At 30.6% G+C, this 243,711-nt stretch overlaps 8 protein-coding genes and 1 long non-coding RNA gene across 15 annotated transcripts; 6 read left to right on the forward strand and 3 right to left on the reverse strand.

Annotated features, from left to right (window-relative positions):
* Window positions 1–32,987: 32,987 nt before the first annotated feature.
* LOC107444195 (pancreatic lipase-related protein 2-like) lies at window positions 32,988–111,301 on the forward strand. Its single transcript, XM_087159985.1, has 8 exons — window positions 32,988–33,194; window positions 45,194–45,492; window positions 47,580–47,726; window positions 57,288–57,417; window positions 62,494–62,604; window positions 64,560–64,685; window positions 98,098–98,367; window positions 110,810–111,301. The coding sequence occupies exons 1-8, from the start codon at window positions 33,143–33,145 to the stop codon at window positions 110,839–110,841; spliced, it is 1,167 nt and encodes a 388-aa protein (XP_087016111.1). The 5' UTR covers window positions 32,988–33,142; the 3' UTR covers window positions 110,842–111,301.
* LOC147814251 (uncharacterized) lies at window positions 35,416–39,911 on the reverse strand. The gene is made up of 3 exons (XR_015432728.1): window positions 39,859–39,911; window positions 39,224–39,265; window positions 35,416–36,996 (listed from the first exon to the last, which is right to left on the reverse strand). It is a non-coding gene; the product is annotated as an uncharacterized LOC147814251 (long non-coding RNA).
* Window positions 111,302–121,882: 10,581 nt separating the features above from the next.
* On the forward strand, window positions 121,883–122,644 carry LOC122272981 (uncharacterized). Its single transcript, XM_087160290.1, has one exon. The coding sequence runs from the start codon at window positions 121,883–121,885 to the stop codon at window positions 122,642–122,644; it is 762 nt and encodes a 253-aa protein (XP_087016416.1).
* Window positions 122,645–124,680: 2,036 nt separating this feature from the next.
* Window positions 124,681–126,973, forward strand: LOC147814252 (uncharacterized). Its single transcript, XM_087160291.1, has 2 exons — window positions 124,681–124,840; window positions 126,447–126,973. Exons 1-2 carry the CDS (start codon window positions 124,681–124,683, stop codon window positions 126,971–126,973), a joined length of 687 nt encoding a protein of 228 aa, XP_087016417.1.
* A 9,931-nt stretch (window positions 126,974–136,904) lies between these two features.
* On the forward strand, window positions 136,905–140,371 carry LOC107455796 (transmembrane protein 186). Its single transcript, XM_016073507.5, has 2 exons — window positions 136,905–137,179; window positions 139,725–140,371. Exons 1-2 carry the CDS (start codon window positions 137,162–137,164, stop codon window positions 140,358–140,360), a joined length of 654 nt encoding a protein of 217 aa, XP_015928993.1. The 5' UTR covers window positions 136,905–137,161; the 3' UTR covers window positions 140,361–140,371.
* Window positions 140,372–142,021: 1,650 nt separating this feature from the next.
* Window positions 142,022–142,702, reverse strand: LOC107455778 (general transcription factor II-I repeat domain-containing protein 2A). Its single transcript, XM_016073476.3, has one exon. It carries the CDS (start codon window positions 142,700–142,702, stop codon window positions 142,022–142,024), a length of 681 nt encoding a protein of 226 aa, XP_015928962.3.
* A 2,955-nt stretch (window positions 142,703–145,657) lies between these two features.
* LOC107455784 (small ribosomal subunit protein mS26) lies at window positions 145,658–158,046 on the reverse strand. The gene is made up of 4 exons (XM_016073488.5): window positions 157,554–158,046; window positions 157,140–157,277; window positions 150,903–151,026; window positions 145,658–145,916 (listed from the first exon to the last, which is right to left on the reverse strand). The coding sequence occupies exons 1-4, from the start codon at window positions 157,793–157,795 to the stop codon at window positions 145,731–145,733; spliced, it is 690 nt and encodes a 229-aa protein (XP_015928974.2). The 5' UTR covers window positions 157,796–158,046; the 3' UTR covers window positions 145,658–145,730.
* A 40-nt stretch (window positions 158,047–158,086) lies between these two features.
* On the forward strand, window positions 158,087–160,803 carry LOC107455783 (leukotriene A-4 hydrolase). The gene has a single exon (XM_016073487.5). It carries the CDS (start codon window positions 158,460–158,462, stop codon window positions 160,299–160,301), a length of 1,842 nt encoding a protein of 613 aa, XP_015928973.1. The 5' UTR covers window positions 158,087–158,459; the 3' UTR covers window positions 160,302–160,803.
* Window positions 160,804–176,408: 15,605 nt separating this feature from the next.
* Hmt4-20 (Histone methyltransferase 4-20) lies at window positions 176,409–230,214 on the forward strand. 7 transcript variants are annotated; one of them, XM_087160000.1, is made up of 10 exons: window positions 176,409–176,695; window positions 177,041–177,120; window positions 188,713–188,752; window positions 189,405–189,581; window positions 192,360–192,525; window positions 193,902–194,014; window positions 196,452–196,638; window positions 204,522–204,658; window positions 206,999–207,168; window positions 225,835–230,214. In XM_087160000.1, exons 4-10 carry the CDS (start codon window positions 189,427–189,429, stop codon window positions 227,532–227,534), a joined length of 2,628 nt encoding a protein of 875 aa, XP_087016126.1. In that variant the 5' UTR covers window positions 176,409–176,695; window positions 177,041–177,120; window positions 188,713–188,752; window positions 189,405–189,426; the 3' UTR covers window positions 227,535–230,214. The 7 variants fall into 7 exon arrangements, with proteins under 7 accessions (XP_087016126.1, XP_087016129.1, XP_087016133.1 ...); XM_087160003.1 differs by having other exon boundaries at window positions 176,504–176,695; window positions 177,044–177,120; XM_087160007.1 differs by having other exon boundaries at window positions 176,542–176,788; window positions 177,044–177,120.
* Window positions 230,215–243,711: the final 13,497 nt, after the last annotated feature.

A 243,711-nucleotide genomic window follows, 5' to 3' on the forward strand; every position in this document is an offset into this window, starting at 1 on the left:
AACATCAATAACATTATCAGTATCAGATTTACAAAATAATAATTGAGTTCAGATGTCCCTTTCAAATACCGAAGAACTCTCTTCAGACCAGCCCAAGCACTATTAGTGGGCTGCTCTTGAATCTGGCTTAGACAGTTCACTAAGTATAAAATATCAGAGCGGGTTGTCATCATATATGGCAACGTTACTTTTAAAAAGTAACGAGTAAAAGTACAAGTAGTTTTTAAAAAAGTAACGAGTAAAAAGTAAAAAGTTCTTATTTTAAAAAGTAACGAGTAAAAAGTACAAGTAAAAGTACAAGTACTAAACAAAAAAAGTAACGATTTAAAAGTACATTTCTAGGAAATCGAAAATTCAAAATAACCAAAATTTTATTGAATCATATTCTTATGTTCTTTAACGTTTTTGCAAAATTTTTGTTATTTATTTAATTATTTTTAATTTTGAAAGTTATGGACATTAATTTATTTTTAAATTCGGAAGAATATTATAATATAATTTTATAATATAATCGTATAATATAATTTTGAAATCAAATATATGGATTGGCACGAAAAAGAAATTTTATCTATTGATTTTAATTTTTAGTTTATTATTTTTATTTATTTAAATTACCATTGATTTAAAATTGTTTTACTCTATAGAAACGCGCTTTAAAAGTACAAACATAAACAAAGCAAACACGTAGTTTCAGATAGCTTTGTGATCTTTGAGCTAGTAAAAAATAATTGAATGTGCAGTATAAGCTGAAACAGAACAGTTTACAGTTTTATTCGTAACAATGGCTAATGCTGAAGTCATGCGAGAAAATCATTTTCCGAACATTTCTGCCTAACGAAATAATTAAAATTTGTAAACGAGTTTTAGTATCAGCGGCTAAATTAATACCTTCGAGTCTTCAAGAGTTATAATAGTAATTATAATTGTTTTCAATAGCACAAATAGCTCTGAAGTTCTTAGAGATTTGACTGGGCGTTGTTTGACAAGGTCGGGCATAAACATAATTTTAGTAAAAAATGTACTAGATAAAAACATATTCGACAAAAATGTATTATTAGTGAGTTCAAAAAGAAAATTGAAAAACATAATAACAAAATCCAACATTTTTTATTTAAAATGTATTAAACAAATGCATAAAACTCGAAAATGAATGAAAATAACTTGATAATTAATATTTTTATTCATTTTGCAAAATAATTGCATTTCGAAAGCATTTTTTTTCTCTTTAGAAAGCTTACCGAGTTTTAGAAAAAAGTAACGATTTCATTCGACATTTCCGTTACAAATACTTGTACTTTTTCCCTTAAAAAGTAACGAAAGTACAAGTAAAAGTACTAAATTTAAAAAGTAACGAAGTACAAGTAAAAGTACGTACTTTTTACTTGTACCGGCGGTACAAGTAACGAAAGTAAAAGTACTGCCATATATGGTTGTCATTGATAAGTAAAGTAAAGCACCAACAAGTTCACGATAGGGACCATGAAATTTTTCACCACTCACAAACTTTGATGAAGTTGACTTAGGCACAAGAGGAGTATCAGATGGTTTACAATCTACCATCCTGAATTTGTTTAGAATTTTCTCAACATAAGCTTTTTGGCTTAACGAAAGTTTGTCGTGGGAATATTCTAAATTTATTCCAAGAAATTCATTTGCAATTTCAGCCTTGGACATTTCAAATTAATTTCTGAGTAGTTGAATCACAACTCTTACCTCAGAATCGTCAGAACCAGCAATGAGTAAGTCATCAACATACAGTACAATAAATATTTCACTCTGTTCCGATCTTCTCACAAAAAGGCATGCTTCACAGTTTAGCTGTTGGAAGTTTAAGTGAATCGCTTGAACCATTGCCTGGGTGATTGCTTAAGACTTTTAAGAAGCTTGCACACACGGCCACTATTATAACCCATTGGTCGCTCCATGTAGATTGTCTCTTGAAGATAACCATTTAAAAATGCAATTTTAACATCTAATGCATAGATTTCAAGATTCGTTTGAGTAATGATTGCCAGCACAAGTCTAAATGATGATATGCTAATCACCGGAGCATGGGTCTCAAAATAATCAATCTTCTGTTCAAAGCCACGGGCAACCAGCCTAGCTTTGCATGTATTATTTCGCTTGATTCGAAAAACCCATTTACAGGACACAGGCTTTTCATCCTTTGGCAATTCAACTAACTTCCACACTTCATTTTTATTAAGAGACTCTATTTCCTCATTCATGGCTTTCTTCCATAGGACTTGCTCTTCTTTCGACAATGTTTCTATATCCTCAAAGAGTTGTCGCATTAGCTTCGTACACAAAATAATCATCTAATTTATAATTTCTTTTTGGTCTATTTTTTTCTTTTCATCACTTTCAGATTCCCCATCACATTGATCAGGGATTATTTCTTCATTAGTAAGATTTTCATCTTCTGTGGGAAGACCATCTTCAACTGAGATTCATTTCTTCTTCTCTTCATTGAAGTGTATGTTTCTACATGCCGCAACATGATTTGTGACCGGGTCCAATGAACCTGTGGAGGAATACTTTTTGTGAGAAATAAGTGGACTCGCTTCTTATTATAAAATATAATATATTAAACAGCCTTGAATAATAACAATAACGTACACTCAGCAAAAAAAGTTATTACCCTGAATCACTTTTGTTCTAATGATCGGATTTTCACGAACTAAGTGTCAATCTTAATGGTTCCTGGGGGTAACCTCAAATATGTTAATTAATTAGTGATAACTATTAATTAAGTTACGAAATCAGACACAAAAACGTACTTTCTCTGAATAAGCATGTATTTTTTTTTACATATTTGGATTCCTTATCTTCAAAATATAGGGGGTAGCCGCAATCTGGAAAATATGGTGGTCCCCATAGTTTGGCCAGGAGAGCGATTCAAAGTTTGGACCCCTTAATGCTAATTTCGCTTTTTGCGTTTTCAGTCATATTTTAAAAACTAACGAAGCAATTCAAAAAAAATTGCACCCATTCATAAAACTCATTTACCCAAAGATAATTTCATGTAAAAAATAATTTTGAATAATCATTTATTATTTTTTATTATTTAATTAAAGTGAGGATGAAAAAATGCTGAATGCTGGATTTTTTTATACCATTTTAATCAACATATTTTTCAATTGAAAAATCTAAAGCTTCAACTGTTTTTATTTATTAGAAGATGAGAAAAATTAAAAAATTATTTTAAAAAAAATAATTTGGTGACAATGAAGAAATGATTAAATTGGGCGATTAATATTAAAATGTGATGAACTTACGAGGAACTTGACTTAGCCCTCGTAGCGTAAAATTTCATTCATATTTTTTTCGCTAATAATCGTTTGTTAATCTTTTTATTTTTTAAAAACTATAAAATGCGATGTTTCTTTTTTAGTCGTCTAAAATTCTATTTGCAATTTAGTAAAGAAATTTAAATAAAACATTTTATTGAATAAAAAACATTGTATTCAACGAATATCGAGTTTCATAAAAGCATGCTTCTGACAGAATATGAATACACAACAGATTGTGCTTATTTAATGTGTCGTTAAACTGTGCTACCGTAAAGTGCTCGACTTCGCGCGCAGGTCGTCGGGCTACCGAAGCGGGGGTGCCATCCCTTCCGCAGAGGATCAAAATTGTGATGGCATGTCTTCGGATCATCCTCCGGGATGTTTCCCAGACCGTCGCCAATAGCCCATTGTGCAGCTCTAGTGCGACGTAAAGTAACAACAGCAACAGCAACAGCTTATTTAATGTGATTATTTTTTAGTTTTTTTTCTCAATGACTGATACAATTTCAATAATATACTTACGTATGAATAGACTTAGAATAAAATATTTGTCAATTCCTTGAATATATTTTTTATAAATATTAATAAAAATACGTAGTCAACATTTTTAAGCATCTCTCACATCATCGCAAATTTCTCAACATCTTATATATCGTCTTAATCTTAAAAGTAATTTTTTAATCTCCTGTCCGGAAGTGTTTCGCAGAACTATTTTACCAACTATTTAATTACATTTTAGCATTTTCAAAAATCTTATTCTTTACCTTACTACGTTTATTATTTCTTCATTAATATACTAATAAATTTTTTCAGTTCTTTTATTTAGGTTTTCTTTAAAGTAAAACTCCTTTTTATATTATACTCAAGTTTTTTTTAAAAGAATTATTGTCTGCCAGCTAAGAAACCCTGTTAAAAAATTAAAAATATTCCGCTGTTTAAAATTATTTAATGTAAAACAGCTGATTATTTACTAAGCATACTATTTTTTCGAGAAAAAAGTATAAATTATTGATTGTCTTTTTTTGTTTTGTTTCTTGTGACTTCAACATAGATTATCTAAAATAGTGTTGATGTCTTAGAAGTCACTACAAAGACTATAAAGATACCGAACATAAAAAGCTGTCAAATACGTAGCCAAAATTTTTAAGCGTCTTAAAATATTTCAGTATCTCAAATGTCGTCCTCACATCTTAGTTGTGAAATAAAATTTTTATTTATCTGACTAATTATCTGATTTACTAATTATTTCATTATATCTTTTACTCTTTCTTCATGATTCCATGTAGATTTTTTCCGGATGATATACCTATTTTACTTTATTTTTTACTTTAGCATGATTCCCAAGATATTATTGTAGTATAATTTGTTATCAGGAAAAATGCCTTATTTTGTTAAGCAGGAAATACTAAAAATTGAAATTGTATGAAGATTCCGAAGCCGTGCCAATTTTAGAATCATCTGATTTAAAAAAAAAATGTAATTTCCGAACTTATTTTGATTGAGAATTAAAAATAAAATTTAAAAAAACGTGGCAAGAAGGTTAACATACGTTTTAAAGAAACAGTGAAAACCAATTTTTCCTATATTTCGTCAAAAGAGGATAAGAATGATATTGCTCCTAGGGACTCAGTAATTTCATTTCCAGAATGAAATCTGTTTGATCGAAACATATTTCTTTGAAAATAAAAACGAGGAAAATTTAACTTTTATTATTTATCTAAGCTTATTCTATTTATTTAATGATATCGGTATCTACGTTAAGGATATGCGACGGAAGCCCCGTTTGCTATCATACTATGAATGCATTAAATCATGTAGCTTGAATAATTTATTTTAAGCAAATTATTTAATAATTTTAGGCAAATAAGGGTGTAAAAATAAACTCGATCAAAATACTCCGAAAGTATACCCTAAAATATATGTAGAATAAACTTTGCAATCGATATATAAAAAATACCTTTTCATACAACTTCGAGTAAGACAGAATCGCTAACTTGTTTGAAATAGTTGTCCTTGTAACTATTTAATTTCGATTCCGGGTGCTAGGGGACATTCCATTTTTACATTCGACTTTTGAAATTTCAATTGTAAACGGAATTTTTTTATATCCTCAAATTAAAATGTTAAGGCTTGCAGCAAAAAAAAAAAAAAAAAAAAAAAAGAAAGAAAAAAAACTGTACTGCATTGATTTTTTTACTAAGTAGTGAATTATTATTTTTTCAATCTAAGAACCTGTGCCTATAACTTATGTAAAACTTATTTTAATATCGAGTGAAATAATTTAATATGTTGTGTAACTAAATAAATAATCCCAAGAAACTGAACCAAAAATATAAAAGCTTCATTGATTTAAAAAAAATAATTGATGATAATAAAAATATACATGTTTTGAGCTTCAAATAATAAAAGTCACAAGGTATTCAAACTTAACAAGTTTTAAGAATGGGCGATTATATTTGAACGCTCGAAACATGTCGACTTTTACTTCCCTCTTCATATTTTTTGAAGCTAGTAGAGTTTTTATCATCAATTATTCTGTTTTACATTTGAGTCTTGATCATTATTTCGATAATTATTTTACACTCGTTAAAGTAAACATATGCATTTTCATATTTTAACAGGATTTATGTGGTCTTTAAAAACGTAAGAGCATCAATATTGTAAAAGTTACATTTAACTTTAAAATTAAAATTTTGAGACCAGATACTTTGAGTTAATAAAATTAAATATTTTATCTTTTAAGTTTACATGCCCCCATTTCAGTATCTTAATGATCTTACGAGCTCTGTTTAAAAAGAGGGTATCGTATCAGATATATATGTTACCGGCAAAGTACGAAATCCGGTATTCTGTAGAATGCCTAAAATTAGCCGGCAAATTATGAAATGATTTATATTTCACACATTTCCTAGGCATTCTATAGAATGAATGCCAAATGAGAAACCAGCAAAGTATAAAATGCATCTCCGATTCGTCAAAATGTAATTCAAAAATGACAATTAGGTTATTTTCTTATTTTTTATATGAGAATTTTGTTTCCCTTAATAAGAAAGGCATAAATTATGTTTTGCACAACTTTTTATTTTTTTTACACATTTTGAATAAATGTTTTTTAATGGCACTCTCAGTATTTTTTCAGAATGACATTTTTATTTTTAAGAAATGCATGTTACTGTGAATGACCGAAATCTGGAGGATGACGACTTTGACCGGTGCATGTCAACAATCACATAGTCGCTTTGGCGAAATAGTTTTTGCATCCGATTTGATATTAATTTATTCGTGGATATAATTACATTTATTCGATATTTTAATACTTACTGACGAAGAAACATCAGTGTAGGATATACCGGGCAAATGTATACCGGACAGTGACACTTAACTAGACCTATTATATATTTCGGACATTTACCAAAGGTCTAGTCATACTAGGTCTAGTTAAGTGCCACTGCCCGGTATATCCTACACTGATGTTTTTTAAGGTCAAGTGCCACTGCCCGGTATACCATACACTGATATTTTTTTAATTTCAAGTACCATTGCCCGGTATTTATTTGCCCGATACTCCAAACACTGATGTTTCTTCTAATCTATCGTGATCGTTAGTAAGTATTAAAATATTGAATAAACGTAATTACCGTCATGTGGGTCTACTTTGTGCAGGATTTCGCAGTTTTTGAACTTTGACATGTAAAAAAACTATGTTAATTCAAATTTTAGTAAAATTTATCAATATTATATTCATAACTGGACTCAAACGAGTGAATTTGATCAATATTGGCATTATTTGCGTGTAATATTTACAAATAATAAGTCAAAACATACTTTGTGCAGCGATAGGAATTCAGTTTAATAATCATGTTTTTAGTAAAATATTGATATAAAATTGTTAAAAAAGTTAATTGTTGACATTTTTAATAACAAAAACATTAATATATGTAAAGATATTATTTCGATAATAATTTTCAGCTTTAAAATACCATTTTTTATAAAGAAATTTTTCTTAAAAAGAATGTTTATTTCAAAACATTTGAGTTTAAACAAAAGGAAACCATATACATTTTTGAACATTGAAATGGATGAAATTTAAAAAATAATAATTATTACATATTCATTAACATTTATAATATTGATAAATTTGAACATAACATGCTTGAATGAACATGATAGAACTTGCTCTTCAGTTTCTGTCAAAATCACCTAATGTCCTATAAAATATATTTTTATGTGTTGAATCGTTTGATTAATTCATTAGAAAAATCTTAGTAGAAGAAAAATAATAGTTTACCAGCACTTTTCACGTGCACTTGTGAATTTTATTAGAGATAGTATTTCTGTGGATTTTGTATTTCCGAGAAGCTTCTGCAATCGATATACCACCAGCAACTGCTTGCAAACATTGTTGCAGCTTTTCTAAAGTGTAATCGCGATAATTTCTCGCTCCAAGTATTTTTTTTATTACGTCTGACAATTTTTCTGTCGAAAAAAAAAACGAATGAAACTTTGCTCAAAGTAGTCCCACAGTGCATTTTTTTTCGTTATTAATTTTCAAATTTTTTTAACCCTAGCATGATATAATTGTTTATTAATATATAAATAAAAAATTTTGCACTTACGACAATTGTTTTATCAACGTCTTGCATTTCACAGCTAAAGTTTCCAAGCACACTTTTCGACGTCCGACGTTCTCGGAAAGTTGTTGACATTGGATAAACAAAACACACTCTGAGATTGTTTTAAATTCGAAATTTTTTTTGTAGTATTAGAGGAGACTTCTATCTTCAAATTCCACACATTTTTAACGTGAAAAAAACATAATACTGAATAGCAGCACTTGAAAAGTGCCAAAATCGAATTTGCACAAAGTTGCCCCCGCTGCACAAAGTAGCCCCACATGACGGTATATCCCCGATTAAATTAATATCAAATCGGATGTAATAAATATTTCGGACATTCACCAAAGCGACTATGTGATTGTCAACATTCACCGGTGAAAGTCATTAACCACCGATTTCGGTCATTCTCAGTATCATGCACATTATTTACATAATGACCTCATCAGTGTGTCTTTTTCATGCTTTGCCTAAATAGCATTTGTCATTCTATAGAATGCCTAGAATTTTATACAATGCCTAGGAAAAGTATGTAATACCTCTCATATTTCATATTTTGCCTAAAAACATCCGGCATTGTATAGAATGCCTAGGCATTCTATACAATGCCAGCGTTTCATACTTTGCCGGTAACATACATAAGAAAGCAAAAATAATCATAGTAGCAGTATTTGGTGGTAAATGTAGCTTATCGTAATTGAAGAATATGCTGTGCGACATTTTATGGTGAATTTGTGAACTTAAGTTTCAGAATGTATCGAAACATGAGGATGCTATTTGCTAATCATCTTTATCCAAAGAAAACCTTGTAACCTAAGTATTTAGCAGAATGAAGCGATTTTTTAAACAATGAATCATACAATATGCAACATATTATTTCAATATCTTATTCTTAAACATAACATATTTCTGTGTTTTTAAAATACTACTAAACATTCAGCAATTCCTTGAGTTATAGAAAAAAGAAATATCGTACTTTGTGAATGTGCATTAGAATAACTATACAATATGCATTTTATTTTTCAAGCACTTTTTTTTCTTTCAAACTTTCTTGCCTAGAGCACTCGATTAAAGCTGTAAAACTGATTATCAATAAAATTTTGTATATAGCTATAATAAGTTATATATGTTAATTTGATTTTAGTATGAAATACTCGAATAAGTATAGCAAAAACAACATAATCTAAATAATATCAGATAAAAAGTTCATGTATTTAAATTCTAAAAACTTAGAAAATCATAAATAATTTATAAATCGATTCAAAGTTTTTTTTCAAAGGATATGAAATAAAATAAAAAATTCGCTTTTTGGACAGAAATTAGCTTAAAAATTGTCTATTGCCTAGAAACTTCGAGATATTTTCTATTAACTATTAATTAAACCTCTCCGAGCAATCACAGAGCATTATTTCAATTTTTTTTTACAGTCATAGCGTGGTTGCTTAGCAACCTAGTAAAATTAAGCATTCTTCTTTTGAATCAGTCAATGGGTTATCTTAAAATATTCATTTGCGCTGGCTACTTTTTTTGGCAGTTTTCTGGACTATCGCCAAATATATAAACCTTTATTACAACCCAATTTACGACCCAATTTTTTTAAAATTTTGTCTACCCCCCCCCCTAATTCAAGTGTCTGGATTCCAAATATGTAAAAAAAAATATATGTTTATTCAGAGAAAGTGCGTTTTTGTGTCTGATTTCATAACTTAATTAATAGTTAGCACTAATTAATTATCATATTTGAGGTCACCCCCCGGAACCATTAAGATTGACACTTAGTTCGTGAAAATCCGATCATTCGAGCGAAAGTTATTCAGGGTGGTGTCTTTTTTTTTGCGGACTGTACATATTAAAAACAGTAGAATTATCAAGCAGCAGGAAGAAAAAATTTGTTTTCTTTTTTTTTGTGTTCCTCGTTGCTATGGGATACCAGACTGGCAGCGTTGAGTTGTACTAGGCAGGTCACCACAGTACTCCCCCTCCAGTGCTAACGATACCTTATCCTTACAAATATTTCGGGTTGAAGCGCCCTCGACGTCCCGAGCGAGTTGTTGTCGTAGCATTTGCTAAGTCGGTCGTTGTGGTTTCAGATGATGTTGATGACGCATGTGTTACAGTGGCTTCAGGTTTCCAGATGAATGCCGGTTTAAGGCGGTCGATATTAACATTATCTTATTTTTCGTTTACTAAAATTTTGAATGTTTTTTCGTTTCGAGCTAGTACTTGATGTGGTCCTGAAAAGTTTGGTGCAAGTGAAGGCTTTGGAGCATCGCATCTGAGAAAAACATGAAATGAGTTTCTAAGTTCTCTGTGTACGAAGACAGTTTGTTTGCAATGAGCGCTGGTAGGAACTGGTCGTAATTTTGACATACAGTTTCTAAGTTGATGCACGAATGTAAAAGGGTCATTACAGTTAGGAGGATTGACTGAATGTACGAAATCTCCTGGCAAACGGAGAGCAGTACCATATACTAGTTCGGCCGAAGAGGCATTCAGAGCCTCTTTCAACGCTTATCGAAGACCTAGAAGTACGGTAGGTAACACCTCAGTCCACTGTATTGCAGTGTGGCATCGAATTGATTGTTTTAAAGATCGATGAAATCTCTCGACAATTCCATTGGAACTTGGATGGTAAGGACTGGTTCTTACTTTGTAAGTACCTAAATACTTAGCTAGCGACGTGAAGAGTTGGGATTCGAACTGACGCCCTTGGTCAGTAGAAATCTGTTCCGGAACTCCAAATCGAGAAATCCAATCCATTAGATGGCGGCAATGGTCCGACCAAGTCGAGATGCACGTGATTGAACCGAGATGATGGCAAATTAAAATTTTTAAGTGGACTGGTGGTGTGTCTGACAATTTTAGATTTCTGGCACTCCAAGCATGAATGTGTCCAGCTCGCTATGTCCTTTTGCATACTAGGCCACACAAAACGTTGTTGTATAAGTTTCCTTGAAGCCTTGATGCCAGGATGTGAAAGACGATGTAATTGACTAAAAACGGCATGCCGAAACCCAGGGAGAACATATGGTCGAGTTCTTGAATCCTGAACATCACAATAAAGTGATTTTCCAGGTGTTAGCTGCATAGGCTGCAAGTTGAGATTGCTGGTAGTTTTGTTTTTTCAAGAGGGTTTGTAGTTCTGTGTCCTGATATTGTTCATCCGCAAGGGCAGTAAAGTCAATTGGCGAAGAAATGGCTAATTCTTCGATACGAGACAAGGTGGCTGCTACGATATTTTTTGAACCCTCCACGTAACGGATATCTGTTGAAAATTGGCTTATGAAGTCTGGGCGTCTCATTTGACGAGGGGAGGCTTTATCCGAACGCTGTTGAAAAGCATAGGTTAATGGTTTGTGATCAGTGAAGATCATAAAAACGCGTCCTTCCAGCATATGTCGAAAATGCTTTACAGCTGCATAAATTCCTAATAATTCACGATCGTAAGTACTGTATCTGGTTTGGGCTGGTGAGAGTTTTTTAGAAAAATATGAAAGTGGTCACCATGTTTTTTGATCTTTCTGTTGTAAAACTGCTCCTATACCTGTTGTCGATGCGTCAACGTAGAGTCATAATGGTTTAGATGCTGAAGGATATTGCAAATTTGTTGCCGAAATTAAATCATTTTTAAATTTTTGGAACGCTTCGCGTGATTCTATGGTCCAGGTTATAACACGTTGGTCATTTTTCTTGCTTCCAACCAAAAAAGAATTTAGAGGTGCTTGTATGGTCGCGGCATGAGGTAGGAAACGTCGGTAAAAATTGAGCATGGCAAGAAATCTTCTTAAGTCCTTTACTGTAGATGGTTCGGGCATATCGCAGATAGCGGTGACTCTATCTGAAAGGGGTCGAACACCATCAGTAGAAATTTTATGGCCAAGAAAGGATACTTTTTGTTGGCCAAAAACGCATTTGGAAGGATTGAGACTGACTCCGTAACTCTGAAACCGTTCAAAAATATTTCTTAAATGGGATAAGTCTTCTTGTTCTGAGGAGGAGGCGATTAAGACGTCATCAAAATAAGGTACACAAAAGTCCAGGCCGATTAACTCCTGATTCATGAAGCGTTGGAACATTTGAGCGGCATTGCATAAGCCGAAAGTCATGATCGGAAACTCAAATAGTCCGAAAGGCGTTCTAACCGCTGTTTTTGGAATATCAGCTGGATTAATGGGCACTTGGTGGTACGCCCGCTCAAGATCAACAGTTGTAAAAATAGTTTTTCCCTCTAAGACTTGCATACAGTCTTGAATGTACGGGACTGGGTAACAATCAGGAATTGTAGCTGCATTTAGCCGGTGATAATCCCCGCACGGGTGCCAGTTACCATTTCGTTTCCGAACTAGATGGAGCAGACTGGCCCATGAACTTTTCGATGGACGGCAAATTCCCTGTTCCATCATGTATTGAAATTCATCTTTGGCGACTTTGAGCTTGTCTGAAGGTAAACGTCTTGGTTTAGAACCAATTGGAGGTCCGGTAGTTTCAATATAATGTAGTACATCGTGCTTGGGTTGTGAATTACCCATAACTGGAAGCGTGATAGTAGGAAACTCTCTGAGAAGTTGGTGTCATGAAGAAGTATCCGAAATCAGTTTAATGCTTAAATCTTGACTATTGCGAATTTCTCCCGGGTAAGATAAGTTCGTTGAAGAATCTGCTAAACGGCGATTTTTTAGGATCAACAAGCAAAGAAAATTTTTGCAAGAAGTCAGCGCCAATAATAGGACTTGAAACGGAGGCAATAATGAATGGCCACTGGAATTCGCGGCGCAATCCTAAGTCCACAGATATCAGGCGTTCACCAGAAGTTTGTAGAGGAGTTCCATTTGCTGCATAAAGTTGTAATTTGATTCGGCGCTTTTGCTCATGAAAATGTGGTGGAACGACAGAAACATCAGTCCCGGTGTCTACAAGAAACTTTAAACCCGAATTCTTATCAATGACAAAAAGGCGTGCAATATTCCGGCTGATATCGTTCACGGCTTTTAGCGACGGCCCGTCTCGTTTCCCTGGTTGTTTATAACGACACGGTCGGCGACATTTGTTTGCCTTGACTCCAAAATTGTGATGGTAAAAGCAAATACCCGGAGGAGGGCTTTCATAACGTTTCCTCGATGGGCTACGGCGTGCAAATCGACCACGTGACGGAGAGCGATGACGCCGAAAAGTATCAGCTTGAATGGCTACTAATTGAGAGACCTGTGTGGACAATTCGTTAATTTGAGCCTGTAACGCCACAATACCTTGATCAGAAGTCTGAACTGCATGTATTTGCGTTGGCATGACCAGCATGTGCATTTTATCAGCGATTTCTGACAGCTTCGTAAGAGGCTCACTACTGGCAGCTCAAATATCTTGCATGTTTGATGGGAGTCTATTCATCCATAATGTTTTAAGAATATTGTCCATTAGGTTACCGGCGGATAAGTCTGACATTTTAGACAACAATTGAGAAGGCCTCATATGACCCAGTGGCGTACGCAGAATTTTTTCAAGGGGGGGGGGGGTTCATTATTTTTAGAAAATACTAAAAGAAATTCGAGTATGTAATAAAGCACTATTATTTCCCTAATTTAGACAGCTAGACAATTTTGACTTTTTATTTAGACAACATTGTTTAGTTAAATTTTGTTTTTATTTTCCAAGTTTAAGAATATAATTTTTTTTATAATAAGAGGTAAAATATTTTATTTTTATTAAAAAGTAGGAATAAATCAAGCCAGAAAAAACTACTCATACTGTAACAGCTACCTAAATAAGAATCGTATAAATTTGAATATTCCATAGAAAACCAATGAATTTAACCAAAAAATAACTTACCAACAAATAAGGAATTAAACCAGTATGCAAACACGCTGAAAATTTATTGATTTATACAGTAATATCCAAGCGACGGGGTTTTTTTTGCAAGTTTGTTTAAAATGTCTTCTACAGCTGGGGTAAATTTTCTATGAATGCTTAAGAGCGCCAATCCATTCATTCTATTATTTCCCGTTGAGTTGCGTAAATAAGTCTTCAAACGGCGTAAAGTCGAAAAGGATCTTTCGTTTGCACTCGTTGAAACAGGTAGAACGACCAATATTTCTAAGAGTTTGAAAATGTTTGGTGTTATATCTTTATTGCACATTCCAAGAGCATCCGCCGCAGTTTTTGGAACACTACCTCCGTTTTCACTAATCCTTTTTAATGTTTTATAACAGAATTTTAGTTCAGACTTAAGGCTTTCTTTACAGGTATCCAAATCTTGAACGTAAAATTCCACTAATGCTTCAAAGGCCTTTATGTTTGAAGGTTGGCAAATGAAAGGATCGGCAGGTAGAAGACACTGAAATCCTTTCGAAATATCACGATGCGATAATAATCTTAAGTCTAATTGTGTTGTAAAATTTTCTATAAATGGAATAAAAACACTAACTCTGAAATATGTTTCCGGTGTCGATGAAGGAAAATTATCGCGATTTTTCTGTCTTCCCGTTATTCTAGGGATTTGCATGGAAGTGGAAGTATAGAGAAGTTAGCATAAGAGAAGAAGAGCTGAATATTTCAGAGAATGTTTCAGTGGCATTTTCACGCATTAATTTTAGATCTTTAATGACATCTTCTGCGAGACTCACTGCCTCTATCAAATCTATGCTTGTTTTTTGTATGTATCTACAGAGATGGATTGTTATGGTGAAAACTTTGTAAATGCACAAAAGAGATATTACGAACTGGCAATTAGATACTGTGCACAGTAAAGAATTAGCCTGGGTAGCTGATTCCTTATCCTTCCATTCTGATATTTTTTGTAGTGTTTCGGCGATAGACTCGAAAAGTTCCACCACAGCGGTTACTGAGTCGTATCTTTCCATCCAAAGGGTTGCACATAGCTGTTTAATTTTCGCCCTCTTAGAGCTGGTTTCCATCTCCTCTATTGCTGAAGATAGGACATGCTGTCTTTTTGGCGTATTTAAAAAGTCGTATAATGTTTTAACTGTCCCTAAGCAATTTCTAATGCCAGTTATTTCGCATGCATTTGATACAGCCAAATTGAGGCTATGAGCAGAGCAATGTACATAGAGTGCTGATGGGACAATACTTCTTACGTGGGCTTGTACACCATTAATTTTTCCACTCATTGATGCAGCACCATCGTACCCCTGTCACTTTTTTATATCAACTTTCATAGACTGTAATTGGTCTAATATTGTTGTTGCTATTGCTTTTCCGGTTAAGTCATGCACCGGAATGAATTGCAAAAAATGTTCGGTGATGTTAAAATTTTCTTTATCGACATATCGAACGCATAACGATAATTGCTCTATACTTGCAAAATCAGTTGTTTCATCTGCAAGAATGGAAAAGCAAGTTGCATCATTAATCTTGCTGACTAGTTTTTGCAGGATTAAAATATTGCAAACCTCAATAACTTCGTTCTGAAATCGGAGGCTGGTATACTGAGCATTTTTTCTGCTTGACTCTAAAATGTTCTTAAGAGTCGAATCGTTCTTACTCCGGAAACGAAGCAATGTCCGAAAATTTCCGTCGTTCTCTTCACCTGGTTGTTCAGCAATTATTCCCAAATCCTTATGTCCTCTTAGAACGAGACCTTGATTTCCACAAAATAGGATGGTTTCAATGATTGGAGTGATATTTTTTCTATTTTCTAATTTTCTTCTGCTTGCTGCACTGTCAACTTGTTCATCCACAGGTTTCATCTTTCCAAGTAAAATATCGTTTAATGTCCCAGCAGTTTAGATCGATTTTTTGTGAGAAAGACATTTATCGTGTTCAGAAAATCGCTCTACAGCATTTTTCCAGCTGTCAAATTTTACATTGCACAGTTGACCTAAAGGTTGCTTTCCAGAACCGACTCCACTTGGGACGAAAAGTACACAAAATTTGCAAAAAGCACCACCCTTAACCTCTGAATATGCAAGCCATTTCCAGCGATAAAGCCATTTGTATTGAAATTTCAATTTTCTTTTTCCTTTTTCAGGAAAAACAAATGCTGGATTGGGTTCCCAAACATTTTTAAGTATATCCAGTTTTTTATCCTCGCATGTATTATCTTCTGAAAAAAGTCCAATGTCATATGGGTGGAAAGTAACACTTTGAGGGCTGCTCTCACATTCATCAGATTCTGTTACGCTAGAAACGTTTTCTTCAACGGAAGTATCACATTTTTGTTCAACAGAAAAACTTACATTGGTACTAGATGCTGTCACCTCACTAATTTCAAGTCGTGATTTTTTCTCAAAGTAATTAAAAATTGTTAAATTCTTGCGTTTTGGCATCCTAAAGATTCAAGAACAGCAAAAATATATACATATATATGGGCACAAAAATATCCGCTAAGCTACGATCTCAAAGTTTCGAGCTGGAATGAATAACTTCAACGAGCACAGTGTCTCCAAAACAAAACAGATTTAGAAACAAGCTCCGAAAGACAAGCGGCTGAGATAACTCTTAGTCTGACTAACTAACTCCACTGTACTCCTGTTCCCCCTTTCATATAATTTTTTTTACCGCATCTACATAATTCTCGAATTGTCTCAAAGACGACCGAACGTCTAGGATTCCAGACCTTGCGAATGCCAGTTAGTTTCGAAAACTATCGCGACTGGCAGGACAGAAAGGAACCATCGATCGGGGCTCGTCCGTAACAGTATCACGTGAATTTGATTTCAAAAGTACAACTCTATTATAGTAAATGTTTTTTCAGTATTCTGAGAAATACCGTGTGAAAAAAAAGTAGGCATAAGGCAAATAAAAATATATAGTCTTAAAAAATAATAGCCAGCATAATTTCTACAGAAATTTTTATTTCTGTCTGTATTATTTTGTAAGTTCACTTTGTCTGAGCTCAAGGGAAGGGTTTAAACCCTCCAGAATGTGCCAGAATGTGGCAAAAGACTTTAAATCAAAAGTAAAATCAAGCAGCAGAAAGAAAACATTAGTTTTCCCTTTTTTGCGTTCCTCGTTGCTATGGGATACCAGACTGGCAGCGTTGAGTTGTAGTAGCCAGGTCACCACAAACGATAACCCATAGTGGAATATCCTATAAAAGTCATCCTTTTGGATTTGGGATCTAGCTTTTCTTAAGTTGTCAGGAATTCTCATGTATGCATCACAACCAAAGACTTTGATAATATTCAAATCAGGTTGCTTACCATATTTCAGATCAAAAGGTAGATCTCCAACAGTTTGGTTTGGAATCCGATTCTTTAGGTAGGCAGCTGTTTGTACAGCATAACCTCAATAGGATTTAGAGAGCTTCGCTTCATATATTAGAGCTCGAGCCTTCTCTAAAAGATACCTGTTTGCTCTCTCAGCAACACCGTTCAAAGGAGGTGAATATGGCGGAGCAGGATCTATCATGACACCTCTTTTCTTGCAGTAGCGTGCTAATTCACCTAATACAAATTCCTTGGCATAATCACAACGGACTTTGTAAAGATCAAGATTCTGTTTTATGAACAATTAAAATACTTCAACAATATCACTTTTGTGCTTTAGGAGGTGAACTTCACAAAATCTTGAGCAATCGTCAATAATAGTAACAAAATACTTCTCTCCCTCCCTAGTGGATGGATCAATGGGACCACAAATATCAGTGTGAACCATACTCATAGGCATATGCTCTCTGCTTCTAGGGCACTTGCTCACTGGAGTGTTGGAATGTTTTGCTATACCACACTTTTCACAAAAACTTGGCAGTGATTCAGAAGCTGGCAAACCCATTTGTTTCAAGATTTTGTTAGAGGGATGCCCCAGGCGTCTGTGGCATAATTCCGCACTGTGATTTGCAACATATGTTGAAGCTTTAATAGGTTCAAATTGACTCACATATTGTCCTTTCTCATTAAGTCTGGCAAATTCAAACGTTTCACTGCTTTTCTCAATAACAGCTACATCATTCTTGAAAATCACACTGTAGCCAGCCAGCCTCTTGAATATTTTTAGCAGAAATCAATTGACCATTCAATTCAGGCACATATAATACATCTGTCAGAATTATTTTTCTACCATGTAAAGTTCCAGGTATAGTACCAATACCTTCTACTTTTAATACTTCAGTTTTAGAAGCACATGCAACAGTTCCAGAAAAAGGTTTAATTTCTTCAAACCACTCACCTTTATTACACATATGGGTAGATGCTCCAGAGTCCAGAATGAAATTATCAGCAGGCTCACCAACCATGAATGTTACTGCAGCTGATTCTTTGTAATCTGATTTAGGTTTAAATCTGCAATCCTTCTTGTAATGCCCTGGTCGCCCACAGCCAAAGCAAACTAATTTCCTTTTGCAGAACCTGGCAACATGACCTTTGTTTTTACATTTGTGACAAATGATATCACGCTTATCAGCGCTAAAAGCGATGTTGTCACTTGAAGCAGAAGCACGAATATTGTCAGGAGTTTTGTCACATTTCAATTGTTCAACATTCAAAAGTCTCTGTATAACTAAGTCCAACGTCAGGGTTTCATTTGGCTGATTTTCAATCGTTGATTTAATGACATCGTAATCCGCAGGTAATGACATCAATAAGTAAATAACAACATCCATATCTTTAACTTCTGCACCCGAGAGTCGTAATTCGTTCACGATGGCTAACAGTTCATTAATATGTTCCTGCATACTGCAATCTCGGCGTTTCTTCAAAGTTTCTTTCGATCTAGGATTTGACTAGCAGCACTTATTTTCAAATATTTCTGTTTTAAACTAGCCCATATCTGACAAGCAGATGATTCTGCCGCCATAGTTGCTAATGTAGTATCATCCATAAGGGTTGGCAGTAGAGGGTAAGCCTTTTTTGCATCTTTGATTTCAGCATCTTTCGCTACATCAGCTTCAGTTTCTAAATATTTATCAAGCTCCTTCGCTGCAAAAATAGCTTCAACACGACGCTTGAATAAAGCAAAGTTCTTACCGTTAAACGGTTCAACACAGTACTTAGTGTTATCGTCACGTACTGCCATTTCAAATTTCGCTTCCACGTGAATTAGACCAAAAATAAAATACAAGCAATATAAATGCTTCACTCACTTCTAGCGTGTTCAATATCAGAACCACGCTCTGCTGTTAAGATAAATAAGCAACATAAGAGGCCAGTAATCAATGAAGTAAATTTAATTAATATAGAAAAGACTGAAACACGCACATGACAAATGCACTTAACACATTTATGTTTACTGCCAACGCTCAAGCCAGCGTTGCAAACTATACAACAGAAAATACGTGGTTGCCATATAAAAAGTAATACAAAAATAAACTAGGGAGTGTGATTATTCTCAACATGGTGAGAAACTTAGTGGTGACATTCAAAGTGCGGAAGATTTTAAAATTGATTTTGTTGAATGAGTTAGTTTATATTGTTGTACATAGATGGCATCGCAAATGCTGACATAGATGGCAGCAGTGTTGTCCTTAATATAACCTCTTATCTATAATAAAATATATAGTCCAGTTTCAGCCTTTACCCAGGTATGTTGCTTTATTTCTTGTGACCTCCATGCTTAAATTATTGGCTTAAGTCTTTAGGTTATGGGCCCAGAATGGTCCAAGAAATTTATAGCTAATATTTATTAAGTTTAATATATTTATTTTTAAATTCTTTGCTAAATTTTAGAATTGAAGATAGATAAATTATGGTAGCATGTGTTAACACATGGTTAGGCTTAAATGCTTAACACTTAAATAAATGTTGTTGTTTTTCTTTTTTTAAACTTTGTAACTAAGTTAATTTAACTATGTTTTAATAGAAAATTTATTATTTTATAGTTATATTTTTTGATAGTTTAATTTAAAGTCAACAAAGAAGAATAATCATGCCAGGGGGAGAAGGCTTTTTCAGCCATAAGAAATTAACTGGGAGGGCAAATTATGCTGATTGGAAGTTTGCCATGAGAATGCACTTAATTAAAAGAAATTTATGGGACTATGTTGAAGGGAAAAAGGAAGATGTAGCTTTAGATGCCAAAGCTTTGTCATACATAGTTAAAGGGGTTAGTGAAACATTTTTTAATGATTTGAGGGACTTATCTAGTGGCAAAGGAGCCTGGGAAGTATTATCAAAAACTTATGATGATAAAGGAATAACTAGAAGGGTGTGTGTAATTAAAGAATTGGTTAACACTAAGTATTCAGATTATAAAGACATGTGTGACTACCCTCACAAAGTAATTTCAGCATATCAGTAAATAAAATCAACAGGAGTTAAAGCAGATGAGGAATTAATAGCTGGAATAATTTTAGCTAACTTACCTGATAGATTTGAACCCCTTATTATGGCTTTGAAAAATGGTGGGGAAGAGATAACTGTTGATAACGTTAAAACTAGATTAATGGCTGAGGATGATGGGAATTTAGATCAAGCTTTCCTTAATGAGAAGTTTAAAGGCAGGAATAAGTTTAAGGAGAAATGCTTCAAATGTAATTTGTTTGGGCATAAAAGTATAGATTGTCAAAGAATCCCACGTGAGAAAAGTATGTATGATAATTTTAACAAAAAGGGTAATGTAAAGCCTACTTCTAGTAAGACCCCTATGAAGGAAGAAGCTTGTGTAGCAGGTATCTATGTCGCAAATTCTAATCCAAATCCTAATGTTTAGTACATGGATTCTTGTGCTACGTTCCGAATGACCCCATATAAGGAATTGATAACAGATTACCGAACTGCAAGTATTAGTCAAATTAAAACAGGCAGCTCTGTTATAGAAGTTAAGGGGGAAGGGAGTGCTAGCTTTCTTTTATCTAGAAATTGGCAGAAAGCAAAAGTAACTTTTAATAATGTATTGCATGTTCCAAAGCTAACTGCTAACATGCTATCTATTAAGTATTTAAACAAAACTTTTGGGATGGTTACTATCTTTACAGGGGAAAGATGTTTTGTTCATAAGGGTAATAATCTAGTAGCTAGTGGAGCAAGTGTAAGCGATACATTATATTCTTTAGATATTTATAATGATATGGCTTTAGTTACTGCTAAAAACTCATCAAATGAAATATTGCATAAGAAAATAGGTCATTTATGTGAAGGAGGGATGGTTAGATTGCAAGATATGGTTGAGGGTTTCCCTTTTAATGCGAAAATTAATGATTGTATACCATGCATTAAAGGTAAAATGCATAAATAACCATTTCTTAAGGGTAAGGCTAAACGAGCAAAAGAATTGTTAGGCTTAGTGCATAGTGACCTCTATGGACCCATGAGTGTTTCATCAATAGGGGGTTCTCGGTACTTTATAAGTTTCATAGATGATTTGTCACGAATGACTTTTGTTTATTTTATAAAGAATAAATTTGAAGTTCTTGGAAAATTCAAAGACTTTCAGGCATATGTAGAAAGACAAACTGGCAAACCTATTAAAGTTTTACGTTCTGATAATGGGACGGAGTACGTTAATAATAAAATGGATAGATTTTTAGCTTCCAAAGGGATTCAGCATCAAAAGTCTATCCCTTTATACACCGGAGCAAATGGGGGTTGCAGAACGCAACAAAAGAAGACTCGTTGAGCGAGCTCGGTCTATGTTGGTGGATGCCCACCTTGGCCAGGAATATTGGGCTGAAGCAGTTGAAACAGCAGCTCATTGTAAAAATATATCTCCAACCATTGCAGTTCCAGACATGACACCTTTTGAGAAATGGAGTGTTGAAGAGCCAAACTTGAGATACTTAAGGGTGTCGGACTTTTGTTCATATTCCCAAACAGAAGCGTTTAAAATGGGATGTGAAAGCTAGAGAGTTAATGTTTGTTGGGTATTGTAAGGATAGGAAGGGCTATCGTCTAATTGATCCAACTAATTGTAATATTGTTGTAGCCCGAGATGTACATTTTTTGGAACATGATATGTATCATGACAATAATAATGATAAAAGCTCACCAGAGTTCAGCGATGACTCTTTATTCAGTGGGAGCATTGTTGATTTTGACAACGCATCAGATAAACTCCAAAATGATGATAATGTTAGCAGGGGTAAAAATGATTTAAATTTTCAAAATGATATTAACGCAGCTCATGATGACATTAATGGCTCAAATAGATGCGATTTTGTAAATAATGATGAGAGTAATAATATAACTGTAGATAATGACATGCCGAAGCTGACACCTATAGGAAGAACAGTTAAAGTTCCTGTTCTTTATCAAAATTTTGATACCAATGGTATGCCAGATTTGCAAATGCCGAATTTTGATCCTATTTGCTTTGTCGATGCTTTAGTGGCAATAAATGAACTTCTTTCTGAATCTAATACTATTGATGAGGCACTCAATGGCAGTGATGCCAGGCATTGGAGAGAATCCTTACGTGAAACAATAGCGGGTCACATTAAAAACAAAATTTGCGACGTAGTAAATAAGCTTAAAAAAACATTGTTGATTGGAAATGGGTATTCAAAATAAAACATAATGTTAATGGAGATATTGAAAGGTACAAAACTCGCTTAGTAGCTAAAGATCTCTCCCAGATCGAAGGAATAGATTATACAGAAACGTTTTCCCCAGTAGTTCGTTATGTAACATTAAGAGTTTTGTTGGCTTATGCATCTATTTATGATTGGGAAATCGATCAAATGGATGCTGTTATGGCTTTTGTTCAAGGGACACTAAATGAAGAAATATACAAGAAAATTCCAGATGGGTTTAGTGAATATTACGAACAAAATATAAACGGGAAAGTTCTTAAACTTAATAAAGCTCTAGATCGCTTAAAGCAAAGTGGCAGGCTTTGCTATCTGACATTAGAAGAAGGCTTAGTTGAAATGGGATTTAGGCAAAGTTCTTTTAATAGTTGTGCGTATATTAAAGTACATGAGAGTAAAGAACTTGTAATTGTAGCTATCTACGTCGATGATTTAGTAATTTTTATCAACTCAGTAAAGCTTAAAAATTTAGTGATGAAGCAACTAAGCAAAAGATTTGAAATGAAAGATTTAAATTATTGTTTAGGGATTAAAATAGAACGTGATAGATCAGAAGGGTCCACTAACCTAAATCAAACCCAATCTGACAATGAAGGAGGTTCCAATAAGGCACAATCAGATGATGAATATTCTAATAAAGAACAATCAGATGAAGAAGCAAAGGCTTCAGGCTCTGACAGAGAACACGATGGTGGTGGTTAGGATGGTTATTAACGTGAGCATAAAACATGACAAAAACAACAACATAATAAGACTTTGTTTCAGCGCTTTTTAGAATAATTTTGAAAATTTGTGCGCAAATTTTTAGAATAATATGAAAAAAAAAAGAAAAAAAAGAATGTAATTAAAAGAATGTTTGCAAAGCAAAATTTTAACAATTTAAAATTAGTAAACTTTAATGACAAAATAGTAAAGTATTTCTAGGCAGTTAGAAAGAAATAAAATAAGTCAAAATCTAAACTAAGTTAAAATCTCTTCTTTCATAAGTATGTAAGTTCGCAAAATAAAATTCATAGTTAAGTTCGCAAAGTAAAATTTAGCTGATGAATATTTTCAAAATATCGAATTTACAGTACTTATAATGAAACAGCAGAACATTATTACTATTAGAGATATTTCAAAACTTATTAAAAATATGCGAGTATTCAATTTAAAAAAAATTTATAAGCAATTTCAGATAGTATATTTTATTTATTCCTATTTTTATTAATTCTATCTTAAACTTAAATTTTTTTTTAAAAATTGAAGTAAAATAACAAGAAAAGCAAAAAAATGTTTGATTTAGTATTAGCAAAAGAAAACATAAAATTAATATTTTTTTCCCTTCCAAACAAACTTTTACTATCAGTACGATTAAACTGCTAACATACTATGAACTCTTGAATAAACTCACAACTCTTCTGTTATAGTGATTTATGATGACAGCTATAACCCACCCCTCAATTAGCACTCAGTCGGCGGTCGTAGGGGAAGGAAAAAGAATACCAGCCAAAAATTCGGCCGCTAGAGCGGCAGAGAGGCAACCCGAGTTATTTCGGGCTTGCCGCTTTACGAGTAGAAATCATGCCCGAGTTATTTCGGGTCAGCCGCCAGGAGGGTTAATTTATTATTTCATGGCAATCATGAATTAGAAAGTGATTTTGATTATGAAAAAGATGTTGCAGGGTGTTACAGAAGTTATTGTCTAACAAACATAAGTGCTCGTTAATACGCCTTGTAATATATCATAACTACTTAATTTACTACTTCAAGGTAATCGTGACTAAGAAAGTAATTTATAATTATCTAAAAAATGTCTCATTGTGAAAGAAGGGCGAATTTATTATCTAATTAACGCAAGTGCCCGTTACTACTCGTTCTGATATACCGCTTAGTTTATAATTTCATGGTAATCATGATTAGGGGAATGATGTATAGGGAATGAATGATTCGTTATTGAGGTAATGATGTATACGAGAAAGAAAAAAGTAGGTGTTATGTATTGTTCTAAAAACCTTGGGAAAAGAATCGTGCTGAAGTTATGTAACGATCTCTTGTAGATAGAGTCGGCAGACGCAAGGTATTAATGAAAGCCGTGAGGATAGTCTTATGTACTTTATAATAATAAGTACTATGTTATCTCCGCTTTGCTGCGTGATATGGAGATTCTCATGAAAACTCACGAATTCATGGAATTTTTTTGTCTCGGAGAACTGCGTATTTCGCTCTTGCATTTACGAACATGAAATCAGAACCTTTCTGTATAATATGAAACAACTACTTCCACTTACTAGGAATAACATTTACCTTTTAGTTTAATTAATAAGCTGAGTTTTAAATATGTTTACTAAATTCATAAACTTAGATAAAACAACAAAATAAATTACTTCAAAAGGAACTAGACAATTGCAACCTGCCGAGTAGCGACTTATAACAACACACTTCATTTAATGTTTACGTGTTGCTAGAAATCAGGTTCGCAGAAAGTGCTGTTTACTAGTTACATTTAGTAGGAATAACACGACCTGTGACGTAGGCTATAGTGTACCCTATAATGGCGTAATAACTTAAATTATTTGAACGACTTTCATCTAAGTATTTGCAAAAAAGAAAAGAAACTTGTCTTTTGTGGTTTTTATTGCTTTGGTTTCTCATCTTTATTTTTCCGTAGGCAACTATGCGCTTGATATTTCAAATCACTGTTGTTTTTTCTCATTCACGTCTTGCAAATCTTGAAAGTGGGAGCCTATTTGTGAAGCACTTGAAACATGTCGACTGTAATTTACTTTTTATGATTTTTTGAAGCGAAGGAAGCGTTTAATCAGTTATTATAATTTTACTGTTTCTGGTTCGTTTTGATTCAGGTACACTGCCCTGTTTATGAATTAAATTTTTTTTCGGAGCAAAGTGGAAGAAATATTTTGTGCTTTTGGAACTTTTTAAGTATATTATTATTGCTGAGTTTTTCGTACGAGTTGAAAAAAACCAACTAAATAATCAACAAAGTGTTCAACTGTACAAAATCATGCACAAAACTGAAAGATAAAACAAATCTAGTTTTCTTCATTTATTTTAATAATTTGTTGCTGCTTTAGATTAAGGAAGTTTATCCTATCCAAATAAAGATTGATGATATTCAATATCATCTTGCATAAAGATATTGCTGCAGTCCAACTCCTGGTGGCCAAGCATTACCAACGATTTTCTCCTATCCCATTAAGTGGGCCCTAAAATATCTATTTTCACAGTACCTAAAGTAGTAGTACCTATATTAGATAGTGTCGTGGCGCTTTTGGATAGTATCATCTAGTTTTCGTAATTAGATTAAATAAAAGAAATTTACTCGTCTTAAATTAAAACAGATAATATTTTATTTACATTTAAACCATTTTAGCATTAGCATTTACAGTTAAACCAACTTAACATTAGTGCTTAAAACTATTTTTGAATAGGTGGAAAGAGAGACTTATTCATGGTTTCGGTATCTGCCTAGAGTAGACTCACTTTGATTGCTCTCCTAACCCTTTCCTTCGGCTGCGTTTATATCTATTTTTTTTTGAGTGATAAAAAAGCTACAAATTTGTGGGAAGTCCATAAGTTAATGGTGCTTTCGAGTGAGTCCCATGATGGGGGTGACATTGTAAGATTCCAACCAAATTTTTTATTTGAATTACTCTATCCGTATTTAAGTTACTATTTGCCGATGGAGATTTCCCACGGTAGTTTTATTTAATTGAAGACCTTGAGATGTTATAGAAATCTAATTTTAGCCCTTTCTCGTGATTTTGAGTGACGATAAGCATCACAATAGCACAGATTGAAACAGCACCAATAAAGATAATATAAGTAATATTGCTGTCACAGTGATCTGCGACATTATTTTTTTTAACATGGTTTTTCTATTATTTACTTTTACCTTTAAATTTAATCTAATTACTTTTTAATTTGCTTTCCTATTAATGTTTTTTTTAATATCAAACAAAGCAATCATTTCGTCCACCCAAAAAGTTCCCGATGTGATTTATTTGTTCGAGAATTTTTTGATTCTCACTTCAAATTGCAGATCCTCAACATTATTGGGTGAGTAACATAGTTTGTTTTATTTCTTTCTTTTTATTCCAGATCAAAATGTAATTCTTGATGTAAAATTTGTCTTTTTATGAGTTAAGGCGATGCACGAGTCATTTCTTTTTGATTTCTCCTTCTGGCTTATCATTAATTGTTGTTCTGCACTTCACTTCTCCAATTATTACTGCCTTCCATTTTATTTCACCCTCTAAAATAACCGACGAGAGAGCCCATCACTGCATGACTCTCTATTTACGATCTCGTGTCTTTTTTAAACAACATTCCTTTTCTTAAACCTCCCTTTAAAACATTCTAATTAAACTAAAATAATTTTTATTCAAACTTTTTAACACATAAATAAATAATTTTTAGCACTGTAACAATTGCCAAAAGTTTGGATAATCCATAGTAATAAAATAAATAGTCAGTCTCTCTCCAAATCCATATGCCAGAAATTTGGATGAAATAAGGGACAATTTTATTCCCCGATCCTGAAAATCTTTCAAAAATTTCAATTAGATAGTTCTTGAAGGACGACTGAGAAATGGAATTTTTTTATTGGCTCGCCATCAATATAAATTAAACAGCAGACGATTCTGTTTTTTCAAATACTTAAATGATAACATCAGTGACGAACCCTCTTTAATAAAAAAAGTTTTTTTTTTCAAATTGTTTAATAACGAATTATTTTTTATTCGTTATGTCAGATAAACTGAATAATTAGGGTGAACGTTACATTAACGGACTACGTCACAAAATTAGTATTATTAAAGTTATATGAAACCACATGTTTATAGCTATGTTTTTAAAAAAATGACTCTATTAAACTAAATCTAAATTCAACGGCTTTTGAAATAAAAATAAATAAGCTATGCACTAAAACGCAAATTGAGTGTATATCCCATAATACTTACACTCCTTCGCATAGTTGGTATTTTAGAAAACGACCTGAAAGTGCCTTGCTTTTTGAGGGACCTAAAAGCCAGCAGACTTGTTTATCTCGCTTTGCAAGTGATCACTTGAGGTGTCTCTCGTATGTTCAGGGGCAAAAGACTTTTGGACTTTGCACTAAATGTAAGACTGCTCAGGCTTCGCCCGAGCATATTCTAAACTGTATCGATTTTAAGATCGACGAAGTTTTTTTAAAACCACATCTGTTTTTAGACTTTCTGGACATTTTTGGACTTATGGAATTGGTCTAATTGAGCTGAACCTCTTGGGGATTAGAAACAACAACAACACCATACCCAGATAGGAATTGTGAGAGGGTAATTTTGTGGACAGACTCGACTATTGCACTTACATAGATTAAAAAACTCTCCTCGCCTTCTTAAAACATTTGTGAGCAACAGGGCTTCACAAATACATGAACTGACCGAATGTTATGAGTGAAAACCCATATCTTCGGACAACAATCCAGCTGATGTCATTTCCCGTGATCATTTCCCAAAGACATTGCCTCATGCAAAATCTGGTGGTTTGGTACAGATTTAAAATTGCTTGGTTCGGTACAGAAGCGAAATTTACAGAACTTGATGAATAAACTATTTCGGACATTGACTATGAAAAAGTACTTAAAACATTATTGGACACTAATTTGACTATTTTTGAGAGGAACACTTTTGTTACTGATTTTTTAAATATTAGTTATAACTATATGAAATTAATTAGAATTCTCATTTATCTTTTCTGGTTTATTAGAAACTGCGAAAAATAGCTGGAAAAAAATATTGAACCCTCTTTCTAGGGAGGAATTAAAATTAGCAGAAAACTTCCTAATTAGAGAAGTTCAAAGTGATTTCGACTGACTTTATCAGCAATTAAAAAAAGGTAATATTTCGATGTCGTCTCAAGCCCTTCCTGAATGCCTTTTTTAGATTCCGACGGAATATTATGGACATTTAGTTGATCCCCAGTTAAATTTCCCATTATTCTCCCATCTAAGTATAGATTTGCATCCATCGTTGCATTTTCATCTAATATATTTACATCTTGGTCCTCAGGCCCTTCTGAATTTGTCTTGACAAAAATTCTGGCCAATGCATGGCAGGAACCTAGACAGGAAAATAGTTCATGAATGTATTGTTTGTTTTAAATTCTTGTACCAAGTGGCAATTTAGTAAAAGTAATTTAGTACCAGGTACTATGGTTCTTGTTAGGGAAGATAATCTTCCAGTTTGCCACTGGATTTTAGAAAGGGTTGAATCAGTTTTACCAGGAAAAGATAATTAAATTTGTGTTGTTTGGTATATTTAAAAGTCGATTCATAAACTAAGTATTTTACATATCAAAGTTAATAATTCAATTACTCTGCTTTTATGTCTTTTTTTTAAATATTTATTTTGGCTATTAATAATCATTGTAATCATATAATCGCATTTATACATGTATTCACTTCTTATCTTTCTATTCTTAGTATTGTTCATGAATCTATCGTGTTTGCTTAGTGTAATAGTTGTAACTTGCAGTTTAAATTGGTACTTGTATTTTAAAATTTAAATAAGTATATTTCAACAGGGACCAGAATGTTCGGTCTTACTTGGAACTTTCGGGATATTTCTAATATCAAAACAGCGCCCTCTGCAAAGGAACACTTTAATTATTCTATTGTAACTCAATGCGTTTGCCAGCCAGTCGTGACTGCAAGATTCTTAATGGAGCTTGTTATGGTGTAAGCTATTTGTAAATATGTAGATAGATTATTAATTAAAAATTTTATAGCCGTTACTACATTTGTCGTTAATTTGCCTTTGATAATTAGTGATTTATGGATTTATCAAAACAACAGTTGTAGTTCGTTTCGTTTTGGCTAAAAAACACTTGCAAATGAAATTCATTAGAATTCATTTGCATTGAAATTCATTTCATTGCTAATTTAATTTATTTATCCATCAACGGCACCATTGAGATAATTAGCATATTTTTTAAATGTTAGCATGAGTTGTACTTAACATTTTAATATTAAATTCGCGATCGAAACGAACTATAGGGGGCGTTGTTGTATGAGACGAATACCTGCGATTTCTATATGAACAGTCATTCAGTTACTCTGGAGACGTCTTTAATGTAGCGTGTAGCATTGTAACGTTCCTTCTTTATTGTGGCTTATTAAATTTAAGAAAGAAGAATGTTTGATATTTTTTCTTACGCAATCGAAAACAAAATGGTATCAAATGGAATTTTGAAAGTGTTTTGATTTTAAATAAATTGTTTTATTTTATGATTTGTCCCGAAAAGTTTAGGTGCAGATTGGCTGCACAAATAAACCGCCAAATCTGTAGCTGCGGTGGCGTTAATACATCAGTTCCGAATATTTATTCCATTCTTTTCTGAATCATATTACTTCAAACATTAGAATATGCAAGAAGTATATATAGACACATAAAGTTATACCATTTATATACCATTTAATTTTTCAAAAAAAGTATTTTGACAACAATTTTTATCAAGACATTATGAACAAAAAAACGTAAAATAAAGAATTCTTTGGACAAAAAAAAACGATTCAAACTCCTCATATTGAACTAAAAAACTTTCGTATTGTTTCTTTTTTTTAATTCTTATAGTTCTTAATCAGACATAAAAAAACCATTCTGTAGAGAACTATCATCAAAATAGAATTATTTACTAGCAAATTTTTTATTATAAAAATCATAACACTTACCTGCTTTATAAATCCGGAGAATTCCAAAATGATATGTTCTTCGTATGAAAATTTTATTTTCAAATAATATATACATAGATTATCCCTTCATTACTTTTAGATAACATACCACTCCGCAAAATTTTATAATTGTAAGATCTCGATATGAATTTTAATATGTAGCTTAAAAACAGAATAGCTGAATTCTAGTTGAAATTATTCTTTCAAAACTAAAATATACTTACCAAGAAAACGATAAAAATCTGTATTATATAAAACGCTAATACGTATGTATCAATAAAACCGATGATATTTCTTTTCTCGCGTTGGCAACAGTTTTCATTTTTAATTGATGGACTTCGGTGCGCAAGAGCACGTAGTGAGCATCATATGGCTAATCTATATTATATAAAACGCTAATACGTTTTAATTGATAGGCTTCGGCGCGCAAGAGCACGTAGTGAGCATCATATGTCTGATCGGGTGAATTCTCACCGAATTATCAAAAAAATTCTCACAAAATAATCTTCATCGAAGCCGATGCCTTACATCCGGCTTTCAGTACTATTTCATATTGTTTTACAACACAGGGTTTCAGCCCTCTGGTGGGAAAGACTTTAAAACAAAACTTACAACAGTTACTTTTCGCAACAACTGAAATTTAGAATAGTGTGATTAAGAAAAATATGTGAACTGTTTGCAATTTCAAATTAATATTGAAATGCACAGGTTTAGAATTTTCTACAGTGAAAAGTTTTCGGAACTTCAGTGTTCAAAAAAGTATACAAAAGCTAGACGTTAAGAACGTATCCAATGAGCGAGCATCGGATTGCGAAGTAATCCGAAATGAAATGAGAAAGCAGTTCCGGAGGTTGGCGAGCGCGAGCGAAGCACCCTGCTCGCATAATGCACAGCATAATGCACAGGTTTATTTATAATTAGCACAAATGATACTATTTCAAGTAATTCGGATGAATCTTTATTGTTGTTTTCCGAATTATATAGATGCAGAAATATATGCTATTCTATAAAGAAGAAGAATATTCTATAACTATTACAGCTCTGTGCGTACTGAATTCACATTTATTCATTGTAATGAAGAAAGCAATGTTGACTTCACTTTAATTTGTAATGAATTGAAGACAGAATAAATGTATTTTACCGTAATACACATATCTGTAAAAGTATGCGAACCCGAAATCGGAAGTTATCAGTTGCAAGTTTGTTGATAATGGAAGTTAAAAATTATTGAGGAATTTTTCTTCAAATGTTTGGCGTATTCAGTTTCTGAAAGATTAACCAATGTTCTGGTGAGTTTTTCGGCCTATTCCTAAGGGAAATTTTGCTTCTTATTTGATGCTTAGAAAATGGCGCCTGACTCTGCCAATGATTCTGACGGATGTAAATGAAAACTTAATAAATAAATGCCTCATATTTTCAGGCTCCCGCTAGAGGACGTACTCAAGTGTTGCAATCGCGAATTCACCATGATTTGATATAAACATGCGAGATACAAAAAATTAAATCCACCGTCACTTGAACAATAGGAGTTTATTACATTTACATATTTGATAAGTATGATTTTTAACTGTAAGATTTTAAATTCCGAAATACTTTAAATTTTACTTATTTAAATAGCTGGTCCCGGAAGCGGTAAGTTTATTATAAAAATCATTCAGATTTTCACAAAACGTTGTTTTTTAAAATTATATTTGTTGGCTGATCCCATTGTGACAAACAATACAATAATAATAAATTAGAAAGCTGATTTTAACTTTTTAAGGTAAATACTCATTTATTTGGTTAAGTTCATTAGCACTGTTGGGTTGGGTTGGTGCTGTTATAAAAAATAAAAAAAGAGAGCTAATGATAATAAAAATTTAAGAGAGATAATTAGGGCCGAACAAATCTATATAGGTTTGCACAAAACATCATGCTGCAAATTTTTTTGTTACCCAGAAGAATACACTTCACAAAAGATATACCTCTTGCTCTCCATGGAAGTTGTTTTTTTTTTACCAACAAGAAAAATCCACTAGTCCATTATAATAATGAGTGAGTTCACTTTATGGGCACTAACATTTTATTTTATGCATATCGCTGAAAGAACGCAATGTCACAATATTCAAAGGTAAAGCATAAGGCATCACATAGCACAGTAACTCAGGAATGAGAAAATTTTTTATCAACAGAGGCACAACTGGTGGGGATCTGGAACGGTGGGCAAGACACAACATCGAAGACACCACAACATGGCATCGTCCCGGACGCTATCTCGAAATACTTCCATTTTGGCGTGTTAACTATATCGAAAAACCATAAATTGATTTTTTTTTAAGAAGAGATGGTCACATCAGTGAAAACTATGCACAACGAAGACCGCCATTGAATGTCAGCGGAAGCACCCTCGGGAGTGGACGAAAGAACGCCATGATAAAATTAAAAAACAACTCCGTCTCTCAAAGAGAGGAGGGGGTAAAAATGAAAAATCCCTGTTAAGGGATCGTAGAGTACTGATATGGAAATTAATTCGAATGCGCCAGCTCAAAAAAATGGTCGATACTTATATAAAAGGTTGAAGATTGAAGTTAAAGTACCTAAAAAGTCGCAGAATCGTATCTAAAAGGAACTTGAAGTGAGCAGATGAACTGCCGAAAATCAAATCACAATTATACACAAACTGTGACTATAACTGACCATTCTCCATGTGTTCACATCAAAGGCTGCCGAAGGTCACAGGAGAGGGGTCAGGGTTCGGCCTAATTTTTAGGTCACGATCCCAACAGAAAATTGAGATTAAGTGACACAATGTCACAAGCACCCTGTATTTGTCTTCAGGATTATGGAACTTTATATAACGGTCTTAAGCTTTTAATGCATACTTGTTATCGATAACAAGTTATAATACTTGCAGCACGACTTACACACAGGATTTCGTGTTTTTTCTCCACTTAAATGCAGGAATTTTTCTTTTTGATGCTCATTTTTTTCCTAGCAGTAATTGGATGTGTTGTTAAAATCATATTAATTGGATGTGTTAAAATACCAAGTAAAAAAAAAAGCAAAGTCTTAAAGATAGCAATACTGAAGGAATTTAGTAGGTGGTTGTTTAAGGCAATTTGTTTTATAAATCATGAATTACTTTTTGTGTGTATTATCATCACTTTTGGTTCTGAAGTCTAATGGTAAGAAAATTATAAATGTAAATTACTTTGTATTATTGTTTGCAATCATATTTTACAGCGTTTTTTTTTCCTGCCTTTTGTAAGCATACCCTTTTTATATATAAAAGCAAAACTCTGTCAGAATATATATTCGTTGAAACACCGAAATCTTGAGATAGTCAACATTCACGTAGTCGCTTGGTGTATGTCCGAAATATTTGCTAAATACCCTTATTTCTGACTTTCAACGGTGAATGTCAACAATCACCTAGTTTCTTCGGTGAGTGTCCGAAATATTTGTTATATCCAATTTTATATTAATTTATTCGTTAATATTATTATATTTATTTGATATATTTATTCTATATTATAATACTTACTGACGATAGATTAGAAGAAGCATCAGTGTTTGGAGTATCGGGCAAATATATACCGGGCAATGGCACTTGACCTTAAAAAAACATCAGTGTAGGGCAGTGGTCGGCAACCTGTGGCTCGCGAGCCACAGGTGGCTCTTTTGATGTAAAGTTGCGGCTCTCCAGTTCCATACGAAAAAATTAATAAATTGTTACCAAAGCCCTTAAAAATAAGAAAAAATATTTTTAAGTACCTAATTTCTCAAGAGCTTTCTATTCTTATAATCGTTAATTACAAACCGCTATACCCTCAGGCCTGTCGTTAAGCCCGGTTAGAGGGGTGTCTCATTCCGACTCGATTCCGAGTATTCACCCGGAAAAGTGGCGAGTCTGTTGTCTGTTTGAGCATGCCTTTACCGACACCATGAAAAGGCACAAAAAAAGGATGATGCCTGCGACTCTGATCTTGTGAAACAGCAGACAAAACCCCGGAAATTTCTGTCAACATGAAAAATCCAGGGTGCTTTAAAAGTATTTATCTAGAAATGCCTTTTTCTCACGTTTTCTCTTGCTCTTTCTAAGAACAAAGACAATATCTTTGTCCATGTCGTTAAGAAAGGGAAGGAAAGGGCTCAATGCACATACAGACCTATTGGAAAAAATTCCCAGTACAAAAAATTTTATACCGGCTTATGAAACACCGGTTCCGGTATGATACTGGATCCAGTATAATACCAGTCCCAGTACCATACCGGAAAAGGTGTTTCATAAACCGGTATCAAATTGATCCCAGTATGATACTGGAACCAGTATCATACCGGAATCGGTGTTTCATAAACCAGTATCAAATTAATCCCAGTATGATACTGGAACCAGTATCATACCGGAACCGGTGTTTCATAAACCAGTATCATACCGGAATTGGTGTTTCATAAACCAGTATCAAATTGATCCCAGTATGATACTGGAACCAGTATCATACCGGAACCGGTGTTTCATAAACCAGTATCAAATTGATTCCAGTATGATACTGGTTCCAGTATCATACTGGAATATTATGTAATGAATAGCCAAAAACTGACTAAAATAAGTCAAAATCTTATTTTTTAATTTTCATATCTTTTGAAATGACAAAATAAATTTTGTTAAATAAGCCTCGGAAATGTTTGACAAATGCAAATTCATATGCACAATAAGGAGACCGTGTGAAGTGTATATATCTATAAATATAAACAATCTAATTATAAAATTATGATTTCATATAAATCAATTAACTTCGGTTTATATTTGTAATCTATACATAATAATAAACGCGGCTGTGTGTGTGTCTGTCTGTCTGTAATCACAATATATCGCCCCAGAAGCCTCGCCCGGGCACGAAACTCGGCCCATAATTGTGTTTTGACATAATGAAGAAGTATTTTTTTTCTTTTTCAAAAATTTTGATTAGTTATTTAGTTATCAGTCATTTTGTAAGTCTATGCTTTTCGTCTGCTTTTTCGTCTTCAAAGAGCCATATTCAAAAAACTATTAAAAAATGCATATACTTTTCCCCACTCTTATAAATGTATGCTAATGCGAACCTCACAATTGAAATATTAATTTTCGACAACTTAAACCAATAATATACGAAGGAATTAATAATTTAATTGTAAAGTTCGCATTAGTTTACATTTAAAGTGGAGAAAAGTTTAACTTCTGTATTAAAAATGTGGCAACATATTCGATACGTAAATAGAACGCTTCGCTTTGATATATTTGTCGCTGTTCATAATTGTTATAATAAGTTTTTCTTCTTTCCACGCTCTATTTTTTTTTCTTAAGCGAAGACGATAATTTTTATAGCGATATTGTAGTACTTTGTACAACTAAAAATTCTTTTCACAACACTTTAAAAATATTTACTTTATTTTCTTTATATATACAGAGAACAGTCGGCAAAGAATTCGATTAGGTTGAAAAACATTTCGCTAAAAAGGAACAAATTCCAAAAGAAAAAATAAACAACTTAAAGAATAAAAATGCTGATGCCAGCCAATTTTTTGAAAGTTAACTTAGAAAAAACAAACCAAACGATGTTAAATAACAAACCAAACGATGTTAACAAAATGACGTAGAAAGCGCAACTAGATCAAAATTATACAAGCACAACTAGATCAAATTATAATACCTGAGTGCTTGACGTAACAGATACAGAAATAGAATTTGATACCATAAAAAATTATATAGAAATAGAAATTGATACCATAAAAAATTTATTCGTTTTCGTGTTCTTTTCATGTATTTAGCATTTTAGTTTTTTTTTTCTTAAGCGTTGTAGCTATATAATTTCAAACATCCTCAAGAGCTATAACACATCTGCAGCAGAACTGGATATGAAGACAAAATTGCTGGACAGGAACACTTTAATTGTCCACTAATCTTCAGATTTCCGGCTATGTTTTAAAAAACTTTATTTGTGAAAACCTTTAGCTTGGCGGACAGCTGGGCGCCTTTGGCGGCTAGTTGATAAATAAAATTAAATGCAAATAAAACATATAGCATATAATGTTCGAAATGCTGCCAAAAATATTTGAAATGAATCTAATTTGACACAGTTCATTTACTTTGAAATCAGACATTATAAAATATAATTATATAGTTATGTTACATTTTGATCAATGTACTTGCTTGCTACTATAGATTTAAATACAAACCAATTTAATTTTAGATATATTTGAAATTTAAATTATAGTCAACTTTAATCATTCAAACATAATAGTGGTTAGAGTAGTAATTATAGCTACAAATGAAACCTTAAATGACACAAGTTATTAACTAATATAAATAAAAATTTTGAATTATTTTACTCTGTCATTCTTCTATTGACATGTTTCTTAAGATTCCTTGATTTAAAGCACAATTTGATATAGTCATTTTCCATTTGAAGTATTTAATTTTTATGATAATTTACTTAACACATAATATCTGAAAATTAAATTAGGAAAAAAAAGTTATCGCCTACAAAAATTTAATCTCAAGAGCGAATTATTTATATAACGACACATGTTCATAAATAATAAAATAAGCCCTAAATTTTAGAAAGCTTTTCTTATCTCACAATTGTTGTGAACTCAACAAGTAATAATTAATATATATACTGAATAAAAACACACAACACAATATTAAAAATTTTAAACATTGGATATGACATAATTTAAACTCTGTCTTCGATAAGATATAAGAATTACACAATTACTAAATTGATATAAAAACATTACCACAATAGCCTAAAAAATTTTATCTTTTTATAATCAAATGAAATGAATTGTAGTTTCAATAATGTGAAGTGGCTTAAAAGCTCAATTAAGTCTCTTTGATGTCTAGCTGGTGGTTTTCTGGATCCTTCAGACGTTTCTTTAATGTAATGAACTATCTTTCTAGCTTCATCAAATAAGAGCCAGCAACAATGTCTCCATTTAGAGTTCCTAATATAAAAAAATTTTGAATAAACAGAAAGTGCAGACTAAACAGCAATTTCAAAAAATCTCATTTTTAATATTGTATGCTTTTTCTTTCAATATTATGCTTTACCCTTTTATACTAAATTTTAGATTACAGTGCTAATTTAATTAAGTTAATATTTCAGATTGCAGTTTTAATTCCATAAGACATTTTTGGCATTTGTATACTTTTTCCTAACTATTAAATTGACAGCAAGAATTATTAAACGAATACAAATAGTAAAGAATTTTTACAAGCTTTAAACTTTTCTTACATCATGTTAATAAATAAATAGGCAACGAAAAATGCTAAAAATGTCAGTTAAAGTTATATTAACTGAAAGCTTAATTGTGTTAAGTTTTTTATATGATTATGATAAATTTTACCATTACACAAATAGGATGCATATATTTTTCAGCTGATATAAACTGATTAAAATTAGAAAAGCATTAAACTTTTTTTAAAAAAAAAATAATAATAGTATTTATATTAATAGGGTACTGTACTACATTTACTCCAAATTTTAATTAACTTTTATGCTTTTTAAAAACTCAAAAACTAGCTATTGCAGGTGTAAATAACTTAGACAAAGATCCAGAATGCACAAAAAAAACAGATTTCATACAATTCAAATTATATGCGATTCTTACAAAAATTCAAATAAAATATGTGCGTATATAAATAATGTTACGAATATTCAGGAACTGTTCAATCATACATTTAAAAAAAAAATCTATTGTGTAGTGTAACACACACAACACATACAAGAAATTAGACTCAATATTTAACCTAATATTTAAGTTCTTGAAACATTATACCATACTTTTGTTCAAAATAAGTATAACATATATTGTAAACAAAATTAAGAAGTATTAATTTGCAAGATGAGAATTAATTTGATACTAAAAGGTTGCAGAAAATTTTAAAAAAATAAGTACTAAAATTTCGAACACTGTATGATGTTAATTTAAAGATAAGCTATTGAAACGCACAGACTGTAAATAAATAGAAGATTTTAAAAAATTTATTTATATTATGAATAAACAATTATCCAAATTATATAGACAAATTTATACAGTAAAACAATTTTTCAGAATAATTATTAAGCATGAGAAATACAATTGCAAATACTTATTTTTCAACCACCTACTATGCCAATCAATTACAAATATACTCAATTTATCAACTGTCTAATTTAAACGTAGATCAAATTATAAAATTCAAGATTTGAACTGCAAAATTTTCCGTACCCTAGTAAGAAAAAATAATGGTCTACCAAATTTTATTATTTTTGTGTAATTTGAAAGAGATTTATTTCAAATAAAGGGAAGGTAATGTCTAACATAGGTATCGCTCATACTACCCAATTTTGTTGACAACTCAAAAGAAATCACCAGAGCCCACATCACAGAAGCACATTACCAACCAACTTTTCATAGTGACTCTATGCGAAGATTAAAGTATGAATGATCTGAAGTAACTTCTTACCATTTTAATTTCAATATAATAGTTTTTAAACAGTTCAGCTCATAACTTCCTCTAAAGCTTAGCATTTAAATGTATTATTAAGACAAAGAACATTAACGGGTTTAAACAAACAAAACTTGAGCGTAAAGTTAAAAATGTAACTATTCAGTGGCTGAACTCAGAAATAAATTTGCATATACTTTTTACATTCATTAAAATTAAGGAAGCATTCAGTTCTATTTATTTGTAACAATGATACGAAAACTTACAAAAATTTTCCACTACTTCAATTTATTAACAAACTGAATATCTTTAAAAACACTGTATCACTTTTATGTACCAAGATATGAATATAATGAATGCAGGGCTGCCAACGAACACTTTCAGAATTCTATAGACTCAGCCAATACTTAAAACACATCACCGCAACTTCCGGGTAGCAGTCTGAGAGAAATTAAAACAAAAACATTAAAAAAGAGGACCACTTTAAAGATTATAATTAGCACCCATCCCAGGCAAATCTCTACTTGTCTTTTTTAAAAATAAATATATATATAAATAAAAAATATAATTAGCAAGCTTAAAATCCTTTTGGCATCTTGACAGTTGTAGTGGGCACAACAGATCCTGACACTGAAATATCCCCAAATGTAGATTTATAAAGGATAAAATAACCATCAAATTAAAAAAAACAATTTCAATAATAATGTGCATGTTGAATATGAAAAGAACTAGAAAACTTACCTCGATGGAAATTACGAGGAATTTCAGAAATCCAAATCATTTCTGAAAGAAAAAAATTTATTTAGAAATTATACAATAGTAAACAAAATATATGCAAGCTATTAAGTAGTTAATATGAAACTTTTAAGTATCAACTGCTTTATTTCTAAAATGCTATTTTAGTTTTACTGAAACTTCAGGGTACCAACAGTTAATAAAATATAATTTAAATTACAAGCTTAAAATAAAATTAAACATTATAAATAACAAAATAATTTGCAATTAAAATATAATTCAAAGTTTAAAAATATTATATACAACTTAAGAAACAATTAATTTGTTAATAACGGTGATCACATCACATGATAATAATGAGAATTTATGTAAATAACATGTGAACAAAGTGTTTCTAATAAAGTCTCATTAAGAAATGCAGGAAAGAAAAGAAAAACATTAAAAATATTTTCTTCTCAAGCAATGGACCCTAACCCTAATGCCAGCACATGCAGTAATAATTCAAGAATAATATAATATGTCTTGATTACTTAATCTATAAATACTGCTTAAGAATACGTTTTAACATTTCTGTAACTAGAAAATATGTAAATAAAGAATATGTAAATAAAAGCAAGAAATAAAGAGAAAAATACACTTACTAAAATATAGCGCCAATCTCTCCATGATCATCCATGCCTAGGTGAAATGTAAACGAAGTTTGAAGAAATGTGATTGGCTGAAGTTCACACTAAGAACGGAACGAACTAAAAAAAACTTATAAATTTGGAGTGTGGGTAGCTTTATATAGATTTAACGAACGACTAAGATCGATTCTCGCCTTTTTGCGCGATTTCCTTTCGTTTCTGCATTAATCGCTCTTTTCAATTGAATTAAATTAATTATATTGTTACAATACAAATTTATTTATTTATTTCATAAAAGTTTATTTTGTTTTAAGATTTGAACTACAAATTTCAAAAACGGACTGAAATTTATAAATTTATGATTATGAATAAATTTGTTTCGATTAGGAGCAACATAGTTCTATTTTAGTATAAATTCAATAAGAAATAAATAAAAATTAAAAACAACTTATAATAAAATTTAAATGGATCGATGCAATTAATAATATTCTTTTCTCATCATGACTTTGATTAAAATAATTTTTGTAAATAAAAAAAATAAATAAGTAAATAAAGAATAAACGAATAAAAACAAGTTTTATTGTTTAATTACTTTTATTATAAAATTACTTTAAGTTAAATAACTAGATTTTACTTAGATGACTTAGATTTTAAAATAATTAAAATGTGTAAAAATCTAATTCAAAAACTCTCTTCACTCCAAAATTATAAAATGATTTTAATAATTTTAAATATGCATTTTTTTTTAAAAATTGATGTACATAGAAAGTGTACGATTTCACCACTCTTAATATATTAGTTAAGAGTTCTTATAAAAATCTAAGAAATTAATTATTGGAAATTAGAATATAATCAAGAAAAAAAAACGAAGACTTTATAAAATAATAAATTATTAAAGAAGTAAGCTAGTTTGAAAATGTCGAAACCTGTTAGATTTCCGGAAAAATATGCACATTCTAAGAATTTAAGTTAGTATATTTTAAAACTACTTCAAAATTTCCAGTATGGATTCTAACTGGCTTCGAAATTTCCTTCATGTTTGAAAACTGGTATCAAAATTTCTAGTACAATATTATACTGGTTTCACACTTTCCTGTATATTTGAAATCTGGTATCAAAATTTCCAGTATGCTACATACTGGTTTTAAAATTTCTAGTGTGGCGTCATACTAGTTTTAAATTTTCCAGTATGGGGCTATACTGGTTTTAAAATTTCCCGTATGGTGCTATACTGGTTTTAAAATTTCCAGTATGGTGCCATACCAGGTTTTAAAATTTCCAGTATAGTTTCATACCAGGTTTTAAATTTCTGGTATAGTTATACTGGTTCTGGTATCATTGTTACTGGTTTTTGATACTGGTTTTGTGAATTTTTTCCAAAGTGTTTTTAATTTTCAATTTCATAGTTAAAAAAAAATAATAATTAAATAGATAAATGAAATATCATTTTTACTGATTTGATTTAAATTTTTATAAAATCATTTTATCGCGTTTAAAGTTATAGTTTTTTTTTTAATTAAACTCCAAATTTATAATTGAAATGCGTGCAATGGAAACTAGTGTTATACTTGCGAACAACTTTTTTTCGAGTTTAAGTGTTGTTAATTATGATGAAAGTTGACAATGTAATTTTCTCTATAAATCAACTATAGATATTTTTTAAGATGCAAGCAATCACGGTGGATAAAACAAATCAATTAGGTTAAAAATAGCATAAATGCTAAAGAACAAATAAAAGCAAAAGTTCTCTTAGAGCCCTGAAATATAAATTATATTTTACTTTTATATATACTTAAGTTTAGATTGGTCTAATCAAACTGAAGAAACAGAGAAACTCTTATGTCAAGGAATTGCAACTAATTTTATTATACATGTTTATTTAAGTTTTTAAAACTATTTACAAAAACATCTGAAATATAGTTCATATTAACAAAATAGTTTACTGTTGCATTCTAAGGATAAATTATTTTAATTGTATAATTTGCTTTTGTAGATCCATTTCCTAAGATATTCCCCAATTAATTATTATTTGTGTGGAAATATCGATTTTTCTGTGAAGTATTTCTTATTATTTATTTTGAATCTACCATTAATTTTTTTTCTTATGCTATTATATAATATCTTATTTAGTAATGTTATAAGAAATGGCAAAACTTTTAGTCGTATAATTATATAATAAAACTTGGTTCTTGTACTTCATCACTTTTGAAATTGCATTTGAGTAAAATAATGTTAAAGTAAATTTGATCGGATTAAAATTAAATAAAACTTTTTTTTCTGAATTTTTATAATTTTTGAAACTTTCAAAATATTGAAGTAGTGTCATTAAAATCTTCATCTTATTGAAAATGAATAAAATAATAAGGTTAAAGTAAAGTGCTGCGTATGAGAATGAAATAAACATTTTTTTTTTAAACTTTTATTACTTTTGAAACTGCAAACAAATGACTAAAATGATAAGGTTAAATTAAAGCACTTTGAATGTATTAATTGCTTTCTCAGGTCTATTTTTTCAGATCTATCTTAATTTATTATTTGCGCAAAAGTATCGATTCCTTTGTGAAAAATTTCTTATACTTATTTCCAATTGAAAATTATCACCTTTTTCTGATTAAATGTTTTATTTGAGAAAAAACGATTTAATAAAATCTCCTCCATCTGATAAAGCAAACAAGTGAGGCAATTTTTTCAACTGTATAAAGTTCTTCTTTAACTCATTTCTCAAATCTATTATAGTTCATTATTAGCGTAACAATATGTATTTCATTGTGAAGAATTTTTATTATGCATTTAGAATAAAAGAATTAATTTTTTTTCCTAATTACGCATCTGAAATGCTGAATTTAGCGATAAAGGTCATTTTTGCAATGTACTGCAATAAAAATACCTTATATATAATTTTCTTACATTTGAATTGGAAACTGAATGCAATATACCTTAGTATATAGTGAGCACTCAAGCCTTTATATATATAGCATTGTAAGGAATGGTAAACTGTCTTAGCAAGTAAAATAATAAAAAAAAACAATAGATTTTACACTTTCAAGAACAATAATAATAAAAAAAAGAAGTTGAAAAGTAAAATTTTTACAAGAATCTATTTTTAAATAAAATTCTGAGACATAGACATTAAATTAAGTATGAATTTTTCATTCAAAACGAAAACCGCTTATAAAAAATACACGAGCGGTGTGAAGATAGAAGTGAATAAGAAAGAAATTTTTAACTAGAATAGAACCATCATTTTCCTACTCAATCAACGTAATAGGGTTGCACGCTGTAGCAAGATGTGACGCATAGATCGGTTGGGTTACCATATTCTTAATTTTGCGGTTTTCAGAGAGCTTATTCTCGACCGCGCCAAGCGGTGCGGAAACCGTAAGCATTTCCGTGAGTGCATACGGCACGTCTCAAAAATAACTGACGTCATGATAAACAAATTGGAAATGGGAAATTTGTTTCGTTCTTGTCAGTGAAACCAACTTTTTTTTTAAATTATTAATTTCTTGTTTCAAAATGTTGTTTCATTAGCAGATGACGCTTTGAACACACCGTTCTAGCGTAGAATAGTTTCCGAGCGTTTTGGTCTTGAACTGACCCTATTTTGCCATAAATGGTAGTCATTTCAGAAAAATGTTGCTGATTTCAAAAATATTATTTTGTAGTTGTTCATATTCAGCAGTTACATTTCTTGACGATAATTGTGAATAATTTTGAAATTTGCTGAGAACAAATTTTTTGGTTTCATGAGCAGAATGCAGCACACGGAGCATTTCCTTCTATTTTGTCGGTTGTGGAATTTACGAAAATTTTCGGTTCAAATTTCTGGTTATTTTTATGACACTCGGTGTTTGTCAAAGTTTTTTTGATATATTGCAGTTTGTATTCAGGAATTTTTTTATTTGAAAAATATTTTTATAAATACACATAATCAGTTCGATTTATGCAATGGATGGGTGATCGTGTAAAGCTAAGGGTGGTGGCGCTAGTGGTAAAATTGCTCTTTCAAGACTTCCGGGTTATTGCTTCCGATATATTTTTACGCCGCAGATTGAAAAAACGCGCCATCATATTATTGCATCATATCTTTTGCAGTATTTCACATGCACTGAGTTCTTTCTTTCAGCCTTTAAACTTCAGCATTATCATATTAATATTATAATCATTAGAATATTTTCTAATTAGGCTAACTTAAGAAGATATTTTTAAAGATATTTTATTCAAATGTAGCCAAATAAGGGATAAAATACAAAACATGGCAAACCTTAAGAATTATTCACAGTGAGATATTAACTTTCCAAAATTTTTTTTGGCCTTACGACCTCTTAGAATCAATACATTTCTGAAAGCTCTTATGAATGGTACAATTATGTTTAGATTTGAACCCAAATTACAATGACAAAACTGCATAGAATATTTGGCTTGTTCACACATCGCCTCGTAGACATAACATAAGCGGAGGGATACACCGGAAATTTTCTAAATTTCTTCCGGTTTAAGGACGCTTGTTATTGTTTACATTAGACCACCCATCCATAGTTTGGATAAATGTGGTTCCAAATATTCATGTTATGTTTCAGTTAAGAAAGTTTAGAAGTTAAACGTTTAGAATTGCAAGATCACAATTTGCAGACTCACTTGTTAATTTTAATTGAATTCATGAAATAAATTTGTTTGTAAATTTCCATGGCGCACTACCTTGAAACACATTAGTATGATTTGCATACTTAAAATTTCCCCCCCTATTTTTGGAAATTGTTGGTTGGTTTCTTCCTTTCTTTGCAACATTTAATAGTATGCGAGGCAGTTTGCAAACTGGCGCAAGTCACTTTGCCCTTCTTTCTTACAGAGACACTTTTTAAGCCATTTCGGACAACTTTAGTCATGGTTATCTGGAAGCAATAGCTTAGTTAAAGCCTGAATAGTAACCAGGGATAAATTAAATGTTCTCTTAGGAGATTAAGATTGTAACCTTGTCCCCACCCCTTTTTTTTACATTTTCTATAACATCTTTTATGTGATAACGAATAACTTTTTTCTGTTGTGATTACCATGAAATTATAAATTAAAAAAGAGGAGGAAGCCATTGGACAATTTCTTCTTTCCTTCTAAAACAACTTTTACGCTATCACGAGCAGCTTTCTACGCCGTCCTTCCTTGAATTAACAAATTAAGCGTTAAATAATATACCAGAATAGAAAGTAATGAGCACTCACGTAAATTTAAAAACATAAATACCATTTTAATTTTCATGAAAGAGCCATTTTAATTTTCATTTTTCCCTCGACTCGAGGATTAACACGTTGGCAATAAAAATGACATTTTTTCCCTTTCTTATTTATCTTTTCAGCTTCCGATCCTTTTGTTGGACTACTAGCACAAGGAGAACAACCATGTTTTGAAACGGTTGAAAGTGAAAATTGTGATACACCAATACATGAGGTTTTCACGCCAAAATATAAAGGAACTGATACAACCACACCAAATACTAAGTTTTATCTTTTTACATCCAAAAGCAAAGAGAGGGCTGAACTTCTTCATAACTGTGGAGGAAAACTACCGAAAAATAGTTCATTCAATTCAACAGAGAAAACTGTGTTTGTTGTTCACGGAGTCTTCGAAGGTGTGTGCCGTTCAGCTTTTCAGAGGGTAAACTAACATTTATTTTGATAAAATTTAAGGAAATGTTCTGTATTTTAATTGAAACATGAAGTTTGAAAGTGGATTGTTAAAATTTTGGTTTTCTTCGAGACAATAATACAGAATATTGCATTTGTTATTCATGGAGCCTACGAAAACTTGTCCCGGGCAGCTTTTCAGAGGGTAAGCAAATATATATTTCAAGAAATTTTCGGTCTTTTACATTACGGTAATACAATACAATGGAGAAAATAATCCAATTACTGAGATGAAATATATATATATATATATATATATATATATATATATATATATATATATATATATATATATATATATATATATATATATATATATATATATATATATATATATATATATATATATATATATATATATATATATATATATATATATATATATATATATATATATATATATATATATATATATATATATATATATATATATATATATATATATATATATATATATATATATATATATATATATATATATATATATATATATATATATATATATATATATATATATATATATATATATATATATATATATATATATATATATATATATATATCAAAACTTTTTTCACAGCCTTCCAAAATCCTTAAAATCCGCTAATTTCGGTAATGGCATTTATAGCTTCAAATTACACTTTGATCCATAGGCTGTACTATAGATGTTGCATTTGATGACAGTAAAACAATCATCATCCATTCCTGGTTTTCAAAAATTGAATGTGCTGTGCAATTATCAATCAGCAGCAAAAATTTTCTTTTTCGGGCCGATAGTTCTTTATCCTACTTTCGAATTTCTTCTTCAACTGGACCAGATATCATCCATGCTTTCTTTATATGAAACTGGAATGTTTTTAACATTTTTGAAGCATCTTGTCTTTTGAGATTTGCCGATTACCAAAAGTTTGTGATTCTCCCATCCATTCATATTAGCGCATACTAGAGCGGAGAGTCGCACTTTTAAAAGTTTATTACCAGAACACTTGAATTTTTTAAATGTTTGGTTAGGTATCTTTTTATAAAATAATCCAGCCTCATCCGAGTTGAATATGTCTTTCTCTTCACAGTTGCGAGAGATATCATTTCTTTTCCAATCCTCAACATCAGATATGGAAACACTTCCCGACTCTCCGATAATTTTTTCCTGAATTTATGTTATTCCGCTTTTTAAACTTGTCTAACCAGCCATTCGAACACATGAAAGTAGTCTCACAAAATTCATCGGCTTTGACTTGAAACATTTGTCCAGATACTGGAAGATTGCAGCTTCTTTGAATGTTGAACCACTTCAGTAATGTCTGTGATCTGCTTTTCTGCCATCTAAATTTTCTTCATGAGCAGATATTGTTAATTGCCTGTTGTTCCACATGTTGCAAACTGTAGATTTGGATTATTTATAATCCCTGCAATTATCGAGTTGATTACATCCATTTTCAATTTTTCTGATTACGCCCATTCTATCTTCAACGGAGAACGTTTTACTGCTCGCCATAGTTAAATTTGGGAACTTCTTTAACTGAACTGAGAGTAAAAGGAGGATTAACAAAGATTAGTGTCCACCCCTTAGAACAATAATGAATAACTCTCTCTCTCTGACAGAAAATGGATCCCTTTACAGGATCTGCCAGCCTTTGTTTAGGGATGGACATAAAGGAAGAAGCAAACAAGAAACTCCTCTCTGTAGATGGTTTTAAAAATCAGTTGCTTTGAAATAGAAATTTCACAATTATTACAACAAAAAAAATATCAGTCGAAGACAGAAAAAAGTACATAATATCCAGCTTCCTCACTTTTTTGGTTCACTATATCCACAAAAAATACCATTGTATAGTAAGGCACGGGACCGAACATTTCGTTCTTTATATCCAGGAGTTCACTATAAGACGTGTTCACTATAGTGGGTTTGATTACATTGTATATATATATGAAAAAATGACATGGTTCAATTTATTTTTAATAAGTATAATTTAATTTCATTATAATTGTTTGTTTTTTGAGCATATCACTATCTAGCATTTAAAAATTTTTAATAGTAAAAAATTATTAAAATTTTAGGAATATAAAGAACAACTACTTATTCGAGGAGGATATAACGTCATTTTAGTGGACTGGACGTGGGGTAATTTTCCCGATCCGAATGGTGCTATTATTAATTCTTTTGTAGCTGGTGAAGAGACTGGATTTGTAATCAAGAATATTATGGTAAAATAGTGGTTATGTTTTCAGTATGTTTAGCGTTTGAAACTAAGCTTAAAGCATATTGCCTAATCACTTAAATATATAAAGCAATTGGAAGATTATAATTGGATTTGTTATTAAGAATATAACGGTGATGACCATTTCCGATGTATTTAATTTTTTTTAATTATGCGTCAAAGCCTATTCACACTTTTTTATAAAGCTATTGGTAGAGAATGTATTTGTTATCAGGAATGTGAAATTTGTTATTTTTAGATCTTTTTTTTTTCTAAATGAAAAAATTTAAACTTATTGTTTATATACACAGTCCAGTCACATTAATGTGACCACCTGTCAAAAGCCAGAATAACCACTTTTGACTGAGCGGACCGCTACGAGACGTGCATGAAGAAAGTCAATTAGGTTTCTGAAAGTGTTCACTGGGATGTTGAGCCATGCCGACTCCAGTGCCGTGGCCAGCTGCGCTAGATTACGCGGTTGAGGATCCATGGCACGGACAACCCGATCGAGGTGGTCCCACAGATTCTCGATGGGGTTTAAATCCGGTGAGTTTGCCGGCCAGGGGAGTACGGTAAATTCATCCTGGTGCTCTTCGAACCACGCACATGCACTGCGAGCTGTATGACACCTCGCATTGTCCTGGTGGTAGATGCCATCACTCTGAGGAAAAATCATTTGCATGTAGGGGTGGACATGGTCCGCATGGACAGATACGTACTTGTATTGATCCATCGTGCCTTCCACAATGATGAGTGCACCCAGTGAATGCCAGGAAAACATTCCCCAAACCATAACGCTCCCTCTTCCAGCCTGCAGCTTTCCGGCAATTGTTGCAGGGTGTTGCTTTCAGACGTTTCACGCCGTATACGCCAACGTCATCCGTCCCATGGAGCATAAAATTTGATTCATCAGAAAAAGTCACCTGTTGCCACTCTGTGGACGTCTAGTTGCGGTACTGGCGTGCAAATTCCAGCCTTCGTCACCGATGAACAGCAGTCAGCATAGGTGCATTAACCAAGCGTCTGCTGCGGAGGCCCATGCGCAGCAACGTTTGCTGAACAGTTGTTGAGGATACACTCTTGGTAGCCCCTTGGTTCATCTGGACGGTCAGTTGCTCAACAGTTGCACGTCTATTCGTCTGAACGCATCTCCGTAGCCTTCATTCGCCTCTGCCATCTTTGGCCCGTGGTGCACCACATGTGCCACGCCGCTTGTTTTGTATAGTGCCATTTTGCCATGCACGGTATACTTTTACCACGGAGGTACGCGAACAGTTCACAAAATCAGTCGTTTCCGAAATGCTTCCACCCTTGGCCCGAAAGCCAATAATCATGCCCTTTTGGACGTCGGATAAATCGCTACATTTCTGCATTGCGCCAACGACTGAAATGCTTTTCGATGCCCTAGGACATCTAATATATACACTACACTGTAATGTGCTGCCACCTACACTCTGCGATTGGTTATTTCACTTTGACGTCGAAGGTAGGTGGTGGTCACATTAATGTGACTGGACTGTGTATATATATATATATATATATATATATATATATATATATATATATATATATATATATATATGAGCAATTCTACAAATAAACGCCAGTTAGGCGGTCAAAAAAAAATAAAAAATTTTTTGGGAGGCACACTATTTCTACATGAATTTTCTTCTTCTATACACCCTAAAAAGGCGAGAAAAAATCGTGAACATGAAATTTTTTCTTTGTGACATACTTTAAATGCGACATACTCTTTCTGACATACTCAGATAAATCTGAGCCGTTTATTCAGATAAAACGATTTTTACATAAATATAATATTATTATAATGTCTCTCTAATATGTATTTATAGAGATTTCATACTATAAGATTATATTTTAGTATAAAAAACAAAAATAAAAAAATTTAATCAAAGTTCGTAAATTGAAAAAATCGGGAAAAATTCAAAATTGGTATTTTGTCATTTAAAGTATGTCACAAAGAAAAAATTTCATGTTTAATATTTTTTCTTGCTTTTTTAGGGTATAAAAAAGAAGAAAATTCATGTAGAAATAGCGTGCCCCCCCCCCCCCAAAAAAAAATTTTTTTTTTTTTTGGCCGCCTAATTCGCGTTGATTTGTAGAATTGCTCATCTCGTCGCTTTGAAACAAAACAGTAAAACTAAAAAAAATCGAAAAATGAGATATTTGGGTCACTTTGTGTAAAAAAAAAATCACCCTTTTAGAGAAACAAAGTATTATCTTCATAGTTCAATAAAATTAATTTAGAGAGCAGATAAATCGTTATCGCATTGGCGCGATCAGCATTAACGCAGAAAGTTAGAAATTGCTCTCCTGAAAAATTTGCTTTTTTGAGTTACCACGGTTTAGTTTCAAGGCGACGATATGAGCAATTCTACAAATAAACGCCAATTTTTATACTAAAATATAATCTTATAGTATGAAATCTCTATAAATACATTTTAGAAAAACATTATAATAATATTATATTTATGTAAAAATCGTTTTATCTGAATAAATGGCTCAGATTTATCTGAGTATGTCAGAAAGAGTATGTCGCATTTAAAGTATGTCACAAAGAAAAAATTTCATGTTCACGATTTTTTCTTGCCTTTCTAGGGTGTAAAGAAGAAGAAAATTCATGTAGAAATAGTGTGCCCCCCAAAATTTTTTTCATTTTTTTTCGGCCGCCTAACTGGCGTTTATTTGTAGAATTGCTCATATATATATATATATATATATATATATATATATATATATATATATATATATATATATATATATATATATATATATATATATATATATATATATATATATATATATATATATATATATATATATATATATAGCAAAATTAATGAATAGTTTATAATTAAGAATAATAAGACTTTTTTTTTTTACCTTTCCTGGAAACCAGCTGTCACTGAAATATTTTTACTATCAGTTTTTTTTTTCTTTTCCCGGCTCATTCCATGGCTCTGAACTATTACGTTCTTCGTCACGGAAGATAACGAACGTGTTGCTAATTTAACGTTATCCGATGATCACCTATGAACCTGTGTTACAGAAACATGCAACATTACCTCCACCTGTTTATTGGGTGGGACAGAGATATCTCATTTTCAGGTCCTTTGGTAACGTGACAGCATCAGTTAAATTGACTCCCGTTGAAGACTTCTTTAATTTTAGACTGCCTGGGATCGAATGAAGAGTTTATACCAGACTGCTGTTGAAGACCTAGTTAATCGTATGCTGTCGGTGATCAAATTAGTACAGGCACATCAGACTGCCGTTAGAGACGTTGTTGTCGTATCTGGAATCAAATGAAGACTTTGGTACATTAGACTGCTGTTAAACATCTCGTCGATTGTATATTGTATTCGATCTGATGAAAACTTCTGTGTCCGTTGAAGAGCTCGTTCGTAGGCTGAATGGGATTAAAAAAAATCGGTACATGAAACTCCCATCGTCATTAGCATTCTTCAGGGTAGGTTAGTGGCGGATCCAGCTCAGGGGTCATGACCCCCCAAATTAAAAAAGAAATGAAAATAATAGTTTTTTTAATAGTTTACAAAAGAAATAAAATATTTAAAAAATTATTTAAGGTGGCATATGCACCTAGGTAGGTCGAAAAAATCGATTTTTCTTCTTTATCTAATTATGTTCTTCACTGTTTCAAGAATCATAATCCAAAGGATTAAAACGAAATTCGTCATAGTTTCATTGTAAACATTATTAATGTTGAAACGCGCCAAATGCTCCAAGCGCGCTTCAACAGGTTTAACCAGGGAGAAGTCTCTAGCAACGCTTGCGCAATATCATCCTTAGTTTTTTTACCTCGTCAAACTGTTACAGAAGAAGATCTTATAGCCGTTCGTGAAACTGCCGAGTTTTAAAAGAATCTCTAAAATGCTTCCGTAAAAGTTGTCGAAACAGAATTTCGTCTTTGGATGGCAAAATGGCAACGTGAAACAGAAGCAGAACTTGAAGTGCCCAACGATCTTTCCAAGATTATTAATGCCTGTGTCATCGATTTGTACCCATCAATCAATATGTTGTTGAGAATTTTAATAGCACTGCCAGTTAGTGCAACAACAGCAGAACGTTCCTTTTCAACTCTTCGACGTCTCAAAACTTGGCTTAGAGCAACTCAAAATCAAGAACGATAAAATGGACTCGACATTATTAAACATTCGTCGAGAAATTGATTTGGATGTTGAAAAAATCATTGACAGACTTGCCAAAGTTTCTAAGAAAACGCATTACATTTATTATTTAAAGATTTTGAATACTTGAATTATTTATGTATTGTTCTATTGTTCATTATGAAAAAAATAAATGAGAAGACTAGCATTAAAAAACCCAGTTTTTTTTTCTTCAAAAAAAATGTCAAAAAAAAAAAATTTTTTTTTTAAAAGAAAAAATTCATTGTGGGGGGGATCTGAGTCTATGATCCCCCCCCCAGGAAAAATTTCTGGATCCGCCCCTGGGGTATATGCTAGGCACACCAACAATTTTCCAGAACGTTAGGGAATTTGATCAACTGAGATTTGAAGCTTGTGTGGTTGCTTTTTGTTGGAATTTTGGGCACCATCTGTAACCTGTAGCTGTTTGCCAATGAAAAACTTAGCTCCAAAATTGTTTTTGTCACACTAACTGATTAGTGTGTTGCTGTTTCTGTTCTTTCTTTATCTTTGCTTCTTTCAACTATGACCAGGGCCGTCTTTAAACTATTTGAGGCCCTGGGCACATTAGGATCATGGGGCCCCTATGACCTTGAGAAAACACTATTTAGTTACAATAGATAAAGAAAGACAAACAAGGTTCTAAATTTATTTTTATTTAGTTACTAGCTATAAAAAAATAGGAAATATAAAAAATAATCTACAAAAGTAACTCGCTTAACTTAAAATCCTTAGATTAATTCTATGTTGATTGCAAAGGTACCCTTCTAGATTTAAGATGAGCAAAATCGTTAATCACTTCTTCAAAATCTATGGTATTGAGAATATCACATTCTATGGACATCAGCGACAAACTATTTAATCTCTCTTGAAGCATTGTACTTCTTAATTCATTTTTTATTCGTTTCAATTTGGAGAAGGAGCGTTCTCCGCTGCAGTTAGTTACCATCATGCTTAAAAATATTCTCAATGCAATTTCTACGTTAGGAAATGTGTCTTCAATTTTGTTTTGCTTTAATAGATTATATACTTCCTGTACACTGTTAGATGCTTCATTTTCACTCTGAACATTTATTAAGTATTCTTTTAAATGTTGACATTCTATTTCTAACTCTTTTTCATTTACATCTTCGTGATAGATTTGAGAAAATTCTTTGCATCCTTGTCGTATCTCTTCGGAATTCAGAGTTTTTAAGTGAAAAAATAAACTAAAACGTTGACTGACGATCTCATATGAACTTTGTCGCTGTTTTAGATGAACACTCAAGGTATCGATTATTGGGAGAAAGGTTTCTACGTTGAATCGCTCTTTTCCATTCAATTGGACTGATGGCGCAGAGCCATCAAAAAAACTCTGCCGTGAGCTTCTACGTCTTGTTCTTTGAGATAGATCCTTGTAGTCAGATTCTGGGTTATTTTCTTTGGCAGATGATTCGAAGTTATCAAATTTATCCCTGAGGTTAGTAATAAAATCATAAAGTGAAGTCAACAAATTGGTTGCAACGTCCAGTGTTATTGTTTCTTTCTGAAGATAATTACTTGTTTTGTCTATTCTTTCCAATATAGTGCTCCAGATTTCCGTCAGTATAATAAATTCTAGATTTCCCATTTTTCTAGACAGACTAAGGGCTTCGTCTCTTGTTTCTCGTGCCTGTTCAGTATCGTTTGCGATGGTGATTAAAGCTTCTAATATTCTTTTATAACCCCCATGCAAAGCACTTACTGCATCAGCTCGGGCTGACCATCTGGTTTGTGAAAGATTCTTAACAACTTTTTTTGAACCTAAATGTTCTGTTAACATATTCCATCTGTGGGTAGAGCCCGAAAAAAAGTTGTACACTTTCTGAACTATTTCAAAAAACTGTGATGCCTCCGGTACACACCCAGCAGCATGGACACCTACCAAGTTTAGTGAATGTCCTGCACATGGTATAAAGGTGGCAAATTCACATTTTTCCTTGATTCTTGTTTGTAGACCACTATACTTTCCCGACATATTTGAAGCATTGTCGTAGCTTTGTCCTCTGCAATCTTTTATGGGAATATCATGTATCTCTAAAAAATTTAAGATGGTCTCCGCTAAATACTTAGATTTATGTTCTTTAATAGGTATAAATTTCAAAAACCTTTCAACAGGAACACAGTCTTTTACGTATCGAATGATGAAAGTTAGCTGGTCAATATGAGACAGATCGGGCGTACTGTCAACGCTTATGGAAAAATATTTTGCTGATTTAACTTCATTTATAATTTTTTTTAGAACCTGTTTTCCCATTACTTCAATAAACTCATTACAGATATTTGCTGATAAATAAGAAATGTTACCCTTTCCAGGATTCCCAAATTTTTTTAAGTGATCTGCAAGAAATGGATCAAATTCACTCAATAATTCCACACAACCCAAATAATTTCCATTGTTTGGAGATCCTAGGATTTCATTGTCGCCGCGAAATGGAAGCCCTCTCGATGCCAAAAATTTTACAACAGCTACAATCCGTTTAAGTACGTTTCTCCAGTAATCCACTTCCTTTTGATGTTGAGATAATAAGTCTATATCTACTCTACCAACCGCTTTACTTCGTGCCAGATAAGTCATCATAGATTGCTTATGCGCTGGGCTATTTTCATGTGTTAAAATTATGTGATTAATATGCTTCCAATCATTACATCCATTCCGAGAGCAAAGATTAACATCAGTTGGGTTAAATAAGCAGCATGAAAAACAAAATACAGAGCATTTGGAAGGCGAATACAGCAACCATTTTCTTTCGACGCTTTCATTGTTCTTTAATTTGCGAATAAATAATGCTTTGTTGAAATATCTCGTTACTAATTTATTACCATCTTTGTATGTTCTGGATGCCTCGGAAAAGTCAGAATCTTTATTTTGAAAATATACTGGTCCCTTACGAATTAAAATTTCGCGATTTATTTCAACAAACTTTTCGTGAAAATAATCGGCGGGATCGTGCGATATTAATTCTTCTGTGTTGGAAAACTGCTGTTCAATTGACACAGTTGGAGTTGTCGGTTTTAGTGAAGTCACTGAAGTCGTTGCACTTTCGTCGTAGGAATAGTCGCTTTCTGATTCAATCTCTTTTTCAAAATTGGAACATGAAGGTTTAGAAATTCCCGCAATTTGTAATTGAGCTGAGTCATCATGTGGAACATTTATGAGTTGATTGCTACTTACAGAAGTTTCTCCAGTAGTAGTAGTAAAATATGATGTTAATTTTGGTAACTTTTCAATTACTTCTTTCTGATGTAGAGCTTTTTTCCTTTTTTCAGATCCACTAGGATATGACCGTTTCGACATTTTATATTATAATTCACTATTTAATTAATTTTATAACGAAAATATTCGCTAACACAAAACAGACAAAACGACGATTTAATCAAACAATACTATTTTTTTTATCAGAGCTCGAGCACAGTCAGTAACAAACTAACAACTACAAACAAAACAAACGCCACAACATCGCAGACAAATACTTGAAGGGAATTCCCGTTCGTCAAGTCAAACGACGATCGGGAATCGGGAATTCCCCTTTTTTGTCTTTGGTATTACGAATGACGTTCGAATAGGTTTCTTTAAGACATAAACCACACCGCATCAAATAATTCTTTTTTTAATTTAATAATTTTTTTTAAAATTGTATTCTTATACTTACATATAGGTATTTAAATTAACCTAAACATACTAATATCGGAAAAACTCATTTTTGAGAGAGAGTGGAGTATTATACCCTGTTTATTTATTAGTTTGATCTTTCTTTTTGACAGATGTCAAATCTGAAATCGATATAACTTTGCAACGACGAACAATATCTTCTTATTTTAATAATATTAAAAATTGATAATAATCATAAGAATAGACACACAACATAAAAGTACCTGTTAAGGACTCAAGCATTTTCCGAAAGTCTTAAGTGGTTTTTATTGCTTCGAGGTAAAATTTAAATAGAAAAACTGAAAACAATGGTTTCTTACCTACCCAATGTTTTTATGTCTAGTGCAATAAAATTGATTGACGAATGAATTTATTTATTTTGAATAGTTTAAAACATACATACAGCCACATATTTAGCCAACACATTTTTTACACCAATAGATATTTTCTGTTTCCCATCACTGACCCATCTGTCAAAAAGTTCAAGCTATGTTGTACAAGGTATAGCTATCCGCATGCGGCAAACTAAAGCTAATATAATAAGCGTAGGTATTGTAGTAAGTCATTATCATCAGATTTTTCAAAATTAATGTTTTTCGGTAATAATGTATCGGTTATCATTTGGTAATCTGGCAGGAACTAGGGGGCCCCATTCGATCGCGGGGCCCTGGGCACGTGCCCATAGTGCCCAGTGGGGAAGAGGGGCCTGACTATGACTGGCATAGAAATATTTTGGATCCATCTGCTTCCGATTCTCTTACGCACTCTCTAAATAGGGCCATTCAAAATCGCATATATGAACTGGAATATGATTGGTGACATATGTTTTTCCGTCAATCAAGTTCTCGTTTGTGTCTCTGAATTCACACGCGCGATTTTATTGTATGCATGCTCTTACATGTTTGTTACTTTGATATTCCTGCTACATTGCCTTAGAAAACATTTGGTAGAGAGTTTTACTCGAAAAATTCTCCTATTAATCTAAAACTCGAGTTAGGCAAAAATATAATTTATTGCAAAGAATAAATTACTCATAATTGTGATATTGCACTTGTAGACAAATGATTACTTTTAATACACTTGTAGACTTTTAGTACACTTGTAATACACTGACAAGTAATCATTATCAAAGATAACAAGAATTTAGGATTGAAAGTAATTTTATGATCAGATGATTATCAGTAATCATCTAATTAAAATTACATTAAATACTTTTCAATCATTAATGTAACTGGAATCATGAGATAATTGTATGTAGCAGTGATTGTTTGTAATAATAGGCCCTAATTACTTGTAATTGTTCTGAATTGTAATCATGTCTACAATAGTATAAACTAAATCAATATCTATAATCATGCTTGCAAGTAACTTTTCAGCATGTAGTCATTAACTGTAATCAATAACAGTTGATGTTAAATTCTGATGAACAAATGTTTTATCGTCTAAATGACGTCATTTACACCCTCTTGATCACCCTTTTGGGAACTGTCAACGAATACATTTCATATATGACTACATATAGCCCGAATATTAATTAGATGATATGCCAATCAATTATACGTTTAAGGAGGAGAAGAGGTTCAAATTTTAGTTTAAGTATAGCGAAATTTCAATTTAAAATTAACACAATAAAGTACAGTTGCTGGCATATGTCAAACAACTAACTTATATCAATTGAAGAAGATTAACATTTAATAATTTATTACAGATGCAAAATAATTATGCAGATGGTTCAAAATTTCATATCATTGGCCATAGTGCAGGAGCATATATTTCAATCACTGCTGGAAAATTTATTAGAGAGTGGAGTTCAGCTCATAAACTCAGAAGAATTACCCGTAAGAAAAGTTCATATTTATGCAATATCTTAACAGTATTGAACACAATGTTCTGAATATATCGTATTCACAGAATAATGTTGTCCCTGTTCAATTTTTTTTTTTCGTTTTTCAAGTCTTAAACTAGCTCTGTGCAATTTACGTGACACAAAATCTGATCCTAAAATGCAAATGTACTGTGTGCTTTTGAACTAATGATTGGATCTTTACATTCTAGGATTCAATCTTAATGGTTCGAAAAGGTGATTTTAAATATGCTAATTAATTAGTACAGACAGTATGTTATGTTGCGAAATCGGACACAAAAACGTATTTCCTCTGAATAAACATACGCTTTCCCCTTCATAAACATCTGCTCTAATTAATCAGCATATTTGAGGTCACCTCCTCAAACCTTCAAGATTGTGTCCTAGAATGGGAAGATCTGATCATTTGATCCAACGTTATTCAGGGTGGTCCGTTTCTTGTACTTTGCGCACTGTACATTACCGTTCATAATTTTTTTTCTTTCTTTTTTTGTTATTCTTAATTTCTTTTTTATTTACAACTTTTCATCTAAAGTGTACAAAATATGATGATTTCAATTTAATTATTCATGAAGCTGTAGCTTGGAAAAATGGCTTCCATTAATTTTATTTTACTAAACACTGGTTGCCAAAAAAAAATTCAATTAATATCCGCAACTTTGATAAAAATAAATAGGTAATTAATATCCGCAACTAGTGAAATATTTCTTCTTCAATAAAGAACATAACGTGGTAGCACGTGTGATCCACGTCACCAAATTTATGATACCAATTAATGAAGTCTGATACCAGAATGTATCAGACTTCATGAATCAAATTTATGAAGTCTGATACCAGGAGCCTTTTTTTCCAATTCCTACTATTTTTTTAAATTTTTATTTTACAACTGTCGTTGAACAGCCGACATAATTTAATGGGTTTACGTCTACTAATGTTCAACTCCGTAGCCTTGTCATTTTGAACCCAATCCAGAAGACAAGGGAACTACTGGATCGAGTAAAGGGAGAAATATGCCTTCGTGGAGGACTTTTTCGATGGAGCTAATCCGCATTTGCATTGCATGGAGAGGAAGACCACGAGAACCTCCCACGGTTAGCCTCACGGAAAGGGGACTCTAACCCATGATCCGTCTCCCACTGAGGATATTTTATGTCAGCACTGTGGTCGATGCAAGCCGGATGTGGAATTCGTTTCGACTGGGATTCGAACCCGGTCCGCCTCATTGGAAGGCGAACGCTCTATCCCCTGAGCCATCGCGGCTCCGATTCCTACTATTAGTTCACACTCTGCTTATATATATTTATGTAGCTTGTTCAAATTTTCAATCGTTAATAAAATCGGCAATCGCAAAGCTTGAGTACGCCCTCTAGCGGGAGCCTTAAAATATCGGGCATTAGTTCTATCATAACCATTGGCAAAGACGGGCGACATTTTCTTAGCAGCAAATAAGAAGCAAAATTTCCCTAAGGAAAAGGCAGAAGAACTTGAAAAAACGAACCAGAACATGCCAAACATTGAAGCAGAACACGCCAAACATTTGAAGAACAATTTCTCAATAGTTTTTACCTTTCTATTACCAGTAACATAACTTCCGATTTCGCGATCGCACGCAGATGTGTGTATTACGGTAAAATAATTTTTTCCCTCTTCAATTCATTACAAATTAAGGTGAAGTCTACATTTCTTTCGTCATTCCAATGAATAAATGTGAATTCAGAACGTACAGAACTATAATATTTATAGAATATTCTTCTTTATGGAATAGTATATATTTCTGCATCTATATAATTCGGAAAACATCAATAAAGAATCCTCCGAATTACTTGAAATAGTATCATTTGTGCTGTTTACTAATAAATTTTTCAGTTTTGAACGAATAATTTCAACTAGAATTCAGCTATTCTGTTTTCAAGTTACATTTTGAAATTCATATCGAGATCAGACAATTATAAAATTTTGCTCTGTAGTATGTTATCTAAAAGTAATGAAGAGATAATCTATGTATATAATATTTGAAAATAAAATTTTCAAGCTAGGAACATTTCATTTGGAATTCTGCGAATTTATAAAACAGGTGAGCGTTATGATTTTCATAATAAAAAATTTTCTTGTAAATAATATTTTTTTTCCTTATTTGATGATAGTTCTCTACAAAATGGTTTTTTACGTCAGATTAAGAACTATAAGAATGAAAAAAAGAAACCATATAAAAGTTTTTTATTTCAATATGAGGAATTTTTAAAATCTTTTTTTATCCTAAGAATTCTTTATTTTAAGTTTTTTAGTTTATAATTTTTTTGATAAAAATTTTTGTCAAAATATTTTTTTTGAAAAATTAAATGGTATTACATTATGTGTTTATATATACTTCTTGCATATTCTAATGTTTGAAGTAATATGATTCAGAGAAGTATGGAATAAAAATTCGGTACTTACGTATTAACGCCTCTGTTTCTACAGATTTGGCAGTTTTTAAGTGCCGCCAATCTACACCTAAAATTTTTGCGACAAATCAAAAAATAAAACACTTTATTTAAAATCAAAGTAGTCAATCAGATTTCGGTGGAAAATGGACCGATATAGAGTTTAACATAGATTCAAAACAATCTCTATTTTGTTTTATCTGATTCTGTCGCCATATGAACTATAATAAATAAGATTCCAAGTGAAAGAACATTTCCAAAACGTACGTTTACCAAGATAAAGTTTCATATTATGGAAATTGGTACATTTTCGTTTTTTTTTGGTAAAATATTTCGCTCTTGAAAAAAATTAAATTGCATCTTGTTCCGTTTTTGGCAAATCCCAAAGACGCATTTTCTTAGCACTAAAATGGCGTCAAAAATCAGCAAACAACAAGGCAACAAGGAATCCAAAAGATGATATCCAGGATTATTTGATGATAATTTTCTATAGAATGGTTTTCTACGTCCGATTATGAAAAGAAAAAAACATGAGCAAGTTTTTTTATTTTATTTTAATGTGAGGAATTTTTAAAATGGTTTTGTGCGTCCGATTATGTATTTAAAAAAACACAAAACATGAGCAATTTTTTTATTTTAATGTGAGGAATTCTTAGAATTGTTTTTTTTTTTTTTTTTTTTTTGTTTCGTAAGCATTCTTTATTTTACGTTTTTTAGTTCCTAAATAATGATTTTTATTGAAACTTAGAATTTTTTGATAAAAATTGTTGTCAAAAAACTATTTTTACATAATTAAATTATATAAAATTATGAGGCTTATGCATACTTTCTGCTTATTTTGATGTTTGAAGTAATATGATTCTGAAAACTATAGAATATTAAGTTGAAATAGGCCTTTAATGTTATATCATTAAATTTAGTAAGTCTATTTCTCAGGCATTAACTCTAATAAAAAGATAAATATTTTTTTTTTTTTTGTTTATTCACAAATATTTTTCCGATGTGTTTCGGATGTTCCTTCTCTTAAAAAAAAAAAGAAAAGAGATACCATTTTTTCCCGTTTGCATAAGAATATCAAACATTTTTCATTTTCAAATTTAATAAACCACAATGAAGATGGAACGTTACAATGTTACATGCTACATTAAAGACGTCTCCTGAGTAACTTAATGACTGTTCATATAGAAATCGCAGGTATTCGTCTCATACAACAACGCCCCCTATAGTTCGTTGCGATCGCGAATACTTTTTATTCATCCACTCAAGTCCAAATACATTTTTTTAAACTTGTAGTGGATGACACTTGAAGTCAATACAGTTTTTTCACATATTAATTCATTAATTAAATTTAATTAATTAATTAAATTTAATTAGTTAATTTTAGTTTTACATAGGTGAAAAAATTTTCATTACTTAATTAAAAAAAACTGAAATAATTTTTTTTTTGTTGTTGACCTAAGTAGGAATCGACTTTAATTTTTTATATTACTTGCTTTAACTAAATGTGCGGTAATGCACTTCTCTTCTTAAATCTCGTTTTGCATCTTTCTAGTATTTGACCAAAAATCTGGAAATTTTCATTTGAGAGATTCAAAGTATCCTGGCTACACATACATCTCACAAATCAAACATCCTCTCATTCACCTAAAATGCCATGATTTGGCTTCGATTCCTCTGAATAATATTGATATTTTTTTTTATCCCTTAAATATTAGCCTGATTTTTTTATTGGGTAAATTTTTTGACTTTATTTTTGAAAACCATTTCCAAAATTGCCACCGTCACCTCTATTTCAGAGAATTAGGTATAATATGAAAAAAACACAACTACTTCGATTTAGTAGGAACAACATATGACGCAATGCTAAACGAATGGAATTTAACTGTTGTTTATTTAGTTATTGTTATTAGTAGTTGTTGTTATTTGTTTTAGTTGTTGTTGTTTATTTAGTTGTATTTAGTTTCAATAATTTTTCTTTATAATGCAATAAAATCTGGCGAGCAGCTATTTAAACGATCGAGCACTTCGTTTGTTTATTTGTGGCTTGAAGTTAGGCTCGCAGAAAATGCCGTTCATGGGTTAAATTTAGTAGGAACAACACAACCTGTGACGTAGGCTATATTATACCCAATTATCGAAGCACGCGCGTTTCATTCGTGTAACGCTAAAACTAATGGATTAAAAACTTGAAATTTTGCACATTTAAAAAAAAAAAAAAAATTATAACATTTCATCTGAAAATATTATTGATTTGAATATTAAATTTTGATCAAAGTATAACATTTGGTTTTACTCTGCTTTGTTTAGTTTAGCAGAAATTAATAACAGTAGACATGTGAAATTTTTTGTATATCCGCACTTCTATGTCTGAACATTTCATGACGTCTCCCCCCCCCCTTCTATTAAACTAGTTTTAGAATTATTAAAATCTTTCATTTTTTAAGGGACTTTTGATATCCGGGAAAGGTTAATCGCGGTGTATTAATAATAGCTTGTAGCCATCACTTACTGTTTTATCTAAATGTTAGAAGGACGCTCTCTTTTAAGTTGTCTATTCACTTTAAAAAAATAAAAATAAATCTTATACCTGACGAAAGTAATAAATACATTCTTTTTTTTTCATACAGTTTTAGATACTGGTGTACTCGTATATAGGAATGATGATTTTGCTCACAATACAACTTACAAAGAGGCTCATTTCGTCGATGTCATACATGCCGATGCTGGTACTTGTTTCGGTGAGCAAATATTGTTGTAATTATCTCACATATAGAAATAATAAACTCATTTATATATATTATTACAAAAGTAGTTACATCATTTAAAAAAGCATGAAATGAAATTTTAAAGTAATATTTTAAACCAGTTACAATGATTTCTAGGGTTAGAAGTTAATGCTGCAACAAAAAAAAACCTCAGTTTGTGAAGATGGAGTTTTGAAAAATGAATAAGAATTTTGAGAAATATTGAGAATTTTTAAGGGGAAAACGAAACTGGCTTAATTTCCATAAAATTTGAGAAATTAAGTTATGCGAGATATCAGCACTGCATCACAAAAAGGAAGCATCTTAGCAGTTTCTACAACTTAATAGAAAAAGGTTTCGTTGTAATATTTTTTTTAAACACTACACTAACAACATATTGCAATAATTTATTTAGAGGTAATTTCATAATTAGTGTTTTTATCCTTATAAGTTTATTGAAAAAATTACTGAACATAATTATTTTCCCATTAATTCCCATCATTTTCTTTTTTTTTAATCAAAAATGTACATCAATGTACAAGATTATGGAAAACAGAGTTTTCTTTAAAATGTCTGTTGTCTCTTTAAAATTTTGATTTTTCAGAATCCAATTCATGTAGAAGGAGAGTTCTTTAACAATTCACATATTTCAAAGTTGAAATGTATACATTAAATGTATTTTGCCACACCAAATATTTTTACTTAAAAGTTTTTTAAAAGTCAGTTTGTTCAACCAAATTTTGTTGCATATTTGTATATTTTTTTTTTAGTTCTAGATTATTTCTGATAGGAATTTTTGTAAAATTATAATTTAATCCAAGCCAAAAAAAAAAAGTTTGCAAAAGAGGTTATTAATTAGAGAGCACCTAACGATATTGGTTACCGACTCATAAGGTTTGAGGAAAAAGTGGATATTAAGTTATTAACAGTAGCCACCGTCCACTGGCTACTGTTTGAAAATTTAAATTTTCAGGACTTATCGCCATTTTTTCTTACACCAGATTTGAATCTACGGAAGTTTTTTAATCTTTATCGGGGAGAAAGTGTACCAAATCTCATTAGAAAATGAAGCCTTCTTAATTGAAAATGAATGCCTTCTTAAGAAATTCTTTTTGTATGAAGGTAAGGAACAATTTTTTTTTAACGGCTGGCACTTGGAACTATTTTATTTTATTTTATAACCGTCGTTAACAAGCCGACCCAATTTCATGGGTTTACGACTACTTACGTTCAACTCCGTAGCCTTGTAATTTTGAACCAATCCAGAAGACAAGGAAACCACTTGGAACTATTGTCCATTGGCCACAGAAAGTGCCAGAACTGCTAACTCTCTTTTCGTTACCCAGTGGGCACCTGTGGACGGCGGTGGAGTAGCGTCGCACTACCACAACCCGTTTATAGTTCCGGTCACATTCACACGTAAAGGACATAGAACACAGATAGAGAGAAAGAAACATCCATGCCTTGCCCGGGATTCGAACCCGGAACCTTTCTGATGCAAGGACAGTTCCCTGCCCCCCTACACAGGCCTGTCGGCAGGAACAAAATATCAGCATTTGTGTTGTTTTTCAGACAGAAAGCTTTGTGACATGTTCTTATAGTTTGAGTTGATTCCAAAGCTAGAAAGTTTGGAAATTTATAAACTTAGTAAGTAATAAGTAGTAATGTTTTCATTCTGTGTTCTGCTCAAATATGTTTGTAACAGATTTAAGCAACATGTTTTCACGTTTGGTAACTATCTTACAAGTAGCATGTTTTTATACTTATTTGAAAATTTTGCTTCTCAATTTCAAGAAGCATTTAAACTATATACATGTGTGTGTCTAATTTATTTAATGTAAACAAGTTGGTAAGTCATAGAGAAAAACAGTTTTTGTTAAATTAGAATTGTGAATAATTTCAAATTTTAGACAAAATCGATTTGCTGTTTTATAACTTCGATCTTGTAGGATCTGTTGTTGGAGCATTAACTCCTCTTGGCCATGCTGACTTCTTTCCAAATGGAGGAACTTTGCAACTTTCTTGTTACTTTCATGCTATAGAAGCAATACTGAGAGGAGACATACTAGTGGGGGGTAAGTTTTTTTGAATATATCAAAATGTAATAATTAGAATATACTAATTGAATTGGAAGTACAGCTTTAAGAAAAGTACAGTAAAACATGCTAACTTTACTATGTTACTTTTCTACTCTTTTATATATTTTTAAAAATTTTCTTGCTTATATGTCATAAGTTATATCAAATTTTTACAAATTTAAGGAAAGAAGACATAATTACGAATAAATGAGAAATTGTAATTTATGCACTACTAATAAATGATAAGAAATTAATCATATTATAATGAGAGTACGATATTGAGAATACATTAACAATCATACGATAATGGATCCTAACATATAAAACATAAATGTGTAAATGTCGAAAAACCGATTTTTTTTTGCTCTAACAAAAAGAAATGAAGATCGAAATATCAGGCAAGTGAGTAGTCATAAACATGAAAAACAGAACATCGAATATAAAAAGGCATAAACTAAATAACATTATCTGCTAAAGTTAACAACATAAATTACTAATTTAAGTGGACTATTAAAACTTTTTTTTATTAATCCTTGCCAATAACCAAAAGAACAACAAACAAATTTTAAGCTTTCTGGAAAGAGAATTGAATTTATGTTACATTTTTAAATTCACAGATTTACAATTTAGTATACAAGTATTCAGAATAGCTCGACAAAGAAGACTTTTTGCTTTTCTCTTTATATAAAGGCAAAATACATGGATGTATGTTAGCTAATAACTTGAGATGAGGGGGGGGGGTTATGGGGTGGTCAATCACCTCTGTTGTGTGGTTGAAACACAAATTTCACTGATGAAAAAAATAAATAAATGAAAATTTAAACATAGATTGAAACGTGCGCTGTCTTGGAAACCATTTTACCTAATATGTAAGTTTAAAAAAAATTTAAAAAAAGGCGAAACCACTAGAAGAAATTAAATATCTTGACAGTTAGCGAAACTCATAGTTTAAGTGTGGAAGTAAGACGTGCTGGGAAGAAATAATGCATAAGTTATCGAAAATTGAAGAAATATTGTATTTGAACATCAGTGGTCATGATAAACACAAACGGCATTTCAATTTCTATAGACTCTTAAATTTATAAATTTTAAACCTAAACTAATCTGGTAAAATAAATTAAGAGAATTTGCTTACTTTATCGAATTTCATGAAAAGAGCTGAACTGAATGTAAAATCATTGCTTTTAGATAAAAATACAAATCTTGTTCATCAAATACGTAAGTATACGCGTGCGTGTAGGTGGAGCCGGTAGAGGAAAAGGCTTTATAAGTGCGCGTAAGCTAGGGCGTATTTCGTTCTCTAGCTCACCTCGGCGAATTTCTTGGCGTCGTTTTGCAGCAATAGGTTTAATTCAAATTGTAACAGTAAAAACAAGTAACCACCAACATGATGGAATGAGGTGGTGAATTGTGGGGAGGCTAGAATCTCAGGTCCAGATTTGTAGAGAGTTCAATTCAGCGTCGTGTGTAATGGAAACAGTTCCAGGATACCGAATCCATCGAGAGTGTGGGGGATGGTTCCTTGGGGTATTCATCCGTTTTTCCTTCGAGGAGAATTTCATTCCCCCTTCCTTACCCGTCGAATATCGAAGGCCCTGTTATTATCGTTTAGAAAACGATTAGAAGCTGTTAGCGAAGAATTCTGAATGCTCTGCGAGTGTACTATGCATGATTCTTTATCGCCTTACGAGATCATCGCCAACAAAACCAATTATTTTTATTTTTTGAATCCGGAATGAAAACTTTAGCAGAAGAGTTCCGATTTCTGTGTGGATGCTAGTTTCTGTTTAGTTAAAGTGGTTCTTCGCTTACTGACCAAGTACCAATCTTCATTTCTATAGTTCTTTTTTTTTTTTTCCTTTTCCCTTTATTTCAATCGCTTTATTTTGTTATTCACAGATATATTTTAAAACAAAAGGATTAACTAAAATAAAAAGTTTGTTTTTCATTAAAGCTTCATACGTAATTAAAATTAAATAAATTTGTGTCTTAGATTTAATTTGTGTTATAAAATTTTTAGCAAAATAAATTCACCACATGTTTTAAAATGCTTTAAGACAGGGAAAAAATTATATATCACATTTACCCATTATAGCTTTCTGATTATGTCATTTTAATAAGGATAAGAAGGATATGAAAAGAATAGTGTAATAATGCAATCTCTAGGAGAGGAGATTTTATTAAATAAAAATGAAAAAAAAATTTGGAATAACATGCATTAATAAACATTTTTGTTTTAAATTTATATATATGTATGTGTCTAATCATAAATACAGGAGTTTAACAAAATAATTGAGACACTTCGATACTAACACATTTTTTAATATTTAAAAAATAAATACTTAGAGAATCAGTTCATAAATTTAAAAATTATTAGATGGTACGATTTCTCCTACATATCAATGAAGTTAACGCTTTTTGAAGTTTGAGGTACCGACAATGAACCACAAACGGAAAAAAATGTTTTTCAACAACTGTGCCAAAAAATGTGGCAATAAATTTGCAACTCATAACTATTATTTTGGATATTATATGCAATAATTGGACAAAACTTCGTACACCTTGGTTAAATATTTCTGGAGATGTATGAAAATTTTTATAAAAAAATAATTTTTTTTTTTTTGCTATAGTTTAAATATTAAAAAAAAATTAAACAAAGCGTTTGAATCAATTTTAAACTGATAACGAAACTATTGCTTTAAAACTAAAAAAAATAATAATTAAAACTGCGCCAGATAAGAGTAATTGAAGTAGTTGCTTTATACAGCGCATGTGCAGAAAAAAATTTTTAAAAAAAATTATCTTAATTTTACAGTGAATCGTATTTGACAACTAATAAGTTAAGTCCGATTTGAATATCTTTAAAATGAAAAAAGTTTCAAGCAATTTTCTAAGTAGTTTTCTTACTCTTTTATGAGAAAACTCAAAATTATGAGGGTTTTTTCACAAATTTCATTTTGTTCTATTAAACAAGATTTATTAACAAATGATGATACCCAGAAAATGATGGTCTGGATAACAAAGTGTGATGGAATTAGGAAATAAAACATGCGAAAGAAAGGATACTTTAATCGGCATAATCTCCAACCGATGTCATTTATAAATCTTGTTTAATAGTACAAAATGAAATTTGTGGAAAATCGTTTATTATTTTGAGGTTTCTTTTAAAAAGAAAAAAAAAACTCCTTAGAAAATTGCTTAAGATATTCAAATTGGACTTAAGTAGTAGTCAAATAAGATTCACTACAAAATTAAGAAAATTTTTTAAATTATTTATTTATTTTATTTAGTTATTTTTATTTTGCGTATATGCGCAGTATAAAGAAACGTTAATTACACGTATTTGGAGCAGTTTTTAACAAATTTTTTTTTAAAAATTTCTATGTCAATAATATTTTAATCAATTTAAAATTGATTCAAACGTTTTTTATTTTATTTTATTGAATTTTTTTAAAGTTATTAAAAAAAAACGCAAGACAAAAAAATAATTTTTTTTTAAATCTTTTTTTTTATAAAAATGTTCATATTTTCAAAAATATTTAAGCTACGTTTACGAAGTTTAGTTCAATTATTGTATATAAGAACCAAAATAATAAGTTACAATTTTATTACTACATTTTTTTGTCATAGGGTGCTCAAAAGTATTTTTAACGTTTGTCATTCATTCTCGGTGCCTCAACCCTTATAAAGCTGTAAATTTCATTGATATGAATAAGAAATCGAAGGATCTAAATTTATATTTTGATTCTCCATGTATTTTCTGAGAAATATCAAAAAATGTGTTAGTATCGATTATCGAAGTCTTTCCATTATTTTGTGCAACTCCTGTAGAATTCTTTTAATCAAAATTCGAACATTTATCTTCATTTTCAATGAAAAAATCGAACATTATGATTTTAATAATTTGGAAGTATACTTTTTCAATAATCATTTCGTTTAAAATAATTAAACACTACTGTAGACACGTGAGGGGCTATTGTGGATAAGTTATAAAAATAATTATTTAATCTATTGTTAGTTATAAAAAGTAAATAAAATTAAAATACCATTCAATTCTCAACTTGGTTATTCGATTTGTTAATATTCTGTACCACGTCCACCGCTATATTTTTAATAAGATACAGCGACCGCTGTGTCTATAAATGATAGCAAAATGATAAATTATAGCATTTTGTCACTTAATTTGAAAATAAACAAAAGAACCAATAATAATTCAGCAAGTCTTTTGTGTTTAAAATAGTAGTTTGAAACAGCGCAGGTGTAGAAATCAAAAAATTTTCTTTACGAATTCAGCAAAAGCTGCATTTGAATGGGGAAAAAAATTAAACATTGTTGGCAATTAATAACATATTATTCCGGAATTTATATTTAAAAAAAAGCATTTGGATAAGGAAGGATTTTAATTAATTTAAATAAATACATAAAATGTGGTCATCATGCTCTGAGGTTTATATATGATAAAAATATCGGGCAATCGTACCTTATCTTAATTGTTAAAACTTTTGATTTTAAAATGATTTAACATATCAATTTAAATATCCCTGATAAATATCTCTAAATATATTAAAAATGTCCCGCAGTGGACTGATCGTTAAGACACGGTTCCCAGCAGATCACCGAAGTCAAGCATCGCTGGCTGCAGTCAGAGTGCGGGTGGGTGACCACTTGGATTAGTCTGCGTAGGGACCGAGGGTTTGCGGTATTGGTCCTCGTTAAACTGTTCTATCGTAAAGTGCTCAACTGCGCGTACAGGTCGTCGGGCTACCGAAGCAGGGGTGCCATCCCCTCTGCAGAGGATCAAAATTGTGATGGCATGACTTCGGATCATCCTCCGGGATGTTTCCCAGACCGTCTCCAAAAGCCCATTGTGCAGCTCCAGTGCGACGTAAATGAACTACTATTAACTAAAAATATAATGAAAAATAGTTAATAGTCGCTTCATGTTAAACGTCATATTTTCAAAACCTAAGACTCATCAGCAATCCAGTTGGAGACACACACACTAATTCTTTAGTTTATTCAGGGCCGGATTTAAGCTTGGTGGGGCCCTAAGCTACTGAAAATGATGGGGCCCTTATAAGTTCAATTCCATTTCTATACACCTAAAGTAAACTGTCATTATTTTTTATTGTTGAGTATTAACATTTTATTATTAAAAAATTTGATAGTATTACTTTATTGCTAAATATATTAATTGTGATGAGACTATTATGTAGAACCTTTCTTTTATTGCACAAATTTTTTTAACGAGGGGAAAAAGTTACAAAAAAAAAAACACATTTTAAGCACAGAGTAAAAATTTGGCGTGCTGGGCCGCTATATATTTAACAGAGTTTTTTTTTTTTTTTTTTAGATTCATTTTGAATATATTTTATTTGCAATTTTTAATGATATTTTTGCGAATTGTTTTCTCAATTGTTTTTTCTTTACGTTACAAAATCTGTGAGACTTAGAAACATGAAATTTTGAATGCGCGTAGAAAATATGCAAAGAGTTAGAAAGAAAACAAGAAAATACAATTTGATTATTAGTTTTATTTTTTTTTAATTACCGCCGTTAAACAACCAACTCAATTTTGAATTTACGGCTACCAATGTTTAACTCCGTAGCCTTGTAATTTTGAACCCAATCCAGAAGACAAGGGAACTGCTAGATTAGTACCCAGAGTACACACACGTGCACTGCAACCAGTCCATTGCGAACTGCAATACCATACCGATTTCTGATCCTTATTCGTTCTTTTATAGTTGAATAAATTCTTCCTAAATATAAGCACTCTGCCTCCTCTTTCCGAAGGAAGAAATTGAATATTATTTTCGTCCATTTCAATTTTTATTTGCAATGCAATTTCGAATAAAATTAATTTGTAAAATGTTGCGTTAAAATTAAAATTGTAAGTTATCATTGATATGTTTAAATTGTGTTCACTTCTCTTCACAAACGCCATTAGTATATGCTTATATGAACCCAGTTAGTTTTGATAAAAATAAATTTAAGAATATTTTTATCAGCAAGTAAGACTCCTCAGTTCAACCTCTCACTTAATTGCTGGCGCGTCACCCCTACGGACGCCAACCCGAAGGGGTGTCCCTTTCGTACGCCAAAACGAAGGGGTGTGCAACCCTAAATGCCACACACCTCTTTTAACCCCCTATATCATTATCTCCTCCATCATGGCTGCAGCTTCTTAGAGGGGTGGGGGCCGAAATCCAGGTGCATCTAAAAACGGATGAATACCCCAAGACACCGTGGGGGTTAGACAATGTCAACCTTCATCAATAAAAAGATACCCCACCATAGAGTCTAGTTAACGTGTCTTATATACACTAGTGAATTGGAATTGTTATTTTGACACACTACAGTACTCCCCCACCAGAATTTTATCTGTGATAGAATTCGATGAACGGATACCATTAGTTGATTCATTGCTGTTTTGTGGGAAGCCGAGAGAGCTGTATTAAGATCACGGTGTTGGTCGCTCCTGTGTTGTAATTAAAACTATTTATGGAATGGAAAAATTGCAACCTCTTAAATGTTTTCAATGTAAATGTTTTTTTTTATACCAACAAATGAATGCACGATATATTTTTTTTTTAAAAAGGAAAACTGCAGTTTTGTGATGCTTTATAGTACATTGGAAGATCTTTACGCCATTGTCTCGATTTTAATTAATCTCACTTTATTCAGAAGCTAAATTTTTTAATTCTGAAATATCTTTAAAAAAACAAGGAAAAAGGTTTAAAAAAAAGGGGAATAATGTATTTAAAAAATAAATTCCACTCTCAAAATGAATAAAAACAAGAAAATTATTACTACTAAATAAATAAAATGTATATAAAATGAACGAATTATCAGCGAATATAATTTTCATAATAAATTACAAGCTTATAAATAAAAAGTAAACTATCGGTTTTTAAAACGCCCCCATATCAGTTTTTCAAAAGGACAGAGAAAGAAAAAAGATTTTCAAAAAGAGTTGAAGAGGGAAACCCCCCAATCGTCTCTTGCTTTCCCCCACTCACTCAAAGGTGACTTGAGTTTCAAAGGCAATATTACAAAAAGTAATAAAGATTTGACCTACATTTTCGTGGATAGGAAAGATTGAAAAAATTATTAGTATTATTATTTTTTTTTTTTGAATTGATCACTCCGATTCTTAAACAAGAAAATTCGATTCAAAGTATGACAAGCCCGCCATAGATTTTACATGTTAAAAGCAGAATTAAGGAATCTGCTTGGTTCAACACTTTTCTCCCGGCAACCACGATTGGGGACCCGACTTTCTGATCATTTGAGCTCGCCCCGTACTCTTTGTTCGCCAAGATCGTATGAATCTCAGGGAATTCTTGTAAATCATTTGTTTTTTCATCCAAAGCAAGAAGTAACTTTTCACACATACCGACCAGACTTGTCATTCTTCAATTACGCCCGCTCTACAGAGCTCCCAAATTTTCGAATAAGTCATACTTCCTATTTACTATACATTTCATTTCTTTAAATGAAAATAAATTCAATACCGTATGATATTTTAAAAAATTATTTTTGTCACCATTAAAATTAAATATCTGATGTTACATATCGAATCTAAACATGTGAGCGGGTTGAGCTTTACAGCGATGCCTGCTTCCTAGGTATATGAAGAAAAGGGGTTTAATTTCATTGAGCTTCAAATAGTCTGATGCTTTGCTATCAAACCTTTGCGGTAAACATATAGCGGCGCCGTCATCTAATTGCACAACAATTTTATCTCCATACTTTGTTGTTATTTGTTTAATTTCAGAAACCGGGTATTTTGATCTACGGTTAGCTCATCCATCTTTTTGAAAGACTTCAGTGAACTGAATGCGTTTAACTTGTTCAACAATTCCATTTTTCTTCTTATTTATATATAGAAATATTCTCTTTAAGTGTATTTAATATCCCCAAGGTATTATTAAAATGACCTCAGAGAAAACTTCCCAGTACTTTTAGCTTGGATCTTCTTTAATGAGTGTATCTCTTCCTCTTGTAATGTCTCAAAGGGAAGATAAATAAGTGACCCATTCTCCAAACGTGGTAATCATTGTGGTAAGTAATGTCAGAAATCAGATGATCTACTTTTTTATAAGTTCTAATACCTAAAGAATTAAGTTTTTCCATTTATTTATACTGAAATTCTAGTTTCTCAATATGCAAATAAGGTCTTAATTTACACTTTCCTCCTATTGATAATGTTAAAACTTCATTTAATCTTCCATATGTAAACATAGTTATTGTTTCTTCATTGACGCTTATAGCTCTATCAAGAAGAATTTGTTGCACTTTTTCTAAAAGTATTTTTGGTTTTTCATTCATTCTATCGCAAGCTAAATAGATGCTAATTTTCATAAACATATCTTGTAATAATTTTAAGTTTACATCTAAAAGTTTTGAAGCAGTTTTACTGAATTGAAAAGTTGTATATCCCGCACCAATAAATTCAACTCCTTTGTCTGTAGTTGCGCAAAACGTTTTCATGTCAACGTAATACTTATTAGCACAATCAGTATCTTTCTGTGGCTTCCTTACACTCGAAATTCTTTTGTTGTGAGCAAAATAGCTTCTATCAGCTTTGTTCCACTTTATGCAATAGTAGTCTAGATGTTTTTTAGTTACAACATCAGTTTCAAGTTCTTCCACATTTGATATGATTTTATTTTTAGCATCATATTCAAAATAGTTCCTATTAACCGCATGTTTTGAGTAGTTCGCGGGATCATTTATTATATTGTTTCCCTTTGCATTATAGTTTACTAAACTTATTTTCTTCAATCTGTTCATTTACATAGTTTTTAGTTGAAGCGTCTCTGGGATCTCCTAGATTTCTTTATATATATTTTTGCTTTGCATTGAAAAATTCTTCATCGTGAATCAGGCTGCTATCCGTTAAAGTGTTTCTCTAATTTTCTCGTTTCTACGTAATTTTTGGTTGCAGAATCGGTGTTTTCTTCTGAAACATTTCGTAATTTTTTTTTCTTTCCATGTCCGTCATTCGTTAACTTGAACCCTATTTCTGGAATGTCCTCTTTGATTTCTTCCTCGGAAAGGAGATAATACGCTACAATTTCTTTACTTTAACAGAAAAAGTTTTTTAGTCCTCAGACTATAAGAATTAAAAAATACAAATCGACGCAACTCAGATTTTTAATGTTCTGATCATGGTGATATCTTGATTTTTTATGTTCAAGTAGCACTTCTTTCGCTCTTGTAAGATGAAAGTATTGTAGAAGTTATTGATAAATCTTTGAATATACTGGAAAGGAAAGAAGAATACAAACAGGCCTACAAGTTCTATAAACAGCTGCTTAATTCATACAAATCAAATGAGGTATCGGATGAGAGAAGAAGATTTTATCAAAAATCTAGTCTAATTTCCCAGAGAAAAGTACATGAAGCAAACCCAACTTAACGGTTATCAGTATGTGAGCAAATAAAATTTCTGTATAAATAAGTGTGCCGTAAAAAGAATTGCAAGAAAGGAAAAGGCGCTGTTAACGCTGCAAGTTTACCATTTGAAATGCACCTACCAGGGCGGCATCAAACTCAATTGCTTAAAGGAAAAACTAGATTAAACCCAGATTTCACAATGGAGTAAACCCATAAATAGGGTCGATGAAGCAGCCTATAAACATGATGTCTGCTACCTCGAAAATAAAGATACTGAAACAAGAAACAAAGTGAGCGACTTTAACATGGTGAAAGAATTGGAGGGTATTCCAAGTCCAACCCTGCGTGAGAAAATAGATGGAAGTAATGTGAAGCCTATTATAAAAGCAAAGAAGTCATTTGGAATGGATTCAAAAATATATTATCTAAAATGTAAAACTCACACCGAAACCAAACACGCACAGCAGATCACCTCTAAAAATGGTAGGCCTCTCATGAAAGGAGCTTGTATGAGTTGTGGCTCTAAGATGTGCCGTTTTTTACCTCTGAAGGGGTAACTGAGAAAAGTTGCCCTAAAAAAGTTTATTACGACCCCGAAGCAGGATTTTGTGGCATTAAGGAGCTCTGAAGGAAGACTGGTTTAATTAGAAAAGAGGCATCAGATTACTTACACCAGCAACATGTATATGCGAAACATAAGCCACTCATCCGCAAATTCGAACGAAAAAGGATTTACGTATCCCACATCGACGATCAATGGCAAGCTGATTTACTGCTTGTCTATAAATTTGCAAGGAGTAAGCATAATGATGGTACCAAGTATTTATTAACGGTTGTTGACTGTTTCAGTAAATATGCATGGGCCATTCCTCTTAGAGATAAATCAGCGGATGAAGTAACTCAGGCATTTAAAAAGATCTTCAAGGAAAGAATGCCTGAAAGGGTTCAAACGAATAAAGGTTTAGAGTTAGTCGGCAAAACAACTCAAAAATTGCTTAAAGAAAATAATATACAATGGTTCACAACAGAAAATGTTGAAATAAAAGTGGTAATGATTGAAAGATTTGATCTCACTCTGGGTAATAAAATAAAGCTCCACTTGTCCGAACACAACACCGAAAAATACGTAAATGTCTTGGATAAATTAGGGAAAAATTACAACACCTCGTACCACAGAAGCATCAAAATGACGTCCGCTGTAGAAGAAAACAGTGGTAAGTTCAAAGAGAAGGCAGCACAGATAATAGATAAGGTTAGGCTATCGATCTACCTTCAGAAGAGGTTATCAAGCAACCTTCACTGAAAAAATCTTCGTCATTTCTGAAGCAGTAGGAAGCGATCCAATCACTTATAGGGTTCGAGATTTAAATAATGAAGAGGTTAAATGTACTTTTTATGAAAATGAATAGGTAAAGTACGATAAGAAAGACAATATCTACAGGATCGAAAAAATAGTCAAAAAGAAAGGAGACAAGTATTTAGTAAAATGGTTGGGATATCCCGAGACTAGCTGGATTGATAAAAACGATTTAGTACTTTAAATTTTATTTTTAATAGCCGACAAAGATATTAAAAATTCAAATTGGGGTCATGACATGTCAAGCAAATGTACCATCATTTTGTCTTCGCATATTTATACTCAAATCCCATGTTATTAAGCGGAGAAAAAGTTCCAATCAAATGCTTCAAAGACGACTCAACAGATTTTTTCATTCTGAATAAGCGTCTTCTTGGGTTTAGGTAGCTTAATTGGTATCTGATAATCTCTTTTTCTAATCAAAAGGAATAAAATGAATTCTTTGCTGATTAAGTTCCTCCGTTCTGGAAACAATTCTTCATATTTGCTGATGAAAGAAGAAAATTTGACCAAAATATCTTCTTCGAAAGGTAATTTATAATTATTTAACCATTTAGTCAGATTTTTTAATCGTTTTTTTCGTCTCTGTCGGCATAAAAATAATAGCGCAATATCGTAAGGGGGTTTATTGGGGTCATACCTTAGCTCTTCCTGACATGTCGTACAAACGTACCAATAATCATCATATTTGTACTCACATTCCACATGCCTCGAGATATTAATTTTTTCCTAGCTCATTTTCTGGAGTATGAGCTCATCATCATCAGTAATTCATCAAACATGTTTATTTTTAAAGAGTCTTCCTTTTACTTCTTTTTTTATAATTTGATTGTACTTCTTCTATATTTATCGAACTTAAAGAATAGAGATTTATGTATAAAGAAGTAAATATGGAATCAAATACTGTTTAGGAGTTGAAAAACTACTGTCGAGAAAATAAAATTCGAGGATACTCGAAGCTTAAAAGGGGGGAACTGATCAAGCTTATCCAGAGCCAGAACAACTATCAAGTACCAGAACAACTGAAAGAACCAGAACAACTCAAAGTTCAATGTTGCAGTCAATATTATAAAGAATCCTGCATGAAGAGACATTTTCAAAGCAAAAAGCATCAAAATGAATAGAGAACCAATGGCCTGCCGAAGAAAGCAACAAAAGAAAGTAACATCAAACCAAAGTCCGAACCACCTCAAAATCAAAAATTTGATGACTATGAGGCCTATTGCAAACAGTGCCGTAACTTCACCTCTCGGGGCCCTGGGGCAAAAATTTTTGGCGGAGGCCCTTTTAAAAACTTTCACTACTCCATCTCTAATCGTCATTCCTGGTACTAGGGGACATTCCATTTTCACATTCGACTTTTGAAATTTAAGGCATGCAGCAAAAAAAAAAAAGAAAGAAAATGCATTGATTTTTTTAGAAAGTAGTGAATTATTATTTTATTCAATCAAAGAACCAGTGCCTATAGCTTATGTAAAACTTATTTTAATATCGAGTGAAATAATTTAATATGTTGTGTAACTAAATAGATAATCCTAAGAAACTGAATCGAAAATATAAAAACTTCATTGATTTAAAAAATAATAAATGATAATAAAAATAGACATGTTTTGAGAGTCCAATAATAAAAGTCACAAGTTATTCAAGCTTGACAAGTTTTGAGAATGGGCGATTATATTTGAACGCTCGAAACATCTCGACTTTTACTTCCCTCTTTATATTTTTTGAGGCCATGTGAGCAGTGCCGTAACTTCACCCCTCGGGGCCCTGGGGCAAAACTTTTTGGCAGAGGTCCTTTAAAAAACTTTCAGTACTCCATCTCTAATCGTCATTTTAGCTATTTATGTATTATGTTAGCGAATATGTTTATGAAAACAAGTTATTTGTTCGCATATAAATTGGATAACAAAACATTGTAAGTTTTCCACATGGCAAAATACAAAATTTCAGCGAAATCGATTAATCCTGAGAAATTAAATTTTAAAAAAGTTGTACTAATAAAATTCAATTTCTCAAGAACTAATCAACCAATTTCGCTCAAATTTTGTATTTTCCATGTGGAATTAGATACTTTAAAATGATTTAAAAAAAATATATGCTTTGCGATTCAAAAGTTTTCAGACTATTATTGTCCCGTAGTGGACTGATCGTTAAGACACGGTTCCCAGTAGATCACCGAAGTCAAGCATCACTGGCTGCGGTCAGTGTGCGGGTGTGTGACCACTTGGATCAGTCTGCGTAGGGACCGAGGGTGTGCGGTATTGGTCCTCGTTAAACTGTTCTACCATAATAATGCTCGACTTCACGTGCAGGTCACCAGGCTACCGAAGCGGGGGTGCCAAACCCCTCTGTAGAGGATCAAACCTCAAGGGATGTTTCCCAGACCGTCGCCAATAGCCTATTGTGTAGCACTAGTGCAACGTAAATGATCAACAAAATCAGACTATTATTAAATAAAAAATACTAAATATTTACTAAAAGTTATTTTTTGCATGGAATTATCTTTAGATAAAAGAATTTTCTAATAGTGAGCAAAAATTTTTCAATTCCCTTAACATTTGGGGGTCCAAACTTTGGATGGCCCACCAAACCCAACTATTGGGACCATATTTCCCAGATTACAGCTACCTATATTACGGGGGTTAGAAAATCGAATCTGTTGAGCAAAAGTAATGTTTATTCAGGGAAAGTATGTTTTTGTGTCTGATTTCGTAACTGAAAATATCGTCTGCACTCATTAATTAGCAAATTTGAACTCACCCCTTTGAGCCATTAAGATGGAGTCCTAGAACGTGAAGATCCGATCATTAAATTAAAAGTTATTCAGGATGATACGTTTTTGGTTCACTGCACGTAAATGTTACCAATTTACGGCATCTCACCGAGGAAATGACTAGGGGGAAAAAAGACTATTCATGTTGTCTCCTCTTGTCCCCCATGTCCACAGTAGCCTCCTTTTCCTATAAATATAATGCTAATCATAAAATACCAATTTTATAAACCAGATGAATCCGGTTACTATACCGTTAGGAAGGTCTTTTCAAGACAAAATCATTATAATAATTAAAATTATTTAATTTCAAATCTAAAAGTTTTTGATCGCGTTATGGAAACTGAAGGAAATTATCGACTTTTTTTTCTATCGGCACATATATCCACATTTTAAAAAGTCCTAATTGAAAAAATAAACAGAAATTTTTTCTCTATATTCATCGATTAACAAAAAACAAAGTTGCTTTACTCCAATATGGACAGGTCCATAGAAAATATAGCTATATTTTGAAAAGAATTCGTTCTTGAATATTTGGCTTATTCGTTCTTGAATATGACGCCTTGTAATCATATCGATGGTTCAAAACTAAAACGACATTTCTGCACTCACTTCTCATTCAAATAACATGAGAAGATCGTGCAGAAGTGTCGTTTTAGTTTTGAACCAACGATATGTGGCAAAATTATGACAAAGAGTAATAGTTTTTTTTTTTTTTTTTTTTTTTTTTTTTTAATGAAAGAAGAATGATAAAAAATCAAAGCATTTTTGCTAATTAAAAAAAAAATTCTTTTTAATGGTTTTTCATGGCAATGAATTTTAATTGCTACGGATTTCTAAGCTGATGTTCATAGCTTTTTTATTAAATTAAATATGATTTTTTTTATGTAAAATAAAGATTGCATTTCATTTTTTAATGAAAACAAAGTTGTTAAACACCCTAAAAATTCGAAGTTCCAATTTAAAAAATTTAAAGGTCTTAATAATTCGAAAAATATAAAATCAGAACAAAATCCATGCACACAATAAACAGTAAAATTATCAATTAAAGTACTATACAAATTAAATTTTATATACGAACATAAAAAAAAGCAATTTTTATGTTACCATTCTTATAAAAGAATTCTAACAGTATATAAATATAAAATTTAAATGTATTAAATGAGTTAATGCAAACATTTACTACTTACCTCCTTATAAATAAATTTACATTTGGTTTTCTTGTTTTCCAAAGTAATTTTTTATTAAGAATGGGAATTATTGATATCACGATTTATGTTTGAAAAAATGAAGTTGCAAATAATTTTAAAAACTCTCAATTAAAGTTAAATTTTAATTTCAAAAATTGAACAAAACAAAAGGTAACAGAAAATTTATATCTCAATTAAAAATGGTTAATTTAAATGACGCAATTAAATGAGTTAAAAACTGGAATTTAACTGCAACGTTTTACGTTTGTCTCAGAAAAAATCTCTTGAGAAATTAACCTAAGTAAATGTTAACAAGAGTCATCCCCTTGGATCCCTTAAAAGCTTACATCCGTTTTCCTAGAACATCTAGATAATTTCTAGTTTAAGACAACTTAAGGGACATATAGATGGTACTGTAAATATATGACATTTTATAAAAGCACAAAAGAGCCCAGGGTAATAAAAATTATTAAGGCAATTTTAAGACGGAAAAGGTCATTTTTCCATGGTGTAAAAGGAGATGGCTATTTTTTGAGGAGTCAGATAACTGTGGGTCAACTCTGTGGGGGGTATGAAGGTTTAAACACCTTCATACCACCCACAGTCAAAAGATGCTTTCAAATATATCTATTAGTCTCAGTGTAGAATGCATTTTTCAGGATGCAAAACAGTGGTGCTTATTTTAGTTTTCTAAACACTTGTTATGTTTTTTTATGATGTTTTTTTATGATGTGCTCCTCTTCTCTTTTCGTGTTTTTGTTTTAAATTCTTTTAATAAATTAAAAGTTGTAATATGTAGAAAAAAATTGAAACAAGACCGAAGCATTTTTCTTGGGGGGGGGGGATTTCTATTTCAATTTGAAAAATAGCTATCAAATTGGGAAAAAAAGTAATTTCTTTTTCTGAAATTCTCAATTCTGTCAATTCTCAATTCTGTCAAATCTCGAATGTCAAATTTTCAGAAGGGGAGGCTAAAGTTTTCGATTTGGAAAATAGCTTTAAAGTCGAAAATAAGAGTTAAATATAAATTTCACTCGACTTTATTCTTGTGAATGTCTGAAATTCAGAAGGGGTGAAGTATATTCTTCACCCCCTCACTTTAAGAAGAAAATAAAATTTTCTTTTTGAAAAATAGTTTCAAAGTGTTTTTTTTGTTTTTTATTTTAAAAAAACAATTTTACTGGACTTTATTATTTCAAATGTCTAAATTTCTGAAGATACAAAAATTTTTTTAGGCCCCCTTACTTTATAAAAGAAGAAATTAAAATTTTATATCCCCTTACTATAATTTAAGAGGAAAATGAAGTTTTTTATTTGGAAAATATCGTCGAAGTTATGAAACAAAACAAGTTTTTTCTTCAAAAATTTTCAACTTTACTTGATTTTATTCTATTAATGTCTAAATTTCAGAAAATGAGAAGCAAATTTTTCGCCCCCTTACTTTTATTTCAGAAGAAAATAAAGCTTTCTATTTGGAAAATAGATTCAAAGATGACATATTTTTTTTAGTTACCAATTTTTATTATTTTTGAGCACTTTGAAATTTCAGAAGGGGCGAAAAACTATGTTCGCCCCCTCATTACTATTTCGGTAGAAAATAGAGTAAAAGTTGGAAATAAAATACTTTTTCTACTTTTACTTTACTTTTTCAAAAGTCAAAAAGCATATTAATCGCCCATAACAGAATAACTTGATGTATAATCTTCAAAGCTGAAAAAGAAGAGCTTTTTTTTCCCTCTAAAATTACCTATTTTACTAGACTTCGTCTTGGCGAATAACTAAATATAAGAAGAGGCAAGGCACATAAATGTTAGAGGAATATAAAGTTTTCTATTTCAAAAATAGCTTCAAAATTGAAAAAAAAATCTTTTTTTTTAAATTACTGATTTTACTTGACTTTATTTTTGTGAGTGTCTAAATTTCAGGAGGGGTGAAACGCATTGTTTGCCCCATCATCTAAATTTTAGAGGGGCCCTCTGCCACTGGGTCTGACGCAATCAACTACATGCAGCTGTGGCCTTTCCCCTTATCTGCAAAGCGTGTTTGTTCTTTTAAGAAAGGGAAATAATTTGTGAAAAGGTGTGTTACCGTTTTTTACCCTTCCCTTTATGTTATAGTAGGTACGCAATTACAAAAAAGAAAATTTTCATCAACACTATCTTAACACAATTTCTTTCCTACATATATATAATTAGAGTGCTTTATTTTGAAAAAAAACAAAACATGATGTGGTCTCTTCATATGAGGCCCCCTTGACCGTCGGGGCCCCGGGGCGGTGCCCCGACTGCCCCGGCGTAGTTACGGCCCTGATTGCAAACCTGCATACGAAGGACAGCATCTTCGATCACTGGTACACAGACGAGCAATAGTCAAGAATAAGCAGATTAAAGTAGCAAGTGAAACAGAAGCCCCCACACAGAAAGATGAAACTCGTCAGTCGTGGAGAAATTGGTTCACTGAGAAATTACAAAAAGGTGTAAAGTTTGCTAATGATTGGATATTCCCCAAAAAAGCCTCCTCCAAGAAAGCCCCTGAACCCTCCGAGAAAGCCCCTGAACCCTCCGAGGAAGCCTACTGAAAGAAAGCCCCTGAACCCTCCGAGAAAGCCTCCTCCAAGAAAGCCCCTGAACCCTCCGAGAAAGCCCCTGAACCCTCCGAGGAAGCCTACTGAAAGAAAGCCCCTGAACCCTCCGAGAAAGCCTCCTCCAAAAAAGCCCCTGAACCCTCCGAGGAAGACCCGCTCAAGGAAGAGGAAATGGAACTTGTTGAAACAGCTTTTGAGTCCAGACTCCAAACGTGGAAAATTAACAATACAAATAATTACATAGTTCCACTTACGTTTTTGGCACATTGCAGAACATTGGTTATATGAAAACTGGCTCGTTGGGTAGGAGAGAAAGGAACGTTTATAATGAAAGGAGTTAAATCAAACCTTCAGCTTTATTGCGATTTCGAAAGGGAATAAGAAGTCCAGGAGTTCTCTTTCAAAGCACAGAATCATATCATTTTAGAATCTACCGATCTAAATGCATTCTACGATGATGTCATGGATAAATTGAAAACAGAGGTGGAAGAGTTCGAAGCCCGAGGACCGGGTTGGCGCCTTATTCAAATAAATACTTAGAACTGAGAATCAATAAATACAACCCACTGAGAGGATCATCCTACATTGATTTACCAAAAAAGATTAAGGATAGAAAGGCAGTCATAAACGTAAAAAATGAAGATGACAACGAGTGCTTTAGATGGTCGGTATTGTCTGCTCTTTATCCAGCTGAAGATAACGCAGATAGAGTCTCCAAATATAAGCCATATGAAAATGAGCTGAGTTTCGAAGGTATAGAATTTCCAGTGAAAAAGTAGAAAAAATGAATTCAGAAGGTTCGAAAAGTTAAATAATATATCGGTGAAAGTATACGATCAAAACACAAAAATAATAAGGGACATATACCCGCTGAGGATAGCTAAAACTAAAGTAGATAAACATGTAAAGTTACTTTACATAAAGAATGAGGGGGGAAACAGCCATTATTGTTGGATAAAAGGCATGTTAAAACTAATAAGCGTCAATTAAGCAATCATAATGGAAAAATTCATCTCTGTGAAAGATGTTTGTTATATTTTCACTCTGAGGAAGGTCTTCAAACTCATGAAGTGGATTGTAAGAAAAATAAGGCCGTTAAAATAGTAATGCCTGAGAAGGACAAATACATAAAATTTCAAAATTACCATAAGTCATTGCGAACACCTTTTGTGATTTACGCAGATTTTGAAAGCTTGACGACCAAAATAGATACCTATCGACCTGCTGGTAACAAGTCCTACACGCAGAACTATCAAAGGCACGAACCTATGAGTTTCTGTCTCTATATCAAAAATAAACAAGAAGACTATAAACCGCCCATCATTTATAGAGGCCCTGATGCTACTAAAGTATTTTATGATACAATGAAGACTGAAGCCTTAGCAATAAAGGAAATTTATGACAAGAAGCAACAAATAAAGATGACTGCTGAAGATGAGGAGCATTTCCAGAGAACCGATATATGCCATATTTGCTGGTTGAATATTAAAACTGAGCCGTCACCCTACTCAACCGAGGACCACCCTGACTACGAAAAAGTTAGAGATCACGATCATTTAGTCGATCCATCAAAATATGCATCAAACTATAGAGGTCCAGCTCATAATTTATGCAACTTAATGTACCAAAACCCTTCCTTCATTCCAGTTTTCTTTCATAACCTATCTGGGTATGATTCTCATTTATTCATAAAAGAACTGGGGGGGGGAGATAAAGGGGACATCGATGTCATTCCAAACACCGAAGAAAAATACATTTCATTCAGTAAAGAAGTCGGGGCTAAAATGGTGGATGGAAAAGGAGGGGAAAAGGTCAAGTCACCGGGGATAAAATTGAGGTTTATAGATTCATTTCGGTTCATGCCCTTTAGCATCGATAGTTTAGCCAAGAATGTGAAAGAGTTCAGAGAAACAGCCAAATACTTTCCCAGGGATAAAATAGACCTCTAAACCAAAAAAGGCGTATATCCGCATGATTATATGGACTCGTGGGATAAATATGAAGAAACGCGACTACCTAATAAAAAAGAATTTTACAACAAAATGACTGAGTCGCATATAAAGCGTAAGGGCTATGCACATGCCAAAAGAGTATGGAAAAGTTTCAACATTAAAAATTTAGCGAGTATTCTGATTCGTATGTGAAGACTGATGTATTGATCTTATCCGATATTGTAGAAAATTTTAGGGATGTCTGTCTGAGGACCTATAAACTGGATCCTGCATGGTACTTCACTGCTCCTGGCCTATCGTGGGATGCTAAGCTTAAATCAACTGGAGTCAAATTACAATTATTAAATGATTATGACATGATACTTATGTTAGAAAAGGGAAGCAGAGGGGGGATTTCCCAGTGTTGTAATACGTTTGGAAAAGCCAATAATAAATACACGAAAAACTATGATGAAAGTAAAGAATCTAATTATTTAATGTACCTTGATGCCAAAAATTTATACGGTTGGGCAATGAGCCAATTCCTTCCGTACGATGGCTTCATGTGGGGTCATAACAACATAGATGGAGCGATGATCCCTGACGATTCAGATACAGGGTACATTTTAGAATGCGATTTGGAGTACCCTACATATTTGCACGATCTACATTGAGACCTACCAATAGGAGCTGAGAACAGAGTTCCTGATGACTCAAAACAGACAAAATTACTCACGACCCTATATAACAAGGAACATTATGTGGTTCATTATAGGGTTTCGAAACAATTTTTACAAATAGGCATTAAACTTGAAAAAGTCCATAGAGTTTTACAATTTTTTCAAGCACAGATGAAGACATATATAGATTTAAACACAGAACTGCGAACAAAAGCAACTAATGAGTTTGAAAAAGAATTTCATAAACTCATGAATAACTCAGTATTTGGAAAGACAATGGAAAATATTAGAAAAAGGCTTGATATTAGACTCTGCTGCGATCCCAGGAAAGCTGAAAAACTTATAGCTAAGCCCAATTTTAAAGGGAGGACAATTTTTGAAGAAACCTCAGCCACTATTCATATGCATAAAACTAAAGTGATCTTCGATGAACCCATATATGTTGGAATGAGTATATTAGATCTATCGAAACATTTAATGTAAGACTTTCATTACAATATGATGAAACCTAAATACGGAGAATTCATTAAGTTATTATATATGGATACGGACAGTTTTATTTACGATGTAAAAACGAATGATTTTTATGAAGATATGAAAGGAATGATCGATTACTTTGACACCTCTGATTACCCGGAAAATAATAGATATGGACTGCCGCGAGTAAATAAAAAGGTTTTGGGAAAAATGAAAGACGAAAATGCAGGTAAAATCTTAGAAGAGTTTGTCGGATTGAGATCTAAAATGTATGCCTGCAAAATAGAAGAAAGTTTAGTGAAAAAATCGAAAGGAGTGAAGAAGTGTGTTGTAAAAAATAGGATCTCCTTAAAGGACTATAAAAGACAGACTATAAAGATGGACTATAAAGACTATTCTCACAGGAAAAGAGTACAAAACCATGAATCTCAATCGAAGCAAGAAACATGAGATTCATTCCATACGAGTAAATAAGATTGCCTTATCAGAGATTGACGATAAACGACATATATTGGAAGATGGCATTCACACTTTGGCTTTAGGACATTACACAATAAAAGAAAAATTTTAGTTACAATAAATGGCTTAATTGGTGCGACTTTTCCAAAAAGAATCTTTCCGAAGATGTGATTATAAGTCTAGCTGACTATTTAAAATGGGAATACGTGTTTCAATATTCCGAATTGTCTGAAATTTTAATCGAAAGATATGCACAACCAGATGATTGGTTTACTATTTCTCAATACCAAAAACTATCAGAGGCTTTTATCGAAAAGCATTCTGTTCATGCAGATTTGCAAAAAATAAGTAGATATCAAACTTTGTCTATTAATTTTATTGTAAAATATATAGATGAAGTCGACTTGCATGAAATTTCAAAATATCAAAAACTCAATGAAATATTTATCGAAAAGTATCATGAGCGTTTGAATATGTATGAGATATCAAAAACTGACGATGGACACGATTAGAAAATTTAAAGATAAAGTGAATTGGGACTATATTATGCAGTATCTGGAAGTGAATCAAGATTTCATAATAAAGTTTGTGTCTAAAATAGACTTTTGTCTTCGGATTAAAAATAAAAGCAAGGTATTGTCAGATGAATTTTACTAAGCAAACAAAGAAAAGATCAATTGTATTCTTCTTGCAGAGATTTGTCATAATACACGCGTCTCTTTTTATGATCCTTTAAAGGAACTAAATACATCCTCTGCATAAATGGGGAGAACTTGTAGGACATTTGAGAAACAAAGAGTTTTAATGGTTAAAAAAACCATTGAAATCTTAGATAAGGGGGTTTGATAATTTATGGCAGTTAAAATTTTTGATCGTATAAGAAGCTCAATTTCAAATTGGGCTTCGGTTTGGGCAAACCACAACTTAGGATTATTCTTCCAAAAAGGTGGAGGTTTGACTGCTATTCGTGATATTTCCAACAATGGTGCCGCTTCTGAACTATTACTTTCCGGCAATAGCATATTTAAAGTATTCTAGAAAATTTTGATGTTGCACAATTGCATATGTGAAGAATTCAATCCACAAACTGGAATAGAGGCGCTAAATCCAAAAACCGGGTCACCACTTATCATTGGCGAGATAGGTTGCGTGTATTATATTCTGCATTTTAGGTAAGTCAATCGCCAAAGATAAAAAAAAGAGAGAAATATGAAATTTAAGCACATCATTAATATTTCAGCAACTAAATTAAAAACTTCTAGGATTACATTCAAACACGTAGAACCGAAGAATAGACGTAAAGCAAATCCCAAAAGAGAAAAAAGAACAAAGTTTTTCGATGGTATATCACATTTCATTCCTTGAAAATTCAATTCAGTTCATTATACTTCAGGAAGAAGATTACAAAAATACATTGGTCCCGCAATGGACTGGTCGTTAAGACACGGTTCCCAGCAGATCACCAAAGTCCAGCATCACTGGCTGCGGTCAGTGTGTGAGTGGGTGACCACTTGGATTAGTGTGCGTAGAAACCGAGGGTGTGCTGTATTGGTCCTCATTAAACTGTTTGTCAAAAACAGAAAACCTTTTTGGTAGAAAACGAACCAATAGATGGCGCCACGAGACTTAGAACTATCTAAGAACAATAATTTTTAGTTAGTTTGATTTTGTTACTGTCGTTGGAGACATCATGTTGTTTTTGTAGTGTTTACTGCTGTTAATATACATATGTTAACCATTCGAAGGAGTCTCTTATTGAGTTTGTGGTCACTATCTTGAGTTTATTTTAGATACGAGCCGACCCGGGTAGAAGAACAAGGTAAGGAACTTTTTATTTGATACCTGTTCTATTGAAGTAGATAAAGAAAATTGTTATCTTTTTTAACATGGCATCCCAGCCGGCACTATCGGTTCGTATTTGAATAAAATAAGAACTATTATTATAAATTTGATTTATAGTGTTATAAAAATAAATGGACACTGGAATTGAAAATACTGTGAATAATAATAGCTCTAAAATGGCCACAAACATTGAGCTCCTTAAAAAGAAACGCACTACGTTAAGAACATCAGTTACTAAGCTAATTTCCAAGATAGAATCAGAAATTCAAAAAAACGAAGTAACTGATGAAGAAACCGAAATTGATCTAATTATAGAACAATTAAATGATAAATTCGAGTCTCTCAAAACAGTTGATTCTGAATTAGAAAATCTGTTTAAACCTGAGGATTTAGATAAAGAATTAGAAACTGCTGAAGAATACCGTGAAAAGATAGTAACGTGGAGATTTAAAGCTAATAAATATTTACGTAATTTGAATCAAAAGAAAAATATTCGGGAACCTCTCAATTTTCCCAAACATATAGCTCCTACTACTAATCGCGAAGTGGAAGTAGAAACGAAACCAGAAATGCTGAATATAAAATTACCGAAGATAGTAATCCCGAAATTTTCGGGAAATATAAGTGATTGGCTCACTTTCTGGAACTCTTTCGAAACATCGATACATAAGAACAAATCGTTAGATGATGTCAGTAAATTTAACTATTTAAAAGCTCATCTATGTGGAACAGCTTTAGAAACGATAGGAGGTTTTGCTATTTCCTCAGAAAATTATATTAAAGCTATTGATTTGCTAGAGCAGCGCTTCGGAAGAAAAGAAACATTGATAAACAACCACATGAGTCAATTATTAGAAATTACCCCTTTAAAGCGTTCTGGTGATGTAAAAAATTTTCGGCAATTATTTGATAAAATACAAATCCATATAAGAAGTTTAGAATCGTTAGGTATTTCGTCAGATACTTTTAGTACTTTATTATCCCCCGTAATACTTAAGTCAATCCCAAACGATTTAATATTTGAATTTAATAAAGAATTCGGAGAAAAATATTCTTTAACTGATTTGATTAATTTTTTGAATAAGCAGTTGATAGCTAAAGAAAAAACTGATTTAATGCGAGTGAAAGAAAAACAAAATTCGCCGCCGTATCCGAATATTAATTGGCGCCACAACCAAAGGGGGGAGCGGGAAGTGAAATATGATCGCGAAAGAAATCCTACTGCCAATGAATTATTTGTTTATGATTCTACTTCTAAAGCAAGGTCGTGTCCATTTTGCGGTGAGTTAAATTGTTCTGGTTTAAGTTGTGAATATGGAAAAAGTTTATCTTTAGATAAAAGAAAATCGATTTTATTAAAAAAGGGCATTTGTTTTAGATGTCTTGGGAAAAATCACATGAGCTCAATGTGCAGGGCAAAGGTTAAATGCTCTCATTGCAATAAAAGACACGTTGAAATTATGTGTTTTTAGGATAATAAATATTCAAAAAATGAAAAACCAGAAATAATAGAAAATACTACACTTTCGAATAATAACTGTTCGCGGGAAGTTTATCTTCAAACTTTAATAGTATGCATTAAGGAAAATAATTTGAAACAGTTAATAAGGGTAATAATCGATCAAGGTAGTCAGAGATCGTATGTCACAAAATTTGTTGCGGGAAAAATGGGTTTAAAAGGGTTCGGGAAAGAATCCGTGAATCATGGATTATTCGGTGGAATTGAACATACTGAAATGCATCAAAAATATTGTCTAAACTTATCAAATGTTGATGGAAGCTATAATTGTGAGTTAGAGGTTTTAGATGAGAAAAAGATTTGTGCTTCCTTACCCAAAATGAATGATGCATATTGTTTAAACGAATTAAAAGATCTGGGTATTTATAATTAGTGATACGATGATTAATGATAGATCCTGTTTATATGAAAGAGATTCTGGCGAGATTCATTTGCTCATTGGAGCTGACTACGCTGGAAAGATATTGACGGGAAAAGTAAAACACCTTAAGGGAGGTTTGGTTGCTGTACACCAGTGCCGTAACTTCACCCCTCGGGGCCCTGGGGCAAAAATTTTTGGCGGAGGCCCTTTCAAAAACTTTCACTACTCCACCTCTAATCGTGCTTTAGCTATTTATGTATCATGTTAGCGAATATGTTTATGAAAACAAGTTATTTGTTCGCATATAAATTGGATAACAAAACATTGTAAGTTTTCCACATGGCAAAATACAACATTTCAGTGAGAAATTAAATTTAAAAAAAGTCGTACTTATAAAACTCAATTTCTCAAGAACTAATCAACCAATTTCGCTCAAATTTTGTATTTTCCATGTGGAATTAGATACTTTAAAATGATAAAAAAAAATATGCCTTGCGATTCAAAAGTTTTCAGACTATTATTGTCCCGCAGTGGACTGATCGTTTAGACACGGTTCCCAGCAGATCACCGAAGTCAAGCATCACTGGCTGCTGTCAGTGTGTGGGTGTGTGACCACTTGGATCAGTCTGCGTATGGACCGAGGGTGTGCGGCATTGGTCCTCGTTAAACTGTTCTAACATAAAATGCTCGACTTCACGTGCAGGTCGCCAGGCTACCGAAGCGGGGGTGCCATCCCCTCTGCAGAGGATCAAACCTCAAGGGATGTTTCCCAGACCGTCGCCAATAGCCTATTGTGTAGCACTAGTGCAACGTAAATGATCAACAACATCAGACTATTATTAAATAAAAAATACTAAATATTTACTAAAAGTTATTTTTTGCATGGCTCTTATCTAAAGATAACTCCATGCAAAAATTAGATAAAAGAATTTTATAATAGTGTGCAAAACTTTTTCAATTCCCTTAACATTTGGGGGTCCAAACTTTGGGTAGCTCACCCGACCCAACTATTGGGACCATATTTCCCAGATTACAGCTACCTATATTACGGGGGTTAGAAAATCGAATCTGTTGAACAAAAGTTATGTTTATTCAGGGAAAGTATGTTTTTATGTCTGATTGCGTAACTTAAAATGAAATATCGTGCACTAATTAATTTGCATATTTGAAGTCACACCCACGAATTATTAAGATGGAGTCCTAGAACGTGAAGATCCGATCATCAAATTAAAAGTTTTTCAGGATGGTACGTTTTTGGTTCACTGCACGTAAATGTTACCAATTTACGGCATCTCACCGAGGAAATATGACTAGGGGGGGAAAAGGCTATTCATGTTGTCTCCTCTTGTCTGTCCCCCATGCCCACAGTAGCCTCCTTTTCCTCTAAATATAATGCTAAACATAAAATCATAAAATACCAATTTTATAAACCTCTTTAATCCGGTTACTATACCGGATTCAGCAGGTTTAGGAAGGTCTTTTCAAGACAAAATCATTATAATAATTAAAATTATTTTTTGATTTCAAATCTAAAATTTTTTGATAGCGTTATGGAAACTGAAGGAAATTATAGACTTTTTTTTCTATCGGCACATATATCCACATTTTAAAAAGTCCTAATTGAAAAAATAAACAGAAATTTTTTCTCTATATACATCGATTAACAAAAAACAAAGTTGCTTTACTCCAATATGAACAGGTCCCTAGAAAATATAGCTATATTTTGAAAAGAATTCGTTCTTGAATATTTGGCCTATGTATTCATGACGCATGTAATCATATCTCTGGTTCAAAACTAAAACGACACTTCTGCACTCACTTCTCATTCAAATAACATGAGTGCAGAAGTGTCGTTTAAGTTTTGAACCAACGATATGTGGCAAAATTATGACAAAGAGTAATAGTTTTTTTTTTTTTTTTTTTTTTATGAAAGAAAAATGAGAAAAAAATCAAAGCATATTTGCTAATTAAAAAAAAATACTTTTTAATGGTTTGTCATGGCAATGAATTTTAATTGCTACGGATTTCTAAGCTGATGTTCATAGCTTTTTTATTAAATTAAATATGATTTTTCTTAATATAAAATAAAGATTGCATTTCATTTTTTAATGAAAACAAAGTTGTTAAAAACCCTAAAAATTCGAAGTTCCAATTTAAAAAATTTAAAGGTCTTAATAATTTAAAAAATATAAAATCAGAACAAAATCCATGCACACAATAAACAGTAAAATTATCAATTAAAGTACTATACAAATCAAATTTTATATACGAACATAAAAAAAAAGCAATTTTTATGTTACCATTCTTATAAAAGAATTGTAACAGTATATAAATATAAAATTTAAATGTATTAAATGAGTTAATGCAAACATTTACTTATCTCCTTATAAATAAATTTACATTTGGTTTTCTTGTTTTCCAAAGAAAATTTTTATTAAGAATGGGAATTATTGATATCACGATTTATGTTTGAAAAAATGAAGTTGCAAATAATTTAAAAAAACTCTTAATTGAAGTTAAATTTTAATTTCAAAAATTGAACAAAACAAAAAAAAACAGAAAATTTATATCTCAATTAAAAATAGTTAATTTAAATGACGCAATTAAATGAGTTAAAAACTGGAATTTAACTGCAACGTTTTACGTTTGTCTCAGAAAAAATCTCTTGACAAAATGACCTAAGTAAATGTTAACAAGAGTCATCCCCTTGGATCCCTTAAAAGCTTACATCCGTTTTCCTAGAACATCTAGATAATTTCTAGTTTAAGACAACTTAAGGGACATATAGATGGTACTGTAAATATATGACATTTTATAAAAGCACAAAAGAGCCCAGGGTCATAAAAATGTTTAAGGCAATTTAAAGAAGGAAAAGGTCATTTTCCCATGGTGTAAAAGGAGATGGCTATTTTTTGAGGAGTCAGATAACTGTGGGTCAACTCTGTGGGGGGTATGAAGGTTTTAACACCTTCATACCACCCACAGTCAAAAGATGCTTTCAAATTTAGTCTCAGTGTAGAATGCATTTTTCAGGATGCAAAACAGTGGTGCTTATTTTAGTTTTCTAAACACTTGTTACTTTTTTTTATGATGTGCTCCTCTTCTCTTTTTCGTGATTTTGTTTTAAATATTTTTAATAAATTAAAAGTTGTAATATGTAGAAAAAAATTGAAACAAAACCGAAGCATTTTTCTTGGGGGGCGATTTCTATTTCAATTTGAAAAATAGCTATCAAATTGGGAAAAAAAGTAATTTCTTTTTCTGAAATTCTCAATTCTGTTTTACTTTATTATTGCGAATGTCAAATTTTCGGAAGGGGAGGCTAAAGTTTTCGATTTTGGAAAATAGCTTTAAAGTCGAAAATAAGAGTTAAATATAAATTTCACTCGACTTTATTCTTGCGAATGTCTGAAATTCAGAAGGGGTGAAGTATATTCTTCACCTCCTCACTTTAAGAAGAAAATAAAATTTTCTTTTTGAAAAATAGCTTCAAAGTTTTTTTTTTTAAAAAAAAAAAACAATTTTACTGGACTTTATTATTTCAAATGTCTAAATTTCTGAAGATACAAAAAGTTTTTAGCCCCCCTTACCTTATATCAGAAGAAATTAAAGTTTTCTATCCCCTTACTATAATTTAAGAGGAAAATGAAGTTTTTTATTTGGAAAATATCGTCGAAGTTGTGAAAGAAAACAATTTTTTTCTTCTAAAATTTTTAACTTTACTTGATTTTATTCTATTAATGTCTAAATTTCAGAAAATGAGAAGCAAATTTTTCGCCCTCTTACTTTTATTTCAAAAGAAAATAAAGCTTTCTATTTGGAAAACAGATTCAAAGATAACATTTTTTTTTTTAGTTACCAATTTTTATTATTTTTTAACACTTTGAAATTTCAGAAGGGGCGAAAAACTATGTTCGCCCCCTCATTACTATTTCGGTAGAAAATAGAGTAAAAGTTGGAAATAAAATACTTTTTCTACTTTTACTTTACTTTTTCAAAAGTCAAAAAACATATTAATCGCCCATAACAGAATGACTTGATGTATATCTTCAAAGCTGAAAAAGAATAGCCTTTTTTTTCCTCTAAAATTACCTATTTTACTAGACTTCGTCTTGGCGAATAACTAAATATCAGAAGAGGCAAGACACATAAATGTTAGAGGAATATAAAGTTTTCTATTTTAAAAATAGCTTCAAAATTGAAAAGAATCCTTTTTTTTTTAATTACTGATTTTACTTGACTTTATTTTTGTGAGTGTCTAAATTTCAGGAGGGGTGAAACGCATCGTTTGCCCCATCATCTAAATTTTAGAGGGACCCTCTGCCACTGGGTCTGACGCAATCAACTACATGCAGCTGTGGCCTTTCCCCTGCTCTGCAAAGCGTGTTTGTTCTTTTAAGAAAGGGAAATAATTTGTGAAAAGGTGTTTTACCGTTTTTTACCCTTCCCTTTATGTTATAGTAGGTACGCTATTACAAAAAAGAAAAATTTCACCAACACTATCTTAACACAATTTCTTTCCTACATATATATAATTAGAGTGCTTTATTTTGAAAAAAAAAAAACATGATGTGGTCTCTTCATATGAGGCCCCCTTGACCGTCGAGGCCCCGGGGCGGTGCCCCGGCTGCCCCGGCGTAGTTACGACCCTGCTGTACACACTTTGTTAGGGTGGACAGTAATGGGTAAATCTGAGGTAGAGGGAACATCTACAACTAGCTCAATGTTAGTATTGTCATTGCATGTAAATAATGCAAAAATTGAAGATCTCTGGAATTTAGATACCTTGGGTATTAAAGATAGTAGTGAAAAACGCTCTAAAACACAGACCCAAGAACTTGCTTTGAAACATTTCAGAGAAACGGTTAGTAGAGACAGTACGGGCAGATATACGGTTAATTTACCCTGGTTAGATGGTCATCCTCCTTTACCCGATAATAAAGAGTTGACTTATAAAAGACTAAAATACACAGTTAAATCCCTTAAATCAGCGAATCGGTTAAATGATTATCAAGAGGTTTTTAACCAATGGGAAAAAGAAGGTATAATAGAGCAAGTTAATGAGGGTAATGATTATTCTAAAAGCTTTGGAATACATTATTTGCCACATAGGGCAATTTTTAAAGATAATTCAACCACTAAAGTACGTCCTGTTTTTGACGGATCAGCTAAAACCAAAAACTCTATATCAATAAATGAATGCATAGAAAAGGGCCCAAATCTCATAGAAATTATCCCAGCTGTATTAAATAGGTTTAGATGGGGAAAGATCGGAGTAATATCGGATGTCAAACAGGCATTTTTACAAATATCTCTTAACGAATCTGATAGGGATTGTTTACGATTCATGTGGTTGAAAGACGGAGATCCTCAAAAGATAATTACATATAGACATTGTAGAGTAGTATTCGGAATATCATGTAGCCCCTTCTTACTTGCGGCTGTTCTGAATCATGTATTAGATCAAGTAGAAGAGCCATTGAAAAGTCTTGCAGTGAAGATCAAAGACTCTATGTATGTTGATAATTGCATTTCAAGTGTAGACTCAGTATCAGAATTGGAACATTTTAGATCAGAATCTCAGAGAATTCTGAAAGCTGCTAAATTTGATTTACGTGGCTGGGAAAATAACAACCTACTTGAAATGAACGAATTTATGCAAGATAATTCCAACTGTGAAAGGGAAGTGTCAGTATTAGGACTAAAATGGGACAAGCAAAATGACACTTTATCCTGTGAGTTGGTTAAAGAAGAAAACAATAGTGAACCAGTTACCAAGAGAAAAATCCTATCTATGGCACACCAGCTGTTCGATCCTATAGGGTTCACGTGTCCTATAACGTTGATCCCGAAACTTCTTCTACAAGAATGCTGGAAGATTGGAATTTCTTGGAATTCAAAATTGCCCGACGAAATAATTAAGAGATTCGAAAAATGGAAAGAAGAATTAAAAGAATTGAGCAACTTCAAAATTCCTCGTAGACTTTCAAGCTTTAATCTTTCTAAATCAAGCTTAACACTTCACACCTTTTGTGACGCTTCCATGGTGGCATATGCGACTTGCATCTTTTTGAGGGCGGAAAGGGATGGAAAAGTTACTTGCCAACTTATTCAAGCAAGATCTAGAGTTGCCCCATTGAAAAAAGTGTCGATACCAAGATTAGAATTACTTGCATGTAACATTGGAGCTAGATTGGCTGATACAGTAAAAAAGGATTTAAGATTGGAAGATATTGAAACATTTTTCTGGAGCGACTCCATGGACGCTCTTTATTGGATAAGGAAAGAAGGCCCTTGGACGATTTTCGTATCCAATCGAGTTGACGAAATTAGAAGACTTTCAAAAGCTAGTGACTGGAAGTTTGTTCCGGGAACCCAAAATCCAGCGGATTTGCCTTCAAGAGGTTGCACAGTTAAAACCCTATTGAAGAGACAATGGCATGAAGGAACATCTTGGCTTAAAGAATCAAGAGAAAACTGGCCTAATTTTGATCTAGTTCCTGATGAAAAAATAGTGTATGCCGAGAAGAAGAAAATCATTGTATCATCTTTAAATATGAAAGATGACGAATTTTACAACAACATATCATCCTACAAGAAAATAATCAGAATTACAGTCTGGATATATAGATTTTTTGAAAATTCCAGAGCAAGCAGTAAGAAAACAGGAAAATTATCTGTAGAAGAGCTTATTAAAGCTGAACTCAAAATCTTGAAAAGGGTTCAAGAAGACTCATTCCAAGGCGAAAAATTGAAGAGTCTGAAACTCCTGTCGATATTTACAGACGCTAATGGACTTGTGAGAATTAAAACAAAAATCATTATGCGAGAAGACAATGAAAACTTTAAAGTTCCAATTATTTTACCTTCAGATCATCATGTTGTTAAGAGCCTTATTTTACACAAACACCAAGAACTTGGACATCCTGGAGTACAATCTTTAATGGTAGCTCTAAGAAAAGATTATTGGATATTAAAAGCTAGAAGAACTGTAAAAAAGGTACTGAAAACCTGCATAACTTGTCAACGATTTAATGCGAAAAAAATCTGAAATACCAGAAGGAATACTCCCGGAGGACAGAGTAAAAAACGCCTCAATTTTTGAAGTTATAGGAGTGGATGTTGCTGGACCGTTGCTTACGAAGGACAACAAGAAAGTGTGGATTGCAATTTTCACCTGTGCGATTTACAGGGCAGTACATTTAGAACTATTGACATCACTTTCAACAGATAATTTCATATTTGCCTTAAGAAGATTTATCGCACGCAGAGGACGTCCGTCAATTATCTACTCCGACAATGGGACTAATTTTATTGGAACTAACAACTCTCTGAAGAATATCAACCTAGAAAGACTAAAGACAACCTTTTCTCCAATTTTGTGGAGATTCCTACCTCCGACTGCTCCATGGTGGGGAGGATTTTTTGAGAGGTTAATAGGACTTTTGAAAAGAATTTTAAGGAAGGTCCTAGGTCATACATCCTTAAATTACCAGGAAATTGAAACTGTTTTGTGTGATTGTGAAAGCCAACTCAATTCAAGACCTTTAACATATGTTAGCGATGATCCCGATGATTTATGTCCTTTAACACCTGATTTATTCCTGAAAGACACTCGTACTAGTAGTACTACGGACTTGGATAGATTAAAGCTAACTGACAAGACGGAATTAAACAAGAGACTTGCGTATAGAAGAAGACTGGTGACAGATTTACGAGCAAGATTCCGTAGTGAATATCTGAGTCAGCTACATCATAGACTGACAGTTCGAAAACCAACATACCATCCTAAAGTTGGAGATATCATCTTGATTTGGAATGATAATCTCAAAAGAATACATTGGCCCTTGGGAAGAATACTCTCAGTTTACACAAGTAAAGATGGACTGATCAGAAGAGCCAAAGTTAAGACCAAATCCGGAATTCTGATCAGACCAATTCAAAATCTCTGCCCATTAGAACTGGACGAGGAGAATCTCAACAGCGAAGATCAGCTGCCAGAGACTTCGAAAGATGAGCCAGAAAGAACATCATCGGACATTCCTGATTCAGTTCCTGCTACTACCAGAGTTGGACGTGTTGTTCGCCCACCATCCAGATTTGGACAATGAAGTATTGAGATTCGGCTCAACATGCCCCGAAACTCAAAAAGGGGAGTGTCAAAAACAGAAAACCTTTTTGGTAGAAAACGAACCAATAGATGGCGCCACGAGACTTAGAACTATCTAAGAACAATAATTTTTAGTTAGTTTGATTTTGTTACTGTCGTTGGAGACATCATGTTGTGTTTGTAGTGTTTACTGCTGTTAATATACATATGTTAACCATTCGAAGGAGTCTCTTATTGAGTTTGTGGTCACTATCTTGAGTTTATTTTAGATACGAGCCGACCCGGGTAGAAGAACAAGGTAAGGAACTTTTTATTTGATACCTGTTCTATTGAAGTAGATAAAGAAAATTGTTATCTTTTTTAACACTGTTCTACCGTAAAGTGCTCGACTTCGCGTGCATGTCTTCGGATCATCCTGAGGGATGTTTCCCAGATCGTCGCCAATAACCCATCGTACAGCTCTAGTGCGACGTAAATGAACTACAACAACAACAAAAATACATTGATGGTATTTTGAGCGTTCGCCAGAGCATGAACTTCGGTACTTGAACCAAGTACGCTGATTACACCACAACAATTTCGATAATGGATATTTCTATACCATTAATAATTCTTATGACGTGAGCTACTTCCGCATCATAACAATTTAATATGTATGATGCACGCATCTTGTAAATATTCACTTATTTTAGTTGGCTAATCATTTCAAAAATTTATTTTTTAGCTTTTTCATTTCTTCCACAATTATGCTTTCATTTGCAAGCAATTGAATATTTTAAAGTATCTATCAATCATCCTGGGGGATTGCAAATAGGAGTGGAGTGCGACAGCTACGAAGACTTTTTATCTGGAAAGTGCACACGTTGCTGTAAGGAAAATAGAATGAATTGTGCTGTAGCAGGAATGGATGCTGAACGCTATTTTCCCTATTTAGGTGAACCAAGGAAAGTGAGGAAGTACTATTACAATTTAGGACTCGTATGCCCCTACAATGGTGAGTATGTATTTGTCAATCATATCTGAGCTTGAATGCATGTAATATTTTTGTGTCTTAAGATCAATAAAAAAGAAACGTGTGTGTGAATAGAGAATTAAAAAAAAAATCCAAAGTAGTTTAAATAATTTTGTTAAAAATGTAAAAGGCTGGTAACTTTATCTCGAATTTTAACAGAAAAAAGATTAATTGGCAAAATTTTTGCTTTAAAATGAAAATTATTGCTCAGTTTAATTTAGTCTGATCATTAAGTGAAGGTAAGAATTGATTCGCTTACTCGAAGCTAGAGACAACATTAAATCATAGCCTAGAATCTAAATACAAAAAAAATACTGTAAATTTAATAACGTGATAAATTGACAATATCTCTTCATTCAAAATGAACTATAAACTGTACTGTGTAATCAAGTTTACCAATCATTAATTTGCGTGATAATCTAGTTCAACTTCTCATATTTTTTAAATTGTTGCAAATTTGAATGTTATTCAGAATAAACCAAAACTTCCAGATGTGCATTTGACTAATTACTAATTTAGTAATTTTATTATTAGTTAGCCTTATCTAATTAGCATATTGAGGAAATGGAAAATAACATATCCCAAAAGGATATATTTTACAAAGAAATCCTATCAGAGTAACTTTATTGTATCACGTGGGCTATGTGTCATAGAGGTCAATTCTTAACAAACTCGTGAACAACGGTATTGGTTAAATATTACGCACCGACAGCCTTGTCTTCTAAGACAAATTTGGTTGCCATCGATGGCCACCAAAGCCATCTATGGTCGCTGTGCAAGCTCTCACCTCCGATAAAATTCAAATTACTCGCATTGACGGCTTAGCACCCTAGGAATTGTGCCATAGCGGCTTCTATTATAACATCATAAATATTAATATGCCTTTTCTTTAAATATACTATCAGAAATTGATTATATAAAACACTGATACGTATATGTTGTTAAAAAACCGATAGCCTTTCGAAAGCACTTCCGGGGGTTAACAGTTTTGTGATCTGGTGTTGAACCTTCCAGTTTTTATATGTTAAGATCTTATCTTAATATGGAAGAACTTAAGAACCAAACGAAATTTCAAAAATAAGCATGTCAGCAAAAACAGTACTCTTTCAAGGGACAAACTACCCTGCTAACATACTGGAGCATTTCTGTACTCAGTGGTTCAATAAAATACTGACTTTGCACCGAAGCCCCATAATGGAAGACAAAATAAGAATAAAAACACAATACTTCAAACATTCAAAGATTAATATAAAAAAGAAAATTCAGTGAAACACAACTATATTTAAAAAACGCATTAGCCAAAAGTTCTTAGTTAACATATAAGATCTATACAAATTGAGAGCTTTAAAATAACGAAAAAAATATTGCCAGATCTTTAAAACGTCGAAGTGAAATTAAATCATCCCGGTCCTCTTTCGAAAAATATTTTAATGCTGCTCAGTTAAATTGAAAATATATGCTGCTTATCCTCATCTGGGCTGTCAGACCAGATCTATGAACCCATTGATGACCAAAATGAAATCGAAGACCAAAATTGAAAATATAAATGAATGAAACCAATCTTCCGAATCAGGAAAATATATAATTTTGTGCTGCTATCTATATTTAACAGGAACAAAAATCATTTCTTCACTGCATAGGTCTACTTATGCGAACTTCAATATCGGACGAATTAAGTAAACTTCTTTAAAACATTTTGAATTGGGTATAATATAAAAAAAAAAAACACAACTACTTCCACTTAGTAGGAATAACATTTACCATGACGCAATGCTAAATTCTATGCCACTATCCACATAAATGCCACTATCCACATAAATGCCACTATCCACATAAATCAATTATTAATCAAAAATCGAATATCAATTACTTTTCTTTATAATGCAATAAAATCTGGCGAGCAGCTATTTAAACGATCAAACACTTCGTTTGTTTATTTGTGGCTTGAAGTTAGGCTCGCAGAAAATGCCGTTCATGGGTTAAATTTAGTAGGAATAACACAACCTGTGACGTAGGCTATAGTATACCCAATTGAAAGATTATAGTTACAAAAATTAAAAGAAAAATTATTATTATCCAAAGTAATTCTGAAATTATTAATAGCTGTACGAAAATTTGCGATATTATTACAAATATATTTAAATCTTAAAATTAGATTATTCAAAATATTTTAAACTATAAATCGGTATTAAAATGTGTTAAAATCATAACATTAGAATAAAAATCTTTTTCTTTTATTATATAATCCAAGTAAGCTTTTATCTTTATGAATTTTAATCTCAAGATCCAAGAAATCGGCCCGTTTAATATCTGAGTTAATTCTTATTAAATTAAATTCTTTAGGATAAATATAATTAATTACATCACAATCAGTGCAATTAAAAATAATCAAATCATCAATAAATCTAAAGCCTATTAATAAAATATGTTCTAAGATATTTGTTCATAAAAATGCAAATAAATACGAGCAAAAGCACTGGAATTTCCCATTGAAATACCTTTAATTTGTTTATAAAAACAAATGCCACTTAAAAGATAATTTTCAAATAAGTTTACATTACATAAATTAATCCAATCTTCTCTAATAATATCCCCATTAATCAAGTAGGTATTAAAAATCTCTAAGCAGATGTGTTTTAAGTTATTACGTGGTATACTTATTTAATATAATGTGTGATAGATAAATTTTAAAAATTGCATGTAAGAATATTATCAATTTTATTGTATTTTAAATATTTAATAGCTTTTCGGTTGCTATTTATAATAAGATGTTTATCATTAGAAATAGTTTTATTTAAAATAATGTGTTTAATTATTAAAAAGACTTTTTTCTAAAAACAGAATTAAACATCCAGTACTACAAGTAACAAATCTAAATTTAACTGGAATTTTGGGAAATTTAACAGTTTTAAATAAATAAGGATAATTTAAGGGGGGACCCCACCCTGGGATGGTAAAATATTAGCGTTTTTTCTTGAATTTTTTTTAAGTAATAGAGACAATGCAGAGACTCCTTGTTTTTTTTAATGTTATTTAGCTACATTTTAAGTCTTTTTTAAAAAATTTTCTTTTACAAAATAATAAAAAAATAAGTTGGTGGCAGCTCCGTGTATGGCTGATCATCAAAAAGTAGCACCTCACTGGCCTCATGGATTTAGAAGTCCTGAAACATAGGAAAACAATTTTGTTTAAATTTTCTGAAACATAAAGACATTATCTAAAGAGTAGCATAGCGGTTTTTTGATATTCGCAAAATTACCAAAATAGCGGAAACTTGAAAAAAAAGTTAAGTTTTTCATTAAAAAAATATGCATTAAAATACTAATATAAAATCGAAATATAAAAATATCAAAAAAATCCTATGCTACTTTCTAAAGAATATATTTTTACGTAATTTAAAATAAAGAACAGCTTATTTCGCTGCACAGATCATGAGAAAAATGTTAGGCCAAGTCAAAAAACAGCGTTTTGAGGAAAAACACGTTTAAAGTTTTGACTTATGTTCAATCTAGTAAATTAGTAATGACCATATATGGCAACGTTACTTTTAAAAAGTAACGAGTAAAAGTACAAGTAGTTTTTAAAAAAGTAACGAGTAAAAAGTAAAAAGTTCTTATTTTAAAAAGTAACGAGTAAAAAGTACAAGTAAAAGTACAAGTACTAAACAAAAAAAGTAACGATTTAAAAGTACATTTCTAGGAAATCGAAAATTCAAAATAACCAAAATTTTATTGAATCATATTCTTATGTTCTTTAACGTTTTTGCAAAATTTTTGTTATTTATTTAATTATTTTTAATTTTGAAAGTTATGGACATTAATTTATTTTTAAATTCGGAAGAATATTATAATATAATTTTATAATATAATCGTATAATATAATTTTGAAATCAAATATATGGATTGGCACGAAAAAGAAATTTTATCTATTGATTTTAATTTTTAGTTTATTATTTTTATTTATTTAAATTACCATTGATTTAAAATTGTTTTACTCTATAGAAACGCGCTTTAAAAGTACAAACATAAACAAAGCAAACACGTAGTTTCAGATAGCTTTGTGATCTTTGAGCTAGTAAAAAATAATTGAATGTGCAGTATAAGCTGAAACAGAACAGTTTACAGTTTTATTCGTAACAATGGCTAATGCTGAAGTCATGCGAGAAAATCATTTTCCGAACATTTCTGCCTAACGAAATAATTAAAATTTGTAAACGAGTTTTAGTATCAGCGGCTAAATTAATACCTTCGAGTCTTCAAGAGTTATAATAGTAATTATAATTGTTTTCAATAGCACAAATAGCTCTGAAGTTCTTAGAGATTTGACTGGGCGTTGTTTGACAAGGTCGGGCATAAACATAATTTTAGTAAAAAATGTACTAGATAAAAACATATTCGACAAAAATGTATTATTAGTGAGTTCAAAAAGAAAATTGAAAAACATAATAACAAAATCCAACATTTTTTATTTAAAATGTATTAAACAAATGCATAAAACTCGAAAATGAATGAAAATAACTTGATAATTAATATTTTTATTCATTTTGCAAAATAATTGCATTTCGAAAGCATTTTTTTTCTCTTTAGAAAGCTTACCGAGTTTTAGAAAAAAGTAACGATTTCATTCGACATTTCCGTTACAAATACTTGTACTTTTTCCCTTAAAAAGTAACGAAAGTACAAGTAAAAGTACTAAATTTAAAAAGTAACGAAGTACAAGTAAAAGTACGTACTTTTTACTTGTACCGGCGGTACAAGTAACGAAAGTAAAAGTACTGCCATATATGGTAATGACTAACCTTTATTCTGCAATTCCGGGTCCATATATCTCTCCTTCGGCCTCCCGAAAACTGTCCTTTCTAGCCAACCTATTTTGCTGCTTCACCTCTGCCTTGTCTCTCATCCAACTCTGCACTTGATATGAATGACTCCAGATGCATTTATTGCATCATTAATAAAGCACTTTTATAGCCATCGTTGAGTAAACAAGCTGCTAAAAAACTAGCGAAATCGATGGTTTGACTTATTCAAATAACACTAGCGCCATCTGGTAGGGGAAAACGTTTAATTTCATATATATAATGGTGGATAAATGAAATGCCTACAATAAGTTTCTATATGCAGTCAACAGAATGGATGAGACACAAAAAGAATGTCGCCCCTCCTAATCCGGCCGAACGGGCCTTTCTACCTGCTTAGCGACGACTCTCTATTTTCCGGTATAACTTCCAAACGAAGTTAGGTACCAAGAAATCGTTTTATACAGACATTAGGAAGGGTACAAAGAATCGAAAAATGCAATAAAATTTTTTTCGAATTTTTTAAATATTCAGGGTGGGGCTGTGGTGAACCACCTTGTCACCAGATGGCGATGAACTCTGCTCGCCAGATGGCAGTGCAAAACATTTCCCTCAACCTTTTTATGTGATGGCAACATCTCTTGTGTTCAAACTTTAGTTTCCAGAATCTGGCAACAGCAGAATATAAACATTCATTCGGGCTTGCTAGCCGGTGAACATTCACCTCTCTAAAAATGCTGCTGTCGTTAATCTTGTCAGTCTGTTACATTGTAACTTAATATGATTTCTTCTTTTTTTAATTATTATTAAACTGTTGTGATTATTAATTTTATTGAATCAATTTATTTAATATTATTTAATCTAATCACCACAGATTGGTGACCCTAAATGAATTTAACGCGTAACTTTATAAATCTTTAATCATCGGCTCAAATTTTATGCCGATTGCTCTGGACCTTAAATATTTCTAAATTTTTTCTTGAAAATTAAGGTTAACAACAATTTTTTTTATAAAAATGCAAGCACTTGTTTTTCCTTCATGTATCGCATGTGCACGTGAAATCGATCCTCGAGCTGCCTCAAAATGGTATGTTTATTTAATTTTTACTCTTTGATTTTTTGAAAAAATACTGTGTATTTGTGTTTCCTCTTGCACTCAGTTCATGCATAATTGTTTACTTACCGTGTTATCTGTAAAATTCTGAATTTAGCTTAAAAATGTGTAAAAAATTCACGTAAAATATTTCCGGATCGTAATTCTTCATTTTCACCCATAAAAACAACATTCTAAATTTCTTTTTCATTTGTTTTTTGGCAAATCTTGATTTTGTAATAATGGCTGGTGATGATGGCCCTATCACCCCAGAGGCACAAATCGCACACGTTTCTGTAAAACCACCCCCCTTCTGGAAATCAAATCCAACGCTATGGTTTGTTAGGTTGGAGGCTCAATTTTCATTAGCTAATATAACTACTGAACTAACAAAATTTAATCACGTTGTAGCAGCTCTTGACGCTGACGTACTAACCTCTGTCAGTGACATACTAATTACTCCACCTGACAATCTTCCATATTCTGCTATTAAAAAGCGCTTAATAGATTCGCATTCCGAGAGCGAATCTTCGAAAATCCGCACATTGCTTCAAGGTTTGGAATTGGGCGATCAGCGCCCCTCACAGTTACTTGCGCGCATGCGTTCCTTAGCTGGATCATCTGTTGGTGAGCCATTACTTAAATCGCTCTGGTTGGGCAGACTGCCCCACAACACTCAATCAATTCTCGCGGCTCTGAACCAAGAACTTAGCCAGTTGGCTGTTGTTGCTGACAAGATTCACGAAACGTGCAACCCACATTCCGTTTACGCAGCAAGCGTCGTTAAGCCCCAAACTACATGCGATATGGAGGCACAAATAGCACAGCTATCTAGGCAGCTTAGTGAATTAACAGCGTTGGTTCATCGGCAGAATGATCCCCAAAACCAGCGCAACAAACATGTTAGAAGGCGGAGCAATTCCCAAAGATTCAAACAATTTAAAGAACCAATAAATGGACAGTGTTTTTATCACACCAATTTCGGTATTAAAGCAAAAAAATGCACCCCACCTTGTTCTTTTCCCCACACATCGGAAAACTAGGTCGGCGATCGTCCACCGGCCAAAACGGCGACCGCCTTTTGCAACGCGTTATGTTGGCCGATTCTTCTTCAAATATGACTTTCTTAATCGACACAGGTGCAGATATTTCCGTTTTGCCAAAAACTTATGCTCCTAACGCGAAATTACAAAGTGATATCACTTTATTTGCCGCTAATGGTACTATTATTCCAACTTACGGCACGAAACGGATAGCATTAGATTTTAATCTGCGACGGCAATTCATTTGGTCCTTTGTAATTGCTGACGTACGCCAACCAATTATCGGCAAAGATTTTTTAGAGCATTTTGATTTATATGTCGACTGTAAAAATCACAGAATTATCGATGCGAAAACTATGATAGGTTCTAACGGCCAACCCCCTAAAATCAATTTCTTAGAATCCAATATATCCATTTTGATTGGTAGAACTCAGTATCATAATATTTTAAAACAATATCCCGAATTACTTAATCCTTCACAACCAATCCAGACTAATCTCTCAAACCAAATTTTGCATCATATTGAAACCAAAGGGCCCCCTGTATTTTCAAAACCCAGCCGTCTCGCGCCGAAAATTTTAGAAGCAGTTCGTAAAGAATTCGAATATCTTATGTCACTTGGCGTTCTTCGCCCGTCAAAAAGCCCCTGGGCTAGTCCCCTCCATGTAGTAAAAAAATCAAACGGAGATTTCCGACCTTGCGGTGATTATCGGAAGCTTAATTCTGTAACCGTCCCTGATCGCTATCCGGTCCCTCACATTCAAGACTGTACGCAAAATCTTCACGGTAAAACAATATTTTCGACTGTTGATCTCGCTAGGGCTTACCATCAAATAAAAATCAACCCAGCAGACATCCCTAAAACCGCGATAACTACACCGTTCGGTCTTTTCGAATACACTGCTATGCCGTTCGGTCTCCGTAATGCCGGACAAACATTTCAGAGACACATTCATCAAGTGTTATCAAATCTCCCTTTTTGTTTTCCATATTTTGACGATATACTCATTGCTTCATCTTCCGAAACTGAACACATTGAACATTTGCATCAAGTTTTCTCCCGTTTAAGAGAGTACGGCCTTAAACTCAATCCCGATAAATGCGTGTTAGGGAAAACGTCAGTTAAATTTTTGGGTTGTCTTATTACTGCTGAAGGCATTAAACCACTTCCCGATAAAGTTGCATCAATATGTAATTTTCCGAAACCTGATACCATTATGGAACTTCGGCGTTTCTTGGCAATGCTCAACTTTTATAGGCGTTTTTTAGCGAATGTAGCTGAACTTCAAGATCCTCTTAATAAAATGCTTTCAAACTGTAAGAAAAACGATAAACGTCCCGTACCTTGGAATCAGGAAGCTGAACTCGCATTTTCGAAATGTAAATCCGCGTTAGCTGACGCTACAACTCTTGCGTATCCCGTTCCTGAGCAACAAATTAGTCTCATGGTTGATGCTTCTTCCGCTGCAGTTGGAGCAGTTTTAAATTGTTCAACCCCCGACGGGTTCAAACCGTTAGCATTTTTCTCCCGTAAACTGAGTGCAACAGAAACCAAATATAGTACTTACGACAGGGAACTTCTAGCTATCTACACTTCAATTAAACATTTTCGGCACCAGCTAGAAGGACAAAATTTTATTATATTTACCGATCATCGTCCCTTAACTTTTGCATTTACAAAAAATTCTGACTCTTGCTCCCCACGACAGCTCAGACACCTCGATTTCATTTCTCAATTCTGTACAGACATTCGGCATATATCCGGTTCTGAAAATGTCGTTGCCGATGCTTTATCGCGAATCTCTGAGTTAAAAGTCCTGACATTTGAGGATCTATCTAAAGCGCAGGAAACTGACACCGAGCTGCAAAACTTGTTAAAAAACAGCGAAAACTCGCTTCAGCTAAAAGTCGTCACCATACCAAGCCAATTAAAACTTTGGTGCAACATTGAAAAAGACAAGCTGCGTCCCTTCGTTCCTGCTGCCTTCAGAAAATTAGTCTTCGACCAGCTGCATAACCTGTCTCACCCTGGCATCCGAGCTACCAAGAAGCTGATTCTAGATCGCTACGTGTGGCCATCAATTGCAAAAGATGTTGTCACTTGGACTCGGGCTTGTGTGGACTGCCAGAAATCTAAAGTCTTCAAACACACACGTAGTCCGATACAACCTTTTGTTCAGCCATCTCGTCGATTCGACCACGTCCATGTAGACCTCGTTGGACCCCTGCCACCTTCTGAAGGATTCTCCTATCTTCTTACCTGCATCGACCGTTTCTCAAGGTGGGCAGAAGCCATTCCTGTGGGTGACATAACAGCTGAGACTGTGGCACGCGCATTTGTGTCACAGTGGGTGTCCAGATTTGGTGTTCCCTCTATCATCACAACGGACCAAGGGAGACAATTCCAGTCTTCCCTTTTTACATCTTTGACAAGATTGCTTGGGGTTAAACATATTAGAACTACCCCCTACCACCCTGTCAGCAATGGCATGGTAGAGCGTTTTCATCGCTCGCTCAAGCAATCTCTCAAGTGCCACAACAAACTTAAATGGACTGAATCCCTACCTATAGTTCTCCTGGGACTACGCTCTGCATTCAAAGAGGACTTAAAGTGCACTTCTGCCGAACTTGTCTACGGTATGACACTTCGTCTCCCAGGTGAATTCCTAGCTCCTACATCAAATAGCGACGAACCTCATCCGTCCGAGTTTGTTAATCAACTGAAGAACATGATGCAGTCTCTAGCTCCAACCCCAGCATCATCACACAGTGAGCCAGGCTCATTTGTCCACCCTTCCCTTGCGAGCTGCACCCATGTTTTTGTCCGTCATGGTGGTGTTAAGAAACCACTCCAAACTCCCTATGACGGACCTTTTCAAGTCATAGAAAGAGCTAAAAAATTCTTAACCATTTCCATCAACAACAAACCGACAGCTATTAGTGTTGACCGTTTAAAACCCAGTTTTTCTGTGAACTTCGACAAAACCAGCTCAACAGAAAGTGTTTCCAAAGCATCCGTTCCTATCTCGAGACCTCCTTCCCCAGAGTCAACTTCCAGCATGGTAAATGCTGAAACGAACACTGTTCTGCCAAAGACAAACGTGACTCGATCTGGGAGGAGGGTCCGTTTCAACTCCAAATATCTGTGACCTCAGTGCCAAGGCACTTGGGGGGGAGTACTGTGGTGAACCACCTTCTCACCAGATGGCGATGAACTCTGCTCGCCAGATGGCAGTGCAAAACATTTCCCTCAACCTTTTTATGTGATGGCAACATCTCTTGTGTTCAAACTTTAGTTTCCAGAATCTGGCAACAGCAGAATATAAACATTCATTCGGGCTTGCTAGCCGGTGAACATTCACCTCTCTAAAAATGCTGCTGTCGTTAATCTTGTCAGTCTGTTACATTGTAACTTAATATGATTTCTTCTTTTTTTAATTATTATTAAACTGTTGTGATTATTAATTTTATTGAATCAATTTATTTAATATTATTTAATCTAATCACCACAGGGCTATTGATTTTTAAGTCAAACTTTTTTGGAAAAAGCTAAAATTCGATTGTCAATTTCTTTTTTAAAATTATTAATTTTGACAAACGTATTGTTATTTTCATATTCTTAGCAGATATACAAGCCTATGTAATTGAAACTAATGCTTTTAGTAAATGAAATGCGAATAGTAAAAACTTAACAACTTTAATATTACATTTAACAAGTAAATAACATTCGTGGAAATATAAGAGCACAACTATAGACAAAGATCGCTGACAGCTATATCCGAAGTTAAACACAAGGACTAAACTGAAACTCTTTTTACAGAAAACTAAACTGAAACTTTTTGTTCAGTTGCCAGATCACGAAATTTCAAAGTTAGCGCCGCTACAAATGTAATCATATTAGGCTTCAAATAACAACCTTGGTATTTAATATTACTATTTAAAAAATTGAATTTAAAACAATTTAAAATCCCAAATTTTAATTCACTAAAACCTTCCACAGGCCAAATAAATTTTCTCGAACATTTCTCAATTTATAAAATCACCACTCGTGGTGCAGTCATATTCTTTATTCATCAATTGCTTAAAAAAAATTTTCCTAATAAAGCAAAAATTATTAGATGCTTTATGCACAACACAAATAATAAATTGTATTCAATTCTTTATATTTAAAAAATACTTCGGGAAAAAATTTAGTAACAAGTACTACTATTATTGATGATTTAAATTAATAATTTATTCTCTTTAAATTTTAACAGTAACACAAACAGCAACAGTTTATACAGAGTCTTCAAAAAAATTCAACATGCTAGTCGCATTAAGAGCTTGTTCTTCATACAATACTTTCACCAAATTTACTTTATATATAATTATTACCACCGAAGAGGATTTGTATTCATTTAATGCCATAGAAATAACAAAAACTATTCAAGCACACCATGAAATATGATTCAATAGAGGATACGACACCAACCATCAACTAGATGGCAGCACCAGTGAAGATATCGGAAGTTTCGTTTACTTATTGATTGTAATTGAAGACCTCGGTCAGCTATAATTCTGTTTGCTAATATGCTTATATTTTTATGTTAAATGAGTAATAAAGAAAATAGAATCACTGTTTAAGGCGGTAAGATAAAAAAATGTTATAGCCTATTTGGATGTCTGGGGAAATTTCAATTATTAATAAAAGTCAATTATTTATTTAAAAAAATATTTATTTATCATGATTATTTATATAATAAATAGTAATTATGGTTTCAAATGTGGACGCTCAATTATGGTTTCAAATGTGGATTTACGACGCTCTTCGAAAGGGAAGCTTTTATGTCAATACAATACTCTCCAGATGGCAGCATAATAATATGTAGTCCTTATCATTTAAAACTAACACTCGTTCTCAAGCGCACAGTTATGAAGCTTTCTATTGAAATGTTTTTCGAAAGAGGACAGCACTTAATTTCACTGAAATGATGACTTAAAGATTTGGCAATTTACATTTTTTTGGTAATTTTAACTGTAACTTTCAATTTGTATATTTTATATCTTAACGTGTTAAGTTATGAGAACTTTTGGCTTATGTTTTTCGAATATAATTGTGTTTCACTAGATTTTTCCTTTTTATTTTAATCCTTGAATGTTTGAAGTATTGAGTTTTTATTCTTATTTTGTCTACCATAATGGAGCCTCGGGGTACAATAAGTTTTTAACTGAAAGGCTCAAGCAGGGTAGTGTGTCCCCTAGAAGTACTGTTTTAGCAGATATGGTAATTTTTGAAATTTCGTTTGGTTTGACTTCTTATTTTTTTAAATTGTGTACGAAAGACAATTTGGGTTTTACGCTACTTTTAACGCTTTTCCATTTTGACTTATTGTTTTTAAAATGTTGGTCTTCATTTTTGTTTAATTCCATTTTTTATACTTTTAATGTAACTGATCTGATCTTTAGATTTAACATTTTAAATTTGATCCTAAACTTCTTTTTGAATTTCAGAAGATTATGAAATTATTAACAAAGACTGCTGAATGGGAAACATGGTATGAAGGGCTACGCTAAATGAACTCATTGAATAATAAGGATATTGATTATGGTTATGATAATTGAAAGGAACAATATGATATGCCAGATACACTTTAAAGATGTTATCATCAGATTTTTTTAAAGATTGACGAGGAAGAAAATAGAAATAACATTGACTTTAATTTTTGCATTATATGGATATATACCAGGTGTCGTTTAAATGATTGACAATAATTTGATAGTTAATAAAAAAGAAGTGGATGGATTTAGAGACGAACTTCAAGCTGGAACTTTGCTAAAGAAATCAGGTTATGTTATTCAACAAGTTTTTAAAATTAGTTACGAAATATATCAAAGATGGAGATGAGAGAAGAACTATGAATTATTGTTTTCTGTTGCATGCATGGCATCTGTTAAATTTGTCCTCAGAATACACATTGTTTTTTCGAATGTTGTTATAGTTTTTCTCAGCAGTATCGATGAACTCTGAAACTAATTTTAAAGCTTGGGGATATGAAGTTTAAAGTTTCCTAAGCAGAACGCAGCAAACAGTACATTAATATATTTTTTGTTTTTTAGCTTGATTTTTCATACAGATTTCATACTTTTTTTTTACTGATTTTTCGAATTATTGTCTATTTTTGAGGCACCTGATAATTAATTGGTTCAAAATTGTCTTTATCCACACGACTGTAAATAAGTCTCCTTCCGACAGTCAATAGGAATTCTTGTTAAAATATACATTCAACAGATTTAATTTTTTTGTGGAATTTAAGCAAAAATGTTTATAAAAAAACATATTTTTTAACATATATTTTTTATTATGCATTTTTTATATTATATATATTATGCATTTCTTTATATTATATTATATTATATTATATTATATGTTTTTTATCATATACAGTCGAACCTCGATTGACCGAGGTTTCTGTTAATCGAGTCGGTAACGGGTGTTTTTTTTTCTTCTTCTGAATGAGCCCTAAAAAAAAATTAAAAAAAAAAAAAAGAGCACTAATTAGTTTGCTGTCCGGCTCAACTTCCTTCGAAAACACTCAACCTCCAACAAATTTTGCACCATGAAAAGTCAACAGTGGCGAACAATGCTTTGTTTCCACTGGCGGTGTGGCTCTATTGAACACCAGGTGCAATATTTTACCGGACAGTATTTTTGCAACAATATACTTTTGCAAGAAAAGGTAACAGTATATTTTAGGAAATAGTAATGTAAAATTAATAAATTAATGTATATTAAATTAAAAAAATACAATAATTTCTTGAGATTTGTGTTATTTTTGAAAATACATCTTTTAGTTTAATTTTAAAAATTATTTTAAAAAATTTTTCTATTTACTTTTTAAAATTTACTACTAGTAGTTGATTTCCTTTTGAAATTTGTTGAGCTGAGAAACATAACTTTATATATGTTTATTTTTATCATTTAAAAAATCGTTCTATTTCAAAAAGTTAATTTTAGCGAGCGAGGCGACTTTTTATACACAGTTTCTTTCCGAGGTACTAGTGGGCCCAATAAGCTCGGATAAACGAGGTTCTACTGTATATATTTTTATTACATTATTTTTTAATGTGTATTTTTTTAAATAGATATATATTATTTGCAAAAGTATGCAAAAATATTTTTTTTGCATACCTTTGCTTATAAGTATTGAAGTTCTTTAATGATTTACTCATGCCTTTTTCTGTTGCTCTTTAGTGAAGACAAAAATTACTCTTGAATATTTGACTTATCATGCACAGATATTCTTTGAATAACGCTTCACTGCCTTTCGCTGGTGTATTTAGTTTCAAAACTTTGTTGTTATAATAAAACACTAATGTTTGTGAAAAATGCAACACTATGAAGGAATAGTCAGAAATTAATGAAATTTATTCCTTATATTATTGATAGTGGTTCAAGTAAACGATCATATTTACAAAGCAAAAAGAAATCAGTATTTTATGAGCCACCCACGCTGAGCAATGAAATCCTGTACACGTCGTGGCATTGATTTAAACAGGTTTTGAATCTAATCTTGGTGAATGGCATTCCATTTTGCTTCAAATTGACTCCAAAGTGCAGTCTTAACTCCATAAGCTGTACGAGTCGGAGGAGTTGATGATCAGAGGAATCCTTGCACACAGTTGACGTTGCAGCAGATAGGGACAAAAAGTCCAGCTAGACAGCAAAACACTTGCAGTCACGCTGTAACGTTTTGCTGACCCACTGGAATACGCTATACAGTCCGTCACAGTCATGCGGATGATGTCTTCCGGAACTATTGCGTGCTCCACTGTAAGGTTTTCGACTCGTTTGTTCATTTTTTCCCTCAAACAAGCTTTACTGTTGTTGCATTACACAGCGTACGGGTTTCTCGATACAAAAATCCACCCTCTAGCATACCGACGATGTGGCCTCGTACAAACTCAATCAGTTGTTGATGTGACACTTACCGCTTTTGCAAAGGCAAATTGACCACTAATTAAGCGTTTATCGTAGACAGAAGATGATAAATTAGTTTCAATCATTCTTTGCAGTCATTTATATACAAGGTGTAGGCTCTCGTTCCACGCATGCGCAGTCACTTTGTAATTCTAATCATTTGCATGTTTTACCTCACTTTACATTTCATGAAAGTTTGGTGAAATGCATAACTCTTTCTTAGTGTTGCAATTTTCACAAATATGAGTGTAGAATTGTTTGCTGCACTATTTACTGCAGTGTTTCCCAAAGTGTGGTACGCGTACCCCCAGGGGTACGGGAACAGTTTATCGGGGGTACGCGTTCTTATGCGAAATATTTTGCTACAAACGAAAATTTCAATTTTTTTTAAAAAAAACAAAGCTAGAAAGGAAAATCTACGATTACGTATTTTTCAATTGGCTAGTTTTTGCAGAGTTAACAGTTAATAATTAGTTGTTTCAACAGCCAGTTGTGATTTTTAACTTTAGTGTAATTTTTTTTATAGTAAAAAATACATTCATCAAAAGTTTGGGAAACTCTGATTTACTGCAATAGAAATTGTTTGCTGTTCTTGTTTGCATATTGTTTATTAAACCATTTATTATTCAACTATTTCTTTACTTGGACTATTTATTATATATTTAAATGAATAAATTTATTAAACTCTGTATTAATTAATATTTATAATATGAATACCTGTCCTTCGCACAAGGTAAATCAGTATTTAGCAACACTACGAAGTCATGCTCAAAACTGAAAGACCTACAAGATTTGTGGCATTTTTGTGGGGAATCAGGAAAATTAACATAAAGTAAAGTGTGGTTTTTATTTTGCTTTCACTTTTAATCTTAACATAACAAATCCACATTCTGTATGCTCGTATGATTTTTTATTTTAAATTAGGCAGTGGTAAATAAAATAAGGCAAAGAATTGTTAGTCCCGACTTTAAATTGGTAATAAAATAGTTCGGGGACCTTTTTTTTTTTCGTTCCCTGATTATCGTCTCTCTAAAAGTGTTGCATATCTGGTTCTTCCACTAAATTTCAATTAATAAAGGTAAAATAATTCTTTTTTTTTTTTTACTTATCATTGTTTGTTGCCCTTTTCGATGGCTTTTAGTTATTAAATTAAGCAAAACTCGTGTTTTGTAGTTCATCCCATCAGAATAGAGCCTATATAAAATTTAGATAATAACTGTATATAAAATTTAGAAAGAAGTCCAGTTTGATTTGAATTTGTGCAGAATTTATCATATTTTTAATACAATTATAATTATGTGAAATGAAGATAAATATAGAGAAATGCACCCGCGAAAACAGAACACACATTAATAAACTATAGGGAGAAATTATTTTGTGAAAATTGAGCAATATTCTAATTAGCGATATTAGTTTCTACGATATTTTGTTATTATAATTTTGTAATATGAAATGAGTTCCGATTGCATTACATACATTAACGCCAGAATTTTAATAATGAGATCATGTGAAAAATGCTCCCATTCAGAAAGTGCTTAGATGTTTACTTTTAAACTAAATGAAGATAATTAACCACTAACATTTAAAAAGAAAATGTTTTAACTTAATTCCACACCCAATTAGAATTTTCTGTTTAGAATATTTTAATGTGGCTATAAATGATTTTCTTAACAAGGAATAAGGAAATCATGTTAATATCGCCTTTTAAATAAAAAAATATCGTCTTTCCTGAAAGGATGACTAGGCGTCGGAAGAAATCTGGAAATGGTTGCGGATTGGGTTAAAATTTGTCGCTTCTGGGTTACCACTTTTACGCCTAAACTTGAAAAAGATCAAATATTTATTATACCTGTATCGTTTACAACATAACGCGTTTTTTTTAACTTGATATGCCAACGAAACATAAGCGAATTTGAGAAACTCCGCAAGCAAGCTATACCCAGCAACCCAAAAACGGTGATATTTTGCATTAAATATAGCCAAATAGGGATAACTATCTCGTGATATTAATTTTCTGAAATTTGTGTTAGACTCACAACTAGTTAGAATTTATTAATTGCAAAAAATTTTTATGAATGGTAAATTTAAACACGAATAATAAACTCTTCCTAGAGCCTGTTCACTCTCATAAGCGGAGGGATACACCGAAAGTCTTCCGGTTTTGGGATAATCCTTTCTGCAAGATTTTCATTAAAGTCGAATTTTCACATTTCAATGATGTAGAATGTCAATTATGAAATTATTAATTTACTATTAGTCACAGAAATTAGTATTATAAAAGAAATGACTGTAAATTTTGTATATTAAAGAAAACTTTTATTACGTTACACTAAATTATTAAAAATTTATAATTCAATTGCTACAGATACAGATCCAATTTCGTGACTTAAAATTACTGATTCTAATTACATGGTGGTCACTCTTATTTTGTTTGGACGAGATTAAAGCAATTCTTTTCGACCAAATGTTAGCTTCGTATGTTGTTGAATTAACATTAATAAAGTCTTTATAGAAAACAATATTTATTGATAATATAAGTACACTCGTAGCTAACTACATCCACGTACATTTCGAATCTACGTTCTACAAAATAATAATGTTTACATCACAAAATCGAAACTAAAACATAACCGCTGTTGCCATTCATCATTTTTACAATATATATGCGCTTACGGTGGCCAAGGCACTTACATTCGAACTAAATAATCGCTGTTGCCATTTTAAGGTATACATCCCTCAAAATATTTAAAAGTTTTAATTCTAGATATGGCCCTTTCAACGTGAACACGTAAATGTGACACCTCTTTGTTAAATGCTCTTTCTTCTAGATTAAATTGTATTTTGTCCTTAAGGAACAGAGGGGTAGAAAGCTCACAGCCTATATCTTTCAATTCCTTTTCAATCGTAAATCCTTTATCAGCCAATACCAGGTCATTTTTTTCTAACATTTTTAATAAATTACTCTTCAGAAAGAGGCATTTATCAGATATTGATCCACAGTAGAGATCAGAAATGAAATTTATCCCTCCAGATGGTGCGATTCCAATCAGGGCTTTCATTGTATTGTTATTTTTGTAAGTGCTAAAAGTGAGCTGTTGCTCTTTAGGGTTTGCAGGCTTCTGCACAAATATTTCTGTGCAATCTATAATTACGCGGCAATTTGGATTTAAATGACGCAGGCATATATTCAAGTACTTGCTGTCGATCTGGCCAGATGTCTACTTGGCTGATTTTTAAATATACAATCTCTGTAACTTTGTTGAAAGTCCTTGAAATAGTTGAAGAAGAGACCTATAACAAGAAAATTTACTATTAAATATCAACTGCATTTCATAAGTCAAACAAAATATATTAGGAAATAATAAAAGATGCAAAACAATTGTTTGACATGTTTAATCTAAAGCATGGCGAACAATATAGGTAACTAAAAAAATTTAACATCCCAGTTAATTTTTTATAAGACTAAAATATTAATTCCATAAACTCTTTGTTACTAGACTTTTATTTTTTTGAATGTGTGCTTAAAATTAATAGTGTCTTTAACAATTTGAAAATAAAATAAATTAATAAATGTATCAAAAATATTAAACAAGCATCAATATGTTTATACTAACAATATATATTATATCACAAAATTGTTTGTATTACGCATTGAAGTAAATAAGTACATAAATTTTGTAATATAATTTATGTTATTAGCAGTTATTATAACCAACATCATTTTAGTTATTAAAAAACAAAGGAACATTTTATTTTTGTCCTTCACCAAATGTTACCTTAAAAACATATGCAAGAAAATCTAATGTCACACCCGTTCTCAATTTGATCATAAAGACAAAAAATTCCTGCAAAGGCGTGAATTCTTGAAGAGGACTTCTTCGTTCTTTGAAATTTAAAAAGTTAAAAATTTTGAAAAAAGTCTCGCTGTCAAATCCAGTAAAGGTGTTCAGTTCATCATTGGTCATCTCTTTAGGATTGAAATAGGCAGTTTGAATTTTTTTCACCATCTCTAACTCTTTAATTTTGAGATCAAGCTCATCGATGAGAGTACAAAACCCTATCAGTTTGTGTTGACTTGGACAAGGAAGTTGGCTCTGCTTCTGTATCCAAATCATCTTGTGTACTAAAATGAAATATATATACATTATAACCAATGTTAATGTTTAGGTGTGTAATGTTTACATATCTATATAGTAGTATCGCAATAATTTGAGTTTTGATTGTTTCAGTTTCCCATGAATTAAAGCTAGTGAGAAAAATCAGTTACCTCTCAAATAATTACCAAAACAATTTAAAGTAATTCTGCCTCTGATTTTTATTGTTGTTCAACCAGTCATCTTTAATTTATTCAATATTGGTAGGTGTACACTTTTCATGAAACACATTAAGATAAAATTAAAATGCTTTATTTTGAAATTTTAGGGTTTAGATAACTCGACGTTTTGATCGATCGAGGAAATTCGGTCCTATCCACCTTGAATTATTACTGTAAACATATATACACATTACTCTTTCCATGTTGTTCGAAAGTGTAAAAACAGCAGCTGTTATATATATTGTAGACTATTATTTAACTGGACAAGTTTTTAAGGTTCACAACAATGGAGAGTACATGCACATAAAAGTTTCACTTACCTGTTAACTGATGCACCAAAAGTGTATGATGTCGGCGCTCTAGTTCGCTTATTGGGTTTAAATTTAAAAAGGGACGGCACAGCATCTTTCTTTATTTTCTTTCTTTTAGTTTGAGGAGAGTTCCACAAATTTTGATAATCAAAACAATCAGGCGTAAAATGCTCTGAACACAATTTACTATGAACAGTTGGTTCAAAATGTTGTCGCTTCAAAGCAACAACCCACGCTCGCATTATAACTTTATCTTCCAAAGGAAATCTATGAGAAGATATTCCCTTTTCAATACATTCAGGCTTTGCTGAATTGTTTGTACACCCATAAGCACAACAATTATGAGGCATTGTTACATATTTAATTAAAAGTCGGGAGAAATTATTCTAAGTCCCATTGACTTAACATTACGCCGCCATCTTGTTTATACCCAAACAGCTGATTTCAGTGGTGTTCTTCTTCTCGAGTTGAGAGTATCCCATTGAACTAAACTTTAAAATACATTACAATAAAATTAACTGGACTAAAAATATGAAATATTGATAAGCTTCTAACAGTTTATAAAATCATTATAAAGCAGTGGTCTACGTACAGTTCGTTTGGGCATTTGCCTTCTGGGTTCTTCATCAGAATCTTCGCTGAAATTATCATCTTCATTCCAGCTTCTCCAAGCTTTTAATTGACTGACATGAGCCGTTGTGGCATATAGGTGGCCATCGTTAGCCTCTAATTGAGAGATTCTACCTGTATCGCTAGGAAGTACTTCTGTGACAACCATAGGTCCTCGATACCGTGGTTGAGTTTTCGTTGACTCCCCTATCGCCCTTGGATGTCTTCTGATTACAACGATTTCGCCCTTGTCAAACGCTAGTGTTCCAGATTTCTTTTTGTCATAATGCGCTTTAACTATCTCTTGCTCTTTTTCGATTTTTTCTTCTGTTTCGAGTTGTAGCTTCCTTGGATCATTCCATTTTCAACCTCTTCATCAGCAAACAACCTTATAATTCCATCCTTAAATCTTGGTATATAGCCATGAAGAATTTCAAAAGGTGTTTTTCCAAGAGTTTTGTTCACGATGTTGTTCAAGTTTCGTTCGACTTCCTTAATCCTACTGTCGCAATCCTTTTGATCAGCTTTTTCGATCGACGTAACTATAGTGGACAATATTGTTCGATTTGTTCTCTCAACCATTCCATTTGCTTGAGGATGGGAGGTAGAATTCAATGTGTGCAAGATGCCATTTTCGTTGCAATATCTCTGAAAATCCAGTGAAGTGAAACAGAAACCTCTATCCCAGTGGTTCCCAACCTTTTGTGGACAATCGCCCCCCTCTTGGGGTTGGCTGACACACATCGCCTCTTTCTCTTTTTGCTCAAAAACCATTCATTGCTACCCGTGAGCAACCAAACGCTAAGTTATATTTGATTTTAATTTAAATTGTAATGCAAATAAAGAGGCAATTTTATCCTGCCATTTTTATTAATTAAAAAGAAATTGTACATCTTTTTTTTTTCAAAAAGAAATGATATTTAAAACGGAATAATCAAAACATAAGTACATTTTTTAAAATTCATATTTTAATGTAATCAAGAAAAAGTTAAAACGTTAGCAACTAAAATTTGAGAAAAAAATGAAGAGTGAGAAAGTACTTTTTTACCACTTCAATGACTGCCCTGTGCTTAGTGTATTTCAGTAAAAGCTTGAATGTCAGGTTTTATGTTCGTCAGATTTAAACGCGGGTCGCAGGTCGCAGGCCTCCTTTGAAGCAAATGTCCAACCTATCTTTGCTTTGTGAGGAGCTGGACGACAGAACTAAAACCTCTCTCCACTAAATATGTTGACGGTAACGAGATGAGGAGCGGCTCAGTTTGTTTCCACAATTGTGGATAAGTGTCCATAAGCTTTACCCAAGCTAACTCGTAACCGTATTTTTTAAAGACGACCTTAGCATACTTCAAATCTAAAAACTCAATCTGTAAAGAGGAAATGAGCTTATCCACAACTTCAAAAGAGAAAGGATCGAAAATCCAATCCGGAATTTCTAATTTCATCAAATCTTTAAATCTTGATTCCATATCAGTTTTTAACTGATCAAGGTAATCAGTAAAAATTAAGCTTTTATTTTTTAACACTTTCTAAGAGTTGGAAATTGCATTAGCTCTTTGCGATGGCCTTGATAATGTTCACTTTATTTCCTTGAAGTTTTACCTTGATTTTGTACATTTTTTCAAAAATATCCCGTGAGGTACGCAGTTTCCAGCTTGCGTTGCTTCAAACTCTCACTTAAAACAGGATCAGTGGTGTCGAAAAACTCAGTAACCGAGTCAAACAATTCGAAAAAACGACGCAAACAGTTTCCTTTTGAAAGCCATCTCACATATGCAGATAGGAGCAAGCTTTCGAAATCTTCATCATTTTCACGGCAAAGTTCTCGGAACAAACGGTCATTGAGAGAATTAGCTTTGATTTTATTGATGCCAGAAATAACGAATTGTAAAGTGTCATGCAGGGCACCACTCAACTTTTTTGCAGCCAAATGTTGACGATGAATGACACAATGAATGGTGATGACCTCCGGTACTTTTTTTTAAGGTGCGCTAGAAGCCCAGTATAGCGACCAGACATGGCAGGAGCACCATCTGTTGCCCAAGCACTTACATTTGTAAGGGGAATTCCTTTTTCCACAAAATAGTCTTTGATCAATTTAAAAATCTACGACCATTTTGTATCAGTGATCAAAGTTCTTGTAAACAACATTTCCTCGTTCATCCAATCTCCTTACTCTCATTTATGAATCTCACGTAAGCTATTACAATAGCTTTGTTATCTATCACAGTTGAGTCATCAATCTGCAACGCAAATTTACCTTCTCTCTTAAATTTAACGAGTTTTGATTCAACGTCTGCACCCATCTCATCAATAAGCCTGGAAACAGTATTATTGCTCAGAGGTTTTATATTATTGCTCGATCCCTCACCCCACATGATTTCAACAATTTTTTTAGTAGCAGGTAAAATAAGAGTTCACCAAATGTGTGAGGTTTAGAGTTATATAAATATTTCGTCTATCAATCCGTTTCTCCTATTACATGCCTTTTAAAATCGGAGGGATGGGAATGAGACGAGAGAGGAACATTTGAGGAGAAGAAGATATATAAAAGATCATGACTTTCAACAAAAGAGAATTCTTGAAGGTCAGATTTCCGCCAGCGATACCAAAACGTATGACGAAAACGATCCTGAACTTGAAATTTTTTAATTTTTAACTATTGTAATTCTTTGTCTACACCAGAACCATAAGCTTCATATATGTTTTCAATTTTGATCTCAAATAGCTTTTGTCATTAATATTATTAGCAATTTTTATCTTTTGAATACTCGTCGCCCCCCGATCGCCCCCCTAAGGATTATCGCCCCCATGAGGAGTTGAGGAGCTCTATCGCCCCCTTTGGGGCGATCGCCCCCAGGTTGGGAACCACTGGTCTATTTGAATATTTAAGATTACCTTTTGGCTGGAAGAATGCACCGAGCATATTTCAACGTACAGTTCGTAGAATTTTAAATAAACATAAAATTAAATTTGCTACAAACTACTTTGATGATATTGTGGTGATAGGTTCGCCGCTCATCGTAAAATCAAGTTTATTCCATATTGTTATCTGTTGTCTTTAATCAATTGTGTTTTTACTTACTTTTGAAGTGAACTGAAATAAGAGTTCTGACGTCATCATATTAGAATTGTATAAATACCAGCACGCACATGACAGCCTGTCAGTATTTCTCTCATCACCTGTTGTGATGATGCTTCTTGTAAATCAAACCAACTTGTATATAAATGTAAATATGTTAAATAAAATATTAGTATCTCGAAGGAGCTATCTTCGCTTACCTCAATGGTGACCCGGATGTCTGACGATACAAGTAACTTTTATTTTTGATCATTTCTGTTTTTGGTTCTTGGATTAATAGGAAACTGCAACTATGGCGGAATCATCTGCAGTAAAAATTCCCATCTTCAACATCTCTGATCCACACCTGCGGTTCCATATGGTCGAAGCAACTTTCCAGCTTGCGACACCGAAGCCGATTACAGAGAGCAAAACAAAGTTTGACTACTGCCTCGCCCATCTTCCTCCTGAAGTAGCCGCAGTTGTAAGGGACGTCATTATAACTCCTGACGTAGACGATCCTTTCAGAAAGCTGAAAGAAGAAATTATTGCACGCTGTGGGGAAACAAAGTCCCAGGAAATTCGACGTTTACTTTCCGGAGATCAACTAGGAGATAGAAAGCCTAGTGAACTGTTGCGCACTATGCAGAGAAGAGCTGAATCCCACGAAATCTCAGATTCTCTACTTTTGGAAGTATTTTTAAATCAGCTACCGCAGCATGTTCAGTCGATATTGGCCGCAATCCCTTCACTAAATTCAACAAGAGCTGCTGAAATCGCTGATAAAGTTATGGAAGTGTCAACTTCAAGTGAAGTTAGCGAAGTTTCTTCAAATCAACAATGCACCTTTGAGCTTTTAGAAGAAGTTAAAGCACTACGAAAAGAAGTAGCTGCATTGCGGACACGCAGTAGGTCTCGCAACCGGTACTATGCGCAGTTTCGTAATCGTCAAAGCCAATCCTCATCTCCATATCGAAACTCCAAAATGTGCTTCTATCATCGGAAATTTAAATCTGATGCTAGAAAGTGTGTCAAACCCTGCATCTACCAGAAAAACCAAGAAAGGCAAGAGTGAATGCGACTAACATCTGGCCTCCAACAAATTGTCGCCTTTTTGTTAGAGATAGACAATCCAACAAACAATTTCTAGTGGATACCGGAATTGACTGCTCAATTATTCCAGCAAATAAAAAAGAAAAAACTCTTTCTCCGATTCAGACTTTAGATTTCGGTCTTAGACGAAAGTTTAATTTTCCATTTTATATTTGTGATATAACTAATCATATTATAGGTGCAGATTTTTTATACTATTTTAATCTTAAACCTAATATTAGAAAACGTTGCTTAAATGATATTAGTACTAATTTAAATTCTCATTGTATTTTTAAAACTTCTGACATTATTTCAATTAAAACTGTTCTTGGTGAAAATTATTATGAAAAATTGTTAAACGAATATCCTGAAATAACGAAACCTATTTGCTCAGACCAAATTGTTAAGCATAATGTTGTACATCATATAGAAACTTTTGGTTCACCAGTTTTTCCTAAACCTCGGCGTCTAGCGCCCGATAGGCTAAAAATAGCAAAAATGGAATTTCAACATATGTTAGATTTAGGCCACATGCGCCCATCCAAAAGTAATTTTTCATCACCTTTACATTTAGTCCCCAAGAAAAATAGTTTGGACTGGCGTCCAGTAGGTGATTATCGAGCTTTAAACGCTCAAACTGTTAAAGATAAATATCCAATTCCTAATATTATGGATTTTACTAGTGAACTACATGGAACTAAAATATTTTCTCACATTGATTTAATTCGAGCTTTCCATCAAATACCAATAGCCCATGAAGATGTACATAAAACTGCAATAATAACTCCTTTCGGATTATTCGAAAGTACTCGTATGCAATTCGGACTTTGCAATGCAGCCAGTACTTTCCAACGCTTTATTGACGAAGTAACTAGAGGCTTGGAATGCGTTTACGCTTTCATAGATGATATATTAATAGCTTCCGAATCTCCCGAAGAGCATATAAAATATTTAAAATCACTTTTTGATAGACTGCAGTATTTTGGTTTAACAATAAATCCCTCTAAATGCTTATTTGGTCAGAATAGTTTACAATTTTTAGTTTTCAAAATTTCCGAAAAAGGAATTGAACCTTTAAGTGATCACGTTAATACAATTCTAAATTTTCCAAAACTAAATACGATTACTCAATTACGTAGATTTCTAGGATTATTTAATTTTTATCGACGCTTTATTCCTAATGCAGCTCATATTTTATCACCTTTAACCAAGTTTTTAGAAGGACAACGAAATATTAAGAAATCTAACTAATCGTCAAAAAAATCTGATTTACCGTTAATTTGGACCGATACTTCAAACAAATCTTTTTCTGATGCAAAGCAAGCAATAGCCGATGCAACTCTATTAAAATATCCTAAACCTGGTGCTAATTTAAGTCTGTGGACTGACGCGTCTGATTTTGCAATCGGCAGTTCTTTAATGCAATATCAAAATAATGAGTGGGAACCAATTGCATTTTTCTCAACAAAATTAAATAAAAGTCAGCAAAATTGGTCAACATACGATCGCGAATTATTGGCAATATACGCGTCAATAAAAAAATTTCGTCACATGCTTGAAGGTAGAAGTTTTACTATTTTTACAGACCAAAAACCTCTAATTTATGCGTTTAAACAAAAACCTGAAAAATGTTCCCCTCGCCAATTCAGATATCTTGATTATATTTCTCAATTTTCAACTGATATTAAACATGTAGAAGGAAAATCTAATTCAGTTGCTGATACTCTATCGCGAATAGAAATAAATGCAATTTCAAAACCTCCATTTATAGACTTTAAAAAACTAGAACAAGAACAAAATAAAGATTTAGAATTGAAAGAAATATTAAATTCAAATAATTCATCTTTAAAATTAGAAAAACAATACTTTTCTTTGGAAGATGTTAATTTAATATGTGATTTTAGACCTTTTATTCCAAAATCATACAGGCAAATTATTTTTGATAATTTACATTATTTTTCTCATCCTGGAATATATTCAACTACGAATTTAATTTCTAAACGATTTGTGTGACCCAACATGAAAGTGGATATCAAAAATAAAGTTCGTTCTTGTGAGAAATGTCAGCGAGCTAAAGTTTTTCAACACACTAAAGCTCCTTTTAGTACATTTGCTCAACCCGACGCAAGATTTTCCCATATCCATCTGGATTTTATTGGCCCACTTCCTGTTTCTGAAGGTAAGCAATACTGCCTTACAATAATAGATAGATTCACGAGATGGCCAGAAGTTATCCCTACTACAGATATGACTGCCGAGACCACCGCAAAAGCACTTATTCACGGTTGGATCCATATATGGCAGTACTTTTACTTTCGTTACTTGTACCGCCGGTACAAGTAAAAAGTACGTACTTTTACTTGTACTTCGTTACTTTTTAAATTTAGTACTTTTACTTGTACTTTCGTTACTTTTTAAGGGAAAAAGTACAAGTATTTGTAACGGAAATGTCGAATGAAATCGTTACTTTTTTCTAAAACTCGGTAAGCTTTCTAAAGAGAAAAAAAATGCTTTCGAAATGCAATTATTTTGCAAAATGAATAAAAATATTAATTATCAAGTTATTTTCATTCATTTTCGAGTTTTATGCATTTGTTTAATACATTTTAAATAAAAAATGTTGGATTTTGTTATTATGTTTTTCAATTTTCTTTTTGAACTCACTAATAATACATTTTTGTCGAATATGTTTTTATCTAGTACATTTTTTACTAAAATTATGTTTATGCCCGACCTTGTCAAACAACGCCCAGTCAAATCTCTAAGAACTTCAGAGCTATTTGTGCTATTGAAAACAATTATAATTACTATTATAACTCTTGAAGACTCGAAGGTATTAATTTAGCCGCTGATACTAAAACTCGTTCACAAATTTTAATTATTTCGTTAGGCAGAAATGTTCGGAAAATGATTTTCTCGCATGACTTCAGCATTAGCCATTGTTACAAATAAAACTGTAAACTGTTCTGTTTCAGCTTATACTGCACATTCAATTATTTTTTACTAGCTCAAAGATCACAAAGCTATCTGAAACTACGTGTTTGCTTTGTTTATGTTTGTACTTTTAAAGCGCGTTTCTATAGAGTAAAACAATTTTAAATCAATGGTAATTTAAATAAATAAAAATAATAAACTAAAAATTAAAATCAATAGATAAAATTTCTTTTTCGTGCCAATCCATATATTTGATTTCAAAATTATATTATACGATTATATTATAAAATTATATTATAATATTCTTCCGAATTTAAAAATAAATTAATGTCCATAACTTTCAAAATTAAAAATAATTAAATAAATAACAAAAATTTTGCAAAAACGTTAAAGAACATAAGAATATGATTCAATAAAATTTTGGTTATTTTGAATTTTCGATTTCCTAGAAATGTACTTTTAAATCGTTACTTTTTTTGTTTAGTACTTGTACTTTTACTTGTACTTTTTACTCGTTACTTTTTAAAATAAGAACTTTTTACTTTTTACTCGTTACTTTTTTAAAAAATACTTGTACTTTTACTCGTTACTTTTTAAAAGTAACGTTGCCATATATGGTTGGATCTCTAGATTTGGCACACCCGTTACTATAACTACCGATCAAGGCCGAAATTTTGAATCAACTCTTTTTCGAAATCTCACTAATATCTTAGGTAGTAACCACATCCATACTACTTCATATCACGCGCAAAGTGATGGAATGATAGAACGATTTCATAGACAGCTTAAAAGTTCTATAATAGCACAGGAAAATAATAAATGGACCGAAATTTTACCAATTGTCTTATTAGGTATTCACACAGCTTTAAAAGCTGATATTAATGCAACTTGTGCACAACTTGTTTATGGTACTTCCTTACGTCTACCTTCGGATCTTTTAAACTCAAATTCTTTATCTCCACCAGTAACAGAAAATTATGTCACAAATTTAATGACCGCAATGAGAAAATTAAGTCCTGTACCAGCATCAGCACACAGTAAAAATAAGTTCTATATTAATCCTAATTTAAAATCTTGTTCTCATATATTTTTAAAAGTAGATAAAATTCGTCCTCCACTATCCCCTGCATACACCGGACCACACCGTGTAATTGAACGTTCTGATAAAACCTTTATTATTGATTTTCATGGTAAGAAAATAACTGTCGCAATAGATAGAATTAAACCAGCTTTTCAAATTTCTGAGAAATTAAAAATAAATAAAATTCCAATGGTCGAAAAGCAATTATCTCCAACAAAGGAAGAAAAGCAAATTGTTACAAAATCTGGTCGCCGTGTGTATTTCCCGAAATATTTTGTTAAAGAATATGGAATATAAAAGCATCTAAATATTTTGTATCTATTAATTGTATTCCAATTTCCAAGTTAAATTTTTTTTCTTCGTAATTAAGACGTATATTTGAATTTACTACTTTGTATTTTATGATTGTTTTTAAACAATCATTATTGGTATCGTGACTTTGTCACTGGGGGGATACTGTGTGGTGATAGGTTCGCCGCTCATCGTAAAATCAAGTTTATTCCATATTGTTATCTGTTGTCTTTAATCAATTGTGTTTTTACTTACTTTTGAAGTGAACTGAAATAAGAGTTCTGACGTCATCATATTAGAATTGTATAAATACCAGCACGCACATGACAGCCTGTCAGTATTTCTCTCATCACCTGCTGTGATGATGCTTCTTGTAAATCAAACCAACTTGTATCTAAATGTAAATATGTTAAATAAAATATTAGTATCTCGAAGGAGCTATCTTCGCTTACCTCAATACCATTATATTTTCTAATTCTTATGATGAGCATTTAACCCACCTCAAAAAGATTTTTGATATTTGTAAACAAGAAAACTTAAAATTAAAACTTTCAAAATGTTCATTTTTGCAAAAACAAATAGAATTTTTAGGATATGAAATTACTAATGGAATTGTATCACCCGATAACCATAATATTGAAGTGATTAAAAAATTATTACCCCCTAAAAATGTAAAATCATTGCAAAGATTTCTCGGATCAATAAATGTTTACAATAAATTTATTGATAGTTATGCAAGTATTCAACATCCTTCAAATAACTTGTTAAAGAAAGATGTAAAATGGATGTGGTCAGAAAAATGCCAACAATCTTTTGAACTTTTAAAAAATGCTATTATTTGTAAACCAATTTTGAAAATTTTTAATCCTAATCATGAATATCATCTTTTTGTTGATGCATCATTAGTTGGAATTGGATGTGTGCTAAAACAGACAGATGAATGTGGTGTATTGCATCCTGTAGCTTTTCATTCTCGTTCCTTAAGGGACTATGAAAAAACTATGCAATTACAGAACTTGAATGTCTTGCTACTGTAGATTCTTTAAATAAACTCCATTATTATCTTTTTGGCCAAAAATTCACCATACATACTGACCATGCTGCTTTAGTTTGGCTAAAAAATGTTAAAAATTTAAAAGGTAGATTATTTAGATGGTCATTATTGTTAAGTACGTATGAATATGATATTAAATACACAAAAGGTTCTACTAATTTTGAAGCAGATTGGCTTTCGAGAGATGCAACAGATTCACTTGTCAAAATTGATGGTAACAATAATAATGTTCATGTTTCACATTTGTTAAAATTGAATGAAATTGTTGAAGCTCAAAGGAAGAATAACTTACAAGGTAATTTTGTTGATGTCAATAATGTTTTATGTGTACGTAAGAAAAATTTTACTAAAATAGTTGTTCCATTTTCTCTAAGATTAAAACTTATGCAAATTGCTCATGAAAAATTTAATCATCCAGGAGTGCAAAAGATGATTAACTTAATAACCCCTGTTTATTATTGGAACAACATAACTTCAGATATAACAAAATTTTGTAAACATTGTCATACGTGCCAACTAAATAAAAAACCGCGACAAAAAAGATTTGGATTATTACAATCCTTACCCCCTGTAGATAGTGTTGGTGGATTGAATTACTATAATTCAACAAAAAAATATTTAACTTTAATTATTGACCACCTCACAAGATACATTTGGGCTTTTGCATCAAAATCCATTAGCTCAGAAACCTATACAAATTTTTTACATCAAATTTTTCATAATCAAATTCCTAAATCCTTGTTGAGTGATAGAAACGCTGCCTTTACTTCTTCTCATTTTAAAAAGTTTTTGAAACATAATAAAATTCAACAATTATTGACAACTGCACATCATCCGCAGTCTAATGGCAAGGTAGAACGCCTTCGTCAAACAATAATTAAGAGTTTAAAATGTAAAATCAATGAAAAACCTACTAAAACTCCCTGGCCTACTTTGTTAAAAGATATAGTTAATACTTATAACTTAACTCCCCATTCTGTAACAAAATTTCCACCTGCATACCTCGATGCATGGTAGACTCCCCTATGAAAATCCCTTAAATGAAGGAATCTATCCACCTGTTGAGGAGGCTAAAAAATAGCAATTCAAAGAACTAAAGAATATCATGAAAGAAATAAAATCTATTATGATGCTAGATTTTTAGATATAGATTTTAAAACTGATGAATTAGTTATGTTTGAAGAATTTACTCATCCTAATACGAGGAAGTTGTCACCTCCTTTTAGTGGACCGTATAAAATTCTTCAAAAAATTTCAGAAACTAATTACAAAATAAATAAAAAGAATAATTTAAGTAAACAAAATTTTGAAATAGTACATGTATCAAAGCTTAGAAAATATCCCAACCCACAAATGTTGAAATTAAATCATGAATAGAGTCCAAAGGAAAAGAAATTTTTTTACTTTCTTCAAAGGAAGAAGTAAACCCTATATTTTTGAGAGATCCGAATCACGTGTGGAGATGTTTACCTCTACATCATTTTGATGTGAGGGCGATGTAAGTTGAAGTTTTTTTCTCAATAAGTTATTTTTATAATAATAAGTTATTTTTATAGTTTTCTCAATAAACTATTTTTATATTGTCCAATCTGGATCTCTCACTTTCCCTCTGCTTCATGAAATTCTGTTTTCCTCCATTTTAACGGGGAATACAGATTTTCATCAAGTTAAAGGCCCCTTTTAACCACACAGAATCTTAAATTCTGAAATAATGGCACTTTGTTGTCCAGTTCGTTTCGATAAAAAGTTCCCAAGTAGCACCAAAAATTTTTCACACAAAAATATACAATTGTATATTTTTGTGAGAAAAATTTTTGAAAATTTTAATAGAATAGTTTATAAACATGTTTCATTTTTCTTTCTGTTTAATTGACTAAACAGATAAATTGCATAATCATGTTTTTCATATTTTTGTCATTGTAAATAATATTTTTTCTTCTCATAATTGAAAAGATGTTATTTGTAGTAAGGAAAAGGAACAGTCGTACCTACCTAAAGTTTAAAAATTTAAAGTTTTCTAAATTTTTTTTTATTTTGGCTTACCAAAAAAATTTTTTTCGGGGGGGGGGGAATGTAATACAAAAATAATAAATACTTTTGTATCAATAAAAGAATTAAAACTCTTTCGGTTTCATAAAATGTCTTTGTTAAAGAGTAAGCGTAGAGCTATTCTATTTTGGGAATTCAAGGCTGAAAACATACCATTGAATAATAATTAGATTTATATTTGAAAGGAGGAGTTATTTTTAGAATCTTGATCCTCTTTCACTTCCATATTAGGAAGCATTGAATGATTTTCCATAGTGCGTAGAGTTACAAAGGCTTGTGCGATTGGGACCTAAGTACACCAATATCTGTAGTATTTAATGTGAGAGCGAAGGTTTTCGCATGACTCTTGCTGAATAACATGTTCCAATAACTATCTGGGGATTCGTCCACACCCCCCTCCTTTGCAGGAGTGGGGATGTGATCTGTTATAACCACCAGCATACCTGTTAATAAACCTTTTGATAACTTATTATGGCTTTTTTCTGCATTTCTTAATATGAATACACCAATGATAACAGAGATGTAGCCCTGTTATTATATATTAAAGTTTTTGTTTATAACTATTATATCCTAGCAGGGACTAATATAGGGGATAAGGACATTTAACTTTTCCCGAAGGTTTTTAGAAAAGCAACACGCTTTTGACAGACCGGTTTTACGCACAAAAAGTGGCGTTCGCGTCGTCCTAGGGATTATTTTCTGACGTTCCCGCCGTACCTTAGCATTGCGCGTAATCAGTGTTGACCATTAAAAAGTAAATTTAATTTAAATTCTAAAAATTTTTCATTTCCGTAAACCAGTATATTATTTTGTATATTGCCTAAAGATGTCTATTTATTACTCATAATTTATTTGTTTGTTTATTGAAGTTTTAAAACCAGAGATCATTCAGATTACGAGCAATTATATACTATAGTTTCGGTTTTGTTTAGTTTCGGTTTTCAGAACTTGGGTTAATTAAAACCGAAGGAAGGATATTTGATTATTCAACCATAGTTATTAGTTTGAAGCGTCTGGTTCTATTACAACTGAAGTATGGATACTTATATTAGCATTTTTTTATATTTAAAAATTTTATTTAACAGAACGAGTTCAAAACTAAAACCCTTTAAATTTTAAAAGTTTACTATTATTGTTTTAAAATCATTATAATTAAAAAATGCACATTAATGACAAATTTTTTTAAACAAAATATAAGCCATGAAACCGTAAATTTTTTAAATTTTCCGATGAGAATTAAAAATAAAAAAAATTTTCATGAAAATAATTATTCGTAGCATTTATTATGAATTCGATTGTATCTTTCAATTTCCGATCTTTATTAATGCCTTTGCACGAATAATTATTCAAATTATTATAATATATATATCCCTATCAAAATCTCCCAATTCATTTCTTAATGTCCGCGTAAGACTATCTACCTTACTAATTAATTGCCCACAATCAAATGCTCTTCATTTTGCTTTGATTTAACAAGGAATAAAGATAAAATAACTCATAATTTATGTAAATATTTAAACATTGCTGCCTTCATGAATGTTTTTTTTAAAGAAAACAATCATATTTTGCGTTACACGTAAAGGTTACACGTAAAGGTGCGAAACCACGAAAATATCATTCAGATTGCTTGACGCTTAAAGAGTTCCAGCGAAATGCTCAGTAATCGTAATGAATTTTTTTTATATAATAAATCATTTTTTTAGCGTCTTTGACAGACAGTCAATTATTTCTGTGATTAGCGAGATGCTCTTCATATTTCTTGTAATTTTAAACTCTTTCCAAAAATCAAAGTAGCGTGCAATTTAAATATCGGTGTAAAACAATGTTTATAAAAGTTATTAAAATAATTTATTTTAACCAAGATTAAGTTGAAATTAAAATAATCAAATGTTGCGTTAAATGCAAAGGAAAACCACGAAACATTCTTTTAGATTACTAAACAATTACAAGATTACAGCTAAATGTTCATTATCGCAATGAATTATTTTTTAAACCATGAATTTTTTTACCATCCTTCGACAAACAATTTGTCATCTAAGTGGATGTTGTGAAATACTTTTCTTAAATTTTTAACTTTTAACACGACCCAGAAATCAAAGTAACTTGCAATTTAAATATTAGAGTAAAATCATGTTTATAAAAGCTTTTGTAGTAACCTATATATTATTCAAAATTAAATTAAAATTTAGACAAATCAAATGTTGCGTTAAATGCAAAGGAAAATCACGAAAAAGTCTTTTAGATAACTGAACAATAATCACATTACAGCTAAATGTTCATTATCGCAATGAATTGTTTTTTTAATCATAAATTTTTTTTATCATCCTTGACAGACAATTTGTCATCTTAGTGGATGTTGTGAAACACTTTCTTATATTTTTAACTTTTAACACGACCCATATATCAAAGTACCTTGTAATTGAAATAGAGGAGTAAAATCATATTTTGAAAGACTTTTTGAATAAAAATAATTAGAATTTCCATTACACACAAATGAAAACCAAGAAAACGTTTTACTAGCAAACTAGTTGTACGCTAACAGGCAATAATGAGACTATATCTCAGCAATTATTATCATTTTCCAATATCTTGTGCTTTATATGAAATATAATGTTTTGACTAGCTTGGAATGTTTACTAAAATGTTCTTTATGTTATTTATTTATTAATTTTTTGCAAATACATGAATTGTGTTTTATTTTATTTGAAATATTTGAATTTCAGAATGATATAAAGAATTAAATTTGAATAACATATTAGTTTTTTTTTTTTTTTTTTTTTTTTTTTTTTTTTTTTTAAAGTTTAAAATTTACGAATTATAAATCTTTAAAAAAATCTGGAGAAAAAAAAATGTGTCATTAAATTTGCGAATTGCAGATTTTTCTGGCAAAGAGATTGAATGTTATCAATTATTATTAATCATTACAACTTATAAAAATCAAATTAAAAAAGAACAAATTATGTAGAGCTGCAATAAACAAGCACCGCAGTTCACTAGAGGGCGTGGATATAGAGTACAAACTAGGGTCCTAGACGTCCGTTTGGTCGAGTGATTGATGCAAACTTTCCCGGGGGGGTTTTAGAAAAGCAACACGCTTTTGACAGACCGGTTTTACGCACAAAAAGTGGCGTTCGCGTCGTCGTAGTGATTATTTTCTGACATCCCCGCCGTACCTTTGCATGCGCGTAATCAGTGTTGATCATTAAAAAGCAATTTAATTTAAATTCTAAAACTTTTTCATTTCCGTAAACCAGTATATTATTTTGTATATTGCTTAAAGATGTCTATTCATTACTCATAATTTATTTGTTTGTTTATTGAAGCTTTAAAAGCAGAGATCATTCAGATTACGAGCAATTATATACTATAGTTTCGGTTTTGTTTAGTTTTGGTTTTCAGAACTTAGATTAATTAAAACCGAAGGAAGGATATTTACTTATCCAACCATAGTTATTAGTTTGAAGCGTCTGGTTCTATTACAACTGAAGTATAGATGCTTATATTAGCATTTTTTTATATTTAAAAATATGATTTAACAGAAGGAGTTCGAAACTAAAATCCTTTGAATTTTATAAGTTTACTATTATTGTTTTAAAATCGTAATAATTAAAAATGCACATCAATGACACATTTTTTTAAAGCCATGCAACCGTAAATTTGTTAAATTTTCCGATGAGAATTAAAAATAAAAATCTTTTTCATGAAAATAATTATTCGTAGTATTTATTACGAACTCGATTGTATTATCTATTAATTTCCGATCTTTATTAATGCCTTTGCACAAATAATTATCCAAATTATTATAATATATATATATATATATATATATATATATATATATATATATATATATATATATATATATATATATATATATATATATATATATATATATATATATATATATATATATATATATATATATATATATATATATCAGTATCAAAATCTCCCAATTCATTACTTAATGTCCGCGTAAGACTATGTACCTAGCTAATTAATTGCCCAAAATCAAATGCTCTTCATTTTGTTCTGATTTACAAGGAATATAGATAAAATAATTCATAATTTATGTAAATATTTAAACATTGCTGCCTTTATGAATGTTTTTTTTAAGAAAACAATCATATTTTGCGTTACACGTAAAGGGAAACCTCTAAAATATCTTTGAGATTGCTTGACGCTTAAGGAGTTCCAGCGAAATGCTCAGTAATCGTAATGAATTTTTTTTATATAATAAATAATTTTTTTAGCGTCTTTGACAGACAGTCAATTATTTCGGTGAATATAGCGAGATGCTCTTCATATTTTTTGTAATTTTTAACTGATTCCAAAAATCAAAGTAACGTGCAATTTAAATATCGGCGTAAAACAATGTTTATAAAAGTTATAAAAATAATTTATTTTAACCAAGATAAGGTTGAAATTAAAGTAATAAAATTTTGCGTTACACGCAAAGGAAAACCTAGAAAATGTTTTTCAGATTGCTTGGCGGTAATAGGATTTCAACTAAATGTTCATCTTTATCTCAATGAAATTATTTTTTTATAAGCAGCCATTTTTTATTATTAATCAGGCCTAGCCGCTGTGGTTCAGAAGATCAGGAGTCTCCTTGAAGTCAGGCTAACCGTGGGATGTTTTCCTCAAAATGTAACGTAAATGCGGGCTAGTTCCATCAAGAAGTCCAATATGGAGGCAAATGTCTCTCAATACTTTATAAAGGACTCTCCCTGTCTTTTGGATATGATTTAAAATTGAATTTACGGAGTTAAACATGAGTAGGCGTAAGCACATAATTAGGTCGGCTGTTCGACGACGGTTATAAAATTATGAAATAGATAAGGTATCAACTTGCTGAATATAAACGAAAAGCTCTTCTTTTTAACTCAACCAGTAAAACAAAATAAGCCACAATTTAAGTATCGAATTACAATTATATACTTGTGAAAGTTATAAAAATAACCTATTTTAAATAAAATTAAATTATCAAATTTTGCGTTACATGCTAAAGAAAACTACAAATGCGTTTTTCAGATTGTTTTTATCGGTAATAGGTATTCCAGCTAAATGTTCATTATCTAAAAGAAGTTATTTTTAAATAATCAATAATTTTTTTTCTTCCCATCCTTGATAGATGGCTTAACATCTTTGTGAATATAAGGAAACGTCCTTATTATTTTTAATTCAACCCAGAAATCAAAATTACTCATAAGTTACTTGGAGTACAATCATAATCATTAAAGTTATGAAAATAACTTATTTCAATTAAGGCTAAATAGAAATAATCAAATTTTGCGTTACATGCAAGGAAAAACCGCAAAAAAGTCTTTTAGATTGCTGAACGGTAATAGGATTCTAGCTAAATGTTCATTATCGCAATGAATTATTTTTTCAACAATTAATTTTTTTTATCATCCTTGAGAGACTAATTGTCATATTAGTTGATGTTGTGAAACACTTTTTACTTTTAACACGACCCAGAAATCAAAGTACCTTGCAATTTAAATATCAGAGTAAAATCATGTTTATAAAAGCTTTTGTAGTAACCTATATTGTATTTAAAATTAAGACAAATCAAATGTTGCGTTAAATGCAAAGGAAAACCACGAAAAAATCTTTTAGATAACTGAACAATAATAACATTACAGCTGTATGTTCATTATCGCAATGAATTATTTTTTTAACCATTAATTTTTTTATCATCCTTGACAGTCAAATTGTCATCTTAGTGGATGTTGTGAAATACTTTTCTTATATTTTTAACTTTTAACACGACCCAGATATCAAAGTAACTTGCAATTTAAATATCAGAGTAAAATCATGTTTATAAAAGCTTTTGTAGTAACCTATATATAATTTAAAATTAAATTAAAAGTTAGACAAATCAAATGTTGCGTTAAATGCAAAGGAAAACCACGAAAAAGTCTTTTAGATAACTGAACAATAATAACATTACAGCTGTATGTTCATTATCGCAATGAATTATTTTTTTAACCATTAATTTTTTTTATCATCCTTGACAGACAATTTGTCATCTTAGTGGATGTTGTGAAATACTTTTCTTATATTTTTAACTTTTAACACGACCCAGATATCAAAGTACCTTGTTATTGAAATAGAGGAGTAAAATCGTACTTTGAAAAACTTTTTGAATGAAAATAATTAGAATTTCCATTACACACAAATGAAAACCAAGAAAACGCTTTACTAGCAAACTAATTGTACGCTAACAGGCTAGCTTGGAATGTTTACTAAAATGTTCTTTATTTTATTTATTTATTTATTTTTTGTAAGTACATAAATTGTGTGTTTTATTTTATTTCAAATATTTGAATTTCAGAATGATATAAAGAATTAAATTCTAAAAACATATTAGTTTTATTTTTTTTTAATTTTAAAATTTACGAATTATAAATCTTTAAAAAAATCTGGAAAAAAAATGTGTCATAAAATTTGCGAATTTCAGATTTTTCTGGCAAAGAGACTGAATGTTATCAATTATTATTAATCATTACAACTTATAAAAATCAAATAAAAAAAAAGAACAAATTATGTACAGCTGCAATAAACAGGCACCGCAGTTCACTAGAGGGCGTGGATATAGAGTACAAACTAGTTACTAGACCAGTGATGTCAACGTTCACCGTGACGTCCGTTTGGTCGAGTGATTGATCTTTCTGCCTTTATATCTATGGACTAATCTATGGATTGATGAAACAATTAAGAAATGTTTATCTTTTTATAAATGTCACTAGATGACGCCACCAATTTAAACTTTCCTTTTCCTCGGGAAAGATCCGAGATAAGTATTTTTTCGCTGATCTTGTTCTGAACAAATACAAACAGCCTGAAACGTTGGCAGTCAATTACCAGCTTATTTATAAAATATATTATGCAATGCTGTCTATGGTTATGCTTATAAAGCATACAGAATTATCGTAAAATCCTTATTATTTAATGCTTTCTTTAAATCAATTCTGGATATTATACTAATCAAGACATTAGTCCATTTTGAGAGTAATATTTTCAACTCATATAATATAAATTATTTTAAAAGATTATATCTATTGGATATTTTTCCATCATATAAAATGAACATGTCTAATCGTGTAAGTCTTTTTATCAAATAACATTGCACTCTTTATTTAAAAATAAATTGTAAATTTTCAAAAATACTTTTGTTAAAATTTTTATATTAGTTTCTATACAAATCTTACAATCCATGTATTAAAAAAAAATTATTTAAATTGCTGTCTTTGCTGTTGTTGTTGTCATTTTACCTTCTACTTAACCACACCTGATGGGAAAAGCTTAAACAATAAGCAAAAAATAAAAATTTTATTAGAGTTATGAGCAGAAAAAATAATATCAAAAGTGTATTACTCTTTTAATACAAATTAAAGTTTAACTTAAAATATGTGTCAAAATAAAGTATTTATTATAAATAATTAATATGCAAAATATTGTCATAAAGGGCTATCCATAAACGATGTTTTTTATTAAAACTTTTAATCCCCTTTCTCGCAATGTGTCACACTTTTCTATATTCCCCCTGTCACATGTATAACATTACATATCATTTAAAAATAATAAACTTCCTGTTTCAAAACAAAGCACTATGTCATAGACAATATGATCAATTCCATAGGGATTGACATTACATTTTGATCGATTTTCTTGCTTATAAACTTTATCCATTGATTAATATTTTTTTAAAAAATCATACGAGATGTTTTTCAATAGCCTAATATTAATAAGAAAAAAGAGGTCAAAATTAATGTTTTTTTTTAGAATAAAAATTTTAAATGTGACTGATATTCCATAGAAATGACGTAGAGTAAAACATATTTTAATTTTGAAATTATCTTTTTTCCTCTATAAGCAATAATGGGTTGTTGTTGTTTTAATTGATTTAAAAACAAAAACTTCTGATTAATACACATCAAAAGATCTATATAAAAAGTAGCAAATAGGGTCTCTTGACTGATGTTACAAACTATATTAAAATTTTAATAAACTTTTTCCATTATCATTTTAAAATACTTAAAAACTAAACATTTTATATATAAAATATGTGTATCATGGGAGTTCAATTTTTGAGGGAGATGAAATTAAAATACAGTCTCCGATATTCGAAACAAAAATTTATTATAACTGCAAAAATATTAATTATTTTTGTCTCTTTCTTGTTCTTAACTTTGATGAGTTAAAATCAATCATAGTTCATAAATTTTGCTGATTTGTGTGAGATATTGTGGAGGAGATATACACCCAGCATCAACAATGATCTAAATTAATTAATAACAAAAAACTGAGAAATTAATTAATAGAAGGATGCTATTAAATGCTTATTTTTATTATGTTGTCCTATGTATCATGAAATTGCTGAGATAACCAAATTATATTTATAAACATGTATTTTATATAATATAAAAATATTTTAACTGCTGATTTTAAGTGTCTTAATTTATACCAAAATGTGTATTATTGAACTTGTTCATTTGGTGTTTAGACATTGAGAAACATTTTTGCTTAAAGAACCAGAACTGTTGAACCAGCTTGTTACTTTATTAGTGCTATATTCATGTTTTTTTTTTTTTTTATGTAGTCTACATAGCACAAAGTATACTCTATCCTTCTTTTGGATACTTGTTACCTCCTCTCTCACTTTTGTCAAAATTTCATGAATATCTCCCTTCTCTCCAAGTGTGACATCATTTGTTAATAAACCCTAACTAGAATAACAAGTTAAATTGCTCATTTTTCTTCAGCCATAAATATCAGTATTTTCTTGATTACTAGTTTAAAAAAAAGAAGAAGAAAAAGAAAACTTATGTAGAATAGACAGATTGAGTCACAAATTATCATTTAATTTAAAACTTTTCTGTAAATAAGTTGACTAATAGAAAGTTACTTGAGTTCATGTTGGCTATCTTTCAAAAAATGATTAATAAAAAAAAGTCTTGTTCTTAATTTTCACTTCTCAAAAAAAGTAAGTTATGATTTTGTTCAAATTTTATAATTTATTACTTAAATTTTTTAATTTAAAATATTGTTAAAAGAAATTTTTTATCAGAAATTGTTTTTTGTATCTTTGATAATAAATTTTAAAAAAAATTTTTTTAATCTTTTTAGTTGTTTTCAAAAAATTTTTGATCTGCTTAATAAGTTTCTGAGATACGGCAAATCATGTAAAAAGTGAAATAAAGTAAGGATCTCAAACTTTAAATTGCTCCCCTCACTTAAGTATTACGACCCTATTTTTCTGATGGTAGTTACCCCTATATATTAATTGGTCAAGAATCCAAAGCTATCAGGGGAAAAAATGAATATTTGTTCAGAAAAAGTATGTTTTAGGGTCTTATTAAAACAATTAATAGCAATAATTAACACATTTGAAATCAACCTTTTGAACATTTAAGATTTAGATTTAGTACGTGAAATTCGGATCAGTTGAAAAAAGTTATGCAGTGTAATAGTTTCTTTTACGCTTATTGTACAATTACTTAACTAATCAACAACAACAAAAATCTGATTTTCAATTTGATATTTGAAACAAAATGTAGGTTTTCTACTAGATGAATCATATTTATTACAATAGAAAGAGTTACCTTATTGTTTAAATCTAATACATATCTAATTTTTTTTCCATAGATTCTGGGTAACATTAAGAAAATAAATGTTTCCTATTTGAAAAACACAGAATTTTTATACAAAAGAAGAACAGAATGTCTTCGTTATTTATGTTCTAAGAATTTAGAGCTGTCAAAACATCAGTCATCAAATGAAGTTCCATGGACACCAGTTTACCGTTACAGATTCATCATTACTGCTGGAATTCTGAATCGTTTTAAACTTTACCAAACAGTAGTTTCAGCTGTATTCATACCTATTTCTTCAATACTCTATCATTATGGTGCTGTTGAGTTTTCTGTTGTAAAAGTTTTTATAGGATGTGGAGTATTGGCAGGCTTGACTTTATATCCAATAACATGGTTTTTTAGAAAACTAATTGGAATTATTTTTGTGTCTGAGGACAATAGAATTGTTAAAGTATCTCATTTATCATTTTGGGGTAAAAGAATAAACATTGTTGTTCCTACTGAAAATATTATACCTTTAACAGATTGTGAATATAATCCAAAAGATATATATGTCCGATTCCAAAGATATGATGTAAAGGATGTGCTTTTTTTCACTTTAAAATATGGAGAGGTTTTAAACAAGGAAAAATTTCAACATGTATTTGGTGATTTAAAATTATTAGGTTATTCTGACAATAAAACATAAATAAAAATAGATTTTTAGCTTTATTTATTTTTTACTGATTTATATAATTAATTACGTTACCATAAAGAACTTTTTCATATTACACCAACTACTTGCCAAGGTGCCAAAACAGTTTTAAACTTGCAAAAAAAATTTAAGAAAATCTGTAAAGGTTTGCCTGTGAGTAGACACAAGTTATACTCTTCAAATCAAATTACATTCAGTGTATGGACTTGTGCTGCCTGCGACTTTATAACCATATTCCTTAACCAGTGTTTACATCATAGAAAAAAAATGGGTGACAATTTCTCAAAAACAGGGTGAGATTTCAGAAAGTTAAGTGAGATTTCTAAAAACTGAAAAAATACAAATAGACTTGGAAAAAAAATCATTTCTTTTATTATAATACATTTTAACGGTCTTCTATTTTTTAAAGCATTGAATATTTTTGCTGCATCATCATAGAAGATTTTGCCTTTACTAGGTATTTGTCCATCTTACATTAGTGCATAAAAAAATTTGAACGTCTTATATGAAAAACCATACCTACAGTAAACACGTGGTTGCAGAGAAATGTGTTCTGAAAGGGGTTCCGTGGTTCGGAGGGGTTGTGTTCTGTTGTTCGAAAAGGTTCTGAACAATACCTACTGGTAAATAGGGAAGCTAGATAACGGGGCGTATGTTGAAAATAATAAAAGATCCAGGAAGAAAAGTGAAACTGATTTTATTCTAAATGACGTAATTCGAAGCTTTTTCCAAAATGCGAGAATTTCGCGAATTTTGAAATTGATTTATAGAGTCTTAACATACCCTTCAAGTTGGTCCCCTTCTGTTATGCTTTTTAAAGTTTCCCTTAAAATTTGACAACGGTTAGTTACGGATACAAAAATATTTCGTGTAGTACAGATACAGAATAAATATATTTCTTGAAAATCTGAACAGGGAAAATTGGTCATTCTGAGTTTTGCATCATGAATTGAAAAGATCCACAAGTCATCCTCAGTAAAGTAGGATCTATCATATCAGTTGATCTAAAGCCAATGTATTTAACGATAAGGCTATTTGAAGACTAAGGATAGTTATTCTTAGTTTCCTAAGAAATTATTTAATATACTCTTAAATATCAAGTCTAGTGACTATAATCTGTAAATCAGAAAAGGTTCTGTCAGTGTTAGGAAATTAAAAAGTGATAGATTTAATTTTTTCAGAAAATATAGAGCACCTACACAAAAAACTATTTCGGTGGTCACAGCAGGTCATTAAAAATACTTTTTTTAGGTTAGGTCACTATGTTATTAGAAGTCTATTTTTCCATAAAATAAACACAATTTTTTCTCAAGCTCAAAAAAATCGCTAAATGTGCCACTATTAATGCCATTTGGTGGCATTCTGTAAAAGAAAATTATCTAAGTAAATTTCCTTAATGCAAAATTTTGCTTAATTCTAATAAATCAGATGAAACCATGAAAAAAAATAACCTGATATCCTTTTAGTAAATTCATTTGAATACCTTAACACAGGGCTATGCAATTGCAAAGAGTCCACGGGCCAGAATTCTAGTCACTGATCACTTGGCGGGCCGCAGTTTGAAAAAGTTGAACAATAACCTCTTATACGATAACAATTAATAGTTGAATTATTAATTATGGAACAGAAGGATTATAAAACAATTTGCTTACATTTTAATGAGAAAACTGAGGCTGATCAGCCTTCTTTACAAGGGCAGGAATGTCAACATTGATGTTTGTCGTTGCCAGCCGAAGAGAGTCTAACAATGAACTGTCGGAGAGAGAGCTCCTGTAACGATTCTTGATAAACTTCATTGCCGAAAAAGCATTTTCGCATAAATATGTGCTCCCAAACATGGAAGTTATTTTCAGTCCTAAGTCACGCAGATTTGGAAACCGTTCAGTTGGAAGCAACTTGAAGAACTCGGGCCTCCTTTTGGTTCTTGTTTGAAAGAACGGGTCAGCCTGGAGATCACAGAGCTCTGATTGTAGGTTGGCCGGTTGTTCTTCAATGCTTGCTGTGACTGGATTACTAAATAGAGCCACGTCATTCTTGATGCTCTCAAAATCCGAAAATCTCGTGTTGAATTCATCAATAATTGTCTGCAACTCAAGGCAAAATTCAGAAAAATCCAGCAGTTCCTCACACTCTGACGCCAAACGACTGCAGCTGGCGAAGTGAGATAAGTTATTTTTTCCAAAAGTTGCATGGAAAATTTTCAGCTTGTTTCTAAACCCATTGATGTGTGCCATTAGGTCAGACACCAGTTGGCCTCTTCCTTGTAGTTTTAAGTTCACATCGTTGAGGTGGCCAGTAATATCAATTAGAAATGCCAAGTGACATGAAAAATCCATGCTTAAAAGTTCTTGTTCAAGGTTTTCTGACGGAGAAAACTGGTGAAGGAAAAGAGGGATTTCTTTTCTCAACTCGAAAAATCTTGTGAGGCAGTTTCCGGCACTAAGCCACCTAACTTGATTGTACATAAGCTGGTCGCCCTGTTGCCTGGTCGCCTGCCATAAGAGCCCTGTTGTCGCCTCTGATCATGTTGTTGACTTTCACAACTTTTTTGGGGGGTTTCAGTTTGCTTCACCGATTTCCCGCATAAATCATGCTGGTGAATGATGCAATGAAGTGCAGGGCATTTCATTCCATTTTCTCTCAAACATCCAATCAATCCTATCTTTGGTCCTACCATTGCCTTTGCACCGTCTGTAGCTGGGACGGAACACTTTTCAAAACCTCCGACACTGTTGACTGCTTTCATCACTTCTTCAAATATGTCCCTATACCCTTTGTTGTGGAGTGAAGAGAACACATGGTAATGAGCTCCTTCTTGATATACTATCAAATTTCGAAAAAAGAAATATGCTGAATAAGAAGTTGGCGGGCCGCCAGTTGGACAGCTGTGCCTTAACACATTGATTGCCAGATTTGGAAACCTGTTTATGTCAGCTAATGATTTTCTTTGTTGCATGTTCTTAGTGACTGATGATCACTGTCTGCATTTAAGCAAATAATAAAACCACAGGGTTGGGGTTTTGGATGTCCTAAACTGGTTTTGAACAGGACACGTGGCTTTTACTTTCTTAAACTGGGTAAAACTGTCCTAAACTGGGTAAAACTGTCCTTAACTGGGTAAAACTGTCCAAAACCTTGAACTTTGGTAAAAGGTAAAAATTCTATAGATGTAACCATTGTACACATAATAATTACATGTATCAATAAATATTTGAAATTTCTTATACAATTTACTTTAACTTATCAAAAGAAAAATAATATAATATAATAGGAAAAGGTTTATAATTTTTGAAGCTCATTGAACAACAAAAGTGAATACCTAATCCTTTAAATATTAATATGCTTTTAATACTGATAAATAATGTTTTTTCATAAGGATAAATAATGCAATATTAAAAAATATAATTTTTTTTAAAAAATATTAAATTTGTTTAAAAATTAACCTTTTATTTTTCACAACATTGTTTTTAAATATTAATATATTAGCTTAAATTGGAAATATAAAATAACTGAAAAATGTATTAACAGTTTTGAAGGGCATGACATCAGTTTCAGTTACTGACACATCACCACTATGCTAAAAGAATTGAACATGAATGAAATAAAAGTATTCTTGAATAGTACTATAGATAAACAAATCTGCTTATGACTAACCAAGCACTTAGTCCCTAATAGCTTAACCTGTAGGGCAAGGTCAAACTTCAGTTATGTACTATTGAATGAGAGGACCAATTGAACGAGTTTGTTTAATGTTTAAATTGAAGAGTCAAACAATATTAATAAAACATTATACTTTTAAAAACAAATATTCCGTAGTAGATTTAATTATCAATATGTTATTAGTTCTATGTTTATTTTACCTCTTAAATATTGTTCAGATAAAATTGAGACATAATTTGAGTAGAAGGGTTTTGGACAGGACGGTTTAAACCGCGGATTAATCCATTCTGTCCTAAACCTTACCAACCCTGTACAACCACCAAGGCCTTTTTCATTAGGCTATTGCAGTCTTTATTTGAAACTTCCAGTAAATCTTCATTATAAAATAAAATCAAAAAAATATCATTAAACCTAATTTTAGAAAATGTCTAATTCTATTTTTTATTATTCAATAATTATATTTTAAGATTTTTATTTGGGGCAAGGACAGAATTTTCCTTTGCCTAAATGCAAAGGCATGAATTTGGTATTGTGTACCAAAAATGGAAATCTATTATTCTTTTACTCATTTTTCAATTCAATCCCTCGTAAATATAGACAATGATAATACCTCACAAGATCGACAGAAATACACTTCAAACAAATTTTTGCCCATTCATCTCACCATAATCATCGAATTTATTAAAATCATCAGTAGTAGATGGTTAAAAAACGTTTGATTATCATGGTTTATTTTTATGAACAAAGACTAAATATTTCTTTACTTTAAATTATAATTTTTTTTCATACTTTAGTATTACTGTATAAAGAAGTCAGATTCTTCTTAATATGTTACATTGAAAAGTGTGTGTTTTCCTTTTTTGTTTATGCACTTTCAATGTGGTCTCTTTTTTTGTTAAAAATGGTCACTATTAAGTGAAATAGTCACTAAAGTCAATTTTTTTTGAAAAAGTGGCTGCTTCCTGACATTTATTACTACTTGATTTAGTATTTTATATAATTTATTACTTTTTGAATGGCTCAGCCATATCAAGTTACCATACCCAGTTGATTTGAAGATCCCTTAAATGACTTTTTAAACATTGTTTGCTGATGCATAAAATTTCTATTGTCTACTGTTTATAAATGTATAATGAATATTTTTTTTTTAAACAAAGCTATTTTAATTATAAATTAATATTGCTGTAAAAAGGTTCCCATTACAGGTTGATAAAGAATTTTAATAAATCATTAAAGATTTAATCAGTAAATTATTATTAAGGAAAAGTGAAATAATAATTCAATTATAAAAATATATAATTTTCTTTTCTTAAAAAGCAAATATATTAAAATAAGTTATGCTTTTAACTCTACCTGCATTTAAAAGAACAAAGATATGCTAAAAGAATTTTCATGTAAAACTTAGATGTAGTTTGCTAAAATAATTTTAAATCAAATGTTAAAATATAAGTTATTGTACGTAGTATTATATATTTTTGTATATTAATAAAGTGGATGGTTGCATTTTTGTATATTAATAAGGTCTAAAATTTGGCAACTTTAGAAACAGATCTCTTTCCAAAGGAATTTCAATCCTGAATGCATGACAATGCATTGACAATGATGCATTGACAAACAGAAATAAAACTCAATAACATAAGGCAATATTTTATTAAAAAGCAATAATACAAGAAATACTTAATCTACAAGAAAATAAAAACTTGTTTAATTCTTTGCTATACTTTCATCCATTCTCCTTTTCATTTCTTCTTCAAAATGTGCAGGGGGTTTTCCTTCCCATTTTAAACTACCATTAACATCTATGCAAAAGTTATAGTTGACAGGATTTTCCATTGCTTTTTCAATGGCTTCATCTAAATTTTCATATGTTATGTAACCAGCAACTTTTTCCTGTTACAAAAATATTAAAAAAAAAATTTTTTTTTAATGGTTTGAGTTATAGACCACTAGACATAAAAATAACATTGCATACCATCTACATGAGGGGTCATTCAAATATTGCATGAATATATTTTTCACTAATCCCTATACTCTTATATTGTAAATTTAGTTTTTTTATTTTTTATAAATAGTTATTTTTATTATTTACACTATTTTTTCTTCACAAAAGAAATGTGTAATACATAAGCACTGTGAGATCAATTTCAAATCATAATTTAAAGAGAGCTTAACTTTCAACTTAATGCAAGGATTTCAGATCAGATCAAATCCAGAGTTTATAAAGAAAATTTAACAATAAATTTAGTCATAATGTAACTTAGTTTCATTTTTTATTATTTTCTTAAAACTGCAGTAAAGTTAATATATTGTTGAAATTTTTTAATAATAATTTTTTGTTAACAAAGAAAAAAAAATTTTTGATTTTACATAATTCTTGAATCAGATTAAATGTGTCATATGTGTTAAAAATAAAAGAAATCAAAATTTATGATAATAATAATACATAAATCTAAAATTAAAGGCTCCCTCATAAACTTAAGGAATTCAAACTAGTAAATAAACAAATTGACATACAAAGTTATTTGTGCTGTGTCTAACATAATAGATCAACAGTTTTAACCTTTTAGTTGTGGCTAGTCAGGTGAAAAAATTTTCCTCTGGTTAAAATGTAATAAAATGATATCTCTTATGCAAAGCAAGCATTCATTTAAAAATAAAACATGCTTTTTATTGTCTCAGAAAAATTTTTAATAAACTGTTACAAACGAAACTCTTTTATTTTTTTCTAATAGAGCATTTTTTGAAGTTTTATTCTCATCTTAAAATCATAAAAACATTAATTTTAATAAATAATTTTAAAAAGCAGATTTTTAAAACTTCTAACGATGACTGTTGTAACTCTTTTACATTTTTGAAGATTATTTTATCTGTTAAAAATATAGCAAATGTGGAGTCTCATCTATTACATTTACGCAAAATTGAAATATAGCATTCTTTAAATAAAAATTTTCCAAGAACCTTTTGCCTTCATTTCTTTTTTAAATACATAAATGTTACACGCGTATATTCAATAGAAATTCATTAAGATTTCATGAGAATATTTTATATAAACATTATTAGAATTATAAAAAATAATGTTAAAAACACTAATTAAAGAATATGTTCAAAGAAGAAAAATTACCATTGTTTATTTTTTTTACAACAAATATACTACACAATAAAAAAATTTGCCACATTTCTATTTAGCTTATATTTGAGCCCCATATTGAAAGAATAAAAGATCCCATTTCATTTTAAAATTTTGTTTTGAAATATTAGTTAATTTCATAAAATAACAAATACAAAATAATGTTAGTTGTTCGTGCAATTTTAAACTGATAGGTTACCTTAATACTTTCCTTATTTTTTTATAATTCAAAAAAGAATATTCGTCTTAATTTTTTGTTAGAAGCAGGTAAGGTTTTATACAACAAAAAAAAGTATCCGCTGAGTTGCAGTATTTCACGATTGCCACATATATATGAAAATGTTTAAGTCATCAATTGTTACGAGACGCATCTATACAAGTTCTATTGACATAATGATTGTAAAACATACATTTACTTTGGTCACGGTGTGGTCTTTCTTCAGGTGTTTGGAATAACTATTGTTAGGAATTTTAAAAATGACAGAAACCAAAATATATAATAAATAAGAGACCACCAAAAACACATTCTGACCGATAATGCAACAAAAAGCAGGAAATGGCACTTCGCCTGCTGTGGATGAGGAGGGAATATTTCGGTATCCGTTATCTTTGGAAAAGGAATAACAATTCATTTTGTGCTTAATAAGTTACATTATGACAAACTCTAAAGCTCTCAATGGAAAGATTTCGTCGGAACTTGAAAGAAAAATTTGTCTCTGAGAACTTGAAGCAAGAGGCGGGAACGATACCTTTCTAAAATTGTTCAGTAATTTATCATATATGAATATTTGAAAAGTAGAAATTGTTTCATTGTGACTAAACTTCGTAAATAAAATAAATTTTTTAAAAAAAGGAACGTGAAGCAAAAGGCGGGAACGATACCTTTCTAAAATTGTTCAGTAATTTATCATATATGAATATTTGAAAAGTAGAAATTGTTTCATTGCGACTAAACTTCCTAAATTAAAAAAAAAAGCTGTTGCACTGATGAAGGTTGCCCTTTGAGCATCCAAAACAGCTGTCTGCATTTATAAATATTTTTTGTGCTCTTAAACGTCGTTTACCTTAGTTTACTAAACTTCCTGTTCAAGGTCAAATATTCAAAACTTTCTGATAGATGCTTTCTCCTCTTTCCACAAATATTTAAAAAAAAAACAAATTTCAGCTTTCAACAGTATTTCCTTCTTTGGAATAAATTAATAATATAAATGCTATTTTATTAAGAAATAAAAAGTTGTTTCACGGTTTCAAAAGTTCGGTTCAATATAATTACCAATGAAAAAATTTACGTATGCTTTCATCTTTTTGTGCACTTTAGATTTATAGTTTGTAACGTTTAATTAGATTTTCCCTTTAACCCTATGAAACTGCATATTACTCGTAGTAAAAAAAAAAATTAAAAAAAACAATATTCTGTTTTCATAATATAATTACAATTTTTTGCTTTTTTAATAGTAACATAATTTAAAATCTTAGAAGATAACTATTTTTGACAGGGGCAACATAAATTATTTTAGACCTTAAGTTTCTTAGAAGAAGTAAGTTGAAATTGTGATATTTAAAGGTTTTTAATAATGTTACTAAATTTTTAAAACGAACGTATAAAATATTAAAAAATATTTTGAAATATCAAACTATGGAATTGTCAATACTATAAAGTACTTTTTAGCTCACTATACCAAATATTTTATTGATCACATACGTAATAATTAATTTTACTTTTAACTATTAAGTTAAAATTTAATACTGTTTATTTCTCGAGCAATGTCTTACCCGCTAGTATTAGGTACTTTCATTCAGTGATTTATTTATTTATTTATTCGTTTTGCCAGACACAGAAGGGTAAATTATGGAATGTGAAATTTCCCCTAAAACACGCTTTATTTTTTTTCCATGATTTTTACAGAACTGTTTTTAGAAAAATTAAAAAACTGAGTGTAAATCTGAAGAGATTGTAAATATTTGTAGAACTTCTAAAAAATTCAGCTTAAATATATAATTTGTACATCTTTTTTTTCTAATTAATGTGTAGAATTTCTAGACTGGTTTCGATTGTGAATGATCATCTGAATTTGTAATATAAAAGCGGTACCATTTTAATAAACTTTATTTTTGAAACTTTTAAGTTATACATTTGAGATTTGCTGAATCTCATTCTTTCCCTCTTCTTCCTGATTCAGAATCCGCGTAGGTTTCAACATTGAAATCATACATTAACTTATCGATTTCTTCTCGAGTGAGTGGTCTCACTCTAGGTGGCATCTTGAAATGTAAAAAATTCTTTCAATGAAAAAACAATAATACAATACTAAACGGAAGCAACAAATTAAAAATAAAACGTATATGAAAATTTAATTAAAACATTATCGAAATATTTAAAAAAAATAACAAAAACGTAACCAAAAAATAAACATAACAAATAAATTAACCGGAAAAAAATAAATATCGTGGTTGAAAAGATCTTAAATTAAACGTAATTAGTACTACAAAGGGAAAGAAAGACATTCTCATACCTTAAAACTCGCCAACTAATAATAAAAGAGAAAAATCTTACAGCCAATTTGAATCGAAAGCGAGCACTCATTTAACAATAGGCTTAAATTACGGGGTTCTTGAAAAAATGACAGGTGCGATGGTGGTCTAGGGGGAAGAGAACCACTGGCGCAACTGCTGGATCCGCAATGAGATGAGTTTTTTCAAGCGGTATGCATACTGTACCAGCCACAAGCAAAGGGTTAACATAATAAAAAAAATCTTCTTTCCCTTAGGAGAAAATGTTTCCTGGTAGGTATGGATAGCAAGGAAGGAGAGGAGCACTTAGCCCATCACAGTAATCCCTATGTTGTTCTTTCTTGGTGACATTTTTGAGAAGCACAAATTGAATTTTATTTTTATGGAGGAAAATTTTGTAGAGACAAATTGTTTTACAATCTGAAATGTTGTGGAAATTTTTTTTTTTTTCAATTAGACCAAAAATTTCCCCAGATCTGTTGAAATTTCTCACAAACCTTGTACGTGGAATTGGAGCGATTTTGTACCTCAGTGCATTCTTTATTTATACAGTGTTAAAATAGTTCATTTGTATTTGTTGGGGACACATACAAAACTATGCGTGAAACAAAACATACAAATTATTCTAAGAACAGTGATAATGCATATTTAAGTAGATAGTCAAACTATGAATGCATTTACCTCTCTAACACCTTCATAATATAGTAAATTACTTAAAATGTTCAGAAATATGAGTTGGGGACAGTTATGACATTTTTAAAAAAAAAATTTCTAAAAAAAATAATAAATAAAAAAATTTACATACAAAATTTATCTGATGCCTTTTTTGTATTCACTTTGAGTATTTTAAGCAAAAGATACCATTAAATAACATTTTAATAAGAAATATTGCTTAAGGATGCAAAAATGAGAAAATAACCCATATCAATAATAATATATGCTACATTAACGATGCTATCACATTATTAGTTTTTTAATGATTATATACAATAATTTGTTTAATTTTCAGTTACATAAATTTACGTTAATTTTTATTGGTTCCCCAGAGACATATAAACAGTGCTTTACTGTGTTAAATAAATCATACTTTTATTAGAATTACAGGTGAAAATATCTATTCCTACAGCTTTAATTAATGAACTTGAGCAATTTTATGAAATTAAAACTTATAGTTTCAATTTCATTATAATTTTGAGAACACAAAACATTAATAGAATAAGTTATAAGTGCATATTTACCTTTTCTTTACGTACTATTTCATCAACTTTTAATTTTATATTTTCATCTTCTACTTTTTTCTGTTCTTGGAACTCTAAAAGTTTAAGAGCTTTTTCTTGAAATAATCTTTCAAGTGTTTCTTCTCTGAAATTTAATGAAAATAAGTATATTCAAATAAACAAAATGAATTTCTTAAACTTGCAAAGAAAGGCTTCTGTAACTATTTTTTCACTATTCATGGAAGTAATCAGAAAGCATTTTGCGTGAATACGCCGGTCTGTAATTATTTATATGTTTTATTATTGTCATTAACTTTCATTATTGCTGGTAGTTTTACTTCACTTGAAAATGCTTAATTGTAAGTCACTTAAGGTTTGTAATATTGATTTTTTTTAATAAAAAAAAAATCTAAAATAGTATAGTTTCTGAGAAAATGCAATTTCAATAAAAAGTAAATATTTTATTCAAAGTTTATAATTAAATTCATTATTAGCTGAAATGTAAAATAAAAAGAGTTCTTTTGCAAGATAAAAACTAGACATTGTAACTAGTTTAGTTACTTGAAATATCTTCAACATATTAGAATTATAAAGAAGCAAATAATTAAAAGGAACAAACTGTCCTAAAAGAATTTTAAAATAGGATAAACATAAGAGTAACATAAGAAATATATTTTAAAACACTTGAGTCAAATAACAAAAATTCAAAGAATAATACAAAAAAATGCTAATACAAATTTGTAAATACAGCAAAGCTCTTATTTATCTGAAGAAATTGTGAGGGCACAACTATAGAGCAAATAATCAGAAAAGGACATAAATCAAAATATATTTTAACACTTTACAATTAGGGCTCATTTGTGACTAAATACACAAATTAATGCTATAATCATACAAGTGAGATTAGTTAAATATATTAATGTAAATGCACTATCTGAAAATAATTGTAAATGATTTACTTTTCATTCATCCTACACTGCCAAGCAGATAAAAATTTAAATTTTGACACATGGATGCGGTTTTACTTGAGCAATTTCGGTTCACTATTGTTTTAACTCGGGAGAACTCGCGCTACTTACCGTCACACGAGAGCGTGCGACGGGCTTCGCAGGCCCGGAACGGATTTTCGCTTAAGAAAACGGTAAAATCAATTTGCTGAGCATAAAAGATTTGTATTTTCAACTAAGAATTATATATGGGTAAATAAGAAATAAAATATTTTTTAAAACAGCAAGTTTAATGATATATTTATATATTTACAATAAAATTTTGAAAAACTTTTTTTAAGCTATACATGTAATTAATATAAAATTTTGAACAATTAAAAAATTATGAAGTATTTTTCCAATTAAATAATGTTTATTACATTTACTATAATTGAAACAAAACTTTTATTTCACTGACATATTCTGCAAATTACACTGCTATGCTCTCCGCATACATTTTTTGAATATTTAGCACAAGAAATTTGCAATTTTCTGTCAATTTTGCTGGGGCAGATATGACACCTTTTTCTTGAACATTTTTGTTTTTTTTTTGCGGGTGGTGCTTCCTAATTTTCATTACGGCCGCTACCTATTTTTTCACCCAACTCGGGCGGAAGCGTCGGCTGCAAACTTCTTTTTTCTACATGCTCCTTCAGAGGCTCTAACGCCAGATCTTTAAAAAATAAACTCCTTTTTTTGTATTGGAGCAGTGGCGATTTCGCAGATAATAGTAAAAGTCGCGCATTTATGGCTGCAGTATTTAAAATACTGAAAAATACTGTCATCGGCCATCTGTTACTAATTCTTGCAGTGGAATAAGTAGCTGACATTTCATCAACTACATCTACAGCTCCCTTCGTCAGATTGTAAAAAGTTATTATTTCTGGTTTCCTGGCTTCTGCAGTTGAAACATCAATTGCACCATCGTTGTGCATGGTAGACAAAAGTACCACACATTTATTTTTTTTCGGTACGTAGGATACCAAGGCCGCATTCTTCTGGAATCCAAATAAAGAGGAATACACTTCTTGTTTCTTCCCAGAAATGAATTCTTCTGATAGTTCTCTTTTATTTTTTCTGACAGTTCCTACAAATGTAATTTTCTTTTGAAGGAGATCTTTCGCTAATGCATAACTAGTATACCAATTGTCAACTGTGAGATTACGTCCAGAGTTGTAAATCGGTTCCACTAACCTCTTGACAATTTTATCGGGAGTATTTTCTACTTTATATGGACCTTCTGGTTGAGCCCCTGCATAAATTTCAAGATTCCAAGTATAAAATGTCCTAGAATTAACTAAAGCAAATATTTTAATTCCATACTTGGCAGGTTTACTTGGAATATACTGACGAAAGGAACATTTACATCTAAAGGGTTCTAACTTTTCATCTATAGTGACAAATTCCCCGAGACTGTATACATGTTGGCAGTTTGCAACAAATTTTTCAAAAATAGATCGTATGAGAGCCAATTTATCCAGTTCTCTTCTAGAAGGACGATCAGTATCATCGAATCTTATGCATCTCATTAGGAATAAAAAGCGATTATATGACATAGTTCGATGAAAAATTTCAAGCCCTGTGCCATCGGTATTCCAAATATCACGGACATTTGCATGTGAGGATTTGTGAATTCCCGCTAAATAAAGAAGGCCAATAAATGCTTTTATTTCCGTCATATTTGTCTCACGAGCATCTCTTTTTCTTTGGAAATTGCTTGTTATTATTTCGTCGATAAGCAACTTCCATGATTCGATAGGGCAGGATACATTTCTTGCATCACCAACATTCCCAGGCAATTTTGTTACAATATTGTGAGCTGGAGTTCTCACGTTTTGTCTTGGAGAATTTTTATTCCATTTAGTTACTTTATCTTTGCCAATATAGTACCCAACGAATTTAAGTAATATTAAAATCACTAGATGAATCTAAATCTTCTACTGAACTTGACTGATGATCACTATATTGTTGCATGTCAACAGTTTTTTCAACATCCTTATTAACAGATTCCTCATCAGTTGAAACTTCAGCTAATAAGGTTTCCAAACGCTTCATTTCTTCCCTATAGGTTAAAGAGCGATACATTTTACAGCCTCTCCCTTCACATTCACAATCTGAAAGGACAATTGCGATAGCTCGCATCGGGCCTCAGAAGCCCGAATCGGAATTTTCTCAGGAAAGGGGGGTCGTAAAATCCTGAAATGCCTGTGGTCAGTATGTAGGTGAGCTTCAACGCAGCTACCGAGAATCCGGTTCATTTCGGTTGAAGGGGTGATTTTCTGCAGTATAGTTTTGTAATGACCGGACGAGTCTTCCCGGGTTAAATATCAAGACAGATCAAAAAATTGTCTCTGTAAATACAATGAGTTCTTTCATTATCTCCCAATTTAATTGTTAAGTTTAATTTTTAAAGGTAAATCTAATTGAAAAACTTATTCCATCATTGCACATTTTATATCAATCCCATAAATGTTGATTTCACAAAAAAAGTTTGCAGTAAAAATAATTCCAGATATTTTGGAGTTAACTGAAATGAAAAAATTATGATTTTAAAACTAAACAGTTGATCTATAAATATTTACTTGTATTACACCTTCAGATACCCTCCAAAATTTAAGGTTTTTGAAAATTATTTTTTCTAGTGTTAGTGAACTGAAGCAGAAATTTTCAAAATAAAAGGAACTTTGTTAAGACTTTTATCAGAATTTAAGAGCAGAGCATGACCATTTGATCCGACCTTTAATATGTCTGTTCAAACTATTTGTAAGTAGTGGTTGACAATTTTGTTTCTCTTTAAATCGAATATATTGCAATATTAAGACATTACCTTTGCGACCATTAGGAAAGAAAATTTCTAAAACTACAAAAATTCTATGGCAGACGGAGGGTATATTTTTATGCTATTATATTGAACAGTTTATTAAATATTGGACTAACAAACAATAAAATATTACAAAAATATAAATTTCAGCAAAGTCCATAGCTCAAAAAATTCTTAGAATTTCAACTTGGCAACAAACTAATAATCAAATCAGGACAAAATGCATTTATATGCACTATAGAAAGGTTTTATGAAGCCAATGAAGTTTTTAATCAAGTAAAATAATCTTGATTAAACATATGACAAGAATCTATTATTAACTGAAGTAATTAGATGCTATTCTAGAAAACAGAAAGTAGAGGAGATTAGAGCAGATAATTCTTATGAATTTGGATAAAAAGTTTCTTGACTAATTATTTTAAACATGACTATTATTTTTATTTATTTAATTTGTTGGGGAAAATGGAGCTTTTATCTTCATTTTGCACAATGCATAAGCAAATTTGAATGCATGATTTTTTTAATATTTTTTTAACTAATGCTTTTCTTGTTAAAAAAAATATCATTATATCATTGTTTTTATCTATATCAGCCAAAGGCTAGTGTAATAGACAAGTCATAAAATTATTTAATCTGTTAATCGTAAAAAAACATGTAAATTAAAAATAAAGCTAATTTGAATTGAAAGTGAATTCTTGAATAAATATTTTAACTATATTTATTCAAATTGGTGTTAGAACTCATGCATATTAACTTGTAACTAAAAGTTGGACTGCATTGTAGCAACATGAAAAATCTGTCAAACAAATTTTTTCATTTGAACCATTATTAATAATTAAAGATAGATTATTTGATTAATTACAGCTTTAGTTTATGAAGTGGTTTGATAAATCTATATTAAAAATCAATTGCAAGCAATGACTTGCTTGAATGCTAATGGTTTGAAAGAAGAACATTTCACAACTATAAAAAAATTTGTAATTCTAAGGTAATCAAAAATTTTAATAAAATTAAGCTTAAAATGTATCAAAGCATAGATTTTTTACAGCACAAAAATTTTTTTAAATTATGCATTAGCATTAAGTCCATATTATCGGAACATCCATTAAATCCATATTATCGAACTGCCTACAGAAACCCCTCAACCATGTGTTAACAATAAACCCCATAGACCTTTTTGTTCTTTAAGCCCATAAGTATTAGCGAAATAAAAAGGAATATTAAAATTTGAAATAGACATTTATAACATTGTATCTCCTGTTATTTAAACAAAAAATAATCTAATAATTAAAAAAAAAATAATTCTCAGGCCAGAAAATAAAACAAGAAGCAAAGAATTTTTAAGTGTTGTGAGGTCGCACAACATTCAGCAAGGTTGGGTACAAATTTTTCAGACCCCAGGACAGAAGTTATTTTTATTCCTAACTACAAAGACAAAAAAAAATCTTATCTCATATCTAGTAAGCTAGTAGGGATTTTTTTTCTTTTTTTTCAAAATCATGGTTTAACTTTGATTTTTGGGATATCTATTTTCATAAACATAAATTATTATTAACTACCACTCGCTTTTTAGCTGATCATTTTTGTTTAAAGCTAAAAGTATGTTACTTTTTTACAGTGGTGCTAACTTTTAAAACTATCAATAATTAAACGTTCAAAGAATAACATTATACAATTTACGTTTACAGGGGTCTGTGTAGGTTTTTCTGAGAGGTACCTATTTTGTGAAAATTTAGACATAATTTGTGAAAATTAAAAATTATATTAAAAAATCAACACAAAAATATTAATTTATTGTTTCTTGTGGATACAAAAATTAAAATTTTAAGAAAAAGTATTTTCCTAAAGTTGAATTTGTAAAAGTATTGGTCATTGCCTTTTAATGATCTTGAATTTTTCAGATTTCAGTTTATGTTCTTATAAAGAGAGAAGATGAAGTTTCCGAATATCTTGTTAGAAGGGAAAGATAAGATTTCTATTCTTTTCATTGTTTTTAGAATTGTTTAAGGATTAGAAAAAAATTATCCTTAGATTATTTACAAACAAAATTTCATAACTCTTGGAAGTTCAGGGGAAAAAAATCATTTTATACAAATTATTATAGAAATTCTCAAAAATCATAAATTTTATTACTTAACTATAATACAGTAATCTTGCTATGAAATCTTAATAATTACTGATAAGTTGTAATAGTTGTCACCTTATTATACCATTATTTCATTCATATTACAGGAATTCTTTAAAAACAAATTAACTAAAAAACACCACACTTTTCGTAAATAATTTTTACCATGCCCTTGGACAATTGTTCTTGCATTTTTTTTTCCCTCACAGTACAACCATGGTGCTTAGTGTACTCTTTCAATTTAATATTTGCATTGCAATATTTAAGAAAATAAATATAAAATTACATTATTAATTATATAAAAGGATTTATAAATGTATATTAACCTTATTAACTTTATTCGTTCATTCTCTTTTTTGTTCTCTTCTAATAATGATAGAAAGTTTTCTTTTGATTCCTGTTGCTTTTTCAAACTAAATCCTTCATCTTCAAATTTTTGTTTCAATTCCTCTTTAAATAATTTCCTAAAAAAAATGCATACTAAGTAAGATTCATTAGTCATAAACAATAAACTATTTGGCGATCTCAGGTTTAGATATAAAAATATACTCTTATAGGAAAAAGAACCATTCATAATAAGTATCAATATAAAATTATTTGAGCTAAAACTGTAGAAGCTTAAATGCCTACTGATAAAAAATATTAAAAATAAGAAAACATAAATTTAGTCATAAAAATTATATATTATAAGCAATGGAATTAATAGAATCTAAATATTAAAAAAAAAATTTAAATGTTACCGCAATGACTCAAGTTTAATGTAATATTCATCTAACAAATCATCTATTAAATCTTTTTCTTCTTCTGAAACATATGGATGCTGTGGGATTCTAAATAGTTTAGACTTAGCAGTAGGCATCCAAAGAGGCTTTCTTTTAGGTTCCTTACGTCGCCATCGAAGTTGATTATAAATTGAACCTCTAAAACCATGCTGTAAAGTTATATAATTTTTACATAAAAAAGATCGGATAATTTGAGCCATCTAGAATTTAAAATATTTGCTTTCATCAACTATATCATTATAATTTCATTATATTACGAGAATCCTCGGATCACTGTTTATTATTCATAATTTTTTCAGAGAACTTTTCTGAGAACATGGAGCAGCTGAGATTCAAAGCAAAAACTGAATCAAAGTTTTATTCCGTTTACGACCATAAAGTAGCATAAAAGATTTGAAAAACTGCATTAAGTTGAAATGGAAACAACTAGTCACGTTGAAATGCATGATATTACGAACGTCTGTATCTGTGAAGATGGCATGTCTGTTTTATTATCTTTTTTCAATAATGCTCCTATAAGGCTTTGAAGTAGCATAAATTGAAAAATTAATTCAAGATATTTATCTTTATTAATAGAATTTCTTGTACCTTATTTTCAATAATTTACTTTAAAATCAGGAACATGAATTTATTTGCACTCATTAACTAGTATTATTTAATAACTAATCACATGGCAGAAGGAGGCATTTCACTTCGAGCATACCTCAAGTTTCGAAAGTAGAGGAATGTTTCGAATTCTCCTAAACAGAACAATAAACACGTCAAATCTGCAGATTTAATTTGATAAATACTACAGATATAAAATCAAGAGTTTTCAGAAAGGAAAAGTTTTCTTTTTTCACAGTAAAAGGTAAATTTTTCGACATGTCTCAGCGATTAAGTGAAAACGATCCGCATTCTTATTCCAATCCCGAAGATGCTGTAATAACTGATATATTTCTTAAACTTGAAGTTGATTTTAATAAGCATATATTATCTGGTTATGTAGATTTAACTGTTGAGAAGAAAAATCCGAAGGCGGATTTGTTTTTGGACACCAAAGATCTTATCATACATAATGTGAAGAATAAAAGCAATCATAACAAGCTATCCTTCATTTTAAGTGAGGAAAAGCACGAAGTTTTTGGCAGTAGATTGGAAATAAAATTACCGAAAAGATCAACAGCCAAGAATGTTTTCATTCGAATTGATTATGAAACATCGCCTCAAGCAAGTGCTCTTCAATGGCTTGAGCCCAGTCAGACTGCTGGTAAAAAGCATCCATATGTTTTTAGCTTGTGTCAAGCAATCCATGCTCGATCCATTCTTCCATGTCAAGACACGCCTAGTGTCAAAGCACCCTATTCTGCTACACTAACTACACCCTATGAGCTCATTGCATTAATGAGTGCTTTACGTGATGGTGAAGAAATGGATTCTGATCCCTTAGAGAAAAACTATAAATTTGTCCAAAAAATTCCCATTCCAAGTTATTTAATCACCCTTGCTGTTGGAGCCTTGGAAAGTAGACAAATTGGTCCTCGTTCTCATGTTTGGGCCGAAGCGGAATTCGTCGAAAAGGCAGCCGAGGAGTTTGCAGACACCGAAAAAATGTTATCTTGTGCCGAGGAACTCATTGGAGAATATGTGTGGGAGGTATACGATTTATTGGTACTACCTCCATCATTTGCATATGGGGGTATGGAAAATCCATGTTTAACATTTGTTACACCCACCATTATAACTGGAGATAAGTCGCTGGTCAGTGTTATTGCTCATGAAATTGCACATAGCTGGTCTGGCAATTTAGTGACCAATAAGAACTTTGAACATTTTTGGTTAAATGAAGGATTTACAATGTTTTTTGAAAGAAAAATTATAGCTAAGCTCCATGGTGAGAAAAAACGCCATTTTGATGCCATTGATGGTTGGAATGATCTTGATTATATAGTGAAAAAGTTAGGTGAGACTGATCCATTAACTAAATTGGTGCCAGACTTAACGGATGTGGATCCAGATGAAGGTTGTAATCCTATACCTTATGAAAAAGGTCACACATTTCTTTTCTATTTGGAAACTCTTTTAGGATCTAAACCGTTTGAAGAATTCTTGAGAAACTATATTAAAGACCATAAGTTTCAATCTATCGATACTGATACTTGGAAAAATTATCTATTGAAACATTTTTCAGACAAAAAAGATGTTCTTAACCAAGTGGATTGGGACACATGGTTATATTCCCCAGGTATGCCCCCTGTAAAACCAGACTATGATGAGACCCTTGCCAAAGAGTGTATTGATTTGTGTAATGCATGGGTCAAAGCAGACGAGAACGACCTCGGTCAATTCGGTTCGAAGGATATCAAAAGTTTTGTTTCCGATCAAATTGTTACATTTCTATCATTCATATTAAAAGAGGATCCTTTATCTACTAAGAAAATTGAGAAGTTAAATGAGCTTTATAATTTAAGTGAGACAAAAAATTGTGAAATTGAATTCAGATGGATTCGTCTGTGCTTATTAGCTCGCTGGAAAGATATAATCCCGACAGCTTTAGATTTTGTCGTTAAATATGGCCGTTTAAAGTATATTAAGCCGATATACGTAGAACTTTATCGATGGGAGGAAACGCGTGAAGCTGCTCTCTCTACGTATAAAGAACATTCTTCTGAAATGATGGTTATGAGTGCTTCTGCAATTGCTAAAGAACTTAAAGTGAACCAATAATTTATTGACTCTGAACCATGGGATTCAAATCAATGTTAATTGCTTTATTGTAAATCAGAATGTTTAACTATCGAATTAAGACTTATTTTAATGGTTGAAATAAATAATTAAAACAAGGAGAACTGTGATTAGAACATTAATTTCAACAAGCATCAAGAATTTATGAGTAAAAAAAAATTTTCAATTAACATTAGAAAGAAAGAAAAAAAATTACATTCCTACAATATTTTGATTCCTATGAAGATACTTTCAATTATAGCACGAGTGGTAAACCTATATAAATAAGCGTGCCAGTTAAATAACAGTGTCCAACGTGCAACTTATTAAGTTTCTTTTTAAAATCCCATTTGTTTGTCGTTACTTTGATTTCAACATTTAATTACATATTGTAGCTATATCTACTGTTTGGTTTTGATCTTTACTTTAAATATGAGATTTGGCTGTTTCTTATTGATAATACAGAATTCATTGATTAAAATGTCTGTTCTCTACATTGCAAAAATTTTTTGTATCGCAAGTTTTTTCATAATTTGGTTTGGGTTTTCTTTATAACTCATCACAATTTCATACTTTTCAAGAAAATCCATTTTCTCCTACGACGTGGAATTCCATCGTTAAGGGGGACATTAATTACCTTCATTTCTTGAAATATGTCCTAATGTCATCAAACTTCCTACTTGTTTTTGATTGCTACTAGTATTAAATTTTTTTTTCTTCAAGGAATGTAATTAAATAAAAGTAATTTAGTAATATGAATTTCTTGTCTGCCATCAAGATATGTTTCATATGCCACCTTGTGGCATGTTTACCATTAGATTCGCCATATCTATGTTATAGGGACTATATGTTGGCGACTGCTTTTCTTAGCTGTTACTAACAAGAACATTGGTCCTTATAACAGATAGGCAGGCTTTGATAAAATGAAAAACTTTCTGCAAAAACAAAATTAAAAAACTTCGTAAGTAATTTATTGACTTTTGTAATTAGTTTCATGGACATAAAATTTGTTCGAAAATCACTTTTGAAAATGATTAATTCTAAAAAAACTATATTAATTATTATGCATATCTTTAAATTTAGCAGTTTTATGAAAATATAAAATGAGTTATTGATTTACTTTTTTTTTTTAGGCTTGAATTTCTTTGCATACATAAATGTTTGCTTGGAAACATTTCAATGAAAAACTTAAATAAGTTTTTTTTTTATAAGAATCTGTTTTCAAGTCTTCTACACTTAAATAATCTTGCTTTGCTCATTTTACAATATAAACCATTTAAGAAAAACATAAATATAACCTTATAATTCCTTAAGTTTTTTTTTTTAAATAAAGTAATATTAAAAAATTTTCTGCAATGGTGATAAATTTCCCATAGACAACATTCACATGTTTATGCATGTCTGTAGATCATGGCAAATTTTAAAATAACAATGAATTGTTAAAAAATGTTGATAGCTAAAAAAATATTGTGATATTTTTTGAATTTATATAATTGTTGCACTTAACACTAAAAAGATGGATGGATCCTTTTTGTCCCCTATCATTTTTTGTTGCTCTGTAATTCAAAAAGTAGTGAGTCTAATCAAAGAATGAAACTGATTTATACAAATTCAGAAAAAGACAAAATAAGTAAATAACATTAAATCAAAATGGAAAAGCAGCTAAAACCAAATTTGTTTTATTTTAATTTAAAAAGTCAGAAATACAAAGAATATTTTAAAATATGTGTGTTAGCAAGACAGCGCTTCATCAGGGAACACAGTGCCTCCAACACACAGGAGCCTTTCTATTGTCAGTGGTAATACCGAAAACTGCCAGTGTCCCGCCGAGGCCCAACAATGGATAAACAAGTAAGAAAAAGCAATTAGAAAAATTTAATTGTAAAAGCAATGACAAATAAACACAATTTTAAATTATACAGAGTAAGAATAATGAAACGCCCACATATATAAAAAAAAAAAATAAAGTTATAGTTAGAATAACCAAATCAAAATAAAATATAAATTGCCATATCATAAAGAAAACTTGAAAAATAAATCGTGGTGACCCCTTTTGAAAATATTGAAAAATAAAGCAAAAAGCATTCAATGAGTAAAATTTCTAAAAAAGTGCTGCCATCTATATGCTTCAGGAACCAAAAAAATCCTTAATTTCATCTCATAGGCCTATTTATGCGGGCTTCAATATCAGCCGAGTTATTTGAATGTCTTTAAAATATCATAATTACAGTAATTAAAAGGAAAATGATTATTCTCTAATGTAATCTTGAAATTCCTGATAGCTGAAAGAAATTCCTAACTTTAACTTTATTTATTTTTCTTATATGTGGGCGTTTCATTATTTAGTCTTACTCTGTATACTTTTAAATTGTGTTTATTTGTCATTAATTTTTCATTGCTCTTACAATTCGATTTTTCTAACTGCTTTTTCTTATTTGTTTATCCATTGTGGGGCCTCGGGACACTGTCAGCTTTTGGTATTACCACTGACAACAGAAAGGTTCCTGTGTGTTGGCAGGCAGTGTGCCTCTTGATGAAGTGCTGTCTTGCTAACACACATACCTTAAAATATTTTTAGTAGGTAATTTAATTATAAATGCTAGTTCTAAAATTTATGTTAAATATGAAACATGCTTGGTATATAAATTGATATCTTAATATCAATTTTTTACTTATAAAATTTTCAGGGTTTTTCACTTTGTGTCAGAATTACCCCTGATATATGTGAGACAAATATTAATTTTCTATGATACGTTATCTGTTTTGTCTTCATGATATGGCTCTCAACTCAGCATAACACGTGCATAGTAAAATAAATATCAAATTATAATGCTATACATAAAATACTTTTACAACAACAACAAAAGAAAGGTACAACTGTTGTACCAACCGTCTCTAAAACGTTACAGGGGGGAGGTTCTTTGCTTGGAATTTGTATTCTCACCAGGTGGTATATTCGAGTGATGTAATCACAAAAATCCTACTGCTTCAGGAAAATTCCACCAATTACTAATGTCATATTAGAAAGCTATCTAACTGGATTTTAAAAAAATTAAGGAATTCTAATATTTCTTGTGAAAATATCTGTACACTTACTCCTATTTTTCGTATCTTTCATAACTTTTTAAAAATTAAATGCTGAGTGTTATGGGCATAATAACACAATATGCTACATCTCTAAAAGCTACAGTTTTTCATTTTTAAAAAAAAATTTAATTTTTAGAACTGCTTGATTTCTTTTTAATTATGTTACGTGCTTATAAAGTCAATAACTGTGACTTTAGTAATGGAATTGCTCTTCAGTTTTTTTGGTTTTAATTATTTCATTTGATATGTTGCTTATTGAAATCAGATGGATGGGTGTGTCTAACAACCCATCAACGTTTATGTAATTTCCTTCTTTTTTAAAAAACATGATAGTGAGAAAGCCATTATTGATATTAATAATATATATTTTACTTCCAAAATAGCTTATTAAGAAAATTATTTATAAAAATGTTTTGCTTTTTTCGATTTGAATTTCCATTTTTGGCACCTAAACACACATATGTAATTACAATTTCGTAAAATATGTGAGATGAACAAGCAGAGTGACCTCAAATGGCAAATTGATCTTTTAAAAAAAACAGTGTAAGCTATTTCAAATGTTTGTGAGTGATAGTAAGCAGAGTGCACAACCCTATCTTAAGAAGGGAACATTGGTTTTTAAATTGTTTTAGGTCAAAGAGTGCATGTCAGTGAAAACTGCTATGATAAAAACGGTTAAAAGAAAGAACATTTTCATAAGTAATGGCTATACGCAAACACGGTCTCAGCTCTTCTTGGGCATCTCTACCATGCAGTTGCCTGTGATCGCTTTTGTGTAGAAGAACCTCATTTGTTCGTCCAAGCTTGTAGCACAAGGACGCTTTGAAACATCATAGTGTAAGGTAAGGTTGAATAACAAAAAATATAATCTAGTGGTGAGCAAGATTTCCAGCCAAAAGGGATTGGTCCATTATAGCGACGCAACTGTATTGCAACCTGTAATAATGTAACAAGAACATCCATATCGCAGATAACAGTCGCCCAGAGACTTAATAAATGTGTTTGCATGCCAGGCGCCCTGTAGTTTGCATTTCTTGACTGTAAACAACAAAAAGGACTGTCTGCCATGGGTCTTGCATTTAAGATGCTTGGGGGCTTGTTATCTTCAGTGAGGAGTCAATATTCAGTTTCGACAGTGACTCGTAACCTGTTCTCGTGTGAACAATCAGAGGAGTGGCCTTTGATGTCTCCTTATGTTAATCCCGTCAAATGAAATGATGGGATTAAGATACAGGCACATTGTATGGGATGCTTAATTGCAACTTGAAGACCAGCTTCAATAAGCTCAAGAGTACCTTGATGCAAGTAGAAGGAAACTGGTAAACGATGAGAAACGCTGATGCAGGAATTTTGTAGCTGTTAGAGGTGATAAGACATGCTTTTCTCTAACTGTCAGTCAATTGCTGTGCTCGACAAGTTACCAGTTTCCTTATTTAGGATACAGATTGTGCCTCCTTATCAGTGTCGGATTAAGCGTGCACGGGACCCTGGGCCATTCAAATTTTTGGGGCCCTTAGATTAATTTTTTTTTCTCGTATATTTTTTATTTATTCAAATATAAAAGTATTCATATATCTTTTCGTTCAAGAAAGCATATTTAAAAAAATAATAATAATAAATTTAATTTTACTTTATTTTGTTAAATTAGAACTAAAAAATAATCAATCATAATATTTTATAATCGTAACATATATATTTGAAATAGATTTTTTTTTTTAAATCATTGTTTTTCTTAATTTTAATTAATTTTCAAAAAATCCATTTTAAGGGGGCCCATGACCTAATGGGTAATCCGGCACTGCTCCTTATGTTTTCCTATACATCGATTTTGTAAAGTATAGGACGGATAGCCTGGTTGCAGGGCCAGATTAAGCACCAATGAAAAAATCATTTTTATTCGCCTCTTAAGTTCTTTCACAAGTTAGTGGTTAAACTTAATTGCTATTATTTATTTCAATCCCGCAGAAACAAAAAAGAAAGTTGTGAAGTTCCAGTATGCTATTACAAAACGACCGATGCTTTTTCCTAACGGTCTACCTACATAGTCAATAAATGGCTGAAGTGAGTTTCAAAATCAAAAATTTTATTTTCCTCTGAAATTTAATTGAAGGGGGGCGAATAATATGCTTCGCCCCTTCCGAAATTTAGCCATTCGTGAAAATAAAGTTAAGTTGGTAATTTTAGGAAGAAAAAAAAGGAACTTTTTTTAAATTTACTTTCTTCTGAAATTTAATTGAGAGAGTGAATAGTGTGCTTAGCCCCTTCTGAACTTTAGACATTAGCGAAAATGAAGCAAAATTAAATTGGTAACTTTTTTAAAAAAACCTATTTTTTTTAAAAAAACAATTTTCGAAATCAAAAACTTTATATAACTGTGAATTTAAATTGAGGGTGCGAATAATGTGCTTCGCCCGTTCTGAAATTGTGAGATATCCTTGGTGTTGAATTCCAAGTAAGACACATAATAAGTTAAAATACAAATTTAATAACAACAAAACATAACAACTAACATGCTAGCAGCACGTAACAAGATTAGCGATGAACATCGCTGGAAATTGTTTTTACCTCGGCCTTTGGCGCGAAGCGCCACTTACCGATTCATCGAAATTGTGTAATCATAAATTGGTTAGCCATAAATTATTCAAAGCAATAATATATAAAGAAAAGGGGGTATGGAGAGGTCTCCATTGTCAAGTAATAACATGAGTATGAAGTCGTGAACAAATATGAGTAGGCAATAAAATATAGTCAAATAAGATATATATAGTAATTACATCAGTTGAACAAAATATAATAAAATATGTACAGGGTTTGTATAGTGACCCGGCCGTCCCGGTGATCACCGCTCGTGCCGGGTTGCTCACTATGATTAAGTTTAAGCAGCTCTGTGGACTCCCCCAGATCGGACCCTTCGAAAAGGGTTCCTCCTTCACCAAGTTTGTCACGGTGCTGGTGCTAAATCTGTGTGTGTTTGTGTGAGGGAATGGTTAATTTTAATTGTAGTATTTTGAGATCAAGCAGTCCGAGGTTAAAAATGCAGTGAGAGGGCTAAAGCTTATATTATCTCAAAAAATGTCTATATCAAAGATTTTATTAAAATTTGAGGTGTTACAGTCCTTTGCGTCTTTATAGAATTTTGAGTTAAGCTTTGCCAAAAACTGATTTATATCCTCTATCTTTAAGTCATTTTTAAGGGATCTGTTACTGATTGCCCTTGGGGCACCCAGCATTGTTCGTATAAGCTTATTGCCCTCAAAGTTAGAAAGCTTATTCTTAAGATTATTAGTCAGCGTAGTAAGGGCTGGGCTGTCAGAATTGGTCGGTGATTTGTAGGTAGATGGTTCTTTTATTGTTCAGTTCAAGTTTGGAGTTTTTGTTTAGGATTGCGTAGAGGGCGAAAAACGCACCTTTTCCTCTCCTAATTACATCGTCGACATGTTTTCTCCAGCTGAGGTTAAATGATTCCAAGATATTTCACATGTTTTATTGGAGTAATATCCACATTAAATAACTTGATTTTTGGAATATTCTCGAATTTAATTTTGCTGTGTATAATCATATATTGACTTTTGTCGGGGTGGAGCTTAATTCTCCATTTGGAGCACCAGTTTTCTACTATATTCAATTTATTTTGTAGGAGCTCTATTGCTCTTTTAGTATTTAGGGATTTGGTGACTATAGCCGTGTCGTCTGCGTATAGTGCGACTAATTCATTTAGGTTGCTGTTATCAACAGGAAAGTCAGCAGTGAACAAAATGTAAAGAATTGGTCCAAGAATGGACCCCTGCGGTACTCCCGCTCTGATAAGTTTATAATCAGAATATGTATTGTTTAATTTAATTCTAAAATAGCGATCTTTTAGATATGCATTAAGAAGGGAGAGTAGGCTCTTTGAGAAGTTCATCTCGCTTAATTTGACAATAAGGCCCTTAGGCCATACTCGATCGAACGCTTTCGCGACGTCGAGTAGGATAAGGGCCATTGTCTCCTTTTTAAATTTACCATTACTAATGAATTCCATTAAGTTAATGACTTGTTTTGTAGTAGAAAGATTGGCTCGAAAACCATATTGTTGGTCCGGTAGATTATGTAAATATTGTTGAAGTCTATTTTTGATAACGTTTTCCAGTATTTTTGAAAGAGAGGGCAGTAAACTAAAAGGCCTATGATTGTTTGGATTAGAGGCATCTTTCCAGGGCCGGCTTATGCATGTCGCGGCCCCTAGGTAATGCTCGTCTCGGGGCCCCTCCCCTACCGTCTTCTAACTTCCTAATTATTATATATCGCAGTATATTATATATAGTATATTATCACATTATTCAATAAAAATATTGAATCAAACGAAAAGAATATAAGTAATTAATATATGCATTTAAAAAAATCATACAATAAGCTTAAATATTAACTCTTCTAACTTTTTTTGTTACAAAATCGTTCAACACATCCTGAAAGTTAACCTTTACCAATACATCATTTTCAATTGCCATTAAGGTCAATGAATTTAAACGGTTTTGAGACATAGTTGAACGAAGACAGTTTTTAATTAATTTCAATACTCAGTGGCTAGTTCTTCCCCTTTGTGGTTCTGTACGAGAAGAAATTTAAGGAAACGTTCAGCCGAAGTGAAAATTCAATTGCACGAAGTGAAAATTCAACGATTACATTAAAAATGTTTCAAAAATGTTGTCTATGACACAATACAACGTATGTATTTAGCGGATCGGGGAATTCCCCAGTCCTGCGACGAACGAACCAGTACTGCCAACCTTATTTTTACATACTCTTTGGTAGCTTGGCCATAGAATATACATACCTATGGTAGGTACCAGAACAGTAAGTGTGCATTCACAACGTAGAATTTTGCGCGTTTTTCAAGCGTGTTGTGTTAAAAAAGCTGCTCTTGCTCTATAGTCATCTGATTAGTCGGCGTTAAAATTACCGCGATAAAATTGCTTGCGATTATATATCTGCGTTATATATGAACTAACTACCATAATATTAATATCTAATTTGGAATGCGTTCAGAAATGTACTAAAATAGCGTCGATGTAATGTACAGAGCAAGACAATCGTCATTGAAATTTCGAATTAAATTTTTACTGTTTAAGAAACATTGTCAATTTTTTTCTCTGTAGCACAGGGCCCCTGAACGTGGCGGGGCCCCTAGGCAGTTGCCTACAGTGCCTAATGGATAAAACGGCCCTGCATCTTTCCCTGGTTTCGGGAAGAGTATGATATCCGATTTTTTCCACATGGTCGGGAAATAACAGTTATTTAGGCAGGCATTCGCAAGGCCGGATTAACCATTAAGCACACTAAGCACGTGCTTAGGGCACCAGAGGATAGGGGGCACCACAAAGCCTAACTAAATGTTCGCAGTAAATTTTTTTTTTTTTTGAAACATTGATAATAAATTTATTATTTTGAGCTTCCATTTTAAGAGTAGATAACAACCATTTCTGAGTACGAAATTTCACATAATAAAAGAAAAAAAAAACGAAAGATGTTTTGTATCAAAAATTTTTGGTCGTATAATGAAATTAGGTAGTGAATTTCTATGCGATAAAAGCTCTATTTATTTATCCATTACAATGATTCCATAACATACTACTACGATTCATGTTTACAGAATATTTTTCGCAGTTGTAGCAAGTTAATACTCCGGCAATTTGATATTTTCATGAAGAAAAAATTTGATTTACAAAATTTTGATGAATTTTTCACCTCAAAAATCACATTTTTTACAATGTGATTTTTGAGGTGAAAAAAAAATCTATGTTGTGCATGTTTTTGTTTATACTACATAAAATATTTGCTTATACTATATTCTCATTGTAACTGGAAAAGAAGTCATCAAATTACGTAAAGATTGTGTTCCAAAAATTTATTTCACAAATTTACATCAAATAATTTTTTTTTATTCACTAAATTAAGAAAAAGGAGCTGTGTTTAAGTATCATTTTTCGAAATTTCTTTGTGGAGGAGAGGTTAAATTTGCGTAAAATATGACCACACACTTCGCATCACTTATGATTTTTTTTTATCTATATATATCGAATATATTAGATTTAAAATATATACTACGTAATATGAATGCAAGCAGCTAGTTTTTGAATAAGGGGAGAATTATAGGTCCCTTAGTCCTTAGAGTCTTGTATAAATATAAATGTTATAAAAGTTGAGCACAAAAGATGTGTAAATTCTCAGTGTGAACCGGATGTTCGTTGACGGTGAAAAATACGTTAAGAAGAGTACCCATTAAAACTAATTTAATTTTGAAAGCAAATGTAAGAAATAAGTAGCAATAAAATCAAATTTTCAATCATTGAATTTTGTTTAGTGCAAGTAAACTATATTTTGTGCATCTTATAACGAAATTTGTAAAAATTATAATTAAGAAATAAGAAAAGTACTGAAAATTTCAAATTAAAAATGAATGGCAAATTTAAGAAAGATATTTTTATTTATTGAATTTTGAAATATGTTTAATAACTAATAAGGAAAATCTTTAATGATAATTATTATATATATATACAATATATGTGTGTAATTTCATCAACTTTTATTATGATGATAATTTGAACATGTAAATATTTTGAATATAATAATACTATTTCTATCACTAAAAAAAAATTTAATAGTTGTGCTTAATTTTTACTTGTTGCTCGCGTGTAAATCAGATTGAAATAAATAAATAATTAGTTAAGGTATTTCCATTATCCATTTAACTTTTTCTTAAAATAAAAATTGGTCATTCTGCATAAACGAGTGGGAAAAATATTGTTGTTCCCTGTTATTTTATTATAAGTAACAGACTTCTGGGAAACGTGGTTCAATTTAACTTGATCTTGCTTTCTGCCTATAACAAACAATCCCGACGTAAAACATCAAAAGATGTATATTGCCAGCATTCAATTCCATGAATTCGAAGGTTCCTGAACAGGACCACCGTGATTGTCACCAACATATGTGATAGCATACAAAGCTAAATTTTCTGAGAAGAAACACTTTAAGGGCAAGCCAAGTGTAACCAATTGATTTACTACAGACAGAGAACATCCTTTCATCTCAGATATCTTTAAGCATCCTATAGGGGACTCATTCCCCCTTTTTTTTTTTTTTTTTTTTTTTTTCAAACGAAAAAAGGTTGCATATCTCAGAAAATTCAAATTGTTTTCCTTTCGAGGGGGGGAGGGTAGAGATACAAATAAATGGTGACTTATAAGATTGAAGAAAGTGGGAGGTCTAGTAAAAGAAAAGTTTCTTGATTGACATTATTTTTAACCAATAATATTATTTATGCTACAATCAGTAACTAATTTCTCGTATTTACACACCCCCGTGTATGCGTGAATGCACAGAATGTGAGTGCACTGAATCCTACATGAATGCACAGAAAAAGTTTATTCTACTAAAACATTATTCTAAATTATTGCTTTTGAAAGCATGCCGTAATAGTGTAAAGCTGATGCTGCTTCAGGTAGTAGCTAAACCCTTCAAATAATTTTATCAATAATTATTATTTATCGATCAATATTGATTGTGTCTAAATCAATATAAGTGAAGAATTTAATTTTCCTAAAGAATTATTATATTTTAATAATAAAAAATTAATTGAACTTAAATGTAAAAAATAAAATTACAATTATTAAAAAGTAAATTTTTTTTTTTTTTTTTTTACATTTTAAGCATTCTATTACACAATAATACTCAAAAGTAATAAAAACAAATTTCAAGTTTTTGTTAAAAATACAATGTGACGTATTTTTTAAGAGGGGATGATGCCGTATTATAAGTTTTAAGAAGTAATTAAATTTTTTAAATGATTGATCTTATCGAAATAAATTTCATTCTTTGACGTTATAATAAAAACAGTTATTCGATTTAAAATAAAAATTTTAGGTAACAATACACAAATTTTACTTCGATTTATTTTACGAATTTGTCTTTAAATGTTGTAAAGAATATGTAAAATATTTAGTACCTACATAAAATTTTAGTAGGCAAAATAGATTTTAGTAGGTTTAAGATAAATGTTGGTTTAATAAAATTACATACAATACTTCTGTTTATGTTTCTAAGGATTATATTTTTCCAAACCTAAAATTATTTTCTATAAAACTAATGTGGTATTATGTACGCGTATGCATACAGGAATAAAAAATATCGTAACACAAAAAAAAGTGAATAAATTAAAAATGATGGTTTGTTATTTTCTACTGATTATTATTTAAGTTTAGTTTTTATATTATATTCATTGTTGCTATACTTATGCTTTTGTTTTGTATTATAAAAACACGAATGTTCTGAATTTGTAAATGAAAATCTGATCATCGAATTTATAGTTATTTAAAGTATTTTGTTCATGCATTTATTTACTTATTGAGGACAGAGTTTTTATTTACTGTAACAGCTTTTTCAGACCAAAGTTACTGCTATCACTTATAAGAGTTTTAAGTACAGGTTTAATGCAGTAGTTTTAAGTGATTTCTATCATTTTTTTCTAAAAGGTCATTTTTTTTACTAGTCAAATTAAGATTTAATTGATAGTTATTTATTGCTGTTAAGCTCTTCTGTACCTTTGACTTTGACAGGTCAACTAACTACGAGAATGTCCAAAATATTAAACAAAATAGTAATAATTCTATTAGATAATTAGTTCTGTTTTCCACAGATGCAATCTAGAGTGAGCTGTTATTATGAAATAAGTTCATTTCTGATTTTTAATCCAGATTTTATGGGATCATTTAAGATAATTGTTGCATTTATAAAATTACTCATCACTTTTTTTCCCCTTCATTTCTCTTCCTATCATTATTAATATATTAGGTTTAATAAGGAAAAAGGAATAATGAAAAGCATTATTATTTGTAAAAGTTATGTGTTATTATGTACAGTGCGTAAAATAAAAAAAGTAAAAAACCTAAATAACTCTTGATTTAATGATCGGATTTTACTTACTAGATCTCAATCTAAATGGTTTGAGGGCCAAACTTAAAATATGCTAATTAGTTGGTGCAGAAGATATTTTTTTAAGTTATGAAATCGAGCAAACGTGCTTCCTCTACCTACATATGTATATGTTGTTGTTGTTGAATTTGGATATTTGTCTCTCAAAATATGGATGGTATTCACAATATGGAAATTAAGATCCCAAAAGCTTTTTTAGGTTGAAAGTTTGGGCTCCTTTATTTAATTGTAGTTTTCATGCATTTCGCCATGTCTCGAAAACTTTTGAAACGAATTGAAAAAATTTTACACTTAATAATAAAATTCATTAACCTAAAAATAATTCCCTGTCAAAAATATTTCTTTAAAAATTATTTATTATTAATAGTCGGAGCAATTTTGAATTCAAAAATATACAAACTATTACATAATTTTAAAGAATATTAATTTAAATAGTAAAATACTTGAACAAAATCTGTCGAAAAGTTCTTGAAAAATTAAATGTTAAATATATAACTTTTTTAAAATTGAAAGATTCAGGTTTATTTGATTGATTTAGTACAGATTAAATTTTGTATTTTGTCATTTAAAATGACATTTGTTAAATTTTCAATTTAAAGTTCTTTCGAATATTCTCGAAAATAAAATAATATAAAATGATTAATACTTCTTACAAATTATTTTTGACAAGGAACTATTTTTAGGTAAATGAATTTTATTATTGTGTGCTAAAATTTTTAAGTTCGTTTGAAAAATTCTCGTGATATGGTCATTTATTTCGAGAGTCAAGAATTCGAATCAATTGAAAAAAAAAGGTATGCTTTTTTTAGAAAAAGTACGTGTCTGTTTTTCTAATTTAAAGTATTTTGAGTCTTAGTAAATAAAAGTTCAAACTTTCGATCATAAGTTATTCAAAGTGTTTGCTTTTTTGCAAATACACACAAACGTAAGTCATTTTTTTAATATTAATTGAAAAGTTTTCAATTCATTATATTATTTTAAAAAAAAATTTGGATTTAATTTGAATAAATATTTTTTTTTACAAAAAAAATTTGATTTTATATTTTGAATTAACACGTGACTTAGTACTAGATATATTTTTTATTGTTAGAGGGGGGAGGGCACCAAAATATTTTCAGTGCTTAGGGCCTCAAGAGGTCTTAATCCGGCCCTGGGCATTCGCGATCGCAACACTCGAATACGCCATCTGGGGAGAGACCGGTTTCATGCCTTTAGCCCTTCTCCCTTCCCTCTCCTCCTCTTTTCAGTTATATAGGAATGTACTACGATATTTTCCCTTTTCTTAATATTTTTCCTTTTTACTTAACATAAATATTTTCTAAAATTTCCGTGATACTTTTTTTTAGAACTATGTTTAATGTAGTTTTCAGTTCCATATAGTTTTTCAAGTTACAAGATTTTAATCTATATGAAAATCAAGAGAGAAACTAACGTACTTCCTTCCTCTATGACTTTCCACACGCTAATGGGGAAAGCATGTGAAGTGTTGCCATAGGAAAAGAGTTCTGCTCTACGCCACCTGCAGCCCATTTCGATCGCCAATTAAATATCTCAGTAAGGAAGGATGGGAATAATAGTAGGTGGAGCATTCTTGATCATCTCGTTGGTGATACTATCATGGCCAGGGGCCTTTTTGTTTTTTAGTTTTTTGATAATATTTATTATTTCATTGTCATTGGTAGGCTCATTATCACTTATGTCAGGGATGTTGGACATGATATTATTATAAGTATTCTCAACAATCTTGTCATTAATAGGGCATGATGGTTCGTTATTAAGGTTGAATTGCTCATACATTGTATTCGCAAAAACCTCTGCTTTATCTACATCTGTGTATGCAACGTTGTTGGAATTTTTAAGGGGAAGATTTGTTTGTGGAGTTCTCCTAAGAGCTCTTGCCATCCTCCAAATTGAGTTGTCGTCTTTATTTAGGGAAGCAACCTTATCATTCCATTGGGTGTACCGATATTTTAAGCAATCTTCTGTGATGATTTTTTTGAGTCTGTTTGCCTCGGTCTTATAGCTTGGGTTGGAAGTCCTTTTATAATATTTATTCAGTTTATTCTTGACTCTAATTTTTTCTTTGATTTGCCATGGGAGTTTGAAGTTGTTCAAGTGCTTAATTTTCACAGTGGTGGCATCTGATAATGCATTTTGCATATTAGTGTTTAAGTTATCAATTGCAGTATCAATATCTTCGTTAGATTTTAATTCATTAGGCATCTTAAGTTTCATATTTAGGATATTGTGATAGAGCAGCCAATCAGTATTCTTTTTCTTGATAGTTTGGTCATTTATTTGTATATTAGTACTAACGATCAGTTCCCTTTGGGACAATAATAGTCTGAAAACTTTTGAATCGTAGAGATATAGTTTTTTTTTTTTTTTTTTTTTTTTTTTTTAACATCATTTTAAAGTATCTAATTCCACATGGAAAATACGAATTTGAGCGTTTTTGGTTGAATAGTGCATTAGTTCCTGAGAAATCGAGTTTTATAAGTACGACTTTTTTAAAATTTAATTTCTCAGGATTAATAGATTTCGCTGAAATTTTGCATTTTGTCATGTTTAAAATTTACAATGTTTTGTAATCCAATTTATATGCAAACAAATAACTTGTTTTCATAAATATATTCGCTAACATAATACATAAAGCTAAAATGACGGTTAGAGATGGAGTACTGAAAGTTTTTGAAGGGGCCCCCGCCAAAAATGTTTGCCCCCCCCCGATGGGTGAAGTTACGGCACTGTTTATTGATTAAACATATCACTGCTTTATTTTTGTCCATTCAATTTTTTGGTTAACTTATCCCAAAAGCTCTTGATAACTAACTAGAATTCTGACCACTTATCTCAACCAAAGAATATAGAGGGGAATCCCTCTCTATTCTTTGTCTCAACCACCATAAATGAATCCAGTAGAAGTAATTTGTATGTGATGCCGTTTGTGTGAGATCAAAACCACAAACCCACACAATTTTTAGTTAACAAGTACCCAGGTAGGGAGTTAGATTCGTTTAGATCATTTTGGTCTAGGGGTTAAAATTCGTCGTAAGACTTCGTGGTTACTGCTTCCGATTGAATTTTTTGGCCTAAAGCACACTATCCAATATTATTATATTTGTAGTTCGTGTTCTTACAATTTAACTTTCAACGAAACAAACAAAAAGCGAATTCGGAAGACTCCGTGTGCTTGCTATGATGATACCCAAAAACAAACGGTTCCATTTTACCCAAATAAGTGATAACACTCAAAGCATGGCAAATCTTACACTTTATTTATGTTGTGATATCAACTTTCTTAAATTTGTTTTAGGCTCACGACCTGTTAAAATTTATAAATTGCAGAAAACTCTTATGAATGATAAAATTACGCTTAAATTTAAATTCAAATCACAACAATGAAACTTCCTTGAATATTAAGCCTGTTCACGCATCGCCTCGTCAGCATAACATAAGTGGAGGGATACACCGGAATTTCTCGTAATAGTACTTTTAGTAATAAAATTTGTCCCGCAGTGGACTGATCGTAAAGACATGGTTCTCTGAAGAACACCGAAGTTAAGCATCACTGGCTGCTGTTAGGAAGCAGGTGGATGACCACTTTGATCAGCTTGCGTAGGGGATGAGGGTACGCGGTATCCGTCCTTGTTAAAGTTTTCTATCATAAAGTTCTCGATTTCGCCCGCAGGTCGTTGATCTACCCAGGCAGGGGAGTCTTTCCCTCATCAGCGGATCAAAATTGCGATAGCATGTCTTCGGATCATCCTCAGGGATGTTTCCCAGACCATCTCCAATAGCCCGTTGTGCAGCTCTAGTGCGACATAAATATAAGTACCCAAAGTAATAAAATTTAAAGGGAAAATTAATAAATTGCATTTGAAAAGTTACCCTTGTCGGAGATCCTGTTGGAAAAATCTAAAGAGAAATATGTCTTGTCTACATGAACGAAGTAAAAAAAAAGTTTACTTTTAGCTAAAAAAAACTTGTTAAATGGTTGATTATTTGATATAAAAAAATTATTATTGTAGGTTAGAGAGGACTAATTAAAGCATAAAGAGAAATAAAAAAAATCCCAAACGATATTGCACTTTTCCACGTAGACTTCATAATCATTCATAATACATCTATAGAATTTGGCAATGGCTGAATAATCTGAAAACAACCGTTGCCAATCAAGTTCCTTGAACTATTATTGTTTAGAGCTATTTGCAAATTATAAAGAATTGTAAATTTTTAAAACAATTATAGTTAAATATTTATAGTACATGAAGGTTTTTGAATTGCCTAAAGTATTCCTAATTATTCAAAACTTGCTATTAAATTTTTCTACATATCAGGTATTAATGCTTTGTGATTCGTTAGCATTTATGATACACAGATGGCTTTCTTTTAAATAATTAATTAATTAAAATATTTTAATAATTTTAAAGGTATGGCAAACGTTTTACATACCTAAGTTATGAAAATAAGTCCCGTCACATAGATTTAGTTGTTGAAAAGTTGTTGTTTCTTGCATTATTTAGCGTTCTTTGTAATGACGCTAAGTTTTGCAAGTTGATCCCGTGAACGCATTTGATAAACAATTCTTTCGTATGAAGTATTTTTTTTATTACTGACTAATTTTATAGTGCTCTTTTATTATTTTATATCAAAATAAATTAATTGTAATGATTTTCTTTTAGTAGATATTTTGACGACTTTCTGCTTCTTCATGGCTGACTGTTAGAAACTGAATAATCAAATATGATCGGATTTTTTAAAGGTATAAAGTTGCATGTTTTACTATTTGAACGTCTAATTTTTATTCAGATGTTGCGTTTTTGAAAAATAAAAATTGATTGTTATTTCTTGAATACCAACAACGGCTTTCCGGTATTATAACACTCATTTCATTAATTCATGTTTAAATCTTGTTTATTTACACTCCGTTATAAGAATTCACATTAAAGTGAAAATTGAAATCTTCTTGTTGTATATTTTATTAATAATCGTGATTAGTGTTCTAATATTTGTAAGCAATGGCTGTCAATGTCGCTTAACCTTCTGAAAAACTCAATCGAAATTTCGTTTTATTTAGGTATCATTTCGTAAATGTTTCTGATAAGCATTTTTTGCCTTCATTTACCACTTAAATTTCAATTTCACTCATTAATTTATAATACATGTTGATTTTTTGACCATCTTATTTATATTTTCATTTCAATAAATTTATTGAAACATTATTTAACTGTTTGCTACAAACACTAAATGTCATGCTCATTATAAATTTTTGGTGTATGTCACACAAAACATACTTATTATTAGTCACATTTACATTTTATTACTTATTTACATTATATTAGTTTCATTATTTATTACCATACATTATTAATTCATTTTGCATTTATAACATATAGGTTAGTTGTATATTATTTCATTATTTGGTTGCAAAATGTATGTTTTATTAATTTTTGTTTTAAACTTGGAGGAAAGTTTTTGATTATCCATAATGTCCCAAAAAATTTATTTTCTTTCATTTCAGTGTCTATCATAACATGAATAGGAATGTTCATTTATTTAGTTTAACCTTTTGCATTCTGAGTACTTCAATATGCTTTTTGAACTAATGGAAACACTAAATAAATCTTTAAAATTACATAGTGCAGTAGTTTTGTATAATTTCTAAAATTCATAAAATAATGTGGTTATTAATTATCAAGCTATAAAAATTTTAAAGTTTAGAGTGATGACTTTCAATATCTTGTTAGATATGACATTGGAGTGCAAAAGGTTAATATCTTTCATTTTTATTGTAACCACTAAGAATAATTATTTATTCTGTATTATTTTGATGAGATGTATGTGTTTGTTATTTTCACATTACTTAATGCTGATAAATTGAATAGATAAATCTGAAACATCTTGGCATATAGTTAAAAATTATAAGTAAAGAATGTATTTATAAGTTTCCATTCTTAATTTTACTATGGTTGGGATGTCAATTTTACAAATTATTCTTAGCATTGTAAAAATGTTGAAAGGCTGCATAGCCTATTTTCATTTTGTTTTGCGTAATGATGTACCAGTTATAAAAGTTCACTAAACAATCTTAATATATTAGTGTTTGATGAGTAATAATGAATTAATTATTCAAGTTCTAGCTATTGTAAAAAGTGTTGATTGTGTTTTTTAAAAAAAATTGTATATTTGTTTTTTGTAAAATAAGCATCTTCTGTTTTTGTTTTAAATTTAGTAAATCAACAAATTATATGACTTTAATCAATCTTTATACACAGGGATGAGATTCTTCCGCGGATTGGCGGATTTCCGCTTTTTCTCAGATTTTTCCATTTTTCCCGCTAATTTCCGCCGAAATTTTTTTTTGCACAAGTTAAAATATTTTATGAGGAATTTAATTTTCCGCGGAGCGAAATTATTGAAGTCCTCATTCCTCCCTCTGAAGTTTCTCTAAAAATCATTTCCTTGGGATAAAACTGGTTGACCTTTATACAGGGATGAGATTTTTTTCTCTCGAATTTCAGCCTTTTTATCAAAAACTCAGATTCTCCAAAAGTTTCGTTTTTTTTATTTATTTATTTATAAATATCCCGTTTTTTTAAAAAAAATTCAGTCGTTAAAGTCAAATTATTATGTTTATTTACGATTTTCAAAGAAAAACAGAAAATTCAAACTACGTCCTAGCTGCTAATCCTTCCGCATGTTTACTTATATTAGCTATTTTCTCCGATTTCACGCATAGAAAATAAGATTTTCCGTATTTTTTATCCGTCGGCTGGATAGCTCGTATTTTCGTAATTTAGACGTCGCTGCTTCTTGTATTCTGGAGAGAAAGCAAACAAAAAAAGCGAAAAAAAATAGAGGTGGATTTGTGGTGAAAATATTTATTTGCTCATTCAATTAATCTTGTAAATTTTTATTTATTGTGTAAACAAAAAACAATTCAAACAATCCTTTTAGAAATCCCAAGTCCCGACTCTGCAAATATCTCCATTTTTATTCACGCGATTTTATTATCAAACATCAATTTTCGTATTTACCTGATTTAAAAGTTGAACGCTGCGACTCTTATTCAGGCCATTTAAATATTGAACATTGCGATTCTTATTTACGAGATTTAAAAAACCAATTTCGCGATTTGTATTTACGAGCTTTTAAAATCCTATGTAGCTACCCGAGCTTAAAATCCAATATCGTGATTCGTTTTTGCGGTTGTAATATCACGTAATTTTAAAATTATGCATCTTGATCTAAAAATTACGCATCATGATTTGTATTTTCGCATTTTTTAAATTCGATGTAGAGTTTTATATGCACGTGATTTAAAAGCCTCATATCGGGATTTATAATCACATAGATTACAAGTTTAAACAAAAATTAGACAAAAAAAGTGCGATTTATATATATATATATATATATATATATATATATATATATATATATATATATATATATATATATATATATATATATATATATATATATATATATAAATATTCTTGGATTTCCTCTTTTTTACTTTCTGACTACTCTCATCCCTGTATACAATACATTTCTTACCGAAATGGCATATTAAAAAGGTAAATTTAATGTTTATCATTGAAATGTTTTGTTTTTTTTCCTCCCTGTTAATAGTTAATTCAATTAAGTTAATATTTCACAGATCTAAATAAACTAAATTGTTTAATTATTCAAATAAGTATTACAATAATTTAAAATTTTCAAGTTCAAATTTTGTTAAACACCTTGATGAAATTCAGAATTGTTTTAAATGTTGTATAACACAGTTAATCCATGCTTGGTGCTTAATCCAAGTAAAAATTTAATCTGTTTTGTGCCCAAAATTATTACTGTCTTTTTACAAATTTTATTTTCATTTCATTGTCTAGTTTATAAAAAATTTCCACTACAGTGGTTTAGCAATCTGCAGTCAAAATTTTTCTTTCATTCTGATTTAAAATACAATTTTCAACGCATCAATAGTATTGCCAGAACACATTAAAATTAGAAAAGTATGAATAATCTCATTTTTATCATTGCCAATGTAAGTAAGGTAATGGAGTGGATCATTTGTTTACTTTTTTTATATAAAAGTTTCATTAATTTCTAATTTGTGAACGCAAAAAAACAATAAGAGAATTACGGAGAAAAGAGTTTGAAAAATTTCTAATTAAATATTTCAAAATTATAAAAATCTCTAGGATTATTATTTTTTTTTAAAGTTTCTATTAAGTTGCTTATGAAATTAAATTTAAATGTTGTTAAATTTATTTAGCCAAATATAAATTTTTTTAAATTCAATTAAAAATCTAAATTATAAGTATAAAAAATAATACACCATGTCACTTTTGTTCTTTGTAATACTTAAACAAAGCAGAAGTATAGAAGTCTCATGTTGTAATATGTTTTTAAAAATAGTTCGAAGCAGATGTAAGAAAAGTATGAAATGTTCTTAAGTTTAATTAAATATGTGGTCTCTTTTTTTTTTTCATATTGGTTAAGTAAACAGAACTCCTGGTGAGTATTATTTTAATATTATAGTTGATTAAAAATAATGTAGGTACAGTGAAACCTCCGGGAAAGACCACCTCTATTTCCGACTACTTAAAGCGCGGAATTTTTTTCCGTAGAGTTTGTTTTGGAAAAACAGAATCTATGGAAAAAATTCATTTTCCAGAACCAGATTTCATAAACCTCTGAACCAGGTGTGGAAATGATCAAATAAGGAAACACGAAAAATTAACGAAACAAAAAATATTAATAAAACAACTAGATTCAAGTGTATTCAAAATATTGTGAGTGGCTCTTATTTAGAGAGCTCTTTTGACGATCTGTGCAAGAGCTATGGATGATTTATTTTTAAATTTGAAAGTTAAATTACAAAAAAGTTTTTTTTTTAAAGTTAAACATTTTAAACAAACAAACTTCTTCTCACTTTTTAAAGCTAATTTTTCTGATATAAAATTTAATACAAACTTAAACAAAAACATAATTGTTTATTTATTTAAAATAGTTCTATTGTTCGTAATTGGTAAATATGTTTTTACTCATAGTTGGAGGTCATTTTTTGATGCTAAGTTTTATTCATTTATCCTGTTTTCATGCTACCAACACAAGTGACATTTCTGCGCTAAGAAAATGACTAAAATTAAAATAGTTTTCAGAAAATCATGTACCTTCAATAACATTTTTAAGTCAATGGAGGTAACTCCTAAGAATGACATTAGCGTTCATTTCACTGTGAAACGGAGAGTGACTGCTCCCGAGAGGTTTCACGGTATATAGATGTGAAAACTATGTAGGTATGTAAAATTATGTAGGTATATAGATATAGGTACCATAATTATTTTTTTGCTGATACTTATTTCACAACTTGAATTAATTTTAAAAGTCAAATTATAAGATTCATTATAAATAAATTTGATTGAAAAAAAAAAGCACAGTCAGACATTGTTGCATTTACATGCTAATAAATATTTCTATCTGCTCCGGGCACAACAATCAGATAATATATTTTGTTAAAAATGTTGTGACACTAAGATGCTCCATATCTACTAAGAATTACTTCAAATACATTGTCACTCCAAATACCCTATGATGTCACTAGAAGCAGAGTGTTCTGCAATAAGAACTTTGATAGTATCATGTGTATTGCATGTCTCCTCAAAAATAAACAAAGTCTCTAGTTGAATTACTTCCTTTTATTATTTTAGTAATGAATAATTTTATTTTGCAGACTGAAATTTTAAAATAAAAAGCCTTAAATAGTCTAATATCTAAATAGTGAAAGGAACAAAAGTGATTAACAACATAAAATATTCACCTGGGCTAGGATATAAATTATTCTGTTGAGACTTAGGTTGTTTTGTGAGGTACATTGCAGTTTTGAGTATCAGTGGCTTATCTGTTTGATTGCTAATTAAAAAATTTTCAAACTGTGCGTTTCGTCATAGGAGGCATTAAAATATTTAAAAAAAACTAAGTTTGTTGGATGAAGCTGAAATATATTTACCTTTTTGTTTAGAATTGTCATTTAAATCTATAAGCTGTGTTTGATAATTTTAATTCATTCTTTGCACTGATCACTGTGGTATTATATTGCTAACATTTAAAAAATTAAGGGATTTGTTTATAGAACATCCATTATATGTGAAAGAGTTAATTTGAAAACACAGCTGATAAAAGTGGAATCAAATATATACAGGGTATCAGCGCACCTGGAAAGTCGTGGAAAATCATGAATTTCGGTATTGAACAAAATTTGTCATGAAATGTCATGATTTTAACTATTTTTTTAAAAAAATCATGGAAAGTCATGGATTTAGGTCGCCGAAAAATTTAATTTTTAAGATGGAATTTACCCCCCGCCCCAGTTTCACCGTGTTCCAAATATCTGAATTTGCAACAAAATCCCTACTCACAATCACATTTTATTAAAATATAAAATGTTTTTATCATGTTCTTTAAAAATTATGGCGTTTTTTAAAAAAATGAAAGAAAAAACATCATTTCTAGAGCGAATTACCTTTTAAATTTCTGTGATTTCAGGATTTTTATTATTATTATTTTTATTTTTTTATCCATTTAAAATTCTAGCTGAAGCAAGCCAGTCATTGGCGAAATTTTTTTTATTCCGAAATGAGAACAGAAAAATCAGGAGTATTTCTTTCCTTTCCGATGAACACGAAAAATATCTTCAGAATATAATTCTGCAGAAAAAATATTTGCTTTTGTATTTTTTTCAGCTATGTTATTGCTTCAATTCTTTCTTTACTCTGTTTTTTAAATTTAAAATCTATAAACATGAAGATGCAGAGTATAACTTATGGTTATACCTATAATTTCAATTAATGTTATTATAATGCTTTTTTAAATTTATTGTGTTTTTGTCGGAGAAAATAGTAACTTCATTAAGTCATGAAAAATTCTTGGAATTAGTCATGAAAAGTCATAGACTTGAAAATCTAAAATGTAGCAGACACCCTGTATATAAAATTGGTATGATAAAGATAGTTGATATTATTGGAACAATGTAATGATCATTTCATTACTAAAATTTTAGTAATGATAAGATTTTGTTATAAAAATAAATTATTATTTCCCCAGAATTTTATTTGAATTATGCTCTAAGCATAATGAAAATCTAGGGGCAATATAGTGTTAAGCTCTTATTTCCAGATTGTTTATAAAAGCGTTTCTTAATAAATGTTTTTATGATTTCTGGATTGTTGACTACTAGAAATTTCAAAAGCTTATTTAGTACCAATTTGAAAACAATAGTAAGGAAGATTGATATCAAAATGGCAACTTTGGATGGCTTATTGCTGTATTGCTCCAAGCCCTTAAATTTTTAATTTTTAGGTGCATATTTTAAAAAAGATTAAATACTAAGTTTTCTTAATACTGAGAGAACTTGCAATAAATTCTTTTAACTTATTCACACATAAATTTGATGAACCTTGAGATTTTTTATTTTAGGAAGATCTTTTAAGTTTAGGAAAAAGCTCTTACTTTCTTTTGGCAAAAGGAATTAAATGCTTTGAAAAATGCTAGTGATTCTGTTAACTGATAAATGCTTCCTACAATGTTCTTATATAAATTAATATTTGTGAAATTAAATAAAGTAAGAAGATTTTGCAGCAAGAAATTTAAAATTTACTTATGGCGAATGGTAGTATCAAAGTTTTTCAGAGCAAATTGAGCTCTAGGATCAAAAGTATAAAAGAGCAAAGTTATGTTTGTCTTCCCTCTGTACTAAGAGTTTTTTATTTAGAGGAATATTGAAGAAGAAATTGAGATGCAGTAAAAGTTAGGAATAATTCCATTTAAAAGAAGCATTGCTGGGATTTTTTCCCTCAAACAATTATTGAGAAGCATGTAAACTGTTTTTCAATGGATGTTTACACATAATTTCATTCCTCCTTAAATGTGAGTATTTGAATGTTATTAAATGCGATTCAAGTGTAAAAGTAACTTTTTAGAAAAAAATAAAATTGTGCTTATTCAAAAGATATATCTGTATAAGGCTTGTTTTTTTTTTTGTTTTTTTTTTGTTATATGTTAAACAAAAAAGACTAGGAAAAAAAATGTTAAACATGTTGGCTGATACATTTTGATATATGATTTAAACATAGTAACCTAAGCAATATTCAAATCAATTTTACAAAAATATGAAACTATTTCATATTTTTTAGTTCAAATTTTTACTATATTCCATTTATCTTAAATCTATAAAATTTATCTTTTCAGGACACTATGTGTTTTAAAACATTTCTTAAGGCTCATGCAGATATTTAAAACTTATATTTATTTTCTCATGTCATAATAACATTTATGTAAGCTATGCAGTACAAAATAAGAAGTTAATTGAAATGCATAATTAAGGCATATGCCTGATTTTGGCATAATTTTTTTTGAAAACCGCCTTAATTAAAATTTTAATTTTATTTATGGTTGGCAAGGGCCCTAACTTTTTAAATCTAAAGTAAACTTTAAAAATTTTTGAATTATTTTTTACAAAATATGGACGAATTTGGACAGAAAACTAAAAAAAATTTATGTCTCACCAACAATTCTAACGCATAAATATCAAGATAAATTATTTTGAGGTCAATAATATGATTACCTGTGTTTTGAACTAAAATCTTTAAAAAATTTAAAATATGCAATGAAATAGAACTAAATATATTGTTCAATTTTGATTTTTTAAGTAAAAATTCGTAACATTCTTATTTAAAGAATGCTAAAAATAAGAAAATTACCACTTAAACCTTAGCTTTTAGTTTAAAAAATAGCTTACATTATACAAAATCAAAAAATTTCATATTAAACTTATTTTGTTATGTATGTTAGCATTGAGAAATTTTCTCAAAATCTGTTTTTTCTGAAAATTCATTTTAAGTATGTAATTGCTATTCTGTTTCGTCTGTCAGCAAATGAAAAAACAATTGGAACTGTCATTCTGGAGATCAGAAAACAAAGATTTAAGATCTAGAAAGCTAATGAACTAAAGTTCAAATGAAGACAAAGTGGGGAAAAATCGAAATTATCCATTTTGTCCCTGTCTGATACCTTAACACATAAATAAAAATGAATCTAAACTTTAAATTTTATTGTAAATATTTGCCTCAAATAATTAGTATTGCTGAATTAGACCTCCGTAGAAAAAAATTCTTTTCTTAAAGGGTTCCTTGGCTCTCTGATCTAGGGTTCATTTTATCACATTTGCAGACCTACCAATTATCAGGTTTTTTTTGTCCAATCTCTGGATCTCACCTCAAGCAACCAAAGTATTTTCTCCTGCTTTTTTCCAAATAAGTGTTTTATGGATTGGGAAACTTATGCACGTTTTGTAGAGTCTGATAAACCAATATATATACAGGGGTCTGTCTGTCCAAGCCAAATTTACTGTTTAGCGGTACCTTCACAAATTCAACTTAAGGAAAAACAGTAGTTTCAAAATACTTTTTCTTAAAATTTTATTTTTGTGTCTCGTAAGAAACGATAAATCCATATTTTTACCATATTTTTGTGTTTATTTTTTAATATAATTTTTAATTTTCACAAATTATGTCTAAATTTTCGCAAAATAGGTACCTCTCGGAAAAACCTAGGCAGACCCCTGATATATACTCACAGTGGAACCCTGATTTTGTGTTTTTCATCTGACTAGGGTTAATAAATGCATAAAGTAGTAAAACTCTAAATCAGAGGGAAAATATAAGCTTATTTTTCTAAACTTTACACAAGATGACTATATTAGAAAAAATGTGTAATCTTTAACTTTTTTTACAGATACAATTCAACAGTATCTCTCTTACTAATAATTTTTACATTTGCAAATATTGTTTGAGTTTTTATGTTTTAAAACTCTTAATCAGATTTTTGTATATCCTCTGATATTTTTTACTCGTCTTCCTCATTTTAAGCACTGTCATCGGGGGCAGACATTAAATCAGGTATTGAAGGAATTTATATATGTAATAGGGATATGTATTGCAGTTGATATCTGTGTCATCAACTTCGGAAATAATTTTATTTTGAAAGGCTAATGTTAACGTTGGATACTGAGAAGCCTACTTAATTAAATCAATTTGAAATGCTAGACTGTCTAACACTGTAGAAATCAAAACTTTCAGAACATTTATGTTTGCTTTTGAAGCATTTTGTAAGTCACTGAAATCAGAAAAATAAATGATTACCTAACCAGTTGTTTAATGTAATGTTCTTTAAATGATTGGATTATTCCAAGATTCAAATTTTGAAGCTAGCTGAAAAAAATTTCAAATGCAAATTTTACAATTTAAGTTCTCATACTTCATTTAACCATCCTTCTTGTGGTTTGCCCATTCCACCACTTTTTTGATTTTGACTCAAGATTTTGACCTTGAAGTAGGAAAATCCCCTCTCACAGATAAAAGGACAGTAAGATAGAATAATAAGAATGTCAAAACAATTAAGAAACTAAACTCTTTTTTTTAAAAAAAAAGAAAAGATGGAATTTGGAAAAAGTTTGTGCGAGTTTCGTAGAGAAAAAATTATAATGACCTCTTAGAAAAATGCATAAGGATTTTCTTATAAAGGGTAACTTATATAATACAGGATAATTTAACATTATCGGTATGGACAATTTTCACAGATAATGATGTGGGAAGGAGGATGAAACGAAAAGTATATAACGTAAAATTGGGGTCCACTGTATATATAACACTGCTTTTTAACAAAACGTATACAGATTGTTTTTAATAAAGAGTGATATCTTAATTAGCACTAAAATATCTAATTTGAGTAATATTTTTCCCCCCGAGCATTATGGTTTTTCTGTATTAGTAGAAATTTAAGAGAAGGACAACAAAGCTCGATATTCTGAAAACTCAGTTTTGTGCTTTACAGTGCAATTCCATTTCAGAATTTTTTCTATTCTTTTGGTAGAATTGAAGCAAAATAGTGTGAAGTCAGTAGCAGGAAAAGTAGGAACTAGAGTGGGTTGGCCAAGTTAAAGGTTGCAGTATTAACCAAAATTGATACTACCTGTAAGAAAATATTCAGCAGTTTTAGAAAAATCCATGCTTAATACTGTTCTTGTTTCACAAAAAAAGGAATTTGTTGGCTGAGAAACAAACTAGGTAGAACTTCAGAAAAACTTTTATTTAATGTTTTGTAATTTTTAGAAGTTAAACTACTTAAATAAATTTTAAAAAATGCATTAACTTATATTTATTATATTATGCTAGAGTCTCCAAGTCTTGAGCATTTTGAATTTCTGTGGTTGAATTTTATAAAAATTTTAATTCTATATATTTTGATAATTTATGTATAAAAGGCATGTTGAGTAATAGGCATGGAAAAAATTCTCAGCCCAATATTTCTCCCAAATTTTTTTTTTTTTAAATTAATTCAAATTTGGAGTGAGTTTTTGTAACACACATTTTTTAAAGATTTGTTTAGTAACTTTGTTATTTTGTTAAAATAAATTTTCTTTGACTTTGAAAAAAAATATTTGATGACAAAAAATTCTTGAATAAACTAAACTGAGTGGCGCGACAGCTCATAGAGAGCCAAGGCCTACTGTGCCCATCTAAGTTTTCTTGACCTTGGGCTATGGGGTGCAGGAGCAGATGCTCCGGTCAGGTGGTCAGCCGAACGCGGAACCCCCAGTGTTTAGTTCCCAAGTATGCTTGGTACTCATTTATCGACCCACTGAAGGGATGAAAGGCTTAGTCAACCTTGCCCGGCCTGAGGATCGAACCAGGGACCTGCGGCACGACGGCGCGAACAATACCGCTCAGCCACTGGGTGTCCTTGAATAAACTAGCATGTGTTAAAAATAATACATAATTATTAATAAAACACAATATAATTTATTAAAAAAAAATTTATGTCCTTTTCATAAATTTAAGGAAATCAAACTAATAAATAAATGACATGCCTTATAATCGATACATATTTTTTTATGGTAAAAAATATTGCAGCAATTTTTTATTTTATTTTTTAATTTGACTAGAAGTTTTCTCCTGGCTGCCTTGAGCCTGGTTCATGGGACTGAACCCTTATGAGGAATATACTGCACTTACAGCTTTTAATTCTGTTGTTCTGAAGTATGAAAAACCTAAACTTTTAACTAATGGCTTATTGGTTAAATGCTTGACATTTGTTAAAATAAATGAAGTCTAAATTTTAAAAGTGCATTATTTACTTTGCGTTTGGTTTCCAAATTACTTTTTTTTTTCTTAAAAATATCTGAAATTTTATTTGAAGTTAGTGTAATTGATTTTTTTTTAATTTTTCGAATTATAATTCTGACTTTATTATTTTAATGTTCTGTTAACATTTTTTACATGCCTGTTTTTTGTTTTAGGCTATGTAAGATTATTCTGCTAATGATTCATTAGCTGAAGGTAAGCATTTTTTTTAAAAATATTTCTTAATTTTGTCATGTGACTTGTTTTTAGACTAATAGCTTTGAAACTTAATTGTAAAGGCTTTATTTATTTAAAAAAAATTGATGTAACTGAATACAGTTTTTCATTGAGGCTTCTTTTAAAACGTTTCTACTGCACAATTTTAATGTGCCATGAATTGTAAATTATTAAACTTTGAGATAGTTTTTCTGTAGCATTTTTAAAAAATTCAAGTTTTTGTAATATTCATTGTATACTCACCTACTACTACGGAATTTCCGTAGTTTTTGAAAATATTTCTTTTAATAGCAACAAAGGATGCATATCAATATTTCAACAAATTAGAATTTTAAAAAATTTTATCCACCCCTACATATAAAAAAATCTTATCAGATATGTAAAAAATTAGATGACTGATGATCCTGACCTTAAGTTCTTGTTAAAAAATCTTGTAAAATGCTGTTTATTATGAAAATTTCTGCTTTAGTGCTCTTGAGAAAATTATTTCTCAAAACATCAAATGTTGGAGGGTATATATTTGAGCCCTGAATTCGTATTTTTTCCTTTAACAAAAGAAAAATGTTGTATTCTGACAATTTTTATATGCTACTCTAAGAATATCTTAATTTTGAGAACTTGTTCTTTGTAGACTTTGCCTTGCTGGAGTGAAGATGCTGGTGGAAGTCGCCAGCGCTAAACATCAGGCCTCTAGATATTTATCCTCTACTGGAATGGCTGCAAAAGAGCTGTGTGAAAATGATGATGTTGCTTCCAGTCTTGTGCTAGATCCCTATCTTGGCTTTTTGTCTCATAAGATGAATATTAAGTAATTATTTTGTATTTTTATGAATATTTTAACAATTATTTATATATATTTGAATAAATGCACTATTTTTATATAATAATAATTTGAATAAATGTAAATGTTATTTTTTTATTAAAAATTGGGTACTGCTGTGCTATGTATCTGTTTGCCAAAGTTTCTTTACATTATATTCCTAATTTTATAATGTCAATTAAACTAAACTCAGGGACACAACAGTTCATGGAGGAGAGCCATTTGCAAATCTTTTTAAAGAGTCACTGATCTTATAAATATATTTTAATAATAGTAAATATATGTTAATACTTCTAAGAATTTTGTTTTTAAATACCATTCTTTATGGTTTATTGATCTAAGAAAAAATAAATTTCTTATGGATGTATTTCTTTCATTAAATAATATGCAATGTTGGTCAATGTATCAGCATTTGTTTCACGTTCATCACTCATTTTGAAATCTGGTATAAACCTGTTTTTTGATTAATTTTTCTTAAGTCGAAGTTTTCCTAAAAACCAAAGCACTAAAAAGGCATGAATTCTTGGTAGTAATCTTTTGAACTTCAGAAAAATATTTTAAGGAAATAGGATTTTTGAAAATATTAATTCTGATTTACAGTTTTTATGAAAAGTTGCATTTGTAATATTTTCAGCCAACCCAAAGTTACTTCATATATTATTTTTTTTTAAATTTTACTATGAAGATTTCACTTAAACTATTTAATTTTTTTTATCAAGAAATCAAGTTTTTTAATTGAAAAAAATTTAAACATTTTATATAATTTAAAATTACTTTTTCTTTAATTTTAATTTATTTCAATTACTAAAGAAAAACTAAGCATTTTTTGCTGGAGAAAATTTTTTAAAAATTTCGTAGTTTTTAAAAAAATTAAATTAGTAATTTAGTTAATTAAAAAAAAAAATTTTTGTTTTTATTCAAAAAAATAAAAAACATTTATCAGATAAAAAAAAATTTCTCAATCAGATAAATTGAAGATTACGAACTAAAATCATAAATTTTTTTAAATAAAATTTTAAAAAATTCAGTTCAAAAATTGAAATCTTAAAAACTGTTGTGACTTTCTAACCAAAAGGTGGATATCTTAAGCATTGCCGCCACACTTACACACCCATCGTGTGGTTTTTTTTTCATTATTAATAAACTAAACAAAAGCTTAGAGGGTCATACCTTTATCAATGGCCACAATCGTGAAACCTTAAAGTCAGGGTTGGGTTTTTGACGTCAAAAAGTGGTTTTTGACATGACAAGGGTATAATACTGGTTTAAACCGTCAAAAACCCGTCAAAAATGTCAAAAACTGAAGTTTGCCAAAAAAATATATAAACTTCAAAACTACCAACAGTTGCCATGCATTATATTGAAATTTAATTATACTATAGGTAATCAGCAGGTTTTAAAATATTTTTTAATTAAAATTAAGGTAAAATAACAGATTTAAAATCTCAGAAATTTATATTCAAATGCATGTGCAGAAAATTTTTTTAAATATTTATATTTTGAAAAAAAAAATTTTTTTTGATACTTTAAGAAAATTAAAAGTTTATTACTATGCATTTTTGACATATAAGGAACATATAACTAATATTTATAAGGAACTTACAAGTTATGTTGTATAAATACAAACTTGATACAAGTGTGTGAAAAAATTTTTTAATGTTATACCGAATATCTTTATCATCCAGTATGTTAATTTGAATTTAAAAGTAGTTATATTTGTGAATAATGATAAATATAATTCCTATTGTTTATTATATTTATTTATAATTATTACACTTATCATTTTAAAACAATTTTTACCTCTTAATTTTTTTTTCCCCACTTGTATTAAGAATACAAATAATGCATATCTTGAAAGCAAGAAGTAATTATTCAACAGCTGAATATTTAGATATTCAGTAAAACTATATAGTATTCAGCAAAATGAAATTCACAAGTATTTGGATAAACTAAATTTTCAGCATAGTAAATGAATAGGCTGAATATACTGTAAATCGACACTAACTACTCTGTGTATTTAACAGAAAGCACTTAAATTTGTATTGTCTTATGTTAAAAAGATTATTAAGAATATTTAAAAGAATATTAAAAAGATTTTTCTTTAAAAGATGTTTAATGTACAAAACTGCTAATGTTTATCTTTAAAAATGTCTAATTTTTAGTATAATTTATACTATACACTAAATTTGGTTATAAATAAATTTCTTAATAATATCACTGCAGATTTTCAATAACACATGAAAATGAATACATAATATTACAAAAGATGTGAGCTTTCAAAAGTACAAGATTTTGGTTACTATTCAAAATATAAGTGTTTCTTCAAAATTTTAAATTTATTTTTTCTAGAACATATTTAGAAACACTATCCTTTATAAAAAATATATAAATTTAATATATTAATTAAATTTCACATATGAATATAGGTTTTTGACATTTTTGACAGTGAGGTTTTTGACGTGACGGTTTAAACCATGGTTTAAACCGTCAAAAACTGTCACATGTCAAAAACCTGCCAACCCTGCTTAAAGTGTACCTAATGAAACATTATTAAATAAAACATGAATATTTTTTGTAAATCAGTACTTTTTGTATATTTCAAGCAACAAATCATTTATTTGATTATATGAATTTTATTATATATCTCCATTATGACAATCAAAATTCTACTTGACATTGTTATTATTTATTTGCATTTGTATGTATTTATATCCATCATTTAATGTTTTTCATTATTCCTATGAAAGTTTGAAATGTATTTTTTAGTTTCACACCATTTGATGTAGATAGAGGCAAACTGCTTAAACATTTAAAGGATTTCATTAATAATCAAGACTATGAAAAAACATATAAAGCCCTTACCAGTTGGGATTGTTTTTCAAGCTATTTAAAATCAAGACCTAGAAGTCAGCACAACGCTCTTAAAGAACATGTAAGAATTATGTATTGCTTTTGTACTATACTATACTATATTATTACTTACTTTTCCACAAAGCTTATTTGGCTCCAATTCCCTATTGGAAAAGACTAAGAAACTATGCATTAACCATGCTTTTTTATTAATATTATAGTTTTGAATATTATTGTGCTATATATATATATATATATATATATATATATATATATATATATATATACAGTAGGGAACCGATTATCCGGAACGATCGGGACCATCGCTATTCCGGATAACTGATTTTTCCGGTTTTCTGAATCGCTACAAAAAGCCGTTTTTTTATTGTTAAACCCAACTAAAAAATAAAATTTTTTGGAAATAATCTTAAAAAGAAGAAAAAACGATGAAGTAATACGCTAATGATTATTTCCAAAATGATGGTAAGGTGAGCATCTTTCAAAAAAGAAAGAAAAATCCTGAAATCTTATGAGGATAAAAAAAACTTTTTTTTTAAATGGCGGGAAAATTTATCGAATTTCGTTCCGGTTTTTTGGTTTCCCGGTTTTCTGATTTTCGGATAACGGGTTCTGTACTGTATATATATATATATATATATATATATATATATATATATATATATATAAATATAAAACGTTGTTGCCGAGTGGAAGAATTAAAACAGGTCTTGGGTAGGAGGGTACAAAATTTATTTATTAATTATAAGGATATATATTAACTATGTATCTAATATTTAAGGGTAATAATTATTTTTATTTTCTTAGACTCATATTTGGTTTTTGCAACTGACTTCAGACAATTTGTGTAACATAGAATTAATTCATTTTCACAATAAGTTAATAGAATTAATAGAAGAAAAAAAAAACATTTATGGAACTTTGGTCTTCACTGTAACTAGTATTGAAAAGGGAATTCTTTAATCTAATGTTGGTTGTAAAGTTTAAATTTATACAAAAAACGAATTCGAAATTTGTTTTAATTATTTTTGTTATTGAAGACTTTTATTTTATTATATTGCTTAGATAACATTTTGTCACATTCTTCGAAAAAAATTCAAATAAAATTTTTTCTTTTATTCTTCCATTTTTTCAATATAAAGAGATTGATAAAAAAAATTTATAAAATGTGTGTGAAATTTTAAAGTGTGCATGGCTTTTAACAAAAATATTGATAATAAAAAAATTTATCAAAATATTTCTCCATTTCTTAAAAAAAGTTTGAGTAGTGTTTTTCTTCTATCTGTTCATTATTTATTCTGGTAGATTTACTAGTAGATAGTCTAATATTGCATGTGGTTTGAGGAAGGCTTTATCTAAAAATTTTGTAATTGAATTAAATTAAACTTAGCCTTCTACATTACAGCTTCAAAGAATATCATTTTATTTTTTTCTTTCCAGATCTTTAGATATCTTAGAATATTTGATAAAGAATCTGGTTTCAAAATGTCCATTTGTGAAAGGTATTCCCTAGAAGGAAATGTAGGAGCTAAAGTTTGTGCAACCAAAAAATGGTAAATTATTTTTTTGAAAAAAATTTTTTTTGCAACTTCTTATTATTATCCATCTCGAATATTGTTTTTACTGAATTTCAAAATTAATAGGAAACTTATAGTTGAAAATTTGAATTACTGAAACAGCAGATTTCTGTAAAATACTTATTTCAATTTTTAAAAATAATGTTTTTGTTTAAACTATTTTTTAGATAGTTTATTTAAACAAAAATTTAATCTTATAATTTGAGTTTTATTTAATTTAAATATGTAAATGAGCAGTTAGAAATTTTTTTGATTGTGGTTAAAAATTACTGTAAATTAAAACATTTCTGCAATGAAAAGACTATTGCGGTATAGGATTTAATTAATCATGCGCAACTGCATATGGTTCCGTTTTATTTCATTATCAAATTATAGAAAAATCTGCTTTCAAAACAATATAAAGATTTTTTTAAGGTAAAACACATCTGACAGAAATTTAAACTGTGCTATTTTGTACTATATATATTATAGAATTATTTAAAAAAGGTTATAGTTTCTAGTTTTATTGGAATTCTTGACTTGGCGACATATTTTGATAAATAAGTAGAACATTTGTTCTTGAAAAGGAATCTACTATCAATTCCAAGAACATTGGATTTGATTTGACTACTAAAAAATTGTGCGTCTTTTGCTGACATGCCTTCAACAAATCAAATGCATGATAAAGAATTTTTACTTTTTATTGCTGTAAAGGAAAATAGTCTGCGAGAAACAATATTTGTTATTCTCTCATCAGTTTCTTTTATTGCGAACAAAAAGATTATTTATTTTAATTAATTCTTATTACTTGTTAATTGATTATTATTGTTAATAACTGTTTGTTTGTTATTGTTAACAATTTTTGTTTTGAATATGTAGTAAATCGTGATTACTGTTTAGGGAATGTCTACTCCACCTAAGAATTTGTTCCCTACTTCTTGTTTAAATATACTTTCCGATTCATTTGTAGAAAAATAATACCAATAAAATTTAAATATGATGCAACTTCCTAATTTTACGAAAACAAAATACAGTAAAACCTCTTGGGAGAGACCACTCTCCGTTCCACAGTAAAATGGTCATTGATGGAGGTTGATAATTCTTAGAGGTTACCTCCATTGACTTCAAAATTGTTATCGAAGGTTCTTTCATAAACTATTTAATTTTAGTCAGTGTCATTTTCTTGGTGTGGAAATGCCACTTCTGTGTTAGTCATGAAAAGACTGATCTATGAATGAAATTTAGCTTTTATAAGAATGATCCCAACTGATATAATTGATTATGTGTGAAAACAAATTTACCAATTATGAATGATAAAGCTATTTTAAATAAATAAACAATTATGTTTTTTTGTTTAAGTTTGCATTTAATTTTAAATCATAAAAATTAGTTGACTTTTTAAAAGATGAGAAGTTTGTTTCAGATGCTTAGTTTTTTCTAAAATTAATTATTTTTCTTATTTAACTTTTATTTCTAGAAGTAAATCATTAATAGCATCGTCTTTATTGCACTCTGACTGCAACATGAGGTGGTTTCGTCCTAAAAAAACTCTCTGAATAAGAGCCTCACGCAAATATTTTGAACTACTTATTAGTTTTGCTAAATTTTTTGTTTTTATATTTTATTCGTGTTTCCTTATTTGACCTTTTCACATTTGATGCAGATGTTTGCCGAGCGAGGTTTTCTTCAACACATAGTCTATGGAAAAAATTCCCGTAAATATAGGTGGTCGCTTCATAGAGGTGGTCTTTCCTGGAAGTTTCACTGTAGTTAATATTCAATAAGTTTTGTTTTCCTCATTTCACATGTTTTAAGAAAGCAAGTAAAAAGAAAGCTGTGCAACATAGTTTCAAGAGCACTGGGAGCTGGCATCCATTTGGCGTGCACTTAGATGCTCTCTCCATATGGATAATGTTTTTTTCTTGCAACAGAGTATAATTTAGAGTGAAGAAAAAGTGAGTTGAGGCAAAGCTAAGTAGTTTCAATTGCTGAAAAAAATCAAAATATGTGAATGCAAACAAATTATTAAAAGACAACTTCTCCATTGCTAAGTTATCCTCTCATAATTTGTTTTCATTTTGAAATTTTCAGTATTAGAAACTTTATAGCTTACTCTAGGTTTGCTTTTTATATAATTTAAATTACTTTATGGAGCTGAGAGAGAGAATTTGCTATAAAATTTTTCTCTTGTGGTTAACTAACTAAAACTTTTAAAGTTTGCTCAAAAATTATTTATTCCCCCTTTTGATGAATTTTAATTGTAAAATATGTAGAAATTGTGTGATAAGGACATAATAAATTTTATTTTTAGACAAAGATGAGATAAATGTCAAATATTCTGCCTCTTGACAAAAGAAAAAAAGACTAATTTGGTACACCCTATGTTTAAATTTCTTCAGTTATATTTTTATAACGAAAATAATTTCGTTGTTAGGTACAAAGGGGATAAAATTCATAATCTTGTTGGTTGCATTGCTGAACTATCAGAAAAAGAGGAATCAGAATTACTGAAGCCTGGAAAAAATGATTTTAGTGTCATGTACTCTTGTAGAAAAAACTGTGCTCAACTATGGCTTGGCCCTGCTGCATTTATTAACCATGATTGTAGAGCAAATTGTAAGGTAATATATTAACTTATTTCTAAATTTTAATTTTCGTTTCAGGTTTTTACATAATTATTTTTGTTTTTATTTGAGGCTATTACCACCTAGGGCACATAAACGACTGTAGCCATAAAATTTGCTTACTGGGATTCAGGTTGTTAATAAAATAATAATAAATACACTATCTGGCCATTAATGACTGGGCACCCCTCATTTCGGATACATGAGATGCTAGTATCAAGTCAGTAGGGCGTAGGGCCGCCGCGCGCCCGAATCTCAGCTTTAACCCTTTTAGGAAGGCTATCCACTAGGTGTTGGTACATGGCGGCAGGTATTGCTCGCCATTCCTCCTGTAATGCGGCGCAGAGTTGAGTGGTGGTTTTGGGGCGTTGTGATCTGGCCCTCCACCGGCGCTCCAACTCATCCCCGAGATGCTCGATTGGATTGATGTCGGGACTTTGAGACGGCCAGTCAAGCTCTTGCACCCCCATTTCATCATACCAGTCCGTGATGGCATGTGCTTTATGAATGCCAGCGTTATCGTGTTGAAACACAAACGGGCCATTACCGAACTGTTGCCACAGGGTGGGAAGCGCCGAATTGTCCAGGATGTCTCTATACCCTTCTGCGTTCAGGGTTCCACACATTAACACCAAGGGTCCAAGGCCAAACCATGAGAAACATGACCACACCATAATTCCTCCACCGCCGAACTTCACAGTGAGGACAATGCACTCCACCGTTCTCCGGGCATTCGCCAAGTCCACACCCGTCCATCAGAGTGCCACAACATGTAGTGAAACTCATCACTCCACATAATGCTTTTCCATTGCTCTACTGTCCACTGGCGACGTGCTCTGCACCACTGAAATCGGTGGCGGGCGTTTGATGGAGAGATATTTGGCTTATGTGCTGCTGCTCGTCCATGGAATCCTTGTGAAATCAGCTCCCGACGAATGGTACGTGTACTGGCAACACTGCCAGATGCAGCCCGGAAGCTGGTAGCGACAGTGTCCAACGACATTTGTCGGTTTGCCTTCACTACACGTCGAAGAAATCGCCGATCCCTGTTGGACATTATTTTGGGCCTACCGGGTCAGGACTGTGATTTTATCACTCCCTCTCGTTCCCATTTCAACGCGACGGCACCAACTGTTGACCGTGGTATCTGGTGGCACGTATGGAATGACCAAATCGGTGGGCGCCTATGATCATGCCCCTTTCCGCCTCATTCAGTTCTCGCCGCCCACTCATTTTCACTGTTAACGCTCGTATGGCCGTCGCCTGCTTGCGAATGGTCTTTCCCCCATCACAGGTTCCGTATTTATTCCACCAGGACAAGTCCACCTGCCGTTCAAGGGGTGTCCGGTCATTAATGGCTAGATAGTGTATGTCTTCAAATAGTGGTTTAGGGTTAGTTGCTCCGTTTTGCCACACATCAGCAAGGGCAAGAAAAGTAAAAATAATTCTTAAATTATTATATGAGTGTGAAAAGAATTGCAAAGGACTGAAAAACTTGTCATTGACAAGATGCCTCTCCTGTAAATGTACATTTTTGATTCCGTATTTGCAGGCAAATATTTTTTCTGAACATTTTAAAACTTCAGTCTGAAAAAATAATGCAAACTTTTTTTAAAAAATTATATTTTAATAATTCACTCTACTAAAAAACTTGAATGAAATTTGAAAAATAGCCTTAATGGGTAAGATTCTACACATCAATTCTCTGGCCCTTTTAAGTTGCGTGAAAGCTGCCATAGGGAAGGGCAATAGAAGAGAATAATAAATAAATACTCTGGTAGTTAAATCTTAATTTATATTGTTCTAAATTAAGAATTTTTTTTTTTTATAAAATTTTAAAAATTGAACAGCTGTTGCACACATTTAATGTGTTCTCCCAATTATAAGTTTTAGTACAAATAGCTTCACAGCATGTCTGTTTACTTAAGAAGAATTTTTTCTTACTATGTCCCTGTTCTCTTTATTTTAAATTGTTAATTCTGAAAAGAAATTGAAAATACAACTTTGTTTACTTTGTAATTTCCGTTTTCATCAGAAAAACCCCAGTGTTTTCTTTTTTTTTTCCTTCCAATCTTTAAACCCAAGTGGGTTTTTTAATATTTTCTTTTTCCAATAAATTTTCTAAGCAAATTCTTTGAAATTATCAACTAGTTTTATAAATTTAACTTAGTAACTTTTTATGCAATATTATGTAAAGTAAAACATATTTCAGCAATCTAATTTTTGTAAACAGATGATGAACAACTAAGCTAAATTCATGAAAAAATTAAGTACATGATTGAAAAAACATATTGCTAAATTATAATATATTACTTATCTATAAAACAAATTATGTGTAATATGCATATACGTAATACTTATTGCATTATTTATTAGGATTGTAAACTCTTCAGGGTTTGTTAATATACAACAATGTGTGTGTAAATGTATATATATATATATACATAGCTGCCAACCCTTCCGCATTTTGCAAGCTTTCTGCATTTTACCCGTCCGCGCTAGTATTTTCTTTAAGTCAACGTCGATGCTCCTCTAGTAATGGCCTTACGAAGCCCTTTTGCAGTGATCCTACCTTTCGTAAATGGAAGGAATTCCATTTACGTCACATCGTTCAGTGTGACGTAATGGATTTCTCCTCTCTTCTACCAATGAGAGAAGGAATTCAGATTATGTTGCGGGAGCGCTTCCCGTTATCACATGACTTCCTGTTTGCCGGCGCGAAAGCAAACGTTAAAGGAAAATGGCTTGTGTCAAAGCAAAACAGCAATTGGTTTATGGCGATATTTATTTGCTCATTAGATTAACCCTGTTCATTTATTATGGCTGAACGAAAACAATACAAACAAGCCTTTCTATTTATTTCTAGATAGAATTTTGGAGTACATGATGTACGTTGCAACGTATGTAAAAATGACTTTACTATCATGCATTGTGGTAAAACTGATATAGTCAGACACGTAAAATCGACAAAACACCAGAAGAACAAATTTTTTTTAATGTAATTCTGTTTCCATAATTTCTATTAAGTTTATATATAGTGCATACTATTAAATTGTAATTAAACTAATGTTAATATAAGTATTAAAATATTACATATTTCTCTTAAATTAAGAATTAATAAATGAATATTGTACAATCAAGTAGCTGGTCAAAAGTTTTTTTAAAATGTTTTTCCTTTTTTTTTTTTTTTTAAGAAGAGGAGAGTATATTGCTTTTTGTCTATCTTCTGCATTTTTATAACTAGAGGTTGGTAGCTATGTATATATGTATGTATAACATCGTTGCCGAGGCAATTATTAGGCAGAGATCAGCTTTAAAAGTGGTCACGAAATGTTGTGTTCTTCATTATAAGTTAGGGAAAATCTTGCAAAGTAAGTGTGTAAAATGTTTCAATTTAAGGAAAGAGGGAAATGTTAGCAATTGTAATTGGTTTATTAAATAGGTCGCACGATTCCCACAAAAAGCAAAGGGAAAAATATCTTGCTTTTAATTAACGCATACTTGAGCCAAAAATAGATTTGAAAGACAGGATGTAAATTTAAAAGTGTGAGAAAGTGTTTCAATTAGAATAATAATTTAAGAAAATGATATTCAAAAAAGGAATAACATAAAAATATTAATTGAAGCTTTTTATGTTACACACACACACACATATATATATGGGTCATTCTCACGAAAACTGTCATTTTTCAGTTCATAAAATCCCAAAATAGTAAAGTGAATAAAAAGCTCTGAAACTTTTTATATTAATAGATTTATGTAATGGCATTATAAAGAAAGTATATATCCTATAAATTATGCTTAATATTTAAACTAATTAACTTTTTAAATAATTAATTTATAATTAATTAATTTATAATAATTAATTAATTTAATAAATTAATTTGTTAATTTTTTAATTTATTTTTCAAATTAATTAATAAGTAAATTAATTATTTTCACTATTTAAAAAGTGAGGGAATGACACTAATGGTGAGGGAATGATATTTTATTTCAATACATGTTTTTATCTAAGTTACATCTACCTAAAGTTTGAAAATGATAACATACTAAGTATATCTAATATTTATTATAATTTAGTCTTATATATTTAATAGTTTTTACAGGTTTGGGAAATAAAATTGGCTGGCACGATTGAACAAAAAAATTTTTTATAATATACTCATCTTGAATCATTCCCTCACTTCAGCGTCATTCCCTCACTTTATACACTAGTGAGGGAATGACGAATTCAATAAAATTTAAGAATAACAGTTAGGCCTAATTAATTTCTGAAGTCAATCACATACAATTATATTCATACAAGAAAGCAACATATAATTATCCACTTTCTCGATGAAGTTGTATTTTATTTTACTCTAAAAAATGACATGAGGGAATGACAAATGTAAAAAATTTTACCTGGTTTGATTCATTCAAATTTATTCCACAGCAAGGCCTCTTTAAGTTGAAGATGGAATCGTACTGCAATTTTGTTCTATGATGCCAGTTGTTAACTTCTGAAGTTTTTATTAAAATATTTTTATTCTAAGAAGATTGCAGGTGATAAGAACATTGTTGTGAGGGAATGACGCGAAACACTGGGGACAAAGTTTAAAATAGTGCTGTGTTAATATTTTTATCAGAAATTAAATTTAAAATTGATTTTCTGAATTCTATATTTTAGTATTCTGAAATAAAAAACACGAATTTGTAAAAAAATTATTTTTATTTCAGTAAAAAATTTTTTCTTTTTTTAAATCAGCAGTGGGGACAAGTGAGGGAATGACATATTGGTATATTTTAATTACCTAAAATAAATAAAAAATAAAAATTGATAATTTTATTTTTATTCTTTTGTTAGCTTGCATTCTGAAGGACACTTTCCCCGAATTTTTTTTTCGTAAACTGTAAAACAAACATAAAATATACTGGGGACATGAAAATGACTGTTTTTGTGAGAATGACCCATATATATATGTATATATATCAGGGGTCTGTCCAGACATTTTGTGAAAGGTCCGTTTTTTGTAAAATTGTGAAAAAATTACTCGTAATTTGTGAATATAAAATAAACGTTAAGTCACATTTTTAAACCAGGGTCCGCTTTTGTGAATTTGTGCAAATAGGGTCCGTTATTGCAAAAAAACTTTTTCAAGGAGTTTTTAAATTGTAAAGGCATCAAGATTATGCTCAACACTATTAAATTATAATTAAAAAAATTCAATTTTAAAAAATAAACAGCAATTACAGCAGTGTTTTCATTACAGAAAAAAAATGGGAGAGAATTTCTCACCCTTTCTCAAAAACAGGGTGAGATTTCAAAAAGTTAAGTGAGATTTCTAAAAATTAAAAAAACACGAATAGACTTGGAAAAAAATTATTTCTTCAATTATAATACATTTTTAACATCTTCTAATTGAATATTTTTGCTGCATCATCATATGGAAAATGTTCTATATCTACTTTTTCATCAGCTATTATATTTATTTGGCTGAAAAATATCCGTGACGCCCGGTGGCTGAGTGGTAGGGCTTCGCGCTGTCGTGCCACAGGTCCCTGGTTCGATCCTCGGGCCGGGCAAGGTTGACTCAGCCTTTAATCCCTTCAGTGGGTCGATAAATGAGTACCAAGCATGCTTGGGAACTAAACAGTGGGGGTTCCGCGTTCGGCTGACCACCTGACCGGAACATCTGGTCCTGCACCCCAGAGCCCAAGGTCAAGAAAACTGTAATGGGCACAGAAGGCCTTGGCCCTCTATGGGCTGTCGCGCCACTGAGCTTAGTTTAGAAAAATATCCGTGTTTGTTTCGTTTTGACCGTTTCTACCGACATTTGTTTCATTTTCAATTGTCCGTTACGGAGTGGAAGATGTCGCCTTAACAATGTATTTGTCCATCTTAGATTCATGCACAAAAAATGTAAACGTCTTACATGAAGAAACCTTACCTACGGCGAACACGTGGTTGCAGAGAAATGTGTTCTGAAAGGGATTCCGCGGTTCGGGAGGGGGGTTCTGCTGTTCGCATCGGTTCTGAACAATACTGGTAAATAGGGAAACTAGATAACAAGGACCGATGTTCAAAATAGTGAAAGATCAAGGAAGAAAAATGAAACAGATTTTATTCAAAATGGCAAAAGACGAAATTTTTTCCAAAATTCGTGCATTTTGAAATTGATTAATAGAGTGCGCGAACTTCTCGTGCTTATTATTTTTTATTGCGAGTAAAGAAAAAAATATGCGAGATTCTCGCGTTCTCGCGCTGTAATGAAAACACTGATTACAGCTACTAAATTAGTGATGCAACATATAAATATTTGGTATTTAGCCTATACTGCTGAACGCAGAACATTCATTACGGCGAATAAAGGAAGAAGCATCTGCCGAAGACAAAATTTAGTTCGTTTACATTTGTCGTTCTGTCACATTTCTCTTCTGTTACATTTGTCAACCCTTCCTGGGAAGGGTTTATTCGATTAACAAAACAATAATGAAGATAAACAAATTTGTGAAGGGTCCGTTTTTATGAAAAGATATTTTGTGAAGGGTCCGTTAACGGACCCAAATTTCTTCTAAACAGACCCCTGTATATACATATATATATATATATATATATATATATATATATATATATTCAATATTTCAAAGTTAATAAGATTTTTTAGACAAAGAATATAGAAATAAATTAAAATGTTTCTGTTAAAAAAAAAAATTCTGTACTGTGTATGTTAAAAGATTAGACCAAAATAGCCCCATTTTATATTAAGATCTCTATTATAGACTTTATTTGTCTTCATCCACTGTACCTTTTGAAGAAGAAGAAAAATCTCTATTTAGAGATAAAATTTAGAATATCAATTTAAAGTCAAAATATCTCATCTAATTACTCATTTATTCACTGCTTCTTTTATAAAAACTGGACTAGAAGGAATTGCTTAGGGACTGAATGTTTTCTGTTATGTTTAAATATTTTAATGTTAAATATATTATGTTTCAGATATTTTAAATTTTTAGTTTCATGAAATTGTCACGACATTCGATTAATAACCAGTACTAAATATGTGTTTTATTTATTAATGTTATTTTTGTTTGTTAATATTTTATTTAATAAAAATTTTGTTAATTATAAAAAAAGATTAATTTATCTAGTGAATATATATATATATTAGTTGTTCACGATATATTCATTTGTACATAGTTATTTATTAAATTTAGTAAGCTTTCTACATGTCCATTAAAATCTTAAATTATATACTTGGAATGCTTAGAAAACAAATGTTTATATTTATTTAGTTTTCATTTACTTCAAAAGCAAAATGTATAATAAAGATAATAGTAAATAATTTTTTGTACAATGTAACGCATATTTAGAATTCATACCTATTCAAATGAACATACTGTGTGTAACAATAAGATAAGTGCATTTTATTTCATGAATGTTTACAATGCTTTTAAGAATTCCATTCATTAAATTTAAAGCAAATTATGTGTTTGTTTATAATTTTAAACTAATCACATAACTTATTCATTACATTTTGAAAAGAATCATTTTAGCAACTTCATCATTAAATATTAAGAAGGTAATAAAATGGCTAGAAGATTCTCATAACTATTTCTTAGTAATAATCAAGCTAATTTTTCATAATGTAATATATCTTTTGTTTATATTTAGTATATATAAGTATTCATGTAACAAGTGGTTGAAAAACTCATTTTCAAATAGGTCTTTTCATGCAAAAACCCTTTTTATTCCCGGGCAAAATTCTGTTTTTTGTCCATGTAGGCTGGGTGTTTACGGAGCCTGGTTTCTATGCATTTTAATTTTCGAGCATTAATAACTTTATCTTTTAAAATTCTTCAAATTAATCCGATTTTTTTTTTTGTGTGTGTGCTTCTTTTAGTTTGTTGCTACAGGAAGGGATAGTGCTTGTGTTGAAGTTTTGAGAGATATAGATTTGGGTGAAGAAATAACCTGTTACTATGGTGAAGATTTCTTTGGAGATAATAATTGCTATTGTGAATGTGAAACATGTGAAAGGTACTAATTGTTGATGTATGTTTCTATATTGTTATGTATGCAAGATTGAGAAACATTTATTATTAAATAGGTAAAAAAAAAAGATAAATACTGAAATTTTGCACGTTATATTCCAGGCATGTCCAAAGATTTCTGTTTCAGCAAAAATAACCATTTCTTTCTAAAAGCAGGGATGTGATTCTTCCGCGGATTCGCTAATTTCTGATTTTTTTTTTCGTCAAATTTTTTCTTGCTAATTTCCGATTTTTTTTTTTTTTTTTTTTTTTTGCACATGTTAAAATATTTTATGGGGAATTTAATTTTCCTCAGAACGAAAGTATTGAAGTCCTCATTTTTCCCTCTGACGTTTCTCTAAAAATCATTTCCTTGGGATAAAACTGGTTGACCTTTATACCGGAATGAGATTTTTTTGCTTTTGTCTCGAATTTCAGCCTTTTTTTTTATCAAAAGTTCTCAATTCTCTGAAAGTTTCGTTTTTTTTTTTTTTTTAAATTTAATTTTATAAATATCCCCCTTTTTTAAATAAATTCATTCGTTGAAATTAAAGAATAATATTTATTTACGATTATCAAAGATGAACAGAAAATTCAAACTACGTCCTAGCTGCTAACCCTTCTGCATTTTTACTTATTTAAGCTATTTTCTCCGATTTTACGCACAGAAAATAAGATATTCCGTATTTTTATCCGCCCTGCCGGATAGCACGTATTTTCATAATCCAGACGTCGCTGCTTCCTGTTTTCTGACGTGAAAGCAAACTAAGAAAAAAAAAATAGAGGTGGATTAGCGTTGAAAATATTTATTTGCTAATTCAATTAATCTTGTAAATTTCTATTTATTATGTCTAAGCAAAAGCAATACAAACCAGCCTTTTAGAAATCGTAAGTCCAGTCTCTGCAAATATCTCGATTCTTATTCACGCAATTTTAATATCAATCATCGATTTTCATACTTACCTGATTTAAAAGTTTCGTATTTTCTTATTTATGCTATTTAAATATCGTGCATTATGATTCTTATTCATGAAATTTAAAAATCCAATGTCGCATTTTGTATTTATGCATTTTTAAAATCGCGATTTTATTATCAAACATCGATTTTAGTATTCACCTTATTCTAACTTGAACGTTGCGATTCTTATTCAGGCCATTTAAATATTGTACATTGCGATCCTTATTTACGAGATTTAAAAATACAATATCGCGATTTGTATTTACGCGCTTTTAAATCCCTATGTAGCGATTCGTATTCACACAAGCTTAAAATCCATTGTTGTGATTAGTTTTTACGGTTGTAATAATCGATTCAAACATCGATTTTCGTATTTATATGTGCTTTAAAAATTATGCATCGTGATTCGTATTTACGTGATCAAAAAATTTCGCATCGTGATTTGTATTTTCGCATTTTTTAAATTCAATATAGAGTTTCATATTCACGTGATTTAAAGGCCTCATATCGGGATTCACATTTTCTCAATTTAAAATTATGCATGTGATTCGCGTTCATGTATTCATACAATTTTAAAATTAATCATCAGGATTTATAATCACATGGTTTACAAGTTTAAAAATCTCACTTTTTTTGTCAAATTTTTGGATATGTATATATATATATATATATCTTAGATTTCCTCTTTTTTACTTTCTGACCGCTCTCATCCCTGTAAAAAAGGTTTTTAAAGTCATTTTAATAACTAAAATTAGAAAGTGTTGCTACCATAACCTCCTACAATTGGATAGGCCAGTGTGGCACTTTTCATAATTTGATTGAAAAAAGATAGCCAACTGAATTTTGCAGCTTATTCTTTTAATTTGGTTTTTCAATGAATCGATTTGACTGCAATAAACCACAGATCTTTAGTGTATGAAAACTCTAACCTTCCCTTTATTCATTTTAAATTTTTTTTTTCTGAAATTATGAGGAATAAAAATGTCTAATTGAGGGAATGTTATCAAATTGTACATAAGTGCTTTTTTGTACAAATTTCTTGGAAATCTTGAATAATTTTATGGAGGAAAAAAATACGTACATATATCCATCGACAATTTCACTGCAAAATTTTAATGGGAATTGAGAGATCATTCATTTTATAAACCAAGTAATATTATAACATTGTGTCATCACGAATGATGTAAAAACTAGTGGATGCTTGAAAAACTTAATCACTCAAAAAAATTCTGTCAAAATGCTATACACTACAAAATTTATTGGATGGTTATAAAAATTTTATTTATTATTATAAAGATTGATTAAAAACTGTAACTTATGTTATTAAAAATTTGTTTTTGACTGTTTTTTTATATCATCTAAAAAAAAATTTTGTATATAATTTTGCAGGAGAGGTCGAGGAGCTTTTAGTACTAAAACTCCTAAACACGAATATGGCATGGATTCTAGACTCGTGTATTGTTTGCGGGAAACCGACAACAGGTTAAATCGTTTTAAAAAGCAAGTTAACACCGCTACTAAATCTGCTGAAAGAAACGATATTCTATCGGCTATGTCTGGTAAGGTTGTCTTATGTTTTTAGTTTAGTTTTCCAATATTGCAAGTTTTTTTAAAAATAAAAAAAAAAGTAAATATTTGATTCTAAGAATTAATCTTCAGCCAGTTAGATAACTCTACCTATTTAAATGCAGGTTTAGGAAAAATAGTGTTGTTGTTTTTTTTTAGATTCTTTAGCTAATGGCTGGTAAGTGGTATATGTATAGAAATGGTATATGTTTGATATGTATAGAAATGAGCCTGAAAGCTAATGACAAATCATAACATAAAAGAAACTTAGGAAAAGTAAAATAAACAATGTTAAATACAATTTGCAAGACATTAACATAAAATAGATTTTTTTTTCCTAAGCTGGTGTAGTAAAGCTTGGCTCAATTCATTGTTATTGAATCACTGCGCTGGATGCTCCTTTACATTTTTATCATCCCCATATGAATTTAAATCAAAATTATCTCAATAAAGCTGCAAGATAATTAAATTAGTTTTCATTTTATTTTATAATTATACGAAAATCAAATAAGCATAATGTGCGATAAACTAATAAATATTAACTTCAACTATAACAAAAAATTGAAACATGAATACTGAACTTCTTGATACAGAATAATAATGCTATAGCAAATAAGATAGTTAGCCATGATGTTACGATTAAATGAAATGTTTAAATTCATGTAGTGAAAGAAAAAAAAATTCTTGAAACCAAATAAATTCAAAATTAACTTATACAGGGTTGCCACAGGTGACTAAAATACAACTATTTGCAACTATTTTCTACCTGAGGCAACTATGGCTACTTTTTTTTTGCCTGAAAAGGCTATAAAAGCAACTATTTTCAGAAAAAGGAGACTATTGGGAGACTTTTCTGTGCTCCTAGCAATGTTTTTTTTTAGCATAAATTGACAACCTGCTGCTCGCGGTAGCTTCTGAACATAATGAATTTTTTTCTTCTAAATTACAAAAAAATATTGAATTGCAGATTTGAGTCATCACTTTTTAATGCACTCAATTTGCACACATTCCATTGTGAATCTATTTTGTTTCTCAATCGCCTTTTCAACAGTTATTGCTAGGAAACTCTGCATGATTTTGAAGAGCCAAATTTTTAATACGATACTATGGTGCATGAATTTCGAATTTTAGTAATCACTTTTTCAATATGTATATATATATATATATATATATATATATTTGCTAAATCAATTATTGATAAAAGGAAAAATTATGTGAAAGGGAAAATTAATAGAAAGAGTGTTTTTTTTTTTTTTTGCAAATTATTTTTCTGTGTTAATTCTTGCATTTAAAAGTACAGTCGAATCCCGCTATAGTGAACCGTCTGCGGACTCAGTAATGTGTCCACTATAACCGATGGTTCACTATATCCAAATTTTTTGAAGAATATTTTTTGCATAAGACAGTTGAATGATTGAAAATTGGCTTTGCAATTTTGCATAAGTCATTTAAAAAATTATTAACTAATTAACAGATAATAAAGCAAAAATTGATGGAAAAAGTAATTACGTCGCTAAATATTAGTTTTATTTTCACTTTTTATGAAAAAAATTTGTGATTTTTGATTGAACACAATTTGATTTTAAATTGAGCTCATCAATTTTCTTATCTACAATGTGCAAAGAATGTAAGACTTTTACATTTTGAACAAGATTTCGAACCATCTTAACAAAGCATCTTCTACGTTTTCTCTTTCAGCTCCACGCAGTTTTTTCGATGAAACCATGTTTTTGTCGTATGCCGCAAGAATTGCACTTCGATTTTTCTAAATGTTTGAAACTGTAGATTTTGACAAGGAAAATTCCTTACACAATGTCGATTGATTGGTTCCATCATCAATACGCTTTACAATTTTAACTTTGTCGTCTATCGAAAACGCTTTTCTCTTTAGAGAATTTGCCATTTTCACTGCTTTTGAAATAAAAATCTTGTCTCAAATAGATAATGTAAGAATATGAAGAGAGCATCTGTAGAATGAGTTAAATTGTTCCCCTTCTTGATTGTCAAGGGGTGATTTGTAAAGAATATGCTTTGAACAGATAAGAAAATTCCAAAAATTCAGCAGGTGGCCAAGTTAACTAGTTGTAGAGCAAGCTTGGGGAAAAGAGAGAAAGCGAGGCTTGTCAGGGAGGGGGGAGTATAAGATAAATGATCTGTTTGACATTTATTACAGTATAGTTAAAAATGATAAGCATAAAGGAGAGTAATATGACACATTTTATAGGAATGCATTCATTTTCAGTCCCAACACCTACAAGTTTAAAGATGGAGGACTGAAAAAAATATTTAAAGAAATGAAATGTGAGTCCACTATAACCGAGTTTCCAAGTTCTAAGCTGTTCACTATAAGCGTTAAAAATAACATTATTTAAATAGGAATACGGATGGGACCGCTAAAAAAGTTCACTACATCCGAGTGTTCACTATATCCCAGGTTCACTATAGCGGGGTTCGACTGTATTTAATGTTCTGCAAATATACTGATTTTTTTTTTATATAAAAATTTAGTGCTAGAACACTAACGTTTATTTAGAAATTATCATATTGGCCGTCAATTTGACTAAGTGGCTCATGGTATATTAAAGTGAAGTCATTTAATGAAATTTTAGTAGTAGTATTGAGAAATTTTTGTTCATATTTAGGCAACTATTTTCATAATTTTAGGCTACTATTTTCATGGTTTAGGCTACTGAAAGCAACTATTTTGTTAATTTTTTCCTGTGGCAACCCTGCTTATAAATCTAGACATAGTAAAATAATCTTTATACTAAGTAGTAAAGAAATTGTAGATAATAGTAAAAAAAAGTCAATAATTTAATGTTAATGGATGCCTATTGAGTTGACTACCTTTGTATTTTGTTATGTAGGTGGGTAAGCAAAATGCTAATTGGATTCATTAAAACATACCTTTTAATTTTTAGTGATTAAATAATTGAAATAGAATGTAAATTTCAATTAAAAAGGTTTCTTCTGTCTATTTATGAAAATACTGCTCATAATTCAACATCTATTTTGTCTAAAATATTTTTTAGGGATTTTGATTCCCCTTATGTAGTGTTAGGAATGCTATATCTAATTTCTTTTGTGTGTATTGCCTTTTAATGTAAGTTTTAATGATTGCGAATCAAACTTGATTTTTTTTTCTTTGTTCATATGATTTTTAATCTGCTAGAATCAGCTAGTAAAATAGAGGTTGCTGAAATGTTGATTATATGTGAAGTTTAAAGGAGGGTCTTATTTTTTTCCCTTTCTTCTAACTTTTGGATATTAACTCTGGCTTATAAAATTGAAAACATTAGGTTTATTTAATTATTTGTTGGTAAATTACCTATCTTTATTATACCCCCTTGACCCAAGAAACAAACTTCAGGTAGTGCCAAGCTTACCATCAAGGCTGATAGAGTTGTCCAGTCCACCATTAGTAGGCACTACAACCTCTGTTCAGCTGTAGCCAGTTAGCTAGTTTTTTTTATACAGTAGACGCCGCTTAATGTGATCACGTCGGGACGAACGTGATTTGATTACAATACAGTAAAGGAAAATAAATTTTTGCTAAGAAATTATTTTTTTACATACTTATTAAAATGAAAATTTTTTTAAATTAGGAGTTCTTGCTGTAAAACTATAGCAGTGGTTCCCAACCTTTTGTGGACAATCGCCCCCCTCTTGGGGTTGGCTGACACACATCGCCTCTTTCTCTTTTTGCTCAAAAACCATTCATTGCTACCCGTGAGCAGCCAAACACTAAGTTATATTTGATTTTAATTTAAATTGTAATGCAAATAAAGAGGCAATTTTATCCTGCCATTTTTATTAATTAAAAAAAATTTTACATCTTTTTTTTTTCAAAAAGAAATGATATTTAAAACGGAATAATCAAAACATAAGTACATTTTTTAAAATTCATATTTTAATGTAATCAAGAAAAAGTTAAAACGTTAGCAACTAAAATTTGAGAAAAAAATGAAGAGTGAGAAAGTACATTTTTACCACTTCAATGACTGCCCTGTGCTTAGTGTATTTCAGTAAAAGCTTGAATGTCAGGTTTTATGTTCGTTAGATTTAAACGCAGGTCGCAGGCCTCCTTTGAAGCAAATGTCCAACCTATCTTTGCTTTGTGAGGAGCTGGACGACAGAACTAAAACCTCTCTCCACTAAATATGTTGACGGTAACGAGATGAGGAGCAGCTCAGTTTGTTTCCACAATTGTAGATAAGTGTCCATAAGCTTTACCCAAGCTAACTCGTAACCATATTTTTTAAAGACGACCTTAGCATACTTCAAATCTAAAAACTCAATCTGTAAAGAGGAAGTGAGCTTATCCACAACTTCAAAAGAGAATGGATCGAAAATCCAATCCGGAATTTCTAATTTCATCAAATCTTTAAATCTTGATTCCATAACTGATCAAGGTGATCAGTAAAAATTAAGCTTTTATTTTCGAGAATCTCGATATCTGCCATTGAACACTTTCTAAGAGTTAGAAATTGCATTAGCTCTTTGCGATGGCCTTGATAATGTTCACTTTATTTCCTTGAAGTTTTACCTTGATTTTGTACATTTTTTCAAAAATATCCCGTGAGGTACGCAGTTTCCAACTTGCGTTGCTTCAAACTCTCACTTAAAACAGGATCAGTGGTGTCGAAAAGCTCAGTAACAGAGTCAAAAAATTCGAAAAAACGACACAAACAGTTTCCTTTTGAAAGCCATCTCACATATGCATGTAGGAGCAAGCTTTCGAAATCTTCATCATTTTCACGGCAAAGTTCTCGGAACAAACGGTCATTGAGAGAATTAGCTTTGATTTTATTGATGCCAGAAATAACGAATTGTAAAGTGTCATGCAGGGCACCACTCAACTTTTTTGCAGCCAAATATTGACGATGAATGACACAGTGAATGGTGATGACCTCCGGTACTTTTTTTTAAGGTGCGCTAAAAGCCCAGTATAGCGACCAGACATGGCAGAAGCACCATCTGTTGCCCAAGCACTTACATTTGTAAGGGGAATTTCTTTTTCCACAAAATAGTCTTTGATCAATTTAAAAATCTACGACCATTTTGTATCAGTGATCAAAGTTCTTGTAAACAACATTTCCTCGTTCATCCAATCTCCTTACTCTCATTTATGAATCTCACGTAAGCTAATACAATAGCTTTGTTATCTATCACAGTTGAGTCATCAAATTTACCTTCTCTCTTAAATTTAACGAGTTTTGATTCAACGTCTGCACCCATCTCATCAATAAGCCTGGAAACAGTATTATTGCTCAGAGGTTTTATATTATTGCTCGATCCCTCACCCTACATGATTTCAACAATTTTTTTAGTAGCAGGTAAAATAAGAGTTCACCAAATGTGTGAGGTTTAGAGTTATATAAATATTTCGTCTATCAATCCGTTTCTCCTATTACATGCCTTTTAAAATCGGAGGGATGGGAATGAGACGAGAGAGGAACATTTGAGGAGAAGAAGATATATAAAAGACCATGACTTTCAACAAAAGAGAATTCTTGAAGGTCAGATTTCCGCCAGCGATACCAAAACGTATGACGAAAACGATCCTGAACTTGAAATTTTTTAATTTTTAACTATCGTAATTCATTGTCTACACCAGAACCATAAGCTTCATATATGTTTTCAATTTTGATCTCAAATAGCTTTTGTCATTAATATTATTAGCAATTTTTATCTTTTGAATACTCGTCGCACCCCTAAGGATTATCGCCCCCAGGTTGGGAACCACTGCTCTATAGTATTTAATAGAAATTAATGTACACTAAAGAAAAAGAATTAGTTAGTATACTCACATATTTAATGATGAACTGCAGAAAACAATACAAAAGGTTAATTATTAACTGAAAAAGAAATCATCAATTGTCGATTGTTTAGCATTCTTTCGAAGCAAGTCATTTACGAATCGCTCATAATCATAATGTTTATGAAAGTGTTCCGCGTCGGCTTTGTTTTGCACACCCAGACGTAAGATTCGAAGTGCCTCCCTCATCTGAGCAGGCGTCAGAATTTTGTCCTCAATAGCACTTTCAGGTTCATCATCGGCATCAGAATCTTGTGACGAAACTTGATCTTTGACACATACGGCTTCGCAAATGTCCTCATCAGTTAACGAAGTAGAAGTCTCAACCTTCTCATCAATCTCCATCCATGCTTCAAAATCCTCAGCATTCATATCAGGCGGGGATTGAAAACATCTTCCATTTCTTTCATCACAGCTGTATTGTTGCCTGTCCTCTGGTTGACAAAATCCTCCATGGCTAAACAATTTCAAATTGTTTTTTCCGAGACATTATTCCGTGGCATTGTTAATAAATGTATGGCATCCAAAGCATTTGTTTTTTTTTTTTTTTGGTTAGAGCGTTTGCATTAAGATCTTCAGCGTCTTGGCCTTCCGTATTTTCTAAGATCCTTGAACGCATTTCCTTTCTGTAATATGCCTTCAAGGTGCGGATAATTCCCTAGTCACGCGTTGAATTAAAGAAGTGGTGTTTGGTGGTAAGAACACGATATCTATCTTCTTTAATGAAACCGTTACATCATCCGCAGTGCAGTTGTCTATGAGCAGGAGTATGCCCCTTTTTAGTCGCTTATCCCATTTCAACAGCCATTCGTTAAAGATGGTGGTACAAACAGCTAGTCATCCAAGCTGTTTTGTTGGCAAAATAATCGACGGGCAGATTTTTCACACCTTTGAAACAGCGGGGCTTCTTACTTTTTTCAATCACTGAAAGTTTTTCTTTAGTCCCGGTCATACTAGCGTAACGTAGCACAGTTAGGCACTCCTTGGAAGTTTTACACCCTTGCGTACTTTCCTTCTGAAACATGTAGGTGTGTTCAGGCAACGCAAGAAAATATAGGCCAGTTTCATCAGCGTTATATACATCTTCAAGTGAATATGTGGCACTAAGTTTAGGCCATTCTTTTTTAATCCACTGGTCTGCGACTACATTATAGGCATCTTTTTGTTCACCGTGTGTCCTTCAGAAGAGTATGTTCTGCCTCTTTTTCCAGCGTTGGAACCATCCTTCTGTGGCTGCAAAGTTTCCTTTACCCAATTTCCTACCCCCAGCTAAATCTTCAGCTTTTTGGCGCAAAATTGGACAATTAACACGAGCGGCCCTTTCACGAACGTTTGTGAACCAGAGTTTTAATGCGGATTCAAACTCTTTGTCTTTTCCATCTCGATTTCTTTTACAATTCAGATTTTTCCTTCAAAGTGCACTTTTTTTCGATATCTTCACGATTTTTTAAAATTTTCCACAAAAGCGGCTGCGAAACTTTCAATTGAACAGCAGCATTCCTTTGGCTCATTTTCGGCAATTAATCGTAATGATTTAAAATGTCAACCTTTTCTTTCACAGTAAGATCTCTCCGTTTCCTTTGCATTATTAAAAACAAATTGAACTATGGTAAAGTGAAAATTTATGCTGATCTTCTGTGTGCGTCTTTTAAACACTTAGATGTGGCAGTTCCACTATCCCCCCTCCCCCAATTTTATTATTTGACCAATAGCGACTCGGTAAGCAACCTGCCAAGATCAAGTGGCATACCCGAAACAATATACTCTTTTGAAGGTCACCCTTTAAACCCTTCCCATAGTGGCTGGGACACATCATCTGTCACATTGTTTAGTTCTTCTAAAAAGGGGCTCGTGAAAAACATTGACTCGTTACTGGCAGTTCTTCTTTTCTCTTTATTTAGGATTTGAGGGAATTTGAAATCACACAGTGCTATGGAATTTTACAATGCTTGACCGAAAATGGCAAAATATCCCCCCCCCTCCTAATTACACGTGTTTAAAAGATAAAATACGAGCCCCGTTTGGACTTTTGGTAAGTTTCAGGAAACACTTTAAACAACAAAAAAAAGTTTTTCTTCTTGTTTTTATTGATTTCAGGAAAATAAAATTTACATATAAACCGATAACAATAAACAATGATTTTTTAATGGATTTTGATATAAGCGGACGGGACTAAGCGATTTTGATAACATTAAACAATTGATAACATTAACCGTGATCACATTAAGCGGTGTCTACTGTACTATGGAATTAATGTTTCAAAGGATGCACAGGGAATTTTGAGCTAGCTCATTATACAATCTAATTGGTTCTAGATTGACTTTTCCTTTTAGTTTGTGGTTTTTAAATTATTTTACAGGCATGTGATTTTTCCACTCATTCGCGGAATTCCGTGAATCTCGAGACAGTCGATTCACGGACTTCTGCAAATCAATAATTTATATTCTGACGAAATTTTCTAGAATTTCAGCTAATCTAAAATCAAATTTTGTTACTTATGTAAAATCTCGTTAATGAGACATTTATTCCATACTTACCAGAACCTTTTTTTTCCCCCTTACATTCTCATTCATGCACCATAAAGAATTTTTTTACTTAGATTTGTTTGACAAAAATACAACTTCAAATAGAAAAGTGGCAAATGTTTACGAGATCCTTCTCTAGAAAAAATGGTGTTTTTTCTCATTTTTTTTTACAAAACTTTTATTTTAATCAGTAGCAAATTTTTTGCAAATTCCAATTTGATAAATAGCCCATTGTGCAACTCTAGTGCGGTGTAAATAAAGTACTTAAATACCTACTGATTGTAACAGAAGAATTATTTAAGCATTGTAATATATTTGTCCCTTTTTTTATGCTACAATTAGATCGAATAAATTTTTGATATGATATTACGACATAGAAATTTCGTATCATGCTTGTCAGGAACCACTTTTCAACATACTCAATACCATCATAAATCTGTGTACAATCTTTTTTTTTCTTTTGCAGTTAATACAACAGATTTTCTCAGTTTTTAAAATTCTGATGTTATTACGGTACATAAAATTTGAATCATGCATCACTTTTTAATGCTTTCAATTTGCGTCGATACCGTCATAAATCTATGTGGTATTTCTGTCATTTTGTCGGCTATTATTGCTACGATTTTTCTCAATGTTTTTTCTTTTTTTTTAATCTCTATATTTCTTTATGCATTATAATTACGACTCTCAAATTTCAATTTGTGCATTTATTAGTCACTTTTTCATACAATGATACCTCTGTTTTTTTATAGACTTTTTCATAGTTATTGCTACTGATGTCCACATAGTTTCTTAAGGCCCGATATTTTTCATACCTTATTAGAAATTCAAAACGCACCTTTAAGTAAATACCTTTGACTCGTTCAATTTTTGCTAAATCTATGCAGCTTTTTTTCAATCAGATTTCTTTCTCTTTTTTTTGCAGTTATTGCTGTTGATTTCCATGTGATTTTTTTTTTTGAAACTTCGATATTATTATAAAACGGGAAATTCAGATCACACATTTAATTATTCACTATTTATTGTGATAGTTCTAACGGTTTTTCAGTCAAATTTTCGGTAGTTATCATTACTAATTTTCGTACATTATTTTAAAATCCTGATATTTTTAATGTGATATTATTTATTACAACATGCCAATTTTGAAACTTACATTTAATTAACCCTTTATTAATGCATCCGATTCGTGTGATTTTGTCGTGGAAACAAGGTTTTATCAGTCATCTTTTTTCTGTTATGTAGATCTCATATTTTTAAAAAAAAATTATTATTTTTTTAAATTCTTTTTATGCGATACCTCTAGAAGTGCGAAAAAGAAGGAATATGTAATTTTTTTCAATAGAAATATATTTTATCTGTTGATGAGAAAAAAATTATTAGGCAACACTTTTTTTCTTTCTGTCTTTAAACAGGATGCGTAGCGTTTTTAAAAAGTGCTTAAAGATGCTTGTTTTTGATTTGCATTTTTAAAAAGCCCTTAAAGGTGCTTTTTTATTTGGGATTTGTAAAAAGTTTTCTATCTTTTAAGGAGAGATTTTTTTCTTTTTCTAAATTACAAAAAATACATGATTTTCACAATTTTCTCTACAATATTTTAACAGAAACTAGTAATGTAATCATGATCATGTAAAGTTTTTGAATTTTATTGATTTTATGCTTATAAATTACGAACTTTAAACGATAAAAAAAATTTAATTACTGCACAGATCCTAATTATGATTTTTTTTTGGAAAGTGATCAAAAATATTTGTGTGCTTAAGTGCTTATTTTTTGTTGAAAAATCTGGCTATTCACCTTCTGAAATTTTATAAATGCTACATTTGTGCATAAATATGAATCTTTTATTTATCTTCTATGATGTTAAAAAAGAAGAAAAATTAATAATTACTTAAAAAAAATATATTTTGGGGGGGAAGAATTCAGATAATTTCTGGCAATTGCACATCTGTTTTAAGGATAAAGTTCTTCAATATTAATTTTGATCTGATTCTAACGTGCATAGCTTATTTGTTCTGATTACATCTTAAAAGTTCTCTATTTGAAGCATAATTTAAAAAGTTTTTTTAATAATGAAAATATAATAGTTAATATTTTTCCTTATATAAAAACTATTCCTATTATTCTTTGCATATATGGGTGATAAAGATCCCGGTATCAAATGCTGTATTTTTTTGATCATCTACTAATTCAAATTGTCAATTTCACTTATTCTCTTTTCTCTAACTTTTTTATTTTGATTTGCCTATTTAATATTTATATAATCAAAACATATATAACCTCATAATTACTAACTTCACTGACAATTCATTGTTTCACATGCTGTAAAACCTAACTTTGATCTAATAGTGATTTATTGATATTATCTTTAGTAAAATCCCTCTATATTTTTTTAAAAAAAGTTCTTGAAGTTTTTCCTGTGTGTGCTTCTCACAACAAAAAGGGACTGCATTGAAAATTTGCGCGTCTTAACATTAATGTTTATGAAACATTCAGATATTAACATTCAATTTTTAGTTATTTTATTCAAATGCAATTTTTTTCCACGCCATATAATTCTCTCTAATGAAAACTACTGGCTGTAAAATTGTGAGTGTCCCATAGTGTGTACTACATCTCCTTTTTTTCATTTTCATACCTTTTTTCGATTTTTTTTTTTTTTTTTAAAGTTAATGAAAATTTAATAGCTATGGAATAATAATTATTTGTGTCTGTTGCCTTTTTCTAAATTTCAAAAAAAAATTTAGTTATTAAATTGTTCAGTTTTTGTTTTGTTCGCTTTAGTTCTTTTCTTAATAGTTTTTTAGTTATTAAAATGTAGAGTTTTGTGTTTTATGGTTTTTGACTGCCATCCATGAAATTCATTTTATAATCCTGAAAAATTAACAAAAATTTTATTTTTTAAGAAAATATGGCCATATAGTCTGATTTGAAAAATATTAATTTTGGGTTTGCATTAGATAGCTGTATATTAATATTCATGAAAATAAATACAGAAAATAATTTTTTCTTTCAGTTCTTCAATTCCGTTTCTCAAGTAGTGCTTGGTCACATAAATAACAAATTTAGTTAAAATTTTGTACTCAAAAGTCGAAATGATTTGTTGCAATTGGTTGTCGATAAAAACCCCATTCTTTTGCCAGCAAGTGAATAAATATAAAGTTTATTTTTTCTACCTTCTGTTTTTGCTAATCACAGGGATGCCACTTGTTAAGATTTATCTGAAATTATTATTTTTTATAGTTAAGATTACGGCTTAGTAATAAAAACTCTGAGTTTTATTACTAAGCTGTATTTTCATAATCTGTTTAAAATATTTTTTTTCTTTTCTTAATGACTGAAAGTTATAAAGTTTTGTTGTTTCAACTAATTTACAATAATTTTTTCTACTAATCTTCTCCTTTTAAAAAAGCAAAAGACTATGTACTCATGTGAAATGCTGTGATCAAAACTTTTTAGTGATCCAAATGCAAACGTGTGATTCTGCTAATTTGCAGAAATCTCAATACCTTTGATTTACGGGTTTTCGCGAACAATAAATTTATATTCCAACAAAATTTTCTCAGAGATCCGCTAATCTAAAATTTAAATTTTATTACTTATGCAAAATCTCCTTAATGAGATATTTATTCCACCTTTTCAAACACCCTTTTTTTTTTCCCCTAATATCTCATTCACGCGGGATCTCATTCAACATTGGAATTTCGAATTCCCCATTTCAGTAATCACTTTTCCACATGCTAGATAACATTGTGAATTTGTGTTTCCTTTTTTTTTTTTTTTTTTTTTTAATTCTAATATAATTACGACACGCAAAATTTGAATCATGCATTTTGAATTATCACTTTTTGATGCACTCTATTTGCATCTGTACCATCGTAAATACATGGAGTGTTTTGATCATTTTATCGGCTGTTATTGTTACAATTTACTCTGTGTTTTTTTTTTTTTTTTTTTTTAATCTCTATATTTTTTATACATTATTGTTACCAGGGTTGTAATGAATATTCAGCCACTATTCGTTATTTGGCCCTTTTACCAAATATTCGGTTCACGGAATATTTGGCCAGATATTCGGCCGAATGTGCGACCAACTGTTCGGTAAAGTGCATTTTGGATAAGTATTTTTCGACTAAGTTTTTTTGGGGGGAATTTAAATAGATTACATTTCAGAACCGAGAGCATTTATTTTTTTTTTTAATGAATTTTTCTTTTGATCAGCGTTTTTATTATGACACAGCATTTTTTAAAGAGCGTTTCTAGTGAATGAGAAAGTTATTTTTTGTGGTCACTTTTTTAAAAAAATATGACAATGTGAAAAGGTTAAATGGAGATTTTTAATGTTTAAATTTTTTTGTTGTTTTGGTTTCCATCTAGGTTTTTCTTTTTCACAACATCTGTTTTTATAAACGCTTTAATTATGATGCGGCATTTAAATAGGTTTCTATTAGACTTTATTCGTCACTTTTTTTAAAAAAAATATGGTAATTGGTAAACTGAGATGTTAAGCCTTAAAATTTTCTTTATTTCTTCTGTTTTTCTTTTTTATAATAATTTTTTATGGTACATATATGTATATGTATTTTTATGGATTATATCTCTCAACGTTTCATGAATAATTTTTTTTCTGGAAAATATTATTTTTAGCATTGATTTTTTGTGTTAAAAATAAAGAGGATATTTTTTTCTGTTTCTCTTTTTCTTTTTTTCCACTTTAGTTATTTTAATAGCAGTTACTCAGATTTTTATTTATCTTAAATATTTCTAATTATCTTTGTTATCTTAAATACTTTAATCATAATTTTTTTTCTTTTACCTCATACCAATAACATAGCTAAGTTTTGATTATTTTTCAATAATAACTAATCTTACTTATATGTAAATCTATTTATACTTATTTATATAGATAAAAATTCATTAATAATATTTATTTTTTAAAATAAAAAATTTTGTTATTCGGCCGATTATTTTTGGGCTGAATATTCGGTATTCGGCTATTCAGGTAATCGCTAGTTACATCACTAATTGTTACAAATTCAGTTCATGCATTTATAATGCGACAATACCACTGTTTTATCGATTGACTTTTTCACAGTTATCAATATACACATGGGTTTTTAAATCCCGATATTTTCGTACAATATTAAGAAACTAGAAATTCAAATCACCTACTTGAAGATTTACTTTTGATGCACTCAATTTGCAGTAAATCCATGCGATGTTTTGATTGGCTTATTTTTATTTTCTCAGTTATTGCTGTTGATTTTCTCATGATTTTTTAAAAATTCTGATATTATTAAGATGCAGAAAATTTGAATCACGCCGCTGAGTACTCTCTATCTGACACGATAATTTTATCAGTTTTTCGGCAGTTACCATTGCTGATTGTCGGCTTCTTTTTTTTTTAAATCACAATATTTTTAAAATTACATTATTTATCACAAAACGTACATTTAATTAAACACTTTGAAGTGTTTGATTTGTGTGATTTCGTCATAAATACATGTGGTTTTATCAATAATTGCCGTAGATTTCATGTTTTTATAAAATTTTATTTATTTATTGATGCGATGACGACTTGCAAAGTGTGAAAAAAGAGAAATATGTCTTTTTTTTTCAATGTTCTTTTATGTGTTGATGGGAAAAAGGCTTTAATTTGTAAAACTGCAATTAAATTTCACTGTCCACACATTTGATAACTAAAGAATATGTCAAATATTTTAGTAAATAACACATTTAAAATCTGACATATATATAGTAATTTTCGGAAGTTGTTTCTTTTGTTATGCCGTTTATATGTTGTTTTTCCTAGGATTTGTAATTGTTTGTGAAGTACCAAATAAATAGGTACCTGAACCAAAATTTTCTATCCTTTTCATCTGCTTCTGTCCACTTTTTTATTTATTATGTGTCTAAGTGTTATGACAACTTTTATATTTATAATTTTTATTTCCTTTGATAGTTTTGAATGGCACTTGAGTGTTTGCCAGAAAAGATTATTTTAATAAAAAAAAGTATGTTTGAGTATTTTATTAAACTGGCTGAAAGATTTTAATACTAAAGCATTTTTCAATTCAAAATTTGATGGTCTTTTTTATTTTATGATGCTGTGCAGATTAGTGACAAAGGAGTTTTCAATCAGTATCAGTACTTTTATGTTTCAATTCTTCTTTTTTGATTAAAAAATAAGTAGTTTAATGTGTTCGAAAAATATTTTTACTTCAGCAAAAATATTCTTTTTTGTGTTAGGTATACTTTGCTTTTATTTTCATTTTTATTGAAATTTTTCCAGTTGCTTTACCTTTTTATGTGTGTTTTTAGTTTTATCCAGAATCTAAACTAAATGGTTTTAAACTTGTGTTTATTTAGGAGGCAAAATTATTTATTAAAGCTGTTGACAAAATAGGGTGGAACTTAATAAAAGGCTTTTAAAATTATTTGTCTTGGTTGTACTCGTTTTTTTTCTCTTCCTGTTATCAAGTGCTATTTAGGTTAATTCTTCGTTGATTTGAATAGAAAGAATACATGAGGGAGAAAAAGTTGTAGTTTCAGCCAGGGGTCTACAAAAGTTTGAAATTTCCTTGAACTAAGATACTATGTAATGGAAAGTGTCATAAGGCATTTCATTATTATGAAATTACTTAAACAGAACTATTATTTTATGATATTGTCTGAAATAAAATGGGTATAAATATCTTTTCCTTTTAAGTATTTTCTAATTTTAACGGGCCATTGCCGAATAACAGCACAAGATCAATTTGTGTTTGCTAGGAGCATTAAGTTGTTTACACATACAATTATCAGTATTTAAGTAATCATTAAACTTTTGCTTTGTTAGGTACTACCAGCAAAATAATGGCCTGTAATAAACTTAGATTTGTAGAAATAAATTAATTTATCATTTGAAGAATTCCCCCTTTTCATTTTTGCATAAGATTATAAATTGAAGATTGAAAGAGGGAATTTAGTGCAAATAGTGAATGCAGCTTAGTTATTAGCAAAAGCCAATTTTAAGAACGTTTTAGTTGAATGTTATGTTAAGAAAAATCATTTTTATTTTAAATGAAGACATTCACATTTTAGAGCGGGGGAAAAAAAATCAAACTGAGATGTTGTCACGGCGACCGGAATATTTTGACCCCTGGTTTCAGCTAGATTCTTATTTTAACTGAAATTTTTATTTTCTAATTTCAGATATTGGGGAGCCGGTTGTAAACATTTTTAAAGAAAGATGTAAAATTGTTAAAGAAAAGAAAGATGCAAAAGTAGTTAGCCGAAAAGCAGCGCAAGCCAATAAGGATACGTAAACTGTAATTGCAAGTTAGTCATTAAGACATTTAATTTCAAGTTATGATTTTGTTCGTAAAACATTTGCAATGTTTTGCTTACATTCTTATGAATTTTTATTATTTTATTGCATAAGGCAAATTTTGTTTTTATTTTGTTATTTCAATCAAATAAAATAATTTATCTTTTCATAAAACAGGTATTTTTGTTTGTGACAACATTAAGACATCATACTGACTTTTTACATTTTTTTTTGCATGTTTAAGGTATTTTAGTGGTACTTTGGTTGTTCGTGTCAATCAGTTAGGAAACATATTTATTCTGTTCTAGGAATAACAGCAGGGTGCATTAAATTAATTGTTAGGAATTCGTGTTTCAAAGGTATTCATCAAAACATTGAAGACTAATATTTTTTGTTTGCAATTTGGCAATAGTTATTTGGCATTATTAAAAAGTAACTGTGAAATTATCTGGATATTAATATTTCTATTGTAATAGATTTTGTAATTCAGATTAGTTTGTCAAAATCTGAATTTTATATTTTGACCCTTCTTGCTTCAAGGTTCAAATGTAATGGAGCTTGGATCATAATTGGGATTTAAAAAAGGTAATTTATTTTTTATTTGGGTGATAAATAAGTTTTCAAGTAATATAGCTATAAGTTCTGTCAAAAATTATAATATGATAACTAATTACTTTTCAACAAATTTAAAAACACTTCAGAATAATAATAATTTTGCTTTTCCTATAACACTATTGCAGAGGCTGATAAAGTTATAGCATATAAAATATGGACAATAATAAGCCTTAGCTTTTGTATCTATTTATTTTAAGGTTATATTACTTAATAACATTTTTCTCATTATATGCAGCTGGAAATTTTTATTTTAGCCCTTATAAATATGTTCAAAATTACAAAAGTGGATTATTATAATTTTATTAGTATAACTAAAAAGGACTTTTAAAGTGGGATGTCCCTTTTTATTTAAAGATACAGAGTCCCTTTAGAAACTCTTCACAGAATTCTGACCTTTATCAAAAATTACCAGATTAAAATGTATTGTAAAAATAAAAGTTTATTTTATTTTTATAATTTTTTTTTCAATTTGGACATTAATTGAGTTCTGAATTATTTGATTACAGTGAGGAAAGATCTCCTAAAAATTTCAAATCTTTTTGAAATGCATTAGACCACATGAATAAGAGTTCATCTAAGTCTCTACAAAATTTATGGGCTGCTTAAAATATTCCATTCCTTCTGCCAAAAAATCTGAGTTACTGACTTTTTCAGATTTTTATCACTCTAATTTATGCAAAATATGTTGCAGTGTTAGAGAAATGATAGCATGTGGAAACAGCTTTCTTTTCTTTCAAATGTAAACAGCTTAAATGAGCCAGCTCAGGCTCAAATAGGCAAACTTAAGAAATGAACTAGTGTAGTAATCAACTTGCATATTTCAAACTAACATGTTTTCTAAACCATCAATGTTTATAGAACATATTTTATTTGTCTCAGCAGCTGGTTGCCATTTATTTTTTATTCGTTAGGTTTTATGTAAAATTTAGCCAGAGTTCTTGAGCAACAGATCACATTGTTAAAACTGCTGCTGTGTTAGTGCAGATTTATTGGCATTTTAATTGGTTTAAATCAAATTTTGTTCAACTAGCTATAGTTTTCTGGGAAAACACATTCTTAGATGTTATCATATTTTTGTATTTATATTGTTATCCATTTTTGTTTTGTGGTTCAATTTGTTACTTGTGATTTTTTTCTTTCTTCCTCTGGATCAGGGATTAATTTTAAATTTCTCTTAGGTTTTCCACGACACAAATATGTGTAAATGTAGTAATTTTATGTCTACATCTACATTAGTAAATTAAAACAGGGTTCTATGGTTTTCATAAATAAATAAATGTTTCGCTCAATGAAATTTTGGTAAACCACTAATATAACTAATTACTTTAAAACTGATTTTAAAAATAAACTATAACAAACAGATAAATTTTATAAAAGATATGATGAAAAACTGTCAGTGAATTAATGTAAAAACATTCACAAAAGAATGTGTCTAATATTGTGTAAGCGTTTTCTGTGGTATATTTTATAATGATTCATTGTAAATGATTCATTTACATTCTCAGAAAGAACAAGCATAATATTTCTTAGAACTTTAGCTCTCATTAATGCTTTTAAAAATGTTATCCACTTTTTAACAATCTTGTACTGATTGATACAAGCAGCTTAGAATTTTTAAAAATGTGATTCAACTTGAGAAAAGGAGCATAGCATATCTGTTATTGCCTTCAGCGTTTTTAACCTATGTAAGTAAGGTAAAAACGCCTTTCGGAATGAGACAATTTGATGATTTGATTTACCAGCTAAATCATGTAATGTTATGCCTATTTTCCTGAAACTATAAATCAGTTCCCTTGTCATTCAACGAGAGAGAAAAATATGTAGCAAGAAAATTTCCGTACACTTTTACCCAAGAATATTTAGAAACATCTAAACCAGTTCAATGAACCTGGTTTAGATATTTTGTGTCAGGAACATGCACAATTATGTAAGTTTCATGTCATGAGTTTTGCATAATGAATAGGTCTTTTAAAAGAAATTTTTATTTGCATATTATCATATATATGCACCATTTGCTTTTATTTACTCTCCTATAATCATGTAAAATTACACCCATATTGTTTCTTATAAAAACAAACCTATACATTTTGAAAACAGCATAGATTTTTTTTTTTTGCAGTATCTATATACATATTACTCTTACACTTATTTTGCAATGTAGGTATCTAATACAAAATCATAATAATATACCATATGTATGCCTAAACATTTGTATATAAATTCGTTATAAAAAGTTAGCAATCCCTAATATCGGTCAATTGTCCATTTAGCATTTAAAACTGTTGTACAAGTACTATACTTTAGGCTATTAAGATATGATTCCAGTAATAAGTGTATGTGGTGTTTTAAATATATTTGGTAACTCTTTAAAACATAATGTTTCTTCTTTTTGTAGAAACAAAAGCACCTGGCAATCCATGTCGAAACATTTTACCAATGCTAGAAAGTCAAAAGAAAAAAGTGAAAAATCGTAACAGAGCTAATAAAGTTAAAGAGAACACAAGAGTTAAAAGGGAAAATCAAACTACTAAAAAAGAGCCCGAGAAAGCCAGTGAATGTGATAGCGAAATGGAAAAAATAGAAAGTTATACTGATGTTCAGGATAAAAGTTCTAAACCATGCCTTGATAATGTTTCGGAAGACGTATCGCACAAGAACACTGATAGCAATATCCACTTTTCTCCAGATAGCGTTGTGACAACATCAGAAGAATGCACTCTGCTTATTCCCAAGGAAAATGAAATACAAAGTTCTAAAGAAGTGGGATTTTCTAACCCTGAAATTATACATATGGATGTAGAAATTAATAGCAGTGATGAAATAAATATTGCAAGTATTACGCATGAAGAATGTGATAATAGTATTGATTCAAATACCACAAGTTTAGTTGTAGACACCCTCAATAATTCAAATGTGAAAATTCCTTTAACAGAAATAAAAACTTTTCCTAATTTTGACTTCAGGGAAGTCATAAGTAAAAATATGGGAGACATTAGCTCTACTGAACACATTCATACCGATTACCCCGATGATGTTAGTTCTCATACTGAAAATGGCATCACTGTTGGGCACCTTAAATTTTCTAACCCAAATAGTCCTGTTTATGTAGATGACACACAATGTAAAGATATTCAAAATATTGACTCGAGTAACAGTTCAGAAAATAGTGAAACGACAAACAATCACTCTGAAGCTGTGCTTCCTATTAGCACTAAATATCAAAGTGATTCTGGTATTGGATCTGAAAGTAACGACTTTCAAACTGTGTTTGCTTCTCTGCAGGATACAGCAATTACCTCCCACCCTGTTGAGGAGGATACGTGCAACAAGAATCAGTTTCCTAAACTAGATGCCAGTGAGATTGGCCATTCAATTCCTGATGATGAGCAATGTGATTCTTTGCCAATTCTTCAATTGATGGAAGTGTCAAGCCTCAGCCCCGCTCAGAACTTGATGCTGCCCACACTTGATACAATAATAGACTCCAATCCGGTAACTGAATCAGAATATCTGTTAGAGCAAGAAGAACGAGATTCTTTACCAGAAACTCCCTGGTTTAGAGAAATAAATAAAATAGGTTTCTTACCAGAAAATGAATGTAATTCAGAGACTTCGTATCCGTCCACCTTAAAATTCAAGTGGACCAATAATAAAGCACCAGATGTGAGAAAAGTAAGGACATTAGCTGAAAGGAAAATTTTACCGCCATCTCCAGAACGCTCTAAACTTATTCTAAGAATTAAAAAGACAAATTCAGGTATTATTTACTCTTCAACCAGTCCCCGTAAACCGGAGCGCAAGTTCTTTCGAGAAAAGCAGCGTCCCAATGGTTACCTCGATCACTACATATACAATAATAGATATAAGAAAAAGAAAGGTAAGCACAAAGAACATTATAACATACTGAAGCGTAATAACACTTTCCAAAAAATGGACTTTTCTTCATATAGGGATAAAAATAATTACACAGAAACTTTTTCAGAATTCGTGAAAAGGGTGGGTGATGTTAAATATAAAAGAATCAAATTAAAATATGGGTTATATAATTCTTTAACCATTGACATTCCACCTTCTAAACTCAGAAAAGTGTCTTAATTTTAAAAAAATAGTGAAATCATTATTGCAATTTTTATAGCAATATTGTTTTATATAATTAAAAACTTTTTTAATTTTTGGTTATAACACTGCCATAAATTATTTCTTAAACTGACATTGTGTTAATTTACTCTTATTGCATCTTAAGAACCATGCATTTTTTATTTATTGCTTATTGTTCAAATTATTATAAGTTGTTAGAAAAAAAAATCTATGCATAATATTTTGAATCCTAAAAATATGTTTGCAAAACAAGTGAAACAATCTTCGGTTTCAAGCACTTCTCTCAATGACAGCTTAAATTTTAATTTATACTTTCATTGTTTTCTGTTGATAGACACTAAGAAAGTTGATTATTTAATTTAATTTCTATGTTATCTTTATGTTGTAATACATTTCTTCAAATTTTAAAAAGCTTCTAAGGTCAATTTTTATTTAATTTTGGCAGTATTATCATTTTTTAAATTTTGAAGAGGGTATCTAAGTTAATATTTTATAATTAATAAGTGAATTTAAAAAAAAAAAAAAAAATTTGCAAATTGCAGAATTGCTCCATAGCTGGTCTGTTGCTACTTTTTTTCCTCAAGAAATTGTAATCAATATATTTAAAATTTATAAATTTTTTAATGTAATTATATGCTTTGACTCCTAATGATTGATATTCTGCATTGTAAATTTCTTTTGCCAATGTTATAAAGTGCAATTTTTTTTTACTAACACAGTGTCAGTGCTTAAGAACTTCTCTCTGATTGTACATAAACAGAAAGAAACGGCTCATCTGTGATGTTTAATTGTATTTGATATTAAAGTATGTTTTGTATATTTGTCTATTTATATTAATTTTATTATCGTCTCAGTTGTTCATATCACATTTCAAGTGTTAATATCTATCAACGTTGACTCTACTTACGTTACATTCTCCTGTATTGTTTACATTAAAGTCTACTATCTTAAAATTGGACTTGCTTTTAACTATACATTTTTTTCATTGTACATAGAAATAAAACATTACTTTCTATTTTAAATATTTATCTGTTTTTATAATAAGTACTATAATGTGCTTTTTTCCTAAACAGTGGTGTGTTCTATGATACTGACAGTGAGCTTTTGTATAAGGCATGGAAGGATACATTATTTTTCACTTTATCTCTTCATTAATCAATTTTGACTGTAAATACATTTACATAAAAATAAAAAAAAACTTTCAATATTTGAAAGACATCGTATAGAATTCATAAAGGCAATCTTGTACATAACTTAAATTATTGTTGCTTTCGCTGTGCAGTACCATTAATGATTATTGCACTGAAACATTTTTGATTTTTAGTCATTCTGTTTTTTTTCTTCCCCCTAATACTTTGAAATGTAAATTTTGACGTATTTATTTTATACTGTGCTTTTATGTAATTTTGTTAAAAGTTTCGAAAGGTTCATTTTTTTTGTAGCTCGGTTATCATTCCTTTCATAGAAAAGTGGTCTTTATATTTATTTTATTAGTTTCAGTAGCTCTTTTTTTCTGGTGTCTTTTGACCTCCCACTATCAAACTTGTACAGTTACATTAGGCTGGGTTTACTAGCGTTTTTTTATGGAAGTGCCTGCGCTCTAAATGTAGTAATTTTATTTTAACGGCTTTTAATTTTTTAAATTGAAAATTATTAAAATTCATTGTTAAATAAATAAGATATGGTTTCAAAGTGCATAGAATTATTGTTAGTTAAATGCAACCTTTTTTTATTAAAAATGCATAATTTCATCATGATTTTATATTTGGTAATATCAAATGAACATTTTAAGATATTAATTAGAAAATAACTATTTATTAAATAAACATTTTATTAAGTTTTTGACATTAAAGTCACTCTAGAAATGTTCATAAGTGGCACCATTTAAATACTATTCAAACAATTTTTCTAATGGGGCTGAAGTCCTATTGGGTAAAGGTTTAAATTTGAAAATCAATGAAAGGAATCATTAACATTATAAAATAAACATTTTTATTTTAAATTAAAAACTATTTTTAAAAAATTGAATGAAAAATTTGTTAGATCAAAATTTGGGTAAAAATAATTTTAGTTACGAAATTTTCATTAGCATGCTATCAAAATGAGTGATTTTTTTTGTTTACATCTATATTTTTTTTATTCATGATTGGTGTGAAAATTGTTTTCAAAAGCAGAAAGAAAAATCAAAATGTTTTTTTATTTAATCAAAATGTATGTTTTTAAAATCATAATCATTAGTTTTTAGACTTACTTTTTTTATTAGAACTTTTAATTCACTGCTACAATCCTAGTATGTTTCACTTATAAGATTGTAATTCTATCAATATTTATGATGATTAAATATCTAACTATAAATATTCATATCTTGCAGTAATTCAATCTAGATCATTTTTACTAAAAATCTATTGCTGCTTTTAGTTAAAATATTTTTTTTTAATTGAAAAAAAAATCTTACAATTTTATTTATAATTTGCTTTTTATGATTTTGATTCCACTGAAAGTTGAAATGATCTGCTTTTATATGCAATTAAAAATTCTTAATTTGTTTTAAATAAAATAAAAAAATTAATTTTAAACTTTTGATCAAATCAATTATGATGTGAAATTTGAACAAACTTATAATTGAATTTTATTTCTTGCTTACTTTATGTATAAATAAAGTATTACTTATTTGGTATTCTTGTTTTTATTTAAGCAAACACAATATTATTACACTTTTCAGAAATATAAATTTGTGAGTTTTTAATCATGTTAATAATTTATCTCTCACTCTATATATACAGTTTAAACCTGATATAATGAACGCAAGATTTAGTGAACACTCAATTGTAGTTAACAGCTGAGAAATTGGTAGTTCGTTTATAATGGACTTAAAATTTCTCTTTGCTGTTATTTAAATGAATTATACAAAATTTTTAGTTTATGTATTAAGTTCAGTATATAATTCTGAATTTTTAAATAAAAATGGAGTAATACACATTGTAAAGGAGTATTTAAAATGAGTCATTTTGCTGAAATGACTAAGTTTTAAATACTTCTAAATATTAAAAAATTGTCTCAAATTTATAAAATACAATGCCAGAGTTTAGATAGAATAAAAAAACTATTAAATAACCTTTTTGTGCTTTACATCCTTTTAAAAAGAAAAAAAATATTTTTTTTTAAAAAAAGTAAAAAGCGGTAGCGAAAACATTTTATTATTAGCATTTATTTTGAAGACAAACATTTTTGTCTACCATTATATAATAAAAATATTTATATCCAGATCGGAAGCCAAATAAAAATAGAACAATACCTTTTTAAAGCTAGAGTGGCAGGAGACTTAAGGAAATATCCATTTGGTTTATATTCTCTACCACTTTTTACGTCATTTCAATATTTGTTGTCTGGCATTAATGAAATAAACAGAGAAATCCTAATGAATAGTAGATAAATAGCTCTAGCAAAAATTGAGCTCTGCATTGTATCTTATTGGCGATCGAAATGGGCTGCAGGTGGCGTAGAGCAAAACTCTGTTCCTATGGCAACACTTCACATGCTTTCCCCATTAGCGTGTGGAAAGTCATAGAGGAAGGAAGTACGTTAGTTTCTCTCTGGATTTTCATATAGATTAAAATCTTTTAACTTGAGGAACTATATGGAACTGAAAACTACATTAAACATAGTTCTAAATAAAGGTATCATGGAAATTTTAAGAAATATTTTTATTATATAAAAAGGAAAAATATTAAGAAAAGAGAAAATATCGTAGTACATTCCTATACAACTGGAAAAAGGAGGAGAGGGAAGGGAGAAGGGCTAAAGGCATGAAACCGGTCTCTCCCCAGATGGCGTATTCGAGTGTTGCGATCGCGAATTACATATCTTGTACATTATTTTATACATGTAATTAAAATAAATGATTTAATTTCTTTATAATTTGCAGAAATAAGGTTGTTTGCGCAACTGTTTTAATAACATCTTTTTACTAAATTAATACGTCTATCATGTCTAAAAAATTCAATATGTAAATTTTTTTTTCACATCACAAGAACAAGACAATTGCCACATAATTGAACAACACAGCCTAAAATCAATTTTTTTCTTTTCAACACTCTATTAGAGGGAGTGATTGAGGTCAACCCCTTGAATGGACTTGGTGCAATAACTACAGGAAAAAATAAAGTAAATTGTATTTCGTTTATTAAATAAAAATAGCTATAATTTCCTTTAATAGTGTAATAATTTGGAAACCTAATAAAAAAATTAACCAAAAAACCAGTTCTTTTTATATTTAGAACAGTTTGGTTATCTTAAAATAGTTTTATAAGAAAGCAGTCAACCCCATACACTTTTGATGCTAAATGAAGCTTATCCTTAACTGAGCAAATTTGCAGGATTCCTTTCACTGGTTCAAATTGTTCCCCATTAGCAATTTAGTCAGTATTGAGATCAGTACCAGCTACTGATGTCAATATTTGCACAAATTAAATATGTAGTTATCTGTTAAAAATTTAACATTTTAGATTTAAAATGAAAATTTCAGTTAATTTCTCAGCTATTACAACATCAGCTATTAATATTTCAATTTAGATCATGTTCTAATTCTTAAGACAAAATTTTTTAGCTACAACAATCTAATTTTTTTTTAAAAATAACAGGGTTCCCACGGTCCTTGAGAGTCCTTGAAAGTCCTTGAATTTTTTTATGCTAAATTTAGGTCCTTGAAAGTGCTTGAAAAACGTCTTAGGTCCTTGAAAAACTTGATAGGTCCTTGAATTTGTCCAATACTGCCGGCGGCCCTTTTTTTAAAACACCCACGGATCTTTCTCGTTCTTTCTGTTTTGTTCCCGAGCTCTCTCACGTGGTTCCAAGCGCGCGGAGCACAGTAGACAATCAATGCGTTTGGGGCGAGACTCCACTTCATCTTCTGTCGCATATGCTTAGATCTTCTTTTTTCTTATCGAAACTGGAATACTCTTGAATTTCGTAACAATATGTACCTTGTAGTTTTCAATAAATTTGCAGTTTTACCATCCGCACTTGTCCTTACGTTTGCGTCATTTCAAAACTTTATTGTAAAGCATATTCGCAAAGGCACGGCTTCGTATTTGTGTTATGTAGTTTAGACTAGTTATGCCTGGGAAGTGCTATTTTAATCCCCAATGGATGGATAATCAAGCTTATAAAGAATGGATTTTATCGATGCCCGAAACGAACTTCAGAGCCAAGTGCCGATTATGCATGAAGGAGATCGATATCGCAAAAATGGAAGAATCTGCTCTGAAATCACACATGAAAGAAAGGTAAAACAAAAAAAAAGTCTCATGCCCTGAGTTCTCTTTTTTTGCCAAAGACATCAACATCTAATTCATCTGGTGTAAATACTCCTTCAACATCGTGTGCCCCATGTGAAACAAACTTTAGTGGCCGAGGTAACATTGTCTTCTTATCTGGTCAAAAGGAATGTGCTTCATGCTGAAATTCTCTGGAGTCTGAAGTGCATCACTAATAATTATTCATGTAACTCCTGTGGAGGGATTAGTAAATTGTTCTCCATAATGTTTGCTGATAGCTGTATAGCGAGACAATTTTTTTGTAGTGCCACAAAGTGAGCCTATTTGGGCTCCTTTGGATTGGCACTATACTTCAAAGGGATTCTTATAAATGAGCTGAAGAATGTTGATTGCTACACTGTACTCTTTGATGAGACGTTAAATCAGTCTCTACAATCTAAGCAGATGGACATTATGGTAAGGAATTGATAATAAATTTTGCACTAAGTATCTTACCTCCCAATTTATGGATCATGGAACTGCAGAAAATATTTTGTCCTCTTTTTACAAATGCATGGATGGTGGTTAAAAGCTCTCTAAAATACTTCAATTACCCTATGTCAATTGGAAATTCTATTAGAAGCTTCAGTGTGAATTAAAAGAGAAATATTCCCACCAGGTCATATTCATTGGCAGTTGTGGATTACACATAACGAATAATGCTTTTAAACATGGTGAAAATGGGATATGTTCCTTCTAATTTTTATTTTCAGAAAGAATTGTTGCTGCATAACATTTAGAGAAGGTTGTGTAAATTATGGATGAATAATTTCAGAAACGATGTTTAATAGAGGAGAGGAGGGGGTTATGGAATAGTCATGGAATATGGAATACCTAAGATTTAGCTCTGTCTTTCATGCAGCCTTCACATGGAAATACACAGGATTAAAGAATTTCACCATTAACACCTCATTACCATTAGTTATAGATTGTGCTGAAAATGATTTTGTGAATTAATATGTAAAACCAGTAGGGTTGTTTTTAAAAAAATATAAATTTTAGTCCATAATACATATACTCTCTTCTCTCTATATAGGCAAAGCATTTAGGTATTATACTTGAAATTAATTATTGCCACAGCAAGCATTGTTGCTTCTAGTAAAATAGAAGAGAATAATTTTTAAAATTGGTCTTAGATTAAGGTCCTTGAAAATTTTGTTGAGGTCCTTGAAAAGTCCTGGAAAGTCCTTGAATTTCAATCTCATCATAGAGTGGGAACCCTGAATAAGTAATATGAACATAATTTTAGTTAAACCAGTCACATTTTAGGGCAGTATATAAACTAACTTATATTACAGAATCACAATTAACACCTAAGTTATTAATCAATCTTTGTAACTTACCAAAACTAAGCAAATAACTAGCACTTATGTAAATCTTGAAAAGAAATAAACTAGCTGAGCAAAGGCAGTAGTACACCCAGTATTTGGTTCTTCCTCCCACAGTTACCATTTTGCAGCTACTCATTCATCAATTTTGTAATGTGTAGTAAAATAAATATGAGTCTGTCTATTTTATTTTAAAATCGTCGTTGTACAGCCGTCCCTATTTTAGATTTACTATTACTAATGTTCAACTCCGTAGCCTTGTAATTTTAAACAATCCAGAAGACAAGGAAACACCTAGATCAATACCCCCAGAGGTATGATTTATTATGTGAACATGGAGGACTTTGTGACTCGACAGATTTAATGTGCACCAGTTACTGCACATGGAGTCTTCAGTCGCCGGGGAACGAACCCACGACCTCTTGGACATGGGCCTGGTTCCCTACCTATTTAATTTTAAAAGAAGACTACAAAAACTGTATAAAGGCCGAGATAGCCTGGTTGGTAGGGCACTGGGCTCATGTTCAAGAGTTCCTGGGTTCGATCCCCACTGGTCGAAGACTCACCGTGCAGTAAGTGGTGACTGATGCACGTTAAGTCTGTCGAGTCGCAAAGTCCTCCATGTTCCCATAACAAATCAATATCTATTGGTGTACTGATCCAGGAGTTTCCTTGTCTTCTAGATTGGTTTAAAATTACAAGGCTACGGAGTTGAACATAAGTAGTCGTAAACCCAAAATTGGGTCGACTGTTCAACGACGGATATATAAAAAGAAAAGAACACTGTACAAAATATTACACTTATCATATTACAGTCAAGCCCGTCCTCAACGGGGGGTGAGAGGGGTGTCCCCCCCCCCCAGCGATATCCGCAAATTCAGGTTGAGTCTTCTTCTTCTTTTTTTTTTTTTGCAAGCCAAAATCCCGACTTTGCCGAAATTCTTTCACTGTCGGATTTTTCATTGGTGATGAGATTTAAACGGATTTAAATGTTATCTGAGTTCTGTCCATTTCGGGATCCCAGACCCGACTCGGCAAATCTTGTTGTGAAATGTGTTTTTAAATTTAGTTTGTTTATTTTTCTCCTCCAAGAGTAACCATTTATGATAATTCAAAGCAAGATGACCAATAATACAAGCCTAAATCCCGACTTTGCCGAAATTCTTTTATTATCGGATATCATTGGTGATGAGATTTAAACGGATTTCAATGTTATCTGAATTTCGTCCATTTCGGGATCCCAGAACCGACTCGGCAAATCTTGTTGTGAAATGTGTTTTTAAATTTAGTTTGTTTTTTCTCCTCCAAGAGTAACCATTTATGATAATTCAAAGCAAGATGACCAATAATACAAGCCTAAATCCCGACTTTGCCGAAATTCTTTTATTATCGGATATCATTGGTGATGAGATTAAAACGGATTTCAATGTTATCTGAATTTCGTCCATTTCGGGATCCCAGACCCAACTCGGCAAATCTTGTTGTGAAATGTGTTTTTAAATGTAGTTTTTTTTTTTTTTTTTCTCCTCCAAGCTCTTGGAATGGTTACTCGAGTAACCATTTATGATAATTCAAAGCACGATGACCGATATTACAAGCCAAAATCTCGAAAACCATTTCTCTTGTATTATTATTTCAACGACACATTCTTGAATTTTAAAAAAAATTAGTGACCTTAATTTTTAGTTATCTAATAATGTATCATAAAATTCAGATATTAATTATCTGAATTATATTAACTCTTTATTAGAGGTTCAAGTAATTTTTTTAAAGGAAGTGATGAACTTATAAGTCTTTTTTAAAGAATTAATAAATTTTAAATAAAATAATCGTGCCGTTAACCCATTTTTTTTCTTTTACTTTCGAAATATCGGGGAAAAATTACAAATAAGAGTACCTTTATTATTCAAAATATCTTATTTAAATTGTTTAAATAACACAAATTATTAAATAATTTATATTTTCAATTAGTAAAAGCTATTTTTCTACTATGAAGAATTTTACTAATTCCAAAGGACTTTAAACATTTAAAAAAAAAAAAAAACATTTAATTTGTTAACTTCCCTTCAGTTCATAACTTTTAAAATTCTGTGATGATTGGATTATTATTTGAGTTAAAAAAATTTTAACCTAAAATAAATTGTTCATATCTTTAGAACAATTAATCATCGCAACAAAATTTGATATTCTCTATAGAAAATAGTAAACATATATGTGATCCTCAATTCACCTTTATAAAAGTTTCTGTTTTGAAAATAAAATATTATATTTTTTTTCAAGAATCCTAAGAATTCTGAAACATTAAATTGAGTTACACTCAATCGAATCGACACTTCAATCATTTCACACAATTTGTGGATGGTTGCCGAGTTCAAAGTATTAAATGTTGTAATTTTGGATTCATTAATTATTTCAATAAAAATACGGTGAAAATAGAGGAATTCTTTGATTCTGAGTATTCACGGAAAAGTGGCAATTCTGTTTGATCAAGATTCAAGCCGTTACCGGCATTATGAAAAGGCGCAAAAAAAAAAAAAAAAAAAAGGATGGTCCTGCGGCGACTCCGATCTTGTGAAACAGCAGACAAAACCCCTGACATTTCTGTCAACTTGAAAAATCGAGGGTGTTTTAAAAGTGTTTAGCTAGAAATGCCCTATAAGCCAGGGATGGCGAACCAATGGCACGAGACACAATATTTTGGGCACGCCACCGATCACAATTGTTATTACACAAATATTATTACACTATGAAGCATATGTAACAATTAAATTAAAATTCACAAAAACAAACAAAATAATGAACATTTATTAATAAAAAAATTCACAATTAATGCTAAAAAAACAGTTAATAGCCATAAAAAACAAGCTAACGATAAATAACTAGCAAAAAAGAATAACAGTCCTGCTTGAACTAACATCTTACAACCTATTATAAGTTATATGTCATCTAATCTGCAACAACAAAAGTCACACTGATGTTACTTTAAGTTGTTTTAAGATATTGCAAAATATTTTTTTTTTTTAATGTAAATTAAGAGTATTTAGTATTATTATTTTCTCAATAATCACGAAGTCAGAATTATTTGACGGCACGTCTATGACCTCATTAAACAATTTTTTAGAATAATTGGCACGTTGGTGTATGAAGGGTTCGCCACCCCTGCAAGCTATATTATCTCATGTTTTCTCTTACTCTTTCTAAGAATAAAGACAATATCTTTGTCCATGTCGTTAAAGAAGGGGCTCAATGCACATGCAGCTGTGGTACCAATTACTTCACTGACCTGTCTAGTACGGGTACGTAGTTACTCAAAGCGTATTTTATAAATCCATATTATTATTGAATAAAATAGAAAATCCGCCCACAAGCCAACGATCATCCAATCTACCGCAGCTTAAGTTTTGAATGTGAGTATGTATAATTTTTTTTATGAATATATATTTATTATTAGCAGTCTTATTGTTTAAGTACTAAGTTTAATTAAATTGCATTAAATGTGTTGTTATTTTCCAATTAAATTATTTCCTCAATTATTGCTTAAAAATTTAGGCATAAGACTTTCTCAAAAAAGATTTTTTTTTTCAAATATATATATGGGTAAAAATTGATTTTTATGAAGCAAATAAAATTATTTTTTTAATCTCTTTTGCACAGTAAAATGATTAAAAAAGAGCAATTAAAAGTTATTTTATTTATATTCATTAGTAGGAGGCTAGGAGCTAGGGATAGAGTAAGATAAATCACATTTGAATTCCGAAAATAGGAATTCTTTTTCCGTTTTTTACTTTTTACTAAGCTTTTTATTTTATGTTTGAAATAGTATTTTTTTTTTCAGTTAAAATTATTTTTTATAGATCTTATTTAATTGAAATTTCAAATATCAAATTCTATATTTGTTCGTAAGCTTTGTTTTTATAAGTCCAAACTGCAATCCTTTATGAACAAAAATGTACGAATGCTTGTTTTATTAAAAACGTAAGGTGTTGAAAAATAGAAAAGTTTCAGTTTTTTTTTTTTGATAAATAATTCTTTTTAGCTATTTTGTATTTCTTATGTATGTAATGTTTGATTATCTTTTTCACTAAAGTTAACAGTTTTTCATTTGTTTAAGTTAAGTAAAAAGAAACTTAAAAATTTTGTAAAAATTCAATTCACAGTTTTGTATTAAAAATGCAGAAAATTCATTTTAGCATAAATGCTTTCATAAGTTTTTATTGTCAAATCTATTAGCGTTAACTGCACCAATGACATTTGCGACAGATGAAAGAATTTTCAGCAAGATGAAATTGATTAAAAACTAGCTTCGAACAACATTGACCACTGAGTACCTAAATTCACTGCTTTTACTCAAAGCAGAAAAATATATTGTTGAAAATATCTTTTTGATAAGTTGGCAGAATATTTTTCACTTTTAAAACAACGTCGAAGTAAATTTATGTAGCTAATATAATAAACGTAATTTTACTAATATCTTAATTTTTTTATCATTTTTATGTGAATTTCTTCATTTATAATTTAAATGGCAAATATTTTTAATGTTTTTCTACATTATTTTTCTTATTTTTTTAAAAATGAAAGGACAATTTACTTTTTAATGAATTTTTATTTTGAATCAATATCTTAAAGAAGATTGTATTTGCTGATTATGACTTACTTTCTTATCTTCAAACTGTTGCTCTAATTAGCTTATGGTAACAACGTTTAGATGAAACGAAAGATAAATTTTAATTACTGAGTGATTTTTCAAAAAATATTTAAATATAGAGTGAAAAGTATTTCAAAGTTGCATTGAAAAACATTTAAATTTACAACTTAATTTTTTTAAATTATTTCCACAAATAATTATTGATTACTATTACTGAAAACTTATTTTGATTTAATAAGTTTCAGTTTATTTAAAAATAGTTTTTTTCTTTAATATTTTGTTACCATTTTAATAATTAAAATTAATAGAAATGTAAGAACTATATTTTCTTTGTATTATTTTGAATAATTACTAGTACTATTTAGTTATCAATAATATCACATTTTTCACCTATGGCGGTTGCATTTTTACGTGCTGTAAAAATTATTTCGATGAATAGCATTATGTTTATAACTAGGCGAAATGATTTCAAAATAAACTTTGGAAGCTCAAGTTTTGTGGCACATTTCAACTCTTTTATTTGTTTTACCTTTGATTATCAAGCTTTATCCATATACAAATTGTGTGTGTGTATATATATAGATAGATAGATATAGATAATATACGTATATGTATATGACAGTGGGCAAAATAAACTTCAACGCCCTTCCTCTCGAATCGACCGGTCTGATTACAGTACATCTCATTTAGAAGCCAATACACTGACTATGTATGTTAACTGAATTACAACCCACCACCAAAATTATGCACACGTGGTTAACAAAATTTATTACTATCTAGATTGTAGCTTATGCCTAAAATTGTTTTAAGATCTGTATTTACAAATTGATGGTTATTTGGAAAATTTTAATAATGTCAAAAAAAAAAAGAGAACCAAATAATAATAAGAAAAGCCATCAACATGCTAACAAAAGACTATTTAGGTGGAAAGAGCTATCTAGCTGAGAGTGCACTGTTATAGAATTACACCTATTTTCATAGCAGTGATTGACGTTGTTAGGCCACAGTGGCAAACAAACTCTTATTATACATTACATTAGTGGGTGCATCTCGACAGAAATTTTAAAAAAATAATATTTTTAGAAGTAAAGAACTTTTTGGCACGCTCAATTTGCATTCATAAAAGTCTAGTAATTCACTAAACATAAATATCTTAACTAAAAGTATATTCCCAACTAAATATTGCTATTTGCACTGTTATAAATTTGTTTTAATTTAAACTTTATAAAATTTATTTTTATTAGATATATTTAATTTCAATCTATAATATTTATTTATGCATTATTTACTTCAATACTTCGAGCATAGCAGTTTTCTTTTGTGAGAATTTATTTTAGTGAACTTTTGTATTATGTGATGAGATAAAAAATAATGTTTTCATATTTGAAAACAAAACTAAGTTGACTGATACTGCTTAGAACACTAAAGTATACATATCATGCTCCGTTTTGAACGCACTTCGTAATGGTTATGCCCATAAAATTGTAAAATTTGATTTTTTTAAAATTGTTACATGTATAATTTTACGGACAAAAAAAGGGCTAGTTTAATAAGGGGACTTGATGTTAATATATATTGTAAATAAATACAAAGAGACTTTTAAAATTTCTCCTTGCGATTCCTTTTTCTTTTCAAAGATGCTTTTAAAGTGAACATCTGTGTCCGGCAAAATGCTAATTTCTCCATTTGAGAAAAAGAGTAAGTCCATTGGCTTAAAATATAAGATTCAAACAATATATAGCTTAAATTTTTAATCATTTTTCAATTTACAAACTTTAAATTTGCGCCCGAGAAACTAATATTAACTTACTTACATTTAAAAAAAGAATTGCCACACATGGCTGCTGTTTGTCTGCCTATGTTTTCGTTTCTCTGCAAAGCTGAACGCACACTTTCTACCAAGATTTCTGTTTCGCCCTGCAAAAGCCTTTTGCATATTGATATATACCTGCAACGAATAACCTTTCACACAGAAGAGTTTTTTTATTTTATTTCTCAGGACTTATTTGACCGATTTTGCTTAAATTTTGTATTTTGACATTTAAAATTGCAAATGATGAAAATATTGTACACCTTACACTTCTTAAGTTTCTCGACTTCCCTTAAATAAAGTAATAATAAATGTTTACTAAAAGATTTATTTTGTATGAAATTATCTTTAGAAAAACGAATAGGAATTTATTGATCTGATTGGAATTGTATGCAAAACTTTTTCAATTCGCTTAAAAAAAAATTGGGATATAGTGAACTACGCAAAAACTAAAGTTAACATTAAAGGGTCCTAACTTTCAAGCGAAAAAACTATTCCTGAAAAAACTATTAAAACAATATTTCTAGATTGAAACTACTATATTTTGGGGGACAGAAATCCGAATCCGTCGAAAAAAGGTATGTTTAATCGGATAACGTTTTTATGACTAATTTCCTAACTTAAAATATCGTTTAGACTAATTAATTAGTATATTTGATGTCACCCTCTCGAACCATTAGGATTGAGTCCTAGAACATGAAGATTAAAATTTATTCCGGTTGGTACATTTATTTTTTTGCGCACTGTGCATTCATTTGAAGTATGTCAATATTGCTGACAATAGCAAAATAATTTTTCTTTTTTACATAGAAAGGTAATTTATCTGGTGGTTATCCATATATATATATGCCTTGATAATTTTAAGGATTATGATTGAAAGAGGAAAGTAAGGTGAAATGATGTTCACTTTCAATATTAATATGATATAAATAAATAAAAACATCTTTCATTTTGTCCTCTTTTGTTAATTTCATAGTAATTGCATAATAATAGCTCAATGATAATGATGATAATATCTCAATCTCCATAACGTCATCATATCTCCAAAACGTTTTGCTTTTTGATTGAATCGAAAAAATTTCCAAAAAATATATCATCAAAAAACATAGTTTTAAATAGTTATAAAATATTTAATACTTTTTATACATATATATATATTTATAATATGCGTTGGAAAAATTCTGAATGTAGTAGTTCCCGTGTAGTAAATGGCGACTGATGCACGTTAAGTCTGTCGAGTCGCAAAGTCCTCCATGTTCATATAACAAATCAATACCTCTGGAGGTATACCCCCAGGTGTCTGGGGGTATACTCCTGGATAAGTATACTTATCCAGGAGTTTCCTTGTCTTCTGGATTTTTTAAAAATTACAAGGCTACGGAGTTGAACATTAGGAGTGCTAAACCCGAAAATTGGGTTAGTTGTTCAACGACGGATAAAATAAAATAGCAAGATATAAAATTTTTTATATAATTTTATGGAAGGTTATTTTAATTTGTAAAATACAAAATTTGAATGAAATCGGTTTAATAATTCAAGATAAATAAAATTTTAAGCAAACTGACTTTTTTAAAATTTGATAACTCAGAAACTAATTGATCGATTGCTCTGAAAGTTTGTATTTTGAAATTAAAAGGGATGTAAAAATATGTAGAACATACAATACAATATATTTTACTATTATTTAATAAACTAATAATTATTTAAAATTATTTTTGCTTAAAAATTTGTGTATAAAATGTTTTTTGTAATTTTATGCAAACGTTTTTCAATATATTCAAAAAGTTCTCGAGATAATGGGCTATTATCGAAGAGTGAAGTTAAAATTAGGACCCAAACTTTCCAACTCTCTCTTTGCAATAACTTCCAGATTGCGTCTGTCTCCGCATTTTGAAAATTAAAATCCTAAAACTATAGACAAACTTGTATAGTTTATCCAGAACAGAATGCGCTTTTCTGTTCTAACCTTCGTAACTTAAAATATGGTATTGATTCTTTGTATGTGAAAATATGATTAAATCAAAAGTTAATCAAGGTGTTCCTTTTTTCCATTCCTTGCACTGTACATAAAATAAGAACATTTAAAAGTATTAAAAAAAATATTTTATTCTTATACTTTGTATACATTTTGCTTGAAAATTTCAAAAAGCAATTATGTGATCCCATAAGCCAGTGGTCGGCAAAGTGCGGCTCCGGAGCCGCATGTGGCTCTTTGGCTCCTTAAGTGCGGCTCTGGCACAAATATCCAAGGAAGGCGCAATAATATTTTCATTTTAAAAAAAACTTGGTAAGAAAAAAAATTACATCTTATTTTGATAAATTAAAATTCTTCTATAAATCGAAAACATGTATAATTTTTTGTTTAAGTTAAAAGATAGATAGGTAATTAAAATTTTATATTGTAGTAAAAATACGTAACGAACATCGAGTTAAAGTTTATTAGTTTTCGTAAACGTAAACACAAACCATGTACAAGCTACAGGCTGAAATTGTTCGTATGTTCTCGGCGTACTCCGGTGTGATACAAAGGTACCACAAGCATGCGCGGGAACAAATTGGCATCACAACACAAGTGGTCTGCTTTGAATGACCTGGAGAAGGAAGACATGATCATATTCAACGCTTGGAATAGTATTCCTGACTCTTACGATCAGCTGAAAAAGCTCGCGTTTGCTGTTCTTTCCCTTTTCGGTTCTACATACATATGCGAACAATCTTTTTCAAGCATGAACATTATCAAGAGTAAACTGAGAAGTCCTCTTATTCATGAGAACTTGGAATCATGCCTAAAATTAAAAACAACGGCATGCAAACTTGACTTACTCAAACTTTCCAAGGAGATGCAAGCACATTGTTCGCATTAATAAATATTTATTAAGCATGAAATTTAGTTTTATTTAGTGTACTACTTATTTAGTGTAATAAAAGTTTACTAAATAAGCAGATTTGGCTCCCAATTTGTTTTAAAAATTGTTGTAATGTTCATATTTGGCTCTTTGGCTAAAAAGTTTGCCGACCACTGCCATAAGCCATTAATAAACACATTACATAAAAAAGAATTGGTAAAGAAGAGGAC

Source organism: Parasteatoda tepidariorum, chromosome 3 (genome assembly GCF_982258835.1).
Source record: "Parasteatoda tepidariorum strain Cologne lab strain chromosome 3, Ptep-v5.0, whole genome shotgun sequence".
Classification (NCBI taxonomy): Eukaryota; Metazoa; Arthropoda; class Arachnida; order Araneae; family Theridiidae; genus Parasteatoda; species Parasteatoda tepidariorum.

Coding starts and splice junctions, on each gene's coding strand:
- LOC107455784 (XM_016073488.5), bottom strand. CDS start 157,795: ATGGCTCAAATTATCCGATCTTTTTTATGTAAAAATTATATAACTTTA. Junction 157,278..157,553: donor ATTAAACTTGAGTCATTGCG/GTAACATTTAAA, acceptor CATTTTTTTTAG/GAAATTATTTAAAGAGGAAT. Junction 151,027..157,139: donor GAACGAATAAAGTTAATAAG/GTTAATATACAT, acceptor ATTAAATTTCAG/AGAAGAAACACTTGAAAGAT.
- LOC122272981 (XM_087160290.1), top strand. CDS start 121,883: ATGGCGGAATCATCTGCAGTAAAAATTCCCATCTTCAACATCTCTGAT.
- LOC107455778 (XM_016073476.3), bottom strand. CDS start 142,702: ATGGATTTTTCATGTCACTTGGCATTTCTAATTGATATTACTGGCCAC.
- LOC107455783 (XM_016073487.5), top strand. CDS start 158,460: ATGTCTCAGCGATTAAGTGAAAACGATCCGCATTCTTATTCCAATCCC.
- LOC147814252 (XM_087160291.1), top strand. CDS start 124,681: ATGAAAGTGGATATCAAAAATAAAGTTCGTTCTTGTGAGAAATGTCAG. Junction 124,841..126,446: donor CCCACTTCCTGTTTCTGAAG/GTAAGCAATACT, acceptor TTGTCTTATTAG/GTATTCACACAGCTTTAAAA.
- Hmt4-20 (XM_087160000.1), top strand. CDS start 189,427: ATGCTGGTGGAAGTCGCCAGCGCTAAACATCAGGCCTCTAGATATTTA. Junction 189,582..192,359: donor TCTCATAAGATGAATATTAA/GTAATTATTTTG, acceptor TGTATTTTTTAG/TTTCACACCATTTGATGTAG. Junction 192,526..193,901: donor ACAACGCTCTTAAAGAACAT/GTAAGAATTATG, acceptor TTTTCTTTCCAG/ATCTTTAGATATCTTAGAAT.
- LOC107444195 (XM_087159985.1), top strand. CDS start 33,143: ATGAATTACTTTTTGTGTGTATTATCATCACTTTTGGTTCTGAAGTCT. Junction 47,727..57,287: donor TTGTAATCAAGAATATTATG/GTAAAATAGTGG, acceptor AATTTATTACAG/ATGCAAAATAATTATGCAGA. Junction 98,368..110,809: donor ACTCGTATGCCCCTACAATG/GTGAGTATGTAT, acceptor TTTGAATTTCAG/AAGATTATGAAATTATTAAC.